The sequence below is a fragment of the Phyllobates terribilis genome, unplaced genomic scaffold (assembly GCF_046119375.1).
Source record: "Phyllobates terribilis strain yellow unplaced genomic scaffold, ASM4611937v1 Scaffold_12__6_contigs__length_324123572, whole genome shotgun sequence".
NCBI lineage: Eukaryota > Metazoa > Chordata > Amphibia > Anura > Dendrobatidae > Phyllobates > Phyllobates terribilis.
This window is the reverse complement of record NW_027362772.1, coordinates 255,329,433-255,617,790: the sequence shown is the minus strand read 5'-3', so window position 1 is coordinate 255,617,790 and position 288,358 is coordinate 255,329,433. Positions and strand designations below refer to the sequence as shown.

Sequence of the window (288,358 nt, the reverse complement as noted above, 5' to 3'; positions counted from 1 at the left end):
AAGATAAAATACTGCAAAAATGACAATACTAAATTCTACACTTCAACATCTCTTTCTGGTTTCTCAGCATTTTCTGCAGGATTTCTTAGACATACACTAAATGCCAACAAGCAGTTTTCTCACCTTACACACCTACTCAAGCAAAACAAAATACCATATTTTTTATCCATAAGTAGCCCCAAGAAACAAAGAGCCAGTGACATTCTTCATCGTGACCAAGTATAGAAACATTTCTCAGACTGTCTCTTGAAGAGAATACATCTTTGAATTTTAATACTTCTAAACTAAATTCACATGTTTTATGCTGTTGACTGATCTGATAATTAGGCATTAGGCTATATTCATACAGGCTTAAATACTTCTTCAAAAACTTTTGAAAACCTCTTCCTATTCAATTCTATGGTGAATCCACTTTAGGATATGTACACACAGAGTCTTTTAGTAAAGTTTTGGGAGCAGAAACTGAGCAGAACCTCCCAAGTTTTTGTGAAGTTTTAAGTTTTTGAGGAGGATTTAAACAGCTTTCAGTTAGTGGCTTTCAGTCAGTGACACGGTGTCTTCAATCCGAAGAAGGGGCTGCGGAAGTTTTCTTTCACAAAGCAGCTTTTGGAAAGTTTCCTTTTCTGAATCGGCTGCTGCATTTTTGCACATATTTTCAAGGCGGCTCCGAACTCTGAAGCGGTTAAAAGAAGTAACAAAATACTAAATCTGTACACAGCAGTGTTGTTTTGAGATTGCTGTGCATTATGTCCAAATTTTTGCGGTGGTTTTGTAGCACTTTTTCAGGTGGATTACAGGCAGAATCCGCCTAAATTGACGTCATGTGCACATACCCAGTCTCTGCTCCAAAAGTTCAAGAAAACTCAGTGCACCCTAAGGCTGTGCACACGGCATCTTTTAGACATTGGTGCAGCTGCCGAGATTTCCCAGCTGAAGTTGGAGATGGAACCGGTACACAGCAATCTTGTTTTGACATTGCGGTGCATTGTGTTACGCTTTTGTGGAGCTTGTTCCCCCACAAAATCCACCTGGAAAATTTGTCATGTGAACATATCCTCAAAATGAACGTTTCTGAATCAGTTTCCGCTGGCAAAACTTATTGTTTTTGATCGCCTGTGAAAAAAATTTTGCATGAGCATAGCCATTACTAGGCATATGCAGCAATACTGGGCCATTGATTACAATACCAAACCATGAATAGCCAATATCTTATTACACAGAAATATTAGTATATGCACTGGATTGATAGTGATGGATCGCCTACCCAAGGACTTATTCCTTTTAAATCGCCAACCCAAGGACTTATTCCTTTTTGGATCGCCAACCCAAGGACTGATTCCTTTTGGATCGCTAAACCACGGACTTATTCCTTTTAAATCACCAACCCATGGACTTATTCCTTTTGGATCGCCAACCCATGAACTTATTCCTTTTGGATCGCCAACCCATGGATTTATTCTTTTTGGATCGCCAACCCATAGACTTATTCCTTTTGGATTGCCAATCCATGGACTTATTCCTTTTGGATCGCCAATTCATGGATTTATTCTTTTTGGATCGCCAACCCATAGACTTATTCCTTTTGGATCGCCAACCCATGAACTTATTCCTTTTGGATCGCCAACCCATGGATTTATTCTTTTGGATCGCCAACCCATGGACTTATTCCTTTTGGATTGCCAATCCATGGACTTATTCCTTTTGGATCGCCAATTCATGGATTTATTCCTTTTGGATCGCCAACCCATAGACTTATTCCTTTTGGATCGCCAACCCATAGACTTTTTCCTTTTGGATAGTCAACCCATGAATTTATTCCTTTTGGATCGCCAACCCATGGACTTATTCCTTTTGGATCGCCAACTCATGATTTATTCCTTTTGGATTGCCAACGCATGGACTTATTCCTTTTGGATCGCCAACCCATGGACTTATTCCTTTTGCTTTATTTAGTGGTTGTTTTGCCTTTCTCCAGATCAAAAACTACAGGATAATATATGGTATTGTATCTTATTACTTAACTATTTTACAAATTAGCATCATTACAACTGGTCAAAATTCCACTGACGGCAAAACCATTACTAAGACTGGTATCATACAAGCCTATGTCACAAGAAATACATTGCATATAGTAACATACAATGTTTCCTGCTCAATAAAAGTTTCAAAAATAGCAAAACTTCCCAAAAGAATGATATAATTGCTGTTGGTTTCATCACACAAGGGTTAAATCATAATTGTTTCAGTGGAAACAAGTATCACTGTAGAAAAACCCATGGGATCTGACTTGCAACACCTGCGCCCAGCTGTAAAGTGGACTAATCGTTATATAATATGCAGTTATATTTTTCATGATGGAAGATCTTGTGCTGGCATTTATCTTCAGTGTATTGCTCAAATGTTCCAATATCCTGAAATTAAAGGGGATTTTCTGAACTTTTCAAAAGTTCACAGAGCGAAGGAAATGTTGTAAAATTAGCACTACATCCCTCTCCATTGCTGCTGGATCCAGAAGTGATGATGTTTTGTTCATTAAGCCACCTGACCTCTTAGGCCACTGATTGGCTGCAGGATCAGGAGACTGATGGGTAGTTCGCCTCTGATCCCAGTGGAGACTATTGGAGCAATGGAGGATAGGAGAGGCTCCTGCCAGCGATTCAGCTGCTCAAAGTCAACAGTGCAGCTCTTCTTCTTCTGGGCTGTTCTGTCAGTGGGGTGTGACTGCCGACATCATACTGACTGACAGCCGCCTCCCCACTGTTAGGCAACAGCTGTCAATCAGCATGACGTCGGCAGTCAAGACCTATCAACAGAGCAGAGCGGAAGAGAAGCCGCTGCTCTGTTGACATGGCATCAGCGCACGCCGCTGAATCGCCACCATGAGCGGTCAGTGACCTCTTTGTCTCGGCAGCAATCGGTGCCGGGCACAACAGATCGGTAGTTAGCAACCACCGGCCTGTTTATTTTTTAATTACAGGCATAAAAACTAAGTCCTGGATAAACGCTTTCTCATCTTTACAGAAGTTTGTCAGCAATTTCATTATCATTACAGACAGAATTACAATGACAGATAACACCTCTATACACAGGTGATAACACAGGATACATTTACAGTAGGGGATGTCACAGCTCACCTCCTCCCCCTCCCTGCTCAGTGCAGTTTTTCCTTATGGGATCATATTGAGATTAGAAGCTCAGACGGCTTCCATACAAAAGATAGGGTCTGAATCAGTCTTATCTTGCTAATGCCCATTACCCTAACTGAAAGTAGGAGTCCAATATTAGGCTTAGAGGCCAGAATGAAAACTGCAAAATTTTGTTCCCCATCCTGGTATATATGTCCCCCATCCTGGTATATTTGTCCCTCATCCTGGTTCATATGTCCCCCATCCTGGTATATATATCCCCCATCCTGGTATATATATCCCCCATCATGGTATATATGTCCCCCATCCTGGTATATATATCCCCCATCCTGGTATATATACACCATCCTTGTATGTATATCCCCCATCCTGGTATATACTGTATAATCCCCATCCTTGTATATATGTCCCCCATGCTGGTATATATGTCCCCCATCCTGCTATATATATCCCCCATCCTGGTATATATGTCCCCCATCCTGGTATATATATCCCCCATCCTGGTATATATGTCCCCCATCCTGGTATATATATCCCCCATCCTGGTATATATGTCCCCCATCCAGGTATATATATCCCCCATCCTGGTATATATATCCCCCATCCTGGTATATATATCCCCCATCCTGGTATATATGTCCCCCATCCTGGTATATATGTCCCCCATCCTGGCATATATGTCCCTTGTTCTGCCGCTGTTCTTTAATGCAGAATAAAAATAAACCATTATACTCACCTTCCCTCCGCTCCCCCGCCACGTGGTGTTCTCTTCTGAAGCTGGCAGCTGACTTCTGCATGCAAGCAATGGGAGTGCATGATGTCACTGCGATGCACCCCCAGTCACGTGCAACATCAGCTGCTGGCCTCTGATTGGCCGGCAAAGTGTATTGCAGCAGAGAAACCCAGCGTACATTGGACGTACATCCAGCTGAAGTATGCGCTGGCGTCGGTTGGCCGCCTTCCCCGCACGGACCCGGTCGCAACCGCTGCAACCTTAATCTTTGCGCTGATGTAAAATTGAGGGAAATTGTAACATCATTTTATACTGGGTTACTGGGATATGATGTGCTCACCTAGGGCTCATCCAATTTTCACGTACGAGTGCTCTCCATGTTTTTCACAGATAGCACTCGTACCTGTGATATTTTATAGAGCCGTGATTTTTTGTGGATCGAGAGTTCCATGGAAAATCGCGGAGACATGTCCGAATTTGATCTGAACTTCTTTTTGTTGATTTACCTTTCTGGATGACTACAGTATGTTTCACTGGGAGTGTTCTGTGTGCAGTAAAATATCTCCCCCATAATAATATCTCCCATATCTGCAGTTCTGATAAGCTGTGCAAACCCTCATGCTCATATTTCTTATGTAGGCAGAGGAAGGCAGCCATCTGCCATAAAGACACAACCTAAGGGATCATGCACATGGACATATTGTGGATCCTTTTATATACAGATCCGTAATGTGGCACCTATAGGAATCTACAGTCATGGCCAAAAGTTTTGAGAATGACACCAAAATTATATTTTCACATGATCTGCTGGCCTCTGGTTTTTATTAGTGTTTGTCTGATGTTTATATCACATACCGAAATATAATTTCAATCATATTATGAGTACCAATAGGTTATATTGACAGTTAGAATGAGTTAATGCAGCAAGTCAATATTTGCAGTGTTGCCCCTTCTTCTTCAAGACCTCTGTAATTCTCCCTGGCATGCTCTCAATCAACTTTTGGACCAAATCCTGACTGATAGCAGTCCATTTTTGCATAATCAATGCTTGCATTTTTCCAGAATTTGTTGGTTTTTGTTTGTCCACGCGTCTCTTGATGATTGACCACAAGTTCTCAATGGGATTAAGATCTGGAGAGTTTACAGGCCATGGACCCAAAATCTCTATGTTTTGTTCCATGAGCCATTTAGTTATCACCTTTGCTTTATGGCAAGGTGCTCCATCATGCTGGAAAGGGCATTGTTGGGCGCCAAACTGCTCTTGGACGGTTGGGAGAAGTTGCTCTTGGAGGACATTCTGGTACCATTCTTTATTCATGGCTGTGTTTTTAGGCAAGACTGTGAGTGAGCCGATTCCCTTGGCTGAGAAGCAACCCCACACATGAATGGTTTCAGGATGCTTTACAGTTGGCATGAGACAAGACTGGTGGTAGCGCTCACCTCTTCTTCTCCAAATAAGCTGTTTTCCAGATGTCCCAAACAATCGAAAAGGGGATTCATCAGAGAAAATTACTTTGCCCCAGTCCTCAGCAGTCCACTCCCTGTACCTTTTGCAGAATATCAGTCGGTCCCTGATGTTTTTTCTGGAGAGAAGTGGCTTCTTTGCTGCCCTCCTTGAAACCAGCCCTTGCTCAAAGAGTCTCCGCCTCACAGTGCGTGCAGAAGCATTCACACCAGCCTACTGCCATTCCTGAGCAAGCTCGGCACTGCTGGTAGCCCGATCCCGCAGCTGAAACAGTTTTAAGATACGGTCCTGGTGCTTGCTGGTCTTTCTTGGGCGCCCTGGAGCCTTTTTGACAACAATGGAAGCTCTCTCCTTGAAGTTCTTGATGATGCGATAGATTGTTGACTGAGGTGCAATCTTTGTAGCTGCGATACTCTTCCCTGTTAGGCCATTTTTGTGCAGTGCAATGATGGCTGCACGTGTTTCTTTAGAGATAACCATGGTTAACTGAAGAGAAACAATGATACCAAGAACCAGCCTCCTTTTAAAGTGTCCAGTGATGTCATTCTTACTTAATCATGACTGATTGATCGCCAGCCCTGTCCTCATCAACACCCACACCTGTGTTAATGGATCAATCACTAAAACGATGTTAGCTGCTCCTTTTAAGGCAGGACTGCAATGATGTTGAAATGTGTTTTGGGGGTTAAAGTTAATTTTCTGGGCAAATATTGACTTTGCAAGTACAGTAATTGCTGTTAAGCTGATCTCACTCTTTGACATTCAGGAGTATATGCAAATTGCCATTACAAAAAATGAAGCAGTAAACTTTGGAAAAATTACTATTTGTCTCATTCTCAATACTTTTGGCCATGACTATACTGGCCCATACTCTACCTCTGTGCGCCTCTAATTTTATGCAGAAGTATATAGGGCTTTATGTATTCTGTACTGAGTATGGTCAATCACGTGCCATATTGCAGGTACATTGCCTCTAAAAGAGAATGTGGGGCATTATGAGGGCACCATATGGCGGTATGTCTATGCTGCTCAGCTGCTGTAACGCTTGGTGTCTAAACAGCCGCCAGCACCAGCGCTACAGAAGAGTTCACATTTTTATGAGAAAATAAGATCAGACCTCTACAAGGAAATCATATAAAATATTGGAAAATCTATGCTGCATGACACCCTAGGTGTGATCGACACCATTTATTTCATCATACAATTTAGTGTAATAATATAATAAGCTCTTTTGCAATTTTTGCTGGAAATGTGATGTTTTAATATAATAAGAATCAATTCAGACAATATTGCTGTCCCCATTGGGGCTCACAATCTACATTCCCTATCAGTATGTCTTTGGAGTCTGGGAGGAAACCGGAGAACCTGGAGGAAACCCACACAAACACGGGGAGAACATACAATCTCCTTGCAGACGTTGTCGTTGGTGGGATTTAAACCCAGCATGGCTGCAGTGCTAACCACTGAGCCACCATAATTTTTCATTACCACATTTACTGTGTGGGTTAAATAGTTTTATATCTTGTTATAGTACCTTTTTTTAATTTCTGTTTTTTGGGGAGGTTTCTTTAATGGTTTTTTTTTATATGTTTACAACTTTTTTTATTACTTTTCTTTTAAGTCCCTATAAAGAAATTGAGCCTGTGATATTTTTGTTTGCTTCTGCAATACTACAATAATGTAATATATAGTAAAAATCCCTCTCTCCTATGAAGCCAAGTCTATCACTGGGCTTCACCGATGGCAGAAGCATTCAGCAGGCCCCTGGCTGTCATAGCTACCCATTGGCTTCCCGCAATCACATTGCAATAGAAAAGGACGGGGGTGATGGGCCTCCGAATGGATGCCTGGGCAGGAATAATGCTAATTACAGAGATTGACAGCAGCATTTAAGTGGTTAAACAGCAGCGATCAGAGCTAGCGTAGATCGCTGCTGTTGGAGGCAGATACTGGCTGCATAACACAGCCGGTACTCGCCGTGAGTGCAGCGTTGCCCATCAAGGAGGGGTTAGTATTTTAGCACATTTTTATATGCTTCATAAAATAACAATTCTAGTGCATCTTCCCTTAGAACTCTGTGTTATGCCATTCCTCTTTAATTCCTACGAAAAATAGGATTTCTGTCATTGACCCCAAATTTTGTGTCATAGTCTAAAAAACAAATACACAGGGAAGTAACAGGTGAGGACCCGCCGACGACAACAGAAACGGACGCACCATCAGCTGAAGTGTATTGCGGCGCAGAGACCCGTCAGGTCCATGCAATACACGCTGCCGGCCAATCAGAGGCCAGCAGCTGACGTCGGCGTGCACGTGACTGGGGGTGCATTGCAGTGACGCCATACTCTCCCATCGCACACCGAAGTCAGCTGCCGGCTTCAGAAGATGACGGCGCGTGGCGGGGGAGCGGAGTGGGGGCGAATAGAATTGTTTATTTTTTTTCTATGTGTTAAAGAACAGCGGCAGAACGGGGGACATATACCAGGATGAGGGATATATATACCAGGATGGGGGATATATATATACCAGAATGGGGGACACATATACCAGGATGGGGCAGGAAGGGGAACATATGTACCAGGATGGGAAGGGGGCATCGGAGTCTAGTTACGCCACCGCTAATATATAGAATTTAGATTGTGAGTCCAATGAGGACAGTGAGATACAAAGGGGAATATGACTGTCACTATATAAGAAAGTATAATAAATAAAGAAATAAAGTGTTAGCAATTGAGGGTATGTTGTTACACAATATGACACTATCCGATCAGTACTGCCAGTGTCAGACTGTGTAGGAAAACAACTCCCAAATGGTAACACCAACTTTTAATGTGTTCATAAATTTCCAGGAGGAATAGCAGAGGAACGGTACAGTTCTAAGAAAAAATGCTCCTAAATTGTTATTTTATGGAGAATATAAGACGCCAGGAAGATTGTCAGGTTCTAGTAAATTTATGTTGTAGACTTAGACCAAAAAAAAATAAGAAGCTGTGGTATAATAATAATATGTTAATACTAAGAAATGACCTGATAGTAAAAGATAGGCATTTACTGTAATGAAGTTTTGTAGCAGTAAAATAAAATAGCACCTAAACGTTACAGCAGCAGCAGGGATCCCTTTCTGACTCCTTGCCTCTAGATTTATGGCTTGCAGGAATGCCTGGTGACTGTAGGACACTCATCAGGGCAGGACAGGAGGGCTGTTTTATAAGGAGGACAGATTTTCCTTTTTGAGGCCCTGGCTGACAGTGGTCTTGCATTGTATTTCACGCTCTCTCTATGCAGCGTTGTATTACCGGGGTGTGATATTTCATAGAGTCGTACAGTTTGCTTTGGTCTCATGATTAGCTCATGACATCTCACATCTGATTGATATCTAGCTGAGGATAAGTTGACCTAAAGAATCCACTGATAACATTCATAAATGTGTATAAGGACGTATTGGCTAAAGGTAGGATATTGCAAAACCAAAGAAATGAGCCAGGGTATAACTTGGTACACGTGCAGTGTATAATATCACGTTCACACTGTGGCCATTTCTCAGACAAAGCCCAAGAGAAAAATAACAAATTGAGAATATACCCCGTATTAAGTAAATAGTAATAGAACATATAAATAACATAGGGGAGTTAGTTAACTCTAATTTGATCAAAAAAGGATAAAAGAACATCCTACCGCGACAAGGTGACCCATCGGGACAGTCCTAACCTAAAATCATAAAAGCCATCCTACCACAACAAGTTGACCCATCGGGATGGTCCTAGCCTAAAAGCATAAAAGCCATCCCACCGCAACAAGGTGACCCATCAGGATGGTCCTAACCTAAAAGCATAAAAGCTATCCCACCGCAACAAGGTGACCCATCCGGACGTTCCTAACCGAAAAGCATAAAAGCCATCCCAACCACAACAAGGTGACCCATCAGGACAGTCCTAACTGAAAAGCATAAAAGCCATCCCAACCACAACAAGGTGACCCATGGAGACAGTCCTAACCTAAAAGCATAAAAGCCATCCTACCGCAACAAGGTGACCCATCTGGACGGTCCTAACCTAAAAGCATAAAAGCCATCCCACCATAACAAAGTGACCCATCAGGACGGTCCTAACCGAAAAGCATAAAAGCCATCCCACCGCAACAAGGTGACCCATCAGGACGGTCCTAACTGAAAAGCATAAAAACCATCCCACTGCAGCAAGGTGACACATCGGGACTGTCCTAACCTGTCTCTAGTATTAAAACCTTACCTAGTGTCAAATTACCTCAATGTGAATAAGCACAGAGCAGGACAGGAGTCTGACTGTTCAGATACCCGTCCATGGGAAGCTATATAGATAAATGTCTTTTAAAGGTGCAATATTTCAGTCTTTATATTAGCAATGTCAATTAAGCTTCTACATCATATATAACTGATACAAGACTGACAACCAACACGACACCACTTCTGGTTGTCACGTCTGCAAAATTGGTCGCCTCTAATTGAATTGGACTTATCATATCTTATGGCATGTGAGTTTTAGTAAATACTCATATTCATCAAGAAATAGCGAATGCTGGAGTATATTTTCTTAAAGATCTCCATTGTTCGATCCTCTGTTACTCCTACTGAAAATGTACCTTAGAGCATGTCCGATCACTTGCTACCAGTATCAGACACACATCCAATTGACAAGGGCAATGGTAATACCCAGCTTGCAATGTATTTTTACATTTCCAGGAAGAACAACAAAGGAATAATACATTGTTGCAACAAAAAAGTGGTGCTTTACTAACACTTATGTCAGGGTTCTTATGGCATTTATGGCAGGTTCTCATTAATAATTTAGTTTGTGAGGTTATTTTTTCTATCACTCCTTCTTGTTTTGGATTCTTCTCTTTTATTTAACTATTTTATGTTTTTTTTGTGTGTTATTTTGTTCTCGATATTCATTTATTCTTGTATCAGTGTAGGAGATTCAGCTTCAGCTAGCCACGAAGCATTTCAGGGCCCAAATTCAGGGCCGTATTACACATCCACGATGTAAGGATTTGTAATGCCACTGGGATGGAGGGTAGGATGTGGTTGTTGGTGAGTGCCACACATGGTGCGTAGGACCTTGTCGCCAGAGAGAATTACACTGTGCCACTGTGAGCACCACCTAAGAACAGGGTATTAGCCAAGTCTGACACTCGGAAGACCCTTTTACTGATTAGAGGACCTTATTTTGTAGGGCACTGCAGTGGGCATTAATACTAACTGGGGGCACAAAAGGGGCATTGTTATTACAGAGTGGAGCAATAAGTGCAGCAGTATTACTGTGCAGAGCCTAAAAGGAGCATGTTTACTATCTTGGGCCTAAAAGGGGCACATTGGCCACCGAGATGATAGCTATTACCGTCTATGGGCGCTATTACTTTTTGGGGCACAAAACGAGGCACTTTTACTGTGTGGTCACTGGTTGGGGCACAACTAGTATCTGGGCACAACATGGGCACTATATATTTGACACTATTATTTTGGGGGGCTATAGCAGCCGCTTTAATTTTTAAGGGTGCTGTCTGTATGGCAGTTTCTTTTGGGGGGGCATAAAGATAGCTTTTAACACCATTATTTCTGAGAAACATTATTTAGGGTCACAAAGCAAGTACAGAACAGTATAGGACACAAACAGGTACAGAATTGGGTCTATCACCAAAGCGGTGAATTGGTGTAGGTGGAGAAGTGGTAGGTGCTGGATAAGCGAGAAGTCATAGGTGTCTGGCCAACAAACTATGCAGTCACAAGTCATGCCTGGAAGAAGGCTTCATAGCGTTCTGGGCCAGACAGAAAAGAAAGAAGAAGTGAATGGTTACTACTAGTGTTGATCGAGCACTAAAATGCTCGGGTGCTCGAAGCTCGGGCCGATCTCGCCGTGATACTCGGGTGCTCGACCCAAGCAACGAGCCCAATGTTAGTCTATGGGAGACCCGAGCATTTTTGTGGTGGCACCCCCGGCAGTCTTTTAAAAGCCTAACAAGTGCCCAAAACGATAGTGACAGTACTCAAATGACATGGGGACAGCATGGGGATCGCCCCAGGAAGCATTTCTGACCCCCAGGTCACTGCTGTCAACAACGTGGTCTGAGGTATTAAGCCACTTTTACGGGCTCACAATAAAACGTTCAAAAACGAAACTGAAACTTTTTTCCTGTGAAATATGTTAAGGAATTTCTTTTCCAGGGTAAAGACTTGTGTATAAGGTAAAATAAATAACCAAAAACAAAAATACTCCTCCACACCTTGGGCTATGTTCACAAGCAGCATTTTTTATGCATTTTTGCACTTTTGTATTGATTTCAACAGTGACAAATGCATTCACCGGGAAATGTCATTTTAACATTTTACAACCTTATCTGGCCATGTGCTGTGTGACACATGCATAAAGTGCTGAAAAGACATGGGAACAGCATGGGGAAGACCCCTGGAAGCATCTCTGACACCCAGGTCACTGTCTAAAAGTGTGCCCATCATAAGTGATCCTTGCCGCATCAGAAGATGCAGACTTGCAACTATCCCCATGCAAGTTCTAGTCCCAGGGCAGTGTTCAATTGTACCTCCCCCATTCCTTGCAATACAAGCGCAAGTATGCAGCCTGCCACCCACCCACCCCCAGGCTGCAATACTATACAGATTTCTTGCTTGCACTTGAAATTGGGCCTTTTAGGCATGTGGAGACGGAATCTGGCCACCACGTCATGGCTACGTTGGCGGCCTGGAATCCATACTCAGTCCCCAGCCGCCCGGCGGCCGTGTGTCCATGCTCGGTCCCCAGCCGCCCCGCGGCAGGGTGTCCACACACGGTTCCCAGCCGCCTGGGGGCAGCCGGGTGTCCATAAACGGTCCCCAGCCACCCCTATTTCTCCTTGGAACATCCCCCCACACACTTTTCTTAGCCCGGCCTGCTTTAGGGCAGCATTGGACGAGCCCACCAGAGAACCAGACTCCTCCGGTGGGCCCTGGCTTCTCCATCAGGGGAGTTGAGAGTGCCAAGGTGAGGAGCATGATGATTATGACAGAAATTAGCATCTGCTTTGTTTTCTTTTAATGCAAGTGTAAGTGTGCAGCCTGCCACCCACCCACCCCCAGACTGCAATGCCATACTGCTAGCTTGCACTTGAAATGGGGCCTTTTAGTTTGGAGGAGGCCGAAGCTGGCCACTACCTCATGGCTGCTTCGGCAGCGAGGTATCCATACTCAGTCCCCAGACGCCCCTATTTGTCCTGGTGTGCCTTATACATACTATTAAGCGCGTATACCCAAACATTACCTGTGCACTCCCCAGTGCATTTAGTGGGAAGGAGAGCCTATTCTGCTGTAGTGTGTGCATGCCAAACCCCTGTTCATGGTACATGCGAAGATGCCTCCCACCCTGCACCTGTCGTTGCAGACTTGCAACTATCCCCGTTCAAGTCCTTGTCCCAGGGCAGTGTTCAATTGTACCTCTCCCATTCCTTGCAATGCAAGCGCAAGTATGCAGCCTCCCACCAACCCACCCCCAGGCTGCAATACCATACTGCTTGCTTGCACTTTAAATTGGGCCTTTTAGGCATGTGGAGGCGGAATCTGGCCACCACGCCATGGCTGCGTCGGCGGCCTGGTATCCATACTCAGTCCCCAGCTGCCCGGTGGCCGGATGTCCCCGCTTTCTCCCCAGCCTCCAGGGGGCGGCCGGGTGTCCATACTCGGTCCCCAGCCACCCCTATTTGTCCCGGTAACCTTTCCCACACTTTTCTTAGCCTGGCCTGCTTTAGGGCAGCATTGGCCGAGCCCACCAGACAACCAGACTCCTCCGGTGGGCCCTGGCTTCTCCATCAGGGGAGTTGAGAGTGCCAAGGTGAGGAGCATGATGAGGATGATAGAAGTTAGCATCTGCTTTGTTTTGTTGGAATGCAAGCGCATGTATGTAGTAGCGGCTAGGCCTGAGGTGGTCAGCGTTTTGGCGCATATCCTACCTCCTCCGAGGATTCCTGGATGTTTTCCTGCTACTATCCAAGTTCTATGACTCCCGTTAAAACAAAGCTTTAGGTGATAAATGATGGATGAGGCAGTGGCAAAGGAGAAAGAGCAGGAGGAACAGGGACCATTCACATAAATATCAGGCCAGTCAACCAGATATGTCTTGTAGGATATGTTTCTGTAACAAAAGGAGCGGTTCGGCTACACAGTTATAGGGCATACAGTGAGTGCAATGCCTACCAAAAATTTCGAGGCCCTCCAATGCCCCTTGGAAATGACATGGAGGTCAGAGGGCCTTAACTAAACCTTTTTTTCCATTTATAGCAACTGGGTCTCCTGTGCACTGTTGGCCTAAGCAGTGAATGGAAGGCTTTCCAAAAATTATGAGGAACTGAAATGCCCCTCACAAGAGCCATGCAGTACAGCATATTACAAACACAAGTCCCATTATTGGGGAGTGGGTCTCCCATAGTATTTGCTTATGCCTTCCAAGCAAAAGCTTCCAAAAATTAGGACGGAGCAACTTGCAATGCCCCTTACAAGAACCATGCAGTACAGCATATTACAAACATAAGTCCCATTATTGGGGAGTGGGTCTCCCATAGGATTTGCTTATGCCTTCCAAGCAAAAGCTTCCAAAAATTAGGACGGAGCAACTTGCAATGCCCCTTACAAGAACCATGCAGTACAGCATATTACAAACATAAGTCCCATTATTGGGGAGTGGGTCTCCCATAGGATTTGCTTATGCCTTCCAAGCAAAAGCTGACAAAAATAAGGACGGAGGAACTTGCAATGCTGGCACCCTGGTGGTATAGAGGTGGTGGAGGCTGAGGATAAGGAGAAGAACATAAAACAGCCGAAATGAGGAAGCGTATACCCATGTGTGGGTGTGAAGCGGTGCATGTGAATACACCTCCCGAAATAACACAGTGGATTTGACTTTATGTTACTCTGCTGTCATTTGGTGGTGATGAGAAGTCTGGCCCAATCCAGCCCTTGTTCATTTTGATAAGGGTCAGCTTGTCAGCATTGTCAATTGACAGGCGAGTGCGCTTATCAGTTATAATTCCCCCAGCGACACTAAAAACACGCTCCGATAACACGCTAGCGGCAGGGCGGGCCAGGACCTCCAAGGCGTACAGAGCGAGTTCATTCCAAGTGTCCAGCTTGGATACCCAATAATTAAAAGGCACAGAGGAAACACGGAGGACGCAGGTACGGTCGGCAACGTACTCCCTCACCATCTTTTGAAACTTTCCACTCCTTGTGAGAGTACCCCGCGCCTCAGGGCCTGTAAGCTGGGCGAGTGTCAGAAATGTGTCCCAGAACGTTGACAGTGTTCCCCTGCCTCTGCTGGATTGGAGTTGCATCTCTCTCGCCTGTACGCCTTGGTTGGGCAACGAACTGTGACCTCTGCCTAGCGTGTTCAGATGGGAATTTTTTTAAGAGTTCTGCAGCAAGGGCCTTCTGGTACTGCCCCATTTTTGTAGACCTCTCCACCTCAGGAATAAGAGAGTGAAAGTTCTCCTTGTAGCGGGGGTCTAAAAGTGTCAACAACCAGTAATGACTGTCACCCAACATTTTGACAACGCCAGGGTCACGGTTAAGGCAGCGTAACATAAAGTCAGCCATGCGTGCCAGACTGGTAACGGGCAAGATTTCCGTGTCCTCACCAAGATGACGACTGACCATGCTCTCCTCCTCCTCCTCCTCCCCCCTGTCCTCAGGCCACCCACGCTGAACCGACGGTATGACACTTGTACAGGTACTACCGTCTACAGCGCATGATAGCAGCTCCTGTTCTTCCTCCTCCTCCTCTCCCTCATTGTCCCCCAATGCACGTTGGGATGAGATGAGGCTGGGCTGTGTGTAATCGCCCACTACGGCTTCTTGATCCATCTCATCATACTGAACGCCCCCCGCTCTCCTTTCCCGTGTGCATAATACTACTCGGATAACACTCGGTATTGTTCAACATCTTTATCAATGATTTAGATGAAGGAATTGAGGGTAAACTGATTAAATTTGCTGATGACACAAAGCTAGGAGGGATAGCTAATACTAGAGAAGAGAGAGAGAGGATTCAAAAAGACCTAAATAAACTGGAGCAGTGGGCAGCAACCAACAGAATGGTTTTTAACAGGGAAAAATGCAAAGTACTACATCTGGGCAATAAAAATGAAAAAAGCATATACGGAATGGGAGGAAGAGAGCTAAGCAACAGTACATGTGAAAAAGACTTAGGTATACTAATAGATCATAGACTAAACATGAGTCAACAGTGTGATGCAGCAGCAAAAAAGGCAAATACAATTCTGGGATGTATTAACAGAAGCATACAGTCTAGATCACGTGAAGTCATTATCGGTCTTTACTCCTCTTTGGTCAGACCTCATCTGGAATACTGTGTACAGTTTTGGGCACCACATTTTAAAAAAGACATAGACAAACTGGAGCAAGTTCAGAGAAGAGCGACCAGAATGGTGACTGGTCTGCAAACCATGTCCTATGAGGAACGGTTGCAGGATTTGGGAATGTTTAGCTTGCAAAAAAGAAGACTGAGAGGAGACTTAATAGCTGTCTACAAATATGTCAAGGGCTGTCACATTGTAGAAGGATCATCTTTATTCTCATTTGCACAAGGAAAGACTAGAAGCAATGGGATGAAACTAAATGGGAGGAGACACAGATTAGATATTAGAAAAAACTTTTTGACAGTTAGGGTGATTAATGAGTGGAACAGGCTGCCACGAGAGGTGGTGAGTTCCCCTTCAATGGACGTCTTCAAACAGAGGCTGGACAGACATCTGTCTGAGATGATCTAGTGAATCCTGCTTTGAGCAGGGGGTTGGACCAGATGACCCAGGAGGTCCCTTCCAACTCAACCATTCTATGATTCTATGATACTCTGGCTGCAATGCCTCCTCTTTAATTCTCTGCAGAGAGCGTTGCAAAAGACAGACAAGTGGGATGCTGACACTAATGATGGCGTCATCGCCACTCACCATCTTGGTGGCCTCCTTAAAGTTTGTCAGGATGGTACATATGTCAGACATCCAGGTCCACTCCTGAGGTCTTATGTGTGGAGTCTGACCTGAATATCGATGGCCTTGTTGCATCTGGTACTCCACAACTGCTCTCTTCTGCTCACAAATTCTTTGCAACATGTGGAGGGTAGAGTTCCAACGTGTGGGGACATCACACACCAGTTGGTGTGCCGGAAGCTGCAAACGCTGCTGCAACACAGCAAGGGCGGAGGAAGCTGTAGCCGACTTGCGAAAATGAGCTGACAGGCGGCGTACTTTCACGAGCAGATCTGGCAACTCGGGGTACGATTTAAGAAACCGCTGAACCACGAGGTTAAGCACATGAGCCAGGCATGGTACGTGTGTGATCTCACCTCGCCTCAGAGCCGCCACCAGGTTACGGCCATTGTCACACACGACCATGCCGGGATTTAGGTTCAGCGGTCTCAGCCACAGATCTGCCTGCTCTTTCACAGCTGTCCACAACTCACAAGCAGTGTGAGGTTTATCACCTAAGCTTATGAGTTTCAGCACAGCCTGTTGCCGCTTGGCGGAGGCAGTACTGCAGTGCTTCCAGCTTGTAACTGATGTGGTGATATCTGAGACGGAGGCTGAACATGAGGAGGAGGAGGAGGATGATGCACAGGAGCTATACACTGTGGGGGCAACTATGACTGACATAGGGCCCGCAATCCTTGGTGTGGGGAGGACGTGTTCCGTCCCAAGGTCCGACTGGGTCCTGGCTTCCACTATGTTTACCCAGTGTGCCGTCAGAGAGATGTACCGTCCCTGGCCACAAGCACTTGTCAACGTGTCCGTTGTCAGGTGGACTCTTCCAGTAACTGCGTTGTTGAGGGCACGGCAGATGCTTTGGGACACGTGCTTGTGTAGTGCGGGGATGGCACACCGGGCAAAATAGTGTCGGCTGGGGACCGAGTACCGAGGGACGGCCACCGCCATAAGATTGCGGAAGGATTCTGTCCCCACCAGCCTAAAAGGCAGCATTTCCAATGCAAGCAGTCGTGAAATGTGCGAATTTAGGACTGTGGCCTGTGGGGCGTTAGCTGCGAATTTCCGCTTTCGTTCAAAGGTCTGGGATATGGACAATTGAACGCTGCGGTGGGACGTGGACGTGGACGTTGATGCTGTTTCTTGAGAAACTGCCATAACAAGTGAAGACTGAGAGGAGGGGGCATCTTTACATGCAGTATGGACAGGGGATTGCCTTGCACACACAACAGGGGGTTCTATTGCACGCACAACAGTGGAAGAAGCAGTGGTGACACCCGCTGACACTGGTCGTGGACCCTGGGTTTCGCCCCACAAAGTCGGGTGCTTTGCTGCCATGTGCCTGATCATGCTGGTGGTGGTCAGGTTGGTAGTTTTGTCACCCCTGCTGATGCTGGCATGGCAGGTGGAACATATGGCCTTTTTGGGGTTATCAGCAGAGCCTTTAAAAAAATTCCAGACTCTGGAAGACCTACCGCTTGTACTGGCAACGTCCCTCGTGTTGGTGTTACAGGGAACGGTTGCCCGCCTTCTGTCTGCGGCCACCACACTGCTTCTTCCTGCCTGTTGGGGTACTCTGCCTCCCTCCCCCTGTGTGCTGCTGGCCTCACTCTGCATGTCCTCCTGCCACGTTGGGTCAGTTACTAAATCATCCACCACCTCCTCCTCTTCCACTTGCGCACCACGATGCTCCTCCTCACTTCCTGGCAATTGTGTCTCGTCATCGTCCACCTCTTGTGACAAATTGCCAGCGTCGACTTCCTGTGGCCGTGGCTGTTCAAATATTTGGGCATCGCTACATGGGATCTCCTCTTCCACCACTTCAAGTGTATCAGGCGAGGGGCACAAATATGGAAATGGACCAGTGAACAGCTCTTCAGAGTGTCCAAGTGTGGGATCAATTGCTGTCTGACGACACTCGGCATGGTGGGAGGAAGGAGCATCAGGGTGAGGAGGAGTATGCGGTCAAGACTCATGGCTACTAAGAGTTGACCGTGTGGAAGACAGACCGGTGGTGGTGGTGCCCAGGTAACTGGAAGTATTATCTGCTATCCAATTAATAACCTGTTCACACTGATCAGTTCTCAATACTGGTGTTGTTCTGTGCTTCCCTAGTAATTCGGTCAAGAAGTGGGAGCGAGAAGATGTGGCTGTTGGTTGTGGCACATTTTCACCTTGGCCACGGCCCCGTCCTCTGCACGAACCTTCACCAGAACGTCCACTTCCACGTCCCTTGCCACGCGCCTTGCCCATTGTAAAGGAAGTAAAATAGCTTACACTTGCACTATCAATGGAAAAAGGGTAATAAAAAGTAGATTAGAACCGTGGAAGAGGAAAACCACAGTTCTATTTCTCTGGCCTACACCCGACTCTTTTAAACAATCTGAACAATCAGGGAGAAACTATTACTGTTTTTCTTTACGTAAAAAATACCAAAACCTGAATAATAGAGATTTTTTACCGTGGGATGGCAAAACCACAGTTATTGTTTACTGGGGTATACCAGACTTTTTTAAATAGATATAATTGTGGCTGAACAGTGAGCGACACACTCAAACTGTGTTTTTTTAGATACCAAAGGCCCAAAACTGGATAGTACAGAGATTTGACCCGTGGAACTGCAAAACCACACTGGGATTTGTCGGGCCTACACCAGACTATTTTCAACAGATATTTTCTGTGTCACAACAGTCAGGAGACACTACTGTTTTTCTTTACGGAAAATATACCAAAACCTGAATAATAGAGAATTTTTACCGTGGGATGGCAAAACCACAGTTGTTGTTTACTGGGGTATACCAGACTTTTTTAAATAGAGATAATTGCAGCTGAACAGTGAGCGACACACTCAAGCTGTGTTTTTTTAGATACCAAAGGCCCAAAACTGGATAGTACAGAGATTTGACCCGTGGAACTGCAAAACCACACTGGGATTTGTCGGGCCTACACCAGACTATTTTCAACAGATATATTTTTGTGTCACAACAGTCAGGAGACACTACTGTTTTTCTTTACGGAAAATATACCAAAACCTGAATAATAGAGATTTTTTACCGTGGGATGGCAAAACCACAGTTATTGTTTACTGGGGTATACCAGACTTTTTTAAATAGATATAATTGCGGCTGAACAGTGAGCGACACACTCAAACTGTGTTTTTTTAGATACCAAAGGCCCAAAACTGGATAGTACAGAGATTTGACCCGTGGAACTGCAAAACCACACTGGGATTTGTCAGGCCTACACCAGACTATTTTCAACAGATATTTTTTGTGTCACAACAGTCAGGAGACACTACTGTTTTTCTTTATGGAAAATATACCAAAACCTGAATAATAGAGATTTTTTACCATGGGATGGCAAAACCACAGTTATTGTTTACTGGGGTATACCAGACTTTTTTAAATAGATATAATTGCGGCTGAACAGTGAGCGACACACTCAAACTGTGTTTTTTTTAGATACCAAAGGCCCAAAACTGGATAGTACAGAGATTTGACCCGTGGAACTACAAAACCACACTGGGATTTGTTGGGCCTACACCAGACTATTTTCAACAGATATATTTTTGTGTCACAACAGTCAGGAGACACTACTGGTTTTCTTTATGGAAAATATACAAAAAACCTGAATAATAGAGATTTTTTACCGTGGGATGGCAAAACCACAGTTATTGTTTACTGGGGTATACCAGACTTTTTTAAATATATATATTTGCGGCTGAACAGTGAGCGACACACTCAAACTGTTTTTTTTTTTAGATACAAATGGCCCAAAAGTGGATAATACAGAGGTTTTAACCGTGGAAGTGCAAAACCACACTTCTATTTCTCTAGCCTACACCTGACTATTTTCAACAGATATATTTGTGTCTGAAAAATCAGAGACACGCTTTTTTTTTGGGGTGGGGGACACCAAAAGGTTAATAAGACGGGTATTTGTACAGTGTGAAGGAGGAAAAAAAAAGAGGATTTAGATGAAAAAAAAAAGGATTTTTCCTGTCCTCTGAGACCTGGAGCTAAGTCCAGCAATTTCAGCAACAGGAGCACACAGGACTGTAATGCAGCGTTTGCTGGTATAACCACTGCGTCTCCTATACAGCCTGCCTGCCTGATGTCTGGGATGGATATTAGTCCTGAGAAGGACTGTTTGTTTGATCTGGCAGCCTTTACAGACCCTACACTAACTATTTCGCAGTTTATATCTCTCCCTAAATCAGCAGCGCTGTCCCTACACTGTCTGATCCGGAGCAACTGTGTCAAAGATGGCGGCGCCCGGTTTTAAATACTCGAGGTGACGCTGTGCGGCCAGCCAATCACTGTAATGCCCACAAACAACATGGCTGCGGCATTACAGTGACTGGCTGGCAATCCCTGCATGTTCATTGGGTCTGTAAAGAGCACCAAACATGCAGGGCGGAGACCCGAGCTCCCGCCCGAGTAACCCGGAAATGCTCGGTGCTCGCCGAACATCCCGAGTAGCGTGATGCTCGGGCGAGTACCGAGCAGTGTCGAGCATGTTCGCTCAACACTAGTTACTACCAGAAAATACATCACCTCTTGTGAAGTACTGCAAACCTACGACCTTATAGTCACTGTATGGCAGTAATATTAGTAATAGTATTAGTAATACTGGTTTTTGTATATTCGTATCTTATTCAGTAACAGTATGGTGGTATTACCGAGTCACTATATAGTGGTAGTAGTACAGGTCATGATGTGGTAGTATTATTTATGCCTTTTAGGGCAAGTGCAGACGGTCATAGATTCTTTCATCTGAGAGAATCAGGGCGATTATGTTATGGATCATAGTGTGATCCAATTCTCTTGGATGAGTAATAGATGGAGAAAAAAAATTCTCTGTCGTCTCCATTCTGTGAGTGCACAGAAATCGGACTGCACTCAGATGTCATCCAAGTGCAGTTTGATGTTTCCCACACACTCATTGACTTGCATGACCGAGTGCGATCCGAATATCAGATCAAACTTGGGCATGCAGCGATTATTTTCCTTGGACATGTGCACGGCCCCATAGACTAATATCGGTCCGAGTGCTTTGTCGGATCCCGTTCAGACCAAAAATACACTCGTCTACACCTGCCCTCATAATTGTAATGGATCTAGTATATTGACTGTGATTATAGTGTATAACATATGGCAGAGTTGGTAGAATATTTTATCATTTTGCCCAAGACCACCCAAGAAAAAAAAATTAATCCTTTGGAGAAAAAAAAATCATTCCTTTTGTAATTACGGTATGTCTAAAGATAACCTAAAATGAACATTTAGATTTTAATTTAGCAGGTGCAGAAATAAAATAGAGGCGTAAGAAAATCCACGTAGGAATTTTTATTAGCATGAAATTTGCTGTAATATTTGCCAATTATCCCTCTAGCAGATACCAATAAAGACCTTGGGTCAAGAGAGAGACGTTGTTTCGATGCATGCTACGTAATATTATGAAAATGCACGAGAACACAGAGGCCATTGTGTTGCTGTAACTGACACCACGCTGGTACTAGTGGGATTTTGCATTCGTAATTGGGAAGGGTGGCACAATCAAGGTAATTGTTAAGAGAATTCTTGCAGTCACAGTGACTGATTCATCCTTCTTATGAATCCAGCCTCATTTTTCATATTCCAATGACTTTACCGCGGAGCTCTGTTGCGTCTCTTGCTATATGATTTCACTTATGAAAAGTAGTTTAATGACTGTGGTTCACATTGTTTGTGCAATGCATCCTTTCAGCCACCAAATCAATGGTGGAAATATTACTTTTTTTTTGTTATAGTACAATAGTCAGAATCCATAGTTTTTAACTTCCTGGAGCACCCAGCCCCGACCCAGAGAGATTCCACATTTTGCAACCATAGATCATTGCTTATTGAACTACTTAAAGGTGTTTTAGCCAGATTGAAAGAGCCCTGTTTTAAAGGGGTTGTTCACAAACCAATCTCAATCTGAGTCTTTTTTCCCCATTGAAATAAAAACACAGTCATGGCCGAAAGTGTTTGGCACCCTTAAACTTGTTCTAGAAAATGAAGTATTTCTCCCAGAAAACTATTGCAATTGCACATGTTTTGTTTGACACATGTTTATTTCCTTTGTGTGTATTGGAACAACACAAAAAAAAGCAGGAAAAAAAAAAAGGAAAATTGGACATAATTTCACACAAAACCCCAAAAATGGGCCGGAAAAAAATTGTTGGGACCTTTCCAAAATTGTGGATAAACAACTTTGTTTCAAGCATGTGATGTTCTTTCAAGCATGAAAATCACACCTGAAACCAGATAAAAAGAGAAGTTGACTCAATCTTTGCATTGTGTGTCTGTGTGTGCCACACTAAGCATTGAGAACAGAAAGAGGACAAGAGAACTGTCTGAGGACTTGAGAACCAAAATTGTTGAAAAATAGCTACAATCTCAAGGTTACAAGTCCATCCCCAGAGATCTTGATGTTCCTTTGTCCACGGTGCACAATATAATCAAGACGTTTACAACCCATGGCACTGTAGCTAATTTCACTTGACGTGGATGGCAGAGAAAAATTGATAAAAGGTTGCAGGATAGTCCAGATGGTGGATAAGCAGCTTCAATCAATTTCCAAAGGAATTCAAGCTGTCCTGCAGGCTCAGGTTGCATCACTGTCAGCGCAAACTATCTGTCGACATTTGAATGAAATTAAACGCTATGGCAGGAGAGCCAGGAGGACCCCACTGATGACACAGAGACATAATAAAGCTAGACAGCAGTTTGCCAAAATGTACGTGAGTAAGACAAAATCCTTCTGGGAAAGTGTTTTGTTGACAGATGAGACCAAGATAAAGCTTTTTGGTAAAGCACAACATTCTACAATTTACCAAAAATGGAGTGAGGCCTACAGAAAAACACAATACCTAGAGTCAATTATGGTGGAGGTTCAAAGATGTTTTGGAGTTGTTTTGCTGCCTCTAGCACTGGGTGCCTTGACTGTGTGCAAGGCATCATGAAATCTGAAGACTAGCAATGGATTTTGCGTCACAATGTAGTGCTCAGTGTCAAAAAGCTGGGTTTGTGTCCTAGGTCATGGGTCTTTCAGCAAGAAAATATCCCCAATGCATTGAAACAAAGTGCTTGAGAGTTCTGAAGTGGCCACAATGAGTTTGGATTAGTGATGAGCGAGCATATGTAATAGTGGGGAAGGACGTAGCCTTCCTTTTGGCACTGTAGTAGTTAAAGGGAGTGTTCCTGTAGTTAAACCTCTCAGAACTGTTGGTAGGCCAAGCTAAGAGGTTAGCATCAGTGGTCCAGTCAGTAGAGTAGAGGGGGAACTTAGTGCCCTGACCAAGCCTTGAGTGTTATAGAGCTTGGTCCTGGCATAATGCCTTGTGGGCTGCAGTACCTGTAATCAGCCACAAGATGCCACTGTCCTGGGTGCAGATGTTAGGTTAAGTCTGCTAGCAGTGTTACAGACAGTGATGGGGTTAATGCTGTGTGATGACAGTCCACAGAGGGTGGGCACATTAGGAAAAATCTCTGCTTAGTTTCCAGAAGCAGGAAGTGATGAGTAGTAAGAGATAGGACAGTGAACTGTACGTGCAGCCTGTCTATATGGTGGCTGCTAGGGTAGACGGGAGCTCCATACCCTCAGACAGTGGGATCACCAGTGTAAAAATCTCCCTACGCAAGAGTCCTGTTAGCCGGCCGGAGATACTCAACAGAGGTATTGAGGACTTGGGGCAATTCTAGTCTGCAGGAAGCAGAGGGAGATAAATAGAACTCCAGGCTAAGACGTGGGGGAGATATCGGATCCAGAACACTGTTGGTATTGCAGAAGAGTCTCTTGGGCTAGAGATTAGAGTCACAGAGATGCTTCACTTAAAGAGGGAACCAGGGCTGAAGATGTTGCCACCGCCTGTGAGGGAGATAATAACCTGTCAGGCCTTATCCATTATATCTGCCTGTAAATACTGTACATATTCCTCTTCCCCAAGTAAAGTCCAAGTTATGGTTAAGAACCTCATGTCCTCTGAATTTATTGCTGCCCTGGTCCCAGAAGAGAAATGCCTGGAGACAGCCGCGATCGGATGGTTTGAAGTAAGTGGAGAGCCCCACATACACAGCCACAGATCAGAGGGAGGACTCGAATTGTCTGTAGGGTGCCAGAGCGAGAGGGGGCTACAGCTCGCCCACGACTACCTCGCTGGGGCACCTTACATTTGGCGTAGTCGACGAGATGCCTGAGCAAAAAAGACTACGAATATATGGCCAATATATTGAAAAATAGAAAATTACTTTATTAGAAAAACTTATAGAAAAATCCTTATAGTCATACAGGACTACAGTGGCAAGACACATGACAAAAAATCACACATAGAAAGTTAAAACATAATTAAGAACAAACAACAGGTGTCACCACAGGGTGCAGATTCCAAATCCATTATATATCATTATCCTCAATTACTTTTATATCACATAAGGGAACCATAAGGGGTTTGTATATATGTATAGATATGAGCTGGAGAAAGATATCATACCGTGGTATATATGGCCACAAGTGGGGCCTCACACATAACCTACACTTCCACCAACTCCCTAACATCACTATAATTAGCCCAAAAAAAGAAACATATCAAAGGCGAAGAAAAAGAAACATGATTCACCTTGTGGGATGTAGAGGCTGCACGCTGTGTGGCTCCCCGACGCGCGTTTTGGCGCTCCTGCCTTTTTCAAGGGGATGACTAAGACTGGATATGTGTAACGCTTAAATACCCCTACTACAATTAGTGATAAGATAACATACACCTGTCTATAGGGCCGGAACTATACAGACATGTGACCATCCTCATGGGGGTGCATGGTCACATGACCATTACCATGGTAGCGCACGTCGCTACCCCTAATGCACCACGGCCCGGAAGTGGCTTTTCCAAAAGGATGTGTCTACTCCATATATCGCCCCACTACACTTGGAGAAAGATTAATATACCCTGACTAAGGGGCCAAGACTATATAGTCACGTGCCCCTCAATATGGGAGCGTAAAGTCACGTGACCATTCCCATAGTGATGCTCGACATAGCCCACGTAACCTGATAACATACCATGACCGAGAGGCCGGAACTATACAGTCACGTGACCATCACCAAAGAGACGCATGGTCACGTGACCGTTGCCATGGTAGGGCCCACGCTACCCACACTGCACCATGACCCGGAAATGACGCGGCAATGCGTCACTGCAACCCCGCAACGGACCACATCAGCGTCACGGTATGATATCTTTCTCCAGCTCATATCTATACATATATACAAACCCCTTATGGTTCCCTTATGTGATATAAAAGTAATTGAGGATAATGATATATAATGGATTTGGAATCTGCACCCTGTGGTGACACCTGTTGTTTGTTCTTAATTATGTTTTAACTTTCTATGTGTGATTTTTTGTCATATGTCTTGCCCCTGTAGTCCTGTATGACTATAAGGATTTTTCTATAAGTTTTTCTAATAAAGTAATTTTCTATTTTTCAATATATTGGCCATATATTCGTAGTCTTTTTTGCTCAGGCATCTCGTTGTATATGTTTCTTCTACGAATGGCCCGAGACATACGGTTCTATGAGTAGGTTGCAATATGGAAATTATGCAGTTATTTATGATATTTATGCAAAGCAACCTTATTCTCGGTTCTAATCCTCCCTTTGATGATTTGGCGTAGTCGGCAGGATGCGAGCTCCTCGCATGAAGAAAGCGGGGAAGAGCCGACGCAGAACACTGAGGAGAAAGTGTTGGAAGGCATGCGGCCCAAGATGGAGGCCCGAAGCATGGATTCCAAGATGGTGACAGTGGCGGTAAAGTCTAGGGGAAGAACCGCCTATCGTGGGAGTGGACGGCGCCGGAGAGTGCGAAAAAGTGCGTAAAGCGAAGTCAGGCCCAGTGAGTATCAGCACGAACAGAGAAGGTGCCCGGCTGAAGGCGGAGCTGCCGAGAGTGACGAGTGACGCGGCGGTCACATCAGAAGGCTGGCCCAGAAAGAGGAGGAGTTGGACGCGCAGGATGCGTGTCACTGGTAAGTGACCAGCGCCATTTTCTGTCCAGCGCACGAGAGGAAGGAAGTGCTGCAGTGGACGCTTTAAGAAGATGGCAGCCAGAAGATCGGATGACCTGTCCGGAATGAGCATTGAGGAGGAAATCCTAAAGCTGATTACCCCAGGGGCCGCAATCGGAAGTTACTCACCCGCGGATGCTGCCCGTGAGTCTTTGCCCCCAGTGGTCGTCCAGTGGTCCACTAGGCATGACCCGGAGATGGGTCTGCTCATCCATGAATTGCGTGTGTGGAGTTGGAGCCGGATGCCGGAAGATACTTCCTCCTCGGCGGAGGGCGATGGACATCCCGGTGGGGCCAAAGCAGCTGCCACAGCATCGTCTGATGAAGGTGAGCGGCCCATACCCCGGTGGCTGGAACCGCTTGAGGAGCCGCTAACGACCACTTCTGGGGCAGCAGAGGGGACCCCTAGGCCTGAAGAAGCGGTTGCGGGGGCGAGGCCTCCTAGAAGGAAGGCCACACGGGAAAATTTCTGGCAGTTGGCATTAGAGGCCTTAAACGCCCCCTCGGCAAAGCGTTACGCCGAGTTTGGTAGTCTGAAGTGGACTACCCGTAACCCGCCGATGACGCCACGAGAACAGCGGCGATGGACTGATACCTTCCTGAGAGGCTGGCTGGAGGGGTCCAACGCGGCGCGGAGGGAGTCGGTGGAGGCTTCTCAGACCCGGGGGCGGGTCATAGAGTTCCGTATCCGTGAGGGGTACGGGTTTCTAGAAGAGGAGTGGACCGGGCAAGAGGTTATCGTGGCCCGTGAAGCGATTAAGTGGGACTATCTGCCCGACCGTCTCCACAACCTGCGTGTGGGAGACATCGTACACTTTGTAAAGTGTGAATGCTCTAGAGGGTGGTATGCAGCTGCACTCACCCGATGTCACGGGTGTGTCGCCACGAAGATCGTCACGAGTACACAGCCTGACTTCTCGCAGCTGACTTGTTGGTGCTTTGTGTTTTTCGGCAGTGAGGGAGTTAATTCTCTCTCTCTCTGTGCTAGATGAGGTCCAGCCTTGCACAGCTGCAATCAATACTTCTGTAGTGAGACTCCTTCAAATGCCTGCTGGTCTGTTTGGGAAGTGTCGGTGAAAGCATTTCATTCAGACTTACAGAGCGGATCGTGGTGTTTGGAGTTTCTGAGATAAGTGTATTTGGAAGTGTTTTTTCCCTTTCCTCGCTTTATCATTTATCTCCTTTCCCGTTGGTGTTCCCTCTGTTGTAGTTGTGTAGTTGTTGTATGCAAGGTGGTTTTGGTTTTTCCCTTGTACTGTCTCGTTCGTCTAAAGTACTGTGTGTGGGCATATTATTTCTTGTTCCCTTTTGTTGTGATCGGGGTCCTTCTCAGGACTAGATTACTTAGGTGCAGGGATCCTCAGGAGGTAGGGGTTACGCTGGCGGCCTGGACCTCTGTACCTTTAACAGTACCTCCAGGTTGAGGGATTAGTCAGGGCCCCTACCTCCAGTATACAGAGACAGCGTGACATTTTCACCGACCCACTTAGTTTTTCTCCAGCTACCATGGATCCAGTAGCCGGTCTAGCTCGGCAGTTGCAGAGTTTGTCCATGGAGCTGGCGGACGTTAGGTCCAAGGTTTTGCATCCTCAGGAGCAAGCCGGACCAGAACCTAAAGTAGCTCTCCCTGACAGGTTCACTGGGGGGGCGGGACAAGTTTTTTGTTTTCCGGGAGGCATGCAAATTGTACTTTCGGCTGCGGCCTCGGTCATCGGGGAGTGAAGAACAAAGGGTGGGAATTGTCATCTCGCTCCTACAAGGGGACCCACAATCTTGGGCGTTCTCTCTTCACCCGGGCTCCCCGGCTCTCCAGTCAGTGGATAGGTTTTTCGCTGCTCTGGGACTCGTATATGATGACCCAGATCGGATCTCCCTTGCTGAGTCTAAGTTACGTAGGATCCAGCAGGGAGATCGTCCGGCGGAGGAATTCTGTTCGGAGTTCCGTAGGTGGGCCACGGACACCCAGTGGAATGACCCGGCTCTTAGGAGCCAGTTTTGTCATGGTTTATCCGACAAATTACAGGATGTGTTGGCACAGTATGACTCTCCCGCGTCACTGGAAGCCGCTATGGCCCTTGCTATTCGCGTTGACAGACGGCTTCGGGAGAGGTGCGGGATAACTCTACCCCCTGTGATGACTCCACCTCCTACAAGGTCCCCTCATATGGTGGTTCCCCTGGTCAGTCCAGAGGAGCCTATGCAATTAGGAGGGACATCATTTCGGGGGAGGGGACCGGTGGTGCGCCATAAGACAGGAAGGTGTTTCTTCTGCGGGAGAAAGGGACATTTTATTGGGGGGTGTCCATCCCGTCCCTTGCAGAGTGAAGAGTCGTCGGAAAACTGTTGATCCCAGGTTGTGTGGTGGACGGCAATCTGGGAGTAGGTATTACGTCCCTAGGTTCGTCTCAGTTTCTCGTACCGGCGGAGGTGGTGGTGGGTACGAGAACTGAGAGGATATCTGTTCTTCTGGATAGTGGGGCCGGGGCTAATCTGGTTGATGCTCGGTTTGCCCGGGTTCAAGGTATGCGATTGAGTGAGTTGGCTAAACCCATCCCCATATTCTCGATCGATGCCAGGCCTCTCGGTCAGGGAAGTTTTTTGCAAGCTGTGCATGACGTAAAACTTCAAGTGGGGGCAATACATAAAGAACTGTTGTCTTGCTACGTGTTGGAGGGCCTTCCCACTCCTATAGTGTTGGGCCTTCCTTGGTTAGCTAAGCATAACCCGGTTATTAATTGGCAAACCAGAGAGATAAGCCAATGGAGTAAATTCTGTAATAAAAACTGCATGAACACGGTCATCGGTGCGGTTACTCCTTGGGTCTTACCTCCATTTCTGGCGGACTTTGAGGATGTATTCTCGGAGAAAGGGTGTCAGGAACTACCTCCTCATCGCGAGTATGACTGTTCTGTAAAACTGCTCCCTGAGGCCAAGTTACCTAAAGCTAGGTTGTATAACCTTTCTGGTCCTGAGAGGCAGGCCATGAAGGATTATATTTCAGAAAGTCTGGCTAAGGGGCATATTAGACCTCCATCTTCACCGGTGGCTGCGGGGTTCTTCTTTGTTAAGAAGAAAGATGGAGGCCTACGCCCTTGCCTGGATTTCCGTGAACTTAATCGGATTACGGTCCGAGATCCGTATCCGCTCCCACTTATTCCCGATCTCTTTAATCAGATCGTGGGCGCCAAATGGTTCTCTAAGTTGGATCTCAGGGGGGCGTACAATCTGATTAGGATGAAGGAGGGGGATGAGTGGAAGACGGCGTTTAACACTCCGGAGGGGCATTATGAGAACCTTGTCATGCCATTCGGTCTGACTAATGCCCCGGCGGTGTTCCAACACTTTGTTAATGACATTTTTCGCCGCCTGGTGGGACAGTTTGTTGTCATATATCTGGATGATATCTTAATTTACTCGCCGGATCTGGTGTCTCATCAGGAGCACGTTAGGCAGGTGTTACAGATCTTGCGGGATAATAAACTGTATGCCAAATGGGAAAAGTGTGTGTTCGCCGTACAGGAACTCCAGTTTTTAGGCTTCCTGGTTTCAGCGTCCGGTTTTCGTATGGACCCTGGGAAAGTGCGGGCAGTTCTTGAGTGGGATCGGCCAGAGAATCTTAAGGCACTACAACGTTTCCTGGGGTTTGCTAATTATTACCGGAAGTTCATTCGTAATTTCTCGTCCATGGTTAAGCCTCTCACAGACATGACTAAAAAGGGGACGGATTTTTCTAGGTGGTCTGACAAGGCTTGTCAAGCATTCTCCTCCTTGAAAAAATGTTTTGCCTCGGCACCCATACTCATTCAACCTGATGCGTCACAGCCATTCATTGTAGAGGTAGACGCTTCCGAGGTAGGGGTGGGAGCAGTATTGTCACAGGGTTCGTCCCCTGGTAAGTGGCATCCGTGCGCCTTTTTCTCTAAAAAATTGTCGTCCGCTGAGAGGAATTACGATGTCGGCAATAGGGAACTCTTGGCCATTAAGTTAGCTTTTGAGGAGTGGCGCCATTTTTTGGAGGGGGCAGTCCATCCGGTCACCGTCATCACCGATCACAAGAACCTGCTATATCTGGAGTCCGCGAAACGTCTGAATCCCAGACAAGCTAGGTGGTCATTGTTTTTTACCAGGTTTAATTTTGTCGTTACATATCGTCCTGGGTCAAAAAATGTAAAGGCGGATGCCTTATCTCGTAGTTTCCCTGGGGCCGGGAATACGGACGACCCGATTCCTATCCTTCAGGAGGGGGTGGTGGTTTCGGCAGTATGCTCTGAGCTGGAGGAGGAGGTATTGGAGGCTCAGGGGGACGCCCCTGTTGGACCTCCGGGGAGACTGTTTGTTCCAGATCAGTTGCGACAAAAGGTGATCGAGGCACACCATAACTCAGTTTTTGCAGGACACCCGGGGAGTAAAGCAACTGTGGATCTCCTCTCGCGTCGGTTTTGGTGGCCTAACTTACATAAGGAGGTGGTAACTTTTGTCGCGTCCTGTGGGGTTTGTGCGCGCTCTAAGACCTCACATACCCGTCCGTCTGGGGCCCTCTTACCTTTGAAGATCCCGGAGCGTCCTTGGACTCATCTGTCTATGGACTTTATTACGGACCTCCCTCCATCTTCGGGTAAAACGGTCATACTCGTTGTAGTGGACAGGTTCAGCAAGATGGCACATTTTATCGCTCTTCCGGCTCTCCCTAATGCTAAAACTCTTGCGCAGGTGTTCATTGGGGAGATTGTGAGGCTTCACGGGGTACCCTCCGATGTGGTGTCTGATCGGGGGTCTCAGTTTGTGTCCAAGTTCTGGAAGGCGTTTTGTGCACGGCGGGGGATGCATTTGTCATTCTCATCGGCTTTTCACCCTCAGACCAATGGTCAGACGGAACGTATGAACCAGAGCTTGGAGACATATCTCCGGTGTTTTGTGTCAGAGAACCAGGAGGACTGGGCTTCTTTCTTACCTCTGGCAGAGTTTGCTCTTAATAATAGGCGGAGCGAGTCCACTGGTAAGTCCCCGTTTTTTGGGGCATATGGTTTTCACCCCCAGTTTTGTACTTTCAGTAGGGGGGGCTCTTCGGGGGTTCCTGAGGAGGAACGATTTTCCTCATCACTCGCTTCAGTATGGAGAGGGGTGCTGAAGAATCTGAATACTATGGGGAACCGATACAAACGTATGGCTGATAGGAGGAGAGTGTCTGGTCCGGACCTAAGTGTGAACGATCGGGTATGGTTGTCTACCAGGAATATTAAACTTAAGGTTCCCTCCTGGAAACTGGGTCCCAGGTTCATCGGGCCGTACAGAATCAGTTCTATTATTAATCTGGTGGCATTCCGTCTTGACCTCCCCCCTACGTTTAAAATTCACAACGTGTTCCACAGATCGTTGCTTAAGAGGTATGTGGCGCCGGTGGTACCGTCACCTTTACCTCCCCCTCCAGTGGTGGTCAATGGTAACTTGGAGTTCCAGGTATCAAGGGTCATCGATTCACGTTTTAATCGCCGGTCCCTTCAGTACCTGGTTCATTGGAAAGGGTATGGTCCTGAGGAGAGGATGTGGGTTCCTGCGTCGGATATTAACGCAGACCGATTAGTTCGGGCCTTCCACACGACTCACCCGGATAAACCTGGCCCTGAGGGTCCGGAGGCCCCTCGTAGAAGGGGGGGTACTGTCACAGGTGTGTCGCCACGAAGATCGTCACGAGTACACAGCCTGACTTCTCGCAGCTGACTTGTTGGTGCTTTGTGTTTTTCGGCAGTGAGGGAGTTAATTCTCTCTCTCTCTGTGCTAGATGAGGTCCAGCCTTGCACAGCTGCAATCAATACTTCTGTAGTGAGACTCCTTCAAATGCCTGCTGGTCTGTTTGGGAAGTGTCGGTGAAAGCATTTCATTCAGACTTACAGAGCGGATCGTGGTGTTTGGAGTTTCTGAGATAAGTGTATTTGGAAGTGTTTTTTCCCTTTCCTCGCTTTATCATTTATCTCCTTTCCCGTTGGTGTTCCCTCTGTTGTAGTTGTGTAGTTGTTGTATGCAAGGTGGTTTTGGTTTTTCCCTTGTACTGTCTCGTTCGTCTAAAGTACTGTGTGTGGGCATATTATTTCTTGTTCCCTTTTGTTGTGATCGGGGTCCTTCTCAGGACTAGATTACTTAGGTGCAGGGATCCTCAGGAGGTAGGGGTTACGCTGGCGGCCTGGACCTCTGTACCTTTAACAGTACCTCCAGGTTGAGGGATTAGTCAGGGCCCCAGCTTAGGGTCAGCTTAGGCCCCCTACCTCCAGTATACAGAGACAGCGTGACACCCGACCGTATAAGTGGGAAGATGTCCTTGAGAAGGACGAGGAGGTCTTTCGGCGAAGGGCCAAGAGAGAGGCCCTGCAGCGCTGGGCTAGAGAAGTCCCTAAAGGATTCTTGCCCCCTCCCAAGGCCGGCGTCCTGCAGGAGGACGAATCCAGGAAATAGCAGTGGGGAGACATTGTAAGTGAAGAGGAGGAAGACTTCACGAGCTGCAGTAGAGCCGACTCTCCCAGTGAGACGCCTGATGCTGATTCAGCAATTAAATACCCAGGAGGGGCTGAGGCAGTTGAGCAGGGAGCTGCTGGAAGATTTCAGGCTGGCACCAGTAATGTGATGCACAATTTTACAGTTACCAGCTATGGCCCTACTCAGGTTGGTTGCGGCAGTGCCACGTCCTCGGATGAGGACCCTGGGCCCAGTAGGTATCCTGATCAGCCCTGGAAATGGAAAAATCCACCTTCGTCTACAACATGGGCCGCCTTTATGAAGGAGCAGAAGGAGGCTCGGAAGAAGTGAGATAGTTGGCTGAAAGGTCCGTTGACCTTCTACTTCTTCCTCTACTAGGATTCACCAGTTGTGGTCCTGTTTTCGGGACTGTTTCCCAATGGGGCAGAATGCCCCATGATGAGTGAAGTTAAAAAGAAAAAGAAAGAAAAAGAAAAATGGAGGACTGTTCCCCTACCTCCCAGGCCAGGAAGGCCCTAAGCAGCACTGAAGTTGTGTGCCCAAGAGAGCTGCTCTTTTTGTTTCTACTTTTATTTTTGTTGCGCTTGTTGCGCCTTTTTCTGCTGGAATTTGAAACGCTGAGGCACACTGTGAGGAATGACTATCCTCTAAATATAAGAGACTTGCGGCCTAGCGGGAAGAACCGGTGACCCCCGCTAGGGCCAAGAAGAAAGTGACTCACGGGGTGTTCCCTGTGACCGTGTGCCTCAGAATGCAGCCTTCAAAGGAGATTGAGGGCTATTGGTGTGTGACCTGTCTTAACAATATGGATATGGGCATTGTGTTTCCAGGGTCCTTACCAAGAAGGACCGGTATTTTTGAGAAGTTTGAAAGTTGATAATGGACTGTCCTGAATTGCAGTTCCGGGGCCCTTAACCGAGAAGGGCCGGTCTCCCACCCAAGAAGAAGACTTCAGGACCAGTCTTGTACTAAAATGTTTTAGTAATATAGTAATGTGTTATGATGTCATAATTACTGATCAGTATTGACTGTTTAGTGTGGTCGGGGACGACCAACATTAAAGTGTGGGGGAATGTAATAGTGGGGAAGGACGCCGCCTTCCTTTTGGCACTGAAGTAGTTAAAGGGAGTGTTCCCGTAGATAAACCTCTCAGAACTGTTGGTAGGCCAAGCTAAGAGGTTAGCATCAGTGGTCCAGTCAGTAGAGTAGAGGGGGAACTTAGTGCCCTGACCAAGCCTTGAGTGTTATAGAGCTTGGTCCTGGCATAATGCCTTGTGGGCTGCAGTACCTGTAATCAGCCACAAGATGCCACTGTCCTGGGTGCAGATGTTAGGTTGAGTCTGCTAGCAGTGTTACAGACAGTGATGGGGTTAATGCTGTGTGATGACAGTCCACAGAGGGTGGGCACATTAGGAAAAATCTCTGCTTAGTTTCCAGAAGCAGGATGAGTAGTAAGAGATAGGACAGTGAACTGTACGGGCAGCCTGTCTATATGGTGGCTGCTAGGGTAGACGGGAGATCCATACCCTCAGACAGTGGGATCACCAGTGTAAAAATCTCCCTACGCAAGAGTCCTGTTAGCCGGCTGGAGAAACTCAACAGAGGTATTGAGGACCCGGGGCACTTCTAGTCTGCAGGAAGCAGAGGAAGATAAATATAACTCCAGGCTAAGACGCGGGGGAGAAATCGGATCCAGAACACTGTTGGTATTGCAGAAGAGTCTCTTGGGCTAGAGATTAGAGTCACAGAGATGCTTCACTTAAAGAGGGAACCAGGGCTGTAGATGTTGCCAGCGCCTGAGAGGGAGATAATAACCTGTCGGGCCTTATCCATTATATCTGCCTGTAAATACTGTACATATTCCTCTTCCCCAAGTAAAGTCCAAGTTATGGTTAAGAACCTCATGTCCTCTGAATTTAATGCTGCCCTGGTCCCAGAAGAGAAATGCCTGGAGACAGCCGTGATCGGATGGTTTGAAGTAAGTGGAGAGCCCCACATACACAGCCACACATCAGAGGGAGGACTCGAATTGTCTGTAGGGTGCCAGAGAGAGAGGGGGCTACAGCTCACCCACGACTACCTCGCTGGGGCACCTTACACATACTCGCAAGTACTCGGTACTCGCGTGAGCATCTCAGTACTTGAGATGCTCGGAGCTCGCCGAGTACTTGCGAGATGCTCAGGCGGATGCTCGGGTCCCCTCCCTGCATGTTTGGCGCTCTTTAGAGTGCCAATCAACATGCAGGGATTGCCTGCCACTCATTGTAATGCCGCAGCCATGGTGGTTCTGGCATTACAGTGATTGGCTGGCCGCACAGCGTCATCAGGTATATATCAGACCTGGCGCCGCTGTGCTCGTCACAGTCACTCCGGATCAGACAGTGTAGGGAGAGCTGCTGCTGAGTCAGGGAGAGATTTGCTTGTGTATTAGGTAGTGTAGGGAGAAAAAACGTATATTACACATATCCATCTTAACAAACAGTCCTTCTGAGGACTAATCCAGAGATATCAGGCAGGCAGTGTATATAGGCAGGCAGGCAGGGTATATAGCGGACTGCAGTGCATATAGCACAAGAGGTTCCATTCCAATTCTGCCTTCTGCTGCTGTTAGATATTTCTATACAAAGGCCCAGGTCTCAGGGACCAGGAATACTTTTTTTGGAACTTAATCCTCATTATTTGCTTAAAAGGCAGTCCAGAGAACACCGTTTTTCTGCGCCATTTCCTTGTTGGCACTGCAGAATACAGCCAGGTCCTTTCCATATTACAGCGCTAGAAATCCAGCTATTTAAAACTGTTTTCTCCATCACACGGATCACATATACATGGTCAGAAAATACTGCCATTTCTAGCCTCCATTAAAAATTTCTTTCAGTGTGTCAGTGAAGCAATTCACACCAGTTTTCTGTTCAACTACTTACCTATAGGCCAGGTATTTAAAACTTTGTTTTCTCCATCACACGGATCACATATAAGTTCGCTCCAAACTCAGTCATTTGTAGTGAGCGTGGAAGATACTGTCCTCCATTTAAAATGGGCAAGGCACGTGGCAAGGGACGGGGAACTGGACATGATGGTGATGGTGCATGCAGAGGCCGAGGACAAGGCCGTGGGCAAGCTGAAATTGTGCCACAACAAACACCCACATCTTCTTGCCCGATCTTCCTGTCCCAATTCCTAGGGGACCGCAGCACACCACTATTGAACTCAGAGCAGTGTCAAAAGGTTGTTGGTTGGATAGTGGATAATGCTTCCAGTCACTTAGCCACCACCACCACCCTGTCTTCCACACGGTCAAGTCTCAGTAGCCGTGAGTCTGGACCGTATATTCCTCACCCTGATCCTCCTTCCTCCCACCATGCCGAGTCCCTGGAGTCAACTGATCCCACACTTGGACACTCTGAAGAGCTGTTCACTTTTCCATTTATAGATTCGGGCCTCTCGCTCAGTCAACTTGAAGCGGGGCAAGAGGAGATCGCATGTAGCGATGCCCAAATATTTGAGCAGTTAAGGTCACACGAAGGCGACGGTGGGAAAGTGTCACAAGAGGTGGACGATGATGAGACACAATTGCCAGAAAGTCAGGAGGAGGACCAGGGTGCGGAAGTGGAAGACGAGGTGGTGGATGATGTAGTGACTGACCCAACCTGGCAGGAGGACATGCAGAGCGAGGAGAGCAGCACACAGGAAGAGGGAGGCAGAGCACCCCAACAGGCAGGAAGAAGCAGTGTGGTGGTTGCAGACAGAAGGCAGGCAACCGTTCCTTGTAGCACCAACACGAAGGAAGTTGCCAGTACAACTATTAGGTCTTCCTGAGTCAGGTTGTTTTTTAAAGACTCTGCCGATAACCCCATAAAGGCCATTTGCACCACCTGCCAGGCCAGCATCAACAGGGGTGGCAAAACGACTAGCCTGACCACGACTAGCATGATCAGGCACATGGCAGCAAAGCACCCGACTTTGTGGGCCGAACCCCAGGGTCCAGGAACAATGTCTGTGAGTGGCACCATAGCTTCTTCCGCTGTCATGCATGCAAGCCAATCCCCTGTCCATGGTGCATGCGAAGATGCCTCCTGCCCTGCACCTATTGTTGCACACTCTCAAGTAGCCACAGAAGCACGTCCACGTCCTTGTCCCAGGGCAGCGTTCAGTTGTCCATACCCCAGTCCTTGGAACGCAAGCGCAAATACGCAGCTAACGCCCCACAGGCCACACTACTAAATTCTCACATTTCACGACTGCTTGCGCTCGAAATGTTGCCTTTTAGGCTTGTGGAGACGGAAGCATTCCTCAACCTGATGGCGGCGGCTGTCCCTCGGTACTCGGTCCCCAGCCGCCACTATTTCTCCCGGTGTGCCGTCCCCGCATTACACAAGCACGTGTCCCAAAACATTAGCCGTGCCCTCAACAACGCAGTTACCGGGAAAGTCCACCTAACCACGGACATGTGGACAAGTGCTTGTGGGCACGGTACATCTCGCTGACGGCATATTGGGTTAACATAGTGGAAGCCGGGACCCAGTCGGACCTTGGGACGGAACACGCCCTCCCAATGCCAAGGATTGCGGGCCCTAGGTCAATCAGGGTCGCTCCCACTGTCTACAGCTCCTGCATCTCCACCTCCTCAGCCTTCTCCTCTTCTTCAGCCTTCATCTCCGAAATGACCACATCAGTCACAAGCTGGAAGCTCTGCAGCACTGCCTCGGCCAAGCGACAACAGTCTGCTGAAGCTAATATGCTTAGGTGACAAACCGTGCAATTGTGAAGAGTTGTGGACAGCTCTGAAAGAGCAGGCAGATCTGTAGCTCACAGCGCTGAACCTACAGCCAGGCATGGTCATGTGTGACAATGGCCGGAACCTGGTGGCGGATCTGATGCGAGGCGAGCTCACACACGTACAATGCCTGACCCATGTGCTTAACCTCGTGGTTCAGCGGTTTCTCAAATCCTACACGGAGCTGCCGGATCTGCTTGTTAAAGTACGATGCCTGTGTGCCCACTTTAGAAAGTAACCTACAGCTTCCGCCGCCTTTGACGTGTTTCAGCAGCGTTTGCAGCTTCCGGCTCACAGACTGGTGAGTGATGTCCCCACACGTTGGAACTCTACACTGCAGTTGTTGGGAAGGATTTGTGAGTACCAGCATCAACAAGGCCATCGGTATTCAGTTCAGACTCCACACATAAAACCTCAGGAGTGGACATGGATGTCAGACATATGTACCATCCTTCAAAACTTTGAGGACTCCACCAAGATAGTGAGCGGCGATGACGCCATAATTAGCGTCACCATCCCGCTTCTCTGTCTTCTGAAATGCTCTCTGCTCACAATTAAAGAGGATGCATTGCAGGCGGAGCACGATGAGATGGAGCAAGGAACCATAAAGGGTGATTACACACAGCCCAGCCTCATCTCATCCCAACGTGGATTGGGTGACAATGAGGAAGAGGAGGAGGAGGAGGAAGGACAAGAGCTAGTTTCATGCGCTATAGACCTGCACAGCTGTCATACCGTCTGTTCAGCGTGGATGGCCAGAGGACAGAGAGGAGGAGGAGGAGAGCATGGTCAGTCATCCTCTTGGTGAGGACACGGAAGTCTTGCCTGTTAGTAGTCTGGCACGCATGGCTGAGTTATTGTTACGCTGCCTTTCCCATGACCCCCACGTTTTCAAAATTTTGGGTGACAGTCATTACTGGTTGGTGACACTTCTAGACCCACGCTATAAGGAGAACTTTATATATCTTATTCCTGAGGCGGACAGGTCTACGAAAATGGGGCTGTACCAGAAGGCCCTTGTTGCGGAACTATTAAAAAAATTCCCATCTGAAAACGCTGCATTGGGCTAGACTTCTCAACACCACCGAATTATATCAGCATAACATAAACTCAAATCCAGTGTCTTTTCTTGGGAGGTATATTCCCATGCACCTTTTCACACCCGGACATAGGTATACGCTTCCTGATTTTGGCTATTTGCTCTTGTCCTCCTCCTTCTCCTCATCCTCCACCACCATATCACCAGGGTAACCGTGGTCCGTGATGCAACACCCACATAATTTTTTTAAAGGGTGTTTATGATGCCCGTAAAAAAAAATTCATGTATACCCCCAGGGGTAAATGTTTGTCAGCCCATACACTTAGTGCATGGGTATTACAAGTATAGGAGGCCTGCTCCTTTCTAATGGGAACATTTTTTTATGAGGCCCTCCTCCACGTCTGTTCCAAGGGGCATTGGAGTGCCTCCCAATTTTTGGCAGTCCTTGCATTCACTGCATAGGCCAACACTATGGGAGACCCACTTCCTAATTACGGGAATATTTTTTTATGAGGCCCTCTACGTCTCTTCCAAGGGGCATTGGAGTGCCTCCAAATTTTTGGCAACCCTTGCATTCACTGCATAGGCAAACACAATGGGAGACCCACTTCCTTATAATGGGAACATTGTTTTCAGGAGGCCCTCCTCTAAGTCTCTTCAAAGTGGTATTGGGCTGCGTCCAAATTTTGGGCAGCCCTGGCACTCCCTGAATACACAATAACAGTATAGGAGACCCACTCTTTAGTAATGGGAACAATAAAACATAGCCGGCTGATGGCTCTCTAAGAATAGTGAGGGCCGACTGCTGGCCCTTTAAGAATAGTAAAGGCCGCCTGATGGCCCTATAAAAATAGGCTTTGTGACTCTCAGAGTCCTTCCTTCATAAATGAAACACAATATGTCTGATGATATCTCACACACCACATGGCCAGATAAGGTTGTAAAATGTTAAAATTACATTTCCTGGTGAATGCATTTGTCATGGTTGAAAGCAATGCAAAAGTGAACATAGCCCAAGGTGTGGAGGAGTATTTTTGGTTTTGGTTATTTATTTTGCCTTATATACAAGTCATTACCCTGGAAATGATGTTCCTTAACATAATTCCCAGGAAATTCCATTTTGGTTTCGTTTTGGTATGTTTATTGTGAGTAAGTAAAAGTGGCGTAATACCTCTGACAACGTTGTTGACAGCAGTGATCTGGGAGTCAGAGATGCTTCCAGGGGTCTTCCCCATGCTGTTCCCATGTCATTTGAGCACGGTTTCCATCGATTTGGGCAATTTTTAGGCGCTCTGCAGACCGCCGGGGGAAGCCACCTGAAAAATGCTCAAGTTTCCCATAGACTTACATTGGGCTCATTGCTCTGGTTGAGCACCCGAGTATTCCAATGTGCTCGACCCGAGCATCGAGCACCCGAGCATTTTAGTGCTCACTCATCACTAGTCTAGATCTAAATCCCATTGAACTCCTGTGGAGAGATCTTAAAATTGCTGTAGGGAGAAGGAACCCTTCAAATATGAGAGACCTGGAGCAGTTTGCAAAAGAAGAGTGCGCCAAAATTCCAGTTGAGGTGTAAGAAGCTTGGTGATGGTTATAGGAAGCGATTGATTTCAGTTATTTATTCCTAAGGGTGAGCAACCAAATATTAAGTCGAGAGTGCCAACAATTTTGTCCGGCTCATTTTTAGGATTTTGTGAGGATTTATGTCCAATTTGCCTTTTTTTCTCTCTTTTTTTGTGTTGTTCCAATACACACAAAGGAAATAAACGTGTATAACAAAACATGTGTAATCGCAATAATTTTCTGGGAGAAATACTTCATTTTCTGGGTGCCAACACTTTTGGCCATGATTGTATACTCACCTCCTGTGCCGGCGCCGTTGCAGTAGTGTTGGCACTCGCTCTTCCGGGGTTCACGGGAGGTTGTTACGTCACGCGAGCCCTGTACCCAATCAGCGCCGGCTTCACTGTCCCTGCTTTCGAACATATCGAGCATCAACAGGAAGTTAGGGCTGCGTCTGCTCTCTCACTTTCTGTTAATGTTGGATTCATTTGAAGGCGAGACCAGTGAAACCGGCGCAGATTGGTTGCAGGGCTCGCGTGACGTAACAACCAACCGTGAACCCCGGAAGAACGAGTGCCAACGCCACTGGAACGGTGCCGGCATGGGAGGTGAGTATCAGAGTTTTTATTTTAATGGGGGCAAACACTCAGATTGAGTGGGTGTTGTCCTAGTAATGGACAATCCCTTTAAGGTCCCCGTACAAATTACACTAACATCGGCTGATTCCCCTTAATGTCGATGGGTTTGGTCAAACTGTCTTGTGTATAAAGGGACTCGTCCCCAATAGATGATTGTAGAGGGAGATATAGATCCAGCATGTCTGATTTCGGACTGACGATCCTTTTGTTTTGTAAAAGATAAGCCGCCGCCAGAGATATCTGGCAGCAGCTTTTTCATAGAGAACACAGAAGTTCTCAGTAGAGTGAGCGCTCCTGTGTATCAGAGAGTTAGGCATGAAAGTTCCCAGCCAAATGATCGGCCGAACCATTGTGTGGCTAACAGCTATCTAATGTGTATAAGGGGGGTTAAAGGGAACCTGACAACAGCTGATACATGCGCCCCGCTCCACGAGAAGCATGTATCAGGCACTGGCTTCACTGGATAAAATGGATGCAAAAACAGACATACAGATGAATGAAAAATGGATGAAAAATTGTAAATTCTAAAATATCGCATAGGACTTTTTTATCGCTGCAGAATTTTATCAGTTGAAAAAGGTCATTGAAATCCAGAGTTAGCACAGAGAGAAATCCGTTATAGACACAGTTCTTTCTCATTGATTTCTATGTGAAAAATCAGGCCATCCACCCAGCTGTGGCTTTGACAAGAGGTACTGTCTGGGTTTTCTATTTGACCCGTTTTAGGTACATTTCCTAGAACTGCTTTTTTTCTGAAAAAAAAAGTGTCAAAACCATGTCACTAATTAACACACAGTTTTTGTCCCAGTTTTTACTGGAGAAAGCATCGCCACTACCCTTAGGCAAACATGCTGTATGTGTTATAGTGAAAAATTGGAAAAGAAGTATTGCACTAATTTTAGAAATAACAAAAAAGGTTTATAGTCCATGTCATACAGTTATAGTGTATAATGTAGGAAATTAAGGCTGCAGCTCAGCGATTCAATGGCTATTAACAGATCCTAGTGTTCCTAAATTTTGGACAAATTTCAGGTTTATTGATTTCTGCTGTTTGTTTTGCATGTGTAACAATACGGCGTATAGCGGCATTCTGTTTGTCTTTTACGCTGCGCTTGCTCTGTACAACACCCTTTGTGCTTTGTGGACAGTGAAGTGCACCTGATTAGCGCTGCCTGGTAACATAGCCAGGGCAACACTAGTAGTAAATCCGGTTTCAGACTCAGTGAAAGCACTTATTAAACTCTGCCTCTATTTCTGCTCTTGCCTGGATTCCTTCTTTTACCGTGCGGGTCTCAGTTGTTGTTTTCCAGATTTGAAGGGTCTGCATTTTTTTTTATCAGTACACTACACCTAAGCAAAGGAAGAACAAATAATCCTGGAGATTCATGGCCAAGTTATAAAAGTGGCCCCACTCTGCTGCGACCATGTTCAGCACATGAAAAGCTTCAATAAGGATTGTGGTCTCCATGAAGAACACGGATAATGTGAATATAGTGTAACAGTACAAGGATAACGCCCTCAGTCACAGAAGTGGTAAAATAATGAATGATATCACGGTACGCAGAAAATATACACCGTGATGTCACAGTACAGGGATAATATACACCGTGATGTCACAGCACAGAGATAATATACACCGTGATGTCACAGTACAGGGATAATATACACAGTGATGTCACAGTACAGGGATAATATACACTGTGATGTCACAGTACAGGGATAATAAACACAGTGATGTCACAGTACAGGAATAGTAAGCACAGTGATGTCACAGTACAGCGATAATAAATGTAGTGATGTCACAGTACAGGGATAATAAACACAGTGATGTCACAGTACAGGGATAATAAATCTAGTGATGTCACAGTACAGGGATAATACACACAATGATGTCACAGTACAGGGATAATATACACAGTGATGTCACAGTACAGGGATAATAAATCCAGTGATGTCACAGTACAGGGATAATAAACACAGTGATGTCACAGTACAGTGATAATAAACCCAGTGATGTCACAGTACAGGGATAATAAACCCAGTGATGTCACAGTACAGGGATAATAAACACAGTGATGTCACAGTACAGTGATAATAAACCCAGTGATGTCAGAGTACAGGGATAATAAATCCAGTGATGTCACAGTACAGGGATAATAAATCCAGTGATGTCGTCACAGTACAGGGATAATACACAGTGATGTCACAGTACAGGGATAATAAATCCAGTGATGTCACTGTACAAGGATAATAAACACAGTGATGTCACAGTACAGGGATAATGGATAATACACACAGTGATGTCACAGTACAGGGATAATAAACACAGTGATGTCATAGTACAGAGATAATACACACAGTGATGTCACAGTACAGGGATAATACACGCAGTGATGTCACAGTACAGGGATAGTAAACGCAGTGATGTCACAGTACAGGAATAATAAACGCAGTGATGTCACAGTACAGAAATAATAAACAAAGTGATGTCACAGTACAGGGGTAATAAACACAGTGATGTCACAGTACAGAGATAATAAACACAGTGATGTCACAGTACAGGGATAATACAGACAGTGATGTCACAGTACAGGGGTAATAAACGCAGTGATGTCACAGTACAGAGATAATAAACTCAGTGATTTCACAGTACAGGGGTAATAAACTCAGTGATGTCACAGTACAGGGATAATAAACACAGTGATGTCACAGTACAGAGATAATACACACAGTGATGTCACAGTACAGGGATAATACACGCAGTGATGTCACAGTACAGGGATAGTAAACGCAGTGATGTCACAGTACAGGAATAATAAACGCAGTGATGTCACAGTACAGAGATAATAAACACAGTGATGTCACAGTACAGGGATAATACAGACAGTGATGTCACAGTACAGGGGTAATAAAAGCAGTGATGTCACAGTACAGAGATAATAAACTCAGTGATTTCACAGTACAGGGGTAATAAACTCAGTGATGTCACAGTACAGGGATAATAAACACAGTGATGTCACAGTACAGGGATAGTAAACGCAGTGATGTCACAGTACAGGAATAATAAACGCAGTGATGTCACAGTACAGAGATAATAAACTCAGTGATGTCACAGTACAGGGGTAATAAACTCAGAGATGTCACAGTACAGGGGTAATAAACACAGTGATGTCACAGTACAGAGATAATAAACACAGTGATGTCACAGTACAGGGATAATACAGACAGTGATGTCACAGTACAGGGATAATAAACGCAGTGATGTCACAGTACAGAGATAATAAACTCAGTGATGTCACAGTACAGGGGTAATAAACTCAGTGATGTCACAGTACAGGGATAATAAACACAGTGATGTCACAGTACAGGGATAATACACACAGTGATGTCACAGTACAGGGGTAACAAACTCAGTGATGTCACAGTACAGGGGTAATAAACACAGTGATGTGACAGTACAGAGATAATAAACACAGTGATGTCACAGTGCAGAGATAATACACACAGTGATGTCACAGTACAGAGATAATAAACACAGTGATGTCACAGTACAGAGATAATAAACAGAGTGATGTCACAGTACAGGGATAATACACACAGTGATGTCACAGTACAGAGATAATACACACAGTGATGTCACAGTACAGGGGTAATAAACGCAGTGATGTCACAGTACAGAGATAATAAACTCAGTGATGTCACAGTACAGGGGTAATAAACTCAGTGATGTCACAGTACAGGGATAATAAACACAGTGATGTCACAGTACAGGGATAATACACACAGTGATGTCACAGTACAGGGGTAATAAACTCAGTGATGTCACAGTACAGGGGTAATAAACACAGTGATGTGACAGTGCAGAGATAATAAACACAGTGATGTCACAGTGCAGAGATAATACACACAGTGATGTCACAGTACAGGGATAATAAACGCAGTGATGTCACAATACAGGAATAATAAACACAGTGATGTCACAGTACAGGGATAATAAACACAGTGATGTCACAGTACAGGAGTAATAAACGTAGTGATGTCACAGTACTGGGATAATAAACGCAGTTAAGTCACAGTGTAAGGAGATGGACATACTGCCCACGTTCCCCCTTGAAGACACGCGTATTGTTGTAATGTGTAATGTGTATTGTGACATGCGTTATTAGTGACAATGTTGCATTTTTCCCTACAGAAGGGAGAGGTAGGGTTAATGTTTGGGATTGTCCCAGAGTGGGAGGGTTAAAAGTGAAGGGAAAGAGACAGCTTCCTGTTAGAACATTAGATAGGGTTCAGCTGTATGGTTGTAACATAGACTGTCATATACCTTCCCCTGAAGACAACAATTGTAGTGTGAATACTGATATGTGGTTGTATTCTGTTTTTAATGGCATAATGTAAAATGCATAGAGTGTTATAGCTACTGATGCTGCTGTGTGGGTACTGTATTGGTAATGCCTAAGGTAACCTGGTACACTTAGCTCCGGGGTAGAGACAGTATAGAACATAGTTTAGTGTTTAGTTAGTGATAGATAGGAACATTAGGATAGGTAAGGCAGTGGTGAGCCTTATTAGTGTACAGTAATAGGAATAGTATAGGATACAGTTAAATGTTTGGGACCAGCCCAGCATGGGAGGGCGATAGGTCAAGTAAAAAGGGAAATCACTTCCTAGTTTAGTTTGTTAAATTTGAGGTTCGTGTGAAGTTCAGGTTCACGTTGCAGTGGGTTGGAGGCACGTGAGTACATATTGTACTGGCAGCATGAGGTTGTACCAGATTTCTTGCGGACATTCCTGTAATGTCTGGGGCCTATGCCCAAACTAGGCACGGAAGAGTGTGCCTTAATCCCTTCCATACAAAGGAAGCCAGACGAGAAAATGAGTGAGGGAAATTAAATGGATCTCGGGAGTGCTGTGGTGCCGAACGGGAAATCCCTGGGGCTGACAGGAGAATCAAGCGTAGTGATGGTCCGAGCTGAATGTAAGCAAGAGCTTGAAATGTGCTGTGTTCATGAAACTGGAGGGTGCTGTGCCCAATACTGCATGTTAAAGACTGATGTACTTGAACTGCCCAGTAAAGTTGAACTTGTTATAACAAACCGGGTGTCCCCAGATGTGTGTGCGGCTCATTGAGGAGCTAAGGACGTGGCTACAGCGGAGGCTTCAGGGCCGGAAAATGAGTACTGCACTGTACACTGCATGACACTAATGGACTGGTATACTGTGTGTTTGTAAAGTGCCAGGGCGTGGAGGAGCAGAAGCTCACCCACAGCTACCGTCCTGGGCACCGTACACAGCCTGCAGTAGGAGCAGACCTAAGGTCTGATCAGTGAGCAGAGTTGCAAAACGTGGGTGTCCCTGCTGTGAGAGGAGACCGAGGCAGTGGATAGCGTGATCCTGAACAGAGAAAAGCGATAGGATAGAGTGATACAATGGAGATGGGTCCTGGACGCCTAGCAGTACGGCCCCGAGTTCGAAAGAAAGAGAGCGAACGCGCCAAGATGGAACAGGGAAAGTGAGACGAAGATAGTGCCCTGAGCACTACCGGGTGGTAGTTCCCAAATGTCTGCAAGCTGAGAAGCTAAGTAATGGCCATAGAGGCTAAGTAGCTCCCCTAAGGGGAAAAAGGACGCGGAACTGAGATTTTAAGTACAGGATTCTCACTTACTGGACTGTAGTGCCATTATTAGGGATGGGGAAAGCACCTGAAGTACTGTGCTGGGTTGTTCTGAAGGCAGAGGGACTAGCTGAGACAGAAACCAATGAGCCCAGAGAAGGGAAGAGAAAATGTGTGTGAAAATGCTCCAGGAAACGTTTGTGAAGTATTGCACCAGCTATCTATTGTACATAATCCCCACCAGGTTGATGTTTTGTAAAAGACTATTTATGTTTGATTGGTGGTATCCCTCATTGAACCTTTCAACATCTGGTCCTGGCCAACCGAAGTCATTGGTATCATACGGCCTGCAAGGGAGTTGTGCCCCATAGACGAAGCCCACACTCCCAGGCAGGACCCCCATCTTCATGTAGCATTCCGGGGCATGGAAAATGAGTACCTTGCCCCCAACTACTGCCTCGCGCCATGTTACAACACCACAGGGATAATAAACACAGTGATGTCACAGTACAGGGATAAAATCTACACAATACAGTCATAATGCACACAGTGATGTCACAGTGAGTTGGGTCTGGTTTTACCCTGTAATGTAGAAACAGAATCAGCCAGCCTTCTCCCCTGGTGTTCAAATCACCACCTTGAGACTTAAAGGAACCAACAGCCATGTGGCCAACTCCATTTTGCAAAAATATACCTTTATCTCTAACATTTCCTATCTATTTCAGCTTCCATCCATTACTTCCTAAGGGTCACATGATCCTCCTTATGGATCCTTATTTGCATTTTGCCCATTCATCCATAGTCATTACTAACTGCATCTTATGTCTGAGTGGAAATAGCCCTCATAGCAGGTGCAATGTCTGTTACCAGGTTACATACACGACAAAAGGCCTGGGCCTATCGGTGTTATCAGAGGAAGGGCGTCTATCGAAGGGACAATTGCAAATAAATACACTGAACAGTCTATATTCATGAGTATTTTTTTTGCATTGCATTACTCTATATAACACAACTACAGGTCCCAGCACTGTAAGTCCAGTACTGGTAGTGCTGGAGAATTTTGGGAATTTTTTTATATGGAGTACTTGTGAAGTACGGCTGTTGCACAGCCGGCATCTACCTGTACCTGATCTACATATTGCAAAAAAAATTCTGTGTGTAAATTGACATGTGGTGCACATTGTAAAATCCACTGTATAATATGGCTCAGGTTCATCACTTTCAGGGTTTTTTGACAAATCTTTTTGTCTTGCGGTATTCATTGCTGATTTTTGCGACAAGTTTTTCATAACGGCACATAGGGGTTAATAAATTTTTCTCAAAATCAAATATGCTCTTTTTTTTTGGTCTTTTTACTTTTTTTGCACCTTTTTAGAACAAAAAGTTACATGATCCCTTAAAAATGCAGCACGTTTATCTTCCAAGATTAGCCAGATTTTGTACTCCTATAAGGTATCGGAGTACAATTGCACAAGAATCTTGTGACATTTCCAAAAGTCACAAATTATGTATTAGGCTAAAACATCTCAATAAGGAAAAGCGTGGCCACATTGTACTTATTGCATTATTGCTGCATTTTTGTAGGCGTTTTCCCCATTTTTATGCTTTTTTGGTAGACATAGGAAGCAACGCTATTTTAATGTGCTTTGTAATTCAGAAACACTGGACTATGACAGTGTGCACACATCTGTTTTTTTCCGGCTCCCTATTACATCCTATAAGTGGGAAAACTCAGCAAAACACAGTTCAGAAGCCTTTAAACGCACAGTGGACATAAATTTTCAAGAAACTTTGCTTGAACTGTTAAAAGCAATAGATTTTCAGCACAAAAAATATGCAAATTGCCTCTTCAGAGAGGAAGAGGACTTGACCTCTAGTGCCACCTATTGGAAATGGCAATCCTTAGGCTGTGTGCCCACGTAGCGTTTTTCAAGCGTTTATGCTGCGGAATTTCCGCAGCGGAAACGCTTGTTAAACGCTAGGTAATCCGCACCCCATGGTGCATGTTCTATGCACATGCTGCGGATTTTTCCGCAGCGTTTATGCTGCGTACAAAAATCCGCAGCATGTCATTTAATTTTGCGGAAGCGCAGCGGAACTCCCGCCATTGACTTGCATTGAGACGCATAGAAACCGCGACTGTACATTTGTACAAGCGGCTTCTATGCGTCTCTATGTGCGGATGGTACCCAGTTCTGGAGGAGAGGAGACTCTCATCCAGACCTGGGTACCATTGTACCTGTAAAAAAAGAATAAAATAACAAATAAAGTTTATATTCACCTGTCCGGCGGCTTGTCTCTGAATGCCGGCATCGCTTGAGGACCTGCGGTGACGTCACAGTCATGTGACTGCAGGCCCTTCACCGCTCTGTCTCACGAGATGCCGGCAGCCAGGAACCAGACAGGAACGAGCGCTGCAGCCACGCCGGGGCCTCGGGGGTGAGTATACTTTATTTGTTTTAATTTTTACGGTTCACACTGTATAAATCCATGCTGTTTGCATGGATTTATACAGTGTGACCTAGTTGTCAAGCACTTTCCAAGTGATGCTATCGCCTGGAAAGCGCTTGTCAATCTGCATGCAGAAACGCATGTGAATCCACATGTGGATCCGCATGTATTCTGCAGAAAAAAGGCATGCACAATCTGCATGCGTTTTTTTCTGCCAGAGAGATGCAGAAATGCTGCAGAAATTTTCTGCTTCATTTCTGCATCGTGGGCACATAGCCTAAAAGTCAATATCAACCCTTTAACGAGCCTTTCCATATGACTTAGGATAAAAGCAAAACTAGAATCTCAATTTGCAGACACAATGTTTCGGGCAATTGCCCCTCATCAGTGCAAAGTGTGAGATCTGATTTGGCTGGGGGAGAGGCTTAAGATTGGGATCTAAGGAGTAACATTTCTCCTAAAAGTAGCAATCCTAAAAGTCAATATCGACCCTTTAACTAGCCTTACTCCAGTCTTAAACCTGTCACCTAGCCAAATCAGATCTCATACTTTGCACTGATGAGGGGCAGTACCCCGAAACACTGTGTCTGCAAATTGAGATTCAGGTTTGGCTTATATCCTAAGTCATATGGAAAGGCTTGTTAAAGAGTGACTTTTAGGATCACTGCTTCCAATAGGTGGCATGAGGGTTCAAGTCCTCTTCCTCTTTGAAGAGGTAATTTACATATTTAATTTCCCAGAGGAGCATTGCATGGCTTATAAGTCTCTTCACTCTGACATGCCAGGCTTGTCTTCTCACTCTTCCACAATAATAAATGTTACCCCTTAGATTCCAGCACACACAAAAAAAAACGCTGTGGAAAAAATACTACTTTTCCACTACATGAAAACATGGCCTGAATCTGGGTTTACATATTTGGAGCGGATTTTGTGCACTAATTTCTAAACAGAAATCTGCATCTAAAATCCGTGCATATTTTCTGTACTTATTCATGTGTAATTATGCCTGTTTCTTTCTTCAATGCCCGGGCAGCGGTCTTACCTGCAGATTTAATGACACCATTGAAATGAATGGATAAAATCAGCACCAAAAAGGTGCATTTTTGCAAAAAGAAACTGACATGCTGTGGATATTAAAAAATGCAACAAAAAGCTGGGTTCACACATTGCATATTTGATGTGGTTTAACACATAAAATCACAGCATTTTACAGTGAAGTGATACATGCACAATCTTTTTGTTGCAGAATCCATATGAAAATTGTTTTTGTTGCTTTTTTAAGTCTGAGCAACATGTCAATTATTTGTGCAGAAAGAGCGCTGATTTCCACCTTTGCATTGGCAATCGGTACCGAATCTGCAGCAAAATCTGCAATTACCATGCGCAGATTTTGCTGCAGATACAAAAAAAAAAAACGCAAAGTGTGAACTTAACCAGAGCCAATTTCGGCACAGATTCCGCGCAAACTAATGCGCAGCTTGTGGATGAGGTTAAGTTAAAGCTTCTTTTCACATGTGTGAATGCATTTTACAGGATGCAACATTCTAAACTTTACTGCTTCTTTCCAAACATCTAGGAGACCCAAGAGCGCGGCGAAAAAAAAAGAGAAAACGCTCTTCAGGGTTAATCAGTGGACGACAGGAAGAGATAAAATGTAAACCAATGAGAGGTGATGATTCATTATGTTTTGTTCATATCACCAGGCGATACTTCCGTACTCGCCACTGCAAGTTGAACTTTGTCACTTGGAGGAAAAAAAAAAAAAAAAAAAACTCTTCAGCACGGTCTTTGTTGCATGAAGCAAATTCATCCTGACTTATCTATCGCCTTGCTAAAACACACACAGACAATAACCGCACAAGCAGCATTTGCATATTTTAGTGGAGATTTTTTTTTTTTTCATCAGAGGTTCACAATGCATATAATGGTGTGTTGTAAAAAGCTCCTCTATGATAAAGCGCGGCCCTTTAATTATATATTGTCACAGAAATCCCGCTAATGAACCATCAGATCCATCATTTGCAGCACAGTACCCGCTGAATGATTCTACAGTATATCGGTGTTATTTATTTAGCAGCTGATGGCGCTCTTAATCCTCTGGGCCTTGTGTTCTCTTTATCGCCAAGGTGGCTGTTTGTTTTTTTTTTCTTCCACCTTGAGTGATGAGGCAATATGTCCTTTGAGAGCGTTCCTGTGATACCACCTCTTGCCAATAATAGAGGCTAGACAAGCGGCTCGCTCCGTTTCCAAATCCTTATGGGGGGAGCAGAATGATGCAATCTCGATGTAATATAAAAGAATCCCTGGGAAAAATTTAGACTTCTAAAATAAAAATAGTGGCGTCGTTTCAAAAACCTTTGCATTATTCAATTGTACAAATAATAAGAAGCTTTGTAATGTATCATTGCAGAGAAATATGCTTCTTTTTCCACTTAGGAACCACTTCTCCTTCTGCCCTTCTTCCCGGTCTCATTATAAACGCCGATAAATTAGTATAATTCATCTGGCTCAAGACAAGACAGAATGCCGGATCACTGAGGGATCAGTTTACAGCAGTCTATTGAAGTCTATAGAGAGGGATATATTACTAATAATAATTATTATTATATTTATAGAGCGCCAACATATTCCACAGCACTTTACAGCTAAGCAGGGACATGTACAAACAACAATGGCATTAAAAAACCTTTGCATTATTCAATTGTACAAATAATAAGAAACTTTGTAATTTATCTTTGCAGAGAAATATGCTTTTTTTTCCACTTAGGAACCACTTCTCCTTCTGCCCTTCTTCCTGGTCTCATTATTAACGCCGAAAAATTAGTATAATTCATCTGGCTCAAGACAAGACAGAATGCCGGATCACTGAGGGATCAGTTTACAGCTGTTTATTGAAGTCTATAGAGAGGGAGATATTAATAATAATAATTATTATTATATTTATAGAGCGCCAACATATTCCACAGCACTTTACAGCTAAGCAGGGACATATACAAACAACAATGGCATTAAAAAACCTTTGCATTATTCAATTGTACAAATAATAAGAAACTTTGTCATGTATCTTTGTAGAGAAATATGCTTCTTTCTTCACTTAGGAAGCACTTCTCCTTCTGCCCTTCTTACCAGTCTCATTATTTATGCCGAAAAATTTGTATAATTCATCTGGCTCAAGACAAGAGAGAATGCCGGATCACTGAGGGATCAGTTTACAGCTGCCTACTAAAGTTTATAGAGAAGGAGATATTATTATTATCATAATTATTATTAGTAGTATTATTACATTTATATAGTGCCAACAAAGTCCACAGCACTTGACAATTAAGTGGGGACATGTACAAACAACAATGGCATTAAAAAGTAAGAAAAAGTTCAACAGTTACAGGAGGAGTGAGGGTCCTGCTTACAAGCTTGCAATCTATAAGGAAATAGGGGGGGGGACACAATAGGTAGAAAGTGTTTGTCATGTATGGTCCAGCCATCATTATAATAAATAGGGGTTATGATACAAAGTGGCATATTCCGCTCATCAGACAGTATCTGCCTAAGTACAGTTACCAAAAACTAAGGGTACATGGATGATATGGAGACACGGAAATAAGAGGGACCAAATTCGGGAGAAAATTTAGAAAGAGGGAACAGGGAAGAGTTAGATTAGTGAAGTGAGGTGATAGGCCTGTCTAAAGAGATGTATTTTTAAAGCATGCTTAAAAATGGGGGGAATAGGTATTAATCATACCGTCTGGGGTAGTGCATTCCAGAAAACTGGTGCAGTAGGAGAGAAGTCTTAGAGACATAAATGGAAGATTTGGGTTATGAAGAATGTTAGTCTTAGATCACTTGAATGAAGAACACAGGTAGGATGATTGACAGAGATGAGGGAGGATATGTAGGGTGGTCCAGAACTGTGGAGAGCTTTGTGGGTGAGAAAGATAAGTTTATATTGTACTCTGTAGAGCAGTGTTCCCCAACTCCAGTCCTCAAGATCCACCAAAAGGTAATGTTTTCAGGATTTCCTTAGTATTGCATAGGTGATGGAATTCTTTCCTGTCCAAGTGATACAATTTTCATCTTGTTGCAGTAGACCAGACGAGAATGAACAAGAGTGACAGTGACAGTTTTTGCAGGTAAGAAAAGGTCAGATTCTTGAGATGTTTTTAAGATGCAGGTAACATGAGCGAAATGGAGGAAGATGATGGAGCAGAGGCAGAAAGAGAAGCAGAAAAACTGTTTGCTACATAGTGTAATGCAGCGGCTTGCGGCATTACTGTAATGGTCCAGGATGTGTTTTGGCCGACCATGTACCTCCCCCAGGTGACTGGTCACATGACTGACATCGCACAGGGCCTGTGCACACAGAAGGTCTGATCACATGACTGTGACATCAGCACAGGTCTTGTGTGCACTGGAAGATATATAAACCCTGGTAGTTTTGAGACAGGGTGTGAAAGGAGTGAGGCCTGTTCCCTGTGTGGGACACCGCTAGAGTGTGAGGCCTAGTGAGGCCTAGTGAAGCCTGGTGAAGCCTGAAAGGCAGAGGCTGGATCCTTATGTGTAAGCGATGCCAGTAGCCTTGGAGGGCAAGAGGCTTGGAAGGCAAGAGTCCTGGAAGGCAAAGGCTGGATGTTGAGTGTGTGGAAACATACCAGTAGCCTTTGAAGGTACGAGGGCTGGAGACCCCCATCTGGGAAGCCGTAAAGCCACAGCTGTGGCAGAACAAGTCTGAAGCAGCTAAAACCCAGAAAAGGTAAAACACTGCATTATATGGACGTTACTATAAGTGCCTTTGCTGAAGGATGTAACTGGAGCCAAGTGGGCCTGTCTGCCACTTGAAAGGCTCCTGGACATTATATGTGTAAATGTCGGCGAGCCACTGAGTTGGACTCTGTGATAAGCAGTTATGAAGAGTAATAAACTGCTGGATTGTGAAATACTGGAAAACGTGGCTGGTGTGCTTTAATTGACCCCGTACAGTGAGTGTCCCCCAGCATGATTACTAGCGCTGCCTTACAATAGAGACATTTGTGCTATATAGAGACATCAAGGAAGCTAGTCTCTCCCCACTAGCTCAGAGACAACTGTAAACTAGTGATAGAGCCTGTAGAGGGGGAACTGATGAAAAATTCAAGATACAAGTCATTTAATGACCAGAAATAGTGTTATTTCCTCATGTACACACACATGATAGCCTGTTATGAAAAGTCACCAGAAACAATTTAAGTTATTCTTTAAAAATGTCCAATTTTAATTTACTTTTATGTATTTTTTGGGCAAATTTTAGTGAAGGCAAATAACTAAATCTGTTGCACATATTGCTGGTGTATAAACTTCTACTGTTCTCTTCCCTCTTCTGAGCAGAAGTTCCTTCACAGTATAGTTGCTGCCAGAGATAATCCTTGGCAATCCCTTTAACAATACAGTAGCTTGTCTGGGCAGTGTCTAGTGTGAATATGCATTACGACATAAGTAGCCATTGCCCACAAATCTCAAGAAACTTCAGTAGTGAAGACAGAAAAACAACGGAATGGCTCAAATTTGCTTCTACCCTGCAATAGAATAAGAAAAACGTTACATAGGTTCTAGAATGAAAATATGTATTCGGCAAAAACATAATTTGGTTGATACCTCCATTAAAAGGATTTACCAGGGCATGAAAATTATTTATAAAAGGGTTCAGACTACCAGTGATGTAGAACCAAGCAGCAAAACTGATTTTATAATGGCAGCTCAATGCATCGGCGCTGGAACAGCGATATGGCAGATATGACCCACTGATAAGGAACCAATGTAGCAGAGCTGAGTTTGCAACACTAACTCTATGCAGTGGAGCTGGAACAGAGAGGTAGCAGAGTGGACTCAGCAAAGAGGAACCAGTGTAGCAAAGCTGAGTTTACATTGGAGGATTAAAGCAGCAGAGCTGGCATTGTGGTGTAGCAGAGTTGACTCAGCAAAGAGGAACCTGTGTAGCAGAGCTGAGTAGGTAACAAAAGTTCAATGTAGCATAGCTGGCATGGTGATATAGCAGAATTAGCATAGCAGAGCCTGATATATCAGTACTAGAACAATGGGACAGCAGAGCTGAAGTGGAGACAAGGTATCACGCAGTGCCTTGGGACTGTGGGCGCAAACCAGATCCCTAGAACTAGGGGCGCCCTAGTCTATCCCTGTTTCCTGGATTAATCCTGAAGGTGGAGATGCTGGGTTCCTGTGCCTTGCTATGCTCCTAAATCAACCCATATCTGTCCCCACCCCCACCCAGGGTAGTTGGAAGCCTAAGTGTATTAACCCCTTAAGCCCCGAGGGTGGTTAGCACGTTAATGACCAGGCCAATTTTTACAATTCTGACCACTGTCACTTTATGAGGTAATTACTCTGGAACGCTTCAACGGATCCCCCTGATTCTGAGACTGTTTTTTCGTGACATATTGTACTTCATGATTGTGGTAAAATTTCTTCGATATCACTTGCGTTTATTTGTGAAAAAAACGGAAATTTGGCGAAAATTTTGAAAATTTTGCAATTTTCAAAATTTGAATTTTTATGCCCTTAAATCAGAGAGATATGTCACACAAAAGAGTTAATAAATAACATTTTCCACATGTCTACTTTACATCAGCACAATTTTGGAACCAAAATTTTTTTTTGTTAGGGAGCTATAAGGGTTAAAAGTTGACCAGCGATTTCTCATTTTTCCAACAAAATTTACAAAACCATTTTTTTAGGGACCACATCGCATTTGAAGTCACTTTGAGAGGTCTTTATGACAGAAAATACCCAAAAGTGACACCTTTCTAAAAACTGCACCCCTCAAGGTGCTCAAAACCACATTCAAGAACTTTATTAACCCTTCAAGTGCTTCACAGGAATTTTTTGAATGTGGAAGAAAAAAATGAACATTTAACTTTTTTCACAAAAATGTTACTTTAGACCCAATTTTTTTTATTTTCACAGAGGTAACAAGAAAAAATGGACCCCAAAATTTGTTGTGCAATTTCCCCTGGGCACGCAGATACCCAATATGTGGGGAAAAAACACTGTTTGGGCGCACGGCAGGGCTCGGAAGGGAAGGAGCGCCATTTGACTTTTTGATTGTAAAATTTGCTTGAATAATTAGCGGACGCCATGTTGTGTTTGGAGAGCCCCTGTGTGCCCAAACATTGGAGCTCCCCCACAAGTGACCCCATTTTGGAAACTAGATCCCCCAAGGCACCTATCTAGATGCATAGTAAGCACTTGGAACCCCCAGGTGCTTCACAAATTGATTCGTAAAAATGAAAAAGTGAAAAAAAAAACACTTTTTCATTTTTATGAATCAATTTGTGAAGCACCTGGGGGTTCCAAGTGCTCACTATGTATCTAGATAGGTGCCTTGGGGGGTCTAGTTTCCAAAATGGGGTCACTTGTGGGAGAGCTCCAATATTTGGGCACACAGGGACTCTCCAAATGCAACATGGTATCCGCTAACAAATTGAATGGAAAATCGGCTCAAATTGTTAGCAGACACCAAGTTGCGTTTGGAGAGCCCCTGTGTGCCCAAACTTTGGAGCTCCCCCACAAGTGACCCCATTTTGGAAACTAGACACCCCAAGGCACCTATCTAGATGCATAGTGAGCACTTGGAACCCCCAGGTGCTTCACAAATTGATTCGTAAAAATGAAAAAGTGAAAAAAAAACACTTTTTCATATTTATGAATCAATTTGTGAAACACCTGGGGGTTCCAAGTGCTTACTATGCATCTAGATAGGTGCCTTGGGGGGTCTAGTTTCCAAAATGGGGTCACTTGTGGGGGAGCTCCAATGTTTGGGCACACAGGGACTCTCCAAATGCAACATGGTATCCGCTAACAAATTGTCGGCTCAAATTGTTAGCGGACATCATGTTGCGTTTGGAGAGCCCCTGTGTGCCCAAACATTGGAGCTCCCCCACAAGTGACCCCATTTTGGAAACTAGACACCCCAAGGCACCTATCTAGATGCATAGTGAGCACTTGGAACCCCCAGGTGCTTCACAAATTGATTCGTAAAAATGAAAAAGTGAAAAAACACTTTTTCATATTTATGAATCAATTTGTGAAACACCTGGGGGTTCCAAGTGCTCACTATGAATCTAGATAGGTGCCTTGGGGGGTCTAGTTTTCAAAATGGGGTCACTTGTGGGGGAGCTCCAATGTTTGGGCACACAGGGGCTCTCCAAACGCAACATGATGTCCGCTAACAATTTGAGCCGACAATTTGTTAGCGGATACCGTGTTGCATTTGGAGACAGAATTTGTTTACATTAGGTCATCATATTGAATAAGTTGTCATTAGTCTTGAGCGCAAGTGCTCGCTACTTGAGTTTGCATCGGGTACTCAGGTATGCACCATGTACAGCGTGTGCTCGAGTGACATGCTCGAGTCCCTGCTCCGCATGTTTCACGGTTATTAGACACCCAAAAAAAAACATGCGGGGATCGCTCGTGCATGGCAGGCAATCCCCGCAAAGTTTTTTTGGCCGCGAAGCATATGGGGCAGAAACTCGAGCATGTCACTCAAATACCCACGATACTCAATGCATACCAGAGCACCCGATGCAAACTCAAGTAGCGAGCACTTGCGCTCAACACTAGTCGCCATATCGTCATCTTTTTTCTTACTTTTGAAAAAAATCCCATCCCCATCACAACCCTAACCCCAACCCTAACCCCAACCCCAGCCCTAACCATAGCACAACCCTAACCATAGCACAACCCTAACCGTAGCACAACCCTAACCCTAGCACAACCCTAACCCTAGCACAACCCTAACCCCAAACCCAGCCCTAACCCTAGCCCAATCCTAACCCAAGAGTTTATTTTTGACGCCGTTCCTCGTGCGGTATAAGTGATTAGACGACTTTATTCTTCGGGTCGGTGTGATTACAGCAATACCAGAATCATATGGGGTTTTTATGACTGACAGCTGTCACACACAAAAAGACGCATTTTTTGTAAAATCTAGTTTTTGCAACGCCATATTTTGAGAGCTATAATTTTTCCAGATTTTGGCAGACAGTCATGTGGCGGCTCTTTTTTGCGGGATGAGTTGACGTTGTTATTGGTGCCATTTTCAGGCACGTGACATTTTTTGATCGCTTTCTATTCCGATTTTTGGGAGGCAGAATAAACAAAAACCAACAATTCAAGAATTGTTTTTTTTTTTTTTTATTCTGTTCCGCGTGTGGTAAAAGTGATAAGGCAGCTTTATTCTTCGGGTCAGTACGTTTACAGCGGTACCACATTTATATAGTTTTTCTATGTTTTGCACTTTTACATAATAAAAGCAATTTTATAGAAAAAAATATTTTTTAGCATAGCTTTATTCTGAGAGCTATAACTTTTTTATTTTTTGGCTGATGGAGCTGTATGTCAGCTTGTTTTTTGTGGGACGAGATGACGTTTTCAGCGGTACCGTTTTTATTTATATTCGTCTTTTTGATCGCGTGTTATTCCATTTTTTATTTGTCGGTATGGTGATAAAGCATTGTTTTTTGCTTCGTTTTTTTTTTTTTTTTTTTTACCGTGTTCACTGAAGGGGTTAACTAGTGGGACAGTTTTATAGGTCAGGTTGTTCCGGACGCGGCGATACCAAATATGTGTACTTTTATTGTTTTTTTTTATATTAATATTTATTGATGGGTACATTATATTTTTATTTTTGGTGGATTATTTTATTTTATTTTTTTTTAATATTTTTGCAATTTTTTTTTTTTCACTTACTGACAGTTTTTATACTTTATTACTTTGTCCCACTATGGGCCTTTCAATGCAGCACCATCCCTGTGTCATACAGGCTATCAGCGCTGCACAGTGAGAAGATTGTTTGGAGATGCACTGCGCATGTCCAAACAATCTTCCTGCTGTCTGGTGACCCGGATGTTGTCATAACGACATCGGGTCGTCATGGCAACACCCGGGAAGCCTTTGCAGACAGCGCTGGAAGCCGGAAGAGGAGGTGAGTATCTGCGATCACCTCCCCTTGCCCCCGCAATGCTGCGATCGGCTGCGATCGACTTCGATCGCAGCATCGCAGGGGTTAATGTGCTGGGAGCGGTGCAGGACCACTCCCTGCACATAGTACCGGGTGTCAGCTGTGACAATCAGCTGACACCCGGCGGCAATCGCGCCCGCACAGCCTGTGTGCGCGCGCGATCGCGATGACGTACTAATACGGGTCTGGCTCTTAAGTCCCAGGGCACAGACGCGTATTAGTACGTCAGATGTTATTAAGGGGTTAATAAGGAAAGACGGACAGGGATAAACGAAAGCAACAGTCATACAAAATACACACACCAAACAACAGAGTGGAACACAGGGGAGATAAGGAAGGAGAAACCAAATAGGAGAGGATGAGAATGTGCACACAAACAAAACTCCAATAAACAATCTCCTGAACAAATCTCCAAACGCCAACTCCAACCATGAACTACACCTCCAACTCCAAACCAGGCAGTAAGAACTAACACTGGCAATTCCTAAGTGCAAGAGGGGAGTATATATAGCAGAGAGGAGTGGCCAACACTGAACAGCTGAGACAGCCCAGGTAGGAAAGCTCCAGGAGCTTCAACTGAACAGATTAACCCTTGTACTGCCAGCAAGGAAAAAACATGCACTGTTTAATAAGATGGTGAAGTACTTCTAACCAGTGCAGGAGTTTGTGAAACCTGATGCTGCAATCTTCTGGCCCCTCTCTATTGCGGTATTCCCGTGACACAAGGTTTCCAGTACAGTGTAGCTGCAAGATGCTAACTGCCTGAATACCCTGGTGGCACACTGCAGCCTGAGCCAGGCTATATGGACCATGAGGATGACATTAAAGAAGTGTCACAAGATGAGCAGAGGGCCTTGGTAGCAGAAAATTAAGTAAGCAGTACCTAGCGCTGGAGCCAGGAGAGATGAGTGACATTGGTTGACACATACACTTGGCCACAGCATCAAACAGGACTGGAAGGCAACGTAAACCCCATTCAACCTCATCTTTTTTAAATTTGGTGATCTTCTTCTGGGTATGTCATAAAAGTCTAAGCTGAGAATTCCCATTTATCCCCTTTAACCCGCATCATTTTTTTTATCATCGGTGGTTTCCTAGCTGATGGACCCTAATGTACCCATCAGTAAACACCATGCAGTACATTTTGTTTTTATATTTCTGCGCAGGATACAGAAGGTTCTCATTTATTCAGTAGATCTGATGACTGCAGGCTTGATTAACAACTCATCAAACATACATATGCAACACCCTTCCTGTCTGATTTCACGAAGGATGAAATGATATTTGATTTGATTGTGAGGAAGAATTATAATGAAGCAATGCAGGAAAAAAAATGTTTGTTTTTTTTCTTATTAGCAAAGTCTTACCGTCTGTAACCGCAGTAATTAAAAAAAGAAAATGTAAAAAGCAGAGGAAATTCTATTACTAAAAAGCTCTATCTGCAGTAAAGGTATAAGAGGTATGTGCTCTGTGATGTGAAAGAAACACGTTCCCTGGAGGCGTCCGTTTCATTTGATCTGATTCAGTCATTTTAACCTATTAAAGGGAATCTGTCAGCAGCTTTTATTATGTATTCTAACAGCAGCATGGTGTAGGGACAGAGACCCTGATTCCAGCGATATGTCTCTTAGTTTTCTGGCTGCAGCAGTTGTGAGAGAATCACAGTTTTCTCTGCTGCAGATCTAGCTGAGCTCGGAATGCTGAGCTGTGTATAACCCCGCTCACAATACTGATTGGCAGATTTCTGTGTACACTGTGCATAGGCAGAAAGCTGCCAATCAGTGGTGTGGGCGGAGTTATACACAGCTCAGCTAGATCTGCAGCAGAGATTTAAATGCTAACAATATTTAGTCCCACCCACCCACACAGAGAAATGTCTATCATTCTTTGTGGGTGGGGCAAAGCAGGACTCACAGGCTTTTTTAACAGCATTTTAACAAGTGTATCAAAATACTAAATTAAATCAAAACCAAGCTTAGAAAATCCCCCTCTATTATATACTGCACCCAGATAGCTTAGCATGAGAACTGCTAAGCTATCCACCACATTCTTCATTGTTTACAAAGATACAGTACCATACATACTGTATGTTAGTGACTGTACCTGGTACTGCAAGTTGGTACTATTCTCTTGCATGAGACCAAGTTGTAATATCAGAAATAGCCACAACCATATGTATAGGGCTATACCTTTTCTAAACACTAAAGAAGATGCTGACTTAAGTGCTAGAAAAATATTTTCCTGACCAGCTAGGACAGACCCCACCCATCAAATACGAATTGTCTACTCGTGTTTAAAGGGGTATTCCGGCCAAGAACATTTTTACCTATCCACTAGAGTATGGGTGGGTTATGAGAGCTGAACCCCCTACCATTCGCTTGAAAGGGTGACCTTGGTTCCTCAGCCACATGATCATGGCAAGAAGGTGCTTGACTGGAATGGCGGTAAAGCATTTATTCACAGTCTACAAAAGAAGCAGAAACAGCCAAGTGAAGCCACAATACCCATGTTTACTGAATGCTGTTGATGGATCTTGCTGTTTTTAGTGTAGATCAGATAATAGAGAACTGTCCACTTACTTTTACACTAACTAAAATATATTGAATACATGGAATATTTTGATATCTAGGTTCCTTTATAGGCAGCACAACAGAACGAAGGAAGGGAGCACATGGTATAAAATTTTTGGCGCTTGAAAAATAGATTATTAATACTCATTTATTACATTTTTCTAGGCCGTATTTGTGATCAGTGGAACTGGTAATTGTGTTGTTTTTAAAGGCAAAGAGATTGGATCCTCGGGGGAACCCTTCTGCTGTATCCAGAGTTACCTTGTGTAGAGTTAATTGGTGGCAGGGGAGAATGGCGAGAGGAGCCGTAGATGGAGAGATCCAAGTTTGTTTTAAAGATAATCACAATTTCCATTTTAAAATGTTAACCCTTAAGTGTGTGAAGTGCAGGGTAAATGAGCAATGCATAACCCACAGATAGCTCTTTACATTGCTGTTTTCAGTTAGCTCTTTGTATAGTTCCTTTGAAAAAATGTTTTACAATTTGGAAGGTCCAACCAGTGGGACCTCCACTGATCACGAAAATGGAGTATAGCGAAGATGTCCGACCACTGCTCCATTTACTGTCTAAAGAGGTGGTCACACATGCTCTATACAGCTCCATCCATACAGGGGACTTTGAGACTCATGTCCTCTGGATTGATGGCGTTTTTAGCAGTTGGACCTCCAAGGATCATACATTGGCCTATCTTGTGCGTAAGTGATGTATGATCAGGTTTATGGGATAAGTGCATTTGTTAGGAGGGATATGAATGGAGAAATCGTGCATTGTACAGTTCCATAGCTAGATAGAGGATCTTGAGGAATGATTGATTGTCAGTTGTACCGGATGTGCAAAGGTAGAAAGATCAAGACCACTGAGCCCAACGTTGGCTGCATTGGTCACCATAATGACCTACCATTGTCCCTGTTGCTCCCGTCCTGGCTCCCTGCCGGTCTTTATTGACATTGCTGCTGTGTGGATGTCATATTTAAAGCAGGTGACCAGTGCAGCCAACACTGGACCCAGTGGTCTTGTGCTGTCTACCGTGGCACTACCACTGAGCCCAGTGACTGTCTGCAGCCGTCATATGCTCTAGACCTGACGTCATTATTGCAGCCATGTCAACAAAGACCAGTGGGAGCACTGGAGCGGCAAGTGCTTCTGTAGGTAAGTCAACTGCCTAAAAATGCCAGTGGGGCTCTCCCTTACTTACTGCTCCATTTTCTATAAATCGACCATGTGAAGGTGTTGTTAACTCCTGGCAGGCAGACAGGCCCAGATACCAAATCAGACAATAGCTTTGTTAGTGCAGATGACCATTTAGATCAGGTCCAGCTTTTGCTGTTATTTTATTCTCACTGTTCTCCTGAGTATTCTGTTTTTTCTATTTTCAAAATCAGCCAGAGTATGGGCCTTTTTTTTGTATTCATTTTTATGTTTTTACAAGGGGACGTGGCTCACCGGATCCTCTAGGGCGTGTTTTTAGGCTGCTCCTCATTATTACCCTGTGAGCCACACCCACTTGTAAAGATCATAAAAATTTGCAACCAATGATTGGTCCATATCTCATTTTTGACCTGGTGTCTTGTCCTCTTTAACTATTTGCACAAATGGACATTTTATTAAAGCCTTAAAGGTATTATCCGACACATTTCACTTCTGCATCAGAAGTTTATCTGCCCTATCCATTAGGGATTTTTTTAAAATTTTTTTGTAATGTCAGAAGATTACATCTATTGGCATCTGTAAACAGGGATCTTTAGGCTATGTGCGCACGATCACGATTTGAAGCAGAAATTTCCTGAGCGTTTGTGCATCTCTTTGGCAGGAAAAATGCTGCGGAAATTCTGCGCAGTTTTGACACGTTTTTGACACGTTTTTTGATGCATTTTTTTGTAAGCGTTTTTGTACATCAATGAATGCTTTTTGGAGCTAAATAAAGTTATTCGGTGGGATACTGCTTACCGTCACAACTGAGGTGAGTATATTGGTTAATTTAAATGATTAAAGAATGTGTCTGTTGTATTTCAAATAAAGTGTTTGCTCTGTGTCTGTGTGTTTATTTAACTCTTTACTTTACTTAGGCTTGTTCATGAAAAGGTCTGATTTACACCTTGTCATCACCAAACAAAAGAGCTAGGTGTCAGCTAGTCCCATTCACCCAATCTTCATTAGCATTTCTATTCATGTAATTTATGCGGCAGCTGTGAGCTGCTATTTTTAGCCTGGGAAGGTGCCATTTGCAAACATGGTCCCTGGCTAAAATTAACAGCTCACAGCTGGTTCGTTAGCCTCTACGTCACCACGATCAGCACTCAGCAGCGCTTTGGACGCAGCATATTTTTATTGCGTCCAAAACGCGGTGTTCTAATGCCGCACTTTTGTTGTCAGTAAATGTGAATCCATCGCATATAATGACACTTCAATCGATCAAAATCTGCAGCGAAGACTAGCGTATCCGCTACAGAAATTGACATGCTGTGGGTGAGTTTGGGTACATGGCCATGGTCAGGAACCGCTGCAGGTTTGACGCTGCGTGTTTATACAGCGTCAAACCCGCAGCGTCCAGATATTACAGCATAGTGGATGGGATCTCTAGAAATCCCATGTCCACTATGCGTGCATCAGAGGCTGTGAATCACCCGTGGACACTGACATGCGGCATGTCTTTCAGGACCACAGCATGTCAAATTCTCTTGCCGAGTTGCTAGTCTTCGCAATAGAAATTTGACCACTAGAATGTATTGAATGCAGTAAATACGCATGGTTCAGTGAACATATGTGGATTTACCTCCGTTCAATAGAACGCAGCATTTTGGACGCAGCAAAAATATGTGTCCAAAGCGCTGCTAAGTCTGAATTGTGGGCACGGAGCCTAAAATTAAAAAAAAAAAAATGGCGTGGGCTCCCGCATCATTTTTATAACCAGCAGAGGGAAAGCTTACTGCGGGGGACTGATATTAGTAGCCGGGGAAGGGGCCATTAGCCATCAATGTTCCCTGGCTATTAATATCAGCCCACAGCTGTTAGTTTAGCTTTTACTGGCTAGATTACAGGGGGACCCCAGAAAAAAATTGATGTGGGGTCCCCCTATAAAATCTAACCATAAAAGGCTAAATTAGACAGCTGCTGGCTGATATTAATAGCCAGGGAAGGGGCCATGAATACTAGCTCCCTCCGCAACTATTACTATCACCCCTCAGCAGTCCCAGAAATGGCGCATCTATAAGATGAGCCAAATCTTGGTCTTAGCCACTGCCCTGTAACGGTGGCGAGTGGGGTAGGGGTTCACATCAGCCTTGTATTGGCGGCTGACGTGAAGCCCAGGTTAGTAATGGAGGGCGTCTATAATACGCATCCATTACTAACCGTGTAGTAAAATGGTCGCCGCTTTTTCAATAAAAGATACGGCCAGAATAATAATGAAATAAAAAACACACGGTTTTTAATTTTTTTTTATTGTACTGGGTCCGCAAAGCCATCGATCTTCTGAAAAAAAAAAAGTAAAAAACCAAACAACCATATTCCTCACCTTTCCGCCGTAAACAACGAAGTCCATGTCCAGCCAACGATTGTCCCATGGCGATCCGGGTCACTTCTATAGCAGTGACATCAGCAATCACTGATGTCACTGCTGAAGAAGACAGCAATGTATACTGACAGGAGTGTAAAATCACCCCTGTCAGTGTACATTGCTGTGCAGGAGGTCACTGGTGTTCATCAGCTGAAGATCAGCCCTGGTGAGCTAACCACCGTGGGAACATTCTGTTCTCAGGGTGAGGTCACGTGAGCAATCAGCTGATCGCTCACGTGATCGCAGGTCCTGGAAGCACAGTATACTGCGGGGAGCGAGCGCTCCGGGGATAGAGCATCGCCGGGGACCAGGAGGACATCGGGGAGGGCGCCAGACAGATGAGTATAAGTTTTTTTCTTTAATTTTTACTTTATTTTTTAATCGTGTGGTAGCCGGCTTGACTGGGAAGACTACTGCTCCTCACAGCCGCGCCGCTCTCGCTGTTATCAGCGAGAGTGGCGGTCGGATGAGAGGAGTAATAGTCCTCCTCTCTCGACCCGGGTACCACCCGCAGGGCGTTTCCGCCGTGAATTCATATTGGCTTTAATTGAAATGCATTAAATCCGCAGGTATAAATATTATACCTGCGGATTTGATGTGGTTCAATTATAGTCAATGATCGCGAATTTGCGTTGGAAACGCCCGCACAATGGTCATGCTGCGGTTTTTACCGCAATGGTAATCCTGAGCGGAAATTTCCGTATCATGTGCACAGTACATCAGGATTACCATTACAATACCTGGCAGACCTATTAACAAGTGTTTTCGCAGCGGAAAAAACGCCGCAAAAATGCATCAAAAACTCTTCGTGTCCACATAGCCTTAATCATGCTCATTACAAAGTGGTCTTGACATTAAGGGGAATTTGTCAGCAGGTTTTTGCTATTTAATCTGAGAGCAGAATAATGTAGTGGCAGAGAACCTGATTCCAAGGATATGTCACTTTCTCAGCAGCTTGCGGTTATTTTAATACAATCAGTGTTTTATCAGCAGGAGATTATCACTGCAGAACTAGGTGTTGCAAGCCAGGTAGTCCAGCTAATCTGTGTAACCCCGCCCCCACCACTGATTGGCAGTTTGCTGACAATGAATAGTGTACACAGGAATCAGGCAATCAGGGGTGTGGGCGGGGTTATACACAGCTCAGCATTCTGAGCACTGCTTTATCAACAGCAGAGAAAACAGGGATTCTATCAAAACTACACCAAGCAGCCCAGTAAGTGACACATCGCTGGAATCAGGCTCTCCGGCCCTACATCTTGCTGCTCTCATATTCCATAGCAAAAACCTGCAGACAGAATCCCTTTAAATGGCTACTGCTTTGAGATCTGACTAGCTATGGAGAAAAAATATTAGCCAGAATGAAAAAGAAAAAGAACTGACCTTGATCATTCTTCAGGGGGCTTCTGTTGGAATCTACTCAGTAGTTTATTCAATACAAGTTAGAATAAAAAATACAAAGTCCAGAGACATAGCAAAAAAAGCACCAAAAAGACAAAAGACCCCAGTTTCTCTTTAAGCACCTTACTCTTTAGGTTCACACATGTCTAGAAGACATCATGTGCTCATACCCTGATAGGGTTTCTAAATAATTTTGCAACCAGACAACTCTGTTAAGGGTACTCATGAAAACCCATTACAGGAAATATTCCGGAATATCTAAATGTGAAAAAATATATATATCTAAAAAAAAAGTTGAAGAAAACCCTGCCGGTCTTGAGCAGACAGATAAGAATAAGTAGACTTTGGGTTGGGGCATATATTACAGTAAATCATTTGAATTGTCTTTTTTTGCTTTCTCAGATAAATTTAACTGAAGGAGTAATAATGTCTGCTTGCCAACGATCACCGATGCAATTGTCTAACTTTGAAATACAGCATATGCTACAGTCATGGAAAGTATACATAACCTTTTTTTTCCCTGGTATAAATAAAATCTTTTTTTTTTTTTTGCTTGCCTGAGTCATTTATGTGGGAGCCGCAGGAATCGTAATAAACGTCCCTACCCGGAGGACACAGATAAAATATATTTTTACTCTGCTTTACCTTCCACAATTCAACATATTGGATCTGGCATATACTTCATTTTGTTACAGGCACAGTGAAACTGTCATAGGGACAATGACGTTCTCAGGCAATTAAATGGGTAAAAATATAAGATAAAAAGTAAAGGGATATTCCCTTTTCATGCATTTATGATATATGTATGGTTCCACTCAGTGTTGGACTGGGGTGCCAGTAACCAACTCCAGGGCCCCACTTTTCAACTACATGCAAAGGTGACATTATCCTCAATCACAAATTTATATAACAATGAACTGGGTAGATTGTTACATGAATAAGATGCTGCCTTTGTCTGTATATAGTGATTCAAGTATATAGTGCCAAGTACTGCTCATATAAGAGGGTGGTGGCCCACCGGAGGATTCCCCTGTTCTCCTGTGGGCCAGTCCAAGCCTGGTCCCACTAATTGTTATAGCCGCCATTACGAGTAACCAGATCCGAATAAAGAACTGAGTGACCAGAACTGAGTAACCAGATTTGAGTGAAGAGCTGAGTAATAATCAGATCTTAGTGAGGAACCGAGTGACCAGATCAGAGTGAAGAACCAAGTAACCAGATCCGAGTGAAGAACCCAGTGAACAGAACCGAGTAACCAGATCCGAGTGAACAACCGTGTATCCAGATCCGAGTGAAAAATCGAGTAACCAGATCTGAGATGAGCGCAAACAGACAGCCAGGGCACAGGGAGACGACTAGGCCGCAGGAGAGAGAAATTCATGTGAGCTATACCTTCCGGTGTACACGTACGTTACAAAGGGGACTAGGGTCATGCTTCAGAGGACTACAACGACCATCACAACGGGTGTGCAAAGTGACTATTTAATAAGGGAATTGCGGCCTAATGGCATAGTATCGTAGACTCCCGTTAGGGCCTGTGCGATGATTCGTATTGCCTAATAAGAGAGTGACAACGGTGATGGGCCCAATAGTACTATGACGCACTTCTGGTTGAGTTATTAGGTCCAAGACTCCCCTGACGATAATAATCGTTGACTTGTAACAACAGAACAATAGAGCGTGAACAGAATTGTGTTAATCCCCAGTATAGCTGAATTGTTGTATTCTCATTGTATAATAATTTACTGTATTTCCACTGTTTGCTTTATGCTTTGATATTGTACCGTGGGCACCACATATATCCATGTTAATCAAATAAATATCTGTTGGTTAAGTTACTGCTGAGTCTTCATTCTCTGCGTTGTTGCATCCACGTACCTGTTTACAGCAGGACAGGAGCTCTGAGAACTGTCTCCTACTTGACAGCTTCCCCAGCTCCTCTTTTGATTAGCTGGCCTGGCACAACGTCATCATTGCGGCATGATGCACATGTACCGTCGCACCAAGTTGGCTAATCAAAAGAAGAAGCGTGCGTGGATGCCATCAGGTAGGACGTGGTTCACAGGGCTAGCCAGTGGCATAACTTGAAACTCACAGACCACAAAGCAAAATCTTCAACAGGGTCCCTAACTATCATGGGTCTTTAATAGTTTTGGTCTACTCCTATGAGTCATAAGGACTGTTTGGGTCCCTCTAAGTTCCAGAGCTCGGGTACGACTGCAACCCCTGCATCTACAATAATTATGTCCCAGTGGCTATTCAGTGGCTTAACTCAAGCTCATGGGCCCCAAAGCAAAATTTCCCTAACTATCATGGGTGTGTAATAGTATTGCTCTTCCCATATTGGACAAAGGGACAGTTTAGACCTTTTAGGCTCCAGAGTCTGGGTGCGGCTACAATCCTTGCACCGACTACAATTACGCTTCTCAAGCTCATGGGTCCCAAAGCAAAATTTCCAACAGGGACCCTAACTATCAAGGGTCTGTAATAGTATTGGTCTTCCCATATTGGAAAACTGGATCATTTGGGCCTTTACAGCTCCAGGGTACGGGTGCGGCTGTAACTCGTGCACCTACTATAATTACGTTCCCCAAGCTCCTGTGCCCCAAAGCAAAATTTCCAACAGAGCCCTAAATATCATGGGTCTGTAATAGTATTGGTCTTCCCATATGGGACAAGAGGATCATTTGGGCCTTTTAAGCTCCTGGGTCCAGGTGCGGCTGCAACACCTGCATCTACTATAGTTACGCTCCTCATCTCATGGGCCCCAAAGCAGAATTTCCAACAGGGCCCCTAATTATCATGGGTCTGTAATAGTATTGGTCTTTCCATATTTGATAAAGCTCCAAGGTCCGGGTGCGGCTGTAACCCGTGCACATACTATAAGTACGTTCCTGGGGCTAATGTCTAGCAGCCACAGATTGCCGACATGGCCAATTGACCGGGTCCTGCAAATCTATTCCATACGTTTCTCGTCATAGGTCGTTAACGGGTTGGTATTAAATGTACGACTGATCACACCCAACACAGAGGAGTAACTATAAGGTCCTGGTTCCCAAAATCTGTACTATGTGCCTGTTATAATATTTGTGTCATATTTTGGGGCCCCCAGACACTTGGGTCCGGGTGGGATATCTATCACAATGCTCTGATCCTGAGAACAGTGTGGAACAATAACAATTATATCTTCCATTATAATCTCTGGACTCCGGCACGGCCGACGTCTGAGCGGAGTTCACTGACCGCCTTACTTGGCAGGCAATTCATGTCATTCAACTAATGTGAGGCTAATAGAAAAGATTGTGCATGCTGGAATAACAAACATATGGACCATTTACAGAATTTATAGCAAGCTGGCATAGATATAAAGCAATCCGATCTAGATCTAATTGGATTTTCATCAGATTTTCATGTCTGGGCAAAGAGGCCTGATCCTGACCTCTAGTAATCCACCATTTTGGCACGGAGTGTCACTGTATCATTTGCACCTTTCTCTAATAAACAGTTGTTTAGCTAATTGTAAAATATATAACTGCAGAATAATTATTCTAACATTTATCCTCATTTGTGGAAATGACAGGATACGTTAACTGTGATATTTTATCTGTATATCCTGTATTATGTATATTATCCCTGACAGTAAAGGTAAAATGGCTGCTTTTTATTGTTATGTAAAACAAGAACGCACTCTGGGCCTCATTTACTAAACTCTGGCCTCCCTTATTGCCCCTTAGTTTAATCAAAACTGCCTCGCAGAGAAATAGGCCTGGTTGCCTATAGCTACCAGTAACTACCAATCACAGTACAGCTTTCATTTTCCCAGTGCAGATTAGAGAATGAAAGCTGCACTCTGATTGGTTGCTACTGGCAACAAGACCAAATGTAGACCGTCTTGATAAAGCCCAAACATACACATAAAATTTTGCGATGATTTTTGGTTTCAGGCCAGTCCCGGCCTGCTCCGCCAGCTTCTTAAAAGTGGGTGTGGCGTAGACGGGAAGGTGTTGGGCAAACGCGGCTAACAAATTAATCAGAATTTACTCTACAAAAGTGGTGAAAACTATCACAGAAATTAACTCCAGGCCCTGATAAGAAAATATTTATTATTTTGACACATGGCAGCTAAAAGATGTGCCACATTGTGACTCTTAGGGCTCAGTCAGACGACCGGATAAATCGGACCGAGATCGGCCCTCAATGCACGGACTGGCCGGCGAGTCTCCCGACCCGAGTGTGACAGCAGCTGTATGCAGCATAGAAATATATGAAGTGGTCACGCTTGGATCGGGAGAGCCGCCGGCCAGTCCTTGTATGGCTGTCTGATTTATAGGGTCATCTGACTGCTCCCTTAGGCCTCTTTCACAGGTCAGTGTCTCCATACCTGTGGTGCCAGTTTTCACACGAAACTGAAGACACTCACACACCTAGACCAATTCAAATTAATGCATCTGCGCACACGTCAGTGTGTTTCCACGGACCTTGTGTCTGTAGGGAAAACACGCTGACATGTCAGTTTTTTACATGCAGCACGGGCCGCAAAACGCCCTCCACACGTGCACACTGATGACTTCTGTGTGTCATCAGTATTATACATACCGGCGCCTGGGAATCAGCAGTACAGTTCACGATGTTCCCAGGCGCCAGGTGCTGGAGGCATCTGTCATCATTGTCCCCTGCTTGCGCTGTGATCAGCGCAAGCAAGGGACAATGTTGAAAGTAGCATTCTGCTCCCGCTGTCTCCAAGTATAAAAATAAGAATAAAATAAAAAAATCATTATATTCACCTGTCCAAAGATGAAATAAGTGTCCCCTGCTGTAATCCATCTGACCAGCTTTTCTGCCTCAGCATGCTTGGTGGCTTGAGGCGACCGCACACGTTGAGGTGCAGAGGAGAATGACTCGCTGCAACGAGCGGGCCCCTGATCTGCGCTGAGGTCACTGAGCGGTGACTAGTCTAACATGTGTTTGGTGTATGGGGGCTCCCGACAGATTATGTCAACTGAAACATGGTGGCAGCTTACCGCTTACAAAGCAAAAGATTCGGCAGTCTGAAAGATATTGGCCACTTTGATCCATTACGCAGATCAAAGAGTGACGTCTCCGTTTCTTTAAGGATCAAAAAAAAAGCATTTGCCAGCAATGAATAACCTTGTAAGCCCTCAGAATCCTCCTGGATGGAGAAAGAAGAATGTTGTGAAGAAGAAAAAACGGAGAGTGGTGGTTATGGGGGATTCCCTGTTAAGAGGAACAGAGGCCACTATCTGCAGACCAGACATAACCTCAAGAGAAATGTGCTGTCTTCCAGGAGCAAAAATTAAAGATGTGTCTGACAGGATATCAAGACTCTTCAGACCTACAGATCACTACCCATTCCTGCTAATACATGTGGGGACAAATGACACCGCAAGAAAGGACCTGGAAACCATCTGCAGTGACTTTGAAGACTTAGGCAAGAAAGTGAAAGAATTGGGAGCGCAGGTGGTCTTCTCATCCATCCTCCCAGTGGATGGCCATGGAACAATGAGGTGGAATAAGATTCTACAGGTGAACAACTGGCTACGTCGATGGTGCCGTCAACAAGGATTTGGATTTCTGGATCACGGAATGAATTACCTATACGATGGACTACTTGCTAGAGATGGGGTGCACCTTACGAAGACTGGAAAACATGTATTTGGAAGTCGCCTTGCTACACTCATCAGAAGAGCTTTAAACTAGAACAATGTGGGAAGGGAAGCAAAAGGCCAGAAAAAGCCATACAGCTGACAAATACTATTGAGATCTCTGCTACTGGAAGTGGAAAAGAAGAACAAAGACAAAACAATTTAAATAATAAAAATATGGGAGGAAGAGAAACCAATCACAAACTAAAATGTTTTTATACAAATGCACAAAGCATGGGCAACAAACAAGGAGAATTGGAACTACTAATGCAGGAAAAGGAATATGATGTCATTGGAATCACTGAAACTTGGTGGGACGATACACATGATTGGAATAAAAGGCTAAAAGGATACAACTTATTTGCAAGAAACAGACTTGATAAACGAGGAGGAGGTGTTGCATTGTATGTTAGAAAAGCGTATATCTGCACAGAGATTGAAGCTTCAGAGACTGGGAGTTCTGTGGAAACTGTTTGGGTAAGAATACAAGGAGAGAACAACGGAAAGGACACCATTGTAGGCATTTACTACAGGCCACCTGGGCAAGCTGAAGATATGGATGAACTCTTTATGTATCAAATGACCAAGTTCTCCAAAAAATATGACGTAGTGGTCATGGGAGATTTCAACTATCCAGACATTTGTTGGGAATCTCTCTCAAGTAAAACTAACAGGTCAAGCAAATTCTTATCCTCTCTTGCTGACAACTTTATCTTCCAAAAGGTAGGGGAGAAAACAAGGGGATCTGCTACTTTGGATCTAATCCTTATAAACAGGGAGGAAATGGTTGAGGAGGTAAAGGTGGCTGGGACCCTAGGAGGCAGCGATCATGCTATTATAGAATTTTGGATAACTAGAGGAGGAAGACATGTGAAGACTCAAACTTCAAGGTTAGATTTTAGAAAGGCAGATTTTAAGAGACTCAGAAAGAGAATAGGAGGGATCCAATGGCTGGATGTCCTTAAGGACAAAAATGTCCAGGAAGGATGGGAAATTTTTAAAAATGAGATTCTCAAAGCACAATCGTTAACAATCCCGAAAAGTAGGAAGAATGGGAAGCATTTAAGGAAACCAGGATGGATGAACACAGAACTTAAACACATGCTAAAAAGAAAGAAAGAAATGTTTATTAAATGGAAAGAGGGAGGCATATCTAAAGAAGATTATAATGCAGTCTGCAGATCCTGTAGGGCACGTATCAGGTTAGCTAAAGCTGACAATGAATTAAGGCTTGCAAGAGATGTCAAAAGCAATAAAAAAGGATTTTGGGGGTATGTCAAAAGTAAAAGAAAAGTCAAAGATGCTATAGGATTTTTACAGGATGAAAATGGAGAAATGGTAAGAGAGGATGTTGAGAAGGCCGAACTTTTTAATTCCTATTTTGCATCTGTTTTCTCTCAGAAAGAAAATGTAACATCAACTGATCTTCACTGTCCTTTTAAAGGAATAGAGGAATCCAAGTTATCTGTAAACCGAAAGATTGTGAGGGAATATTTAGCTAACATAAATGAGTTCAAGTCTCCAGGTCCAGATGAATTACACCCCAGAGTACTGAAGGAGATCGTAGAAGAAATTTTAGAACCACTCTCCATAATCTTTGAAAATTCTTGGAGAACAGGAGAAGTCCCAGAAGACTGGAGAAGAGCAAATGTTGTTCCTATCTTCAAAAAGGGGAAGAAGGTGGACCCAGGGAACTATAGGCCGGTGAGTCTGACTTCTATACCAGGAAAGATCTTTGAACAAATTATTAAACAACATGTATGTAAGTACATGGATAAGAATGAAGTGATTAACCAGAGTCAGCATGGGTTTGTAACTAACAAGTCATGTCAGACTAACTTAATTTCCTTCTATGACAGAATCACTGACTGGGTGGATCAGGGAAATGCTGTAGATATAGTATATCTTGACTTCAGCAAAGCATTTGACAAAGTATCTCACACCATCCTTATTGAAAAAATGACCAAGTATGCAATGGACCAGGCAACTGTTAGGTGGATTCATAACTGGCTTAGTGATCGGACTCAAAGGGTGGTTGTAAATGGCTTCACATCCAGCTGGATGAATGTCTCAAGTGGGGTACCACAGGGCTCCGTCCTGGGACCTGTATTGTTCAACATCTTTATCAATGATTTAGATGAAGGAATTGAGGGTAAGCTGATTAAATTTGCTGATGACACAAAGCTAGGAGGGATAGCTAATACTAGAGAAGAGAGAGAGAGGATTCAAAAAGACCTAAATAAACTGGAGCAGTGGGCAGCAACCAACAGAATGGTTTTTAACAGGGAAAAATGCAAAGTACTACATCTGGGCAATAAAAATGAAAAAAGCATATACAGAATGGGAGGAATAGAGCTAAGCAACAGTACATGTGAAAAAGACTTAGGTATACTAATAGATCATAGACTGAACATGAGTCAACAGTGTGATGCAGCAGCAAAAAAGGCAAATACAATTCTGGGATGTATTAACAGAAGCATACAGTCTAGATCACGTGAAGTCATTATCGGTCTTTACTCCTCTTTGGTCAGACCTCATCTGGAATACTGTGTACAGTTTTGGGCACCACATTTTAAAAAAGACATAGACAAACTGGAGCAAGTTCAGAGAAGAGCGACCAGAATGGTGACTGGTCTGCAAACCATGTCCTATGAGGAACGGTTGCAGGATTTGTGAATGTTTAGCTTGCAAAAAAGAAGACTGAGAGGAGACTTAATAGCTGTCTACAAATATGTCAAGGGCTGTCACATTGTAGAAGGATCATCTTTATTCTCATTTGCACAAGGAAAGACTAGAAGCAATGGGATGAAACTAAATGGGAGGAGACACAGATTAGATATTAGAAAAAACTTTTTGACAGTTAGGGTGATTAATGAGTGGAACAGGCTGCCACGAGAGGTGGTGAGTTCCCCTTCAATGGACGTCTTCAAACAGAGGCTGGACAGACATCTGTCTGAGATGATCTAGTGAATCCTGCTTTGAGCAGGGGGTTGGACCAGATGACCCAGGAGGTCCCTTCCAACTCTACCATTCTATGATTCTATGATTCTATGATTCATTTTCATCTAGTCACAGCCCAAATATTAGCAGCCCTAGTTGTGCAGCACGTTCTTCTGTCGTAGTCCCCCATTCCCTCGAGGAACACTATATGCTATTTAATTTCTTATTTATATTAGCGTTACTGCTCGGTGCATCAGCAAATTGACTCTAGTACCTCCAGTCTGATTCAGAGATCGTCATCTCTCCCTTTTTGACCTGCAGGGAATCAGTGCAGAGTACCGTGAAAAAAAGTACCTGCTTATTTCTTCCTTATATTTGATTTTTTTTTTTTAATATTTAATCAGTATTATATAATAGAAGGGAACCTTTATAACAACACTTCTTAAATCAGTACTGCATCTATTGAAAGAGATTGTACAGGATTATAGGACAGTCAGGTATAAATTGGACCGAGATCGGATCTAAATGCTCAGACTGGCTAGCACAGGGATGTCAAACTCAAACACACAGTGGGCCAAAATGAAAAACTTGGACAAAGTCACGGACCAACCAGTATACAGTATAATGGGCCCCACATAGTCCGCCATATAGTATAATGGGCCCCACATAGTCCTCCATACAGAATAATGGTCACCACATAGTCCTCCATACAGAATAATGGGCCCCAGAGTCCTCCATACAGAATAATGGACCCCACATAGTCCACTATATAGTATAATGGGCACCACATAGTCCTCCATACAATATAATGGGCCCACATAGTCCTCAATACAGAATAATGGGCCCACATAGTCCTCCATACAGAATAATGGGCCCCACATAGTCCTCCATACAGAATAATGGGCCCCACATAGTCTGCCATACAGTATAATGGGCCCCATATAGTCCTCCATACAGAATAATGGGCCCCATATAGTCCTCCATACAGAATAATGTGCCCCACATAGTCCTCCATACATAATAATGTGCCCCACAGTTCTCCATACAGAATAATGTGCCCCACATAGTCCTCCATACAGAATAATGGGCTCCACATAGTCCTCCATACAGAATAATGGGCTCCACATAGTCCTCCATACAGAATAATGGGCTCCACATAGTCCTCCATACAGAATAATGGGCTCCACATAGTCCTCCATACAGAATAATGGGCCCCACATAGTCCTCCATACAGAATAATGGGCCCCACATAGTCCTCCATACAGAATAATGGGCCCACATAGTCCTCCATACAGTATAATGGGCCCCACATAGTCCTCCATACAGTATAATGGGCCCCACATAGTCCTCCATATAGAATAATGGGCCCCACATAGTCCTCCATATAGAATAATGGGCCCCACATAGTCCTCCATACAGAATAATGGGCCCCACATAGTCCTCCATACAGAATAATGGGCCCCACATAGTCCTCCATACAGAATAATGGGCCCCACATAGTCCTCCGTACAGAATAATGGGCCCCACATAGTCATCCATACAGAATAATGGCCCCACATAGTCCTCCATACAGAATAATGGCCCCACATAGTCCTCCATACATAATAATGGCCCCACATAGTCCTCCATACAGAATAATGGCCCCACATAGTCCTCCATACAGTATAATGGCCCCACATAAGGGTGGAGCTTATGGTGTCGCGGGCCAAATATAACTACCCTGCGGGCCAGATTTAGCCCAAGGGCCAGAGTTTGACATGTATGGGCTAGCGGTTCTCCTGACCAGAGCATGACAGCTGAATAGAAATATATGAAGCTGTCACGCTCTGGTCAGGAGAGCCACTAGCCAGTCCGTGCACTGCGTTCCGATCTAAGTCCAATTTCTACAGTCGTCTGACAGCATCCTTACAAAAAAAAGGCTGCCTTCCCTTAATAACTGCGCCACACTTGTCCATGGGTCGTGTAAGGTATTGCAGTTCGACTCCATTTAAGTGAAAGCTGCCATGACACTTGTAAAAAAAAAACGGCCATCCCCTCCTAGGGTCGGATTCAGAAGTAAGTTTTTTTTGTGTATACTTTCAATACGGAATCATTTTCATTGTGTTTTCGATACGATTTACATCAGTTCTTGGGTAGGATCAGTTTTTACCATCCGTGTTTTTGTATAGAAAAATAAAACAAACCTAATGGTTTCCTAGCTTCTCATGTCAAACTGTCAGCACTAGGATACAACTAGTACAACTAGGATAGTAGACTTGCATGAGTGAGTTTGATCAGTGAGTAAGATTAAAATTGGACAGGTTTCCAATTTTTTGCAGCCACTTGGTCAGCAAAAAAAATCTACATGTGAACCGTTCCATAGACTATGGTGGGTAAATGTTACATACGGATAGAAAAGGTATGAGAAAATTGGGCGTTTGACACTGTCCCAATATCTTGTTGCATTATGATTTTCAACCATAATCCCAATCAATTGCTTTACATTTAGGAACCTGCTTATGGTTGGGCTACACATTGTCACTGGTATGTTAGATCTGACAGACAGTCGCTCTGCAGTTGGTGGCAGGAGATCTCTTTGTTTGGCATGACAGACACCTTCTTAGATCTGTCTCGCTCTACAACCCAGCGGCTACCTCCCTCCGGCTAATTGACACCCAGGCCTGGGTATTTAAATACTTCCTGTTTGCTATAGGAAGGTGCCAGTGATATTCACATGACCCCTTGTGAAGGCTTGGAGCGGTTGCAGTCTGCTTACTTCCTCTTTGGTGCTAAGAGGCCGTGTGTGTAATCTCTCTGAAGTCGGCTCAAGCTAAGTTACTTCCCCTGTGTCTGTCTCTCCTTGCTGTCTTTATTTGTTAGGGGGACTGACTACCACTCACCTCCCCCTTCCCTAGCCAGGGCCTAGCTCTAGGGAGATACAGGGTTTTAGGTTCCTGATTGGCGATTGGTGAGAAACCAATATAGGGATGGGAGGAAAGACAGGGTGATATCAGTTCAGCCTTTAGCAGGTCTTGACCCCCTCTTTACTTACTGTCTGGGCTCCCTTCCCCTCATCCCTTCGTGTTGCACTTGGTCTTTCCCACACTGTGTGTGACACACGTATGGCAGAAAGGCCCCAATGATACACAGAGGGTCATTGCAATCATTTTTTTGTGGATCAAAAATGTCTGTTTTTGACCTGATTTGCTGATAAAATTCATAGCACTCGGATGGAAATCAGGGCCCAGGTCTAACAGCAATCCGTAAACACCCTCAGAGGCGGACATAGACAGAGGAGGGCCCCTGTGCGAGAGCAGTGCATGGGCCCTTTGTAGTCTAATAATTCATCAAAATGAACAATTGGAGGTGATAGTGCCCCCCTTGCTTTCTGGGCCCTTGTGCAACTGCACGGTTTGCCCCATTGATATTTCTGCCCCTGAACACCCTATACATGCACCGCTGAAAAAAAGGGAGAGAAATATTGCTGGAGAGCGAGGCCTAACGTGCTCTTGCATACAAGGCTTAGGTGCAACAAGAGCAGTAGTGGTTTCCGGCATTCACACCACAGTATTTCCATGCAACAATACATACAGCTTTTTAAACAACAACGAAAAAAGGATTCATTTCCATAGTTGCATTTGCACTGGTGGTACTGTAACAAGCTGTATCCAAGATTTACATTTTGAAGAGTATGCAAATTTAAACAAATGAGCTTTCTTTAGCTGATAAACACAGCTGTAACGAGTTCTTGGTACTGGTATACGGGCAGGTTTAGAGAGATGGAATATATCAGATGGTATATCCAGAAGTAGCACAGATCTAACCACAAATTGCCACCAAGTTTAAGTTAATTAAACCGTGAATCCGGGCCAAGCAAATAGCTTTTGACCGCCATCAAGTAAATGTATACGTTGGTGTGCTTTTTGCCCCTCTTCAGCTCCAGTACAGCCATAACGTTTGATGCCAGTCTTAGGCCTCGTGCAGACATCCATGGATCTTAGCCCGATCACTGACCGCAATGCACGGACTAGCCGCGGGTCCTGCGACCTGAAAGTGACAGCCTTATAGAAATACGTGAAGCTGCTATGCTCCACTCTGGAGATCCGAAGCCCACCCGTGCCTTGTGGTCTTTGATTGCACAGAGATCCACGAATGTCTGCATGAGCCCTTAGGAGTTGGGTTCCTAAATAAATACAGGTGGCGTAAAGGTGTGTGCTCATCTTTTACATTTAGGAGTGCACTGTTTCTGTATCTCCCAGCTTCCTCCTTGCTGGGGTGATGGTGCACTCCTGAAGATCGATAACTTGGACCAGAGGCATTGTCGCGCCCCTAGCACAAACTTTGTGCTCTCTGATGCAGCACCAAAGGAGCTCAGGGGCACTGAAGCTAGCCAGGTCCGGCCGCCTTCAGAGCAGCACTTACAAGCACACTGCTTGCATAAGAAACCTGCCTCTGCTGGTAGGCCAGTAACCTAGGCTACGTGCTTTAAACTATAGAATTAAAAATCCCTTCGTTGAGAATGGAGAGCACTGTTAATAAAATGTAAATTGCAAAGTTTTACTTTTACAAGTACTTTAAGATTAGACTATCCCTTTAATGTATTTTCCATTACTTTTGCTATTTTTTTTAAAGCTCTGTCCACATTCCTTTGTAAAATGGAGCCCCAGATACCTTTTTATTTTTAAATTTTTGAAGATGATTGCAGGTTCTTTAGTTCAAGACAATGGAGCCATCCGATGACACTGCTGAACGGATCAGCTGAAGGATGTCGGCTGGTGTCTTAGATCTTGGAATTCCACCAATCTTATTGTTTTACAGAACTAAAGATGGCGATTTTAACAATAGTTATATTAAATAGAATAAAATACCACCCTATCCTTCCTTACCCTTACATTATGAGGACAAAAGAGGCCTTGGGCCTGGCTCCTCTTTCCAGAAAAAAAGAGTAGCATGAACTTTAGGCCACGTTCAGTATTTGGTCAGTATTTATATCAGTATTTGTAAGCTAAAAATCAGGAGTGGAACAATCAGACGAAAAGTGAACTTTACTTAACCCAAGCCCTTTCCACCTTCTGACTACTCCAAATCAAAAATATCTCCCGGATCCGTACATTCTTTAACCAAGAATCTGCAAAAACACTAATCTATGCCGTCATCATCTCCCGTCTTGACTTCTGCAACCTCCTGCTCTGTGGCCTCCCTTCTACCACTCTCGCACCCCTGAAATCTATTCTAAACTCTGCTGCCCGACTAATCCACCTGTCCCCCCGCTATTCCCTGGCTTCTCCCCTCTGTCAATCCCTCTACTGGCTCCCCACTGCTGAGAGACTCCAGATCAAAACCCTAACCTTGGCATACAAAGCCATCCACATCACGTCTCCTCCATACATCTGTGACCTAGTCTCCCGGTATTTACCTGCACGCAACCTCCGATCCTCACAAGATCTCCTTCTCTACTCCCCTCTTATCTCCTCTTCCCACAATCGCATACAAGATTTCTCTTGTGCATCCCCCTACTCTGGAACTCTCTACCCCAAAGCATCAGACCCTCGCCTACCGTGGAAATCTTCAAAAGGAACCTGAAGACCCATCTCTTCCGACAAGCCTACAACCAGCAGTAACTATCGCTCCACCACATTGCTGCACGACCAGCTGTACCCTCACCTACTGTATCCTCACACATCCCTTGTAGATTGTGAGCCCTCGCGGGAAGGGTCCTCTCTCCCCCTGTACCAGTCGCTGACTCATTTTGTTCAAGATTATTGTACTTGTTTTTATTATGTACACCCCTTTTCACATGTAAAGCGCCATAATAAGTAATAATAACCCCATAAGACTGCACTGCTCACATGCAATGAGGACAGATCCCACCTAAGGTGGCCCTTCCAACTTGAAGGATCCCCTAACGCCTGAAGAGTTGGTCCTTTGACATGGGTAGACATGCCTGTATCTCATCACAACATTAGATTATTAAAGTCTTCTTTTTATGGCTATTTCTGACAGGCGTCTCCTCTTTCTAACCCACAACCTGTTTTCCATATATGTAAAATCTGCCCAGTTCTGATGTGGTAGTCTCCTATTCATGATAAATGTAAGTTAGTAATTAACCTCCATGATAAGGCTACACGGTGACTACTAGTACTTGTAGACTCACATTCTATTGCAACGTGATCTCAATTATTTCCCATAGGGAAAAGAAAATCCCAAGGTCAATAACTTGCACTATGGTCAAAGGATCGCTTACAACTTTTTTTTCGCCCTTTACAACTGTGTTGTGACTGCAAAGTTCGGTCGCTACGTAAATCTATCCCAGGGCCTGCTGCTTTATAAAGAATTTTTGTTGTACCTGTTAGATGGCACCCATATTGTGTTCTGGGTCCTTAAAGGGGTTATCCAGGACTATTTAATTTTTTTACTATGATCCTAAGAACTAACAGGCAGGTAGTTGCTAACTACCTGCCTGTTGCCGATCTCTCCTGGCACAGAGCGGTCACCGACGGCTCCTGATGGCGATTCTGCGGCTTCTGCTAATGTCATATCAACAGAGCAGCGGCTTCTCTTACGCTCTGCTCTGTTGACGGGGCATGATTGCCTATATCAAGCTGATTGACAGAAAACTTCCTGCGGCCTAACTGCGGGGAGCCGGCTGTCAATCAGCATGATATCGGCAGTCACGTCCTGTGGACAGAGCAGGTTGGAAGAAGAGTGGTGTCAGGGAGGGACATCCCTAAATGTTATGTGGTTGTACAATATGAAGATCGCAGATCTGGTAATTGTCAATATGGTTGTGTGACATAACCCAACCGTGACTGAAGTCAACAATCCAAACAGGCTGGATTTTTTTGAGTCTGCCATTAGGGGCTATAATGTGAATTGCTGTTTTTCTTTCTTTATTCCACCGAATTTCAATTCTGACCAAGAAGCTGTTTCCTCAGTGTCGGCAAATGCTGAGGCACATGGCGCCCACTCTGCTCAGGTTTCCATTGCTGACATGTGCCTTACATATACTGAGGATGTAAGGGGGGACACAGACAGAAGAGGGACCCTGTGCAAGAACCATACATGGGCCCTTTGTAGTCAAATGGGTCATCATAAAGCACCCCTTATGTGTATGTGACAGAAGCTGATTACTGCCTTGGAGGTAGAAGGCCCTTTACCTCTTGGGTCTCACTAGGAGTCAGCCAGGCTTGAAACGCATCAGTAATTTAATGCCTTTGCTGCTATTTTATTGAAGTCACCATAAAGAATTTTTGCTTTTAATTTGCTTTGTGGATTGAAAAATCCCTTTTCACCATCATGCACAACTTTGATCCATATTTTGCATTTCCCACTGACTTATCAGATAAGTCAATGGATGCACAAACCCACACCCCCTTTTCTTGGTTACTTTGCTTTTTATACCATTTATTGAGGCAGTAATCAGGAACTCGTATGGATGCAAAACGGTGATGATAAAACTATAGCTCAATTGAAAAGTGATAGTTCATGGAGTGTAACGTTTCTACACTCCGAAACCCCCTCCCCAGTTAATACTGCTGCCCCCTGATGTCTGCGGCCCAGTGACAGCCTCTCCAGCAGACATGTCTGCGGCCCAGTGACAGCCTCTCCAGCAGACATGTCTGCGGCCCAGTGACAGCCTCTCCAGCAGACATGTCTGCGGCCCAGTGACAGCCTCTCCAGCAGACATGTCTGCGGCCCAGTGACAGCCTCTCCAGCACACAAGCCAGCTGATGACAGCCCCTCTCCAGCTGATGACAGCCCCTTTCCAGCACACAAAACAATTGATGACAGCCCCTCTCCAGCATACAGGCCAGCTGATGACAGCCCCTCTCCAGCACACAGACCAGCTGATGACAGCCCCTTTGTAGCACACAAACTAGCTGATGACAGCCCCTCTCCAGCACACAGACCAGATGCCCAGTGACAGTCCCTCTCCAGCACACAGACCAGCTGATGACAGCCCCTCTCCAGCACACAGGCCAGCTGATGACAGCCCCTCTCCAGCACACAGGTCAGCTGATGACAGCTCCCCTCCAGCACACAGGCCAGTAGATGACAGCCCCTCTCCAGCACACAGACCAGCTGATGACAGCTTTCTCCAGCACACAGGCCAGCTGATGACAGCCCCTTTGTAGCACACAAACCAGCTGATGACAGCCCCTCTTCAGCACACAGACAAGATGCCCAGTGACAGCCCCTCTCCAGCACACAGACCAGCTGATGACAGCCCCTCTCCAGCACACAGACCAGCTGCCCAGTGACAGCCCCCCTCCAGCACACAGACCAGCTGCCCAGTGACAGCCCCTCTCCAGCACACAGACCAGCTGATGACAGCCCCTCTCCAGCACACAGGCCAGCTGATAACAGCCCATCTCCAGCACACAGGCCAGCTGATGACAGCCCCTCTCCAGCACACAGGCCAGCTGATGACAGCCCCTCTCCAGCACACAGGCCAGCTGATGACAGCCCCTCTCCAGCACACAGGCCAGCTGATGACAGCCCCTCTCCAGCACACAGACCAGCTGATGACAGCTTTCTCCAGCACCCAGGCCAGCTGATGACAGCCCCTTTGTAGCACACAAACCAGCTGATGACAGCCCCTCTTCAGCACACAGACAAGATGCCCAGTGACAGCCCCTCTCCAGCACACAGACCAGCTGATGACAGCCCCTCTCCAGCACACAGACCAGCTGATGACAGCCCCTCTCCAGCACACAGACCAGCTGCCCAGTGACAGCCCCCCTCCAGCACACAGACCAGCTGCCCAGTGACAGCCCCTCTCCAGCACACAGGCCAGCTGATGACAGCCCCTCTCCAGCACACAGGCCAGCAGATGACAACCCCTCTCCAGCACACAGACCAGCTGATGACAGCTTTCTCCAGCACACAGACCAGCTGATGACAGCCCCTGCCCAGCACACAGGCCAGCTGATGACAGCCCCTCTCCATCACACAGGCCAGCTGATGACAGCCCCTCTCCAGCACACATGCCAGCTGATGACAGCTTTCTCCAGCACCCAGGCCAGCTGATGACAGCCCCTTTGTAGCACACAAACCAGCTGATGACAGCCCCTCTTCAGCACACAGACAAGATGCCCAGTGACAGCCCCTCTCCAGCACACAGACCAGCTGATGACAGCCCCTCTCCAGCACACAGACCAGCTGATGACAGCCCCTCTCCAGCACACAGACCAGCTGCCCAGTGACAGCCCCCCTCCAGCACACAGACCAGCTGCCCAGTGACAGCCCCTCTCCAGCACACAGGCCAGCTGATGACAGCCCCTCTCCAGCACACAGACCAGCAGATGACAACCCCTCTCCAGCACACAGACCAGCTGATGACAGCTTTCTCCAGCACACAGACCAGCTGATGACAGCCCCTGCCCAGCACACAGGCCAGCTGATGACAGCCCCTCTCCATCACACAGGCCAGCTGATGACAGCCCCTCTCCAGCACACATGCCAGCTGATGACAGCTCCTCTCCAGCACACAGGCCAGTAGATGACAGCTCCTCTCCAGCACACAGGCCAGTAGATGACAGCCCCTCTCCAGCACACAGGCCAGCTGATGACAGCCCCTCCCCAGCACACAGGCCAGCTGATGACAGCCCCTCTCCAGCACACAGGCCAGCTGATGACAGCCCCTCTCCAGCACACAGGCCAGCTGATGACAGCCACTCTCCAGCACACAGGCCAGTAGATGACAGCCCCTCTCCAGCACACAGACCAGCTGTCCAGTGACAGCCCCTCTCCAGCACAGAGGCCAGCTGATGACAGCTCCTCTCCAGCACACAGGCCAGCTGATGACAGCCCCTCTCCAGCACACAGGCCAGCTGATGACAGCCCCTCTCCAGCACACAGGCCAGCTGATGACAGCCCCTCTCCAGCACACAGACCAGCTGATGACAGCTTCTCTCCAGCACACAGACCAGCTGATGACAGCCCCTCTCCAGCACACAGACCAGCTGATGACAGCCCCTCACCAGCACACAGACCAGCTGATGACAGCCCCTCTCCAGCACACAGACCAGCTGATGACAGCCCCTCTCCAGCACACAGACCAGCTGATGACAGCCCCTCTCCAGCACACAAGCCAGCTGATGACAGCCCCTCTCCAGCACACAAGCCAGCTGATGACAGCCCCTCTCCAGCACACAGACCAGCTGATGACAGCCCCTCTCCAGCACACAGACCAGCTGATGACAGCCCCTCTCCAGCACACAGACCAGCTGATGACAGCCCCTCTCCAGCACACAGACCAGCTGATGACAGCCCCTCTCCAGCACAGACCAACCAGCAGCTGATGACAGCCCCTCTCCAGCACACAGACCAGCCAGCTGCTGATGACAGCTCTCTCTGCTGCTCCCAATCCCTCCATGCAGCAGCAGCAGCGTGCTGCGGCCAGAGTGCTGCGTCATGACGTCGCTTCCACAACCCCGCCCCCTCCTTCCTGATTAGCTCCGCCCGCTCGTGCGTGGGGTTTCCCGGCGCTGTCCGCAGGGTTACCGCGCCCATCTCTGCTCGATGGCTGTGGGGATCTGAGGGGACGGCGTTGTGTGTGGGGTTTTTTCCGCTTTTAGTCGTCGGCGGCAGTGCGGGCTCCGGACACCACATCCACCCGAGGACGCGGGATTATTACCGGCCGGGAAGAGAGAGAGAGAGGAAACCGAGAGGGAAGAAGCCGCCGCCGCCAACCCGCCCGTCCTCCCTCCCGTCACCGCCCAGCACGTCTCCTGCTCCCCTCATCCTCCCCGTCCCCCTCCGGCCGCCCTTCACCTCCTGTAGTGTCGGAGCACGCTGTGGGCCTCCGGGGGAAGGCAGGAAAGAGCCGACTGTAGCCCTCGGGGCACGACGAGGCCGAGGAGGGGCGCGGACACAGCCGTGGATGGTCACACATTGGCCGCAGAGCAGGTAACGCGGCGCCCTCCTTTCCCTTTAAGACATCCGATCCGTCGCCCGATAGGATCGCGGGAGCAAATCGGCGACGCCGGATATGGCCGATTGATATCGGGTGGGGGGACACTCATCACCCACCTGATCGGTGCAGACAATTACCCCCCTCCCCCACTGGGGGGTCGTTTCCTTTTTTTTATACTGTTTGTGACACATTGTGTATCTCTACATACGGTGACATTGTACAGGTGGATACATTGTATCTGCTGACCCCAGGGGGGGGGCGATCTGTACAATCAGGGGGTCAGGTGGGTGGATGGACCCCCGATCGAGGCTTGTGGGGGTGTATTAGAGGGCACAAGCCTGGGAGGGAGGAAGAGGAGGACAAGGCGGAGGAGGAGGAGGGTTCAGTGGAGACATTTTGTTACAATCTGCTGTTCCTTATTTACATGGCTGTGAGATTTCCTCCGGCTTCTGTTTTTTTTCTTTTTTCTTTCTGGGTTTAATTAGATTAGTAATCTACCAAATCCGGCCAATTATGCCGCGTGTATAATCCAGGATTGAGCCGGTGCGAGCACATTAATGGTGGATTTATTTTATTTTTTTTTTTTTACCCTTGAATATAACAGGGGAAAAAAAGTAAATATCTATAGGTAATAGGTTTTGCTCACATCAGTGTACGGTACAGAGGAGCCCCCCAGTAGTGGAGGTCAGGGTAGGCCCCCCCCCCGTGATCACTACCAGCCGGTCATTATTCTATATGGCTGCCCTGGATGACAAGATACAGGCAAGCTGGCTGTTAACCCCTTTCTTTCTGCAGAACCTAGGCCTCCCCCCACACCAGTTCACTTTGGTACCAGATGCAGCATTAACCTCTTTCTGCCCGTAGATTGCACTCCCCACCTCCTCCTCCTCTCCTGCTTTCACTGCCATTTTTTTTTCATAGCAGCTTGTTTTTTTTTTTTTTTTTTGCTTATCTTCCCTTTTGGTCTCGGTGTATTTCTTTGGACAGGAAATGGTAAAATGGGGAAGCTGCCTCGTAATGGTTAAATCCTGCTCCCCACCCCCATATAAGGGGCAGTCATTTATACAGCCCCAGCTGATAACCACTGCAACAAACAGCTGGATAATCCTTATCGAGATGCTACGCTTGATATCGACAGGCAGCTGTTTTTTTTTTTGTACGTTCTTCTATGCAGAAGGGGAGTAGGATGTGTCTGAATGAATGGGAAGTGTCAGATCCTGGGCCCAGTTACTGCAACAAGATGGCGTCTCAGCTTTTCGTTTTACATGATAAACTCCTTTTCCTTGTGTGACAAGGCAGCCTCTTTTCCCGTCTTGGCCTTGCAGATCCCTTAGTTACCATTTGCAGGTCTCGGCACAGAGCAGGCTGGCGTATTTTTTTTTTCTTCCTTCGTGTGCACGGCTGTTGTAATTTTTTTTTTTTTTCCTCCTGATTTCTATTTCTGGTCTCCCTCTCCTCCACAACACAATGCCAGTGGGAGGAGGAGTAGGTATCCATGATTGGGAAATGTAAGCCCTTGCACGCAGATATTGTATGTTCTCCCTTGTAATAATTCTCTCCCCCTTTTGCACGTACTGTAAGTGTGAGCTTCCATCTGATTAATATGTATCTCTGGAATAATAGCCTCTGTTACAAGTTGATTTGTATCATTATGGAGTAGATTCGGCACGCCGGGTGGTTGTGATCCTCTGCACTATGTAAGTTTAGATTGATATTTCACTAGTGTCTATGGGGCCTTTGATTCGGGGCGGGAAGTGATAATTTTCTTTTATAACTATTTTAATGCAGGGCTCTTGGTAAGGTTGCGGGGTAACATCTGCATTTCTGTCTCAATTTCAATAGAGGCATTTGGATTTTGGCTGTCCTAACGCTAAATCTTTCGCCAGTTTGCTGCGCCATTTTTTTTACATTTTCATTATACATGGAATTTGGCGCAAGCTTGATGTGAAAGGATCTCACTTTTTTTGAGTTAAAAAACAATTTTTTTTCCCAGTTGATGGGTCTATGAAATTCAACTGCGCATAGTCAGATGGGAAGCAAGAGCTCTTAAAAAAATGAATAAAATAATTAAAATTAAAATAAAAATATGCATTAGGGGCTGTCAAGTGGAAGCTTATATCTCCATTGTGATTTTTTCCCATTAAAAAACCAAATCTGCTAAAGCCGAATGTAGATGCGAACATAGCCTAAGCTAAGGATTGTGGACTCTGGACTGTATCCACTCCTATTGTCCTAAAATATCCCTTTTCTGTAGTGTTCAGGATAGTCTTCACAGCCACCAATTATGCAAGAATACTTTGCTCAGGACGTCCATTGAGAAATGTTTATGTATTTGTCCATGAAAGCTTTTTTTTTTTGCTAGGCCCAGAAAAATACATTGGCTTTTAAACGCCACGTTGTTGTTGTCCATCCATCCCTGTAAAAATAATGGGGAGGGCTTCCTGATACAATTGCTTGTTTTCACACTAATTATGTCACAGTTCTAGACCTGCAGTTTAGTCCTAGGTGTAGTAGAGCTGTAAACCACAACTGACACCCAAACCCACAACCGGCAGCCTCACAAAGACCAACTTTTAGTTGCTGGTGTGACAAACAGAAGCAAAATAATGGTTTCCTCCTATAGGCTGAGGCTGCTCGGCGATTTTTGGCTGCAATACAGGTCGCGTGGCCAAAGTTTGCTGTCTGCCGCTGTTAGGTTGCAGCACAATGCAATTTCATGGGGTCATGTTGCAACTCACAGGGTGCGTGATGAGCACAGTTGGATTATTTTCCACTTTTGTCGTGATACCTTGCGATTCTCAACTTCTCCCCATTCAGTTGCATCATACTATGGTGTAGCAGTGGCGTTCCACGTTCTTGACTAAAATCGCCCTATAAGCCCAGCCTTAGTCACACTTGACAGCAGCTGTTAAATGCTTTGGTTCTGTGCAAAATAATAAAGAAGAAAAATGCAATTGTGAGAGTAAAATTGTGCGTTACCATTAAACCAGTAAAACATGACGAATTCCGTCCAGAAATGTCACCAGTCCTTTCTCGGTGGTTTGATATCGTAGCTTCAATACCAGGTACAGACTTTGGACTGGTGCAAATGTGTTTCTTGAAGAAATCTGTCTTGTTTTCCTAATCCTGTACAACCCTTTTGAATTGGTCTTGTTGCTTGGGTCACTTCAGTATCATTGTTGGTTGGAATGATCATGTGGTCACCTCTGGTTCCCATTCACTTGGGGGTTTACTGGATGTTAAAGGATCAGACTTGCTCTCCCAACTTCCACATTGGAAAAGGTGCATGATAACTGCCGATGGCGCACCAGGCCCGGCGGGTATCTATAGGTGTGCATGTTCACCTCCCTATTTGGAAGTGACTGGAGCAGGACTAACATTTTAAAAAATTTTGGGCCTTGATGGGGACGGTAATGTTGGTCTAATTTTAAGCCTGCCATCGTACATCAGCTCAGCAGTGTTCTTTTATAGCAAAATGCATGCCGTTTTCCTTGGAGATTGTGTCCATTCAATTTCTGTGAGGGTTGTACCTTCCATTGACCATGGATGTAAGGCCACATCTACTGACTGTAGTAACATAAAATCCATATTGAGCCATTATGGCGAGTTATATACAGTAATTGTATAGTCTAGTTTGAGTCCTTCGGTCTCATGGGATTCTTATGGGTTGCATTAGACTTGTTTGGCTCTCCATGTGCTGCCATATAATGCTAATGTGAGAATTTCCATAATACAGCTTGTGATCAGAGAAATTTTATGGGCCAATAAGTCTATGGATGTCATGTTAATAATGCATAATTTGGTGAGGTGTATAAGGCTGAGACTGGAAACTCTTAATTGTGATATTCTGACCACATTGACAATCAAGTTTTCTTTTTTCTGCAACTATCTACCACTGACTTGCACTATTAAAGAGGTTGTCAATTACTTTTACATTGATGACCTATCCTTAGGATAAGTCATAAATGTCTGATCGGCTGGGGTCCGACACCCTCGCTGGCCGGATGTACTTGCGGAGCTGGCTGTCTACTGGTAGTGGCAGCTGCAGAGTACAACACATCCGCCACTTATTGATTTGAGTATGAGGCGGATGTGTAGTACCTTGCAGCAGCCACTACAAGTAGACGGCAAGCTTGACAAGTAAGTACTTGCTCCACTGACACTGATAACAGCTGATTGGCGGGGGCATTTTGTCGGACCTCGGCCTATCAGACATTAATGAGCTATCCTAGGGAAAAGTAGTGGACAGCCTCTAAAGTACTTTTTTTTTTTTTTTGTAATATTTTCTATGGGATGAGGCTTTTCTAATCCTGACGTCCTGCAGCACGGGAAAGGAAATCTTGGAAGATTAGGAAGTCTGATTTAGGAAGACAACTATAGGATAATATGTTCATACTTGATTATAATATATATTTGGTATATTCATCCATTAGCGCATTGCATGTAGCATTGAAACTGCAATTTCACAGCGGCCTAATCATGTCTTCTATACACAAATTGCAGCGGCGATATCCTCTAACAATAGAGAATTGTTGTTTGGTCTGTCTAGCATTTTCCAGCTTATGGAGTAGATATTAATTCTTCTGAAGAAATGAAATGACCTGCATTGATGCAAAATGTCAGGTGGTCCTGCCAAAATCTGATATTCCTCTTATCTGTGCTCCCAGAGAGCTGGGTTGAGAGCTGAGAGGTCCTGAATGCAGTCAGCCTCTGCCCCATATATATTATGTAATCAAAGCAGTAAAGAGGCCTTCATAGTAGTGACCATAACTGTGCCCAAAATATCATTTAACCCTTAGTTCATTGACTTCCCGATAAACGTGCATGCTCAGCTAAGTAGATCCTACATTGTCCGATCCTTCAGCCTTGACAAGCCTTCTCTATTGCCACTTCTGCCATCAGTGGAAAGTCAGATTGTCCTTATTCACCACGATCTTGGATCAAAATAGTTAGGCCATGGCCCCACTATCAGTATTTGGTCAGTATTTTTTCTCAGGAGTGGGTGATAAATGCAGAATTGGTGACTTGTTTCTATTACACACCTTCTTTGATTGTTCCTCACCTGGTTTTGGCTCCCACTCCTGAGAAAAAATACTGACCGAATACTGATAGTGGGGCCATGGCCTTAGGCTCAGACACGTTTTGTCTAATGCAGATGCGCACCTTAAAGGGGTTGTCTCAAGTTTATAAAGAAGTAAAATTGCAAAGTTCTTGTAAAAAAACAAGCAGTTTGCCTCCAGTTTAAAAATCCTCTTGTGTTCAAGAAAGGAGGTATTCTTAATTCTATAATTGATAGTTTGTTGTCTAGATTACCAGACCCTGCAGTGTGAGTGGCCGGTTACATAGATCAGGAGCGCACGCCATTCTAAAGTGTCACCCATGCCGCAGAGGCAACGTTACCTCTGCTAGCAGCCTGGCAGAGTGCACTGTTCCCAGGGTGGTAGCAGTTTGCTGACACTAGTTTCTTATTTTGGCCTCCACCTTTTTTGCCTGGTTGTGTAGTACCCGGTATTATTTTCTCTATTTTGTAACTCTCTACCCCATAATATATATATTGTCATTGTTGTACACATTTTGGGGTGTTGATGTTTAATCATTGTGACGCTCGATGTGTACTGGATAGATACTTTTTTTTCTTCATTTTTCTTGCAGCTTACATTGTAGGTGAGATTTTTAATAACATCCAGGCAGATGTTTGACCTGAATGGGTGACTCATGGCAAAGGAAGACAAACAAACTACTGGAGCTAATATTAGCCCACCAGATGCTGATATATTTTTGGGATGATTTAACTCCAGTTGTGTGGTTTGTGTATTTTTTGTTTTTCCTCTTGAGATTAAAGGTTATCATAGCATTCTACTCTAGAGCAAGTCTGATGTGTCCGGCAAAAAATGATGGAAACCTTTTTTGTAGAAGAGGTCCAAGCCTTAATTTGTCAAACACCATTTATCTATGTGAGTGATTGAGACGCGCAAAGATGCGTTTTTCAAACCTTTTTTTTGTTGTATTAAAATACCTCCACCCCCTGGAAACGAGCTCGGCAGAGAGCAGAACATATTGTGAACCCCCAGTTAGCTGGATATATCCCCACAGAAGATGCCTGGCTTCATTTATTCATTACATGTAATTGTAATTAGCATAGGTTTGATGAGTTTTAAGTATAGAGATAAATTAGGGGATATATATGGGTGACTACTGGAGCAAAATGCCTGTCTGTGGTCTGGTGTAAGCTGCTTTTGCAATGTTTAAGTTTTGGGTCTGTTCAAACCTTCTGAAGATGAAAAAAACTAACCTTAATGTTGTGGTTGTGATGGGCCAGTCCCTGCTGTACTCCTGGCACATGGCGACATTACAGGGCTGCTTGCAGAGGATCTGTCTCCTCTCCTGTCTGTTTTAGTTAATACTTGTTTTCCCCATGCAATAACAAGACTGGAGCATCATTTCTTAGAACTGTTGTGTCCTGTTCCTCTGTTGTTCCTCTTTAGAAATGAATAAATTAACTGGATGTTACCAGTTGGTCGCATGTTTGTAATGTCTAACCCCTGTCTCGGCACACGACGAATGGTAATACCCAGTATCAATGTATTCACTCTTCCAGGAGGGATCAACGGGTAGCTGTGCAATACCTAGTACAAAGCAAAGATTCTCCAGAATTGCATTTACTAATATAGACAATGTCAGGTGAGGGCTGACCGATCCTCCTCTTAAAATTACAATTTCACTGTTGTGAAAAGTAGAGGAAGCTCCTATTGAAATGAGGGCATCTGTGCTAGTAAAGTTCTGGGAATTCTTGTAATTTTGTTTTACTTAGTAAAAATCATTGTGACAGCAAACGGCTTACTTGCCGTATAAAGCTACACCCATCAGTTAACTGGTCGCATTAGCCACTGCCTTCGTCTCCCACGATTAATCCTACTTTTGGAATTTTATTTCTTGCTCTCCTTTTGTTTTCTGGATAAATGGAGTGAAATGTGTAATGGAAAGATTCCTGCTAAAAATAGAGGCCTCACCTAAGGCTTTTCTATCTGTTAGTGGCTGCTTATCCGCCTGTATAACTGTTCACGTAGCTCCAGGGTCCGTTTTTGTGCAAACCATTAGGAAAGAAAGTGGCAGAGAGGATTGCGTGGCATTATGTAACAGCACCCAGTGCCTGAATGAATACGAAGATGCCCATTGAAAAAAAAAAGTTTTTTCTCCCTGTTTGCTTCTGAATCTGGATTTTTACCTCAGCCGGGTACCTCTTCTACTTAAGTGATTGACAGCGGTCCCAGATTACATAGGTAACTTTAAATGAGTGGCACTAAACAGGCCTCCAATCCCTCCATTCTGTTGGTGTTTATTCCTAATGTAATTGCTAAGCTCTTCTCTGCACATAGGAAAGGTCGCCATGGAATATGTGTCCTGGCTGCTGATTTAGCCTCTGATTGGATTATATTCTTACTATCCTTGGATTTTGGCTTGTTGCATTACGATCTTGATAATTAGCGTTCTCTCTCGTTACATCCACTTAAAACCATATGGCAAGCTTTATTATGGAGATACCATTGCATGAGGCCTGCGGGCTGAATAGGAGCCGTCAGACTGCTATTCTGGGCAAATAAATGGATGTGCTTCAGTTTTATGATGGGCAGAGATGGGGTTCCTTCTGCTGAGACTAGAATACTGAACCCACCCACCCTTATATTTATCCTTCGAGCTCAAGGGAAATTGTCTACTAAAATCATTGACTTTCATAAGAAATATTGCTTTGTGGGTAATTATTATATAAGGGGCTTATACAGGAGACGTAAGGGGTGTGTTGGGTGGTACATACATTGCGCGCTTACTAAACCCCCATAAGAGCCACTGCAACACTCTTCTTGCAGCAGATTATTTTGCTGCAGACCAAAAGGATTACCCAATGGCTTTATCCTTCTTTCTCCTAAAGTCAGGAGGTCCCCATACATATTAGATGGTCGCCAAATTTGTGAGGTTGTTTGCTTCTATTGTGTATGGTTATGGTTACCTTTACCACGTAGGAATGACAGTACTAGAGAACCCAGGATCCCCTGGTCGGTGTTTTGCAGCCTACTACATCCCATGATGCTCTGCCGTGTTCACATGCTGGACATAGACCTACGAAATGTAAGGAGTGGCCACTAAGTGCCATGTAAATTTTGTGACCTTTTTTAATCTATGCAGAGAATGTTAGCGGTAGCGCTGTTTCAAAAAAATCTTTTTTTTTTTTTTTGCTGCAAGTCTGCATGTAACGCAACCTGCTGCAAGTCTACATGTGATTCTTGCAGATTTTGCTGCAGTTTTTGATGCATAAAAATCTGCAACAAATCTGCTTAGGCGTGCGTTCACCCTGAATGCAGATTTCCAGTAATAATGACACACTGCATACGGCTTTCTGTATCCTAGTGCATTGTGCTGTAATTTACTAGTGTGTTTCCTATCGGCTGTAAGCAGTTGCTATGTGGACTGAGTGCATTACTAGCTTAGTCTACAAATGCTGCAAAATGGAGATCTGCTCCGTCCCTCGTGCTGACAGTGCTGTTATTCTGCTTGTCTCTATATTAAGCTTTCCAGTGTATGGAGGGTTTGGCGGTCGGACAGCTTCAATCATCTCAACCTCATCTAGTTTGGACATCTTGCTGTGTGCACACGCTCTGTATGCTGCTGTCAGATTATTTTGTGTTTCCATGGGCATGCTTAGATATCAAGTTACATTGTTAGTACATATTGCACATTTTCCAATCATTACAATGAATTTGCAAGATGGAGCCTTTCTCAGAACGTGATTATTTTATTGCCTTTTGCTCTTGTAGATTGATGGCTTTTTTAGCTTAATAGATAAATCAGCAAATTCTGGTAGATTTGCTAGTATGTAATGTCTGACAAAGTCTGTGCTCTTTGGCCCTCATACACATTAGATAACTTATTCTAACCTAACGATTTTTGGCAGGATCTGCTGACCATCTAATGCATATCTGGGCCTCCTGCCTGTTATATTGACATTTACATTGAGGTCAGGGGAGATGAGGATCGGATGGTTTTAAAGGGAATCAGTCAGCAGGATTTCAACCCCGAACTACGGTATATGCGCATCTAACTCTTGCAAAGACAAAGTCCAGCAATACCTTAACAATCCGTTCCTCCATTACTGAGAAATCAGCATTTGAATTGATCTGAAAATGTGGCCGAGGAGCTATGGTAGATCTGAAGCCTCCGTCACTCTAGCTCTATTACCCACCCAATGCCGTCTCCTGCTTGACTGATGGCTACTTGTCCTGAAGCAAAATAGCTTGGAGGCAGTGAGTCAAGCAGGAGGTGGGGAATAGAGCTGGAGTGACACAGGCTTTAGATCTTCAGTAGGTTTTCAGCCCAATCTGGATATCAATTCAAATGCTAATTTCTCAGTAACGCGTTGGCCATGTAAAGTTATTGCTGCATTTGGCTTTGAAAAAGCTACTTGTGCAAATCAATAGTTTGAAGGGTGAAATCCTGTTAACAGATTCCCTTTCGTCCTTAGCTGTTGGCCAACACTTTTAAGGAGTTGCCTTTGAGACAGCCCCTTTTAAAATTAATATTTCTTTGGGTCAGGGTTCAGTAAATTCTTAGGTAATCAGCACGCCCAGAAATTTGCCACAGAAGCCCGACCAGAGCCTTTTATGTCAAGTCTTTGAAAGTTCTTATTTCTAAGCAAAATTGGCTCCTGGAGCGGTCTGACGAGCCCCAGGAGATGTTCGTCCGTGGAGTCCACGTGATCTGTAACTTGTGTTTGGGTGTGGTTGTGGATCTAGTGCTTAGCATCAGCAAAAGCCAAGAGATATAGGGAACTTGCAGCTCCGGGTAACTGTGGGTACGATGCAAGATGATAGGTTTATGGGTCAGAACCAGTGTTTAAGGCTCATTATCAGGGCACTGGCCTTTACTGAGGCATGTAGTGTGTAGTATATCTGCAAAAATTAGGAAGGCTCTCCCCGTGGACAATTTTTCCAATCATCAGTAAGAGAGCCATTTGTAGAGAAACCAGCTATCAGAGCTGTCAAAGTTCTGTTGCAAATTTCTGAGACCTCCCAATAAACATGCACATTCGGCTGAGCATGAACGTTTATTACATTGAAGGGGGAGGTTAATTTAAAACCAAGTATCACAGGATAGGTGGTAATTCTTTGATCTGTGAGGGTCCAACCAATCAGCAGAATCGGGAACTTTTATTCCCACAAGAATAGAGCGGCATATGAGGAATATGTGCGACCTGTTATCCATTCATTCCTTATAGGGTTGCTGAGCTCTGTGCTGAGATTTTTCCTGCATCCCCATAGGGAATTAATGGAGCAACGATTGAACATCAGACCTGTCATTCCATCTTGGAACAGGGATAAAAAGTTTCTCAATCTGCCTATTGGTGCATGTCCCAGCGGTGTGATAACTTATTGTAGCTGGGCTGACTCCTTGAGTTTTTATAATTCATTTAAACCAGCCAATAATTGCCGAATGTGCAGGCTGCCAATCACCTGGCGGACAAGTAAAATGCCCATAAATTGGGTGCAATGATTTTTTGGTTCTCTTAAAAATAAATAAATTCCTCCTTATTGCCAGCACATCGTGAAGACCGGACACGTGCTGCCGATAGAACGTGACACTGTGCACAGGAGGACCGTATTGAGTAGGGATGGGCGGACTGCTGGAAGTTCTGGTTCTCTCGCGCACCCTCTCGGGTTCACCCATCTCTAGTAGTGAGGATTGTTCTGTGCACATAAATGTTTGTCGGCTGGTATAAAAAAAACAAACAAACAAAAAAAAAAACCAGTAAATGACCACTGCTCAGATTTCGTTCATCAGCATGGATTGTACCCTGTAACCCTGCACTAAGCTGCCTTCACATGGGCTTTTTTTTTTGTACACTGGTTTTTCATTGGTATTTGCTAACCAAAACACAGAAGAGATACAGACGTTTCCCTTATACTGTTTCTTCCACTTCTGGTTTTGGAGGGGAGTTGTACAAACAATAAGACATTACAGAATAACAATAGTCACACAAATTAACAGATACCAGGAGGAGGGAGGGCCCTGCTTGCAAGCTTACAATCTATGACTTTTAACCAAAACAGTCGGGTTTCTGTCGAGCTCCTCGTGTTCACAGGAATCTTGCTTCTGGGCACAAACATTCACGTGCTCGCTTGTTCAGGGGAGCTAACACCTTGGATGGCAGCTTCTCTCTCATGAGACTAAAGGATCAGGTATGTTGAAAACGAACATGCCTGATTTCTTTTGCCCCCAACATCTGCCATTGATACATTTGTGAAATCCTCCATATATCACATAGTCAGGTCATCAGGCCAAATTCATCTGCTGGTGCATTTAGTTTGTAGTCGCCATATGTAGTTCACAGTGGTAAATTGGCTTTTTTTTTCTCCCTCAGTCATAGACGTGTAGATTAGAATTTCCCCAGGGTTTCTGTACGTTGGATTGTTTCAGGTGTAATGTCCACTGTATACGCGTATTTTTATACCTTTTTGTCTGTAGTGTAATTCATACTCTGGATGTCATTATTTCTGGATTGTCGCAGCGTCTTTCAGAAGTGCCATAATTTTGTGGCATTATTGCTTGATCAAAGGATAAAGGGCAGTGTGGATTTTAAGTATTTAAATATCCTTTAGTTTTGGTGGCTGTCTCATTTATACCTAGAGCGTGAGGGCACACAAGATTACTGTGATGCTGCTGAAATCTGGGAGGCCTTGCAAGTCACCAGGGTGTTCAGACCGATCTTTAAAAATGTATAGCCGTGAACGAAATCCAATCTGAAGAGTCAAGAGACACTTTAGACTGTCGGCCGATTCAGCAGACTTTGGCCTTTACGTGCCTTTGTGATTTTTGGTGACACTGGCTGCTCAGCAGTTGCCCTGCCTATGCTTTGGATAACATCCCATGTATCATGTGGTTGCCTCTGAAGTTTTTGCTGACCATAAAAGAATAAGGAAAGTGTCTCCTGATGATTAGATCAGGTCTGCACCATAAATTAGACTGTATATAAAATCTTGTAGCTTTATATTTAGACGGTCCTTGCATCATAACCATGCCTTTTAATGTGACGCTTTATTATCGCATTTATGATGTCCTGGATGGACCTAGTGATAAGATGCTTTCATTGTCAGACATGTCTTAAGCTCATGGACTTCCCCATTAGGCTTTATATCACTCGCTTATATTTATTCACGTGACTATGAATGTCCTATTCATTGGCAATGACGGACACCTGGTAAACAGATGACTGGGACACTTACAACGGCTAATCTTGATGGGTGCTGAGAGTCAGACATTCACCGCTGTGATACTACTGATCTAGAAGGATCATGCCAGAAAAAAATGACATTACAAATTTTCTTTCTAAATCAATTGGGCTTAAAGGGGTTGTCCGGGACTTGTATATTGATGACCTATCCATAGTCATAGGATACCTGCATGGTACCCTCACTGATCGACTTTTTACAGCTTTTGCAGCAGGCGAATGTACATAGCCGGAACAGTAGTGTGGTGTAGCCATTCTCTGGTACAGTACATATAACCACTTTTTTTTTCAATGTCCTTTTTAATTGCAAGCAAATTGGTGGGCATCTGGTGAGGGACCCCCCCTCCCCCCCCTCCAAGGGGTGCACAGCTCTAAGTGCGGGTTCAATAGAAAGCATAAGCTACGAAGCCTCTGCTCTTTCTAGTCAGTCCATAGTCTGTTCTGTGTGCATGCTCCTGCACTCTTTATTTTTTATTAAGCAATCTGTGGGTGGGTTTCAGGACCAAGATTCCCATAGATCGGCTTGCAATTAAAAGGTCACTCAAATATTTAAAGCAATAAAGGTTTTGTTATCCCATACTAAAACCGTAGAAAATCTTTGACTGGTGAAACGATGACCGCTCCCCTCCACTCGTGTATTTCTAGGATTAATGTCCCTTTAAGCTATAGGCCAGGTGGGTGCATTGCGGCCTACTGCATCTGCTATTATAATTAATTGCCAGATACTAGAAAACACTGAGCAGCAGAAACGAGGCTGCGGTCTGTTGCAAGATTTACCTCTCTATAAAAGACTGAGTGGTTGGACTTTGTGAAAGGTGCTAACTCCTGGATACAGGTTTCATTCAGCAAGTTCTGACAGTGGCCTAGATTATTTGTTGCAGTCACCCCCAAGGGAGGACGGTGAACTACTTTTCAGATTAAGGTTATTTTATAGAGGCTCGCTGTGTTCACAACTGACATTTGGACTACAAAACATCACCAGCGTCTGCTCTGTTACAGGGGTCATTGACATGGATAAGGCTGAAATGTTAGATGATGCGCATTGCAAGTGGTAAGCTAGGCCACAATGCGGGGAATTATCAGATGTCCACTGTGTAGTGTTTAGGCATTTGTCAATGTGTGGGTTTCAATCTTTGCTACTAGGCCATTGATAAAAACTGGGGGCCCAAGGGCAAATGCACACCTCTCCGTCCCCAGGGTAGGCCACTTCATATGGTGAAGTGGTTGTCCTCAAAAAAAATTTGTGTCCACTTTTACCTAATAATACAAATCTCATGCTGACACATGTAGCATAAACACCCAACAAAGTAATGTCAATTGTTCCTCAAAGCTGATCATCCCAAATCTTTTTTTTTTTTCTAGGAAAGAAGAATGATAATGAAGGGACCCATCTGTATGGTCCTTTGTTTTCTACTGATCCTGGGTGTTTGTTTTAAAGGGTTTTCAAGTGTTTTGATTGATGGTCTGTTCTTCACAGAGGCAATTATCGTGTGTGGGTGGGGGGCGAGGGGGGTGGTGTCATACTACCAGTTAATTGTAGGGTCCTAGCTCTATGGCCCCTACATTGTGTACTGGGCACCTCTTTGAAGTGGCTGTAACTAGTGGTTATACAGCTTGAAGCTCATTTACAAGTTGCGATTACTGTTAGGCTGAGTTCACACGATGCGTTTTTCATGCGTTTCCGCGGCGTTTTTGCAGTTGCGTAAACGCCGCGGAAACGCATGGTAGAAGGGCAGCAATGTTCCCCAATGGAAATCCGCATGTGCTGTGCCCATGATGCGGATTTTTCCGCAGCGTAAACGCTGCGGTCAAAGATCCGCAGCATGTCAATTAATTTTGCGGAAACGCTGCTCTTTTGCCGCCATTGACTTGCATTAGACCGCATGGAATCCGCATCACTGTATATGTTGATGCGCTTTTCATGTTGTCTAATGTGCGGATGGTACCCGGGTGTGGATGAGAGAACTCTCATCCAGACCCAGGTACCATTAAAAAAAAAAAAGAATAAAATAAAAAATATATATATTCTCACCTTCTGACGGCCCGCGCTGCGTCCTGCCGGCTTCCCGGGCACTTCGCGGTTGAATGAAGAAGGACCTTCGCTGACGTCAGAGTCATGTGATGGGTCACGTGACGCTGACGTCGGAAGGTCCTAAAGTCTTCACTGCCGGCAGCCGGGACCGATGAAGCAGGACACCGGGGGCCATCAGAGGGTAAAGTATAGATTTATTTTTTATTTTTTGACATTCACACACTATATAAATCCATGCCGGTTGCATGGATTTATATAGTGTGAAGTTGACAAGCACTTTCCAAGTGATGCTAAAATTGCTTGGGAAGCGCTTGTCAACCCGCATGCGGAAATGAAAGTGAAGACCGCTTCATTTCCGCATGTCCCTGGCAGGAAACCGCATGTACAATCCGCATGCGTTTTTTCCTGCCAGAGAGATGCAGAAACGCTCAGGAAAAAATCCTGAGCATTTCTGCATCGTGTGCACATACCCTTAAAGAACTTTCTTACAAGTGCTCAGTTTGCGCTAACTTTGCAGGCTACCGATGAACAAGCAAAACACTCATTCGTCAGGTGAAAGGATTTGTTTTTTTGTGCTGCACACAAGATCATCGTTCTCGGTAGCACATCTGTAAACAGGACAGCTTATGCACTCGGAACAATTTTAGATTGTTCACTGAGCATCTGAAGTCAGATTATTAAAGCTGATCGGTCGTTTAGTGCACCTGGCCGGCCCTTGTATACAGACCCTTAGTATAAGGATCCCCACTGATAACCTACTTTAAGGCGCCCATACATATTAGACTGTTGACTGACTTGCTGATATCTACAGGTTCGGCCAACTGTCTGATGTGTACGGAGTCGCCGGGCAACTGATGGTCGGGAGAGCTGTTGATCGGACAGTTATGATTTAGGACTGACTATTTCATGGTCTTCCCGGAGATGAGCTGCCTGCCGACGTGTAAGGGTATGTGCACATGGTCAGTATTGGGAGCGCTTTGAACGCAGTATACTTTATGCTGCGTCCAAAGTGCTGCATGCAGGTGAATCCGCGTGTGTTCATTGAACCATGCTTATTCACCGCGTTCTCTACATTAGTGATATAATTTCTCTTGAGGAGACTAGCGTCTCCGCAAGAGAAAATGACATGCTGCGATCTGTAAAGACTCAGCGCATGTCCACGGGTGAGCCGCAGGAGCATGGAGATGCATAGTGGGCATGGGATTTCTACAAATCCTATCCACTATGCTGTAACATCTGGCCACTGCAGATTGCAAGTGCGTTGCGTCCAATCCGCAGCATTTACTGATTGTGTGCACATACCTTAAGGCTGTGTGCCCATGCAGCATTTTCCAATCGTTTATGCTGCGGAATTTACACAGCGTAAACGCTTGGGAAACGCTTGGTAATCCATCCCCCATGGTCCTCAATGACAAGCCGCAATGTCAATGCCCATGCTGCGGATTTTTCCGCAGCGTTTATGCTGCGCTCAAAAATCCGCAGCATGTCAATTAATTTTGCGGACATGCAGCGTAATCGCCGCCATTGACTTTCATTGGACCGTGTGACATCCGCATCACTACATGTGCACAAGCGGATATCACGCGGTTCAATGTGCGGATGGTACCCAGGTCTGGAGGAGAGGAGACTCTCCTCCAGACCTGGGTACCATAGAACCTGTTAAAAAAAGAATTTAAAATAAAGATTATACTTGCCTTCCGGTGTCCTCCCGGTGTTTTCTCCCCTCCGTCTGGTCTGCTCTGAGTCGCGGTGTTGTGAAGGACCTGCCATGATGTCATTGAGTCATGTGACCTGTCACATGGCTCAATGACATCACCGCAGGTCCTTCACACCACTGCGAGCCGCCTAAGACACCGGACGCAACGGAGAAAACACCGGGAGGACATTGGAAGGTAAGTATAAGTTTAAAAAAAAAAACAAAAAAACTTGATCACACTACTATAAATCCATGCCGGTTGCTTGGATTTATATAGTGTTAACAAGTTGTCAAGCACTTTTTCAAGTGATGCTAAAATCGCTTGGAAAGCGCTTGATAACCCGCATGCAGAAATGCATGTGAAGAACGCTTGACAAACGTTTAACTGGCAGGAAAAACGCATGTAAAATCTGCATGCGTTTTCCCTGCCAGGGAGATGCGGAAAAAATATGCAGCATTTCTGCATCGTGGGCACATAGCCTAAGTCAGCAGTTTTCTCATAGAGAACACAGGGGCACTCAGCTGAGCGATCGGCGTATGATCGGCCGAAGCATTGTATGGCCGGCTTTAAGATAGGCAATCAATTCCCTCCCCCCTTCCCTCTCTTAAATATGCCATTTGAACAATGCATAGCACTAGAAAATTTCTTATACTATGATGTAAAACTGAGATATTCTTGCTTGGAACAAGTGGTTTAATTCTCATACGTCCCACCTATATATAGTATGTATACTTCCTGTTTTCTTTCCTTTTTTTTGAGTGCAAACTCTTAAATTTGATGGATATGTTTGCCAGTGGTAAGAAAATCCATCCCTAGATGAGACCTGGGTGGGACGGGTTGTGTCTATACTCTGTTGTGCTTTGAGAAGTTGATGACTTATTAGTTACCAGGTGTTTGGTTTCTGATTAATTGGCGCCGTTACCCTGCAGTTTACCCAGCGGAGGGACCTGTTTGTTTTGCCAAATCTCTTGGGGTGATGTACTTGGCAGAAGAAATAAGCACCTGAAAAACATGAAAAGGTTATGAGATGTGAGATGTATAAAATGGGACTAATACCATGTTGTACACGAGTACATTGCGTTTGTTTTTGTATTTTGCCCATAGAGAATAAGGAACAGGCGCAACACGTTTTGAGTGGTTTGTCACTGTAGTCACATTGGGGAATATGACCTTTAAATGTCAGGGTTCATATTGAGGGAACCAATAATTTCTTCTTAGAATAAAGGAGTTATATTCTGCTTCTCTCCTTACTGATGAAATCCTCATTCTTTGTTTCCTTTGATGTATCGGGAGCAACCACTGATCCTTCATATGGAATGTAATAGCGAGAAGGAGGTAGTTGTGCAAGACGCATCAAAGGGTGTCCAGATGTAAGCAGCCCTCGCTGGTGCCAGACCTGTCATTGGTTGCAGACAAGGTTTAATTAATAAAGTTGATGTGTGTATACCGGGAAAGGCTTTTCTTTTCGGGGGGACTAATACCTAATAAAGCCCATGCACTGGAGGCTGAACCCCGGTGTTGTATGCAAGCGCAGCGCATCATGTTGCCTTCGTTTTTCCCCAAAGTTTTGACTATTTCTTAGACTCCATTATCGTCCATTACTGACCATGTTCCCCATGTTCAATACAGGTCTGTTCACTCTTACATTGAGCCTAGGGACAGCTTGCTGTACATGGGTGCTACACTTGTCAAGGCAGCCCTATGTCACTGAGCTAGTCTTGTGCATTTACCATTCATTGGATCCATAAATTCGACAGGCGGGATCCTTTCTTTGTCAAAGTTTAGACGCCCTTAATTAATGTTCATTGAATGGTCGGCCAAAGCTTCTGAAATTGGTGGGTTCTGACGACTCCTATGTGAATAGGGGCTTTGCGCAAGTCTATAATTGTCCAGTTGAGCGCTCCTAACGAAACCATCCAGATCACTGGCCTATATAAACACGTCGTCGATCAGCCGACGAAATGTCAAAGGGTTCTCCATCGGCTCATTGCATCTTTTATGCCGACCTAAACTACATTGTTTTATGGAGTCCGAGGCATTGTAGAACTATTCTGTCAACATCCATTTTTTTTTATTGACCATGTAAAAAGTATATTTAAGCTAGTGCCAGTCAGTCTGTGAATCCAAGCATTTTGCCTTTGCAAATAGGCCCATAGACCGGTCAACAGTGTCCAATAGTTTCCTCAGTAAGTGTCCTGTCAGCATACAGCCGCCTTACCCAGCGCCCAATGTCATAATGACCAGGATGTAGGATGATGGGCAACTTGTTTCTAAGGGTTTTATCTCTACCTCCCCCACCTCCCAAAAGAGTTATGGATAGATAATGAAAGCCCTCCCATACACATTAACCTAAAGTCTGCCAAAGCCAGCGATATTGACTGGTCCTTTTGTTATTCCTGAGAAGATGCCGCCACACACGTCTGCCAGCAGCTCTCTCATGGAGAACACAGGAGCGCTCGGCAGAGCAAGTGTTGCCGCGTATGGGCCAAACCAGCGTGCAGCTGACGGCCATTTAAGATGTATGGGGTGTCTACTGTTTGCTGGGTGTCAACTACTGGGACACACAATACTGAAAGAGTAGCTCTGGACCCTCGATAATGTGACATTACAGTCCAATCTGGAGCAACGGTGCATGTGCTCAACTTCTGCTCCATTCATGGTCAGTGGGTTTGATGGGAGTAAAGCGCTCCGCTATGTATGGCAGTCCCATGGACAGAGTGGAGCAGAGTGCGAACATGTACATCTCCTGTGCATTAAAGACAGGATTTTGAGATTACTGGTGTTCCAGCGGTCGGACCCCCAGTGATCAGCAAGTTGGGTGGGGATGATTTTTTTTTTTTCGTTTTGGAATAACCTTTTACCTCCCACCACTACATAACCAAAGAGCCTTGTTTGTTCTGCCACATGTTCGAATTAAGCGTTTAATAATTATTATAAAGCAATTACAACCTAAATTGTTGCTTTATTTCATTGGAAAGGATGAGTAAAGGCTGATGCCTGAATAACGCTGTTCTAGATGTCTGACCGGCAGCGGCCGTGATGTCCTCTTCCTTCTCGAGTGATCTGCGAGTTTCAGAAGCTCTTCCCATTGAGAACTAATCCATTGTAAAATGAATCTTAGTTCTGCATGATGGATGTGGCCTGCAGCACATCTACTCTGAAATGGCTTTCTCTATAGGAATGTTTAGTAGAAGAATGTGTCTATAATGGAGCCAGAAGCCAATTTGAGCTGTAATGGAGACTTGGTGCTCCATATTCTGAGGTTACTTTGCTGGGTGGTCTAATTTTTTTTAAAGAAAGAGAATTTCTTTACTATGACACGTATTTGCATGAATGTGTTTTGTTGCATTAGTAACCAGGTCCTCCAATAGCAGCAGGCTTGTGCCATAGAGCTTTACTGTGTGCTTGGCCACTGACCTGTGTTTCACCAATTAGGTCAAATGTGCTTTCCTCCTGCTCTTTGATCACTGGTCTGAATTGCATCATCTGTTTGATTTCCCTTGTATCTGGGTGTGTTCACACATTGCAGTTCTTGATATGATTTTTGCACACCTGATACAAGATTGCAGAAAAATTTAATATAATGTCCATTAATTTTTTTTTTAGCTGTCTTGTGCATCAAGGATTGTTGTCACATGAATAGTTGCTTTTTCCATATTTATATTACAGGTGTCTGAATATATTAGAATTAAGCTATTTACACAGCTTGTGTCTGTATTTTTTTTATTTTTGCTTCCTAAATGAAACATTAAGCAACTTTCTAAATACTCTTCACTAGTGATGAGTGAGTATGTTCTGTTAACCCTTTCGCCGAGTATGCTCAGCCGAGCACCGAGTATTTACAGCTGCTGGGTGATGTGTTTGAATCCCTCCCGTGCTCATGATTTGCGACTTTGACAGCTTTATTACATGTGAGGAATGTGTAAGAAATAGACATTCCTCACATGTATCAAAGCTGTCAAACAGTCGCAAATCATGCACACGGGAGTGATTCAAACATATCACCGAGCAGCTGTAACTACTCGGGGCTTGGCCGAGCATACTTGGCGAAAGGGTTAACAGAACATACTCGCTCATCACTACAGTCTTCACTAAACATTTTCTACCATTTTGCTGCTGCGGTGAGTCCAAGTCCTTGAGCGGAGTGCAATGCACAGGTCAGACCGATCTCTGCTCTCCTGTCTGCGATCGCTCATGCAGATGTCCATGGATCTGTCTGATCTCAGACCGCAATGCACATGTTTGGCCGTGGGTCTCTCGACCGGAGCATGACCTCTTCATGTATTACTATGGTCGGGAGACCCGAGGCCAGTCCGTGCATTGCAATCCAAGATCAGACCAAGATCCACGGACCTCTACATGAGCCCTTAAAGATGGTGGGGCTGGGGTTATACACAGATTTCTGGTGTGGAGAGAAATCCAGCTATAGAAAAGCTCATGAAGAGGAAATGAGTACAGGATAGAAGCTGTGCTGATATGAGCTACTGAAAACAGCTGCTCCCCTGAATAAACACAATCCAGCATGTATTACAGGGAGAGAGACTCCACAAGAGAACAATCTGAAACTAGGAACAGGCTGCAAACTACATATCAGGAGGTCTGAAAATGAAGGAAGATTGCAGACCATAGTACAAATTTATTAACTAGATGTAACTGGTAACATGTATAAAAATATTTTTTTTTCAATCCTTTTTTTCATGTCAGAGTGTCCATATCCTTTAAATGTAGATTCCTGTTGGCGTGGTAAGCCATGGTAATGCCTACACACTAATTATCTCTACTCCCTATAAGCTTCATTACTACTGAAAAGAAATGGAAAGTGTGAGCTGAACCCAATGCTGTTTAATCAGTGTCCTATTTACAGGGCACTACTATAGTGCCAGTGCTACTGCTCAGGGCAATGTGGCACTGCGCAGAGTCAAAGAGCTGGTTTAGAGCAGTCTTGTACTACGCAGCCGTAGGGTGGGTTTTGTTGGGGAATATGTTCATTTAACAAGTTAACCTTATATCACTTAAGCTGATGCCTAAATAGTAATCTGCCACATTATCCTGGGCTTGAATCAGGACTTCATCAGCAGGATGCACATCGTGTCTATCCAGGGCCAACTTGTGATAAGTACAGGAGCATAAAGCTTGTGAATTGTACCTCCCTTCTAGCATGGACTAACTGTATATAGTCACTCTGCAGCAACCCCCTAGGAGGCAGTAGAGGAGGGCCACACTTACAGTATCCCGGCTCTAGTGTCGGAGCTGCCCCTATGTTGGCCAGGTAGCATGCTTGGCATTCAGAGAGTTGTAGTACTGACAGCATGCTGCCAACACTCGGACTGCATAGTGTCTACTCAGTGGTACCACTGTACAGCCCCACCGTGAGCATGATGTGGGGGCAACTCGGTAATAACCTCAGTACCAAATAGCCTGTAACATTGTGCCTCATTATGTCGTTTAGGCTGCGCACAACGGTTGTAGTTTGGATAGTGTTTTGCTGTTTGTCATGGTGAAACGAGTAATTGTGATTACTTGAGGAACCCACACCCAAGACTGATTTACCACACCTTTTCCTCTTTGAGCCGCAGCAGAAACCTAATCAGCGAGTGTATGGATTATGCAGCCTGTGTACAAGGGGGTTCATAAAAAACATCCTGCGTGTGCCCGGTCATGGCTGCTAGTGGTGAAGTTGTGCTAAATAAATATTACTTTCTGTTGCATCCCTAGAGATGTAATAGGAGATTCTGCTGGGTTAGATCATCTTCAGTTATGTTTTCACATGATCACCGGGTGTCTTCTAAATAAGCTGTTAATTTTTTAAACTTTAATATATTTTTCAAGATTTATAGCGGAGTTTTTAGGCTGTGTTCTCATCGGTTATGGTTTTTGAGGTTTAGGCTGTGTTCCCATTTGTGTATCTGTCCTGCAGTATTTCAGGTTGCCACTGACACTTGTTTGTCTGATTTTAAAATTATTTTATGCATCTAAATGGCCTCTGTAAATGTTCGATCCCCTATTGAGATCCTAGAGAAAATTTTAGTCCAGATTAGTTATTTGGCGCATAGGCCAAAAGCTGCTGCTGACTTTACAAGAGAAACCTGTTCTTTTTAGCATGTTTCTTTTCACCTGCAAAACTGACCCTAAAAAATGTATTGAAATGCTGTTTTGTGCTTTTTTTTTTTTTGTAATCTAATTGTCATCAAAAATCTAGTAATTTTTGTAAATTACATCAGAAATTAAACTGTTAAGGGCAACCTAGCGTTGGACTCGTGGCTAGTCTGATGCGGCTCCCACTCCAGGTGACTGATGGGTCTCTCACTATGTGCACACATAGTAGGGACCTGTCAACTGTGGTGGTGGGAGAAGCCGGCCGGGGATCTTGTCGGACTATAGTCTACCTGGATGCAATCGTGCAGTCAGGATCTGCTTCTTGATGTTCGAGAACGGCAGATTTACTAACCTTAAGCAAGAGTTGCAATGCAAATTTTATCACATTGGTGCATTCTGGATGATAAATGCAGCACAGTTAAACAATTTTTTCTTAAAAGGGGTTCTCCACTACTTTTGATAGAAAGATGACTTCTCCTTAGGATAGGTAGTAACTGTAGGGTGCACACTTGGTAATCCTGGTCAGCGTTTTCCACCTCAGTCAGCGGCCAAATGTAGATGGCGTATGAAGAACACCGCAGCTCTGCATAATCCACAGCAGCTACTAATTGGTGTACGAATCGGTGCCTTTCTGCTTTGCACGGTGGCCTCCGATTGATGGTGATGCCAAGTACTGTCCCCCTTTAACTTATTTTGATGGCCTATACAAATGAAAGGTCAGCAGTGTAAAAGTAGTGAACAACCGTTTACATTTTTGCCCCTGGATTTTGGTGCACGTTGTCGGTGTTACACCCACTCTCCAGTCGCATCCCTCTTTTGGATGAACTGTAAAATGTTTTAGGCTGTTTCTGCTAGCTGAGGTGGCACTGAGAATATTAATCTCCCTTTGAGCCTTTCTAGTTGTATTTCCTTTGGCAAAAAAATTGCAAAATTGTACAATATTTGACCAAAGACTACACTGTCCGATTTGGATCTGCTTAGTCTTTACTTCACATGTTGAAACATTTTGCTAATAGAGAAACTAGGTAAAGTCTTAGTATTTCAAAAAATGTTATTGTGCAGGATGGTTGGCGATCGGCTTGGTTTTTCTTGGTGTACCAGGGGCTGTCGCAGCACTAAGTTTAGTATATGTGGACAAATAATTATATTTCTGGGTGTTAATCTTGTCTGATTTGTGGGACTTTTGTGTCGTCTTTGTGGTCTTTGTAAAAGCCTTGACAGCTCCAGTGGTTTAATTTATGGTCGATCCTCTCCACAGTTCACGCAAAGTATAATCTACTATTGTCCTAACTCAGCGGTTTCTCAAGATCCTCATTAAAGCATCATAATCCTCGGCCTGTCTAATATTGGGGCTTCTTGTGGATCTTCTGAGTTCTCACTTCTTCCTCTGCTTCTCCCCAGAGGGCTCTTTCTATTAAGGTTTTCTTTTTTTAAAATTTAATGTCCCAGTCACTTAAAATCCTATCTAAAATTTTAGTTCTGAATGATATCATGTGTTGTGCTAATATAGTATGTAGGTCAATCATCTTCTGTACTGGAGCAAGAGACACTAGGTCCATCAGTGTGTTTTGGGAAAAAAATTATGGCACATTGGAGCTTGGATCCACTCAGAAAATTGGCACAAACCTCATAAAATCCCCAAATATTGTACAGATAAGGACATCTCAGCATTTTGTAAAACGTTGGGTGCCCGTACCGTCACTAGTAGCCCCCACTACCGGTCTGTCTCCCTCTTACTAACCCATGTTGTGAGCTCTGGAAGCCATTTGTCACAGACTAACCTTCGTGCCTCGGGTTCTGTTGGCATGTGTCGCTTTAAGGGAACTGCCACTGTGCCAAAGGGCGCATTAACTGTGCCGAATATTTTCGTCAACAAGATTAAGGGGATTTACACTCAGGTGCTTTTTACTAATTGTCTGCTTTTACTTTGAGCCTCGAAAGGTAGGACTGGAGTGCGGAGAAGAGCTGGTTTTGGAGGTACATTAAGGGTGTCCAGACATATTGGATTTCAGTAACAAATCTCCTCTGTGTGTTACATAATACTTTGTGGTGTTATTCCTCCCAAACATCCGATTCAAGTGCCTTGTGGCTAGTGTAGCCGCGTTTGTGTGCATATTGGTTGCAGGCATCTTTAATAGTATAGACATCTATGATGAGGGGGATTGTCATTAGCGTCTACTTTGCAGACCTTCTTATCAGGCTGTTTTTAATGATGTAAGTATATTAGTCTAGAGTCACTTAGCCATCTGGCATTTTCGCACGGTCTCCCTTTATATCTTGGGTCATACCTTCTTTGAAATACTCGCATGTGTGCTTGTTCGGAGCTCCGTACTCCTGGGTCTCAAGTAGGGGATACCCCTTAGAAGCATTGTAGTTGATGTTTTGGATCAATGTGGTACTGCTGCTTTCCTAATCACTAGGATCTGGACTTTTTCACCATATTATAAATCTAAATCGCAACCTTATGGGTAGTAACTACTGATAACCAGTTGTACAGCTCTTCTGGCTCCAAAACCGTTTCTTTTTAGCAGTTTTTGCCCTTGACGGCCCATAAAGAGAAACAAAACTTTGGATTAGGGTCAGGAGGATAGTGGACAATTTAAGACTCTCAGCCGGTTTTGTGTTAACCGGATTTGAGTGAGTAACTCAGATCTATTCGGGCTTAAAGATGACATTGTATGGAGGACAGGGAAAAGGGCTGTACAACGCAGACCTACATCTGGTAGCCGGACTAGACTTGCCTAGACCTGCATTTCAGGGGAATTGTAAGTATAATTCAGGGCATGTTCTCACGTCGGACCATGGAATAAAGTTCTGAAGACTTATACATTCAGCCCCCTTACAGTTTTTATATATTGGATTTTAATACTTCCGAACAACCGCGCCTGACAGGTTATCAACCAGCAGCCATGTCTTCAACTGGGACACATGGTATTTAATTAGGTTTTAGGGTGGTCTAAATGGCTCTAGTTAATGCTGTGCGTCCCTGAAGTACAATGGGGCTTTTATTAAATATCTGCGTTGGGCTTATGTTCCTTTTACGTCATTAATTTGTTCACTCATGTAATGGAGCTAACGATGGCGACTAAACTCAAATTGCTTGGGCTAAAATGTTGTGGAGTGTTAAACTTTTAGTCCTTTAGGAAGGATGGGCTTGCTAAATGGTCTCCAAGCTGGACATCTTTGGGTTAAGCCTATGTAAAAAAAAAAAATAATGTTCATGCTGTAAATCTTCCAAACTCCCGAGATGTTGAGTGAAGTAAAAGACGATGAATCTTTCTTCTTACAGAACTGAGTGTTGGTGGTGAGAAGCTTCATCTTAGAGAAGAACCATGAGTGAACTTGACCAGCTACGCCAGGAGGCCGAGCAGCTCAAGAACCAAATCAGAGTGAGTAAAATAAAATCTTACTAGGATTAGTTTTTTTCTTTACTCAAGAACTGCCCCCCCACTGGTTACCCTTTCCCGATTTTCGTTCCACATATCTTGTTACGGAGTCTTGGGCTGCCGTAACTGAACTTCTTTTATGTAATGTTAGTAGGTTGTAGGTGCCAACTGCAGGCTTTCATTTCATTTTCCTTTTTCTTACTTTTTTCTTCCGCTTTCGATGATCTGGGACTGATCTGTTTAGATAGCTCCTCACTGTTTGAACATGAGGTTACAGCCGAACTTTTACAAAGTAAATAAAATCCATCCTTCATCAGAGGCGCCTGTTCGGTCTGTAGCCGGTTATACACAGACTGCGTGGCAGCACAAAGATAAACTTCACATTCTTGTTTTAGTCAATTGCATGCCTTAAATAAGTGCGATTTCTGCTCTTAGTCGTGATGGTGGCATTACTTCTGGTCCTCCATAAAAAGAAAAAAAGCCTGTGTAGAGCAAGGTAGCACTTAATATTTCTTGCCTTGACCTATATTCTGGCTGCTTTGAGCAAGTTGACATCAGATTTTAGTTCTTAATGTAAGTTGTCAAAAGTGTGCAGAAGGAACCCTAATGTCCCCCAAAAGGAAAGTTGGGTTCAAACTTCCATGTTGTAGGCTCCCAGCATGCAAAACCCTCCGCTGCTCCTCTTGCTGTGAAAGTGCGAGATCTCGCATGTTATCGCAAAATCTTGCTCTCTGCACTTACCAGCCTTGCCCCCATCCTTTAGCATTTACTGAATAGTAACCCCTCTATTGATGTTACTGTTCGTTAACCACTTTGCACTTTGCAGCTTTTCTTACATCATCTGTCTGGGAGTGCTGCGATCGGTACACAGGTCCTATAGAAATAGTAGATGACTACTATACAGTCATGGCCAAAAGTATTGAGAATGAGACAAATAGTAATTTTTCCAAAGTTTACTGCTTCATTTTATGTAATGGCAATTTGCATATACTCCTGAATGTCAAAGAGTGATCAGCTTAACAGCAATTACTGTACTTGCAAAGTCAATATTTGCCCAGAAAATGAACTTTAACCCCCAAAACACATTTCAACATCATTGCAGTCCTGCCTTAAAAGGAGCAGCTAACATCGTTTTAGTGATTGATCCATTAACACAGGTGTGGGTGTTGATGAGGACAGGGCTGGCGATCAATCAGTCATGATTAAGTAAGAATGACATCACTGGACACTTTAAAAGGAGGTTGGTTCTTGGTATCATTGTTTCTCTTCAGTTAACCATGGTTATCTCTAAAGAAACACGTGCAGCCATCATTGCACTGCACAAAAATGGCCTAACAGGGAAGAGTATCGCAGCTACAAAGATTGCACCTCAGTCAACAATCTATCGCATCATCAAGAACTTCAAGGAGAGAGCTTCCATTGTTGTCAAAAAGGCTCCAGGGCGCCCAAGAAAGACCAACAAGTGCCAGGACCGTATCTTAAAACTGTTTCAGCTGCGGGATCGGACTACCAGCAGTGCCGAGCTTGCTCAGGAATGGCAGCAGGCTGGTGTGAGTGCTTCTGCACGCACTGTGAGGTGGAGACTCTTTGAGCAAGGGCTGGTTTCAAGGAGGGCAGCAAAGAAGCCACTTCTCTCCTGAAAAAACATCAGGGACCGACTGATATTCAGCAAAAGGTACAGGGAGTGGACTGCTGAGGACTGGGGCAAAGTCATTTTCTCTGATGAATCCCCTTTTCGATTGTTTGGGACATCTGGAAAACAGCTTATTCGGAGAAGAAGAGGTGAGCGCTACCACCAGTCTTGTCTCATGCCATCTGTAAAGCATCCTGAAACCATTCATGTGTGGGGTTGCTTCTCAGCCAAGGGAATCGGCTCACTCACAGTCTTGCCTAAAAATACAGCCATGAATAAAGAATGGTACCAGAATGTCCTCCAAGAGCAACTTCTCCCAACCGTCCAAGAGCAGTTTGGCGCCCAACAATGCCTTTTCCAGCATGATGGAGCACCTTGCCATAAAGCAAAGGTGATAACTAAATGGCTCATGGAACAAAACATAGAGATTTTGGGTCCATGGCCTGGAAACTCCCCAGATCTCAATCCCATTGAGAACTTGTGGTCAATCATCAATAGACGGATGGACAAACAAAAACCAACAAATTCTGGCAAAATGCAAGCATTGATTATGCAAGAATGGACTGCTATCAGTCAGGATTTGGTCCAAAAGTTGATTGAGAGCATGCCAGGGAGAATTACAGAGGTCTTGAAGAAGAAGGGGCAACACTGCAAATTTTGACTTGCTGCATTAACTCATTCTAACTGTCAATATAACCTATTGGTACTCATAATATGATTGCAATTATATTTCTGTATGTGATATAAACATCAGACAAACACTAATAAAAACCAGAGGCCAGCAGATCATGTGAAAATATAATTTTGGTGTCATTCTCAAAACTTTTGGCCATGACTGTAGATGGTCACATACCTGGTCAGGAATTAATCTCGGCCTGTTTGCTTTATCTCCATACACATCAGCTTTTCAGTTTTCGGCCTTCATTAATTCTCAGCTCTTCTAAACAGTTATTAAAAGCTTGGCTCCAGCCAGGACCAGACTTCCTGGATGTCTTTAGTTTAGTATATCCGCTACAAGGTCTGTTTTGCACAAGCTATGACATGTATTAGTTATGTACATTTTTCACTCTTGCCTGCAGATTTTGTTTTAGTGCATTTGATTGTACATATTAAAAAGTGGCAGACAATTGACTTATTGCCATGCAATAAAATTGCAATTTCCAATATCAATTTAAAAGCATTAAATCCGTGGAAATGGTGGATATATAGTAACTATTTTGTCCTAGTAAAGGTGCTAATGACCTAAAATTGTATGAACCAACATTTTTGATCCATGGGCATGAGATTTTTTATATTTATATGGCTCTCAGGGCACATCCACCAGATATGATTAATAAAGCCGCCCCCCCCTCAATCCTTTTCCTTTCCACGTCCTGAAAAAACAGAATTTAGACACAAGGAGGGTTTTAGCTATGTGTGTTGGTAACATACACACGTTTCGCGGTCTGAGAACAGACCATGATGCTCGGATTGGCATCAGGTTTCCCGGCCCAAACACGGCAGCGTCATATGCCTATAAGGCTGCCTAGTTTGAGTCAGGAAACCTATGGCTGATCCATACTCGAATTGCAAAACACAGATGTGCAACCTTGGGCTAAAAAGGATTCTGAGGAAACGTTGACAGGTTCCATGAGGAACTTTGTGACTTCTTCCATTATACGAATTGTAAGGACTCTCAAATGTTCAATTCCCACTTGACCATATGAGGCAATTTGGCCTTCAGCTCCATAAGTTGATCGTGTATCAAGGAGAGCGCTTCTCTGGGACACGTCAAGCAATATGTCACATGTTTATACGAGAATAAATATCTCCATGGCTTTAGGTGTGTTTTTTTTTTTTTTTCCCCTCCCTTCTCTGATGGTTTCATTTTTGTGCTAACCTTTGCACGCAGTAAACCACAGCGCCCTATTTCGCATTCTTACTGCCATACATGCATGCCGTCAAAAACAAAACATATCAGTGTTTTTAATATTACCCACTGTATTGATTTACACAATATTAAAGGCTATTCCTATATAAAAAAAGTCACCTTTTCATTGGCTAGGGAATGATTTGCTGATCATTGGGGGTCTGGCCCGACTGCTGTGACTCCCAGCAATCCTGAGATACAGGGTTTGTCCTGAATGGAGCAGAGGTCGCCTGATCGGCCTCAGTCCGTGTCTATGGAACTGCCACAAATAACGGATCGCTGTATTCTTTCAGTCCCATAGACTTTGTATGGAGCGGAGGTCGAACCGTTCAAAACAGGCTGCAGACCCCCATCAATCATCAAGTCCTCTCCTGCCTAAAGGATTATTTTATTTTTTTGCAGATTCTTTTTTTTAACTCCCAAGATGTTAAAAAGAAAGCCTATGGAACGAGTTTTTGTTAAAATGAAACAAACGTGCGTGAGCCTGGCCTTAGTTTGCACTTAATCTGCGTGATCAGCTTCAACCTATTGTCATGTCGGGTGTGAAGGCAAAAATGAAAACAAATATCCATTCTATTAAAATTACATTTTTTTAATTGTATGAAAAATCCTCTTTCTCAAGCAGAGTTTTTTTTTAATGGTTTACTGCTCGTTGCCTAGGTTACCGACCACCAATGCAGTATAGCAGTGGTCGCTGAATATACAGTGTGCTTACAAACTCTCTTCATTAGAGGTAATAAGCGCTGCTTTGAAGTTGGCCAGGCTACCGTAGCGCACCGTTAGCTCCCGTTTCCAGCCATTGTCCGTGCCTCTGCGCTTCTCCCAATGATGCAAAGAAAATGCTGCCTCTGCTTTCATCTGAGAGCGCGCAGTACAGGCAAGTGGTGCATTGATGATGCTCCTTTTAACGGTCATGTAGGAGGAACGCAGTGCCCCCAAGCAAGCTGGAAGCCGGGAGGCTGAGGAGCGGTGTGCTCATGCAGAAGGCATTTTACACTTAATTTACAATCTTTGATAAGTCTGTCCTCTAAAAGTAGATAATGTTACAAAAGCTGGCTGGGTTGAACAACTCTCTCTCGACCACCCCATGCACGTGGATGTTCAGAGTGGTTGAGCATGAATGTGTTTTCTGGAGGCAGTGAGGAGCAATCTGCTGCCACAGATGGTGGCCAGGACCAATTTAATTGTACAGTTAAAATCCGAGATCTTGATCCTTTTCTTCCCAAACATCTACCAACAGGGATCGTCTACACAACCTCATACCCAGTAGTTGTCACCAGCCCATTGAAGTCTATGGGATCAGCCGATATTCGTCTAATCTGTTAGGGCAGCCTAAATGTAAAGCACAATAGTAGGAACGTATTTGTACTGTCTTGGATCTAGTGATGGTTATTAGGTTTTTTATAACAAGGGTGATCTGAAATGAAGTGGTGGCGGAGCGGAGCTCATGCCCATCTGACATGTACCCACAGCGCTATATAATAAGAGGGCTGGGGGAGGATGGTGCAAAATAAATGCCTGTGCATAAAATCCATGTATCCTACGAATCATCTTATTTGTTAAAACAAAAATACAAGTTTTTCCTTTCGTCTTCTCAGGATGCCAGGAAAGCATGTGCAGATGCCACTCTGGCTCAGGTAAGAATTCATTTTCTGTAACTTCATATTTATTTAGGGCTCTCATTCTCTTGTTTTATTTTTCTGCTGGGTCATTTTAATACATAGCTAATAAAATATAATTTTGTTTTCTTTCACCCCAATTCAGATCACAGCCAATATTGATCCAGTAGGTCGAATTCAGATGCGCACTAGGCGTACACTGAGGGGCCACCTTGCAAAAATCTATGCTATGCACTGGGGCACAGACTCCAGGTAGGTGTTGTGTTATATCCGTAACTCGATTGTCACGAAGTATACTTGTATCCATTTAAAGGTGTTTGACTTGAAAATTAAGGAATAGTAACTAAAAAAAACCTTTTCTGTATCTCCTTGCTTTGGCTCTCCTTTCTGAAGTATTACAAGCGGTCATTAATTAACCTGCTTCCACCTCAATGCACAAAGTTTATATACTGCCTGAATATAAAACTACAGGATTTAGAATGAATATGTACTAAAGGGAAAGTTAAAAGGGTTGTGCTCTACTGGAAAACCCCAGGTTAATAGTCAAGACCCAAATTAAAATAAAAACTAAGTGTACTCCCCTCTTGCAGCGGTGTCGGTCCAGTGATGTCGGTGACCTGTTCCTGGCGGTGATGCAATGTTGTCCCATACTTGCTGCTACCAATGGGTGGCCGATTGTCAGCAGCTCATCAGTAGTTGGTCAGGTTGGGCGTCCACACTGATGATGTAGGAAAGGCTGCAGCTGACAAGCGGCCACTTATTGACTGCAGCCGGCACGTGGCCCAAAAATGTCGATTCACTGTTGTGAATCACTTAAATGATGCAGCTGCAGGAGGGGAGTATACACTGTTTTTTTTTTTTTTTTTTTTTTTTTATTATAAATTCGGGTCCTGAATTAATTTAGCAGGGGTTATCCCTTATTCAAATGAATGGGTCTGTGCACATCTGAGTGTGTTTTCACGGACTGTGTCCGTGTGCTCCACACAGAGGCATGTCTGTTCTTGGACGACAGCACAGATCACACGAACCCATTCAAGTCAAATGGGTCCGTGTAAACATGTGCCGCACACAGATGACATCTGTGTGACACATACCGGCACTTGGGAATCAGCGGTACAGTTAGCGCTGTTCCCAAGAGCCGGGTGCTGAACACTGCCCTAAACATGGTTCCCTGCCTTTGCAATCAGCACCAATAGGAACAATGATGAAGGTAGTAGTGTCAACCTGTAAAAATAAGAATAAAATAAAAAATCCATATACTCACCTGTCCTAAGTGTCCCCTGCTGTAATCCATGCGACCGATCAGCAGAGGAGCCCGGGGACAATGATGCACTGCAGCCAGCGGGTCCCGGACCTCTGCTGAGCTCAGGAGCGGTGTCCTGCCACTCACTAAGCTCAGCTCCGGGACCTGCTCGCTGCAGCGCTTCACTTTCCCTGGCTCCTCTGCTGATCAGTCGCATGGATTACAGCGGGGGACACTTAAAACAGGCGAGTATATGGATTTTTTATTTTATTCTTTTTTACGGGTGGACACTGTGGGAGCAGACACTACTACTTTCATCATGATCCCTGCTGGTGCTGATCGCAGCGCCGGAAGGGAACCATGATGAGGGCAGCGTTCAGCACTCGGCGCTTGAGAATAGCACTAACTGTACACTGATTCCCAGGCGCCGGTACTTGTGCTCCTGATGCGGCACACGGTTGACACACGGGACACAGATATCTCCGGTACCGGAAATATACGGACGCATGAAACCTGCCTGAGACTGTAAACTTTGGATTTGCGCTCGCCCCGGCCATAGCAGTGAACATGCTAGCGATTATGTGATTGTTTCCCTGATTGCTACTCCTTTTAACCAGGGAATATTTTTATCTGAATGTTTTCCCTTTCAGAAGCTGCTATAGGGGAAATGTAGTATTAAATGGCGACCAATTAGAGGCGCTGTGCATTACATTGTTCAGGTGGGATCCCCTCTGCAGGGTCCATGTGCCTAGTTTGGGCATTTGTTCAGGTGGTGGATACTTTTTTCTTTGTTTGCACTCCACGGTGCAACTTGCACTTTTGTCTAATGTTCTTGTTTTTTTTTTTTTCTCCTGCAGGCTGCTAGTTAGTGCCTCCCAGGATGGCAAGCTTATCATCTGGGACAGCTATACCACAAACAAGGTAAGCCGGACTAATCCTCACCCCAGACTGGGGCATCTGTAGAGTGTTTAGCTAGTAGATTGCAGGTTTTATTGGGCGCTTCAGTGTAATAAAAATGACAGCCACTTTATATGGTCGCAGTTATTCTTCCCAAAAGAACATTTTATCCTTGAGTAAACATGTTACACTGAGCAAAAATCAGGTCCCGGTGTTTCATGAGGATATTTTTTTTCCCCATTTAAACCCTGCTGAATCTGCATTGGCTCCATAGCTTAATGCAAACTTTTGTTTTCCCTGATCAGCTGTTTCCAGGTGGGTGAATGCTGCATGTCATCTGTGTGCGTAAAATATTATCATCTACAAGACAACGTGCTGCCGATATCAGTGTGGTTTTTTTTTTTTTTTTTTTTTTTTTTTTTTCCCTCCCCCCTTGAACATGCAGACTGGAGTGTTGGCAGGCCTGTGGGAACGGGATTTCCAACAAATGCTCGTTTTTGTTTATTTGCAAGTGTAAATGGGCCTTTACTAGTGCCCGTTACTCAAGTTTGTCTAACAATCCCAGCTTGTTTTGTGGATGTCTAACAGCCGTGAAACATGTGTCCGCGGGGACTCGAACATGTCACTCGAGCACCCGCGATACTCTGCATATCCGAGCACCCATGGCAAACTCTAGTTAAGAGCACTTGTGCTCATCACTAGTCTTTACTTCTAACTAGTTACATACACTGCTCAAAAAAATAAAAGGAACACTTAAACAGAATATAACTCCAAGTAAATCAATCTTCTGTGAAATCAAACTGTCCACTTAGGAAGCAACACTGATTGACAATCAATTTCACATCCTGTTGTGCAAATGGAATAGACAATAGATGGAAATTATTGGCAATTATCAAGACATCCTCAATAAAGGAGTGGTTCTGCAGGTGGGGACCGCAGACCACATCTCTGTACCAATGCTTTCTGGCTGATGTTTTGGTCACTTTTGAATGTTGGTTGTGTTTCAATCTCGTGGTAGCATGAGACGGAATCTATAACCCACAGAAGTTGCTCAGGTAGTGCTGCTCATCCAGGATGGCACATCAATGCGAGCTGTGGCAAGAAGGTTTGCTGTGTCTGTCAGCGTAGTGTCCAGAGGCTGGAGGAGCTACCAGGAGACGTGGAGGGGGCCGTAGGAGGGCAACAACCCAGCAGCAGGACCGCTACCTCCGCCTTTGTGCAAGGGGGGAACAGGAGGAGCACTGCCAGAGCCCTGCAAAATGACCTCCAGCAGGCCACAAATGTGCATGTGTCTGCACAAACGATTAGAAACCAACCCTATGAGGGCCCGACGTCCACAGATGGGGGTTGTGCTCACAGCCCAACACCGTGCAGGACGCTTCGCATTTGCCACAGAACACCAGGATTGGTAAAGTCGCCACTGGCGCCCTGTGCTCTTCACAGATGAAAGCAGGGTCACACTGAGCACATGTGACAGACGTGACAGAGTCTGGAGACGTCGTGGAGAGCGATCAGCTGTCTGCAACATCCTTCAGCATGACCGGTTTGGCAGTGGGTCAGTAATGGTGTGGGGTGGCATTTCTTTGGAGGGCTGCACAGCCTTCCATGTGCTCGCCAGAGGTAGCCTGACTGCCATTAGGTACCGAGATGAGATCCTCAGACCCCTTGTGAGACCATATGCTGGTGCGGTTGGCCCTGGGTTCCTCCTAATGCAGGACAATGCCAGACCTCATGTGGCTGGAGTGTGTCAGCCGTTCCTGCAAGATGAAGGCATTGAAGCTATGGACTGGTCCGCCCGTTCCCCAGACCTGAATCCGATTGAGCACATCTGGGACATCATGTCTCGCTCCATCCATCAATGTCTCGTTGCTGCACAGACTGTCCAGGAGTTGGCGGATGCTTTTGTCTGGGAGGAGATCCCACAGGAGACCATCCGCAACCTCATCAGGAGCATGCCCAGGCGTTGTAGGGAGGTCATACAGGCACGTGGAGGCCACACACAATACTGAGCCTCATTTTGACTTGTTTTAAGGACATTACATCAAAGTTGGATCAGCTTGTAGTGCGTTTTTCCACTTTAATTTTGGGGGTGACTCCAAATCCAGGCCTCCATTGGTTAATAAACTTGATTTCCATTGATGATTTTTGTGTGATTTTGTTGTCAGCACATTCAACTTTGTACAGAACAAAGTATTCAATGAGAATATTTAATTCATTCAGATCTAGGATGTGTTATTTGAGTGTTCCCTTTATTTTTTTGAGCAGTGTAAATAAAACTGTAAAAAAAAACAAAGAAAAAGCTGACCAGCACCTCCATATAGTGTAAACTGCAATGACTGCAAAACATACAAAAAAAAAACACAGCGGCACTCTGTAAGGACCAAGATATATGCAAACTCTGAATACATGAGACCACCATTTTTGTAAGTGCATTTTATTTAGCAACAATGTAGTTTAGATCTCATGTATTCAGTGTTTGCATATATATTGGCCCTTACAGAGTGCTGCTGTTATTTATTTGTAGTTAGGTTGAAAAAAGACCTAGGTCCATCAAGTTCAACCTTGTAAAGCTGGCCACATGCAGGAGACTGTTGGCCAAAAGTTTGGCGGACAGCTATCTCCTCCATACAAAAGAATATTTCATTTGTCTTGGCTGAGGGTTCGTGTGTTGTCAACCCTGTAAACATCTCCAGTCTCGCAATGTGTTGGTCACTAAAGGTAATGTTGGCGGTGCTGGAGTGGTGGTCAGTGTGCTGACCGTAATCGCTTATTCTGCCTTAATGACTCGCACAGCACTGCATGGGTGACTTTACATGCTCAGTGGATGTCAATCAATGCTCAATGGGCATGGCTATATCCATGCCACGGTGACTTTTCACAACTCCAGCGCAGCCCATTACGATGCACCATAAGGGAGCATTCATACAGCTGTATAGATTGGACCATAATGCTCGGACTGGTCGGCGGCTCTCCCCACCCAAGCGAGACGGCTGCATAGAAATTCATGAAGCCGTCACGCTTTGGTGGGGAGAGCCGCCGGCCAGTCAGTGCACTGCGTTCCAGTCTCGCTCCGACATATACGGTTGTTAGACTGCACCTTTTACCCCTCGTTTTTTGTTTTTCTGCAAAAAATTTAGTGACCGCTCCAACTTAATAAAAAATTTTTAGCTAATGCCCTCTAGTGGCTGTTGCAAGTAGCTGAAATTTGTATTTAATCTTATATTGGTGATGACCTAAAAGCAGAGTTCTCATTCTATTAATCGGCACCAAATTCTCCATCTGTACACAGCTCTGCGGTTTGGTCATCTGAGCTGCACACCTCTTGATTGGGCTTATGGGGTGTCAGGACCTGGAGGCCCATCGATCTGATAGCAATTAAAGCATTCAAATACTAAAAAAAATGCTTTGGTTACTCTTTAAAGAGTTTTCCATTTTTATGGGAAAAGTTTCAGTAAAATTTGCGTTGTATTCATTGCTATCCCCGCTGTTTGTATGCGTATGAGCAGAGAAGAGCAGGACCCTGGTCTGTGGCCATGACTGTACCCTGGGAACTGCTTCCCACCAGTCGGCATCCTCTGCTCCTCTTTTGATTCGCCGGGCTGTCACGACATGGTGTGTACGCCATGATACAATATTTAGGCCAAGCTTTTGTTTTTTTGCAAGAATTGTTCCAGTGAAGGCTGTCAGGGCAAGAAGTCCAATGTTGTCAGTCCAGGTCATATTAGACCGGCCTTCATTGACCGTCCCTATTGTAGGCGCACAAACTTATGTGTAACTGAAGAGATCCAGGTAATCCACCATCAGAGGGCCTGGAACAAATATTTAATCCTACCCCTTTAAGTATACATTTGGAGTATACCGCGGGGCGTAGTGTCGAGATGGCTTCTGATGTCATGCAGCTTTCCTGGCAGGATTTTCGAGGGCCTGGCTTAGATCAGCTCTTCCTGTAGCATGTCTCCCATGATTTATAGTGGAGAGGGATACAGGAAACAAATGGTGTCATAAAGTAAACCTGCGCTTGTGTAAACTCTGCTGTGCAAGGCTCTGTCTTCTCGGATCTACAAGTTTACCTGAGCCGTGCGGCTTGTGTAAAAAGTACATGTACGTGATAAACCGCACTATGTGGATCCATCCGTAATCCGCTGCCCTCGTTTGCACAATCGTGATTTATAAAGAAGCCGTCAGAGAAAATGGCTCCAGGTGTAACCCGAAGCCTCCTTGACTTCACGTCTAATGTAGTATTTCTAGATTAGCAGCTTTTCTTCCCTTCCTGGCACCGGTGCTTGGGTTACTCGATGGTAGAGTTCCTGACCTCTTTTTCATTTGCGGTTTGCAGCTTCTTCCTGTCTGTCAACACTTTTTAGCTCTCGGGAGCTGCCTGTAGAGGGTTATATTTCATGCTTGGTATCCTGCAGGTAGAGAACCACTTTGGTATATAAAGAAACTAAACCTTTTATAGATTGGCGGAGGTCTGGCTATCAAGACCCCAAATGATCGCTCCAAAAAAATATTAAAAATAGTGCGCAGCTCAGGAGACAAAGCGCACACAGCAGAGTGCCCACTCACCAGAAAGCATAGGCTACAAAACAGGTGTGTTCTATGGCGCCCGTACACAGCTCTGCGGTTTGGTCGTCTGAGCAGCGCACCTCTTGATTGGGCTTATGGGGTGTCAGGACCTGGAGGCCCATCGATCTGCTAGCAATTGAAACATTCAAATACTAAAAAAATGCTTTAGTTACTCTATAAAGAGTTTTCCATTTTTATGGGAAAAGTTTCAGTAAAATTTGCATTTTATTCATTGCAATCCCCGCTGTTTGTATGTGTATGAGCAGAGAAGAGCAGGTCCATGGCCATGACTGTACCCCGTGAACTGCTTCCCACCAGTCGGCATCCTCTGCTCCTCTCTTGATTCACTGGGCTGTCATGACATGGTGTGTGCGCCATGATACAATAACTACTTCAGGCCAGCTAATCAACAGCGGAGCTTGAGATGCCGACGAGTAGGAGAAAAACTGTCAATCACGGAGTAGGACCGCCCAGGATCTGAATGAATAATATATAGGATTGTTGGAAAAAGATTCAGTATAACATTTTATTCTCCTTGTCTATGCCAGGCTGCTCACAGAGCAAACTGCATGTACAACGTGACAGGTTCCCCTTAGTCGGCTTATGTTTTAAAGGGAGCTGATCACCAGGTTTTCCCTATATTAAAGTGTATTCACTACCCTTGGGCTATCTAGCTGCTTCCTGCATCCCCCCTAATAACATCGCTGCTCCCCTACTGGGGGGTCAGAAGGCGCTCATTAGCTGATTAGTGTGTGAGGGACAATTTATAAAAGGCATTTTCTTAGGTATTCAAGGGAGCTGGGCTCTTATGAAGGGGCTGCATGGGGGCTTTTAAAGACTTAAGGGGGTGGATATAATATATGGAGACCAAATCTGCTTAGACTTAAAGGGAATCTCTATCAATAGATATTATCGGAACAGAATTTTAAAAGCGAATTTAGATTAAAAACAAGATGTAAGTTGTGTGTGGGCGTAGACTTTAAGCCCGATATGCAGAGAAGCAAATAATTAAAAGCCCCACCAAGTAAGGTTGTGGAATGTCCTAAAATGTCTGGAGGATGACCTGATGTGGGCTGAGCCCCCCGGGACTACGCCCTCACCCATGTAGACCAGCTCCTCAATGGGTGCAGCATGTTCAGTCCTGTTCCTAGAAAAGCTGTTGGGTAAACATCTGTGGAGCTGAAGAAATCCGTCTGCTCGCTGCCGCACTGATTACAGGCTCCGGAGATTTCACCCAACCTGGTCATTAGGAGGGTTCACGTTTTATATGGAAGATCAATATGTAGCCATAATATTAGTGACACAGCCATTATTTGTGTTTTGGTTTTCAGTTTTTCCTCCTCACCTTTCAAGACCTATAATTTTTTTTTTCTTTTCTATTTCTTTGTTGACATAGGCGCTTGTTTCATTCATTAATTTTACCGTATAATGTACTGAAAAACGGGCGGGGAAAAAAATGGGGTTCAATTGAAAAATAAGAAATTTTGCTGTTTTGTTTTTATGAAGTTCACTTGGTGGTAAAGCAGAGTTAGAAAGTTTATTCTATAGGCCAATACACCATTATTCAGGAGGGGGACGACGACAAAAAAAACAGCAATTCCGGCTTTTTTATACTCCATTCTTCCCTTTATGGAATAAATATTTTTATATTTGGACAGTTATGCACACAGTGAATTTCAAATGTTAATTTTTTTTTTTTTTACATCGTTATGAGTAAAGTGATGTGACTAAAAAAAATCTAATATATCTAATATAGCTCTCTATCTAATATAGCTACCTTGTAATGTCTTCACATCCTGTTCCGTCCAGATCCCAGAATTCCAAGCTTTGGAAGTTCGTCGACCGCCATATTGGGACACCCAACTGATGGGTGTCTAAATATGGAAACCGCTGGTAATACCAGCCTCTTGCGCGGTACCACCAGCGGAACACTGTCGCGAACACTCTGTACACGCTGCCGCCGGGATCAGCTGAATGATTCACTGACCGCCGCCATCTTTGTACAGGAGGAGCGCATGCGCAGTTTTAATGTGACCACCGTTATCTGCCTGCACAAAGATGGCTGCGGTCTGATTTACTGCCGCTGCGCGAATTACGGGTGAGTGCACATAGGAAAGAGAGGAGACACGGGGGAGACGGCTCAAACGAGAGAACACATGAGGGAAGAAGACAGCACGGGTGGAGAGAGAGACCAGACAAAGGGGGAGAGCACATGGGGTAGTCAGGTCAAAGAAGAGAGCATAGACGGGAGAAGTCAGCACATGGGGGGTGGGGGGGGGCGAGTGGATAGGTGGGTGAGCACATGGGGGGGGGGGGGGGGTTGAGAGATTCTCAATGCTGCAAAGCCTGCCCCCATCGTGACATTACAGCCCTCACGATGCTATAGCATCGGACCTCCATCTAGTCTAATATGTCCATCTATCTAATATTTCTGTGTATAAAATATACAGTGCCTACAAGTAGTATTCAACCCCCTGCAGATTTAGCTGGTTTGATAAGATGCAAATAAGTTAGAGCCTTCAAACTGCAAATGAGAGTAGGTTTTATGAACAGAAGCATAAATCTTACAAACCAAAAAGTTATGTTGCTCAGTTGAATTTTATTAAATTTTAAACATAAAAATGTGGGTCAATTATTATTCAACCCCTATGTTTAATATTTTGTGGAATAACCCTTGTTTGCAATTACAGCTAATAATCGTCTTTTATAAGACCTGATCAGGCCGGCACAGGTCTGTGGAGTTATCTTGGCCCACTCCTCCATGCAGATCTTCTCCAAGTTATCTAGGTTCTTTGAGTGTCTCATGTGGACTTTATTCTTGAGCTCCTTCCACAAGTTTTCAATTGGGTTAAGGTCAGGAGACTGACTAGGCCACTCCAACACCTTGACTTTTTCCCTCTTGAACCAGGCCTTGGTTTTCTTGGCTGTGTGCTTTGGGTCGTTGTCTTGTTGGAAGATGAAATTACGACCCATCTTAAGATCCTTGATGGAGGAGCGGAGGTTCTTGGCCAAAATCTTCAGGTAGGCCGTGCTATCCATCTTCCCATGGATGCGGACCAGATGGCCAGGCCCCTTGGCAGAGAAACAGCCCCACAGCATGATGCTGCCACCACCATGCTTGACTGTAGGGATGGTATTCTTGGGGTCGTATGCAGTGTCATCCAGTCTCCAAACGTCACGTGTGTGGTTGGCACCAAAGATCTCGATCTTGGTCTCATCAGACCATAGAACCTTGAACCAGTCTGTCTCAGAGTCCTCCAAGTGATCATGAGCAAACTGTAGACGAGCCTTGACATGACGCTTTGAAAGTAAAGGTACCTTACGGGCTCGTCTGGAACGGAGACCATTGCGGTGGAGTACGTTACTTATGGTATTGACTGAAACCAATGTCCCCACTGCCATGAGATCTTCCCGGAGCTCCTTCCTTGTTGTCCTTGGGTTAGCCTTGACTCTTCGGACAAGCCTGGCCTCGGCAAGGGAGGACACTTTCAAAGGCTGTCCTGGCCGTGGAAGGCTAACAGTAGTTCCATAAGCCTTCCACTTACGGATGATGCTCCCAACAGTGGAAACAGGTAGGCCCAACTCCTTGGAAAGGGTTTTGTACCCCTTGCCAGCCTTGTGACCCTCCACGATCTTGTCTCTGATGGCCTTGGAATGCTCCTTTGTCTTTCCCATGTTGACCATGTCTGAGTGCTGTTCACAAGTTTGGGGAGGGTCTTAAATAGTCAGAAAAGGCTGGCAAAAGAGATCTTTAATCCACACATGTGAAGCTCATTATTCTTGGTGCCTGAACTACTTCTTAATACTTTAGGGGGACCAAACAGAATTCTTGTGGTTTGAGGGGTTGAATAATAAATGATACTCTGAATTAACTTTTAACGTTTTTAAAAAAAAACAAAAAAAAAAAAAAACAAAAACAAAATTTGCTGCAGTGCATTTCCCACTTCCAGGCTGATCTACAGTACAAATGTCACAATGCCAAGTTAATTCCGCATGTGTCAACCAGCTAAATCTGCAGGGGGTTGAATACTACTTGTAGGCACTGTATATGCGTGTGTGTATGTATGTATAGTTTGGACACACCTTCTTATTTAAAGATTTTTCTGTATTTTCATGACTATGAAAATTGTACATTCACACTGAAGGCATCAAAACTATGAATTAACACATGTGGAATTATATACTAAACAAAAAAGGGTGAAACAACTGAAAATATGTCTTATATTCTAGGTTCTTCAAAGTAGCCACCTTTTGCTTTGACTGCTTTGCACACTCTTGGCATTCTCTTGATGAGCTTCAAGAGGTAGTCACCGGAAATGGTTTTCACTTCACAGGTGTGCCCTGTCAGGTTTAATAAGTGGGATTTCTTGCCTTATAAATGGGGTTGGGACCATCAGTTGTGTTGTGCAGAAGTCTGGTGGATACACAGCTGATAGTCCTACTGAATAGACTGTTAGCTGCTTTTTTCTTGCCATAATACAAATTCTAAGTAAAGAAAAACGAGTGGCCATCATTACTTTAAGAAACGAAGGTCAGTCAGTCCGAAAAATTGGGCAAACTTTGAAAGTGTCCCCAAGTGCAGTTGCAAAAACCATCAAGCGCTACAAAGAAACTGGCTCACATGAGGACCGCCCCAGGAAAGGAAGACCAAGAGTCACCTCTGCTTCTGAGGATAAGTTTATCCGAGTCACCAGCCTCAGAAATCGCAGGTTAACAGCAGCTCAGATTAGAGACCAGGTCAATGCCACACAGAGTTCTAGCAGCAGACACATCTCTACATCAACTGTTAAGAGGAGACTTTGTGCAGCAGGCCTTCATGGTAAAATAGCTGCCTGGAATCCACTGCTAAGGACAGGCAACAAGCAGAAGAGACTTGTTTGGGCTAAAGAACACAAGGAATGGACATTAGACCAGTGGAAATCTGTGCTTTAGTCTGAGGAGTCCAAATTTGAGATCTTTGGTTCCAACTACCGTGTCTTTGTGCGACGCAGAAAAGGTGAACAGATGGACTCTACATGCCTGGTTCCCACCTTGAAGCATGGAGGAGGAGGTGTGATGGTGTGGAGGTGCTTTGCTGGTGACACTGTTGGGGATTTATTCAAAATTGAAGGCATACTGAACCAGCATGGCTACCACAGCATCTTGCAGCGGCATGCTATTCCATCCGGTTTGCGTTTAGTTGGACCATCATTTATTTTTCAACAGGACAATGACCCCAAACACACCTCCAGGCTGTGTAAGGACTATTTGACCAAGAATGAGAGTGATGGGGTGCTACGCCAGATGACCTGGCCTCCACAATCACCAGACCTGAACCCAATCGAGATGGTTTGGGGTGAGCTGGACTGCAGAGTGAAGGCAAAAGGGCCAACAAGTGCTAAGCATCTCTGGGAACTCCTTCAAGATTGTTGGAAGACCATTTCCAGTGACTACCTCTTGAAGCTCATCAAGAGAATGCCAAGAGTGTGCAAAGCAGTCATCAAAGCAAAAGGTGGCTACTTTGAAGAACCTAGAATATAAGACATATTTTCAGTTGTTTCACCCTTTTTTGTTAAGTATATAATTCTACATGTGTTAATTCATAGTTTTGATGCCTTCAGTTTGAATGTACAATTTTCATAGTCATGAGCATACAGAAAAATCTTTAAATGAGAAGGTGTGTCCAAACTTTTGGTCTGTACTATATATATATATATATATATAATTACAGGGCATGCTCCTGATGAGGTTGCAGATGGTCTTCTATGGGATCTCCTCCCAGACCTGGACTAAAGCATCCACCAACTCCTGGACAGTCTGTGGTTGGTGGATGGAGTGAGACATGATGTCCCAGATGTGCTCAGTCGGATTCAGGTCTGGGGAACGGGCGGGCCAGTCCATAGCTTCAATGCCTTCATCTTCCAGGAACTGCTGACCCACTCCAGCCTCATGAGGTCTGGCATTGTCCTGCATTAGGAGGAACCCAGGGCCAACCGCACCAGCATATGGTCTCACAAGGGGTCTGAGGATCTCATCTCGGTACCTAATGGCAGTCAGGCTACCTCTGGCGAGCACATGGAGGGCTGTGCGGCCCTCCAAAGAAATACCACCCCACACCATTACTGACCCATTGCCAAACCGTTCATGCTGAAGGATGTTGCAGGCAGCAGATCTCTCTCCACGGCATCTCCAGACTCTGTCACGTCTGTCACTTGTGCTCAGTGTGAACCTGCTTTCATCTGTGAAGAGCACAAGGCGCCAGTGGCGACTATGCCAATCCTGGTTTCTGTGGCAAATGCCAAGCGTCCTGCATGGTGTTGGGCTGTGAGCACAACCCCCATCTGTGCACGTCGGGCCCTCATACCACCCTCATGGCGTCGGTTTCTAACCGTTTGTGCACACACATGCACATTTGTGGCCTGCTGGAGGTCATTTTTCAGGGCTCTGGCAGTGCTCCTCCTGTTCCTCCTTGCACAGAGGCGGAGGTAGCAGTCCTGCTGCTGGGTTGTTGCCCTCCTACGGCCCACTCCACGTCTCCTGGTGTACTGACCTATCTCCTGGTAGCGCCTCCAGTCTCTGGACACTACGCTGACAGACACAGCAAACCTTCTTGCCACAGCTCGCATTGATGTGCCATCCTGGATGAGCTGCACTACCTGAGCAACTTCTGTGGGTTGTAGAGTCCGTCTCGTGCTACCACGAGTGTGAAAGCACAACCAACGTTCAAAAGTGACCAAAACATCAGCCAGAAAGCATTGGTACTGAGATGTGGTCTGTGGTCCCCACCTGCAGAACCACTCCTTTATTGAGGGTGTCTTGATAATTGCCAATAATTTCCATCTATTGTCTATTCCATTTGCACAACAGCATGTGAAATTGATTGTCAATCAGTGTTGCTTCCTAAGTGGACAGTTTAATTTCACAGAAGTTTGATTTACTTGGAGTTATATTCTGTTGTTTGTGTTCCCTTTATTTTTTTGACCTGTGTGTGTGTGTGTATATATATATATATATATATATATATATATATATATATATATATATATATATATATATATATATATATATATATATATATATATATATATATATATATATATATATATATATATATATATATATATATATATATATACATATATATATATATACACCTACAAAATTTTCAGTTTCCGATTTTTCTCTTTATAGGTATATTTTTGAGTAAAATGTACATTTTTAGTCTATAAACTACTGTCAACGTGTCCAAATTTCAAAGCTAAAAAGTTTTTGTATTTATTTGCAGCAAATGATAAAGCTTCAAAATACTAAAATAGAAACAGTACTTTCAGACCTCAAATTACTCATGTTTTAACTCTGGAACAGTTCAGAAATCAATATTTGGTGGAATAACCATGATTTTTAATCGCTGCTTTCATGCGTCTTGGCATGCTTTCCACCAGTCTTCAGTGGTCTCTTATTTTTGCCACCTAGGTTTTAAAGGGGGAAAGTAGAAAGAAATGTGGCCATGATGCACTGTTATGGAGAGGGCGTTTGTTGCGGACACTGTATTATAGGGGTAGTGTCCCCCAATTCTGTACTAATATCCCCTATCCTGGTATGCATGGCACCCCCCATCACGCTGCACACCCAAAAAAAAATTAACGATTCTACTCGCCTTCCCTCTGCTCCAGCGCTGCGTCCTTTTCTGATGCCAGCACTGATCTGAGTGTGAGCAGTGCACGATGTCACTGCCATGTGCCCTCACGCTGAGGTCAGCTGCATGAATAGTCACTGCTCTCCACGCCTGGGACTATGGGTGTGTGGAGCAGTGAATATTCTCTTTAATAGCAGGCACACTTATTTGCCGAGGCGCTGCAGGAACTTGCGGCTGCCACTGTGCACGCTATAAAGGAAAATGAAACACTGCTCCACATGCCCAGTGGCTGAATACAAAAATAATAATAATAAAAAAAAACTGTTAAAACAGTGAATTTAATTTTGGGTTAAAAATTAATTATATAATTACTATAAAAATCATGGCACCTTCCCTTTAAGAGTTTAACCCGTTGGAGACTCCTGGTTAGACTGCACGTCATGCATGCCCTTTGACAATTTATTTTTGATCTTGCAAAATGCCCATAATTGCTTTGGATGGTTGGCCATCACATTGTTTAAAGTTAGCTTGCCATTTGCTGACGATTATATATTTGCTGTATATTAGATGCACTGTTTATAAGCCTGAAACAAACTGTGCATGGGGAGGGGGGTCCTGTTTCATCATGTGGAAGTATATTATTGGGCAGGCAGGCGCTTTGTTCTCCAGGAGCAAGGTCATGACTGCCTAACTTTGTCCAAGGCAACCACATCCCTGAGTGTCTGTGCCAAGAGTGAGAAACCTATGAAGAGACGTTAAATCCATGGTAGTTTCTGGATATTTTGTCTGTACGCAACTGCAGGAGGGTCTCTGTCAATTCAAAGGTACTGATTGCGGCGGCGCTGCTGCGGCACACATGCCATCGCTTTGTGTGGTTAGAACAATAACTGATGGCACTGCCCTGACTGACTAATGCAGAAAATAAAATTATCGTTTTAACACAAACTGATTTTACAATGATTTTTTTTTTGTGTCCTAGGTTCATGCAATTCCCTTGCGTTCTTCTTGGGTGATGACATGCGCTTATGCCCCTTCTGGAAACTACGTGGCTTGCGGTGGTCTTGATAACATTTGTTCAATTTACAACCTGAAAACCCGTGAAGGAAATGTGAGAGTGAGCCGTGAATTGGCCGGTCACACAGGTGGGTGCAGTGGTATTAGGTTGGCACCTGGACATCGGGCACACATGGACACTTTATCATATGTAACATGAGACTATGGCCCTGTTGCTATTCACTATGTAATTTACCAAAATTGTTTAAAAAATGCAATAAGTATTGATTAGATTGTGCCAACTTATCTATCAGAAAGGTCTGGCAGATTCAGCCCCGTATCTGTTCACCATCCCAGAAAGCTGCCCCTCTACTCAGACAGCTCTCCTGACAGAAAATTGATCCCTCCTGCTGTAAGCCCCCCGGCTTCCATGATCTGTGGGGTTGAATGCATCATGTAATTACAACTTGGCCGGCTACCCTGGTGCCGATTGTGTTTGAACACTTCCTTATGACATGCCCTGGTTTCTGCCACCATTTATCTAGAAATTAATCTTCCTTTTTCCAAGTATAATACAGTTCGCTTACTCCTGTTCACACAATGGTTCATTCATTATTGGGGGAGGAAGAGGTCATTGGCATCAAAAGCAAAATGCAGGATGTTCTGCTTTAACCATTTTCTTGTCTTTTTAGGCTATCTGTCCTGCTGTCGTTTTCTGGATGACAACCAAATAATTACCAGCTCTGGAGATACCACTTGGTTAGTATACTGTATATTTTATATGTAGTGTGCTGGCTGCTTTGTACGGAGGAAGGATTGTTTCACTGTTCTCTTGTCTAGTTGCTAATTGAGTTGTCCAGCGTCGCTTACTCGGGGAAGTTTAGTTGCTCTTTCACATCTGCTCATATTTACCGGGACGCGTAGGGCGATACCGGCCGATCATGCACTCGTCCTGACAGGTAAAATGCAGATGTCTTAATCGCCTCCCTCCTTGATCGACGCCGGACAACACTTTTAGGGAGTATGTGGATCTTTTATTAAGAAGCTCAACTCTAAAATTACTCCTTTTCTCGTGTGCAGCGCTCTTTGGGACATTGAAACTGGCCAGCAGACGACCACCTTTACTGGACACACCGGGGACGTAATGAGCCTGTCCCTGGCTCCAGATTCCAGGTGCTTTGTGTCTGGGGCCTGCGATGCCTCAGCCAAACTTTGGGATATCCGAGAAGGGATGTGCCGACAGACCTTCACCGGCCATGAGTCTGACATAAATGCTATCTGTGTAAGTATTTTCTATGTATAGGTGTGGCTAGAAGTTTAGTGTATTCTTAGTCCAAAGCCAATATTTGGGCACATTCTGCGGACGCAAAACACAGATCCTTGTGCCATTAGTTTTCAGCAGACATACATTAAGTGGTTAATTCTGATTTGTAAAATCCGATCGGACTGGGACATGCAAGGCGTCGTTTACCAGATCAGACACAGATCCATTAAAAGAAACAGATGGCAAAATAATTCTATTAAATTCTATGAGTCTTTGGACCAGAAATATGGTCACGAGAATATTTCCTGTATGGATTTGGATGATTAAATATGTCAGTCAAGACTAAGATGTTCCCATCAACCTCCTTCCAGGAGAAATATAAATCCTAATAGTCACGTTTTGCATTTGTGACTACTATAGCAGACGACATTAGTCAAGCCTTATACAGAATAGTGTAGGTCACTGGGTGCAGCCTTGTGTAATGGGAAGTGGATAAAAGTCTTGTTTTTTTGTTTTTCCCTCTTTGGTTTAGTTTTAATTCTAATCTTCAATCTCTTTCAGTTCTTCCCCAATGGCAACGCTTTCGCCACCGGCTCCGATGACGCCACTTGCAGGCTTTTCGACCTTCGTGCAGACCAGGAGCTGATGGTTTACTCTCATGACAATATCATCTGCGGCATCACCTCAGTAGCATTCTCAAAGAGCGGACGCCTCCTCTTAGCCGGTTATGACGATTTCAATTGCAATGTCTGGGACACGCTCAAGGCTGACAGAGCAGGTAGAAGTATACAGTCGATATCTACGTCACGATATTCCACCTAACATGAATATTTGGGGTTCTCCCAATATAGTGGCAGTGTCGTCCCCCCTTAAACCACTTAAATATCTACGCCGCTTTGCTCAGTGACACAATCAAGACCAATAATTTTCCCTAAGGCTATGTGCCCACGATGCAGAAATGCTCAGGATTTTTTCCTGAGCGTTTCTGCATCTCCCTGGCAGAAAAAAATGCCTGCGGATTGTGCATGCCAGGGACATGCGGAAATGAAGCGTTCTTCACTTGCATTTCCGCATGCGGGTTGACAAGCGCTTTCCAAGCGATTTTAGCATCACTTGGAAAGTGCTTGACAACTAGGTCAAACTATATAAATCCATGCAAACGGCATGGATTTATATAGTGTGACCCGAGAGAATGGTTAAAAATAAAAAAATAAACCTATACTTACCTTCTGATGGCCCCCGAGACTTGCTGCGCTCCTGTGCTGCCTGCCGGCAGATCGCGGTACACTGTACCTAAAGATCTGCCGTCACATGACTGACGTCACCGCACGTCCTTCAGTCCTGCGTGATCTGCAGGCAAGCACAGGGAAGGAGTCTGGGGGCCGTCGGAAGGTGAATATAATCTTTATTTTTTTTAATTTATTCTTTTTTTTTACAGCTTTTAATGGTACCTGGGTGTGGAGGAGAGTCTCCTCTCCTCCACACCCGGGTACCATCCACACATTAGAACGCACCAATTACGCAAGTACAGATGCAGTCTTGCGGAATTGGATCGTTCTAATGAAAGTCAATGGCGACGAAAACGCAGCGCTTCCGCAAAATTAATGGACATGCTGCGGATTTTTGAGCGCAGCATAAACGCTGCGGAATAATACGCAGCATGGGCATTGAAAGTGCGGAATTGCATTGGAGACCATGGGGGAAGGTTTCCCAAGCGGAAATTCCGCAGCATAAACGCTTGAAAAACGCATCGTGGGCACGCAGCCTAAAAGTTCATGGGAAAACTCCTGTTTGGATCATATGGAGGAGACTTCTTGCCTATATAAACTGGAGCAGAAGCTCCTGCTTCATTGGACTGAACGCGGCTTAGATTGGGGCCATGTATTTGCTGATAGTACAATGAGCGGCGGCAGGATTGATCTTTCTCTCTGGAAAGCATCTGTGGTCAGTGTGGTTGTGCTCTCCAGCATGGGTAAAGACATTTAGTGTATTTAAAGGGAATCTGTCAGCAGGTTTTTGCTGTGTAATCTGAAGACAGCAGGAGATAGAGGCTGAAACAGAAACCGAGTTCAGGGATGTGTCACTTGTCAGTGTGTGCTGTTGTTTACGAACTGTGAAGGATTTATCACTAAGATTAACCTTGCTGGACTATGCTGGCAACACCCCTCCTGTGATAGGCACCTCACTATGGACATTGTACATACAAAGCCTTGTGGGGGTGGGGTTATCTTCCTCAGCTCTGCTTATTCCTAAATCTAGAAGCTCTGCATGGTCAGAACTGCTGCACCCAGTAAACTAAGTGATACATCATTGGATTCTGCTTCTCTTTGCCTACATTATGCTTCTCTCAGATGAGGTAGCAAAAACCTGCTGACAGATTCCCTTTAAGTGTAAAATTAGCTGTCCTTCCCGACCTCTGAATTATTGAGGAAAAATCAGGGGGTTTTGCGTGCGATTACGATCCGGCAAACATGTGCTACGCCACAATCAACAAGGAGTAGAAGAGTCTGGGATTTATACTACTTGCTTATTCACCATTGTTGCAGATGTGATGAACATGGACTAAACAAAGAGGTCCTTTTTAAGAGCATGACCCCATAGTGTTGCTTGTGCGTGCGACTAAGCAACGCTCCTACCTTCTACGAGCATCCTTAGAAGGAATAACTTGTGCACTCATTTTCCCTTACGATTAGGCTGTATGTGGTAAACGCTCCATGCCAACCATCTGTTACGGTTGAGGGTCCTGATTCTTCCCCCACAAGAGCAGATATTGTAGGAGAGAATGAAAGGGCTTGAGATGAAATCTACCGGGGCCGGAGGTGTCTGGATGCTGGTTATTCTACTTTCCTTATTGTAGCAATGGTGTCCTGCTTGCTTTTATGAAGCGCTGATTGATAGTTGCCAGTGTGACTGCCTGCAGAGGGGCCACCATGTTCTGTACAGGAAAGGGGCAGCTTGTGCTTCTGCTCCGGTGCCTGTTTGCAGGGAGCTTGCTTTTTTCCTTTACCCTGGAGCTTTTTCTGGCAGCCGGATATCGAGCACTGGTTATCTACTAGGTCACTCCCAGGAGGCCATCCAGCATACATGTTTGGTCTATAGGTGTAGATAGTGTCCATAATGCCTGCTGGTTTCTCTGGGGTAAATGTGGTGTGGGCTAGCTTCCAGCAGTCTGACCGGCTGTTAGTGCAGCGAGCTTTCTGATGGCATTGTGAATTATTTAGGCCATCGGGCTACTCATGCATTTCTAATGCAGTCTGCTGCCGAGATCAGCAGACGGTGTGTTAATGTCTTAACCTTGCCGAGCTCTCACGCTTTCCAATGTTTTGTTTTCAAGGTGTCCTCGCTGGTCATGATAACCGTGTAAGTTGCTTGGGAGTGACAGATGATGGCATGGCAGTGGCAACAGGGTCATGGGACAGCTTCCTCAAGATTTGGAACTAAAGAAAAAGTCTGTGAGTATCAACAACCGCGTCCTTGGCGGTCTCCATCGTCCTGACATGTTTACTCCTCTCCAACTAGTCCATTTCTAATGTTTGCTAAACAGGGACAGATTCTCTAAACTTCTCTCCCGATTCCTGGCAATTGTCATTTATCGAGAAAACTCTTCTTTGTCAGCGTTTATAAATAGAGATAAAGGGGGGGAAAGTGCCAGCGCTTAGATGTTAGTCCGAGACTGGCTGTATAAAGTCACAGCGAATGCAGAGGCTTAGTTCACACTACACTCTGCAGATCCGTCTTCCCATCCAGGGGAAAAGGGGATAAAAGAAACATTCTCCAACTTATGGAAAGGTTTTCTCCTCCGTTGCCCTTGGATGAGAAATTAACAAATATGAAAGCAGTTCTTATAGGCTGAGCTATATTTGGTGGTGTGACTAAACCTTTTTAATGCGCTGATCCGAGAAAGCTAAACACAAAAATGCAAAAAAAAAAAAGCAACGGTCTAAGCCATTCTTCCTTTATTTTTCCTTTTGGCGCATTGAAAATTTAGTGGTATATTAAGGAATCGGTGTCCAAAAAGATTGACTAAACTGACTGCACCAAGAGCCTGTCTGCTGTAGGACAAAGGGATTAAACCCTGCCTCCTTGACAATTACATGACTTACTGTTTTGCATGGGTATGAATGAATTACAGGTTGCAAAATGTATAGAATTGTTTATTTTCATAACCTCATTAAGGTGAAGATCCTTGTGTGTTTAAAGGGAATCTGTCAGCACAAAATGACTGTTCAAACCAAGCACAATTGCTCAATGCACACGCAGTGTGGCTGAGCAGTTCAGTGCACCTTCCCACCTAATTGTTTTCCATCTACAGTGCCTTGTGAAGGTATTCACCTCCCCCTTGGCTTTTTACCCATTTTATTACATTACAATCTGTGTTTAAATATTTTTGTAATCTGATTTGTGTGTGGTGCATCAGCACTAAATAGTATAAGTTCTTGAAGTGAGAAAAATATAGGCATAAATTAATTTTATGGATTCAAATAACTAACCTTCATAAGTCACATGCTTAGAGTAAGGACATCCACCTGTGTGCAATCTAAGTGTCACACGTCTGTCAGTATACACACTTTACCTTTTCTGAAAGGCCACAGAGGCTGCAACAACATTAAGCAAGAGGCACCACTAACCAAACACCATGAAGACCAATGAGATCTCCAAACAACTTGGGGACAAAGTTGTTGAGAAGTCAGGGTTGGGTTATAAAAATAATAAAAAAAATATCCCAAACTCTGATGATCGGCAGGAGCACCATCAAATCAATTATCAGATGGAAAGAACATGGTACCACAATAAACCTGCCAAGAGAGGGCCACCCAACAAAACTCTCAGCCTGGGCAAGGAGGGCATTAATCAGAGAGTCACCACAGAGACCAAAGGTGACCCTGAGGGAGCTGCAGAGTTCCCAGCAGAGACTGGAGTATTTGTCCATACGACCACAATAAGTTGTACACTCCATAGAGGTGGCCTTTATGGAAGAGTGGTCAGAAAAAGCCTTTACTTACACACAGATGAGACCAAAACTAAACTTTTTGGCCACCAAGGTAAACACTGGTGCCAAACCAACACAGCTCACTACCCCAAGAACACCATCCCCACAGTGAAACATGGTGGCAGCATGTGGGGATGTTTTTTTTGGCAGCAGGGACAGGGAATATGGTCCAAGTCAAGGTGAAGATGGATGGTGCGAAATACAGAGATATACCTGTTTGTCATTGATTTGAGACTGGGACGGAGGTTCACCTTCCAACAAGACAATGACCCAAACCATACTGCTAAAGCAACACTTGAGTGGTTTAAGGGGAAACGTGTAAATGTTTTGGAGTGGCCGAGTCAAAGACCCGACCTTAATCCAATTGAGAATCTGTGGTCAGACTTGAAGATTGCTGTTCACCAGAGGAAACCATCTAACTTGAAGGAGCTGGAACAACTTTGCCTTGAGGAATGGGCAAAAATCCCAGTGGCAAGATATGGAAAGCTCAGAGACTTATCCAAAGCGACTAGCTTAAAAGGAGGCTCTACAAAGTACTGACTTTAGGGGGGTGAATAGTTATGCACACTGAAGTTTTCTGTGATTTTGTCCTATTTGTTGTTTGCTACACAATAAAAAGAAAACCAAATGTTCACAGTTGTAGGCATGTTGCAAACCCTAAAACAAAACAAAATTGAAATTCCAAGGTTGTGAGGTAGCAAAACACAAAAAATGCCAAGGGGGTGAATACTTTCTCAATCCATTGTATCTCGGCCTTTCTCTTGCTCCAGTAAAACCAGATCGGTCAATCAAAGAGAAGGAAGTATGACAAGTAGGTGGGAAGGTGCACTGAATCGCTCGGCCACGATAAGGGTGCACACGGGGCCTGTACTTGGTCTGGACAATCATTTTGTGCTGACACAATGTGTAGTTTATCCTTCACAATACATGGAGAGGAACCAGGAGACATAATTGCTTTCTTCTGCTAGATAAGAAACACGCTTACTGTCGTCAGACCAGAAATTCATAACCCCTTCACGAATGCTGGAGCGGAGAAGATATACCTCATCTTTTAGGATCTGGCTCATGTTTAGCCGTTACGCATGGGGGGAAGCAATAAAAGCCTCTTTCCGGCGGCTGCAGTGAGAGGCGTGCCTAGCTGCGTGACATAGTGATATTTCGGCTGAAAATATTCACTTACTGAAGAGCAAGCCTAAGATAGGATAATATGCCCAGGTCTAATGTATAAAGAAAGAAGTTCTAATGTAAGTGGAATTAGGATCACAGCCACAGGCCCTAAAAAATGTTGCCATGTAAGCGGTCAAAGGTTTGTCCAAGACTTGGCTATTGATAACCTCTCCTTAGGGCGCAGTCAGACGGCCGTATAACTCGGACGGGCATTGCGATGCAATGCTCTCCTGACCCGAGCATGACCGCGTGTATTTCTATGCGTATGCAACCCTCACGCTTGGGTCGGGAGAGCCACCGGGCCAGTCCAAGCATTGCGTCACGATCCCTGTCCAAATTTTATGGCCGTGTAACTTTTCCCTTAGGGTAGGTCATCAGTACCAGAACGCTGAGGGTCACAAACCAGGCTGCGCCATTATTCAGCTGTTTTGCAGGTCCTTTGTCCCGAAATAGCGGGTGAAGCGGGGACACTGCTGCTCTTTTCCTGTGTAGTGGCTGCTTTTGGGTACTGCAGCTGGGTTTCCATTTAGAGTTTGCTGCTTAGCCGTGCTTTTTAGTCTCTGTACAGTCTTTATTTCTGCCTGCGACAGGGGTGGAGGAAGCCATGTGTTGGACCCCCACCGATTATATTGATGATCAAATTGGATGTTAAGTAGATAGAGCTATAAATACTGTAGATATCTCTCATAAAATTTTGAAACCTTATTTTCCCTTTTTTACTGTGATTTGTAATTTTGTATATTTTTTTTTTTTGTCTTCCTTCCCTAGACACCCAGCGGACTTCTCCATGACTGGAAGAGCATTCCAACCTTCGAAATTTTAAATCATAGCATATCCGATCCAAACATACTAACGTGGACACCCGCTCTCCCTTCTCCCATACATCAAAGGGCAGAACCTTCTCGTTATTTTTTTAATTTTTTTTTTTTGCTGAAAACAAGAGCACAATTATTTGCTATAGGAAGAATTGTTTTGTGGTTCTGAAACCGAGAATTGTGCATTCCTTTTTGGGACCATTTTATTTTATTTTTTTTTTTTGTTCATCCCTTTTTGTTCACCTTATTTGTCTTTGAATAATGATACAAAACACTATGCGCCATAAAAGAGAACCGACAAATACCTATATCGAGCATATAAAGTCCCATTTCACCATGTGAAGGTTGTAGAGCAGCGAGTCTGGTTTTTCTTTGCTCATTATCTTAATGCGAGAACTGCAGTACAGGATTGTAACATAACAGTTAACAGGTTTTCTTTATTCTTTTTTTTTTTTCTCCAAATCTTTTTTTTTTTTTTGAAGGTCCAATAAGGTGGGATGTAATAAACCTATGAGTTAGGGCCTCTAAAAAAAAAAAAAAAAAAAAAAAAAAGCTGTAATCTGTCCCTGTATTGTCTATTGTGTAAATCTGTTGCACAGGTACAGGACCCTATGAACATTAAAAAGTATATTAGACATCCACGCGCCCTCCATTTAATGGTCATATGTGAAATCTGTCAACCCTCCGCACCCCCCCGGGTAGGTTGCTCCAGTAATTGAGTTACTTTTGAGCACCAACTGCTTGGGAAATGTAGTAACCCAATGCCTGGAGTGCCTTCACAATGTTGTGTCATCTGAGAATAATGACCGTCCATGTTGGGGACTCTGCGACCGGAGTGCTGGAAGGACTCTGTTTTAACAATGTACAGTTCTTTATACCACCGATGCCAATGAACCGTGTTCTGTTCTATGAATGCATCTGCACCACTCCTCCACCTTTCTCTTCTTGCACCCAACACACTATTACAAAAACTCCTTCAGGGATGGAGAGCATGCAAGATTGCAGAGCAGTGTTCAGCTCGCCCTTTGCTATTGAGGTTAACCCATAGTTCTTGTTTTTTTTATATATATATGTATTTTTTTTTCTTTTGAATGGGGACAAAATCCCTTTTTCCTTTTTTTTGGATGGGGGACAAAATCCCTTTTCCTTTTTTTTTGGATGGGGGACAAAATCCCTTTTCCTTTTTTTTGGATGGAGGACAAAATTACTTTTTTTTTATTTATTTTTTAGAGCCTAGCTGGCGGCATCTGTAGTATATTGTAAGCACCTACATCAAGCACCAGTCATGTGGTTTGTTTAGTGTGCTCCTTTTTGAGCAAAGACATGTACTCCTAGATGGGCATCTAGTAGTCTCGTTGGTGCTGTTTGCTGTTGCCAGACTTGGTCCCAGTTTTTAACACATGTCAAATCCTTTATTCGCATAAAATCGGAAGCATTCATAGCCATGTTCCCTTTCCGAACACTCGTTCTGTTAACACTTGGGGGGGATGAGATAATGAGACGTACAAAGGGTATAATTCATGAACACTACCCTGGGTCCCGTATTGATAGATTAGGAGCAGCAGCCGTGGACAGAAGTACATGTCTGTTCTCTTTTTTTTTTTTTGGATATAAAGTCAGATGTGTATGAAATGATGTACAAATTTAATGTGTTTTTTTTTTTTTTAAATAATAATCTTGAACTTTCTAAGTTAAAACTTAAGAAAGCTTTTCTTCTTCTGTTGGCGGGGGTGGGGTGGGGGTGTGTTTGCCATAGGGATGGGTTTTCCTCTTAAGATTGCATGCTGTAGAGTTGCTTAATAATGTGCAAATAGAGTCCTTAGATGTATTTTTTTTTTATTTTTCAGTTTAAAAGAAATAACCTGTTTAAAAAAAAAAAATGAAATAACTTTTTTTTTTTTTATATATAATATATATAATCACGGCTACTCCTAATGTATACATTTTCTCAAAGTACAGTGCAAAAAATGAGCACTTTGAGTAGCTTTAATTCACTTTTTTTTTTTAACAAAAAAAAAAACAAAACATCCTGTTCAAACGATTGCATAAAATCAATAATAATAAAAAAAAAAAAAAAAAAAAAAAAATTTCAGGAAAGGGTTGGGAAATGTGAAATTAAACTTCACCTTTTGGTTTAAGTTGATGATTCTCAGCCTGTTCTTGTAGAAAGAGGATCTTGCATCTGATTTTTGGGCTTTGTTCTTCCAAGAACAGCTTTTTTTTTTGTCCTCCCTTCTATTTCCCGCCCCTGTTCGAGTCTATTTTTTTTTTCTGTAGAGATCTGGACACCAATACACGGGAGCTGCACCTCTGTTCCAAGGTCTGTGCAGTAAGAAAGTAGCACATTTTTTTTTTTTATATATATATAATTTCATTAGCTTCTTCCTAATTGTATATGATCGATACTCAACCTTTAGCAGTAGAGGCTTTTTTTTATTTTTTATTTTCTCCTCTTTCTGTACAAAAAAAAAAGTGCTGTAATTGTGCGTTAGGCCGGGAACTGGCAAAGAAAGATGCCCCGCCCACTTCTTGCATAAATTACTATGTAGCGCTCTCTTGCACCCCCTACTCCCTTTCACCTTTTGTATTTAATTTTAAAGTCAGTGTACTACAAGAACGCTGGATGCAAGATAGATACTATATTAAAATGTACTGTTATTTAAGATGTAATAAAGCAGTTTGACATGAGTTTACTCCTTGCAACGAGATTCTTTTCATTCAAACACCAGATCAAGAGAGGGGGCAGTGGGCAGTGGCCCCAGGCCCCACGCTTTCAGGGGCCCACCCAGAGCTACGCTATTGCAAGTGTATGGGTGTGCTTAGCATCGGGCCCAACACCAGTCACCCCAAGTTCATTGATTAGAGAGGGCACGACGCTCCCGCTCCCATAAGTCCCCTGACGCAGACACTGATCGGGTGCGATGACGTCATCACTTGGCGCCCGCTGTTCTGAGATGTGCGGGAGCTCGGAGCAGCCCGGGGAACGAGGAGGAGGGGTGAGTATTTTTTTTATGGGGGTGTGTTATACTATATACATGTTCTCATGTAGCATAAATGCTGCTGAAAATTCTAAACGTGCCATGTGTTGTGAATGGGATTTAACATACTCTACAGAAAAAATTCTGCCGTAGTCCAGAATTGAGATCCACATGTCGATTTCTGCTGCAGACTCCACCTTTTGCAATGTATTGGGTGAAATGTGCGTAAAATCCGAAGCTTTTATACTGTGAAACCCAAGTTATACATGCACAAGGTTCGTTGCAGAAATTTGTAAACTTCCATTCATCTGAACGGGGTTGGCAGAAATCCACCTCGCTCAGAAGTTTTGGATAAGTTGCAGAAATGCATTAATAAATCTGCAGTGTGTGAATATAGTATTGGAATCCATCCCAAAAATCTGCAATTAAAGCTGTTGCAAATATTAAAAACCCATGAAAAAAAATCGGTCCTCAGTCTGTGTTAGAGCCTAGTGCAAATTCCTTCTGGATCAGTGATTTCAGTTAATATCTGGAATTTGCTGCAGTTTTTAAGCAATCTGCCACTTTATTGATGTGGACAAAGTACTATAATACTTAGCTGCTCCACCCCTAATATGTGTGTTTTTTTGTTTTTTTTTCTAATGCTCTTAAAGGGGACTTGCACTTACTTTCTGCCATCCTGGGAGAATGTTGCTGCCCACCAGGCGGTTGAGACAAACAGCAGGTATTATGCCCGTGTCATAACTGAAGGTGATTGCCTTGCAAACAATTCCAGTGTGCAACATCTCTCCAAATTGGGCACAAAAAAAGCTGCATGACCTGTGGCTAGTGCTTAGCATAGTTGGGCCATGAACACTGCAAAAAGGACCGATGATTGCAATGTGCCTACAGAGTTTGGTCATTATTAGCAAATGTTGCCCCCCCCCCCCAGCATTAAATATCCATTACTATTGATTAAATGCAAAGGTAAAGAAATGTCTGAAGTCGGAGAAATGCTGACTTTTATTTTTGCAAATATTTCAAAGCTTTGATACTTGGCTTTGGGGAAGAATGAACGCATAACTGATGTAGACTGACTTCATCCGAATACACACGTATGATGACGGTCAATCTCTCGAGTAAATTATTTGATCTCCTCTGGGCTGGCTGTTCATGCCTCTTCCTCCATATGCATATATGTGCATCTGAGTTCATGATTTTTTTTTTCCCACCTATAAATGTCATTTACTTTTCCAGTTCACTGGGGAAATCTTAGATTTTTGCAAAGAAGCAGCGCCTGCACGAATTGTGCTAAATCTGACTTTTTTTTGTTGTTGTTGGACCCATCCATTTGAACGGGAGAGTTTTGTTTGCAAAACGGAGCAGCGTAGAACTGTATATTTTTTGCAAAAAAAAAAAACCCCGGCTGTGCGCAATATAGTAACCTGTGCTATTGGCCTATAATGCCCCCACCCCCCCTTTTCTGTGCCTCCGCTGTTGACAGCCGTATACTCCTCTTGTGGACTGGCCTTTATACCCGTGTGCACTTCTCTGCAACACACGCACTCTCGGCTCTTCATGTGAAATGCTTATTTCCTGTGCTTCCAGCAGTTTTGCTTCTTAATATAGTTTACTGTTCCTGCTAATAATAACTGGTTTAGTGAGAGTCTAGCAGACCGCTGTGACAGAGACAAGTTGCAGCTGCCCCCTTCTGATGAGGTTCTAAGCCTTGCAAAGGGCAGGCAGCAGCAGGGGCCCAGCCCAGATGAACGGAAAGTCAGGGAAGACACAAAGGTTCTGCTTTACATTATTAATGTATGCGACTTGCCCTCCAGCTAGCCATTCGACTTTTTTTTTTTTTTTTTATATATAGCCCAATTATTCCTTGGTTGATTATAATGCAAATTTGCTTTTTAATGCACTGACTCGCACTGTGCTTGTGCATGCAATGTCAGATTTTTTTTTTAATATATATAAATATATATTGTTTTATTAATTAGAATTTTTATTAAATTTATTGGGAGCAGGATTGTGCTGAAGTTTCAACAATAAAGAGATATATTAGGAAACTCCAAATAAAAATGCATTTTATATATATATAATATATATATATATATATATATATAATGCATTTTTATTTGGAGTTTCCTAATATATCTCTTTATTGTTGAAACTTCAGCACAATCCTGCCCCCGGTGGCTTATGGAGGACTCACACTTTTCCAAGAATTTTATACTTTTTGCTTATAAATCCTAACAATATTGAATTTTGAAAATAATGGAAGGTCATGGACTTGGCCAACAAGTTTTTTAGACTTACAGAACACTAAAACTTTCAAAAAGCCAAACTTGAATTCTTTTTAGCTAAAACCCTACCTGTACTGCCATGGAGTGCTCTAGAGAAGAAGCAAAGAAGAAGTGCTACCAGTAGAGTGTTTAACCAGCATTCAAAATGTCAAGAACCATTATATGGGTGAAATAAAGACCAAAAAACTCCTGTGGTTAATATTGAATTATCCATAGAATGGTGGATGGCTTATTGATTACTGGGGTCCCCTGCTGGGACCCCCAATGATCTTGATTGGAGTGGAGCTGCTTGATCTTTTCTAATTTCATTGTGCCTAGGATTGCTGGAGAAAATGGAGTACAGTGCTCTGGTAGTTCCATAGACAATGAATGGAGGGGTGAGGTTGAGCATGCTAAATCAGTAAGTTATCCCCTATTCTATACATAGGGAAAAACTATTTTTGGAAAAACATTTTGAATTGATGTCGGTCTACAATCGGCTATTTAAAGGCGCCGTAACATCAGGAAATCCCACCTAGGAGATCTAGCTAATCAATGTCTGTCGCTTTAAAGGGAACCTGTCTGCAGGAATCTGCATGGTTGCAGCCTGTTACATTTTTTTTCTTAACTGTGGGACGTATAGTTAAAAGATCCAGCTGCTCAACTTTTAGTAAGACACCTGTCCATCATCTGGAGCGGTGCTGGGCATAGCCGGCCTGACGCAGTTTGAAGATTTGGCTATGGTCCCCGGCCGGATCCTCAAATTATATTTTCTCCGAAAAGCTGGATGATCGTGCGGCCAGTCTCTGATTCATGCGGCCTGTGGTATTGTGGGCAGCATGAAGCATGTGGCTGGTAACTTCTAACGAGTATAGCAACAGAATTAGCCATCACTGCCAAGCCAGAAACACCTCTACAAAGAACCTGTTTCAGTATTTGGTCAGTATTTGTAGGTCAAAATCAGGAGTGGAACAATCAGAAGAAAAGTATAATAGAAACACGTCACCACCTCCTGATTTTGGCGTACAAATACTGATCTAATGTACTGACCAAATACTGAACGTATGAACGTGGCCTAAGACTCCATATTCAGCTGGTGTCTGAGGAGAACCAATCCCCCCCACCCTTCCACCATGTTGCTTCAAGGATGTAACACTCAGCCAGATTCTGATTTACACTGATGAGCAGTAAATGCACAGAAACAGGTTGTCTGTAGATGAGTTTGGCTTGGTATTTATTCCTGGTCATGCAAAGCTTGATAAAGACTCTGCCATGGGGATATAGATATAATTATTATTTTTTTATCTAATCTGTAGACTGGTCAAACTTGGACTAGACAGTCTCCCAATACATTGCATATCTCATAACCTTCATACCTTTATTGGACAAGTTTCAAAAAGGATAAAAAAAGCATAATAAAATGTTGCAAGTCATGAAAGACATTAATTCTGGTCCATGGAGCTTAATAAATAGACCCCATTTACGTAAGGTAGCTACCCCTCATGGGCGGTACTTGCAAAAGCTAATTTGCATGCAGTTTTCCCATCAAGCATTGCCTGTGTTGCTCCATATGCAGAACCAGTACTCCCCACCCCACATTAAGTCATGAATTGGCCGCACCCGGTGCTCTTGCTGTATTTGTCCCAATTCACCATCGCAATGAATACCCCGTATGTATATAATGTATACGTGCGCGGTTTACGGCTGCTGTTTTGCATGTGATGGCGTCTAATTGCCAAGTGCTCTCACCTTTAATGGTGTAACTGGGACCTGAAAGTATATATTGTCCATATCATGAACCCTTTTATTGTTCCACGTTAGTCGTACGCTGTATTCCAGGAATGGGGCTAAAATTAGAACAAAGAGTAGTTTGTCTATTGTTTGTGGAGATTTAACCAGGTTACCTCTGTGTAATGAAATCACTTTTTGAGCAGCTGTGGCCCCCCCCCCTCCATCTGTGTGCTCCTGGGGAGGCTGCGGGGGGCCTTAATGCCGGCTTCTCCATTAATACAAAGGAGCGGAGGTGACTTACAGCTGATGAGACAGATGGTGGAGCAGCAGACCGCAGCGTTATGAGGTGTGAGGCGTCCACCAGCTGAGGTCTCCGCTGCTCTACAAGTCCTAGTCGGCCTCAAATGCAAATATTATTCTCCGTGGAAATCATAGTTTATTCACTAGGTGATCGGGGGGCTGTATTGTACACAACGCTGGGACCCTGCTTTCTGCTATTGAATGCATATTCATTCCTGGCTTTTTAAAGCGGGTCATGTTAAACGCAGCATTACCATAGAACATAATGCAATGGCTGCAAGACATTACTGTATTCTAGAAGCATGACTGCCATGCTAATATGCCGCCCTTAGTTGGCGCTAGCGCTTGCTCTGTAATTATTGGATGCAGTGTACAAGGTTGTATGTCTGGACAATCTATAAACCCTTACTTGCTGCAGACGTTGCATACAGCCTTACCGGATCAGGACTAACTCCTTCCAAGATACTTAATTTAACGGCATTGGGACGACTGTATAAATCGAAATGCAGTGCACGTGCTGGCTGTGTATTTCTATGCAGCTGTCACGCTCGGGTTCGGAGAGCCGCCGGCCAGTCCGTGCCCTTACTGCTCTCTAAAGGTAGTAATATGGGGACTTAAAGAAGTTGTCCAAGTAGTGGAAAACTTCTTTAACTCCTTCTCATACCTCACACTTGGCCCCAATAAAATAAATAAGCCCCTCCCGTGCTGGCGCCCCTCCTGCGCTGGCGCCCCTCCCGCAGTGTTTGCACTCGCTCTCCCATGCTGTTGTTGTGACATGTGAACTTGGCGCCCAAACAGCGCTGGCGTCACTGTCTCCGCCTCCTGTCGAATTGAACATGAGGAAGTCGGAGATCGGCTGCAGCCCGGACTTCCTCTTCATATTCAATTTGACAGGAGGCGGGGCCAGTGACGCCAGCGCTGTTTGGTCACCGAGGTCACGTGTCACAACAACCCCACAGGAGCCCAGGAACCGCGAGTGCAGACGGCGCCGGCACAACAGGCGAGTATAAGCTTTATTTTATCGGGACATTTAGTCCAAGTAGTGAACAACCCCTTTAAAGAAGACCTGTCACTAGCTTTAATAGTGGGAATTTCTTGCTCTGCCTTTATTACCACGGCTCCCCTGAGTTTTTCGCTTTTTTCTTTTTTTTTTTTTTTAAATCCGCCATACGGTTCCAGAGATATGAGGTCTTTTGATTTAGTGCAAATTTTTAAGCTAATTATGCACAGCAGGCAAAACATTGCACTAAATAAAAAGACCCCATATCTCTGGAACCGTATGGCGGATTTTAAAACGGAAAAAAGTGGCATACTCTGTGGAGCGGAGGGCATAAATTAGAATGAAAACTGTCCACTTTTGAAACTTTCACTCCACAGCCACTATGGCTATGTTCAAATTGATGTTTTATTTACGTGGATTTTTCTGGCTTAAAAATACAAAACAAAAAAAAGCACGTTTTTAGCATTTTCTTTTTCTTTTAAGTAGTCAAACTTGGAGTTTTTTTTTTCTACCGCAAAAGAATTGTCATGTTACTACCTTATCCTCTTGGATTTTTTTACCTGGAATTTGGTGCGGAATCTATTAAACCTAGTGTGAACATACCCTAAAAGTTACTAGAGGTGAGACATTTAATTATTGACCCTTCTCTATTAGCCCATTAGGACAATTACAGAGGACCCTGATGTGGCAGGATGTGGTTTATCAAGTATGGCTACTTTGTGTTTTGTTTTTTTATTTTGTTTGTTTTTTTAAGGAGGACTTGCAAGAATATAGATTTTTTTTTTATGAGTATTCACTGCATGGAGTCCTAACTAACGGGGACCACGCAGTATATAGGAAAGGAATCCATAACACCCTGATCACGGACATCATTTCCTTTTGAAGTTCCAGCTTTTATATAGGCTGGAAAACCCCATTTATTCAGATCAGAGAAACCCCCCTAAAAAAGAAAAGTCAATTCCGATCTCCTAAAGCTGGGATGTCAAATTCAAATACACAAAGGGCCAAAATTAAAAAGCTTGGACAAAGTCGCGGCCCACCTTGATATTTCTTAAGGAAAAAGTTTCCTCAATTGTAGGCATTTTTTTATCAAATAAAATGATGAACTTTTTCATAAAGAAACAAACTTAAAAGGGTTGTCACATGAACAAAGTACATTTTAATTAATAGATGATAGAATAAAATAAATACATAATCACAAATTGGGCATGCTAAAATAATATAATGTCATGTAAGAGCAGTAAAAAGCATATGGTCCAATGGCCTAATTTAAATATGTAATAAAGCATGAAGACCCTTGAATTAATAAATACACATAATAAAGTATGATGTCAACAAAAGTGCCCTCAAACACAGTATAACAACCCCACAATGAATTCCTCCACAGTATCCTACACATACACGGTTTGATGACCGTACAGTACCCTCTCAGCAAAGTATAATGATTAGGGTTGAGCGAGTATGTTCTGTCCGAGTATGCTCGGGCCGAGCTCCGAGTATTTACAGCTGCTCGGTGACATGGTTAAATCGCTCCCGTGTGTGCATGGTTTGACAGCTTTATTACATGTGAGGAATGAGTAAGAAAGACATGCCTCCCATGTAATAAAACTGTCAAACAATTGCAAATCATGCACACGGGAGCGATTTAACCTTATGGCTGCGTGCCCACGATGCGTTTTTCTAGCGTTTATGCTGCGGAATTTCCTCTTGGTAAACCTTCCCTCATAGTCTCCAATGCAATTCCGCACTTTCAATGCCCATGCTGCAGATTTTTCCGCAGCGTTTATGCTGCGCTCAAAAATCCGCAGCATGTCCATTAATTTTGCGGAAGTGCTGCGTTTTCGCCGCCATTGACTTGCATTAGAACGCGCCAATTCCGCAAGACTGCATCTGTACTTGCGTAATTGGCGAGTTCTAATGTGCGGATGGTACCCGGGTGTAGAGGAGAGTCTCATCCACACCAAGGTACCATTAAAAAAGCTGTAAAAAAAAGAATAAAATTAAAAAAAAAATAAATGTATACTCACCTTCTGGCGGCCCGCGGTGCGCTCCTCCTTGCTTCCCGGCACTTTGCGATGGAATGAAGGACCTGTGTGGCGCCCCCGAGGGTTCGGTCGCCACAAGTATTGCATCTCATCCAGAGGTGTGGTACCTCACTCTCGGGTAAGGAAGGAGTATGGTTCAGGACCCGAACACCTGCATTCACTACAACACATTTCCGAGGGCAGGGCGAGATTGCTCCGACGGGAGAGCACAGTCCCTGGTCCCTGGCTGGAGTGGGGGGGGAACCACCGTAAGGGGGAACCATGTAGTGGGTGAGGGTGGAGGACGTAGATAAGGGGAGAACTTCAGTAGGAGTAGTATATAGAGAGGAACCATCTTAGATCAGTGTGTTCAGTCAGAGGAGGAGAAGTGACAGGGGCAGAGGCTCTGTACGAGCTCTGCTCCAGAGGCGGGCCTGGACAGTGAGGCCCAAGTCTGGGAGGAGAAGTAAGAGAGGAGAGGGAGCAGGAAGGCTCCAGGAACAGAAGGGATCCCAGGGGTACGGGCAGTGCTGGAAGCCGCCCGAATCTACCGGGAGGTGGAGGGGTCAGACCACACAAAGGGAACTGGGTCCCTCAACTAGTAGAAGATTGCAAGTCTCAGCTAGAAACCGGAGGCTGCAGAACTTTGTCCTGTAGCCACAAGTCCACGCCAGTCTCACCGAGAAGGTAGCCATATAGGACCCAGGGGACGGAGCATACGTCACCCGCCAAGGCCCGTGGGTACCGGATTGGAGTCACGAGGTGTGAGGTGCAGAGAAAAGGCCAGAAAAAGGACACAGGAAGGGGTCCTGCTAAGTACTCCAGAGATATGAGAGTGGACTGAACCTGAGTAAACGCAGTACGACGTGGGCTGTTACACTGGTACCTGTAACTTGGACTGCGATAACCGTGAGTAAAGACCCTGGGACTGCACCACCTTGTCTCTGTGTTTCTTGCTGCACCAATGCTCCCTGCACTACAACGCCCAGCACAACCACCAACATCCACACACTGCCCTGAAGTTAACTCTTCCTGTGGGGAGTAATAATACCCTTGCTGCAATACCACCAGCTTCAGAGGACTGTTCGGCAGCGGCGGCCCCCTTTAGCCGCACTCCACAGGTGGCGTAGTCGGACTCTTTAATAAAACCCATATACAATTTCCCCTTGGATTGACCGCCCTGGGTCACGGACCGGGTCACCGCCACTGTGACTACAACCCCCAGCATCTACCGGCCCGGCACCGGGTACCCCACGGCACGGGGCGCGTCACCTGCGCTGACGTCTGAGTCATGTGACGGGTCACGCGACGCTGACGTCGGCAGGTCCTTCAGTCTACCGCTGCCGGCAGCCGGGACCGAGCGAAGCAAGACAGCGTGGGCCATCGGAGGGTATGATTTATTTTTTGATTTTTTGACATTCTCTCGGGTCACACTATATAAATCCATGCCGTTTGCATGGATTTATATAGTGTGACCAAGTTGTCAAGCACTTTCCAAGTGATGCTAAAATCGCTTGGAAAGCGCTTGTCAACCCGCATGCGAAAATGCATGTGAAAAACGCTTCACATCCGCATGTCCCTGGCAAGAAAACGCATGTACAATCCGCATGCATTTTTTTCTGCCAGAGAGATGCAGAAACGCTCAGGAAAAAATCCTGAACATTTCTGCATCCGGGGAACATAGCCTATCACCGAGCAGCTGTAAATACTCGGAGCTTGGCCCGAGCATACTCGGCGAAAGGGTTAATAGAACATACTCGCTCAACACTAATAATGATCCCAACATAGTATGATGCCCCAACTGTGGTCCCCTTACAGGATAATGGGCCCCACATAGTCCTCCATACAGAATAATGGGCCCCACATAGTCCTCCATACAGGATAATGGGCCCCACATAGTCCTCCATACAGGATAATGGGCCCCACATAGTCCTCCATACAGGATAATGGGCCCCACATAGTCCTCCATACAGGATAATGGGCCCCACATAGTCCTCCATACACGGTAATGGGCCCCACATAGTCCTCCATACACGGTACTGGGCCCCACATAGTCCTCCATACAGGGTAATGGGCCCCACATAGTCCTCCATACAGAATAATGGGCCCCACATAGTCCTCCATACAGGATAATGGGCCCCACATAGTCCTCCATACACGGTAATGGGCCCCACATAGTCCTCCATACAGGGTAATGGGCCCCACATTAAAAAAAAGAAATACTCACCTGTCCTAGCTCCAGTCTCTGCAGCGAGCGCTCTGAAGCTCTTCACTGCCCGGCACAGCATGTGCGAAATAGTGATGGAATTGTTCTTGCTGTGCTGAGACGTCGGACGCAGAGGGAGAATGATTGAGGGAGCTTTGGCTGACTGCTCCCTCCTCCATCATGGCTTTCAACTTTATCGACATCCAAGATACCAATACAGTTGAAAGTGCGATTTCAGGTGGGGGAGGGGCGGTGCCAACCTCAAGGGACAAATGTAATCACCTTGCTGGCCTGTGGGCCAGAGTTTGAGAAGTGTGCCTTTAAAGGGACTGTCTAGGCTTACATTTTATTTGGCTGTAGAAGATAACAAACAGGAATACTCGCCCTCCCCTGGTCCGGCACTACCTCAGTCATTGTTGACAGGTTGCAATGATGACATCATGACTATAGCGCACATGACTGCTGCAGCCAATGACTGGGTTCAGCAGCTTGTGCTGTTGACATTGTCTAGTTGGGACATAACTTCTGCAGTCTGCCCCCTAAAAAACCTGAAGAAGCGCTGGAGCAAGGGAGGGTGAGTATTTCTGTGTTTATTTTCTACACATACAACCCTACTGCCAAATAAAATATAATTCCTGACATCCCCTTTAATTAACACAGACCCATTAATTTTGGCCTTTTTTTTTTTTTTTTTCTTTTCTCACTTCTACCTCCTCTTTGCCCATGGTGAGCAATGGTGCTTGGAGTCCAACACTGGCCAGTTTCAGAACGTCATGTGCAACGGCATCCGAAAAGGAGCTAGCAGTATTAATTAAAGGGATGGTATTAGCTAAAGGGTTATTCCAACCATATACACTTACGGCATAGCCACAGATATGGATCTTAGACCACTGGGATCTGCATCTCTTGTGAATGGTGCACCATCATGTGCCGCTGTCAGTGCAGAGGTGGCCGTGCAGATCCGGCTTACTCCATACATTTCTCTGTAAGTTCTGAAAATTGCTGAGAATGCAGTGTACAAAAATATTTAAAAAAAAATACACACTATGAATCTGCAAAAACAAAATCCACATATAACTAATCCTCTATCATCAGACAATTTCCTATTAGCCCTGCAGAGCAGTCTGTCACCGTGAAGAATCTAATGGCACGTTCCTTATAAGTGCAGACATCAATTGAAATTGTGACCTTATGAAATATATGGTACAGTGCACGTCTCTATACAGCACTGTGCAGAAAGATTTAAGCAAGTGTGGAACAAAAATACTGGAAAGTAACAATGTTTAAAAAAAAAAAAAAAAAATATATATATATATATAATATATATATATATATATATATATATATATATATATATGTGAATATATTGCATTTTGTGGTGACCGCTCTGCCTTCATCGCCTCTTCTGGGTACTTGTACTTGCACCCAGTTTTTGAAGGAACTCGACAGATTGTTCCAAACATCTTGGAGAGCTAACCACAGATCTGTGGATGTCGCTTGTGCAAATCCTTCTGTCTCTTCATGAAATCTCAGACAGACTTGCAGATGTGCAGAACAGGGCTCTGTGGGGCCTTATCATCACTTCCAGGACTCTGTTATTCTCCACGTTGCAGATTGTTCTTAAAGGCAGCACGGTGGCTCAGTGGTTAGCACTGTTGCTTTGCAGCGCTGGGGACCTGGGTTCAAATCCCACCAAGGACGACATCTGTAAGGAGTTTGTTCTCCCCGTGTTTGTGAGGGTTTCCTCCGGGTTCTCCGGTTAACTCACACACTCCAAAGACATACTGATGGGGATTGTAGATTGTGAGCCCCAATGGGGACAGTGCCCATAATGTCTGTAAATTGTCTGAATTGTAAAGCGCTGTGGAATATGTTAGGGCTATATAAATAAATAATAATTTTTTTTTTAAAAGGGTTGTCCAGCCTTTGGATTCAAGTCTGCAGTGACTCTGTGACTGCAGACTTGCGTGTCCTCACACTGCGCGCTGTCATGAATATTGGGTGCCAGAAGCGAGTGGTCATGTGACTGCAAGTATGTAATTTGGTAGACAGACATGCGGTCACATGCTGACTAGACGTGTCTGGCCATACTCAATACAAGCGAATTGAGCGAGGCCAGACACGTCTAGTCAGAATGTGGCCATAAGTATGTCAATCACATACTTGCTGTCAAATGGCTGCCTGCTCCCGGTGAATTCTAGCAGCGTGCACTGTGAGGATTCACTAATGACTGCAGACTTGTACCCCATGTGTGGACCACCCCTTTAATTACATTTTCTTTGTTTGGCATCATTGTCCGGCTGCAGAATAAATTTGTAGCTAGTCAGACGCCTCTCTGATAATATCACATGATGCCGTTTTCAAAATTGAGAGGTAAATGGTGATATTATTTAGATTTCTCTTTGCATATTGTTAATAGTTTATTTTTATCAATTATCAGGTTTATTCTTGATAGTATTGTTACTTTGCAGCATTTTTTCCCCATACCTGCCTAAAACTTTTCCACAGAACTCTATATATTAGGAGGTTCAAGGGTCCTGAACATTTGCTTGTATCGGTGCCATGTATTAGGATTAGTGTTGAGTGAGCACTAAAATGCTCGGGTGCTCGAAGCTCGGGCCGAGCTCACCGTGATACTCTGGTGCTTGACCCGAGCAACGAGCCCAATGTTAGTCTATGGGAGACCCGAGCATTTTTGCGGCGGCACCCCCGGCAGTCTGTAGAAAGCCTAAAAAGTGCCCAAAACGATAGTGACAGTGCTCAAAAGACATGGGGACAGCATGGGGATCGCCCCAGGAAGCATTTCTGACCCCCAGGTCACTGCTGTCAACAACGTGGTCAGAGGTATTAAGCCACTTTTACGGGCTCACAATAAAACGTTCGAAAACGAAACTGAAACTGCTTTCCTGTGAAATATGTTAAGGAACTTCCTTTCCAGGATAAAGACTTGTGTATAAGGTAAAATAAATAACCAAAAACAAAAATACTCCTCCACACCTTGGGCTATGTTCACAAGTAGCATTTTTTATGCGTTTTTGCACTTTTGTATTACTTTCAACCGTGACAAATGCATTCACCGGGAAATTTCATATTAACATTTTACAACCTTATCTGGCCATGTGCTGAATGACACATGCATACAGTGCTGGAAATACATGGGAACAGCATGGGGAAGACTCCTGGAAGCATCTCTGACACCCAGGTCACTGCCTAAAAGTGTGCTCATCATAAGTGATCGTTGCCGCATCAGAAGATGCAGACTTGCAACTAACCCCGTGCTAGTCCTTGTCCCAGGGCAGTGTTCAATTGTACCTCCCCCATTCCTTGCAATGCAAGCGCAAGTATGCAGCCACCCACCCACCCACCCGCAGGCTGCAATACCATACTGCTAGCTTGCACTTGAAATTGGGCCTTTTAGGCATGTGGAGGCGGAATCTGGCCACCACGTCATGGCTGCGTCGGCGGCCTGGTATCCATACTCCGTCCCCAGGCGGCCGGGTGTCCACGCTTGGTCCCCAGCCGCCAGGGGGCGGCCGGGTGTCCATAAACTGTCCCCAGCCACCCCTATTTGTCCCGGTGCGCCTTATACACAAGCGCGCATACCAAAACATTACCTGTGCCCTCCCCAGTGCATTTAGTGGGAAGGACAGCCTAACCACAAACACGTGGACAAGTGAATGTGGCCAGGGATGGTCCATCTCACTGACTCCTTCACACTGGGTTAATATTGTGGAAGCCGGGACACAGTTGGACACTGGGATGCAACACGTCCTCCAGACATTGACCCAGGACCCGCAATCCTCTATCAGGCTTCAACACAAAGTTCAGAAGGTAGACAGCAGCAGTGGTCGGCCTCCTACACAACGAGTAAATTATTCATGATCATGAGGCCATCCATCTCCTTAGCTTTCTGTTCCTTGGAATGCAAGCGCATGTATGTAGTAGCGGCTAGGCCTGAGGTGGTCAGCGTTTTGGCGCATATCCTACCTCCTCCGAGGATTGCTGAATGTTTTCCTGCTACTATCCCAGTTCTATGATTCCTGTTAAAACAAAGCTTCAGGTGATGAATGATGGATGAGGTGGTGGCAAAGGAGAAAGAGCAGGCGGAACAGGGACCATTCACCTCAATATCAGGCCAGTCAACCCACACATGTCTTGTAGGATATGTTTCTGTACCAAAAGGAGAGGTTCGGCTACACAGTTATAGGGCATACAGTGAGTGCAATGCCTACCAAAAATTTCGAGGCACTCCAATGCCCCTTGGAAGTGACATGGAGGTCAGAGGGCCTTAACTAAACTGTTTTTTCAATTTATAGCAACTGGGTCTCCTGTACACTGTTGGCCTAAGCAGTGAATGGAAGGCTTTCCAAAAATTGAGGAACTGTAATGCCCCTTGAAACAGACGTGGATTACAGCGTACTAAAAAACTTCTACCCATTATTGGGGAGTGGGTCTTCCTTAGTGTTCGTCTATGCATTGAAAAGCAAAAGCTGACTAAAATTAGGAGGAAATGCAATGCCCGTTGGAAGAGTCGTGGAGCTTGGAGGTAATTAAAAACATTTCAATGTCCCTTGGAAGAGCTGTGGAGTTCAGAGTGGTTTAACAAGACTGTTTTAATGCCCCTTGGAAGAGACTTGGAGGTCACAGTAGCTTAACAAGACTGTTTTAATGCCCTTTGGAAGAGACGTGGAGTTCAGAGTGGTTTAACAAGATGATTTTAATGCCTCTTACAAGAGCCATGCAGTACAGCATATTAAAAACATTATTCCCATTATTGGGGAGTGGGTCTTCCATAGTCTTTGCCTATGCCTTCCAAGCAAAAGCTGCCAAAAATTAGGACGGAGGAACTTGCAATGCTGGCAATACGGACCACGGTCACCCTGGTGGTATAGTGGTGGTGGAGGCTGAGGATAAGGAGAAGAGCAAAAAACAGCCGAAAGAGGAAGCGTATACCCATGTGTGGGTGTGAAGCGGTGCGTGGGAATACACCTCCCGAAATAACACAGTGGATTTGACTTTGTTACTCTGCTGTCATTTGGTGGTGATGAGAAGTCTGGCCCAATCCAGCCCTTGTTCATTTTGATAAGGGTCAGCTTGTCAGCATTGTCAGTTGACAGGCGAGTGCGCTTATCAGTTATAATTCCCCCAGCGGCACTAAAAACACGCTCCGATAGCATGCTAGCGGCAGGGCAGGCCAGGACCTCCAAGGCGTACAGAGTGAGTTCATTCCTAGTGTCCAGCTTGGATACCCAATAATTAAAAGGCACAGAGGTATCACGGAGGACGCTGGTACGGTCGGCAAGGTACTCCCTCACCATCTTTTGAAACTTTCCACTCCTTGTGAGAGTACCCCGCGCCTCAGGGCCTGTAAGCTGGGCGGGTCTCAGAAAACTGTCCCAGAACGTTGACCGTGTTCCCTTGCCTCTGCTGGATTGGAGTTGCGTCTCTCTCGCCTGTACGCCTTGGTTGGGCAACGAACTGTGACCTCTGCCGCTGGCGTGTTCAGATGGGATTTTTTTTAACAGTTCTGCAGCAAGGGCCTTCTGGTACTGCCCCATTGTTGTAGACCTCTCCACCTCAGGAATAAAAGAGTGAAAGTTCTCCTTGTAGCGGGGGTCTAAAAGTGTCACCAACCAGTAATGACTGTCACCCAACATTTTGACAACGCGAGGGTCACGGTTAAGGCAGCGTAACATAAAGTCAGCCATGCGTGCCAGACAGATAAAGACTTCCGTGCCCTCACCAAGATGACAACAATACCATGCTCTCCTCCTCCCCCCTGTCCTCAGGCCACCCACGCTGAACCGATGGTATGACAGTTGTACAGGTACTACCGTCTACAGCGCATGATACCAGCTCCTGTTCTTCCTCCTCCTCCTCCTCTCCCTCATTGTCCCCCAATGCACGTTGGGATGAGATGAGGCTGGGCTGTGTGTAATCGCCCGTTACAGCTTCTTGATCCATCTCATCATACTCTGGCTGCAATGCCTCCTCTTTAATTCTCTGCAGAGAGCGTTGCAAAACACAGACAAGTGGGATGCTGACGCTAATGATGGCGTCATCGCCACTCACCATCTTGGTGGACTCCTCAAAGTTTGTCAGGATGGTACATATGTCAGACATCCAGGTCCACTCCTGAGGTCTTATGTGTGGAGTCTGACCTGAATATCGACGGCCTTGTTGCATCTGGTACTCCACAACTGCTCTCTTCTGCTCACAAATCCTTTGCAACATGTGGAGGGTAGAGTTCCAATGTGTGGGGACATCACACACCAGTCGGTGTGCCGGAAGCTGCTAACGCTGCTGACACACAGCATGGGCGGCGGAAGCTGTAGCCGACTTGCGAAAATGAGCTGACAGGCGGCGTACTTTCACGAGCAGATCTGGCAACTCGGGGTACGATTTAAGAAACCGCTGAACCACGAGGTTAAGCACATGAGCCAGCATGGTACGTGTGTGATCTCGCCTCGCCTCAGAGCCGCCACCAGGTTACGGCCATTGTCACACACGACCATGCCTGGATGTAGGTTCAGCGGTCTCAGCCACAGATCTGCCTGCTCTTTCACAGCTGTCCACAACTCACAAGCAGTGTGAGGTTTATCACCTAAGCTTATGAGTTTCAGCACAGCCTGTTGCAGCTTGGCGGAGGCAGTACTGCAATGCTTCCAGCTTGTAACTGATGTGGTGATATCTGAGATGGAGGCTGAACATGAGGAGGAGGATGATGCGCAGGAGCTGTACACTATGGGGGCAACTCTGACTGACATAGGGCCCGCAGTCCTCGGTGTGGGGAGGATGTGTTCCGTCCCAAGGTCCGACTGGGTCCCGCCTTCCACTATGTTTACCCAGTGTGCCGTCAGGGAGATGTACCATCCCTGGCCACAAGCACTTGTCCACGTGTCCGTTGTCAGGTGGACTCTCCCAGTAAATGCGTTGTTGAGGGCACAGCCGATGTTTTGGGACACGTGCTTGTGTAGTGCGGGGATGGCACACCGGGCAAAATAGTGTCGGCTGGGGACCGAGTACCGAGGGACGGCCACTGCCATAAGGTTGCGGAAGGATTCAGTCTCCACCAGCCTAAAAGGCAGTATTTCCAACGCAAGCAGTTGTGAAATGTACGAATTTAGGACTGTGGCCTGTGGGGCGTTGGCTGCAAATTTGTGCTTTCGTTCAAAGCTCTGGGATATGGACAATTGAACGTTGCAGTGGGACGTGGACGTTGATGCTGTTTCTTGAGAAACTGCCATAACAAGTGAAAACTGAGAGGAGGGGGCATCTTTGCATGCAGTATGGACAGGGGATTGCCTTGCACGCACAACAGGGGGTTCTATTACATGCACAACAGTGGAAGAAGCAGTGGTGACACCCGCTGACACTGGTCGTGGACCCTCGGGTTCGCCCCACAAAGTCGGGAGCTTTGCTGACATGTGCCTGATCATGCTGGTGGTGATCAGGCTGGTAGTTTTGTCACCCCTGCTGATGCTGGCTTGGCAGGTGGTACAAATGGCCTTTTTGGGGTTATCAGCAGAGTTATGTAAACAATATATTTACAAGCAGGGGACACAGGGGAGCATATCACAATATAATTAAAACCAAAATAGCTCTGTAAAGATCAAAAAAGTAACGTGTGGACATCCACATAGATCCACATATTGTGATATGCTCCCCTGTGTCCCCTGCTTGTAAATATATTGTTTACATAATTAGACTACTTGGGCCGTCTGTCTTTTTAATTTACTGTTCACTTTTTAATTTGGTTGTTCATTTTTTTCTTTTTTGATTTATTTAAGGATTTTTTTGGAATTTTTTCCTAATGTTCGGATATCAGATGCATCAGAACTCTCCTAAACAACGATCAATTGAATATTTGTATACGTTATGGAGGAGCGACTTGTAACAGTATATCGGTTTATTTATCATGGTGTCGTTGTTATCTGTTTTGTTGTATGTGTCCTCATGTATTTATGTATTTTTCCATTTTTTGTTTCCTCCCCCCTCTCTTCCTTTTCATCTCCCTCCCATGTCTGTATACTCATTTCTTATCCCTCGTATATGTGGCCGGATCTATTCACATTCCCCTTTATTCTTGTACTGCATGACAGTCTTTATTAGTACGGAGCGGTACTTCTTTAGAGTGCTGTATGGGGAACCGTCCTCTGAGTCGCACTGTGCGCGTGCGATTCACTCCCCCTGCTCTCGCGTCGCCCATCTCTGTGGCGCCGATGCGCTTCCCGGATGTAGTCTTTTGACACTTCCGGGTCACGCCGACGTCATGATGGGCGGTGCGGGACCTCGGGGGGCGTTGACTCTCCCAGTGTACGCGCCGCTCGTACCTCTCCGCTGACGGTCATCCTGAACTGTCACATGACCACACATGTGATATATTGAAGGGGCGGAGTTATACATTTAAAAAGGTCCTTGTACCCTTGTTATCTACGCCTCTTGATAAAGCACCCGCGAAACGCGCGTCGAGGCAGCCTCTCTTGACAGACACTGGCCCTCCCTTGTCTCTAGTCACGTGTGATACCTTGGGGTGAGTTTACTTTTACCATGTACTTGATATTTATTGGAATAATGATGCAACTGTGCAGGACTATGGTATATGTACTCCCCATATAATAAGTGTCACACTCTTTGAGGCAGCCCTTTTCTGGTAGATATTGGCCCTCATCTGTCCCTTGCTAGGTGTGATACTTTGGGCTGAGTTACCCCTATTATGCATTTGATACACACTGCAGCAATAGAAACATTGTGCAGGATTATGGTATTTGTGCCCTCTATACATTAAGTGTCACATTATTATTTATTTTGCTCTATCTCACGACTTATTATTTTTGCTTCTTGGATCTGTTTGTCAGCACCTTACTGTCTTATTTATATATGGACTTTTAATATGAAATTATAATAAACTTTTGTAAGCCATTATACTTGTCTTTCTCCTGGTTTATTATAATTCTAGGATAAGAGCGGATAACACTTCTGGAACCTCCATCGATTTTGAAAATTGGGGTCCCATATGCTATTAGGAGGAGTCAGACCTAAATCAGTAACTCCTATATACTTCAGTGAAGGGGGCAGCACATGAATATGGCTACCTCTGCTTTTTTATATTACTATTTCGCCACATGAAGACGACTCCAGCAGGAACAATTGTATGTAATTTACACAAATCCTGAAGATTATTTACAGAAATATGTGCAGATACCTCTTCTCACCACTAGATGTCACTATATGTCCCTTATATAACATGACTGTACAAGAATTACACAAGTGAAGTTATATAAAGGGGTTCTCCCAAAATTGCAAAGTTCTATCCTATTCCCGTGATAGGGGTTAATTTGCCGATTGCTGCAACCGATCAGATCACTTGTCGAACTAATGAACCCTCAGTATGAACATTGGATCAGACTTGGGCATTAAAGTCTATGGGAGACATTAAATTTTCACCTATAAAAATATCACTGACTTCCCTGGATAAATGCGCAGGCAGTCGGCTGTCAGTCCTGGCGGCAGGCGTTACCGTGCAGCACCGTTGCCATTTACATCTCTGCACAGAGGGGATGATGCGTTTCAATGTGTCCATAATCGTCACAAATATTCATCATCTTACATAACAAGATTATCTTCCCCCCAATCCAAATCTCTCGTCTTACCCGCTGCAGTCATCAGCGCCGGCCCCATCACAGATTAGACACGGCCACAAACTGGACATAGATACAAGAGAGAACGTAATATAAACCGTCCAACCGACACACAGAAATGATCGTCCGCCAAACAGTGATCCCTTCTCGTTATGTATTAACTGAAAACTCAATAAAACATCTTGTAAAATACTGTTTCGTTTAAAGACCTCGGAAAAGAAGAGCTGAGATCAGATTGGCTGCTGAGTAAATTCACCAAATTTGCATTTGACTTCTCTCGTGCTGCACGAGTTCTCTAGAGTGCGCTACCTTGGAAAATCGGAATACTGCCAGTGTTCTAAAAGCATTCACATTCCCTGATCTATTTCTCCTCCATTAACCATCCTTCTATTTTAATTCTCCCAACCAGATTCCTTAATCCAACAATTTAGCCCCTAAGCTCCTAGTGCACCTTTACTTCATCATAGATTGCAAGCTCTTGTGAGGCCCCCGATACATCATTGTGTGCCTCCCGTTTTCTACAGTAATTCGCTCCTTTTCAGTGGCTTTAGTATTCACTTCTTATTCTCTAAATATTTTGTGCTACTTTTTAACTTTTAATTTTTCGAATACTTTTTCAGATGTTGTAGACAGATTCATGAAATTTTATCAAATGTCGCTTTTTTTTTGGCATTTTCCACTCCAGTCCTTCACCACTGTAAAGTTTCAGGTGGAGTTTTGAAAGTTTGGCGCAGTTTTAGACAAATGTGAGACTTTTTAAAGTTTGAGACTTTTGGTGCTGAAAAGCGGCAACCCCCTCCCCCACCCCCAATTTGACCGCGTGCACCATTTTGAAGAATTTGGCACAAAAAAGTATAACTTGTCATTTAATGATCTGACAGAAATAACCGTCGATCACTGAATTAGACCGCTCACTGGACTCAAGCATAGAACGAACATGGATTCAAATGAATAAAATACAATTGATGCTGAACCTTTTCCCATAAAATCAATGATCTGTCCATGTAATGGTTCCGCTTTTACAGACTCTTGGTTTTCCTGTATATTGCTGAGGAATGAGTTAACTGAGAATCTGTCAGTGAGCTAATAAGGAGTTTTTAACTTTTCTCTACATTTTCCAAGCTCCTCTCACTTTATAAAATAAAGAAATGATCCAATAAGCAAAGATGGCAGAACTTTTGTTTTATTACTGAATTTGTAGAAAGAGATAAAATACAAATCAAGATAAAGGACACAAGTGTGGCGTCTGGAGGAACTTAAAGGGGTTGTCCAGGACTGAGATATTGGTGAAGTGTCCTTTTAGGATAGGACATCATAGATTGGTGATCTGTGTGACACAGACCTGACAGCCCTCAGACCAGCAGCTACCAGGGGATGGAAGAACCTGACAGTGGGGTGACGACCCCGCACGCTGGACTTCCAGGACCTGGTGGCCACTGATCGGTGGGGGCCGGACCCCCAACCTATAGAGAGGACATCTGTGCTGCAGATAGACACCAAATGTCCACTGGCAGCAAGAACAAGGGTCAGATCGTGCAGGAGTTATCAACTCACGTATGGAGGGTATAAGTTGCGCACCGGCCTCTGTCATATGTCTGATCGGGGCCATCACATAACGTGGAGCATCACTCCTTCCCCGTGTGTCTTTACTGCAGAGCATCACTCCTTCCCCGTGTCTTTTTACAGCAGAGCATCACTCCTTTCCCGTGTGTCTTTACAGCAGAGCATCACTCCTTTCCCGTGTCTCCTTGCTGCAAAGCATCACTCCTTTCCCGTGTCTCCTTGCTGCAAAGCATCACTCCTTTCCCGTGTCTCCTTGCTGCAAAGCATCACTCCTTTCCTGTGTCTCCTTGCTGCAGAGCATCACTCCTTTCCCGTGTCTCCTAGCTGCAGAGCATCACTCCTTCCCCGTGTGTCTCCTTGCTGCAGAGCATCACTCCTTCCCCGTGTGTCTCCTTGCTGCAGAGCATCACTCCTTCCCCGTGTGTCTCCTTGCTGCAGAGCATCACTCCTTCCCCGTGTGTCTCCTTGCTGCAGAGCATCACTCCTTCCCCGTGTGTCTCCTTGCTGCAGAGCATCACTCCTTCCCCGTGTGTCTCCTTGCTGCAGAGCATCACTCCTTCCCCGTGTGTCTCCTTGCTGCAGAGCATCACTCCTTCCCCGTGTGTCTCCTTGCTGCAGAGCATCACTCCTTCCCCGTGTGTCTCCTTGCTGCAGAGCATCACTCCTTCCCCGTGTGTCTCCTTGCTGCAGAGCATCACTCCTTCCCCGTGTGTCTCCTCGCGGCAGAGCATCACTCCTTCCCCGTGTGTCTCCTCGCGGCAGAGCATCACTCCTTCCCCGTGTGTCTCCTCGCGGCAGAGCATCACTCCTTCCCCGTGTGTCTCCTCGCTGCAGAGCATCACTCCTTCCCCGTGTGTCTCCTCGCTGCAGAGCATCACTCCTTCCCCGTGTGTCTCCTCGCATCAGAGCATCACTCCTTCCCAGTGTGTCTCCTCGCTGCAGAGCATCACTCCTTCCCAGTGTGTCTCCTTGCTGCAGAGCATCACTCTTTCCGTGTGTCTCCTTGCTGCAGAGCATCACTCCTTCCCTGTGTCTCCTTGCTGCAGAGCATCACTCCTTCCCCCGTGTGTCTTCTTGCTGCAGAGCATCACTCCTTCCCCGTGTATCTCCTTGCTGCAGAGCATCACTCCTTCCCCGTGTGTCTCCTTGCTGCAGAGCATCACTCCTTCCCCGTGTGTCTCCTTTCTGCAGAGCATCACTCCTTCCCCGTGTATCTCCTTTCTGCAGAGCATCACTCCTTCCCCGTGTGTCTCCTTGCTGCAGAGCATCACTCTTTCCGTGTGTCTCCTTGCTGCAGAGCATCACTCTTTCCGTGTGTCTCCTTGCTGCAGAGCATCACTCTTTCCGTGTGTCTCCTTGCTGCAGAGCATCACTCTTTCCGTGTGTCTCCTTGCTGCAGAGCATCACTCTTTCCGTGTGTCTCCTTGCTGCAGAGCATCACTCTTTCCGTGTGTCTCCTTGCTGCAGAGCATCACTCTTTCCGTGTGTCTCCTTGCTGCAGAGCATCACTCTTTCCGTGTGTCTCCTTGCTGCAGAGCATCACTCTTTCCGTGTGTCTCCTCGCTGCAGGGCAGCACTCCTTCCCCGTGTGTCTCCTCGCTGCAGGGCAGCACTCCTTCCCCGTGTGTCTCCTCGCTGCAGGGCATCGCTCCTTCCCTGTGTGTCTCCTTGCTGCAGAGCATCACTCTTTCCGTGTGTCTCCTTGCTGCAGAGCATCACTCTTTCCGTGTGTCTCCTCGCTGCAGGGCAGCACTCCTTCCCCGTGTGTCTCCTCGCTGCAGGGCATCGCTCCTTCCCCGTGTGTCTCCTCGCTGCAGGGCATCGCTCCTTCCCCGTGTGTCTCCTCGCTGCAGGGCATCACTCCTTCCCTGTGTGTCTCCTTGCTGCAGAGCATCGCTCCTGGTGTAGCCTCGTCTCTCCCTGCCGCTTCCTTTTCAGTCTTTTCCTGCATAGCCATAGAGCGGCACTGACAGCAGACTCCGCCCCTTCCTGTCGGATCACGTGACCTCCTTTAACCCTTTCCGAGCCCTCGTCTCCCCTTCTCTCAGGACCCGTTGCTGAGCGGAGGGTGGAGGGGTTCGGCCTCCGGGAAAAGCCGCCATGGGAGCGACGTAGACCGGGGAAGAAGAGGCCATGATGTAGGAAGAGCCGGCGCCCGCCCTCCTGCCCGCCGGGCACAGCCTGTAAGTGCCATGTACCGGGCCGCACAGGGGCCACTGCTGGACACGCCGGGGCCTACACCGGTGTGAGGAGCCTTGGGGACATATACTGGTATGAGGAGCCATAGACGCCAAACTGCCGATATGTTTGTGTGACGGCTGCAGTCAATCACTATCCTCGCTAATCACGTGCTGCACCTGCTGACTCAGCACTGAGACTAGTGATTGGCTGCAGCTGTCACTTGTATGTACCAGGTCTTATCACTGCAAGAAAGTGAGCAAAATCTTACAGGGACCGCCGGAATAGCTTCTATAAAGACTATTGTGGTGGGCACTGATATCTGGGTTTTGTGAGATCTTAGGACTTTGTCCGACCATGCAAGAAGATGGGAGACCCCTGCCCCATCTCCTGGCCAGGGGAGTAAGCATAAGTGACTATATTGACCACACAGCAGGGGTTTCCAGCAGCTTCTTTCTGTGAGTTAACTTATTTTTCCGACCTGTTTGTTTTATCACAGGAGTGAGTGTGTCTGCTGTCACCAGCCCTGTGAGCTCGTTATATAAATGAAGGCAGTGACATTCAAGCTCAGTGTCCCATTAAAGTGCCCCTGTCAGCAGGATTGTGCTTAGGAAACCACATACACTGTCAGGTAGGCGCCGTTACACTGAGAAAAATAATACCTTTGTTGATGAAATCCGTCCGGTGGTTCTTTTATGATCTTTAGTTTCAGTTCTGCCATAATGATATGCTCGTGCTATGGGGCTCTCATTATGTATTCATGTATTCCGATCTCTGGCCTCTGTGTCATTTCTGTTCAAAAGTGAAAGTTTACATCCCCCAATATGGCCACCACAGCCCGCACATGTGCAATAGCATCTTTTGGTTGCCAAGATGCTACTGCGCATGCGTGGGTGCCATTTTGCTTCAGGAAAAAGAATTTGAGTGCCACGTATGCGCATTAGCATCTCTCGGCGATCAAGACATGCTACTGCGCATGCGCGGCGCCATATTGCTGCTCCTGAATTCGTTTTCCAAAAGCAAAATGGCGCTCGCACATGCGCAGAAGCATCTATCAGCAAATGAGATACTACTGCGCATGCGCTGGCGGCCATTTTGGGAATGTGAATTTCAATGTGACACAGAAATTACAGTCAGTATGTAAAATAGTAGGCAGGTCACTGAAAGAACAGTGACCTGTCACAAGGCACAGATAGGAATACTTGAATACATAAGCATATCATTGTCAGAAATTAAAGTAAAGATTATAAAAGAACCACAGGACGGATTGCATCTACAAAGGTATCATTTTACTCATTTTTGTGATGGCTCCCACCTGACAGTGTATGTAGTTTAGTAAGCACAATCCTCCTGCCAGGTGCTCTTTAAGCTTGTACCTTATGAGGACAGAGGGCTGGTGGCCTCCAAAAACACTCACTCCGGTGATAAAACAAACAAGCAGGGAAATGTTATTTCACAGAAAACAGCAGCTGCAAACCCCTTCTGTGTGGTCAGTATATTCACTTATGTTTCCTCCCATGGTCAGTAGCCGTAGTATGCGACGACCATAAACTTTAGCAGCTCTGCATGTTCGAACGTGGCAAATGAAACAATACATAGCACATTTATATGATTTTCTCCAATAACCCCCCACGACAGCACCAAAGGAGGATGTCACCCCAACCTAATAGGGACAGGAAACACAAAGAGGTTAAATAGCCCCTACCTCATCCTCCCTCCAGTGTTTTTCCTGTCCCTATTGGGATGAAGAGGTCATCCAGGGTGCTCTGTGCCGGCGGCAGACACCCATCATACCTTTAAGCCGGGCAGCTGGGACCGGGCTGTTTTTTCTCCTCCTCCCCTTATGCTGCTCCCGTCTCCTCTGGGACTCGGGACCCCTGTCCCCACCGAGTCCACGCCTGCGGGTAAGGTCCGGTGGGTGTCGGGCTGGAGGCCTCCTCGAGCTCTCCAGCCCCACTCCTCCCCCCTCTCAAGGCGGCCTCTGGCGGTCTCCATAGTGGAGACACGCGCGCTGGATCGCGGAAGTGACGCGGACCGCTGATAACGTCACTTCCGGTGTGTGTTCCACCCTGGAACGCAAGAACTTGGGAAAGGCCGGAAAGTGACGTGGGATGCCGAAAAAGGGTCCCTTAGGTCACTTCCGGGTCTCAGCAAAAAAAAAAAAAAGAATAATAAATAAATAACCCCGCAGGTGATCGCATGTGTTCCTGCTTCACCAATTGGACCAAGGGGGAGGAGCCTTGCCACCCCCCTCCCCAGGGAAAGAGGGAGAGCGCTGATATAAGAGCCCTGGACTGAAGACATCTAAGGTAGGACCTAATCCGTTTTGTATTTTTACACTGGATGGTCAGGAATTTACCTTTTCCATGTCTGCGGAGCCCAGCGCAATTCCAGTCCCCGTAAGTCTGGCACTGGGGGTCCTTTCCTAGGTGCAGGTTAGAATTGATACATTAATTCCCCTTCTCCCTCTTTTTTAGGGGGACAAGGATCCTGCACCAGGAAATAAATCTAGCCGGAAATGTGCTATATGTTCAAAAAAATTATCTTCTTCAAGCAAAAGTTATTAGGGAAGAGCAGCCGTCCCTCATAGACGAAATTAAAGGGATAGTCCGTCAGGGGAGGTTCAGTCTTCATTAGCCTCCTTTTCCCGATCCACTTCTGATTAGCTAAGGTCGATATTCAGGTGGCAAGAGTCGCTAAGAAGACAGTATTGCCATTCGAGGACTCGTCGCAACTAAAGGATCCTCTGGACCGCAAGATGGACAGCCTTCTCAGAAAATCCTGGGAAACATCAGCAGTCCTTCTGAACACAAACGTAGTCTCCACATGTGTTGCACGGTCCATGTCAAGATGGCTCAACCAGCTTGAAGAGCATCTGGCTATGGGCACATCCAGAGAGGAGATACAAGCTTCCCTACCTTTACTGCAGAAGGCCACTGACTTTCTGGCGGATGCTTCAGCGGAATCTGTGAGGGTACCCGCCAGGGCCGCAGTCCTATCTAACTCCACAAGGCGAGCACTATGGCTGAAATCGTGGAACGGTGACGTGGCCTCTAAAATAAAACTTTGTTCCATTCCCTTCAGGGGAGAATATATGTTTGGCCAAGCCCTTGACGACCTCCTGGAGAAAGCGGCTGATAAAAAGAAATCCCTGCCTGAACCCAGACACTACAAGAAGACCCCCTTTCGCCCCCCTCGGGAACAGAATCCCCAGTACAAGGGGAAAGTCAAGTCTGGTCGATGGAGCTACCCCAAAGGGGGGAAAGACAGGAATATTTTTTTTCCCAAAAGGACAGCGACAACAGAAGCGGTGACGCCAGTGCAGTGGGGGGACGAATCATGAAATACCTTCCCCAATGGCAAAAGATCTGCTCCAGTCATTGGGTGTTGAAGGTAATTCAAGAAGGGGTAAAGATCGAATTCTCCTCATATCCTCCAAGAAAAGTAAGGATAACTCGTCTAACCTCCCCGAGATTAAAGACCGCACTGATGTCCGGTCTAAAAAACCTACTATCCTTGGGGGCTATTTCACCGTCCCAAAAACAGAAAGACACACAGACCACTATTTATAATAAGGAAACCAAACGGCACCTACAGAATAATAATAAATCTGAAACCCCTAAACCAATACATCATCTACAGAAGATTCAAAATGGAGTCCATCAGATCAGCAGTTCCCTTGATAGGACAATGATATATGATGGCAACTATTGATTTACAGGACGCATACTATCACGTCCCTATACATCCAACATACCGGAAATTTCGAAGGTTTGCGATGGTTCAAGAGGATCAAACGTTACATTTTCAATTCAATGTATTGCCGTTCGGGATATCCTCAGCACCAAGAATATTTACCAAAATTATGTCAGAGGTAGTGGCTTCAATCAGAAAAGAAAAAATCTGCATCATTCCCTACCTCGACGACTTCTTACTAGTAGGTCCCTCGGTGGAAGCACTCCAGGAAGATCTGCAAAGAACAATTCAAATCCTGACCACCCTAGGGTGGTTGATAAATCATCAAAAGTCAGACCTGGTCCCTGCCACAGAAAAAACGTTCCTGGATGTTCTACTAGACTCCGCCAAACAAACCTCCTTCCTACCAAAAGACAGACAGATACTTTTGAGATCCAAGGTATCGAATCTGAAGACCCTGAACAGGGTGTCCCTAAGGTTTACCATGTCAACCCTCGGCTTCATGACAGCCTGCATCCAGTCCGTAGCCTGGGCTCAGGCTCACAACAGGGGTTCCATGGTCTCAGTTCCCTCTGATAACAGTCACGGTAGACGCCAGCAAGACGGGATGGGGAGCTGTCGCTGCTCAGACCCCCTTCCAAGGGGTCTGGACAGAAGAGACCAGCAGGAGATCCTCCAACTTCCGCGAGTTAAAGGCTGTGGAGGAGGCAATCAAAATGTCGGCTCCAATCATTACGGGGCAAACACGTAAAAGTCTATTCAGACAACATGACTACCTTAGCTCACCTGTCCCATCAAGGGAGTACAAGATACGAGAATCTAAAAAGTATCTCAGCAAGAATATTCTTCTGGGCGGAAAGACATCTTTGTTCCTTATCAGGTCTGCACATAAAAGGCTCAGACAACATCCAGGCCGATTATCTAAGCTGAAGGAATATCCATCCGGGGGAATGGGAGCTGGACTCAGACATTTTCCACATGCTGACCAGACAATGGGGTTGTCCGGAGGTGGACCTCTTTGCAAGACGCCAGAACACCAAGGCAGAAAAATACTTCTCTCTAGATCCGGACGACGTATGCCTGGGGATAGATGCATTCGCTCACCCGTGGCTTTTCCATCTGGCTTACGCTTTTCCCCCAATTCCATTGCTACCCAGGACCTTACAGAAAGTAAGGACCGAGGAGGTCAGAATAATTTTGATAGCCCCACTTTGGCCCAAAAGGAGCTGGTTCCGTGCACTAAACAGTTTAAGCATAGAAGGACCCTTCATTCTGCCAGCTATCAAAAACCTCCATCAGGGCCCAATACTCCATCCAGATTCAGAGAACCTCCATCTAGCGGCCTGGCTTCTGAGTTCACAATCCTGAAGGCAAAAGGACTCTCAGACCGAGTAATTTATACCCTACAAAAAAGTAGGAAACAAATCACAAACTCCATATACAGCTAGATATATAAACCAAATATACCAGATCTTCGGCATCCTGACATGACCCAGATCTTGAATTTTCTACAAGAGGGGCTGGATTTTCAACAAGAGGGGCCTTAGACCCAGCACCCTCAAGGTTCAGATCGCGGCGCTGAGTATCTATTTCGACCAGAGCCTAGCCGAACACTGATGGGTAAAAAGGTTCATGACAGCAGCTACGCGTCTGCGTCCCAGAATAATCAATCACGTTCCCTCCTGGGATCTTAATACCGTCCTTAAAGGTCTGACACTACCACCGTTTGAACCTTTGGCCTCAATAGAGCTGGATAAATTAGCCTGGAAAACAACATTTCTAGTAGCGATTACCACTGCCAGGAGAGTGGGAGAAATCCAGGCCTTCAGTGAATGACCCATATCTGAGAATCCTGGATGATAGGATTATTCTACAACTGGACCCATCTTTCTTGCCAAAGGTAGTCTCAGACTTTCATAGGTCTCAAGAGATAATTCTGCCTTCCTTCTGTCAAAACCCAAAAAATAAAAGGGAAGAAGAATTCCATACTTTGGACGTAAGGCAGGTTGTTCTTCACTACCTCCAAAAGACAGAGGCCTGGATGAAGGATCAGAACCTCTTTATTCAGCCATCTGGTCAGAACTGAGGGAAGAAGGTCCCAAAGGTTACCATCGCTACTTGGATCAAGAAAGCAATTGTGGAATCATATCAGATCCAGAATCTCTCACCACCAGAGAAACTGAAAGCGCACTCTACTAGAGCCATGTCTGTCTCCTGGGCTGAAAAGGCTAGCGCTTCCCTCGAGCAGATATGTAGAGCAGCTACATGGTCCTCGGTCCACACCTTCACCAAGCATTACAAACTTAATTTAATGTCCATTAAAGACTTGGCCTTTGGGCGGAAAGTGCTTCAGGCCATTGTCCCTCCCTAAACATGAGTCTTTGGTGCTGTCGTGGGGGGTTATTGGAGAAAATAGAATTAGACTTACCGGTAATTCGGTTTCTAATAACCCAGCACGACAGCACTGGTAATTCCCTCCCAGGCTTGGTTAGCCAATCATTTAATTTGAATAAATATAATTTGAAGCATCCATACTTGTGTGGTCCTTTATAAAAACACTGGAGGGAGGGGCTATTTAACCTCTGTGTTTCCTGTCCCTATTAGGGTGGGGTGACATCCTCCTTTGGTGCTGTCGTGGTGGGTTATTAGAAACCGAATTACCGGTAAGTCTAATTCTATTTTTTTTTTTTTTTTAACACAACCAATTGTGGAACTTATAATTATTCCAAGATCTATTAATTAAAATGTAGTTTGTTTGTGGGACAAGCCCTTTTAATTGTCAAGTCAATATGGCTGCGGGGAAGTCCCAGAGTCGGCCTTTAATTATACCCAGCAGTTTACAAAGTAAATAACCTTGCAATAGTAAATTCCTATGAATAAGAAAGAAACATTGTTTCTTAGGAGGTCAAAATGTCACGGTCTCTTGGAGGACTGTCGCCACATCTGTCTGCTGATCTGTGGTGTGGATCTATGCATGGCGTATTTTATGAAGCTTGAAAGGACGGATCGTCAGGTTAGAAAAGGGGCAGGTAGTGAGCCATTCTCTACTGCAAGCCTTAAGGGTCAAACAGGGTCTACACAAACCATCAATACATCGGCCTACAAGCCACATGTCCACCTACAGGCATCCATTGACCTCACGGCACTGCTTTCAAAGGCTCTTCTGGTGCAGAACAAGGTGGTAATGGAGGGCTAGCCTCTTCAGTGATGAGTCCCGCTTTTGTCTTGGACAAAATGATAGCCAGAGATTTGACTGGAGACCACGTAGACAACGCAATGAATAGGTTTTCATGAAGGAACATCACACCGGGATTATGCAGAAGCTGGACCCCTCCAGGGTTCATTTGAGGTGCACTAACAGCTATGATTTGGTGTTGGATCCAGTGTTGCTGCCATTTCTCCAGTGTCCCAGGAGCCGTTTTTCAACACTGCACATACCACATGTTGCTTGTGCTACTGTAAGCAGCCTGTGAGGCCTAACTGTGCTCCCATTGCCTACAGCGTCTCCAGACTTGTCTCCCATCGAGCTCATCTGGGAGGTCATTAGTCAGCCGCTATAGAAGAAGAAGCTGCCAGCAGCAGATCTTGATGATTTGCCCGAGTGAATTCAGAACATTCCTCAGACGACCATTAAATAACCTCAGTGATAGCAGCCGAGGCTGTAAGTGCCGGGATTTCTGCACGTGGCTCAGACTCCAGAAGGAATAAATCGAGATGTTTTGAATGTTTTGTTTCCATCATTTGCGTATCAGTAATGCATTTCCATACCTCCACGACTTTTCCTTCTTGGTGCTGTAATTTGTTGAGTTGCCTTCACGAATAAATAAGGACATTGTATATTTGTGGCTCGATAGGAACCATTAGTGTTTACTTGGCGGAAATCTGTTAGCCCATTCATGACGTCTGTGGAAACGCACGCAGCTCTGAAGTGCAAATAAGTGCCCTGATGGTGAGTGTTCAGGTTTTCTGTTTTAGTTGTTTCTTTTCTGCAGCGATCGCATTGTTCTCTTTATATGTCAGACATCAATCATTTCATTATTTGATGTCCCTTTTGAACGTCACTGCAGCTGTTTGTATCATTGCTAGAAAGTTTTTTCTCTGCTGCCTGACATTGCTTCCTTTCCTACAAAGCCCTACGGAAATCTCCGACCAGAGCCAAGAGGTTTGCACCCACAATCTGTGTAATTCTCACATTATTACTTTCTGACATGTCCCTATCTTATTTGGTGAAGGGTTGTCTTAAGAAAAAAACATATTTTCCAATAGAGGGTTTGAGACTTTTATCTATTACCAGAAGGGAAAGTAACTACAAAAAGCATCTCGCCTTATGTAACTTTATATCATGGGGTGTAAATGCCGCTGTTTTCCTGAATCCGGCGTTGTTTTTCTTTTGTTCCTACTCCTCTCCATTCCTGAGATATGGCCCCATCTTCTCTGTGTATATACAGTGGTGGCCAAAAGTATTGGCACCCCTGCAATTCTGTCAGATAATACTCAGTTTCTTCCTGAAAATGATTGCAATCACAAATTCTTTGGTATTATTATCTTCATTTAATTTGTCTTCAGTGAAAAAACACAAAAAGAATTGTCCTAAAGCCAAATTGAATAGAATTCCACACCAAACCTAACAAAGGGGGTGGACAAAAGTATTGGCACTGTTTGAAAAATCATGTGATGCTTCTCTAATTCGTGTAATTAACAGCACCTGTAACTTACCTGTGGCACCTAACAGGTGTTGGCAATAACTAATTCACACTTGCAGCCAGTTAACATGGATTAAAGTTGACTCAACCTCTGTCCTGTGTCCTTGTGTGTACCACATTGAGCATGGAGAAAAGAAAGAAGACCAAAGAACTGTCTGAGGACTTGAGAAACCAAATTGTGAGGAAGCATGAGCAATCTCAAGGCTACAAGTCCATCTGCAAAGACCTGAATGTTCCTGTGTCTTCCGTGCGCAGTGTCATCAAGAAGTTTAAAGCCCATGGCACTGTGGCTAACCTCCCTAGATGTGGACGGAAAAGAAAAATTGACGAGAGATTTCAACGCAAGATTGTGCGGATGGTGGATAAAGAACCTCGACTAACATCCAAACAAGTTCAAGCTGCCCTGCAGTCCGAGGGTACAACAGTGTCAACCCGTACTATCCGTCGGCGTCTGAATGAATAGGGACTGTATGGTAGGATACCCAGGAAGACCCCACTTCTTACCCCGAGACATAAAAAAGCCAGGCTGGAGTTTGCCAAAACTTACCTGAGAAAGCCTAAAACGTTTTGGAAGAATGTTCTCTGGTCAGATGAGACAAAAGTAGAGCTTTTTGGGAAAAAGCATCAACATAGAGTGTACAGGAAAAAAAAAGGCATTCAAAGAAAAGAACACGGTCCCTACAGTCAAACATGGCGGAGGTTCCCTGATGTTTTGGGGTTGCTTTGCTGCCTCTGGCACTGGACTGCTTGACCGTGTGCATGGCATTATGAAGTCTGAAGACTACCAACAAATTTTGCAGTATAATGTAGGGCCCAGTGTGAGAAAGCTGGGTCTCCCTCAGAGGTAATGGGTCTTCCAGCAGGACAATGACCCAAAACACACTTCCAAAAGCACTATAAAATGGTTTGAGAGAAAGCACTGGAGACTTCTAAGGTGGCCAGCAATGAGTCCAGACCTGAATCCCATAGAACACTTGTGGAGAGATCTCAAAATGGCAGTTTGGAGAAGGCACCCTTCAAATATCAGGGACCTGGAGCAGTTTGCCATAGAAGAATGGTCTACAATTCCAGCAGAGCATTGTAAGAAACTCATTGATGGTTACCGGAAGTGGTTGTTCGCAGTTATTTTGGCTAAATGTTGTGCAACCAAGTATTGGGCTGAGGGAGCCAATACTTTTGTCTGGCCCATTTTTGGAGTTTTGTGTGAAATGATCAATGATTTGATTTTTGCTTCATTCTCTTTTGTGTTTTTTCATTGAAGACGATAATAATACCAAAGAATTTGTGATTACAATCATTTTCAGGAAGAAACTGAGTATTATCTGACAGAATTACAGGGGTGCCAATACTTTTGGCCACCATTGTCTATCTAGTCTTGTTAACCAAATGGGTGTGGTTCTCAAGAAGCCACCCACAGAGAAGAAACTAGGGTCACGCCCACTTGTATAAACCCCTAGATATGTGTACAAGGAAGAAGGGGCCCATATCTCCGGAACGGAGAGGCGCAGGAACAAAAGTAAAACATTGCCAGATTCAGGAGAACAGCGGCGTTTACACCAGGGGGAAAAAAAATTACAGGCCCTCTTTAAAAAGCCAATTGATTTCATTGAGTACTGTGTGACGCCCCGTTTGCCCTGTGGTGGCGCTATTGACAGATGATCTCACAGATTTCAGCTGATAAGTGCATTGTTAGAGGAGCCTTCAAACACCAGCTTGTCCATGCCCTTTGAGGTAGGACTTCCATTGCTGATGTGACGCTCTCGTTTTTCGGGAATCTTGATGTTTCTGATACAATCCCAGCTGTGGAGCTATTCCCAGCAATGTGTCCTTGCAAGACGGATCACCCAGTAAGGTGTCGTTCCGTTCTGCGTCTACTGTCCAGAGCTCGTTCCTGGTGATGCTGGATTTTACATCAAAGGAGATTTCCAGCCCTTTATAGACTTTTACTCCAAGCTGAGAGTACCCGCCAGCCGACATTCTCCGTAGCCGCGGAGCCATTTCTGGGTGGAGCGAGGGCGTTTTGGCATCTGCAGACTGGTAAATGAGCTGCCTTCCTTTGTAATGCTGGGGCCCTAGGTCTGGACATTTGTCGTCTAGGTTCATTGGTGTCATACTTTGTGGTGTCACAATTACTGATGTTTTTCTGTGTCTATACCTAGTGCACATCTCTCTGTATGCCTTTATTATGGTACGTAATCCATACATCTCTTATTTTGCATATTGAATTGACTTTTGGAATCACGAGCGGTGTAACCTGAGCATCTTTTTACCTTATGACGTCCTTCCACGGTCCCCAAGACTGCGCTTACAGATGGGTACCTTTTCCTTTTGGAGGAAGCTATTGTTTTGCTCCTTAAAGAGGACCTGTCACCTGGTCAAGTGTACAATTTTTATTCTTATTTTATCAGCGCTGCTCCGCAGAGTATTTAGCTTTTTTTTTAATCCTCTACACGGTTCCAGAGATATACACTGCTCAAAAAAATAAAGGGAACACTTAAACAACAGAATAGAACTCCAAGTAAATCAAACTTCTGTGAAATCAATCTGTCCACTTAGGAGGCAACACTGATTGACAATCAATTTCACATGCTGTTGTGCAAATGGAATAGACAATAGATGGAAATTATTGGCAATTATCAAGACGCCCTCAATAATGGAGTGGTTCTGCAGGTGGGGACCACAGACCACATCTCAGTACCAATGCTTTCTGGCTGATGTTTTGGTCACTTTTGAATATTGGTTGTGCTTTCACACTCGTGATAGCATGAGACGGACTCTACAACCCACAGAAGTTGCTCAGGTAGTGCAGCTCATCCAGGATGGCACATCAATGTGAGCTGTGGCAAGAAGGTTTGCTGTGTCTGTCAGCATAGTGTCCAGAGGCTAGAGGCGCTACCAGGAGACAGGCCAGTACACCAGCAGATGTGGAGGGGGCCGTAGGAGGGCAACAACCCAGCAGCAGGACCGCTACCTCCGCCTTTGTGCAAGGAGGAACAGGAGGAGCACTGCCAGAGCCCTGCAAAATGACATCCAGCAGGCCACAAATATGCATGTGTCTGCACAAACTGTTAGAAACCGACTCCATGAGGGTGGTATGAGGGCCCGACGTCCACAGATGGGGGTTGTGCTCACAGCCCAACACCGTGCAGGACGCACTGAGCACATGTGACAGAGTCTGGAGACGCCTTGGAGAGCAATCTGCTGCCTGCAACATCCTTCAGCATGACCGGTTTGGCAGTGGGTCAGTAATGGTGTGGGGTGGCATTTCTTTGGAGGGCCGCACAGCCCTCCACGTGCTTGCCAGAATTAGCCCAACTGCCTTTAGGTACCGAGATGAGATCCTCAGACCCCTTGTGAGACCATATGCTGGTGCGGTTGGCCCTGGACAATGCCAGACCTCATGTGGCTGGAGTGTGTCGGCAGTTTCTGCAAGATGAAGGCATTGAAGCTATGGACTGGTCTGCCCGTTCCCCAGACCTGAATCGGATTGAGCACATCTGGGACATCATATCTCGCTCCATCCACCAACGTCGCGTTGCACCACAGACTGTCCAGGAGTTGGCGGATGCTTTAGTCCAGGTCTGGGAGGAGATCCCACAGGAGACCATCCGCAACCTCATCAGGAGCATGCCCAGGCGTTGTAGGGAGGTCACACAGGCACGTGGAGGCCACATACAATACTGAGCCTCATTTTGACTTGTTTTAAGGACATTACATCAAAGTTGGATCAGCCTGTAGTGTGCTTTTCCACTTTAATTTTGGGGGTGACTCCAAATCCAGGCCTCCATTGGTTAATAAACTTGATTTCCATTGATGATTTTTGTGTGATTTTGTTGTCAGCACATTCAACTTTGTACAGAACAAAGTATTCAATGAGAATATTTAATTCATTCAGATCTAGGATGTGTTATTTGAGTGTTCCCTTTATTTTTTTGAGCAGTGTAGGATAACTTTTAAGGTCTTTTGCAAGTGGGCGTGGTTCACAGGCTCTTCGGGGGCATGTCTATAGGCTGCTTTGTATAATTTGCCTATGATCCACGCCCCGTTGTAAAGACCATAAAAATCCTCTCTAAATATAAAAAGACCCAGATCTCTGGAACCATATGGAGGATTAAATAAAAAAAATAGAATAATCAGAGGGGCAGCAATAGATAAAATAAGGGCAAAATCTGGACACTTTTGACTTGTTGACAGATCCTCTTTACAGGATCAGACATTAAAGGGGATGTCCAAGCTTGGGGCTCAAGTCTGCAGTCACTCTTGTGAGTTTTTTCAGTGTGCACACTGTCAAGATTGTCCGCTGCTGCGAGCGGTCGGATGCAAGTATGTGGTCACTTGCTGACTAGATGTGTGTTGCCTTGCTTATTTCAAGTGAATTGAGCGAGGCTGGACACATCTAGTCGGAATGTGGCTAGAAGTATGCAAATTGTGTACTTTTGGTCACATGACCGTCTGCATCGGAAAATCCTGACCGTTTTCTCCAGAGAATCTTGACAGTGCGCTCTCAGGATTCACAGGTCTGTAGTCAAATAGATTTGAGCCCGAAACCTGGACAACCCCTTTAACTTATAAGGCAGCTACTTCCTATAGGTGGCAATAAGAGAGCATTTTCCTCTGGTTTCCGTTCTTTTGGCATACTTTGTTAGAAAACCTTTTTTTTTGTTCTTGGTACAGAGGCATCCTGCAGAAAAAGTATACTGCATGAGAGATTTTTACCTATAATGGGAATCCATGAGTTCAGCAGGTCGCTGTGTGCCCGTAAAGTATACTAGGATACTTAGGATGAAAGCCAAATTAGAATCTGTTTGCAGACTTGTATTTCGGGGTTTTTCCCCTTTCCAGTGCAAAGCATGAGATATGATTTGGCTGGATAAGAGTCCTCTGATTCGGATAATTTCACAGAGGAGCATTGCAGGCCTTATAAGTCTCCTTACTTTGCAATGCCACTCTCCACAAGTAGAAACCCTACCCCTTAAGCCCCCAGTCAGAGGCTTCTAATACAGCCAAATCAGATCTTATGCTTTGCACTAAGGAGGGGTCACCCCCCGAAACAGTGTCTTCAAACTTGAGCTTCTGGCTTTGCTTTTATCCTAAGTCCCGTTTCAAGACTTGTTAAGAATTGATATTGACTTTTAGAATTGCTAAATTCTATAGATGGCGCTAGAGTTCAAGTCATTTTTTCTTTCTGAAGAGTCAATTTGCATATTTAACTTCCCAGAGGAGCACTGCATGGCCTATAAGTCTCCTTACACTGGCATGTCGCCCTCCACAAGGAGAAACGTTGCCCCTTAACTTGATAGAACGCAATCTTTTCTGTTACCTCTTTATACCGAACACCTCTGCGTGTACAACTACAACTCTCAACATGGCCTGACAGCAGCCGAAATAAGAGTTGTAGTTTTATTATCCTCCTGTTGAAGTCGCTGTGATAGTGGGAATATCTCACCGCTATGTATTTCCATAAAGTGCTGCGTGTAAAATCACAGGAAAGTGAATTTTACATGTTAGATGTGATGGCATATCGCTGGGATCTCTGGGGTCCTTAGAGTGAGAGGACTACATTTCTAATTGAGCTCTGCGTCCCCTCCTGAGTTTTCTCTGGACGGCGGCTCTCCAGCCTCGTGGCTGAACTGGGAAATAAAGCCAGGCTTGTTCTGGCTACCAAGTCTGTATGGATATGCTATAACTTTACAAGTTGGGAATACCCCTTTAAGTCCTATCAGTTCTGGTTAACCTTTAACACAGGGCAGGACTGTGACCAAAGTGTCACTTCAGGAAACATCAGCAAATGATCTAGTCGGCGTCAAGATTCCGAACGTTACAGATTTATGGCATGGATCCTCTTAATATGGGCTGCCGGGACTTAAGTGGGACGGTAAGTAAAGGGTCTTTATGGCAATTAATATACTTTTGATCCACATAATCTCCTTTATTGATCATACCAGAATTTTTAGGTGAGGGCCGTTACGGATTATTTCCATGAAAGCCCCAATCATTACCTCTAGCTGCCAGTGCGGGATTTGCATCTGGCAATGTCTTCTATATGGTTGGGGGGCTATCGTGTCACGGGCGCAGGTATTAGTCTTTTGATACTCCTCCATTGAGATCATTGATTTCTTCAACTGAAGGGTTTGTCCTAATTGCCCAATTTTGTCATGAAAACGGGAGCCAAGAATTTTTATTAACCCAACAAATCCAATTTCAGCCATAACGAACAATCATCAGTTTCCGGTTGGGTGAGTTGGATTTATTTTTTTTTAAGCGGGCCAAAAAATTGGGGCCATCAATGAACGATTGTTCGTCAACGCATTTTCATCTAATTTGGATGGGGGCCTGAAGAAAGGCCGAATTGGAGCGACCATGTATCACATAGATACCAGTTCATCTAAATATACATAATAACCTCTCCATTAATCTAAACCATTATATAGAAATTATTAGTCGGTCTGCAAGTTTTTGCCATGTACACTGAGTTGCATGATGTAGGGGCGGAGGCATTGATTCCAGCGATGTCACTTACTGGGCTGCTTACTGGCATGATACAATCAGTTTTCTCTGCTGCAGATCTAGCAGAGCTTGGAATGCTGAGCTCTGTATAACCCCACCCACAACACTGACTGGCAGCCAATTAGTGGTGGGGGGCGTGGTTGGACTACAAAACATGAGACACCTAGTCCTTTAGTGATAATCTCCTGCTGATGAAACCCTGATTTTTCATTGAAACAGCAACACACAGCCTAGTAAGTGACACATCACTGGAATCAGGGTCTCAGCCTCTACATCATGCAGCACTCAGATTACATAGCTAAAACTTGCTGACAGATTCCCTTTAAGGCTGTGTGCCCACGATGCGTTTTTTAAGCGTTTGTGCTGCGGCAATTCCACTGCAGAAATGCTTAAAAAATGCATGGTAGAAGGTCTGCCATGTTCCCCAATGATAATCCGCATGTGCTGTGCACATGCTGCGGAAATTTCCGCTGCGGGTTATCATTGCGGAAAAAAACTCCGCACTACCAATTATTTTGCGGAAGCGCGGCATTTTCGCCGCCATTGACTTGCATTGGAACGCTTGGATTCAGCATCACTGCATCTGTACATGCGGAATCCAAGCGTTTCAATGTGCGGATGGTACCCGGGTCTGGAGGACAGGAGACTCTCCTCCGGACCCGGGTACCATAGAACCTGTAAAAAAAAAGAATAAAATAAAAAATAAATCTATACTTACCTTCTGATGGCCCCCGGTGTCTTTATTCGATGCGTCTTGGCCTGCCGGCAGATCGCGGTGGACTGAAGGACCTGCGCTGACGTCATAGTCATGTGACAGGTCACGCGACCGCTGACGTCGGCAGGTCCTTCAGTTTACCGCGAGCTGCCGGCAAGCCAGGACGCATCGAATAAAGACAGCGGGGGCCATCAGAAGGTAAGTATAGATTTATTTATGTTTTGTTTACCATTCTTTACGGTCACACTATATAAATCCATGCTGGTTGCATGGATTTATATAGTGTGACCAAGTTGTCAAGCACTTTCCAAGTGATGCTAATCGCCTGGAAAGTGCTGGTCAATCTGCATGCGGAAACGCATGTGAAGAACGCTTCACATCCGCATGTCCCTGGCAGGAAAACGCATGTACAATCTGGAGATGCAGAAACGCTCAGGAAAAATCCTGAGCATTTCTGCATCGTGGGCACATAGCCTAACAAACAGAATAATTTAAGAAAGATCAGCCATGATGTTTGCTAAGCAGTGAGCCAGAACTTGCCCGTCTGATATTGAGGAGGGGGTGCCTGGAGATACGCGCTTGTACCCTCCGCCATCATTTCTGGTTCCCACAGTGATGGAGAAAGACAGAGTGCAGACACAGCAGTGGACCGTGTATTATTCAGTAGGAAAATATGAAGTGACTGGAGGATTCTGGATTATATTTATTTATTTTTACCAAAACCTGACATTTTCCGGTGAAGTTGGAGCTGACGTGACATTATGGTGCCGGGGAGGATAAGATGCCACCATTCTTCCCTTCCCACATTCCTCATCTTCCTCAGATTTGCTTGTCATCTTTCCTGAATTGAAATTTTGGTTTTGCATTTAATTAAAAAAAAAAAAAAAAAAAACAACTACCAAATTTTCCTCTGTAAACAAAAAATGTACAGTCATATGAAAAAGTTTGGGCACCCCTATTAATCTTAAGCTTAATGTTCTATAAAAATTGGTGTTTTTGCAACAGCTATTTCAGTTTGATATATGTAATAACTGTTGGATACAGTAATGTTTCTGCCTTGAAATGAGGTTCATTGTACTAACAGAAAATGTGCAATCTGCATTCAAACAAAATTTGACAGGTGCATAAGTATGGGCACCTCACCAGAAAAGTGACATTAATAGTTAGTAGATCCTCCTTTTGCAAAAATAACAGCCTCTAGTCGCTTCCTGTAGCTTTTAATGAGTTCCTGGATCCTGGATGAAGGTATTTTTGACCATTCCTCTTTACAAAACAATTCCAGTTCAGTTAAGTTTGATGGTCACCGAGCATGGACAGCCCTCTTCAAATGATCCCACAGATGTTCAATGATATTCAGGTCTGGGGACTGGGATGGCCATTCCAGAACATTGTAATTGTTCCTCTGCATGAATGCCTGAGTAGATTTGGAGCGGTGTTTTGGATCATTGTCTTGCTGAAAGATCCATCCACTTTGTAACTTCATATTTATCACTGATTCTTGAACACTATTGTCAAGAATCTGCTGATACTGAGTGGAATCCATGCGTCCCTCAACTTTAACAAGATTCCCAGTGCCAGCATTGACCACACAGCCCCAAAGCATGATGGAACCTCCACCAAATTTTACTGTGGGTAGCAAGTGTTTTTCTTGGAATGCTGTGTTTTTTTGCCACCATGCATAACGCCTTTTTGTATGACCAAATAACTCAATCTTGATTTCATCAGTCCACAGGACCTTCTTCCAAAAAGAAATTGGCTTCTCCAAATGTGCTTTTGCATACCTCAGCCAACTCTGTTTGTGGCGTGCTTGCAGAAACGGCTTCTTTCGCATCACTCTCCCATACAGCTTCTCCTTGTGCAAAGTGCCTTGTATAGTTGACCGATGCACAGTGACACCATCTGCAGCAAGTTGATGCTGCAGCTCTCTGGAGGTGGTCTGAGGATTGTCCTTGACTGATCTCACCATTCTTCTTCTCTGCCTTTCTGATGTTTTTCTTGGCCTGCCACTTCTGGCCTTAACAAGAACTGTCCCTGTGTTCTTCCATTTCCTTACTATGTTCCTCACAGTGGAAACTGACAGGTTAAATCTCTGAGACAGCTTTTTGTATGCTTCCCCTGAACAACTATGTTGAATAATCTTTGTTTTCAGATCATTTGACAGTTGTTTTGAGGAGCACATGATGCCACTCTTCAGAGGAGATTCAAACAGGAGAACAACTTGCAAGTGGCCACTTTAAGTAGCTTTTCTCATGATTGCATACACCTGGCTATAAAGTTCAAAGCTCCATGAGGTTACAAAACCAAAAAAAGTGCTTTAGTAAGTCAGTAAAAAGTAGGTAGGAGTATTTAAAACAAGAAAATGATAAGGGTGCCCATACTTATGCACCTTTCAAATTTTGTTTGAATGCAGATTGCACATTTTCTGTTAGTACAATAAACCTCATTTCAAGGCAGAAACATTACTGTGTCCAACAGTTATTACATATATCAAACTGAAATAGCTGTTGCAAAAACACCAATTTTTATAAAACATTAAGCTTAAGATTAATAGGGGTGCCCAAACTTTTTCATATGACTGTATCCTCAGTTTACATTAGATGGCCGAAGAGCAAGTTACCAGATGTAAATGCACGGGTAGCTTTAGTGATCAGACTCTGCAGGACGTTGACCTCTCGATGTAAACCAATGAGCCCTGACCCCGCACCACCTTATGATAAGTCTTATCTGAACGTGTGAACTCTTCCCTCCGGCCTGTGTATCATACGATTATGTAATCCTGGCCGAACGGGGAATTCAGCGTCTCACACTCTGCTCAATCCGTGTTATACAATAATTATTAAAGGCCTTCAGCTCGGTCTCGAGCCATGGCGACTTGATGGATGAACGCCCTGTAGGAAGATCGATCTTGTGCAGCCTAGATGGGTCTTCTCCACCGTTATCTTTATAGGATCAAGCCATCAGGTTGCTGGTCTTCCTCTTCGCCTCGTTCCTTCTATTCTTCCGCCCAACCCATATCTTCCCCACACATGTACTATAGAGGGACAGTTGCAAGGCGCCCATACACAATTTATATCTTTTGCCAAAATTTGCATGTGCCGCCTACATTTATTAAAAAATGCATGGAATTTGTCGCCAGGTTTTTAGCACCTAATCCGAGAGCAGTATCATGTAGGGGCAGAGACCCTGATTCCAACAATTTATCGCTTACCGGGCTCCTTGCTACGGTTTTGATAAAAATCCTGGTGTTCTCCGCTGCAGATCTAGCAGTTCTCTGAATACTGAACTCTGTATAACCCCGCCCACATCACTGATTGACAGCTTTCTGCCTATGCACAGTGTACACAGAGCTGCCAATTAGTGGTGTGAGCGGGGTTATACATGGCAGAAGGTTTACTAAGCCTGTAGTGATCTCCTGCTGATAAAACAGGGATTTTATTCAAGCAGCCCAGTAAGTGACACATCACTGGAATTTTAAAATAAGGTCTCTGACTTCTTGTGACCATTTGGTGACAACACAGAGCGGACCCTACAATGGTGGATTCACAGCAAAGAGACACAAAATTAAAGGCTATAGGTGATAATACTCCAAAATATCCCAACAAATATTACAATTTGTCCCTGGACTGAAGGGTCACTTTTAAGGCTTACTAGGCTGGTCTGATCAAACAAAGGATCTACTGTTGCAGAAATTGCCGAAAAGTTACTGCTGCCTTGAAAGTGTCTACAATGGGTGAGTATCAGCGACTGGACCATGGAGAATTGGAAGAAGGTGGCCTGGTCAGCTGAATCACATTTTCTTTCCCGTCATGGGGACGGCCGAGTGCGTGTTCTTTGCTTCCGTGAGAAAAAGAAGGCACTGGGGGAAGAAGACAAATCGGCAGAGGCAGAGTGATGCTCTGGGCAATATTCTGTCGGGAAACCTTGGCTACTGGCATTGATGTGGCTATGACCTGTACCACCTACCTAAACACTAAATGGACCCAGTATTCTCCATCATGGCAGTAGTATTCCCTAATGGCAGTACCAGTTTCAGCATGATAATGCCCCCTTGTCACGTTGCAAAGGTCTGAAGTCCATGATGTTGACTTGGCCTCCAAATTTCCCAGATCTTAATCTGATCGAGCATCTTTGGGATGTGCTGGAAAAAAAAAACCAAGTCCGATCCATGAAGATCCCACTTTACAATTTAGAGGACAGGAAGGACCTGCTGCTGATGCCTCCGTGCCTTTCATCACCAGTCACCTTTAGTGATCATGTGAAGTCCATGCATCGATGGGTCAGAGCTGTTGAACAGTGTTGGAGTATCGTGTTTGTTTCCCCTACAGAATTGGTTGCAGGAGTGCTTCATTTAAAGGTCTAAAAAAACATTGCTTACCTGCTACATGACGACACTTGTAACACTTCCTCATTCCAAAACCGACATGGGATTCTTGTTTGTTGCAATTATTTCCTGGTTTCTACATTATTAGAAATGATTCATCTTTGTTTACCATGAAACGTTTACCCCAAGTTGTACATCTGAAATGTCTGTCGTAGGTGTATCCACAAACCTGCGTAATAGAGAGCGAGGTGCAGCAGGTCGCCATGGCATGCTGACACTATAAAATCTGTGAAGGGGCTATATTGTTCCGCTTGTAAGGAAGTTCCCTCAATTATGCTTGAAATGGAGGGCAACTCATTTCTTCTGTATTTGCAGACAAGCTATTGCAGAAACCTTTTGTAAGGTGGTGAGTGTCCAGACATGTTGCTAATCTATCATGGAGGTCAGGATGTGCCACATTAGTCGAGGGGCTTCACCAGCTCATAAAAGTGACATTACATCACGGCGAAATGTGGGTGAGTGTGAAAGCTCGAAAAGGGCCTTGCTACTTCCCTTAATACACGTTGAGGGGGGCGCAAAGTGCTACTTAGACTCTGATCTGATGGAAAGTAGTACCGCAAGTTAAAGGTGTGGTCCTATAAACCATATTTTTCACCTATACTTAGGACAGTAGATTTATGTGCAATCACTGTAAGTCCAGCAGCTGAGACCCCCACCGATCCGGAGTTAAGTGGAGTGGCTAGGCACAAATGAAGATGCTTTACGGGGTTAGATGAAAGAAAGTGGAATAGTCTTTCCAAGTTCTAAGCCAATGAGACGCTACTTGAGTCCGGAGCCACGGAGCGGTGCCGCGGAGCGGTGCCGCGGCTTTACTCGAGCCACGGAGCGGTGCCGCGGCTTTACTCGAGTCACGGAGCACTCGCATGGGTCTTCACAACCTCTAAATTAAGGAGTTTTGCCAGGGATCTTGGACTTCGAGCTGAGAGGAAGCTTCTAGAAACATCTGAAGCTCCACCCTTTTGATGCTCATCGCAATTAACATTTTTGAAAACTGAACGGTTTTATATACATACCGGTAGTTTTGCATTTTTACCATATGATATTTCTTTCCTGTGCTCTTTGAACTCTTTATTTGCCTCATAACTTTTGGTAGCAGATCAACTAGTCAAATATTAAGCTTTGTCATCCCCAGGGGACAAGGACTCATCACGTATAAAATGCTCTTTAAATATTAACCTTTGAATTAACATTTTATGAATTCTTCATTCAAACGATTGAAACGGGACCGGAGAGTTGGCTGTATATACAAGTCCAATTTTCATTAGGGTCTATGTGAGCACTTAGCCGTGACCGTGATTATATTACATGATCATGAACCAGTGACATCGTTCAGTTTTCTTTGGATTGGGCTATATGGTTTCCATAGTGCTTTGGTATTATTTATTTTTTTCTTATACACAAATGCTATATAATTTTGTAATTAATCATATCCTCATAGACCCGCTGGCAAACAGTCTGAAATTTTGCCTTTTCAGTACTTCCCCAGCTTACCGGTTGCCATAAGTGACGCTAAACCTGCCTTCTTACAACGCATTCTCACTGTTTTGTCCCATGCGTGCGCTGTGAGCAACTGCTCTGACTGCCCGTGTGTGTGGCGTCAAGTACATTGGAAAAGGCCCGGGCAGATGTCAATCCCAAGCATTTTATATGGCCCATGTAGCTGAGAGTGTGGACTTGGATATATTACAAAATTATGTAACCTTAAAGAGGACTTGAGACCGGTCACTTGCCATAATCATATAAGTTTGTTAAGGAGTCTAAATGCCGCTGTTCTCCTGAATCCGACAATGTTTTTCTCTTGCTCCTGCTCCTCTCCATTCCTGAGATATGGCCCCCTCTTTCCTGTGTGTAATTCTTGCCTGGTTAGCCATGTGGGCGTGGTCTTCAAGAAGACGCCCCTGCGGAACAGTTCATGACCACATCCATTGGCTAAAAGACTAGACTTGTATACAGGGAAGAGGAGGCCATATCTCTGGAACGGAGAGGTGCAAAAGAAAAACATCGCCGGATTCAGGGGAACAGCGGCAATTAAACCAGGTAAAAACATATTTAAATAGCGCATGTCAAGTCTTCTAGGGTATTTAATTAAAAAAAATAATAATAGAAATATCCAGTAATATTCCCCACATTTTATTATAGGACTACACGGGTTCTGTTGTCTTTTTGTTCCTGTTTATCTGAATATCCGAAACTAATAATTGTAAGAAATAATTGAGACATCAGGAAGTCGATCTGTAATAATAAAACATCCGTACACTTCCTATTATCTGGTGGGAATTGTACGCTGCTATGTGGAAGTGCGGCTTGTGGCCATTGTGTACCAAGGTTTGGCAAGATGATTTAGGGGAAGTGGCTGCAATTTCTTCTTTGCAAGAAAAGTTGGGAAACAATGTGATCCCGCCCTTGTCTTTTCTTTCTTTACCCATCCCATCACCACTTTGGCCCTTTTTATCACAGTTTTGCAGCGATCCACCATATTGTCTTATGTTTTATTTATTTATTTTCCTGCTTTTGTCTATTGTTATATATAAACGATTCCTTTATAGCACTGGTTGGATTCTTCATTTCCACGGAAAGGATTGTTTAACAGACAACGATTTTTATTATATATGCTCAGAAGTGTCCGAATTGCATGCAAAATCATAAACCCATCCCACTATAGAGCCTAGCCTAGAACTGCAAATGTCGTTTTATTACTGCTGGTAAACCGGATAAGTAGGTGCAAGGTGCCCAACCTTCATCTGGCTCCTGCCTCGTCTATGAATGGGTTATTTTGCTGGTTCGTTGAGTGATCGTCGGCATGTTTACGTGGGGCGGATAAGTGTGAATGAGCGGGTAAGTGTGAATTCTCAGCCCATCTAAATGCAGCTTTTAATCACCCCATGCACTTTAGATTGTGGTCAGCCGAACGATGGTTCTGCCAATTGTTCAGACGGCAGCTATCTGTGAAGAGCGCTCCTGTTTTCCCCGAGAGCTGCTGCCAGACCTCACCGGTGGCGCCTTATCTCAGGGAGAACAGAAGGGTCAGCAGTCTCGAAATCGAACATTCGTGATCCTTCTGTTTGTTGACGTCCATCAGAGGGACCGTCGGGAGGCCCCCATAAACCTTAAACTGTCGACTGAACCGGTCAATATCGGCAGGTACAGCTGACGTTACTCTAATGTGCACGGGGGTCTTTACTTTTGAACTGCCTGCATCAACTTGATTTAAAGATTGTGGTGTTGACACACACTACGTCAACCCTTTATTGTCGATTTTCACATGTCTCTACTTATAACGCAGATTAATTACCCCCTGTTATCAATGATCTACAGTTAGTGGAGGAAGGATTATCAAGGTGCATGTACAATTTCTGCAAAAGAGCACTAATCGGCTATATACAAGTAGATTGGCACTTACACAGACCGATACAAACTGTATGGAAACAGAATGATCATTAAAACCATCATCGTTTTATCTATATATACTTGGCATATGGATGGCCCCCCTTCACCCAGCTGGCCCATCAGCGGCCCCCTTCACCCAGCCGGCCCGTCGGCGGCCCCCTCCACCCAGCCGGCCCGTCGGGTTTACCCTGGCTGCCAACATAAACAATAAAATCTCCCACCACACAAGCATTTTGCTCATTATTCTGCTGATCGTCGGCATGCTTACATGGGCCACTTGGGGACAAACGTTCATATGAATGTTCATTTGCCGATTATCGATCTATGTAAATAGACCTTTTAGGAATGTGCACACTTCCTACTCAATTTGGATTTAACGGAGGCCACTTTCACACAGCCATAATAGTCTTATTCTTGGTCTCATATTTACAACCACACCCCTCCAATCCTAAATTCTACAGAAACAAACTTGGGTCACCATACGATTGTGCGATGCTTTAAATTCGAATTAGTGGAGCCACATTGGGTTTGGGGTTTTACTTCCTAAAATGTAACGTGATTTCGGTCTGAGAAATCCACGTTCAGCAGATGGTTCTGACTCCGGGCAGCGTCAGTGTTTAGCCGGGACCGTACGGCCCTGATTTCTAGATAGCAGACTGCGCTTGGTCATGTACCAGGAGGAGGCATGGAGTGACTGGTTTGCTACAGAACAAGCTTCTCATTGTAATGCTGGATATAAAATAATCACTTCCTTTCATTATGAAGCAGAGAGTGAGGAATGCTCATAGATTTTTGTAGTTCTGATTTTAGTTATTTCACTGTAGTCCACTTCCCAGCATAGTCTCATGTTTCTATAAAGCAAAATACACACAGAGCCTAAAATTATTAATCCAGCCCGACCGCCCCCTACACACAGGGTGGACTTTATCTCTATCCCATTTTCCCAAATAACAAACCGATCCGCTGTAACTCACCAGTAAGTGTGTAAATTTCCAGCAGCGCCACAGGTCAAAATAACTATTACACAGTGCCATCTTATGCTTTATAGAGTATTCTTGTAAAGTTTGTCAGGTACAAAGGCTACTGCGGACGCATTTGCCCCTAGCCACTCCATCTGACTGATCCCACAACTTTAGGCTTCACCTTTTAAAGTATAACTATCATGGGTGCTGCTTAGTTTTGCTGATTGATGGGGGAGGGGAGCTCTGGGTCCTGAAACCCCCACCGATTTGGATTAACACACTGCTCCGAAGTTTACAGCTTGAATGATGTCAAAAGTAAGTCTATGGGTCTGTGCACCGCTCTAGTCATGCCGGAACTGCATACTTCATAGCGGTGTTTTGATCCTTCTATGGGCCCAGACCCGAATCACAGTGAGCCTAGAATATAAAAAACACTTTTGCAAAATGATAATTACACTTTAATCCTAAAAACAGGGATCTGTACTAACTACGGGGCACCCTGGGTTGCATCTATGGAGTAGCTGTTGGCCAGAGGAGCAAGGGATAAAATTGGGACCGAATCATGTGACAAAACCGCAGTCTGTGGAATATCCTAGATCAGACAGAAGGGATACTATGCAAGACAAGGTCAAGAACAGCAGCGGAGATGTCAGAGGTAAACAGAGTATGATATCTGGCAGACTGCTGGGAGTTTAAATTGGGTGTGGTGCTGCCCTATTGGTCATCTGCTGAGCGGCTGGACAGCACAAAGGACCCATTCTGTTGGTCTTGGTGGCGCCACAGGTCCAAGCCACACTAGTCTTTCTGGCAGAGATGCTGGCTGTGATGTCTCTACAACCAGCGCCACCCACAGAGTGAAAACTGTCTAGTGACAGAGGCTGATTTCCAGGCTCAGTTGAGGTGTTACAATCCTGTACCAATGATTCGCGGGTTCCCTGATGTCCTCTACTCCCTGATTCCTCGGGAGTTATACAGTCAGCACCTGCCTCTAACAGCAGCAACCGGAGCCTGCTCATATTGCTGCTGTTTAACCACTTAAACTCCACTTTTCAATATCTGACTAAGGCATGTAAGTGGCACTTCTGTTCAGGCTACTGCCATCCCAATCCTGGGATGCTGATGGTTTGTCGTGGCAGTTTTGGAGGTCTGCCAAAGCCCACCTCTCGCCACCTTTTAGGTGCTATGGCCTTCATGGTAGATCTTGATTTTTAGTATGTACCGTAGACCGCAGGTTCAAGTACACTAGGGAGAATAAAAAATTAAGAGAAAATATAATAAAAAAAAGTTATAACTATCTCCCCTATTACCCATTAATACCAGATACCCTTATATTTTTTTTTATCATGTTTGCAAAAGTTTAATTTGTCAATATATAGAATTTAACCCATAAACTAAATGCCATAAAGAAAAAAAATATTGAAACCCCCAGAATTGCGATTTATCAGTTGTTGCATCCTTCCTAAAAGTGAAAAATGTTTTATGCATCCCAAAAGTGTATCAATGGAAAAAAGAAACAAATCCACAATAACACCTTTCACACAGCTCCATCAACTGTAAAATAAAATGTTACAGGTCCCTTAAAATGGTGACTATTATTATTATTATTATTATTATTATTATTTTTTACAAAGTTTGGATTTTTTTTCTAAAGCCTCTAACAAACCCCCCCCCCCCAAAACTACAGTTATATGAAAAAGTTTGGGCACCCCTATTAATCTTAAGCTTAATGTTTTCTTAAAATTGGTGTTTTTGAAACAGCTATTTCAGTTTGATATATGTAATAACTGTTGGACACAGTAATGTTTCTGCCTTGAAATGAGGTTTATTGTACTAACAGAAAATGTGCAATCAGCATTCAAACAAAATTTGACAGGTGCATAAGTATGGGCACCCTTATCATTTTCTTGTTTTAAATACTCCTACCTACTTTTTACTGACTTACTAAAGCACTTTTTTTGGTTTTGTAACCTCATTGAGCTTTGAACTTCATAGCCAGGTGTATGCAATCATGAGAAAAGCTACTTAAAGTGGCCACTTGCAAGTTGTTCTCCTGTTTGAATCTTCTCTGAAGAGTGGCATCATGGACTCCTCAAAACAACTGTCAAATGATCTGAAAACAAAGATTATTCAACATAGTTGTTCAGGGGAAGGATACAAAAAGCTGTCTCAGAGATTTAACCTGTCAGTTTCCACTGTGAGGAACATAGTAAGGAAATGGAAGAACACAGGGACAGTTCTTGTTAAGGCCAGAAGTGGCAGGCCAAGAAAAACATCAGAAAGGCAGAGAAGAAGAATGGTGAGATCAGTCAAGGACAATCCTCAGACCACCTCCAGAGAGCTGCAGCATCAACTTGCTGCAGATGGTGTCAACTATACAACGCACTTTGCACAAGGAGAAGCTGTATGGGAGAGTGATGCGAAAGAAGCCGTTTCTGCAAGCACGCCACAAACAGAGTTGGCTGAGGTATGCAAAAGCACATTTGGAGAAGCCAATTTCTTTTTGGAAGAAGGTCCTGTGGACTGATGAAATCAAGATTGAGTTATTTGGTCATACAAAAAGGCGTTATGCATGGTGGCAAAAAAACACAGCATTCCAAGAAAAACACTTGCTACCCACAGTAAAATTTGGTGGAGGTTCCATCATGCTTTGGGGCTGTGTGGCCAATGCCGGCACCGGGAATCTTGTTAAAGTTGAGGGACGCATGGATTCCACTCAGTATCAGCAGATTCTTGACAATAATGTTCAAGAATCAGTGATAAAGTTGAAGTTACGCAGGGGATGGATCTTTCAGCAATCCAAAACACCGCTCCAAATCTACTCAGGCATTCATGCAGAGGAACAATTACAATGTTCTGGAATGGCCATCCCAGTCCCCAGACCTGAATATCATTGAACATCTGTGGGATCATTTGAAGAGGGCTGTCCATGCTCGGCGACCATCAAACTTAACTGAACTGGAATTGTTTTGTAAAGAGGAATGGTCAAAAATACCTTCATCCAGGAACTCATTAAAAGCTACTGGAAGCGACTAGATGCTGTTATTTTTGCAAAAGGAGGATCTACTAAATATTAATGTCACTTTTCTGGTGAGGTGCCCATACTTATACACCTGTCAAATTTTGTTTGAATGCGGATTGCACGTTTTCTGTTAGTACAATAAACCTCATTTCAAGGCAGAAACATTACTGTGTCCAACAGTTATTACATATATCAAACTGAAATAGCTGTTGCAAAAACACCAATTTTTATAAAACATTAAGCTTAAGATTAATAGGGGTGCCCAAACTTTTTCATATAACTGTATATTTGGCATGAAAAATCGTGTTGTTGGGTCATTCTCACCGTTCATCGAAGGCCGCAATAAATGAAACCCTAAAAAAAAAATGTCAGAATTTTTCTTTTTTTAAACTTTTTTACACTTTCACCCCACTTGGATTTTTCCTGTCTTTTTCAGTACATTATACGATAAAGCGAATGGGGTAATTTAAAATTACAACAAGCCCTCGTATGTTTGTCGATGGAAAGTTTAAGAAAATTCTGGTTCTTGAATGAAGGGGAGGAAAAAACAAAAGAGCAAAAATGAAATTTGACTGCATTTATAACTGCAGGAAAGGCCAAATCCGAGATTAATATTTTATCACCTTTTCTACCGTCTCTAGTTTTGAGGATAATGTATCTCCAATTACGGCCGCTTTGTCGGGACATCTCTTGGGATATAGCATTGCAGTGTCCACTTGGGTGCACTTTCCCATCATAAGGCGTCAGTGCAGACAACAGATGCACGATATGGCGGTATTCCGTAACAGGACAATGTGTCCGCGGTACATTTTGCAACATTATGTACCAGAGAGTAAGAACCTGTGTTTTCTCTTCTGTCTTTGGAAACGCTTTATCCTGTTTGTGTAATGCACGGAGCTTAGACGTTCCTGTACTAACCTATACGGGCGGAGAGGAAGCCGGGTGGAGTTTCCTCCAGTCCTCGGTGTAATGCTGCAGGGATTATTAGGCGGCTGCACTGACAGGTAGCAGCTCTCTGGTTCTCGCTGTCATGTAATGCTGGCTGGGGATGTGTATAGTGATTTCATGGCTCAGGTGTCACCCGGCACAGCCGGCAGCAATGATTAATTGATGCAGATGATTAATCTGAATTCTTTCTTTCTTTTTTAGGTATTTTCTTTCTTTGTGAGTGAGGCATTCCCATTTGCACTATGGAGCGATCCCAGAACAAGGTGTGCGGCAAAGAGAAGAGTGTGAATGCAGAAGAAGCCCTTTTTTTTGCAGCCTGTGATTGTGAGGACGAGATCAGCCGTGGGAAACCTATTCGCGGAAGGACAAAATCACGCAGTTTGTCTGCATCTCCAGGGCCGGGGAGCACCAAGGAATTCAGGTGAGTGGGAAAACTGTAGTTCCCGGGCTGGCGGTCTAGCTCCCTGGCTGTCGGGCTGGCGGTCTAGCTCCCTGGCAGTCGGGCTGGCGTCTTGCCTTTAGTAGAATGATAAAATGCTGTTTGTTAGGCCAGTGGGCTCGTCCCTAGTGGTCTGATGGGCAGCTCTCTAGTCCCTGGTGGCTCAGTGATCTGGCATCCAGTCCCTGCTGCTTTGGAGGTCTGAGATCATTTCCACGTGAAAAATTAGAAATTAAAATACTTTTTGGCCACAATACTGGACTTTGAAGCCCTTTTCATATCTAGGTGTAGTTGTTGGACTGATTTCAGATGGCCACATTGAAAATCGGGCCAGTAGTGACCACAAATTGTGGTGTTTCTCCGCTGCTGACGGATGCCGAAGCTGCTTTTACATTGCATGCATTAATCTGGTCTGTAGATTTGACCAAAGCAGCGCATGCAGCAATTTTATTTTTCCACACAATCTGTTCACATGGAAAACTGGCCACTAGATCTAATGGGTCCATGTGCTTTTTTCTGACTGCTTGTCTGAACAAGCACTTAGGTCAGTTTCTCACATCTGTGAACACTGACTGTTCCTGCATCTGTAGACCCAGCCCCACTCCCTGGTCTCCTGATTTGCACTGACAGCTCCATAGATGCCCATGAAGCAGCTGGGATGTGTCTTCAGATGCGAGAACCCGTCAATGGACACACAAAAAAACACATACGGGTTACCATCCAGATGTGATGCATTTTTTCACAGATACATTAGTTGTTAACATAGAAATTTGTATTTGCCCTCTTACTATTTATTAAATTGTTCATGTAAAAACCTTTTTTTTTTTTCTTTTTCCTGGATGAAAAACTTAAAATTTTGCAAAATTTCATCTGAAATCCTCCTTACATTGTAGACTTTTCTCCATTCTTGGGTAATTTGAAGCTTCCTTATCAGAGATCGGCACTAGACATTGGTTCTTTGCTTTTGGTTAGTGTTGAGCGAGTATGTTCTGTTAACCCTTTCGCCGAGTATGCTCGGGCCGAGCTCCGAGTAGTTACAGCTGCTCGGTGATATGGTTGAATCGCTCCCGTGTACATGATTTGCGACTGTTTCACAGCTTTGATACATGTGAGGAATGTCTATTTCTTACACATTCCTCACATGTAATAAAGCTGTCAAACAGTTGCAAATCATGCACACGGGAGCGATTCAAAGATATCACCGAGCAGCTGTAAATACTCGGTGCTCGCCCGAGCATCACTACTTTTGGTAGCTGTGAAGGACCTGTCACCAGTTCAGAAATGTCAATACTTTAGCACAGAAGCCTAAAGCCACGCCCCTGAGGATCCCATGAGCCACACCCCTGAGTATCCTTTGAGCCACGCCCCCCTTGGAACCCATAAAAAGTATCCCTAAATAAAAGGGACAATATGTCTGGAACCGTATGGTGGACTTTAAAAAAGGAAAAAAACATACATACTCAGGGAGGGTAGTGGGAATAAAATAAGGGCAAATACTGGCCACTTCTGACCTGGTGACAGGTCCTCTTTAAAGGGTGTATCCTCAATGTAAAATGTCTATAAAGGGGTATTTCCACCATCTAATCTTATGGTTTCTAACTAGGGTGTGTTATATTATGATCAGTGGGGGGCTTTCTCTTCATTTTTGGCATTCGGTCCCCTTCCCTTTTTCTCTGTACCAAAGCGCTCTCGTCCACCATACCTCTCAGTAAGTGGAGCTGTGTTTGCAGGTGGATAGTGACGCCCCTGAGGAGCAGCCACATTGCTGAACTTGCGCTGCTGAGTGTTGGGTCCTTTTGAAGAGCGTTGTAATGGATTGCTTGGTGCCTGCACTGTCCGTTCCCCGTCATTCTTGTGTACATCGTCTGATATGTGCCATTTCATTGTTTGATTTCCAAAAACAAATGGTCACTTCTGCTGCCGCAAAATGTTAATTATTAACTTCACGGATTTGTTGCTGAGGACGATTCCTCTAGATATAACACTTGCAGGTTAAAGTTAGTTATTTTCCACCAAACTCCTCTTCATCCTTAGTACTGTCCCCCAGCTTGCCTTACCCATATCCCTGGCTCCTTAAAGTGTCTAACATTGCCTTATAGGGTGGCTGCCTCCACTAGATGGCACAGTTTAGCCTACTTTTAATTCTGAGTGACTGCGAATTTGCATATTTGTTTCCCATGGAGCATTGCCAATACGGCTCTACTTAGACACCTGGGAGAGCCAGTCCACCCAAAGAAATTTCTCTTGAAACATTAACCCCTTCCCAACATTCATCTAGTGCAGACTTATAGAGCAGGCTCAAGAGCTGAGCCCGCACTGTACACTGCTGGGACCGGTTGTGTTATATACGGCCAGTAGCGTCTCTAACAGCAGAGACCACTGCTTTTTAACCACTTAAATGCCACTGTCAATCTCATGGCAGCCGTGGACCTACTACAGACCCCATGGCAGTCCCCTGAAGCCCAAATATAATAGACTGTCATTTTCGCTATACTGAAGAAAAGAGAAAAAAGTATTAAAAATAAATAAATAGATATAATTACCCACCCCTCCTTCTCTCGCCTTTTCCCAAAATATAAAGAAATAGAAAAGATCATATTTCGATGCGCCATGTTTGCAAAACCCTGATCTGTTGAGATGTAAAATAATTAAATTTGTAGGGTAAACGCTAAAAAGAAAAAACAAAGCAACAAAATCTAAGAATTATAGGTTTTCATAGTACTTCCACCTCCAACCTCACCCTGCCCCCATAAAAAAATGCTACAAAAGCCGTATGTGCCCCATATGATACCAATAAAACATACAGCTCACTTGCAAATAAAAACGAGCCCCCACTCGGCTCATGCGATGGAAAAATTAAAAAGGTGCGGGCGTCGGAAAATGGCAACAGAAACCAATTTAATTTTTAATTTTTTTTTTTTTTTAAATAAAATTTAAGGTTGTGATTCAAAACTAAAACTTGTCCTGTGAAAAAGCAAACCCTCACTTGGCAATCTATATGGAGAAAAAAAAAAAAAAAAGTTGGTTGGAGACACCAACTCAAATAAGGAAATTTGGCCGGAGCGAGAATAGGTCCATAAATACCCGAGCACTGGGAAAGCTGGGTACTCCCCTCCTTCCGGTGAGGGGTGACAGCTGTCTTGTTGGTCACTCTGCTTTCCCAGAGACAGACCGGAGTAAGAAAAGTTTGATCCCGAAACCAAACTTCGTTGGAGTTTCTTTGCAATATAATGTCTCCATATCTCCTTTCCCGGGGCATTTCCCACTCACTAGTAATGAATGGCCTAGTAACCTGATGGATAGACGATCTCTGCAGCACATAAATAATGAATGGCGCAGGGTGACTGGGGTCTGCTGGTAACGATGTGTTGTAGAGGAGTAGATTAATATGGCATCCTGATAAGAAGATTTCCGCATATAGCTGTACAAAGTATAAAAAAATTCTTTGCTCCCCCTCCCCAGGTCCAGTGCAGCCTGTCGCTCCACCCAGTTTCTGTTGTTGTTGTCTGCAGCACTGTTTGACTTGTCGTTGGCGCTGCGGACAATAACAGAGACTGGGTGGAGCAACAGACTGTGTTGGACCTGGGGAGGGGAAGCACTGAGCGGTTTGTGGTGACAATTTGGGTATTTTCTTACAGTAGAAGAATTGCCTTTAAAAAAATAAAAAAACACACACAAAAAAACATGGATTGATTAAAAATGATAAAGGGAGGAATACTCTCCTTTTTAGGGAGCTCTGATGGTCTCCTCCGGCTATGGAAGTGATGTCTACTGTGTGAAAGCCCCCGCAGCGCTGAAACCTATTAGGTGGAGGGGAGGGGGCTGACTGGGGGAGGTCGGGAGGGTTAGGGGCTGACTGGGGAGCGGCTGACTGGGTGGTGTTGTGGAAGGGCCTGTAAGGTGTTAACTGAAAGGTGGTCAATACGGTCCTGTAAGGGGCCGATTGGAGGGTGAATACGGTTCTGTAAGGGGCTGACGTGTGTGTCTGGTGGTCTTTAGGAGTTTTTGGAAAATCTGCTCTAAATGATTGGGGGTTTTTTAGTTGCATGCTTCTACTTTTAGTTGATGCTGCTGGAACGAGAATCTACAACATGCCTCATCTGTCACAGAATTCTACTGTGAAGTGCTTGTCTAACGCCGCACGTCACAACATTTATATTTGGGGGAGTTTCTATTCATGCTGCATGCGTACCCACCCAATGAGAGGTTTTGATATGAACGCCCATCACTATCAGATCACTGAGGGCCTGACTCCTTGCCCCCCATCATTATCAGATCACTGAGAGTCTGACTCCTCGCCCCCCTCATTCCTAACAGATCAGCTGCTTGGTTGGAGCCGCAGCGTTCTGGCTTCTTCATTGTTGACCGGGCTCTGCTCCGTACATTTGTGGCTGTGCCTGGTATTGGGAGAGGTCTATGACACTGTGCCTTGTATTCTGTCAATCAGTGGGGTTAGAGGGATTCGGACCCCCGTACATCTGATTCATAATATATCCGATTAATAATAATAATGTGACATTGATGGACTTTGTCTTTTTGCTGCCCTTTATCTCCTGCCCTTTATCTCCTGTCTTTGTTCCATGTCTCCCTCCATTGCACACGTTTGCCGTCTCGGGTTCCTCCTTTACTCCTTTCTGTAATCTGAGGTTTCTGTTGCCTCCATCCAGCACTAAGTGGTTAATGGCGTGGCTTTGTGTGCTGGATAAGCATGACTCTGCAGTCCCGGTGTCGCGCCTTCTCCTCCTCCTGTATTGTGCTGTTCCCTGGAGCTCGTCTGCTCCAGTTCCCGTGATGTCACACCGTAACACGGGATCTCGTCCTTTGCACGTTAGTTTTTGGGAAACCCGTGCTGTGTTACAAAGCATTTCCTCCCCTCTTACACGACATTTCCATAGTTCTTCGCCCTTTCTGCAAATGGTAGGAGAAAAAAAATCTACATCTGAACACTGTTCTATATTCTAATCTGTGTTATTCTTACAGAATAGACCCTTAAAGGGGATGTCAGAGATTAGAAAACAAAGACCACCACACTTTCATTGCTTGGGCTGCAGTACCAGGCACGTCCTACGGACAAGGGTGGTTCTGCTGTTAGTAGGAAACAAAGCCTTCAGGACCTTAGGACCCTCATTAAACCTTCATTTTCTTACTCCTCATCCCCCCCTTGAAACTTGTACACCATAATTTCCTTTGCTATAGGAAAAGTAGGGTTAAGCAAAAAAAGGTTAGCATACCCCCAATCCAGCGCCAAGTCATACAATGGATCAATTTTGTTCTAATGTATTGGGATATAACGAGCGCCTAGAATAGTGACCCATCTCCTGAAGGAAGGGTGCTTACAAAGATGTGTGTACAATAGAAGAGAGAGGGAGGAGGGGGATGCAGCTGCAGTTTCTCACTATGTTAGTAGCACAGCACGAGCTGGGAGAGAGGGAGCAACTTTTTTTTAAAACTGATTTCCATAATGTGTTTTGTTTTTTCCTTTTTAAATCTAAAATGATTTTGTGTTTTTCTCTGGTTTAGACTTTTTTTTTATTTTTTATAAAGATGTCAGGTTTCCTATTGTATGTGCTTGCGATGACATCTCACAAATGTCTGTCTTTTTTTTTCCCCTTTATGCAGGAGAACCAGATCCATGCATGGACCATGCCCAGTAACCACGTTCGGACCAAAGGCCTGTATGCTGCAGAATCCAAAAGCGATCATGTAAGTAGTTGTCCACAAGAGCCGCTTACCTTCATCCGCGCTGCAAATGTCCTTGTCACATTTTTCGGGGCCCTTGTTCTCTGTCCTGCGATTACTGTACCTGGACGCACTGATGGCAGCCGTAGTTCTTGCTGTAGGGCTGTCAATGTTACTGCAAATCTGCGCAGACTGAAAATTGATGGTTAATGGGTGCATAGTTTTGCACTTAACTTTTTCTGGCCACAAACTTACGACCAAGATAAAAAACAGTGATGGGTGATAGTCCCAGCACTGAGCCCCACAATGGGCTCTGCCATCCCTCAGTCCCCGGTAGGTGTGGGGTCAGAGCAGGACACTTGGGTGGAGGAATTGTTAATTGTCAGGGTTCAGTAAATATTAGGTGCAGTCGGAGCGGGTGGCGTTTCTTCCATACGAGCCCTGTGATTCACACTTGATGTGAACGCCACAACAATATTGACTCTGCAGCTTTGTTGTACTGAGCAAACACGGGAGGGAAATCACATTGATCTTATGATTTTTTTAAGCAAATAAAGTTCTAAATAAGTTCTCATTATTTGGGAAGAGCAATAGCTGCAGGTCACGTCCCCACCGAACTCCACCATGTGCAGAACACCCGAGGTCCTCAGGCTTCTTAGCAGATAAGTGCAGACTTAGCTTCTGCTCCCATTTCATTAGCACTTATTTATTTACTCACTTATATACTTATATACATACATAATCATCACGACACCCATCGGGGCTCGCAATCTACATTCCCTATCAGTATGTCTTTGGAATGTGGGAGGAACCGGAGAACCCGGAGGAAACCCACGCAAACACGGGGAGAACATACAAACTCCTCGTAGATGTTGACCTTGGGTGGGATTTGATCTCAGAAAGCCTGGGCTGCCGCACATTACAAAAAAATCCTCAGGCAGTGCCCGGTATTGCTTCTAATCTCCATTCAAATAAATCTGAATCTGCTGCAATACCGGACACTGCCTGTAGACAGGAGTGGCGCTGTAGGTTCCCTCAATTACTGCTCATTAGTACCCATAGTGTTGCCAACATGCTCCATACAGTCTGTCCAGAGCCGCACGTCACTGCACGGGGCGGCGTCTGTGACATCCAAAGTCATAAAAAAGATCTTGACATCAGGAAAAGTGACACAAGTTTTTTTTTTAAATAGATTTTTAAGATCTCTGCTTGCTCTCCGTGAATGAAATCATTCTTTGTTTCCAGTCAAAGTGAAAAGATCCGTCCTATCAGGTCACTGATGCACGGATCACTGCAAGAAGAAAATCTCTGCTACACTGTGACGAGTTGCTCCGCTGTGTAAGGTGAATGTGATCGGGACGGATCGCTGGGCTCTGTACAGGAGCGTCGCTCATCACTGACATACAGCAGAGATTTTAAAAACTGGGTCGATGGTTTGAAGCTAAAGCAAAGTGAAGCCATCGGCCATAAACCGATTTGTGTCCCTGAACTTATTTTAATTTGCGTTATGACTTCTCTTGTTGCCATGGTTACGTTTGTTTATTTACAGTTCTTGTCTGTGCCCTCTGCTGGACGCTTGGGGTTTTACCGTTATAATGAACTCTGACTCCTATCAGTTCTCACTTACTGTACAATATATATGTATATATATATATATATATATATATATATATATATATATATATATATCTATCATATTTTTCGGACTATAAGACGCACCGGACCATAAGATGCACCTAGGTTTTAGAGGCGGAAAATAGAAAAAAAAAATGTAATCAAAAAATGTGGTCATGATGCCTTGTTAAGAGGGAGGGGGTCTGCTGCTGACACTGTTATAGGGATAATGTCCCCCAATTCTGTTAATATCCCCCATCCTGTTATATATGGCCTCCTCCTTCCTGTTATATGTGGCCCTCATCCCCATCCTAATATGCATGGCACCCCTCATCCCTCTTCCTGGTATGTATGGCACTTTTCATCCTGGTATGTATGGCCCCCCCCCCACACCCATCCTGGTATGTATGGCACCTTCATCCCTCTTCCTGGTATGTATGGCACTCTTCATCCCTGTATGTATGGCAATCTTCATCCCTCTTCCTGGTATGTATGGCACTCTTCATCCCTGTATGTATGGCACTCTTCATCCCCCCGTATGTATGGCACTCTTCATCCCCCCGTATGTATGGCACTCTTCATCCCCCCGTATGTATGGCACTCTTCATCCCCCCGTATGTATGGCACTCTTCATCCCCCCGTATGTATGGCACTCTTCATCCCCCTGTATGTATGGCACCCTTCATTCCCCGTATGTATGGCACCCCCTGATCCCCGTCACGCTGCACAGAAAAAAAAAAAAATTATACTCCCCTCCTCTCTCTTCCAGGGCTGCGTCTTGCTCTGTGCCGGAATAGTCACTGCTCCCCACTCCGGGATTGCGTGCGTGGGGAGCAGTGACTATTCATTCTTCCTAATAGCGTGCACGTCTTATAGTCCGAAAAATACGGTACATTTTTTTAAAATTTATTTTTTTAATCTATCGAAAAGCAAATTTTGACCTGAGAAGAGGCGTATTTATTTAAATTGCCTAATGTACAGAAGCGTTTCAGCCTCTTATCTGAAAAATTGTGTCGGTCGGAGGTTTATTAATAGTTTTTATAGGTTTTACTTCCTGTACGTCGTCCGTTCACTGACGTGGATTTTCCCTGCCTCTTAGAAAAGGAAAAATATGCATCATTATAAGTAAAACCTATGACACATTAGTGGCGAGGTGTCAGTAGACTCGTGTAATCTCATAAAAACCCTGTAATCTTGATAATGGGGTCATTTAGAACCTCCATTTAATGCCGCAAACATCAAATATTATAAAAATAAACCTTCCAGTAATTGCCGAATGCCAAAGAGGTTACTGCGTGGATATACCAGTTTGCATTATTTCCTATAGAGAGCGGTGAGGTCCACTTCTGCATATCCACCATATTCACAGCTGCGTTCACAATTTCAAGTGCTTCGGAGCTGAAATCGCCCTGCCTTTTCCTGTCGGCTTAATGTTTGCACATCGATTTCTAGGATATATTCACACCAGACGTTGTACTGTATGTAATCTGAGATCAAATAAAACTAACCCACAGCGGTGTATTAGTGGGAAGCGGATACGGAGCGGCGTGTTTACAGTTACAGCAACCAGATCGGTGAATTCAGCTCTGGACTAGAAGATCTCGGCTAGAACTTGCACAACGAGATGTATCATTAATTTATTATACATAGGAAAAAAATAAATAAAATGAGCACACTGACTAGGACGTTCAGATACCTGGTCCTTGGCGTAGTGAGTTATGCCATCTTTGACCTAAAGGGGTCGCCCTGCTATAATTAAGAAAAGAAAATGCACTAAATTTTCTTGAAATGTTACAAATTTTAGGCCTGAGGAGGCGGGGTTCGTCTCCCCAGCCACAATCCCCTATTATCGGAGGTGCGGGGTTCGTCTCCCCAGCCGCGGTCCCCTGTTATCGGAGGTGCGGGGTTCGTCTCCCCAGCCGCGGTCCCCTGTTATCGGAGGTGCGGGGTTCGTCTCCCCAGCCGCGGTCCCCTGTTATCGGAGGTGCGGGGTTCGTCTCCCCAGCCGCGGTCCCCTGTTATCGGAGGTGCGGGGTTCGTCTCCCCAGCCGCGGTCCCCTGTTATCGGAGGTGCGGGGTTCGTCTCCCCAGCCGCGGTCCCCTGTTATCGGAGGTGCGGGGTTCGTCTCCCCAGCCGCGGTCCCCTGTTATCGGAGGTGCGGGGTTCGTCTCCCCAGCCGCGGTCCCCTGTTATCGGAGGTGCGGGGTTCGTCTCCCCAGCCGCGGTCCCCTGTTATCGGAGGTGCGGGGTTCGTCTCCCCAGCCGCGGTCCCCTGTTATCGGAGGTGCGGGGTTCGTCTCATCGTCTGAGCTAAGTATTTGCAGCTGACATTTCTGCATCAAAATCACTTGTTTTGCATTGAAAAACGCAGCGTAAAATACTTCAGTGATGAGTTTTTCCCCCCATACATTTGAATGGTTGAAAAACTACTTCAAATCTGCAAGGAAAAAATCTGCATCGTGTGCATGAGGCTTCTGGAATCTCATCCACTTTGCTGGTACTGTAAAACGCTGCATTTTTTCACTGCAGACATTCATCGTGTGAACAAGCCCTGAGGGTCCTGATATACTTAGTAATTCTCTGGCACCATCACCGGTTTGCGGAACGGACTCTGCTTCCTGGTGTCGTCATCAGTCCGACCAGCCCTGGTAATATGAAGATGTGTCCGTACAGCCATGCATCATTTACACCCCCTCCTTCCTCCACCTGATGGAGCCGCTCTCCTCCTACTGGGCAGGATCAGCATTATGTAATAGTCAGCTCGTCTTAAGAGGCCGTGCGCTGGCTGCCTGCCATACTGAGCCGGAGCACCTGGACGAGCCTTCATTGATTCTTCACGCCACCCCTTCCTCGTCGGACCACCTCCTCCTATAAACTTGCCAAGCTCCCAGGACGAGCGGCCGAGTGGGGAATCAGCTCAAGTCGCTCATTGACTTTTTTTTTCTTAAGGAAGTTTGTGCGTCTTCAGGTTTGCAAAAGGAGCGGCCCATCCCCTGCCCTACGAGTGGAATGGCCGATAACCGTGCGGAGGCTCGGCGAGCTCTCCCTCCGCTGCCACCATTTAGCAACACGTGCAGCTGTTTTCACTTACGCCCCCGGGATAGAAGACCCCATCATCAAGATCTCCTCCTGTAGAAATGACTTGATCTGGAATTGTCGAGGTCTCTTCCTGGCCTTCTGACGTCTCCCCCCATCTTTTTCCCCTCCCGTCTTTTTTGGATTTTTTGCTTTATGATGTCTTTCTCCCAATAACATCACCCCCCCCCTTTTTTTCTTTTTTTTTTTTTTTTTTTTTTACCGTCCGTGAGATTTATGCAAGACACCATGAAGATTTTTGACAAAGTGAAGCCTAGAAACCTTCCCAAGAATACCTGGCACTGGTCAGTAGCATCTCCAGCCGTCCCTCACCCCCCACAGTTGTGCCCCAGGGTGGTATAGATGGTAGTGGGGGGGGGGGGGGGGGTGTTGTGCTTTGTCAGCATGAATAAGGGCAAAGAATGGACGCAGGGAATACACAGATCCCAGGGCAGCTTTCCAGGCATGTGTTGCTGCCCCCGCTCTGCTTATTCTGCAGTTGTGGGACACCGTCTGATTTCACCAGAACTTGCCCCTCTGGACGGGATGGGCAGCAATGTCTGTATACTTCTACCTGTTTGCACTTCCTTTTTATACTACTCTCTTCCTACGGATATCTGCAGATTTTACACTTTTGCTTTGGTGTGAATTTTGTGTGTTTTTTGTAAAGAGGAATCGCTGTTGGTGTAGCAGAGCTGGGTGTGCTGTACGTGGTAACTCACTCACATCTGCTATTCTGAAGCCTTACATGGAAGAATTTACTTATTTCTAGTTATCAGCTGGAGTGATGTGGGAATGCCTTTACTTTTACACAGGGGGTTACTATTATTGTTATGCAACTACAACTCCCAGCATGCCCTGGTGGCATATGGTGACCTAGGATGCAGATTTTTGCAATGGATTTTAGTTTGCACAGGAAATCAGTGACCGATCGGCAGGCGGCCATTTGTGGCTCCGTTCCCATATGCATCAATGGCTGCCTTCTGTTTTTGTCATATGTGATGGCAATGACAGACCCTATTGTAAGTGGATGTGGTCCTCCGGGCTTCGGTGATAAATGGAAGATGTGAACGTTTGTAGTGACCTTTTATTTGGCGCCTCCCCATGTACTTTATATGGTTTTTGTATTGTTATATGTTACGTGGTACATATATGTTTATTATACTTGCTCGTTACTGGCCATGAATCACACCGACATAAACACAGTATGCGTTTCACATTGCAGGTCGCCTGGGCGGCCTGCAGCATTTCCTCTTCGAGGCACTTCAGACCATTATTTGTAAGATTATGTGAATGTCAGTGCGTGTAATATCGGTGTAGATCAGTATTCTTAGATCAGGAGATTGTTTCGCATCAGCTGGAGAGCGGCAGAGCAGCGCTGTATGGGGTGTATGGGAAATCTGTAGATCAGCTGTTTCTGTTGTCACAATAGCTGCCGCTTGTCCTCTCCGTCTGCCGGTGACAATGAGCTGCTCCTGACATGAAGTGCCCGCTCCTATTACACAGCAGCCGCTAATCCCATGTGCCAGTCGCCTTCCTACTTATTGGGCTCAGCCCCGAGTACAGTACTGACGCCGGATCCAGCGTCCCTCTGTATCTGTGGGAAAGCTGAGTAAGGAGCAGTAAGACTTCCCGCTAGATGGACACCCAGCTTTCCCTGCTCCTGTATTGCAGCGGATCTCCTCTTTGGGATCTGGGATGATGCCTACACTAATTGACACTAAGGTTTACAAACAGGAGTTGAATCAGGCTCTGTTCACACCATGAAGGTAAAGCCCCAATGTTAGCAGCATGCAGTTGAGTATCTTGACTATAGACTCTCATTGTAAAAAAAAAAACAACTGTTGCGGGATCCCCCTCTATTAAAATGGGTGATGCACAAGCTAAGGAAGCCCCCCTCCTCAAGCTAAGGCATTAGCCGCTGACACTTCTCACCCACCCCCAAGTAAGGCAGGCCGCTGCCACCTCCCCCCCAAGCTAAGGCAGGCCGCTGCCACGTCTCACCCCCCCCCTCCCCAAGCTAAGGCAGACCACTGCCACTTCTCACCCCCTCGCACCCCCAAGGTAAGGCAGACCGCTGCTACTCCCCCCCCCCCCCCCCCCCCCAAGCTAAGGCAGGCCGCTGCTACTCCCCCCCCCCCCCCCCCCAAGCTAAGGCAGACCGCTGCTACTCCCCCCCCCCCCCCCCCAAGCTAAGGCAGACCGCTGCTACTTCTCCCCCCCCCCCCCCCAAGCTAAGGCAGGCTGCTGCTACTTCTCTCCCCCCTCCCAAGCTAAGACAGGCCGCCACCACTCCCCCACCCCACCACCACCACCAAGCTAAGGCAGGCCGCTGCCACTTCTCACCCCCTCCCACCCCCACCACCACCACCCCCAAGCTAAGGCAGGCCGCTGCCACTTCTCACCCCCTCCCACCCCCAAGCTAAGGCAGGCCGCTGCCACTTCTCACCCCCTCCCACCCCCAAGCTAAGGCAGGCCGCTGCCACTTCTCACCCCCTCGCTAAGGCAGGCCGCTGCCACTTCTCACCCCCTCCCACCCCCAAGCTAAGGCAGGCCGCTGCCACTTCTCACCCCCTCCCACCCCCAAGCTAAGGCAGGCCGCTGCCACTTCTCACCCCCTCCCACCCCCAAGCTAAGGCAGGCCGCTGCCACTTCTCACCCCCCCCCCCCCCCCACCATCATGCTAAGGCAGACTGCTGTCACTTCTCACCCCCTCCTACCCCCAAGCTAAGGCAGACCGCTGCTACTTCTCCCCCTCCCCAAGCTAAGGCAGGCCGCTGCCACTTCTCACCCTCCCCAAGCTAAGGCAGGCCGCCGCCACCACTTCTCACCCCCCCTCCCCCCCAAGCTAAGGCAGGCTGCTACCACTCGCTCCCCCTCCAAGCTAAGGCAGTCCACTCCCCCCCCCCCCCCCAAGCTAAGTCATGCCCCAGCACTTGCCCCCCACCCCCAGGATAAGGCAGGCCGCCACGGTCACTTGAGTCTGCAAATATGTTGTGGAATTTCTCAGTGTAAACAACAATCATAAACCACAATCCAGTCTGAATCTGTCATAAGAATATTCATTTTTAGATGAAGTGGAGACTCGGTTTGTCTGAGACTTGTGGTTCTATGTGGAGGATAATAATTTCCCCTGCACCTTGTGGGAAAAAAAAGGTGGTGTATGTTTGGGTGAGGATTTATGCCTGACACTGAAGTCGGGGGGCGCTGTGATCCACAATAAAGCCACAGGCAGCAGAATAATACAAGATTTTGTGCAGGCACACAAAGGCACGACACTGCAGCAGGACAAAAGCTCTGGTACACGGTGCGCGCCGACACTTTGTAGATACGGACACACCTTGTAGATGCGATGTAAGAATTGGGTTACACGTGATATTTATTGCTGTGATCCCGACTTTTAAGCCGATGGCTCCTTTCTCGGGTCATGTAGGCTATAAAAAGCCGATGCCATTACCGCATGTTCAGGTCATTACTGTGATTGCGGCAATTTCCTTCTCGCCATCTTTACATTTTCCTGATTGGTTCTTGGTGGAGTCTGGTCAACACCCACTTCATGGCTCCATTATGGGTCGGCTGGCACAGATCATTTACCCTGTAACACGGGAAGCCACATCTTGTGCCAGGACCCCTCCACTCCTCACCAGCATGTTCTACATGTCTACAAAATGCTCCGACACCTTCTTAAGGCTCATGACGTCCCTGTGCGGTCACGACTCAAGGTTCTTTGGGAATGGAGCTATCTCCGATATATCGGAAGTGGCTCACAATGCCTGTCGGAGACATTTTAGCTTTGGTAGACCTGTTTTAGTCTGACCGGGTGGATTCTGGAGAAGCTGATAATGAACATTTTACATTATGGTATATCACTGCTTGTAATTTTTTATTTTAATTCTACATTTTTAGGCATATTCAGGACCCTGCGAGCCAGCTACTAACGTGGAACAAGCCACCCAAAAGTGTACTGGTGATCAAGAAGGTCCGAGACGCCAGTCTGCTGCAGCCCTTCAAGGACCTTTGTGTGTTCCTTACGGAGGTAAGAGGGATTTGATGATGATGTGTCTCCTAGGCTAGCTTTGCTGGATATGGACATCGACTAGACAGGTACTAAAAGAGATGGACGTGAAACAATTCCTTGCAGCCGACCGAGCCTTGCAGGGGTCTTCGAGAAAAATATTTGTTTAACAAAAGCACTTTTTGGGAGGGATTTGGTAGAAAGTGATGACCATCTGGTATGTTTTGGAGCCCCTCAACATCTTCTGTCGGGAGAGAGAAGGATCGGGCAGGTGCTATTGAAGCATCTGATACTTTTTGTTTTCTGAGGAGTCAGACAACTGATTTCTCCTTCCTCCCTGTCGAAAACGCAGGAACTTTCTCGTGTATGAGGTTGTCGGGGCAGAGCTGTTTTTGTTCGACATCTTTCTCATATTTATGGACCGATTTGAGTGTTGGGCTCTGTTTCACTACAGTTTTTAGGATGCCCTGGACGGTCATATTCTGCATGCGATGGATCTACTCGTGTGCGATTTTAACTCTTGCATCTCCATTTAGCAGAAGAACATGATTGTTTACGTGGAGAAGAAGGTCCTGGAGGACCCGGCCATTGTGAACGACGAGAATTTTGGACCAGTTAAAAAGAAGTTTTGCACTTTTAGAGAAGGTAATCACCTCACCCCTTCATAGTTCTGTTTACTTGCTCTATGAATATCTGGCTAAAAAGTTAACTAAAATCTCCTGCTCTAAAAATCCGGTTATGTAACTGTGTAGCAGCAATTACCTGACCCACATCACCCAATTGTTTTCGTAGTCATGATGCTTAATCACATCTTGAGACTGGATTGTAAACGTTCAGCCTCCCTTTACAGTACTTCCTACAGAGTGTAAATGTATTAAAGGAACAGTAGCTATAAAAGGATGGATTGTGAGGGCCGGCGTTGACAGACTTGGTCTCCTATGGCACACAGAGCAGTACAGGAAGGCTCCTTGTGTAGCAAGACACAGGAATATGAGAAAGAGGAAGGGGGGGTGATGCTTAGATAAAAGGTCTCGGGGACTCCTCTGCTCCCCGTATCTTCCTTATGACTGTGTATGTGGTGGTAAGACAACTGGCTGCAGCAATTCATCAAAAGATCGCCAAGTCTCACACAATTGACTAAAGAGTTGGGTCTTCAACCAACCACCAAAGATGGAACTGATTGGCAGGCGATAAATGCCTTGCTCTCTGCAGGATTTCTACAAGATCTTGAAACAGTCAGTTTTGTAGAAAGCTTGTAGAGAAGAAATCTCCAGGTGATCTTTTAGATAAGTGACTGAACTCTGCCCAATCTTTTTTTCCTTCTGCTTGCACTGCATAGGGGGAGGCTTCTGCTGCAGCTAGTTGTCCTACAGCCGCACAGATTTATTTTTTTTTTTCTATATTTAAAATGCCTATATTTTAACAATCTTTTTTTCCTTTTATTACATGTCTTTCTAATGGGGGGGTCTGTGTCTTGACACCCCAAATGATTTAAAAAAAAAAAAAAAAAAAAAAAAAAATTGCCCTGACATGTTGCCCATGCAGCACGCACAGACCGGTGTACAAGCTCAAATACTTTCTTATGATGAGAAAGTGATGTGAATTATTTTTTTTTTTCAGCTTTTTTTAAAGGTGTTGTCCAGGATTAGAAAAACATGGCTGCTTTCTATGAGAAAAAGCGTCCTGACCGTGAGTTTTGTCCGGTATCAGAAGTCGGCCACTTCGGGTTGTGTGCGGTCTCACAGCTCGACTCTATTGATTTCATAGTCTGTGGTGGTGCGGTTTCTGTAAGAAATCAGCCCCGGTTTTCTAATCCTGGACACCCCCTTTAAGAATAATCAGGAGGGTCACATCATCTCCTAAGGAATCTTATTACTGAGGATGCATCTCTACATTGAGATGTTGATATTTTCTGTGTCCTGGAAATTTGGGTCTGGTCCTTTTTTATAATTTCTTTCGCGAAAAACCCAACAAGGAGAGCGGAAACGTCTTGTTAAACTGGTTTTTGTTACCTTGTGTTATTCGGGTAGATGGAGCCGCCCTGTCCTCTCCGGGGTCAGGACACTCCTCTCTTCTCTCCACACCCAATTCTTCATTTCTGCATTCCCAGATCTAGCAAAGAAGGGCAGGAACTTCCCCGAATGCTAACCTCAATGTTTAATCACTCACCAGATTTTGATGACATCTCTAACCAGATCGACTTCATTATTTGCCTTGGGGGAGATGGGACCTTGCTCTATGCATCCTCGCTTTTCCAGGTCGGTCAACAGTTGGTCCCAAAAGTAAATTGCAAAACCCGTCATTGTCCATATAATGGTTCTTATGATGGAAAACTATTCTGATAGATTTTATACTTTGGTTAAAAATATCCCAAAATACTGGAAAGAAACTTCTCCACGTAGGAGAAAACCCACCGGGAGACCTCGTTTTTTGCACAGGTTTCCAGACTGCCTACATCACACCCTGCTAGTCTAGATCCTTCTAAGAAATCCTTTCCATGTTCTTCGATATTGTGGAAGGCAATGAAAATGTGCAAAAAGGGAAAACCTGTGAGATAGTGGACACTTTCCCAAAGTAGTCAGAAAACATGGCTGCAGGGCGTGTGGTGTATGGCAGCTCTTCCCATTCACCAAAGAAAGTTACCGGAGAATAGGAAATGATCTAATTAATAAATATATAATAACCATTACATTCCCATTAAACTCCCTGCCGGATGTCATTCATGTGACCACTGCAACCAATCACTGACGTAAAGAGAACATGTCACAAAATGATCAATTGTTTAATTCAGGTTTATCTAATTTTTTTTTTCCAATTCACCAAATTACTATTTATATTTAAAGGAAAAAAAGCTTGCAATATTCACACTGGTCACTAAGCCAAATACTAGACTCCTACTCCCTGTTATGCACAGAAAACTTTAGCTGTCTCTTCATTACACAGGATTACAATGACTGATCACACAGGATCCACCAATCACAATAGGCGATGTCACAGCTCACCCCCCCCCCCCCCTCCTGTACAATGACCTGCCTCGATGAGATCATGCTCATTAAATTATTCAATAAAATCAGTGTGCTGAGTAGGACGTAAGAGTGTAATGTTAGGCTTAGTGGCCAGGGTTGAACATTTTTGACAATGGCCCACACAGTGAGGAGTATGTGCGCCCCATAGAACGTGGCCCCTCCGTGGATGATAACGGCCATCTCAACATCTATTGCATCTTCTGACAACTATGAATATTGATAATTGCTTAAAGGTCTGCTTTATATCTAGAAACAGCGCCACTCATGTATATGGGCTGAGTTTGGTATTGCAGTTCTGCATTCAATAAATGTTTGCATGTATTCGTACACGTTTCTGAGAGTTTATACATTTCTTTTTCTACCTTTTATAGGACAGTGTCCCGCCTGTCATGGCTTTCCACTTGGGATCACTGGGGTTCCTCACCCCCTTTAGTTTTGACAACTTCCAGACCCAAGTCAATCAGGTCATTGAAGGTAAGAACAGTGGCTGCGGCCACGCTCCACGCCACGAGGGGTGCGCCACAAGGAGCACTCTTGCACGGCCCGCAAGGATCGCTCTTGCGCACCACGAGGGGCACTTTTGCGTGCCACCCACGAGGATCTCCCAGTGAGGGGTGCTCTTGCGCGAGACCCTTGAGGGATATATATATTTACTAATGGGAATGTAACCATCACCTTTTATATTGTTACATGTATGTCGACTTGTCCTCGGCAGGTAATGCGGCACTTGTCCTGCGCAGCAGACTAAAAGTGAAGGTGCACAAAGAGAAGAAGACCATGATTCAGAATGGCGTGGAGGAGAACGGGCTCATCGTCAGCCAGCAGGAGAAGGAGCACGGCAAACAAACCAAGTATCAGGTGCGCTGCTTTTGTGTTAAGTCATAGGAATCATGGGGGGAAGAATAAATTCTTCTTAGCAAAAACCTACCAACATTTTTTTTTTTAATGTAATCTGATCGCAGCATGATGTAGGGGCAGAGACCCTGATTCCAGCGATGTATCACTTAGTTTACTGGGTGCAGCAGTTGTGATACAATCAGTTTTCTCTGCTGCAGATCTAGCAGAGCTCTGAATGCTGAGCTGTGTATAACCCAGCCCACATCACTGATTGGCTGCTTTCTGAAAACATCCAATGTACACAAAGCAGCCAATCAGTACTGGGTGTGAGGTTATACAGGGCTCATATTTCCCAGATCTGGAATCAGGGTCTCTGAGCCTACATCATGCTGATGTCAGATTACATAGAAAAAAACCTGCTGACATATTCCTTTTAAAGAGATCAGCTGAATATGGCATCCTACAGGCTATGCTCCATGGGAGAAAAGGATGCAAATTAGTTTATTTCTGTTAGGCCACATTCAGTATTTTACATCAGCATTTGTAATCCAAGACCAAGAGTGGGTGATAAATACTGAAGTGGTGACGTGTTTCTATTATACTTTTCCTCTGATTGTTCCACTCCTGGTTTTGGCTTACAAATACTGATGTAAAATATTGACCAAAAACTGAACGTGTGAACATGGCCTTAAAGAGCCATCTGGCATGCACCACCTATGAGAAGTCTAAATTCGACCTTTACAGAGCCTTGCAACATGACCAGGAATAAACATAAAGTCAGAAGCTCCTCTACAGACAGCCTGTTGCGGGGTATTTGCCCCTCATCAGTGTAGAGCACAGTCTGGCTGCCTAAGTGCGACGTACTTGAGGCAACATATGGAAAGTACTAGTCCACATTATGTTTACAAGGCTCGGATATTGACTTAGAGTAGCTACCTTTCTTAGGTGATTGTTGTGAGAGTTTCTTTACATCTGTGAGGGCTAATTTGCATCCTTTTCTCCCATGGCGCAATCAGGTGGTCTTTTTAAGGTGAACCTATACTTCCCTCCATGTTGCCACAAGGTTAACAGATTCAGCCAGCCAGAGACTGCTCTGCACTGATGAGAGGCAAAGATCCTGGAACAGGTCCCCGTAGGGAAGTTCCTGACCCGTCATTTATCCGTAGTCATGCGGCGAAGCTTATTAAAGGGTTGAATATTGACTTACTGGGTCGCCGCCTCTCCTAGGTGGTGTCGAGATGGCTAATTCGCAGTTGTAGAATACACACCGATGCCTATGAGGAAATATTAGATTTCCACCACCCCCAATATACCTGTCCCCCCAATGCGCTTGCAGGCACATTACAACCTCTAGTAGATCGAATGGCAGAACGGCGGCGCGTTCCTCTACCGTTGCTTCTTTTTTTTTTTTTGTGTTAGATGTTAAACTTGTCTTCATTAATGAACCGTAGGTCCTGAATGAAGTGGTGGTGGACAGAGGCCCCTCATCTTATCTGTCCAACGTAGACGTCTTCCTAGATGGGCATCTCATCACTACAGTTCAAGGAGATGGTAATAATTGTAAATGTCCTCTTCTAATAAAGGTTTTATCCTTTTGCCGGCCGCCCCCCAACCTCGCAGTAGAGGGGCTTGTATGAGCTACATTCGGAAGTCTCAGAAGAGATCTTGCACTAGTTACTGCACTGGTCCAGACATACCTGATGGGCTTTATACTTTAGTGGTCCGAGGCCTTCAGATAGTGCAGAGTATCCAGGTGTAGATAATGAAGGTCGTACAAGTCAGCTGTCCCACTTGCCCCATGTTTGCTGTTCAGTGATGGCCGCCGTTCATTCTCATGTCAGATTCAGCCTTTATGTAGTTTATGAATCTTTGTGGTTTGCAGTTTATTTACTGTATTCAATTCCTCCATTCTCAGGAGTCATCGTGTCCACCCCGACCGGCAGCACGGCGTACGCAGCGGCAGCTGGAGCCTCCATGATTCATCCGAACGTACCAGCCATAATGATCACCCCCATCTGTCCCCATTCTCTATCCTTCCGACCAATAGTGGTCCCTGCCGGGGTGGAGTTAAAGGTAGGTTCCTCTACTACGTGCACAGTGACGCCTCTCTCCACCATGCGCTGTGACCACGTTCCCATCTGCTGTATATTTTTCTTGGTAATAATCACTCTGAGTATTGCTCCAATAATGCCCAGACTGGTTACAGCCGAAAGACTCCAGTTTGGGGCTGAGGCTTAATCCAGTAAGAATTCATCTTGGAGAATTGCCATAGGCAGCAATGACTTAACAGTGGTGAAATTTTAAGCTTTACACGTTTGTTCTTTAAAATAATAGTGCAAACAGCATTTATTGTAGTTACTAATTCTAAAAAAAATTAAATAAACCCAAATTCAGGTCAAAGGTTTTTCTCATTGTCTGCGTTCAGGAGCGCGCACCGCTCCTCTGTCATCCGGCTTCCTGCTTACCGGAGGGCGGTGCGCTTCTGAAGATTGACTGTTCGGACCAGCAGCAGCGTGCTCGCATTGCATATGCTCCCTCCAGTGCTGCTAGCAGTATAGAGGACTGAGCGACACTTGCAAGCCTAGGTAAATGGCCACTGTCAGACTACTGAGGTGGCCGGTAAACAAGATGTAAAAGCCACTCTGCAATTTAACCCATAAAAAAATAGACAATCCCTTTAATTGCAAAATTTTTGTGCATTGGTGTTCCATTAATTGATTTACATATTGTAGGATATTATCACGTCCTCCTTATGGTATGGGTCTTACCACTGTGACCCTTTCCCAATCACTGTGCCAAGAATGCACCATGCACCCTTGTGTTGGATCCACTTGGTATTTGGTCACTGTTGCAGTTTTGGAATTGATGCAAGTGAAAAACTGCACAATGTGAAAGGGGCCAAATGCATCTGTAAATTCGAAATGCAATGAAAGAGTTAAAATGTGAGTTGTCTTTCAGATCATGCTCTCGCCGGATGCGCGGAACACGGCCTGGGTCTCCTTCGATGGGAGGAAGAGGCAGGAGGTCTGCCATGGAGACAGGTGAGCGAGGGCGGCATAGGAGACTTAACTGAGGCTAAATTCAGACTGCGGTGTCCCTTTGTACCTTTGCCCGGCTGTGGCCTAGAGTTCTTTTGGCATCCATCAGCATGGTGGAAATTCCTTTTTCAGCTCTATGTAGTAATATAAAGAGTAGCACCAACTGGAGCTGTATATTACATAATCCTAATTCTCGGCAGCAGATCATCCTGTGCACAGAACAGTCTTATTAAAAAGGGGTTTTCCGGGCTTGTCCTCAATTTTTGCAGTCACTGCAAGACTGCAAGTTGATGAATCCTGACAGTGTGCATTGCAGCATAATACTAGTGAATAGGGGTCTCATAATGCCTAGGAGTACAGCAACAAGCTAGTCTCAAAACAATTAGAATTTTTTGCGACTTGCTTGTTGAAATCCAACCCCATTCACTTATAGCACTAGGAGGTAGCCATCTTTGGCCGTGCAGTGTGAATTTTGGTCAAAATCACCACGTAGCGCCCTTTTTTTTTTTTTTTGCAAGGGTGGTCACGTGCCGATTAGACTCTCATCCACTTCTCTCAATGTTCAGGATTCTCCTGTGTGCTCGATTTGGCAATTGAGGGGAATCCTGACAGTGCGTACAATGCACAATGTCAGGATTTTCCAATCTGCAGTCACAGAGAGTGACTGCAGAAATTTGGCAGATGCTTAGAAAACTCCTTGAATGATTGTGTGCATAGAACGAGTGACAGGCCAGTTGGATAACGGCATGGATGGTGACGCACAATCCCACCATAAGTCTACGCGCTTATTACACCCACCACAATGTCTTGTAGTTACTCCTGTGTTAATCTAACCAGCCCCGTGTCTCATGTCGTTCCAGTATTAGCATCACTACCTCTTGTTACCCGGTTCCTTCCATCTGTTTCCGAGACCCGGTGAACGACTGGTTCGACAGCCTGGCCGAGTGTTTACATTGGAACGTCCGCAAGAAACAAAACCATTTCACCGGTGACGAGGAGGAGGAGTACTAGCAATGGCCGGACCTCAGAGACTCAGCACCTTCTTCTTTTTCTTATGAAACTGATCTCTTTCCTTCTAACACGTGTCCTGGTCACAGACTGTAAGAGACCAAATCAGAAAAAAAAAAGTGCTTTTTTAAGCCACCAACTGCAAAGTACTGGTCAGAACCGACAACCAGCTTCCTTTATTTATCTATTCTAGCGTTCTCTCTTAAGCTTTTAAGAAAGAAGTTTATATTTGTGTTTCTTATTAATGAAACTTAATACAATAAATGAGATAAGCACTTGCTGCCGGCACGGCCCCCGCGGTATTGTTCTGCATTGCAATACAGTGGAGGCCGCTCCTGGTGGCCAAGTGGTTATGTAGAGTTGTTTACATTTTATAATTAATTGTCCCATACCAGAAAATACTATAAAATATATATTTGTTCTTACATCTTCGGAGCCCATTTTTGTGGAATCTGTGATTTTACATGTTGTACATATACTAAAAACGTATGCTCCATTCTGGGAAGGGATTGTTCGACACCTGTATTGAGCGGCAGGTATCGGTATGTATGTGACGGGTGCACGATACCTGCTGATCATACACATGGGCACATCATCGGCACAGCGTACTGCTCGATGCAGAAATGGGCGACCTCCTTAATCCTGTTTACACGCTCCTTCCTCATGTTCTTCACTGGAGACTGCAGTGCCAATAACCAGTCAGCACTAATGGTACAGGTATAAATTGCAGATACCGCCAGGAACATTCCTTTGGCTTACAGGGAAGGCAGACTTTTACGCAGAAGAAAAACATCAGGTTTTGGCACGTGTCAACCTTTGCACTGCAGCTCTGTGTTGTGCTGCAGAGTTTCTCAAATTTCATCAGCAACAATGCTATTGTAATACGCAGCAGAAAATCACACTTTGCAATGCAGGATTTAAAAAGCCACCCAAAAATTTGTATGGAAAGTTGTTTTTTTTTTTTTTTTTTGCAGATTCTGCACTTTTTATCCATTGCAATTTATGTCCTTTGTGGATATACCCTTTGTGTATGTTCATAGGTGCTGGATACGCTGCAGGGTTTCACCTCCTGTCTTACAGTAGCGACTGATCTAAATCTACAGCAGAATGCCACCTGTGGTGCTGGTTTGAAATCTGCAACGTGGATGAAACGAGTGGCATTTAAGCATGGAAAACACCTGCAGATTTCAACCTGTCCATTGTGGTGGGTGAATTCTACAGATTCTAAAATCACAAAAAAATTTCCATCAGGTGTATGAGTGGGGGAAAAAAAAACTTAAATTTCCCTTGCTGGTGCTGTATTATGCTGCCTATTTTCTGCACTCTGTGCATTTAGCCCCCCAACGCTAATGGCAAGGGAGCGGGTGGTCTGGATACTGAGGCACACAGAGCAAATGAGCAGTCAGGACTCCGGCCATCACTTTTTTTTTTTTTTTTTTAAAAGATTAAGACCCTTGATTAGCACTATGTCCACAATGTAAAGTAACATCAGGTTCTGCCGCAAAAGATGGGAAAAAAAAAAATCCATGAGCAGAATTTGTTGCTGAAGATCACAAGTTCATCTCTTAAAATCTACATAATTATGTTGCTCATTTTCCTGGTGAATTTGACGGTGGCTGTGACACACAGGTGACAATTGCACTGTGCTCCTACGACGCCATCCATATGGTAATTGGATTCTTAGGTGACGGCATCAGCAGCTCTTTTGATTAGCCGGCTTGGTGCATTGTGCTGCAATAATGACAACGGGCCGCCTAATCAGAGGAGAAGCCATGGATCCTAGGAGGTGGCTCTCAGGGCTCCTGACCCGGCCGCTGCACCAGATCCATTTGCACCAACTTTCCTACTCTTACAATGCCGCCATAGTCACACACAATACTCATTAAAAGCACTTAAAGGACCAGCCTGAACCCTTTGTTTCAGTCTGGAATATTGAGAGGGTCAGGTCACTGCATAAAAATAGCACTTTTTTTTTGGGGGGGGGGGGGGGTGATAAACCCACCAACTTCTGAATAATTAGGGGGTATTTAAATAGAATTTGATCTACACGCCTGTCCTCTCTTCCTGCTTCTGAGATGCAATATATTATATTTTCAAAATCTTTTTGTAACGTATATGTAAAAAAAAAAATCCTGGGGTGATCACTTCCATCTATGTAGCAACATGCATGAATATGGACAATGGGGAGTTGGACTTGCTGTACTAGAGACTTCCTCACCAAGCTATACTGGCTTGTTTTAGGACCTTCCTGCTAGGTTAGGAGATGCATGGGAAGTTGGTATAAGATGTCTTACAATTTTAGGAAAACAAAGCAGGCCGAGCACGGCCACCTAAAGCTTCTCACAATCTCGTCCATTGAATTGTAAATGCAGACCGCGATCCCCATCCTCCAGCGGTGTTACTCATTTTTACATGTTTTTGTAGCATTTACTTGTGTCAATGTTTGTTCTAAACTTTAATAATCAGATCTGTCTACAGAAAACTATTGTTTTGTTCAATGTCATATCTGCATAAACTGTAAAGAATTTTTGTTACAAATTTCTATTGTAAATTCTATTTTGACCTAATGAAGATCCTGATCTCAGATTCCAGAGTGATGCGGTGAATTTACAATCACACGACCAGACGCTGTTACTTACAGGACCTGCCATACAATTAGTTTACACAAGAGCTGGTGGTTTTATCGAGCCGTTCGTACAAAAGACATAGAGTGTGCTTCAGTCCGGAGCTACATGGTTGCGTGGCAAGTGTTCTGCCAAAGTCATCAAGTTTTGCTCGGTGTCAGGCCTAGTGCCCATGAAGCAGAAATGCTCTGGATTTTTTCTGCATCGCCCTGGCAGGAAAAATGCATGCGGATTTTACATGCGTTTTTCCTGCCGGGTAGAAGAGTTTGTCAAGCGTTTTTGCATGCGGGTTATCAAGCGCTTTTCCAAGCAATTTTAACATCACTTGAAAAAGTGCTTGACAACTTGGTCACACTATAGAAATCCATGCAACTGGCATGGATTTATATAGTGTGACCAAGTTAATAGTTAAAAAAAAAAAATATATATATACGTTACTCACCTTCTGATGGCCCCTGGACTCTTGTACGGTGCGTCCTAGCTCCCCAGCGGTTCGCAGTGGTGTAAAAGGACCTTCCATGACGTCATGTGACAGGTCACGCAACCGCTGACGTCAGCGGTCGCGTGACATGTCACATGACGTCATGGAAGGTCCTTTTACACCATCGTGAGCCGCCGGATTATCATTGGGGACCATGGGGCACATATTATCAAGTGTTTTCGCTGCGGAAATTCCGCGGCAAGAACCCTTGAAAAAACGCATAGTGGGCATGCAGCCTTACTGCTACATCACAGCGCAAAATAAGTGAATGGCGTTGACCCCAAGATGGTGTAACAAGCAAGAAGTCAATCATCAAATTTTTGGCAACTTGCTTGTCGCACTACCCTTGCAATGCTCTGCAATGTAGTAGCGACACTAGGCGAACCTTAGCCACACGAGTGTCACAGTCAAACTTGCGGCATTAAACTACCACCGATCAATAAAGGTTTACCAATCGGCAAATTGCCTCTTCAGAGAGGAATAGGGCTTGAACTCTAGTGCCACCTACTGGAAGTAGCAATCCTACAAGTCCTATTTACACAGGAGGGATGTGCTGCTGAGCAGGATTCTTTTGTGCAGCACAAAAGATTTTCACCCAAAGAACAAGCGTTTTGCTCCTTTAATAAGTGATCGGCGTCTGGTTTAGACTGCAAGATTAAGGTAAAAAGCGCGTCCCTGGGAATGATATTCATGCAGTATAAATGGACCATTGCAGTAACTATTAAATGGAAAACACTCCGTCACTTCCAAACAGAAAACAGGTGTGCACAGGTACAAACAGAGTAGCCATCTCCATATATAACTAAGTAAGTAGCACTCTGTAGCGGTATAGCATGTAAATATGAAATTTGAATTGCATTACTGCTCTAGAAAATAGGAAAGAACGACAATACTTAGTGCATAAATTGGCCAATTCTTGTGTACCCGGCAGCCACGGTAAGGCGATTCTCTTTGCTGGGACCTGACCAAATCTGTAGAAAACGATATCCGCCTAAGAGGATTCACATTAGGTTAGGCTCCCAGCAACGAGAATCACCTTATTGCGGCTTCTGGGTGCACATGAATTGGCCAAGTTATGCGCTAAGTATTCTTGTTCTTTCCTATTTTCTAGAGCAGTAATGCAATTAATATTTCATGTTTACATGCTATAGCGTTACAGAGTGCAACTGTATTTGTTAGTTGGAAGTAAAACATTGATATAGAGATATATATATATATATATATAGAGAGAGAGAGCTAGAGATATAGATATATATTATAGGTATGGGCACAGCCATCTATACGATACCCCACTATGAAGACTATGGGAGATCTAGGAACATGGTCACTTGTTGGATAATAGGGAAAGGGCAAATCAATTCTTGTCATCCATGTGGTATAGAGGTTGAGCGTGCAGAGATTGATTTTAGCTTATCTGCTAAAAGTCAAGGAAAAGTGAGAATGGGTAGTCCACTCACCTCCCCTCCTTCCCAAAGGATCCCCCCCAAAATAGCACAATCAGCTTGCAGATCAATGGTCTCATGCATGTGTAGAAAAAGAAACTCCAGCAACAGAGGTCCTGCAAAAAAAATGGCATCGATTCATCCAAATTGTTAAAAATCCACCCACAGATGTGACTCTTCTGCACATTATTATAAATGAGACCTTGGGAAAGAGCTGTGATCTGGAGGAGGACTCTGTCCTGGTGCGATTTTCCAAATGAACACAATGAAGCCTCTGAATGGGGCTATGATTTTTTTTTTTTTCGAAATTCTTCTTTAATAGTGACTGGCAGCAATTATTGGAAAAAAATTTCTGACCTTACAAGCAACTGTTCATGGGAAAATGTAAGGGCTTGTTCACATGCAAACATGTATATAGTCAAAAAAAAAAGTGACCCTCTGTGCAATGAGCATGTGGATTTCTAATCCTTGATCCAAAAAGTGACTTCAGCACCATTCAGCTAATCCAATCATATCCTTCCCTTGCGCGCGCATGAACTGTAACAAAGGAATTTCAGTGGTGCTTAGCTTAAAAGTAAAATTACGCGAGTTAAAAAGAAAAGCAGCACTTACCATTCCTTAAAAATAAATATTCCTTAATTCAAATTCACTGGGACATATGTGCGGTGAGCAGGGAGAGCGATGGACGACGGCTGTTTCACGTAGGTATGACGCACAGGTCCAGGGTATTTCCAATTCCTGGCTATGATTAAGAGCGGTAAGACGGACACACTCTTTATCAATTGTACCAATAAAAAGTATTTTGTTTTTATAGCATGCTGGATTTTTGAAAAGATTTTGATCACTGAGGAAAACCAATGAAAGGATTGATATGATGCGTTTTTAAAAAAATGCACCACAGGTAAAAAAAAAAAAAAAATATATATATATATATATATATATATACATACAAGGAGGAAACACAAAAACAAACCACTGGTAATTTGAAATCTCATTCAATTTTGCTGCCATTATAAATGCTGAAAACCTAAAGAGATGAACTGAAATATAAGTCGGTGTGCATGCAAGCATTTGTAGGCGCATGTTTACACTGGCCACTAAACAAACAAAAACCCCTAGCTATAAACAAAATGAGCAAATACCCTGCAGTAAATAAACAGCAATAATGCATGAAAATAACTTAGGTGGCTTGGTTAACATAATTTTGATAAAAAAAAATAAATGCAGAAAGCCATCCCGCCACGTCATGGTGACCCTATTCAGGACTTTCCTAACCTCGACTATTAGAACCTTACCATGCACACCAACTTATATTCCAGTTCATCTCTAAGTTTTCTGTTTGTCTGTTTGCACTTAGTGCATATAAAAGGTGTGGCCTGCCTTTTCTTTGAGCTGGACATTACATTCATGTGGTTCCCCATGGCTGTGTGTGCACTAGGCAGGTTCAGTCCTTCTAAGCGCTTATCCACATGCACATCACTTGACACATGGAAGATTTTAATAGAGGTCAGAACTGTCCCGAATAGGGTCACCGTGACGTGGTGGGATGGCTTTTTGCATTTTTTAAAAAAAAAAAAAAAAAGTAAAAAGCACCCTATGTTATCTACATGCACTATTGCTGTTTATTTACTACAGGGTATTTGTTTGTGTTTTTACTGCCTCAAAAACACTGAACAAGCTCTTAGACTTCATTCTCCATGTAGGTCTCTCTAAAGAGGCTTAAGTAAGTAGTTATCTAAACAATCATCGCCTTATTTTTTTTAGTACTCCTGGATCTGCAATCGGATATCCAGATGCAATAATATGAGAGCTGCATCCACCTTTGCAACAGTTTTTTTTTTGTATTATTATTGCTTAGAGGTAGAGTAGGTAGGGTTAGAGGTAGTTCATGTCCTGAACTCCTATTGATTTGGGCAATAAACTATATAGGATTCAGGTTTCATCTCTTTTACATACCGGCGTCAGCGATCGCTGTGCGGACTTCACTACCATGGGGAAACTGTTGCAATCATGTGAATATTCCTGAGCGAGAAGGGAGAGGATTGAACATAAAAGTACAGAAATGAGGAAGAACATTTAGGCTCAAAGTTCACACGAGCGTATAAAATAATGGTCCGATTTTCATTTGTTTTTATACATCAATAAAATTTAAAAGTTTTCTATGTTAAAAATGGCAATGTATCTGTAAAAAAAAAAAACCAGATACTCTATGATTGATCTGTATGTATATTTTCTCAATTACTAGATTATATATACGGCGTGTTCTGCTGCTCGCATTTCACAATGGCTGTTTTAGGAAATTACTACAACTCCCAGCAAGTAGAGCTGAACGCTGGTAATAAATGACCAGTATTAAATTAATAGCAGGAAAATATGTCGTGACTGCAGTACAAACACACTCAAACACTTTGCAACAGCTCTCTGCAATTACTGAACAAAAACTCCACTACAGCTAAACACACACATGTACAATACACGAGTTACTTAGTTTACAGTTCTGATCAAAACTGCATAAGCTCATCTGCTAATGACAAACTGGATCCTGCTCTTCTCCAGTTCATTAGAAGTTTAGGCACCTGGAAAGGCGAATCTGTAGAATCAGGGTCCCATCCGAGCTGACGTCACAGTGTTGCTAGTAGATGGGCTTATACAGTTTTGATTAAAACTGTAAATTAGGTAATTTTCACGTAAGGCGCGATAGTGGAGTTTGTCTATTCATTAAATTGTAAAGTGATGTTGCATAGTGTATATATATACACACAGACACACACACACACACACTTTATGTACGTACATATTGGAAGGCGTACAATTGCAGGCGAGCTTAATCTTATTATTCGCTGCTGCTGCTCAATGTGGCTTTTCAAACACACACACACATACCTCAAAAAAATAAAGGGAACACTCAAATAACACATCCTAGATCTGAATGAATGAAATATTCTCATTGAATACTTTGTTCTGTACAAAGTTGAATGTGCCGACAACAAAATCACACAAAAGTGATCAATGGAAATCAAATTTATTAACCAATGGAGGCCTGGATTTGGAGTCACCCCCAAAATTAAAGTGGAAAAACACACTACAGGCTGATCCAACTTTGATGTAATGTCCTTAAAACAAGTCAAAATGAGGCTCAGTATTGTGTGTGGCCTCTACGTGCCTGTATGACCTCCCTACAACGCCTGGGCATGCTGATGAGGTTGCGGATGGTCTCCTGTGGGATCTCCTCCAGGATGGCACATCAATGCGAGCTGTGGCAAGAAGGTTTGCTGTGTCTGTCAGCGTAGTGTCCAGAGGCTGGGGGCGCTACCAGGAGACAGGCCAGTACACCAGGAGACGTGGAGGGGGCCGAAGGAAGGCAACAACCCAGCAGCAGGACCGCTACCTCCGCCTTTGTGCAAGGAGGAACAGGAGGAGCACTGCCAGAGCCCTGCAAAATGACCTCCAGCAGGCCACAAATGTGCATGTGTCTGCACAAACGGTTAGAAACAGACTCCATGAGGGTGGTATGAGGGCCTGACGTCCACAGATGGGGGTTGTGCTCACAGCCCAACACCGTGCAGGACGCTTGGCATTTGCCACAGAGCACCTGGATTGGCAAAGTCGCCACTGGCGCCCTGTGCTCTTCACAGATGAAAGCAGGGTCACACTGAGCACATGTGACAGATTTGACAGAGTCTGGAGACACCATGGAGAGCGATCTGCTGCCTGCAACATCCTTCACCATGACCAGTTTTGGCAGTGGGTCAGTAATGGCGTGGGGTGACATTTCTTTGGAGGGCCGCACAGCCCTTCATGTTCTCGCCAGAGGTAGCCTGACTGCCATTAGGTACCGAGATGAGATCCTCAGACCCCTTGTGAGACCATATGCTGGTGCGGTTGGCCCTGGGTTCCTCCTAATGCAGGACAATGCCAGACCTCATGTGGCTGAAGTGTGTCAGCAGTTCCTGCAAGATGAAGGCATTGAAGCTATGGACTGGCCAGCCCATTCCCCAGACTTGAATCTGATTGAGCACATCTGGGACATCATGTCTCGCTCCATCCACCAACGTCACATTGCACCACAGACTGTCCAGGAGTTGGCGGATGCTTTAGTCCAGGTCAGGGAGGAGATCCCACAGGAGACCATCCGCAACCTCATGAGCAGCATGCCCAGGCGTTGTAGGGAGGTCATACAGGCATGTGGAGGCCACACACAATACTGAGCCTCATTTTGACTTGTTTTAAGGACATTACATCAAAGTTGGATCAGCCTGTAGTGTGTTTTTCCACTTTAATTTTGAGGGTGACTCCAAATCCAGGCCCCCATTGGTTAATAAATTTGATTTCCATTGATAATTTTTGTTGTCAGCACATTCAACTTTGTACAGAACAAAGTATTCAATGAGAATATTTCATTCATTCAGATCTAGGATGTGTTATTCCAGTGTTCCCTTTATTTTTTTGAGACACATACACACTGGGAGTTGTAGTTTAAAAGCCACATTGAACAGCAGCATTGATCAATAAGATTAAGCTCATCTGCATAGGGAATGTAATTGTTCACCTTTCTTCATGTACAAATTCACAATTTTTTTATGCTTATAATGAAAAAAATTAAATATTTTTCTAGTAGACGGCAAGCAGAGATGGTGAAAACCAAATGCAATCAGAACAGTCATGTACTTCTATAGGTCGTCCTGGTCATGTGATGATCACACAGACGTACGATTCTGATAACCGCCATGTGTTTGTCACATGATCTCGGGAAGCAAAGGATCCTTTACACTGACAGCAAGCAGAGATCTTGAAAATCATTTTACAATTAAATCCTGTGTCTACTTTAAGTGTCACAAAGCAATTTAAAAAAAAAAAAAAAAAAAAAAAATCTAATTTTTTTTTTATGGCTGGGATAATACAGACTGACATTTACGATATAACACCTGCAATACAACAGCAATTTTATTAAAAACATACAGATTGTATAAAAAAAATGTCTGCATATATTATATATATATATATATATATATATATATATATATATATATATATATATATATATATATATATATATATATATATATATATATCCCGATACACAATACATCCATTGATCACAGGCATTAAGGTTTGTGTTAAAGCTTTGGCAATTAAATCAAATCTAAGACAATAACGTGAACGCATTAATACACGCAGATTACTGATACAAAAGAGTGCAAATAAGAACAACGGAGAAGCCTCAGGGAACCAATCAGATTCTAACCATTTTAAAAAGAAAGTACTAAAATTAAAAGCCGGCATCTGATTGGTTGCCTTCAGGAGCAGTATTTCTGTATTAGTGATCCAAACAGGGACAGGAGGCTCCTTATCTCCTATTTGAATGGGACGGACATCGCAACGTTCGTAGGACTGACAGCCATCTGAGTCGGACCCATATAAAATAAAAACTGGTCTGTGTGACCAGAGCTCCATTCAAACCAGGGAACACCGGACTGGAGACCGGCGATGGTCTCCGCAGTCAGACCCCAAACTTTGGAGGTCTGTGGATAGGTAGGACTATTCCAGTAACAGCGAGTTATCAACCCTAAAAAAAGGAGAACGCAAAGATTTATATTTTCTGGGCATGTAGTGGAAATTCTGTCACCAGCCCTGACTTGTCCGTCTTAGCAGATTATTGCAATCCCCATAAAATATCAATTCTGGAGCATCTTTTCTTAGAAGTCTGCATTGTGCCTTTCCTCTGTTATTCCTCCTGGAAGTGTATAAATAAACTGGGGTTACCATTTTGTGGGTCAATAAGGATCTGTCCCTACTTAGTCTGATAATGGCAGTACTAACTAGACCGTATCTGAGTACCCCATGGATAAGGGGAATGGTAATGTCCAGCTGTCAATCATAAAAAAAAAAAAGAATCCAGGAGGAACAGAGGAGCAGTGCAACACATTGTTCTAAAAACAAAGATTCTCCAAAATATCATTTTATTGGGAATACAATATAAAACAATATAAAACCATAAACATTATAATAAAACAAAAAAGCAGTAAAAGAAGCCATTTTGTCTGCTTACTCCCATATAAAGACAAGAAGACTGCATGATTATCCACACAACACTGGGTCCGGTGATATAATAGTTGCTTCCCCATTAATTGAGGACTTAAAAAAAAAAACACCACCTCCTCTGTGCGACATGTAGAGAATGTAGTTTGTATTATGTGCTCCAGTCTATCCTAATAAATATTAAGAATATGCAAAACTTCATACCACAGATTAGTGATGTACTATGCACTGTACGTGAAAATACAATATATCCCTCATAACCCTTGTATCAGAGGCGGCCTCCCCTGAATCGCATATATTACTCATTCTTTATGAAACATGGCGTTTATCCAGAGCAGCTACAGATATAACGTCCGTCGTCCTCGAGCCCTTGATTCACTTGCACTACACCTGCAAAAGAAAAAGGACACCGGGCAACTACAAGTAACGGCACATAATGTTGTCCCTGACCAAAAAAATTACTTAAAAAGGGGTTTTCTGGTTTCAGAACACCCCTGCTGTCCTACAGTTGCAATTTAAAAAAAAAACAAAGAAAAACCCCAGTGCTTTACTCACCCTCCCCGGGTCCAGACATCCACCGCTGCTCCCAGTGTCTGTTACTGATGTTAGTGCTGTAGACAACAGACAATAGGAGCGGAAGCAGAGACTTTGACCCAGGGAGGGTGAGTAAAGGACTACGTATATATAACTTATCTAGGAGCAACTGAAGTGGCTGTTACTTAAAGATACATGTAGAAAACGAACTGCAAAATAACGGTGGTCGCGCGACAATTACAGGATATAAAATACAAATCTAGTGCAGTATCAGGAGCGAGGAAAGCAGCCGCGATATAATGCAGGAGTGGAGAGACGGAAACTAGAGAGATTGACGATTAAAAGTTGAAGTTTTCCCTTTTCCGGGCGGCTTGGAGGTGCTCAGTGACGCTACATGTTACCTCCCATCTCCATAATGATAGGATTACAACAGTCTGTCCTGGCAAGTGTTAAGAAAGTCCTTCAATATTATCCTTCAGTAGTTCTAGGAATCAATCCTTCCATAGGAAGAAAACACTGTAAAGAATAAGATTATAATAAAAGATATACATCAATCTAGATATATAGGAGGGCACGGCACGGAGCACACACACACACACACACACACACACACACACACACACACACACACACACACACACGAGGGCACGGCGCGCACACACACACACACGAGGGTACGGCACACACACACACACACACACACACACACACACGAGGGTACGGCACACACACACGAGGGTACGGCGCACACACACACGAGGGTACGGCGCACACACACACACGAGGGTATGGCGCACACACACACACGAGGGTACGGCGCACACACACACACGAGGGTACGGCGCACACACACACACACGAGGGTACAGCGCACACACACACACACGAGGGTACGGCGCACACACACACACACGAGGGTACGGCGCGCACACACACACACACGAGGGTACGGCGCACACACACGAGGGTACGGCACACACACACGAGGGTACGGCACACACACACGAGGGTACGGCACACACACACACACACACACACGAGGGCACGGCACACACGGAACACTTCCAAGTTGTTTGTATAATTGTTTTTAACCATTTCTCATACTCTACAAAGGACCGCTTTCACAGAGTCACGCTTGCTCCTGCCCATACCTAGAAGACAGCACACACTTACTTCTCTCTCTCAGTCCTTGGCCAAAACTGCGATACACTCGATACAGAGACCAAAACAGCACGGACTTAATAACCACCGAGATGACGGAGCCCAGCACAGCCGCAGCTTCCAGCGTGTAGGAGTTGTCGATGCCCCATTCCATCGCCACCTGATAGCAAAGCACAAGAGATGTGAACGGCCTGTACTCTGACATGACGGACACGGACGAGTACAGCTCCCAGGTCTTTCTAATAAACACTTCTATGCTGGAATTCATGGAGGACAAACACTGAAGAGAACAATTTCACTTATTAAAAGGGCCAGTGCTGCTGGTACAATACTTTACTGCTATTTCTTGTTAACACTATAAGAACCTGGAATGAAGGTCCACCCTTGAGCAAGTTTTATTTTTTTACATAATCTAAATACATCCAATATTTTGTACACATTTACTAAAGCTTTTTTTCAGATACAGTGCTCCATACTCCTCAGCCACTCCTAGAGGGAGCCTAGGAGCTTTCTCATAACTCAATAACAGTATATGGTTAGCTCCTCTAGTGGTGGCTGCAGGCAGCCAGGATTTTATCCTCGACATGATTATACAGAGGATTTGGAGCTCTGCCAGGAAAAAAAAAAAAGAACCAAAGCTCTGACTACTATAAAGCCATAACCAGAAATACCTAGCAAAAAAATTAGGGAGATATGAAATGATATAAAATAGAACTAACAATGCATTGGAGAAACTTATTATATACCGGTTTAACATTATTTTCTCAGGGTCTACACTGTGTTCCAAATTATTATGAAAATAATATTTTCTCAGATTTTCCCAAATTACCTATATGAATTGAAGTCATTGTAATTTTCCAGTCAAATAACTATTAGAGTACAATTGAAAGGTTTTTGTACAAACTGCCTATGATAACAGTATATTTTTAAAAAAATAAAAAACTCAAAATGCATGTTCCAAATTATTATGCACAGCAGAACCTTTTCATTTTAATAAAGAACAAAAAAATGGTCATTTTTGAAATTATAAGCATTAGCAGGTTATTACAAACTGAAATCAAACAGTTTTCAACTCAAAACTTTATTCTAGGTGATGTTACATTTGCACATAGGACCGCTTGTTCGAAAGGAGCTTCTGAACTCTCTCATCTATTGAATTTGTCAGGTTTTGGATGGTTTCTGCTTCAATTGTTTTGCATGAGGACAGAATACCCTCCCAGAGCTGTTGCTTAGATGTGAACTGCCTCCCGCCATCATAGACACTCCTTTTGATGATGCTCCAGAGGGTCTCAATGGGGTTGAGGTCAGGGGAGCATGGGTGCCACACCATAAGTTTGTCCCCTTTTATGCCCATAGCAGCCAGAGATGCAGATGTGTTATGTGCAGCATGAGACGGGGCATTATCATGCATGAAAATGATCTTGCTGCGGAATGCACAGTTCTTCTTCTTGAACCATGGAAGGAAGTGCTGTTTGAGAAACTCCACATACATTATGGAGTTCATCTTTACCCCTTCAGGGATCCTAAAAGGGCCGACAATCTCTCTCCCCATGATTCCAGCCCAAAACATTACTCCATCTCCTCCTTGTTAGCGCCGTAGCCGTGTTTGCATGGGGTGTCCATCAACCAGCCATCCTCCACTCCATCCATCTGGACCATCGAGATCATTTCATGCATGATAATGCCCCGTCTCATGCTGCACATAACACATCTGCATCTCTGGCTGCTATGGGCATAAAAGGGGACAAACTTATGGTGTGGCACCCATGCTCCCCTGACCTCAACCCCATTGAGACCCTCTGGAGCATCATCAAAAGGAGTGTCTATGATGGCGGGAGGCAGTTCACATCTAAGCAACAGCTCTGGGAGGGTATTCTGTCCTCATGCAAAACAATTGAAGCAGAAACCATCCAAAACCTGACAAATTCAATGGACGAGAGAGTTCAGAAGCTCCTTTCGAACAAGGGGTCCTATGTGCAAATGTAACATCACCTAGAATAAATTTTTTAGTTGAAAACTGTTTGATTTCAGTTTGTAATAACCTGCTAATGCTTATAATTTCAAAAATGACCATTTTTTTTGTTCTTTATTAAAAAGAAAAGGTTGAAAACTCTGCTGTGCATAATAATTTGGAACATGCATTTTGAGTGCAGTTTGAGTTTTTTATTTTTTTTAAAAATATACTGTTATCATAGGCAGTTTGTACAAAAACCTTTCAATTGTACTCTAATAGTTATTTGACTGGAAAATTACAATGACTGCAATTCATATAGGTAATTTGGGAAAATCTGAGAAAATATTATTTGCATAATAATTTGGAACACAGTGTATATATTTCATACCATAGGATTATTTTTTTTATTTATTTATTTATTTTTAAATATAGCTTTAATTTAACCCCCAAAAAAATGTCAGTCCCATTCTTGCTTCTTTATGTTAATATCTCACCTATAAAAATAAAGTAACTTTGCCAATACATCCTTATTTGCACATATCCTAAAAAGGTCTTGCCTAATGTGCAGCATTTTTTTTTCTTTTTTTTTTGGGGGGGGGTGGGCCTGGCTTGACATCAAATATGTAAAGATGACATCATGCCAGGCCGGCTAATCAAAAGAAGAGCCATGGATGCAGTTAGGCGGGGGTTCTCAGAGCTCCCATCCAGAGGCCATAAATTACTGATGTGGGCGATGGACCGGGTCCTGCGAATCGACAGACTCTAACGACTACCAACAAAACAGCACCAATACATGAAGGTACCTTGTATAGAAGATACACCAGATACGCCACTTCCGGGAGGTTCTGTAGCACAAATATCCACACGAGAGGCTTCAATTCCTTTAAAATCTGTTTAGAAATAAATATGGATGCCTTTATTGGGGTGTCACAGCTTTACCAGACTTCTCATTGGTAAATCTACCTATTCTGTTAGTGAACTCATTCCACACTTAAGTCAGAACAAAACATAAGGCTGGTATTTCTATTTATTGGGATTGATTATACAGAAAATACACAAAAAAAAAAATACAAATTTTCTCATCATTTTTTGTGCTGCCTATAAGTATAACCGGATGGCTCTGTACACACATTGCAGGCTTTTCTCATGGGTTATGCGCATACAAGATAGCCGGTGGTAATAGCAATACTCACCGCCAGGATACCAATAGTGACTTTAAGAAAGGCCCAGATCAAGCCAATAACCAGTATGATGGTGTGCAGGGTGGAGATTTCATACAGGCCGGAAAACAAGACCAGGACGGTAAGGCAAAGCTGAAAACAGAGAAAACAGAAATGTAACAAAGGCCGGCTACACATATCCGACAATCCACACCACCAAAAAAACAACCAAAAACAGATTTGTTGCCCAGTTTTCTTTTTTAGTTTTAAGAATATACTATGGAATTAAAGCAGCGACTGGTTGCTATGGGCAACAAAGACCATTTTTCTTTTTAGAATTTTCATAAATTCTTTTAGTTAGGGCAGATTTAAAAATTTGTCTGCAAATAAAATGGTCTTTGTTGCCCATAGCAACCAATCACAGCTCAGGTTTTCTTTATTCAAGAGCAGAAAATTAAATGAAAGCTGAGCTGTGATTGGTTGGACGGCAAACACCGTTTTATTTTCCTAAAGTTTTCATACATCTTCCCAAATATTTTAAGTGCGAATCACCAGAAATTACCATTTTCTGGACTGACCCCATGTTCAGTTTTGATATTGCAGTAAACCATTCGAAATACACTTTTACCTTTTCAACTTTAAAGTGGATCTGTCTCCAGATTTCACAATACAAGCAGCAAGCATAATTAAATAGATCTCCTAGACCTGATGAGACTGGTGTGCTTACTTTGAAAAAGCATGTTAGAATGGCTGTATGATCTGGAAATTAAAATGAGATGAGAGCCCAGTAGCTCTGTACAAGTCCACGTGTATTTAGTCTCTGCTCAGCCACTGACTGAGGGCGGCAGCTTGTACTGAGCAGAGTGAAATTTCAGCAGCAGCAGGGAGGAGGGACACTGAGAATCTGTCTATCAAGCTAGGTGGGCGGAGATGGAGTGAAACCTAAGAGAATTTTACAAAAGTATGCAGTTTGTATTGTGAAATAAGATGGCAGATCCACTTTAAGATGATCACAAGCCGATGGTAACCAAGTTTTACTCCAGCAAAATGTCTGCCTCCAAAACCACTTCTTTTATAGCTCTGAAAAGACAGCTGTGCTCAGCTTCCAAACATATCACAGTATGTTATTATCAAATTAGGACTTCAAAAAAATATATTTGTGTAATTTCAGGGACATGTACAAAATAACGGGATGGAGCATTTATTACAGAAATAAAGCGGATATGCAAGCAATGCGATATACTGACAGATGTATCGGATTCACAATATTTACTGGAACGTGTGAAAGGAAGAAGAACTGCAGTTCTCCGCCGTCTAAGCAGCAAAACTTCACAAATAAGGATGAATAATTGATAAGACTGCAAAGCACATTATCCCATGAAACATTGCAGGAAGCACCGGTCCATTTTCAGCAATTTTTTTTTCCGTTTTAGCTGAACTGATCTGACACCACAATCCAGAGCTGAAATTCAGTAATGATATTAGCCCAACTTCCTTGGCCTTAAATATAGGGACCTCCGCCATTTTATGGTACCCCAGAGGTCCCAAATTCAACAGCCTCGGCCATAAATTCCAGCGCACTTCTCAAGTCCGATGGAGGTCAGTAAAACTTTGATTTTCCTTATTGGTAATGTAACATAATGGATAATCAACAATGGCCACGGGGAAACAGATAATGTAACCACACAAAGCAGAAAACTGTACAATTACAAAGAAAGAGAACGGAAATGTAATGGAAATACTGACTACATTTATAGGAGGGATGAAGCTAAGAATATACACACACAAAAAAAAATATGTTCTCTTGTCCACCTTTAGGGTCAATTTTTTTAAATGAATGAATTTTGGGCTAAAAAGTATTTTTACAATTGGGTTTCATTAAAAATGTACTGTTTGCCTTCTATAGCCTCTGTGTTTCACTGGCTGCAGAATGGGTTAACTAAAAATCCATCAGTGAGCTACTTCTAATGGTCTGAAAGGAGAGTGAGCCCTTTATCTGACTTTTACAGAGTTCCTTTCTTCTGATTTTTTAGAAGTTTTTTTTCCCCCCTCTTGCACATTCAAAATGATGCAAAAATGTACCCAATTGCAGAAGTGAATTTTAGCCCAAAATACATACATTTAAGATTAAAAAAAAAAGAAAGAAAATTGTACCCCAAGTTGGATAATTCCTTTTACGTTACTGAAGCCAGTTTCACCCGCCTGACGGTCCAAGTACTGACCGCCGATACATCCGATCGCCCAAAGTGGTGATCCCATCCTTCCAATCATGTCCATAGGAGGCAAAACAGAGTCCAGCTTCACTTGTCCGGTGCCAACATCAGGCTTCAAAACAAATGCAAATGTCCATTTTTGTACTCCACAAGTCAATTGTCCCTGCTGCTTAACTAATCCTGGTATTATTGCAACATGTTTTGCCAGCTCTGGGTTTCCTCAGGTGCTGTTTGTTCTCACCTTTACTTCCTCATATGATAGGATGTCACTTAAGGACATGCAAGTGAATGTTTCTCAGGATGCCTAGAACATGACCCATGGATGACCCGTTGACCCACATAGCTGACATCCATGATATTGTATCTTCCTATGTTTAGAAAACATTGAAAATTTTATAAAATATATGTTAGAGGAAGCGAGGCCTAACATCCCCTGAGGAACCCCCGAGTGAGAGAAACCACGTCAGTGCACTAAAACCAAAAGTGGAGACAATTATGGTAACTCTTGGAAGATTTCAAAAAAGGGAAAAATTTATTTTGAAGCCTAATGTATAGAGAGAGTAGGGCGAGTTCTGCGAGATGAACTTCACTTGTCCAGTGCGCACAAATCTGGACACAGTGGAACGATGGGACCGCCAAGTTTGGCAATCAGATGCATCTATTAATTGTATGTGACATTGATACAATTTCGGCCATCTGAGGGAGCTTTCTTCTTGTACTTAAATATAGGTTTGCTTGTAAATCTCTGTAGACAACAATCATTGGGTATTTTTTTTTACACTTTCAAGTATTTTATTTTAATAGGAGCTGTTTGTGTATGCAGTGATCGTGTAACCCTCCACTATCTATAGTTATATGCCTTTAATACACCTTCAATAGACATCATATTGGTGGCTCCGAGCTTCATTGTCAAATGCAAATTAAAGGGAAAGACGGTTTATTCTTAGATAATGTGAAACCGCTCTGCTCTGGAGGAATCCGGAACATTTTGTAACACCTTTTAGGTGCTAGCTGACACATTGTGGCCTGGGGAATGTGCACAAACATATTACACACCCTTTGTCTGGAGCACACATATCACTACAGGGCAATATCATTATGCAGATACGTAAATGCAGAGAAAGCTGAACTTTTACCCGGGAGCCACGATCACCTGTCAAGCTGCTATAGGAGGTGAATGTGTGTTATGTGGGCTCTGTGCTCATTTTTGTGGCTTTATTCGTTGGGGAGTTTCTTCTTTATTCACCCTTGAATTATAGTGGTCAGTACTCAGTTTTATCAGGCACAGTATAAAGCTAGCATTAGATATACAGGTGCAATAAAAAATATTCAATTTCTAATCGGTTTATTTGCTTATGCAAAGTTCCTCCATTTCACTAATAATTTGGGGTTTTCAAGAAAGTGGTGCAAAAAGATAATAGATCATTGTTTGCACAAACAAGCAAAATGATCCAAAAAAAAAAAAAGATATAAAAAGGTAATGAATGTTCCTAGAGATACAACTGGAAGCAGAGTTCACAAGTTCAAGGTTAAAAGTTAAACCCTCCAGCGACAGCAAAAGACCTGCAGAAAATTTGGTTACAGCAGTCGCTGAGGCTTCAGCTTACACAGTGAAGAGCATATTAAACGCTGAAGGTCTCCATGCCCGAATGCCAAGACATCACATCTACTGAGCCAAAAGTACAAGAAAAGTCAACTCTAATATACTGAAAACTATAGAAATAGGCTACAGGAGTTTTGGGATTTTACTCTGAAGTGATGAAACAAAACTAGAACTTTTAGGGCCTATGGAACAGCAGTATGTCTGTAGGAGGAAAAATGAAGAATATGCACCCTAAAAAAAGGACACCCTAAAATGTCGCCTAAAATACAGCACGTTGGCGGCTCGGGCGACGCCCACAGTGAAGCATGGCGGCGGCTAAGTGATGGTCTGGGGCTGCTTTGCTTCCTCTAACCCTGGAAAACTTCAGCGTGTGGAGAGAAAGATAGGTTTGCTTGATACATGACTGAATCTAAGAGAAAATGACGTGCCTTCTGTGAGGAAGCTGAAGCTTGGGCGTCATTGGACCTTCCACCAGGACAATCCCAAGCATACCTCACAGTGGGCCAAGCATTGGTTTCAGGAGTCCTAGAAGATTCAGGAGTGGATGTCACAGTCATTGACTTGAACCCGATACAAACTCTTTAGTGGAATTTGAAGATTGAGGTTGTAGCACGCACACCCAAGAAGATTAGTGACCTGGAGGTGATTGTCTATGAAAAATAAGCAGATTCCTCAAGACCTACGTCAAAAGCTGGTGTCTGGCTATACTTCACATTTGTAGCAGGTCATAACAGCCAGAGGGGCTCTACTAAGTAGTAAAGGCGCTTGCCATTGAAGGTGTGAATAGGTCTGAGACTGTAGGAATCCATAAAGGTGGCATTTTATGCTGAATATGGAGAAACCACTTGTTATATTAATTGTGTTGAGATATTGCACATGTTCTCATTTGATCAGTGTATTGCAAACCGTAAAGCGTTTGTTAATTTTGCTAATAAACTTAATTTGCAATGGGAGGTGGAGATTGAAACTTTTGATTGCAATTGTAAGATTTTTTTTACTATCAGATGCCAAGTGGGGGAGGGGGGGGGGGTGTGCAGCTTTTTTTGTATGTCACGCCCCTTGGAGTGGATACAAGAATCTTGCAGACTGATTTCAACCTGAACAATTCTAGAATAACTCTCTCTTACAATATTCAGCACCAGAGAAACCCAACTATCGTGCAACGGTGCCTTACTCAGAAGATGAATATGGAAGCTCACGGTGAGACAGAAGCATAGCTACTGGGGGGGCAGTGGCCCCGGACCCCGCGCTCTGAAGGGGCCCACCCAGAGCTATGCTAGTGCAACTGTATCGGTGTGTGCAGCACCCGATACAGTTACACTCTGGGCAGAGCAGGGAGACTCATTGTCCCTGCACTGCTCGGCAGCCGCTATGGGGCCCTTGAGCAGGAGGGGGGTCCCCGGTGCCAGCATCGGGCCCCCCCGCCCATCACCGCAAGTTAACTGATGAGAGAAGGAGCGCGACGCTCTCTCTATTCCATCAGTCCTCTCTGCGACTGACATCATCAGTTGGCGCCCAGCCCACTGTGCTGAAGATGTGTGGGGTGGGTGCACGGAGCAGCAGGGAAACGAGGTGGAGAAGTGAGTATTGTGTTTATTTATTTTTTGCTGGGGGGGAGGGGATATATTATACTACCTACAGACTGCCTATGGGGGGGGGGGCATATTATACTACATACAGACTGCCTATGTGGGAGGGTAATATATTATACTACCTACAGACTCTGCCTATGGGGGGGACGGGACATTATACTACCTACAGACTCTGCCTATGGGAGGGGGACGGGGGACGGGACGGGACGGGACGGGACATTATACTACCTACAGGCTCTAAAGAAAAAACCTGGGAGTCTGAACTGAAACGTATATTGATGTGCATGCGAAATGTAAATGTATGTTCACATAAGGCCATTAGACAGAAAAAAAAACAAAGACAAAAGCAAAATACACTAATACCTAAAAGTAAATGGATAAATCACACAGTGCATTGAAATAATGATAAATAATAAAGCGTATTTAGTTCACATAAATTTTGATCAAAATAATGTAAAAGCCATCCCGCCACTTCACGGCAACCCTTATGGGACAGTCCTAACTCTAATATTAAAACCTTACCATTTGTCAAGTGACATACATATGGATAAGGGCAGAGAGACTGAACCCTTAGTAGAAGCATGGACCTGAGAGGCAGAATGAACCTTTCAGCTCAGACAAAGGGCGGCCAGACCCTTATATGCACTAAAGCACATTAGACTACAAAGAAAAAACCTGGGAGTCTGAACTGAAACATATATTGATGTGCATGCAAAACGTAAATGCATGTTCACATAGGGCATACATTATTGTATGGGGGTGGGGGGGCGACATTATACTATAGACACTGCCTATGGGGGGGGGGGGGGGCATTATACTACAGACTCTGCCTATGGGAGGAGCATTATACTATATATTGAGGACTATCTGGTGCATTATACTATATATTGAGGGCTATTTATACAGTGTGGGAATTACAGTTAGGGTCATAGAGTGTGGGAGATAATGTGGGGTCTTTGTACAGTATGGGGGCCATCATACAGTGTTGGAGCCATCGGATTGGAGGCTACTAAGGGGTCAGTATACTGTGTGGGGGATACTATACAGTGAGGGGGCATTATACTGCGTATAGGAGAGCATCATACTGTGTAGAGGGGAGCTTTACATGGGGGAGATTCAGGACATTATTAAATGTTAAGTGGGCACTTATTGTTATAGGGGAACTCAGGTTGTTATGACTGTCAAAGGGGCACATAGAGGGCAAAATGTGGGCACTGTTTTCTAGGACACTTGCACAGGGCATTACTATATTCTAGAGGTTTGTTTTACCATATAGAGGGCGTACAGCAGGTGCAGTAATAGGGACACATACAGCAACAGAGGCCCAGTATTGAATTATCAGCAGGATGAGGGGTTTGTGCAGGTTGGGAATACATGGGGACGGGCCCTGAAATGTAAGGAGTCAAATGTGTCTTTGTTGTGATCTCTGCAGACTTGAGACTCTGAGTCCTGGATGGAGAAGTTGTCGTGTCGGTCTGGGCCAGATGGAAAAGGCGGGAAAAATGAACAATTTAATCAGAAAAAAATGTCACCTGTAATTTACCATATATAACTGTACTGTGATCTCTTCTATGTTCTGCAGGACTGGCATCTATCAATATATGTCACCATATGGTGGTAGTATCAGTGCTGGTCTTTGTATAGAGATTATTTTTAGTAACAGTGCGGTCATCTGCTGAGGTTCTCCTACATCCACTATTTTGGTGCGCCACCATAGTTGTAATCAGGGTTAGTATAGGGGGTGTCCTGACTTCTTTGCTTAACCAGCAAAATTTCAACATGTGTTCTTTTGTGCTTTAACATATACATACATATTTTTTTATATTTTCTACACACTTTATTAGTCAACCTAGAAATTTAGGTACAATACATTGCAATACTTCATTATTGCAGTGTACTCTACATTTAGCTTGGCTTCAAAAAAGTAATAAGATTGCAAACACAGATGCCTTCGTCAGGCCCTAGGACACAATGACCCACCTTCTCTGTTTAACCACTTAGATGATGCAGTTGTTATTGAATGCTGCATATAAAGGGGATAGGAAGCAGCACACTGTGCTGAAGTTAGAGGGTGATGGCTGTATAACACAGCTGGCCTCCGCCATGCATAGAATGGAAAACACACAGGAACTATGCCCAAACACTGTACATGCAAGTCACATGTCTGAAAGGGGTTAAATATACAATGAGAATGTGAATTACCAAAGACCTATTGTCACACCTGCACTTGAACAGACTAAACATTATGTGACAGAGTGCTCAGCATTGTTGGTATGATAATAAGTATCAAGATAATCGCTGCACGACAAGGACATTATGTGAAAGTTCCTCTGTTATTGAAAAACTGGATGGAAAGTGGCTGTAATTGCAAAAATCAAATCCTTAAAAGTATCTCCCCCTGAGGACAAGACATCATAGTCAGCGCATGTATGAGGAGTCTAATGCCTTTCCAAACTCAAGATAAGAGCAGAGTGAATGAGGTGAAATCCAAATGAAATAAAACTTGTCACAAAGTTAAAAATGAACAGTTTTTGCTTTTATTTTATTCCCATTGCTCCCCTGATTATTCAGGTTTTTGTTCCCCTCAAATGAACCATATGGTTCTAGAGATACGGTCTGTGTGGTCTTTAACAAGGGGGCATGGCTCACAGGGTTCTTCGGGGGCGTGTCTTTATGCTGCTCTGAATAATCACCCTGAGCCACACCCCCTTTATAAAGCCCACAAAAATTAGCACAAAATAAAAAAGTCCATATTACTAATTTAAAAAGGCCTATGTCTAAATTGAGATAGATGCTGGGAAAGGAAGTTGTTTCTGCGCTCTCTGGAGTCACGACAAACCATTAGTATGAATAAAAACACCAAAGTTACTTACCGGTAGCCGGTTTTTCCTGAACCCATGACAGCACACCTTGAGAGAGGGATCCGCCCCACCAAGGACAGGAAACCGTCGGAAATAAAAGGGCGGTACCTCTCCCTCACTTCAGTTGATTACAGAGCATTGAGAGGACCTCCAGAAAAGGTTAGACACATAACCAACACCTACAATATATATAATCACCCAAAACGTAAAGTGCTCACCAGGATGTGAGAAAGACAGGGGGGAAAACTACGGGTGCTGTCATTGGTTCAGGAAAAAACAGCTACCGGTAAGTAACCTTGGTGTTTTCCCCTCACCCATGACAGCACACCTTGAGAGAATTTTGGAGAATATGAGCACCCTAGGGAGGGACCACCGCCTGAAGTACCCTTCTCCCAAAGGCGAGGTCAGAGGAGGATAGATGCAACCTATAGTGCTTGTAGAAGGTGGATGGTGCAGACCAAGTAGCAGCTTTACATATCTGGTCAATTGAGACGTCCGCTCTCTGCCCAGGAGGTAGCTACAGCTCTGGTGAAATGAGCTTTAATACCGTCCGGTGCCAGAACACCTGTAGATTTGTAAGCTAGACAAATGGCCTCCCTAAGCCACCTAGAAATAGTTCCCTTTGCACCCCTTTCCTACTCCCCTGAAAGGCCAGAAACAAGGATTGGTCCTTCCTCCACTGACTAGTCATGTCTTTGTACTGTAGTAAAGCCCTTCTAACATCTAGATTGTGCTTCCCTCATTCTGCAGTAACCCAAAAAACCCCGGGGAGGTTAGATTCCACAATCTCTTGATTACAGTGGAATCTGGAAACTACTTTCGAAAGGTATGCTGGATCTGTACGTAGGACTACCCGGTCATCATGAATTTGGGTGTATGGGGGAATCTACAGAAAGGGCCTGCAGGTCACTCACCCTACGGGCCGATGTTAGGGCCACTAGGAGAATGGTTGAGGAACTTTGGAGAGATAATCTACAGGGGCTCAAATTGGTCGCCAGAGAGTGCGTTTAAAACTAAATTCAGGTCCCAGGGACGAACTCAGAGCCCGAACTGGCTTAGCTCTGGAACAGGATTTAATGAATCTAGAGACCCACCCGTTCCCTGCCAGGTTGAAATTATAGAGTGCCCCTTAGGGTGGACACCTGAACTTTAAGTGTTCCCATAGCTAACCCCAGGTCACGTCCCTTCTGTAAGAACTCTAGGAGATCTTTAATTGGAGGTTTATCCGACAACGAGGAGTCTATAAAATCCAGGAATTTTCCCGAGATTCTGCTATAAATCTTAGTTGTTATGGGCTTCCTACTACCCAATAGGGTGGAAACTAGGCCCAGTGAAAACCCCCTATTCCTCAGTAACATCCTCTCAAATTACAAGCCACCAGATGGAAACCTTTGGCTTGTGCATGGAACATCGGCCCCTGGAAAAGGTCCGGCCTGTCCGGCAGAACCCAGGGATCTGAGACCGACATTAGACGAAGTAGGGAGAACCAGGGTCTTTTTGGCCAAAAGGGGGCTACCAGAATTATCCTTGCCCCCTCCTCCCGAATTTTCCTCACAACTGCCGGGATCATTACCATCGGTGGAAAAGCATAGGCCCTCTTGAACTTCCAGGGTATCTGGAGAGCGTCTAAAGCATAGGGATTCTCTGTCGGATCTAGTGAACAGAATTTCTCCACCTTCCTGTTCGCCCTGGGGGCGAACAAATCTATGTCCAGTGACCCCATAATTGGATAATCTGCTGGAAGACTATCGGGTTTAGAGCCCACTCTCCCTGTCTTAAAGTGTGGCGACTGAGAAAATCTGCCTTTGAATTTTCTACCTCCCCGGATGTAAAGAGCACTGGAGGGATGGGAGATGCTGTTCTGCTAGTTGCAGGATTCTGTTTGCCACTACCATCAGGGAGCGTGATCTTGTTCCACCCTGGTGATTTATATAAGCCACTGTTGTCCGATTGTCGAACCTGATCTGGACATGGTGACCCTGTATGTGGGGAAGGAAGCCTATCAGGGATTTCTCTACTGCCAAAAGCTCTTAGGTTCGATGATGTTACTCTTTCGTGACGTAGCCAGAGCCCCTGAACCAAGAGATCTGGTAGATGACCCCCCCCCCCAGCCGGAGCCACTTGCACCTGTGTAATTGTATGGTCGACTGGTCTGGACACTGCAAGCCTGAGGTCAGATTCTCCCTGTTTGTCCACCATGAGAGGGAGTCTACCGTCTCTAGGGAAAGAGATAGTTCTCTTTCTAAATGTCCGTTGAAGGATTTTTGCACTGACAGGACCTCCCACTGAAGAAGCCTCAAATGACCTTGTGCCCATTTGACTGCTGGGAAACAGGACGTCATGGAGCTCAGTAGGGACATTGCTCCTCTCATGGACATCACTGGAGACTCTATGGCCCTTGAGACCAAGCTGATTATTTTGCAAACCTTGTCCTCCAGGAGGAAGCAGGCTAGGAGTTGGGAATTTAGGGTCAAGCCCAGAAAGATCTGAGTCCTTGAGGGGGATAGTTTTGATTTTTGAATATTTATCAACCATCCTAGCTGATGTAAGGCTGTCCTGACCTCTAAGATTTGAGAGGAACAGTGGTCTTCTAATTTCCCTATTACCAGAAAGTCGTCTAAGTAGGGAACAATCACCACGTTTTTGATTCAGAGAAAAGCTGTCACCTCCACTATAACCTTTGTAAATACTCTCGGTGCTATCAAGAGTCCAAAGGGTAGGGCAGTAAATTGGAAATGCCTTAATTCCCCTTGGATGAATAGAGCTACCCTTAGGTACTTCTGGTAGTCTGGATGGATTGGGACGTGATAATAGGCATCTTTTAGGTCGATAACTGCCATGAAACAATTGTGGTGTAGGAGTTTTACTGCAGAGTTCACTGATTCCATCTTTAAATCAGCTGATAGAGAACCAGACTTTAGACTTTTGAGGTTGATAATGGTCCTTAAGGACCAATTTGCTTTTTTTTTTTTTTTTTTTAATCACAAATAGGGGGGAATAAAATCCCCTTCCCCTTTGTGAAGGACCTGCTTATTGACTAAATCTAGCACCTCCAACTCTATCTGCTCCTCCCTGGACTTCCTCCTGGGGGTGATCATGAGGGATTTGACTGAAGCGTATCTTTAGGCCATTTTTTAGGATACTCAACACCCAGGGATTTAAAGTGATGGCTTCCCAAGCTGGGATAAAATGGGAAAGCCTTCCCCCAACCTCTAGCCCTGCGTCATTGGGGAGATTTTTTGGTACTGGAGGATGGCCCCCCAAACATGTAACCAGAGTCTTTTTTTAGATCTGGGCTCCCATCTCTTCTTTTCTCCAGGAGGGCGACCCCAGTTAAATCTTTTCCTCCGAAAGTAGAACCTTTTTGTGTCCCCCGTGAACCCTGGGAAACCTCTCTTCCTGTCGTCAGCCTTCTCCAAAAGCTCATCCAGTTTTTGGCCAAACAAGAGTTTACCATCACAAGGAAGGGAACATAGTTTATGTTTAGACTGCAGGTCTCATGGGCAACCCTTGAGCCACAGGGCTCGTCTGGCAGAATTTGATAAGTTTGCAGACCTGGCAGCGAGTTTAACCGAATCCGCTGAGGAGTCAGCAAGGAAAGCGGACGCTGTTTGTAGTAAAGGTAGATTGGAGAGGACTTTATCTCTGGATATCTTTTTATCCTTGAGCGGGTCTTCTAATTGTTGAAGCCAAACCATGAGTGACCTAGCAACGCAGGTGCCTGCTACCGCTGGTTTCAGGTCCCCTGCCGCCGTTTCCCAGGTGTGATGCAGGAAGGAGTCTGCCTTCTTATCTACAGCATCCTTTAGACTGCCCGAATCTTCCAGGGGTAGGGACGATTTTTTGGGATGATCGGACGACAGACCCGTCAACTTTAGGAATTTTATCCCAGGACCCAGAGACACTATCCTCGAAGGGGTACCTTCTTTTAGAGGATGAGGGAAACACTCAGATTTCTCAGGCTTCCTCCATTCCTGGTCTATAAGGGTCTGAATTTTAGGATTCACTGGAAAGGAGCGTCTCTTTTTTCCCTCCAGGCCTGCGAACATGTCTTCCAGGGACCTGGCTGCTTTCTCCTCCCTCAACCCCCTTGTTGATCTGACAGCTCTGACCAACTTGTCCATACCCTCAATAGGGAAATGGCCTACCACTGTCTGATGAAGAGGAGGATGATGAATCACTAAGGCATGGATCCTCCGATTGGGGAGGATGAATCATAGTTAGAGGAGATATCCTTATGGGATCTCTTTTTTCCCCTTAAGTAAGCCTTTTAGGGAATCTTGAACCTCTGTACGGATTATGGATCTCAAATTAGAAGCAAAATCTGGGGTGCTCTCCGCTATGGTTTGGTTAATACAGCTAGCACAATGCTGTTTCTGCCAATCTATGGAAAGGGGGACTTGGCATAAGGCGCAAACCCTGTGCTTCTGTTTCGCGCTACACTTCTTAGGTTCCTAAGGAATGAAGCACATAATAACTTTCCATTACTATTAAGTGACATTCACGAAGATCACTCACCCCTGAAGTCACCAAAGGGTACCGGATTTGAAGGCTGCGGCGGGACATAAGATGAATCCCTTCTGGATGGCCTTGAAGCGTCCGACACCTTACTTCTCCTGCTGCCGCTACGGTTGCTGGAGCGGCAGTCCTTGTGAGAGGCGTCCGACTGCTTCTTGCGCTGGCGTTGCTGAGATGGAGGCGTCAGCTGCTGCTGCTCCTGGCTGTCCTGGTCTGCCATAGCTGCTCTACCACAAGCACGAGTATAGGCAGCGTTTGACCAGGACAACCACCCCACCTAAAATAGGGCACACCCGGAATTTGCATATCTTCAGATGGTCTGTTCTAAACATGTGATGGTAATAGGCATGTGATTGCACACACCCCTCCCTCTGTTCTTTGATGGCTTTTTTTTTCCCCCTTGTATTTATACCATGTATGTTGATTACCCCGTTATGTATAGTCGTCCTGAGGAAGGAGTCGGACTCTGAAACGCATAGACAATAAACCTACATTTTTATCCATACTAATGGTTTGTCGTGACTCCGGAGTGCGCAGAAACAACTTCCTTTCCCAGCATGTACCTTGGACATATCCATAGGAAGCTGCAGCATTTGGAGTCCACACAACCCTACTAGGTGAGCAGTTTTTAATACTTTTATGTAACATTTATTAATTGGATAAGACCCTATTGTGCTCTTGCATTTTTCCATATGTCTAAATTAAAACAGCATTATACCTGGCAATGGAATAATAGTAATGATTACTATGATGATTATGAGTTTCGTACCTGTGTCTGCAGATCAAAGGTAAGCAATGAGAAGCAAAGGCTCAACATGCTATACTGTAACTGGAGGCTTTCTAGAGCGCCTCCCACCCGGAACGCCATCATATTCTGCCCCAGCACGAGACTCAGAGCACAGACCACATGGAAGAGACCCACAAGTAGGATTACTATGAATCGAGGCTGGGAAGAAAAAATATATATAAAATACATGATCCATATAACAGAGAAGGAAATTAAAAAAAAAAATCCAAACAGGTTTTTCATATCATAAAAGTGTTACTCCATAATAATCAGAAATCAAGCAAATGTATACAAACAGTAAATCTTTTATTCAGGTGCACAACTTTACAATAAAAAATTAAGAATTAAAATCAAGAAGCAACGAAAGCAAGGGGAGACCGATGAGAGACACAAAATAATGAAGAGAAGACAATACAAAGGGTAGACACTGGATGGCAGAATACTACCAAGGACCTGAACAGGTATGTTTATGTACACTGCTCAAAAAAATAAATGGAACACTCAAATAACACATCCTAGATCTGAATGAATGAAATATTCTCATGAATACTTTGTTCTGTACAAAGTTGAATGTGCTGACGACAAAATCACACAAAAATCATCAATGGAAATCAAATTTATTAACCAATGGAGGCCTGGATTTGGAGTCACCCCCAAAATTAAAGTGGAAAAGCACACTACAGGCTGATCCAACTTTGATGTAATGTCCTTAAAACAAGTCAAAATGAGGCTCAGTATTGTGTGTGGCCGCCACGTGCCAGTATGATCTCCCTACAAAGCCTGGGCATGCTCCTGATGAGGTTGTGGATGGTCTCCTGTGGGATCTCCTCCCAGACCTGGACTAAAGCATCCGCCAACTCCTGGACAGTCTGTGATGCAACGTGACGTTGGTGGATGGAGCGAGACATGATGTCCCAGATGTGCTCAATCGGATTCAGGTCTGGGGATCGGGCGGGCCAGTCCATAGCTTCAATGCCTTCATCTTCCAGGAACTGCTGACACACTTCAGCCACATGAGGTCTGGCATTGTCCTGCATTAGGAGGAACCCAGGGCCAACCGCACCAGCATATAGTCTCACAAGGGGTCTGAGGATCTCATCTCGGTACCTAATGGCAGTCAGGCTACTTCTGGCGAGAACATGAAGGGCTGTGCGGCCCTCCAAAGAAATGTCACCCCACACCATTACTGACCCACTGCCAAACCGGTCATGCTGACGGATATTGCAGGCAGCAGATCGCTCTCCACGGCTTCTCCAGACTCTGTCAAGTCTGTCACATGTGCTCAGTGTGACCCTGCTTTCATCTGTGAAGAGCACAGGGCGCCAGTGGCGACTTTGCCAATCCTGGTGTTCTGTGGCAAATGCAAAGCGTCCTGCAGATGTTGGGCTGTGAGCACCACCCCCATCTGTGGTCGTCGGGCCCTCATACCACCTTCATGGAGTCAGTTTCTAACCGTTTGTGCAGACACATGCACATTTGTGGCCTGCTGGATGTCATTTTGCAGGGCTCTGGCAGTGCTCCTCCAGTTCCTCCTTGCACAAAGGCAGAGGTAGTGGTCCGGCTGCTGGGTTGTTGCCCTCCTATGGCCCCCTCCACGTCTCCTGGTGTACTGGCCTGTTTCCTGGTAGCTCCTCCAGCCTCTGGACACTACGCTGACAGACACAGCAAACCTTCTTGCCACAGCTCGCATTGATGTGCCATCCTGGATGAGCTGCACTACCTGAGCAACTTCTGTGGGTTGTAGAGTCCGTCTCATGCTACCACAAGTGTGAGAGCACAACCAGCATTCAAAAGTGACCAAAACATCAGCCAGAAAGCATTGGTACTGAGATGTGGTCTGTGGTCCCCACCTGCAGAACCACTCCTTTGTTGAGGATGTCTTGATAATTGCCAATAATTTCCATCTACTGTCTGTTCCATTTGCCCAACAGCATGTGAAATTGATTGTCAATCAGTGTTGCTTCCTAAGTGGACAGTTTGATTTTACAGAAGTTTGATTTACTTGGGAGTAATATTCTGTTGTTTAAGTGTTCCCTTTATTTTTTTGAGCAGTGTATATCCACAAAGTTACTTATGATGCAATTCTGAAAGATAGGACTATAGAAATTTGGTGCAATATAATGCACACAAATAGTGCAATGTAATGCACAAAAATTAATAGTAAAGAGATAAAAGGTGCATTATAGTCAGATGTATCCAAAAAAAAAAAAAATAGAATGCGTCACCACATCGTCTTACAACTCACACCAAGATGCATGTTTCAACCCTACTTCTTCTTAGGGTTTGCATATCAGTTGTCGTCCGACCACCAATATGTCATATAGAGAGTCAGTTCTGTATACACTCATCTGACGGAATAAAAGACTGGGGCATGTTTAAATGGGTTTTCTGATCATATTATGTGCAACTGGTTTACAACCTGTTGTAAGATGTAGATCTTATTAGTTTAGAATCAGTAGCTGAAATACTCTGAAAGGCAGTCTGACATTCTGTGACATGCAACAGCTGTTTATCTCCAGCTTGTGCTACTCAATTCCCCTTTGGTAGTAAGACATCACATGCCTCTTATTTATTATCTTAGCTGCATCTTGGCTTTCGCCCCCATTTCTCAGGAGGTATTATTGTGTTTCTCATGCTAGGCAGCAGTTTGTGCAAACTTACAAAAGGTGCACAAAAGTCCTATTTGACCTGCTGATCAAGTGATTGCCTGGTCAAATTCTTGGTAATCTACAAAAGCTTTGACTAAAAAATATGTTTTCTTTAAAAAATAAAATAGATAAAAGTCCCATGTTTGGAAAAAAAAAAAAAAAAAGTTCAAGGTTGGTAAAGAAACGAGTTCACAAAGTTAATAAAAAATGTCAGATAATTTAGGATCAAATGCTCAGATCATTTAGGGATTGAAGATAGGACATGATAAGAAACAGAACATTCTCTTCTGGGTGGAGTTCTTTTCATAAAGAAGCATGTTATGGCCGGTGCACTGCACATGACTGTTGGGAGAAGAAAAGACTCACCTGTATATCAGGTTTTGTGTCTTTAGAGACGACACTGAAGTTGACAATTGAGCGAATCATTTCCAGTAAAATGGAGACGACGAAGGCGATGAGTTCTTGGCGGTTCTCCTGCAGGATGCCCCGGGTCACGTAATAGATACAGAACACTGATAAAGAGATTAAGAATTGTACGTGACTGATCCAAGTAGAATTGCACCAATTGTAGTATCGGCACATGATGCCAAATGTAAGGACATTAAAGGGGTTGTCTCACGTTCCATTATCAGAAGCTTTACTGAAGATTGACAGTTTGGGCTGGTTGCATGACTGAGATGCTGCCCCAGAGCTGCCCCCTCGACCGTGCCGCCTCTTCGCCCGTGCCACAACTGGCCACCTCTCTTGGGGTGGCTGGTAACCTTGACATCGGGCGGAACTTAAAACTTCCTCCATTCGTAAGAACAGAGAGGTTTTGTAGCAAGAGATAAATTGCTAAGTTGTTTTTTTTTAATAAAAAAAAAAAAAAATGCATTCCCTATCCATTGGATAGAAGAGGATTTGCTGATTGCTGGAGGTTTGCCTGCAGTTTCTAGGTGTGAATTACCCCCTCCAGGATACATTGTACACTTAGATTATTTACGGTTTCTGACACACTAACAGATGATATCAATTTTGATAGCTAAGACAAGACTAATGAACTTGCTCTCTTGAATTAATTATTTAGGCCGCGTGACTGTACCCGGGCTTGCAAAAAAAAAAAAAATACACGATAACTTGTCTGACTTTCTGTCGGATGCAATGTTTTAGAGTCGGGATTCTCAATCTTTCTTTGCCCCAGGACTATATTACAACATTCCCAAAAACAGTGAGGCAACACATCGAAACTGATTTTGATAAGAGGTATCATTATTCATTGGCAACAAAACATTAACAAACAAGGTAGATTGAGGTCGGCCTGTGTGTCAGAATTCCAATATTGCGCTAATCAATGAGGAAACGTCCAGCAGGCAGCCGGCGGTGCGACAGCAAAACAATTTACAGCGGCTCCTGATCACTCGCTCAGGTCTATTCATAGGTTACAATGATTAGGAGGTTATTTTTTATCATGCATTTTTTTTTTTTTACAGTGCAGTGCGCTTTCCTGCAGTTACATAAATATCATACACACGACTAGGCACAAGCTTTTCTTGCATGATATGCTAGACTATGAGAACATCTATACTCGGAGCCACCATTGTTTATTCCAGTACAATCGATAGGAAGAAAAGAACCCCGACAGACCCAGGTAATGAGATCCATCAATCCTAGTATAATGGACAACCCCTTTAAGTCCCCTTATAGGACAAGTTTATGAATTCTTTTTTCATCACTTTTACGCTCCGAGCACTTACCAACTCCTATCAGCTGTATCAGAGACACGGTGGAGTCCTCATTGCTCTGCTGCACCAGGGTAGAGATGGTCAGGCCGAGAACACACAGGAGGGAGATGATGGCCAGGCAGAAGTAGGTCTTTATCGGCCATGGAAGCTCTGCCCAGGGCTTGATCTATGAAAGCACAATGCAAAGAAAATGTCATTTATACTGCATGTACACTCAGTCGTACACATTCCCTCGGTTTATATGTAATGATGTCCTGTCCGTACGTGAAGCCCCCTCTCTGTCCACAGGTAATCTATGTCAACAGTAAAGACCACAGCTCACCAATACGACAGACGCCGCATCCAATACTGTGCAGGCATTCAGCACGGGCACAGAGACAGGAGATTGCTCTGCTTGCATCTGCGCCTGCAGTTTAGGACGCATCCGCCATCTAAGCCTCTGCTTGTGTATACATGTTACCCATTGGCATAGAAACAGTGCAAAATACCATCTTTAACCCCACTTCCAAAAAAAAAAAAAAAAAACTGCAGTGGCCAGTTTTTGCTCTGCTGAATATTTTGCTTTTTTTTCCTTTCCCAAACTCCAGATATACGAGTCTCTTTTTTTTTTTTAATAGATTCCCTTTAAAGAGGACCCACCACCAGATAGAAAAAAAATCAATCAATCAATCTCACTTTATCCCTGCTGCTCCCTCCCCTGATTATTCTGATTTGTTGTTTGTTTGTTTTTAATTCCACCATACAGATCCAGAAATATGGATTTCTTATTTTTCTGTGTGTAAATTTTTAACATCTTTACCAAGGGGGCGTGACTCACAGGGTAATAATGCAGAGCAACCTAAAGTCACGCCCCCGAAGATCCTGTGAGCCCCGCCCCCTTGTAAAGACCACAGAAATTAGCAGTTAGAGAAAAAAAAAAAGGCCCATCTCTCCGGATTCTTATAATGGATTAAAACAAAAGGAAAAAAATACCCAGGGAAGGGAGGAGCAGGAATAAAGTGATACTAGTGATAAAATCAATACTTTTACTTATGCAGTCCTAAAGGGGACTTGCCCTCTTTAAAGCTGATAAGTTTTTCTGTACAAATTAAAGGTATTTCATATGAAAATAAAGGTTGTGTGCACTGATCCCTTTCAATCTATACTGCAGGTATTAGTTTTCTAGTCTTATTGGACTGTACATGTTTAAGATGTGCCCTCAAGTATTTTAACATTTCTTACAGCATATGTCAGTGTATGGCATTTCTGAAATTCGCACAGAAAGCTGAAAACACAATTCCAGAGATTTTCTTGAATTAACCTGTTCTGCCACATGTTTTAGATCAGGGGTCCCAAACACGCGGGACCTCAGGCTGCTTCATGCGGCCAGCAGGCACATTAGACCCCTTGACAATCACAGTCCAGTCCAGGAGCCGCGGACATCAGCGCTTTAATTCAGTGTATTGCTGCGCAGAGACCGGCTCTCTGTACAGCAATACCAGTGTCAGCCGCCGGCCTATCAGAGGCCAGCAGCTGACATCTGCGTCAGTGACGTCATACGCCGCTGCGCTGGGACGCAGATGTCAGCTGCTGGCCTCTGATAGGCCGGCGGCTGACACTGGTATTGCTGTACAGAGAGCCGGTCTCTGCGAGGCAATACACTGAACAAAAGCGCTGATGTCGGCGGCTGCTGGACCGGGCCGTGATCGGGGTCTATGGTGCCTGCGGGCCGCATGTGCAGAAAGGACGCTGAGGGAACAGAGGACAGGTGAGAAGAATCACAATACAATACAATATGGGGACCACACCTACAATATGGAGACCTGGATGAGGACCATGCCTACAATATGGGGACCTGGATGAGGACCATGCCTACAATATGGGGACCTGGATGAGGACCATGATGGGGACCATTATTACATGTCTACCAGAATTACTATATGGTGCTAATTGTAAGACAATATTACTGTATGTGGCCAATTAGGGGAAACAAAATTGTAAAAATGAAAAAAAAAGTAAAATAAAGCATGAAAAAATATTTTGCCACTGAAAATGCTGTTTTATATATAAACTAAAGTAAACAAAAAAAAAGTGCACGTTTGTTATTGCCACATCCATAATGACCCAAGCTATAAAAAAAATAAAATAAAAACACGGCAAAAATGTTCAAAAAGGTATATATATAAAAAAAATGGTATTACTAAAAATGTGACTTTGTCCACCAAAGAATGCGGCCCCCCCAAACTCAATTTTTTTCCCGTGTGCGGCCCATGTACACTGCAGAGTTTGAGACCCCTGGTTTAGATCATTGCAGAGTGAATGTTGTATTTCTATGGACTGTATTAAAAGAAATTGTCCCCAAAAAAATAGCTTTTAAAAGGAGGTCATAAGTGTCTCTTCGGTGCGAGTCTGGCTGCCGGGACCCGCACAGATCCTAAGAAGAGTCGGTGATGGAGACAATCATCAGTGAGGAGTGAATGTTCTCACATACGTAGTTATTCCTTACCAAAAGAATAAGTCTTTCTGAAACAAAAACATCTTGACACTTGTAGTCTAACTTTGTAAGGTTCTTTGGCAGTTGTTTACTTTCTCTTAAAAAGTTTGTGAGTAAATGGTGCCCTCTAGTGGAAGATGGTTAGAATCGTGTCTCATGAAAAAACGTCCTACTGTTTAAACTACATTTTTATACTAAATATATTTTTACAAATTTTGCTAATTTTTTTTTCTCATTTTCCAAATCGCTATCTTAATTCTTTAAGGACCGAGCGGTTTTATGCTTTTGTTTTCATATATTTTCCTCCCTTTCTTCCAAAAGCCATAACTTTATTTTTCCATCGCCACAGCTGTATGAGGGCTTGTTTTATGCAAGACGAGTTATCGTTTTGAATGACACCATTTATTTTATCGTGCAGTGTATTGAAAAGTGGAAACAAAATACAAAATGATGTGAAATAAATGGAAATTCTAGCCATTCATTTTTATTTTTACGCCGTTCATTGTGCGGTAAAATGACTATGATTATCCAGGTCAGTCTGATTACGGCGATGTCAAAACTTATTTACTTTGTGTGTATATTTTAGAGATTAAAAAAAAATTGGTTTGTATCGCCATTTTCTGAGATCCATAACCTTTATATTTTTCAGTCAATGGAGCAGAGTGAGGACTCTTTTTTGCATATTGAGCTGACATTTTATTGGTGCCATTTTGGGGTACATACAGCATTTTGACTTCTTTGTTTTGCATTTTAAGAAAATGTGGCAACTAAAAATTCCACTTTTTTTTTTTACCTATTTCAGAATTTACCGTATGGAATAAATATTTGCATATATTAGTTTATAAAATGGCACAGTTCACCCCCTCCTCCTCCCTGCGCAGGTCATGGAACGCTCCCCCATAGAAGTTGATGTGTCAGCTCAAGACTATTGTTTCTTAAAAAAAAAAAAAAAACTTTTATTAAAGGTGCAATTTAGCATAATGGGGCAATTTTGGGGCTCAGGACATGCATCAAAGATTCTTAAGACAAGATGGCACCGCCATAATCAAGAATCAAAATCTAGAAGACGGATTAGCGAAAGGAAAAAAAAACAACATGCATCGCCATCTGATTTTATTAACCAGAAAAAAACAATATGTTCCCTTTTAGGTTCTGTTCATAGTTACACTACTTATGTCTTATTTTTGTTCTGTGATATGCCTGACTATAATGGTACCCATTGGTTTTCCTTCATGGTGATTGGCATTTTACCAATGCAAAAAGCACAGATGTGAACAAAGCTTGAGTTGCTAAATAAATAATAATAATATACCAAGGTCTCATGAATGTGAATGTGGGCATTCAGCGCGTGCACGGCAAGTTGCCAGGACCACCCGAACTTAGCAGCAATACTGGAAAATCCTGACAGTGTGTGGTGAGGGTGCTGTAAGGGTGCTTTCACAGTGCGCTTTTCTCCACGTTCGTGGGTCCCAGCGGGGCTTGCATTCGACCTCCCCACCAAAAAAATGGGATTCAGGCAGGGCCATAGACTATAATGGCGCTGGCAGAGCAAACGTGAGTTCTGGCCTGCATCATTTTCGGTAGACTGTATCTGGGTGTCTGCCTCCTGTAGGCGCACACTCCAGAAAATGATGCACGTTGGTGCCAACTTAGCAATCGTGCTCTATTATAGGGCCCCGTCGGCACATACATCAGAATCCCGTTTTGCAGGGGTTTCAGACGCAAGCCCCGACGGGACCGATGAACAGGTGCCTGAACGCAGTGTGAAGGCACCCCAAGGACGAGGCAATTTTTGCTTTTTTCGAGCTTTTGTTTTTCTCTCCTCCTCTTCTTCTTCCAAGAGCCATAACACACACCCCCCCCCCCTCCATCTACACAGCTGAACGAGGATTTGTTTTTCTGTAGGATGAGTTGAACTTTTTGAATGACAAATCAATTCACCATATAATGTGCTACTGAACAGAAGTGAAATTCAAAATAAAGAATAAATAAAACTCCAGAAATTTTGCCATTGTTTATTGAGTTTTATTTTTACAATGTTCCCTGTGACCTGGTAATTTTGTTCAGTACGGCTATCGCAATACAAAATTTATATAAGATTTTTTCTTTTACTACTTGAAGGGAACCTGTCACCAACAATATGAAGGAACCTGAAACCAGATCCTTGGAAGAGAGAAGAGAACCTGTCACCAGCATAATCTCCAGCACACACCACCATCAGCAGCCACATAACCCACCCGTGACGTCACAAAGTCTTGTTAATGGACTCAAATGGAAAGTACCTGAATACACGGCGGCTAATCCCAAGGAAAAGGGTCAATAAAATCCGCTGAAAAAGTATTAAACAGGTGATGACCATCATCAATAATCCACGGTTTACCAACCCAAACCATATTATTATACACACAGGTACAAACAATCTGTCAGACCAGCAGATAGTAGGACAATTGGCTAAACTAGCAATGACGACACAACAAATTCCCAGACAGCAAAATCTTTCTGTCATCTCTGCCCCCAAGAAAGGATATACCCAGCCAAACCATCCAGGACATCAACATGGACCTAACCACAAGAATAAAGTCGGTGCCAGACGTGACACTGGCGCAACACCCCTCCATATATCACCATCACTTGTATGACGGCAAGCACCTCAAGAAACAAGGGTTCAGCCTTCTGTCCAAAAAGCTGGAAGACATCATACTAAATTGAGACCCCTGGTCTGGACCCAACACCAGCCAAAATCCAAGAGAAAGACCCCTGACAACAAAAAGACAGGAAACCACAGTTATACCACAGGAATTTGGAAACAATGACCCTCACCCAAAACTGGACCATCAGAGAAGACCACCACTGAGGAGACCACCGGCCTCACACATAGAAGTGCAAAACAGAGGCATCCAGAGCAGAGACATGGAGGAGATAAAGACCCTGCTCAGCACACTGTGCAGGAAACTAATCCGACAGGATGGATCCAACATCATTAATAAACCAGTCAGAAATCTGTCGTGTCCTACAGCCACACATTACAAGGTATATGCACCTAAGTTATATAGAAAAAAAATGACTTCACTTATAATAAGCAGCTGGAACATCCAGAGCCTGAACACCTCGGCCTTTGTATAAAATCGGGGTCATTTGTTTTTCATCCAAAGACTGAAAAATATAGACATTCAGATCCTCCAGGAAATATGGACCATAGCTGAAAATGAGTCCCTGGTGCCATTTGGTTACAAGGAAATCTCCGTCCCTGCCCTGAAAAATAAAATCAAATATAGGGCCGCTGCTCAGGAGGAATATTTGTCTGGTATGAAGAGGAGCTCCTGAAATACAGCCCAATACAAGCTACAATGGCTAAACTGGCAACTTCCTTCATACCTGGAACCAAGGCCTCATCTCACCCATCCACAAGAGTGGGGACAGGTATGACCCCGCCAACTACAGGGGCATTTGTGTCAGCAGCAACCTGGGAAACTGTTCAACAGCCTCCTGAACAAGAGGATCCTCAGTTTCCTCACCGAACACAAAGTCCTCAGCAAAATCCAAGCAGGGTTCATGCCAAACCACTGCATCACATCTACACCTTGCACAGCCTCATTCAGAGCCACGTTCACAACACAAAGCACGGGAAGATATACGCTTGTTTTGTGGACTTTAAAAAGGCCTTCGACTCAATATGGCACCCAGGCCTGTTCCTGAAACTGCTGGAGGAGAGCAGAATAGGAGGAAAGACCTATGATGTCATCAAAAGCTCTTACACTGAGAACCAGGGCTGTGGAGTTGGAGTAGGAGTCTGAGCCCATTATGGTGGAGTCGTAATAAAATGGACCAACTCAGACTCCTAAAATATATAATAAATTGGGTACAGTAGTTCAATGCAGTTTGTGGGGAATATTTTTTCATAAGAATTTGGGAAAGTTATGAAGTGTCCTATAAGTTTCTGTCCTATTCCTGATCTAAGGGTCTAGACATTAAGCCAAGATGAATCTGTGCTACTGTAAATTTATCACTTAAACATGAGCCATGTATGAGGGAGTCGGTGTCATGGAAATTGAGGAGTAGGAGGTTTGGCTTACCGACTCCACAGCCCTGCGAAAACCACTGCAGCGTGAGGGTGAACAGGAAAAGAACGGCTGATTTCCAGCAGAGTCAGACACGGGTGCAGCCCAAGTCCAACGCTCTTCAACATCTACATCAATGATTGGTCACTGCCCTGGATTTCTCCGCCTCACCAGGTCTCACACTCCATGATGCCCAGGAGAAATTCCTGCTGTATGCAGATGACCTACTGCTGCTGTCACCAACAGAGAAGGGTCTCCAAGACCACCTGAAAACCTTGGAAAAATTCAGCTCCACATGGGCATTACCCATCACCCCAAAGAAAAGCAACATCATGGTGTTCCAGTGGAGAAAGCCAAGATCGAACCAGCACTGTGCTAAACAACTGAGTTCTCACAGGAACGGACAAATACACCTACCTGGGCCTGGCAATTCACCAGACAGGGAGCTTCAAACAAGCCATAGAGACCCTGAAGGACAAGGTCTGCAAAACCTTCTATGCCATCCGAAGGAAACTCTACCATCTGAAGCCGCCAGTGAGGATCTGGCTAAAAATCTTCGATGCCATCATTGCCCCAATCCTCCAGTATGACAGCAAAGTCTGGGGTCCTCACACATACCCTGACTGGTCAAGGTGGAATTCCAGCCCAACAGAAATATTCCACCTGGAATTCTGTAAGCCCCTTCTCCAGGTCCATCGGAGCACCACCAACAGTGCCTGTCGGGCTGATCTGGGCAGATTCCCACTGCACCTAGCAGTTCTGAAGAGGACGTGGTCCTTCCAGGCTCACTTACATAGTAGCAGTCTGAGCTCCTATCACAATAAAGCCCTGCTACACGCAAGGGGGTCAAACAAACCAGGATCCCAGGAACAACTCACTCAAACCCAACCAGACCAAAACACCAATCACAGCAGGCTGACAAAAGCCAGAATCAGGAAGATGGTAGACAAGGGCCAGGAGAGATACGTCAGTGACTGGAGGAAGGATATCATAGCCTCACAGAAACTGATCATGTACCGGAGTCTACAGAGAGACTACAGATTGGCTCCATATCTGGAGAAACTCCCAGACCCCAGAGACTGCCAGATCCTGAGCCGCTATAGACTCAGTGCCCACAATCTGGCCATAGAGTCCGGCCGGCACAGACAGAGCTACAAGCCAAGGAAGGACAGACCGTGACCACACTGGGACCTGGAGGCTAAGACCCACATCCTGCTACACTGCACCAAATACTCAGCAGTGAGGGACACTCACTTCAGGAGACTCTCCGATCTCTTCCCGGATTTCAACTCCATGAAGGAGGAAGAGAAAACATATCTCCTGCTGGGGGAAGAAGAGAGCGCAGTGGAGATAGCAGCGCAGTATATGAAAGCATGCCACAGGCTGCGAGAAAGACAACTGTGATATGCTCTGGACTTCCATAGCTCCCACCCGGATGAGTCCCATCCATCGTTCCTACAGTCATTACTAGTGATGAGCGAGCACTAAAATGCTCGGGAGCTCGAAGCTCGGGTCGAGCACATTGGAATACTCGGGTACTCAACCCGAGCAACGAGCCCAATGTAAGTCTATGGGAAACTCGAGCATTTTTCTGGTGGTCCCCACCGGCTGTCTGCAGAAGGTCAAAAATTGCCCAAATCGATGGGAACAGTGCTCAATTAAACGTCAGGCAGGCAGAATATATAGGCAGACAGGCAGGCAGGGTATATAGGAGGGTGCATGAAAAACATAGCAGGGCACTTGGAACACACTAGTGTCCTCCGATTTTCATGCACCCGTCTCTTTAAAAAAGCCGGCCGGCAATTCATCAGCGGCATACACTGGTACCAGACAATTTAGAACAGAAAGAATAGAGCATCACACATAGATTAGATAGATAGAAACATGTCAGTCACATATACAGTTAGGTCCATACATATTTGGACAGAAACAACATTTTGCTAATTTTGGTTCTAGACATTACCACAATGAATTTTAAACAAAACAATTCAGATGCAGTTGAAGTTCAGACTTTCAGCTTTCATTTGAGGGTATCCATATTAAAATTGGTTGAAGGGTTTAGGAGTTTCAGCTCCTTAACATGTGCCACCCTGTTTTTAAAGGGACCAAAAGTAATTGGACAGATTAAATAATTGTAAATAAAATGTTCATTTCTAGTACTTGGTTGAAAACCCCTTTGTTGGCAATGACTGCCTGAAGTCTTGAACTCATGGACATCACCAGACGCTGTGTTTCCTCCCTTTTTGATGCTCGGCCAGGCCTTCACTGTGGTGGTTTTCAGTTGCTGTTTGCTTGTGGGCCTTTCTGTCTGAAGTTTAGTCTATAACAAGTGAAATGCATGCTCAATTGGGCATGCCTGCGCTCTGCAGTGTCAATGAAGGATGGCATGCTGGATGGCAGCGCTCAGCTGTGATCCAGCCTGTCATCTCAATGCCATCCCAGCGTGGGAGAATTCTCCTGCTCAAGCGCTGAGCGCAAGAGAATTCTCCCACGCTGTCAGTGACGTGCATGAGGTGAGCAGAGTTCATTGGACATGAACTCGGCTCATCTAGATGGCGTCACAGCCAGACACTGAGGAGCGCAAGCATGCCTGCGCTTCTCAGTGTCTGCGGCATGGCAAGCTGGATGGCAGCTTTCGGCTGCGATCCAGCCGGTTATGTGAATATAGCAGAGCTGGAGCAGTCCTGGGAACCAAGGAAAGGTAAGGATGAGGTTGGTTTATTATTTTATTTTTATTGCAGGAGATCGTTGGCTTCAGCTGGAATGGGCGTGATGGTAAGTATGGTTTAATTTAGAACATTAAAGAATTGTGCGTTTATTTCAATTAAAGGACTTTATTCTGGGTGTTTGTGTTTTTTTTTTTTTACTTTGACTATGGGGTTAGTAATGGGCGTGTCTTATAGACACCTCTCCATTACTAACCAGGGCTTGATGTCAGCTGGCATTATAAGCTGACATCAACTCCAACCCTATTACCCCACTGCCACCGCTACAGGGCAGTGGGAAGAGCGAGGCTAAGTGCCAGAATTGGCGCATCCTATGGATGCGCCATTTCTGGGGCGGCTGGTGTTTCTAGCCTGGGAGGGGGCCAATATATATGGCACCCTTCCTGGGCTATTAATATCAGCCCCCAGCTGTCTGCCTAGCCTTTGCTGGCTATTAAAATAGGGGGGACCCCACGTCATTTTTTTGGGGGTCCCCCATTTTAATAGCTAGTAAAGGCTAGGTATTCAGCTGGGGGCTGATATTAGTAGCCTGGGAAGCTCCGTGGGTATTACCCCCTTCCCAGGCTTCAAACATCTGCCCCAGCCGTCTGCTTAACCTCCGCTAGAGCCTAAAATTAAGGGAACCCCACGCCAATTTTTTTTTTAATAAATCCTTTATTTTAACACTAAATGACAAGTACAGTAACCAACACTGTCACTGTACTTATTATATATGTGACTGACATGTTTCTATCTATCTAATCTATGTATGATGCTCTATTTCTTTCTGTTTTACATTGTCGGGTACCGGTGTATGCCGCTGATGAATTGCCGGCTTTTCATGTATCACTGTGAGCACTGTTCCCATCCATTTGGGCAATCACTGTAATGCCACAACCACCATGGCTGTGACATTACAGTGAGTGGCAGACAATCCCTGCATGATTGGTGCTCTAAATAGCGCCAAACATGCAAGACCGGGACCCGAGCATCGCGCAAGTACTCGGCGAGCTCCGAGCATCTCGAGTACTGAGATGCTCGGGCGAGAACCGAGCAGTGGCGAGCATGCTCGCTCATCACTAGTCATTACCAATCATCCCCACAGTCCTTGTGCATGTGCCACCATCCTGATTTATTATTCTTTGGCATGTTTGTCACACTTAAATTTTTCAGATCACAAAACAAATTTAAATATTAGACAAAGATAACACAAAATGCAGTTTTTAAATGAAGGCCTTTATTAAGGCAAAAAGAAATCCAAACCTATTTTTATGCTTTTACACTTTTATCGGGTTTCTGAGGGGACTTTAATCCCTAATAAATTGTGTAATTCGTTGAGAATAAAATGATTAATAATCAACTCAATTTATTGTTTTAACCACTTCGCGCCAGAGCCTGTTTTTGCCTTCGTGACCGGGCCAATTTTTTCAATTCTGACCACTGCCAGTTTATGAAGTAATTACCCTGGAACGCTTCAACGTATTCCCCTGATTCTGAGATTGTTTTTTCGTGACATATTGTACTTCATGATAGTGGTAAAATTTCTTCAATATCACTTGCGTTTATTTGTGAAAAAATCGGAAATTTGGCGAAAATTTTGAAAATTTTGCAATTTTCAAACTTTGAATTTTCATGCCCTTAAATCAGAGAGATATGTCACACAAAATAGTTAATAAATAACATTTCCCACATGTCTACTTTACATCAGCACAATTTTGGAACCCAATTTTTTTTTTGTTAGGGAGCTATAAGGGTTAAAAGTTGACCAGCGATTTCTCATTTTTCCAACAAAATTTACAAAACCAATTTTTTTAGGGACCACATCACATTTGAAGTCACTTTGAGGGGTCTTTATGACAGAAAATACCCAAAAGTGACACCATTCTAAAAACTGCACCCCTCAAGGTGCTCAAAACCACATTCAAGAACTTTATTAACCCTTCAGGTGATTCACAGGAATTTTTGGAATGTGGAAGAAAAAAATTAACATTTAACTTTTTTCACAAAAATGTTACTTTAGACCCAATTTTTTTATTTTCACAGGGGTAACATGAAAAAATGGACCCCAAATTTTTTTGTGCAATTTCTCTTGAGCGTGCTGATACCCCATATGTGAGGGAAAACCACTGTTTGGGCGCACGGCAGGGTTCGGAAGGGAAGGAGCGCCATTAGACTTTTTGAATGTAAAATTTGTCTGAATAATTAGCGGACGCCATGTTGCGTTTGGAGAGCTCCTGATGTGCATAAACAGTGGAAACCCCCCACAAGTGACACCATTTTGGAAACTAGACCCCTTAGGGAACTTATCTAGATGTGTGGTGAGCACCTTGAACCCCAAGGTGCTTCACAGAAGTTTATAATATTGAGCTGTAAAAATAAAATTTTCACATTTTTCCCACAAAACCGTTTTTCATCCCTTAATTTTGCATTATCATAAGGGTAATAGGATAAATTGCACCATGAAATTTGTTATGCAATTTCTCCTGAACACGCTGATACCCCATATGTGGAGGCAAATTACTGTTTGGGCACATGGCAGGGTTTGAAAGGGAAGGAGCGCCATTTGACTTTTTGAATGTAAAATTAGTTTGAATAATTAGCGGACGCCATGTCACATTTGGGGAGCCCCTAATGTGCCTAAACAGTGGAAACCCCCCACAAGTGCCACCATTTTGGAAACTAGACCCCTTAGGGAACTTATCTAGATGTGTGGTGAGCACCTTGCACCCCCAGCTGCTTCACAGAAGTTTATAATATTGAGCCGTAAAAATAAAATTTTCACATTTTTCCCTCAAAAAATGTTTTTCATTCCCTAATTTTGTATTATCATAAGGGTAACAGGATAAATTGCACCATGAAATTTGTTGTGCAATTTCTCCTGAACACGCCGATACCCCATATGTGGAGGCAAATTACTGTTTGGGCACATGGCAGGGTTTGAAAGGGAAGGAGCGCCATTTGACTTTTTGAATGTAAAATTTGTTTGAATAATTAGCGGACGCCGTGTCACATTTGGGGAGCCCCTAATGTGCCTAAACAGCGGAAACCCCCCACAAGTGCCACCATTTTGGAAACTAGACCCCTTAGGGAACTTATCTAGATGTGTGGTGAGCACCTTGCACCCCCAGCTGCTTCACAGAAGTTTATAATATTGAGCCGTAAAAATAAAATTTTCACATTTTTCCCATAAAAAATGTTTTTCATTCCCTAATTTTGCATTATCATAAGGGTAACAGGATAAATTGCACAATTTCTCCTGAGTACGCCGATACCCCATATGTGGGGGAAAACCACTGCTTTGGTGTACGGCAGGGTTCGGAAGAGAAAGGAGCGCTATGTTGGCTGGGATAGGCAGCAGACACCATGTCACATTTGAAGAGTCGCTGACATGCCAAAACAGCAGAAACCCCCACAAGTGACCCCATTTTGTAAACTACACCTCTCAAGGAATTCATCTAGGGAAGTAGTGAGCATTTTTTAAATTTATACCATTGGGCAGTGAAAAAAGCATAATTATATTTTTACCACAAAAAAATGTTTTACCCTCAGATTTTACATTTTCACACAGGGCAATGGGTAAAAATGGTGCCGAAATGTGTCACACAATTTCTTCTAAAAGTGTCAATACCCCATATGTGGCTGTATCGTACCACTTAGCCATATGGTGAGATTTGAGGGGGAAGGAGCGCTATTTGACAATTGGAGAACAAATTATTGTAGAATAGGCATTTGGATTTGGGAGCACAAAATTTTCTGAATTTCTTTTGGGGGGCAAGGACCATTTTGCTTTTCCAGAGCCTTTCTGCTACCAGTAACTTGGAAGTCCCTTATATTTTTAACAGATGATGGACCTGAGTGGGGACTAGCTTTTTTTGAGGACTGAGTTGAAGCTTTTATTGGGAACATTTTACGTAACATTTATCCGGCGCTCTAGGCTGAGCACTTACATCGGGGTTTCCATCTAATTTTCCAAGTGATGTAATTCAGATGAAACCCCTGCAGGATCCATTCACTGTAATGAGGCAGCAGAGTTACTCTGGACTCCGTCTGGCCTCTGTTTAGTGGTGTCCTTTTTTTCAGAAGTGCACAAAACTGTGGCCAACCGCACTTTTATGCACGCCTAAAACAAATGACACCGTGGGATCCCAGGCTAGACGGCATCCACAGTGGCCTATATCTGCCTCATTACAGGGAATCTTCCATCATGGGTTCTGGCTGAATCACGTATTTCAGAGATTTACACGGAAACTCTGGTGTAAGTGCTCAGCGCAGAGCACAGGATAAATGTGAGCAGAGCCTTATTGGGATCTTTGGGAGACATAAACAAATCAGTAGCAGGTGAATAAGATTTGTTTTATTTATTTTTTATGCCGTTCCTAGTGTGATATAACTGATTAGATTACTTTATTCTTCGGGTCGGTGCGATTACAGAGATACCAGATTTATATCGGGTTTTTATGACTGACAGCTGTCACACACTAAAATACGCTTTTTTTGCAAAATCTAGTTTTTGCATCACCATATTTTGAGAGCTATAATTTTTCCATATTTCGGCCGATAGAGTCATGTGATGGCTTGTTTTTTGCGGGACGAGTTGAAATTTTTATTGGAACCATTTTTGGGCACGTGACATTTTTTGATCGCTTTCTATTCCGTTTTTTGGGAGGTAAAGTTAACAAAAACAAACACTTCAGGAATTGTTTTTTGAGTTTTTTTTATGCCGTTCTGCGTGTGGTAAAAGTGATCAGGCAGCGTTATTCTTCGGGTCAGTACGTTTACAGCGATACTACACTTACTGTATTTTTTTCATGTTTTGGCGCTTTTACACAATAAAACAATTTTATAGAAAAAAAAATATTTTTTTTGCATTGCTTTATTCTGAGCGCTATAACTTTTTTATTTTTTGGCTGATGGAGCTGTATGGCGGCTTTTTTTTGCGGAACAAGATGACGTTTTCAGTGGTACCATTTTTATTTCTATTCTGCTTTTTGATCGCATTTTTTTCCACTTTTTGTTTGGCGATATGATCAAAAAGCATATTTTTTTGCTTCGTTTTTTATTTATTTTTATTACGGTGTGCACAGAAGGAGTTAATTAGTGTGACAGTTTTATAGCTCGGGTTGTTTCGGACGCGGCGATACCAAATATGTGTGCTTTTTTTGGTTTTGTAATAATTTACGGATTTATTGGTTTAATATTTTATTTATTTATTTTTATTTATTTTGTGATTTTTTTTTTTAATAGTTTAAAACCTTTTTTTTTACATTTTTACTTAGTCCCTGTATGGGACATTAATTTTTATTTTTCTGATCACTGATCTCATGTAATGTAATACACATATATTACATTATATGAGATCTTCACTGACTGTTTCAGTCAGAGTCTCCTGTCTGACTTCAGCTACATACAGGCTGAAGTCAGACAGGAAGGACACCATATATGGCAGAGCTGGAGGCGGTCATGTGACCTCCAGCTGCCATAGCAACCCCAGGTCCTCAAACGAAACGGAGGTCTTCGGAGGTAAGTAAGACGACCCCCTCTCTTCCTGCTGTCTCCTATATGCCGTGATCACTATAGATCACAGCATATAAAAGACAGCAAAGGGTTAACATCACTGGGACCTGATCTAATCAGGTCCCGATGATGTACCCTGTCAGAGCTAACGCTCTGCACCGGAATCGCAGTGCTTGCAGGACCCTGGGGGTCCTGAGCACTGCGAGACCACCCACCGTTTTTAAACGTCGGCACTGCACAGAGCCCGGCAAGCGCCGACGTTTATCTACAGTGGGCGGTCGGGAACCGGTTAAACACATCCCTGAAGTTGGTGTTTTTTTTTTTTTTTTTTACCAATTAACCCCTTAGTTCTATACCGGATTTCTAAGAGCCGGACAGGATTACTGAGGACAACTATACTTCTTGTTTAATGTAGATGCTGTTTTCCAGGGGGACTTTGTGTGTGCCCAGGAGATTTGCCAAGTTTTCATGGAATCCATGTGGTCTCCTCTTTTTCCAAAAACGAAACCAGATATTCAGGGAGAGTTGGCAGGTGTATGCATTTAGCTCCCCCTAGTGGAGGCTGACAGCAGCCTTTTTCCAAAAGATTTGCAAGCTCTCCATATATTGCAGATGATCTCTCCCCAATTCATGCCTATGCATTGATATTTTTTTTTGTTAATTTATTTTTAATAAACCTTCATACATTTTGGCTTTTAGCCTACCTCTGTATCGAGTGCAGTGTCGCAGTGTGCATTGGTTTTAGATTTAAAACAGAAAATACACATTACAGGAATCGCTCTCTTTACAAGAACATGTAAAAAAATTAGGAAATGAAGTTTCCCAGAACGGCCTCGTCAGCTTCCTAGATGACAAATACCAGCATGCAGTTAATCAACTTCTCCCACTCAGAAAAGACTGCTATTCCAATGACAAGATCTGTATTTGGTTTTTAGTTGATCCTATAAGGTTTGGAATAATATAAGGGTTGCGGCCCATTTAGAAGAGCAAAGCGTTCGTAGGAAAGTTAATTCCCGACTCTTAGGCTACGTTCCCAAGATTATTTTTTTTACTCTGCGTATTTTTTTAAAAAATGCAAGTAACCTATTTTACTTATTGGGTGCAGAAAATCTACAACATCCAAAACTCACTAAAAGCTGATGGTGTGAACGTAGCCTTAGCAGGCAAACACTAGACGAGTCCTAAAAGGTTATGAACATCATTTTTTTTCCTAAATGCAAGTTTATTTCGCTAAAAAAATATATATATTTTTTGCAATTGGTGTGCATAATAAATGTGCATCTTTTGCATTCTGTAGTGTCTGCATTGTAATGTCTATTGCACAGTGCAAAATGTCAGCGGAAAGAAGGGGACGGGAAAATGGAAATAACTCAGATGGGATCCTGGTAATGGGCAGAAACTAGGGGTGCAGCATCCTCCTTCATAGTAGGCATGGGGCAGACAGCAGGGAGTGCCTGCATTGGCCGGATGGGCAAGTAACCGCTTAATGCAATCACTAGCTGCAGCGGTCACGTCATGCTGCAGCCAGTCACTTGTAGGTGCTATTACCGTGCAGTGCAAGTACCCATCTTCCATTACATCTGATGGATGAATCAGGGGGTGACTAGAGAACGATGCCCACTGGGATGACTTGTACTCACTGTGGTGGACAAGGGTTGATGGGATAGGGGCGTTTATTAAACTCTCAGCCCCTTATTACCAGTAAAGGGTGATGAGGTACAGACACATTACACAACTTTGTGGTAAGGGTATGTGGAAAGTTCTTTCTTGTGCCAGCAGCACATGATGTAACGAGTTTGGTGTGGAGGATAAAGCGGCTGTGACATCGCTTGTAATATCACAAATGCGCAAGAACGGGATAGATTCACATGTCTGCCGCATGCACATTAAGTTGTGGAAATTTTGCGGATTTTCAAAGTGAAATCTGCTGTAAAATCCGCTTTGGAAGATATTCTTCTAAAGTGTATAGATCAATTTTAAAGTTTCTAAAACTTTTACTTACGGGGCCAAATGGTGTAGGAATGAGCTCCTGATGCCGAGGCTGCAGGTTGGGCATGGGCGGATTGCTGGCATCGCTGATTTGTGGGATGATGGGTCTGTGGAAATGGAACAGGAGTAACATTGTATCATTATTTACAAATAATGCCATTTCCCCCCATGTATAAGTGTTGTCCTATACAGCCACAGGCAGAAGCACTTTCTCACAAAGCATGTGGACTGTTATGCACAAGCAGTAATTATATTGGATATTACACAAGAACGCATATTAGGCTATAAAAGTGATTGAAAAAAAGAAAAACAAATGAAAACACAACTAAGTCCTAGGCAAACCCTTTAAATGTAAATACAGGGGTTCATGAAACAATACCTTTAACAGGATCTTTGCTCTCCCAGAATCCCTCTGTATACAAAGCTCCTGACTAGTATCTGTATACAGAGGATTGCTGGGAGGACAAATATCGTGCTGATCAAGCTTTCTTCTGCCCTTGGGGACTAAACATATAAATAAAAAAAAAAGTTAAATAAACATGGTATGTACTTTCAAAAGTAAAAAATAAATAACCCTGAAGGTTAAAAAATATATATATTAATATAATACATATATTATAATATATAATAAATATAACAAAAATATATATTATATACTATATTAAACAATGAATATAAAATATATTTTATATTATGTAATCATAATATATATTATATATACACATACACAACCCATGTTCCCTGCAGGCTGCATATGCAGTAATATAATAAATATATAATATAATATAAAACAGTAATAATATTACTATGGCTCCCACATGGGTGCTGTGGCCATTAGTGGCCAGCTCTGGTGGGGCACAATTATTAGCCCCCGGGGGGCAGGAGGGGTAAGCTGCCCCTTATATTGTTTGCAGCACTAATCGTGCAAAGAGTCAGTGCGTGCATGCTGGGACTTGTAGTCCGGCGGAGTCCTGCAGGCAGCGTCCCTCCCTGTACAGACATGGCGTTTTTGCACAGGACCACTACATCACGGGCTGCTGCTACCTGTGGTCTTCCATGCTGGAGGTGACGAGACCGGACGTGTGTCCGGGAGATGCGGCTCCTCCGTTCCTGGCGCAGACACCACCGAGGCCGCCGGCTGCACCCGACAGCTGCGCCCTGGTGCCCAGACGGGAGCAGTGTGAGAGCTCCGCGCACGGGGCGGCCTAGTGCAGGCAGCACGGCGGAGCTCCCGGGGCATCATGGGACATGTAGTTTCTGCAGCCTGTACTCCAGGCGGCGGTTACACTGCAGGAGTTCACAGCAGACAGCAGGGACCTGTGCAAATCTACAAATCCAAAGCGCCCTGACAGCAGCATATAGGAAACCCCGTGTCCACTATTGTCATATTGGTGAACCATCAATATCACATTAGTTTAATAGGAGCTGAGCTGCAGTACCAGGGAGCGGCCACTAAACAGTTTATGGCGCTGTGGTACAATATTTAACCCCTTAATGACCCGGGCATTTTTTTTAGTTTTTCCCTCTTACCTCCCCCTCTTCACCTTTTTATCATTTTTTTTTTCACCTCAACAGCCATATGAGGATTTTGTGTGTGTTTCTTGTCTGAGGAGTTGTACTATGGAAAAACACCACTAATTTTACCATATGATACGGGTACAAAATAATGCAAATAAAAATACCCAATTCTGCAATTATTATTTTTTTTTGTTTTATTTTTACATTGTGTGGTAAAGATGAGCTGGTGGCAAAATTCTCCAAATTAGTACAATTATGGTGATACCAGCCACCAGGTTTTGTTTTGTTTTTTTGTGAAAAAAAAAAATTCTGAAATTTGCTAATTTTCTGAGAAATGTAACTTTTATATTTTTCCACATATAGAGCTGGGTGAGAGCTTGTTTTTTTATTGATACCATTTTAGAGTACATAAAACATTTTGATCGTTTTTTTTATTGTAATTTTTTCTCTTTTTTTGGGGAGGGGGGCAACCAAAGTACAGCAAGTGAAAAAAAGTTCTGGCGGTTTCAATTTTTTTTCTTTTCGGCATTTTGATTTACAGTTTAAAAGGTTTGTAGGTTTTGATAGAGTGGACTTTTTTGGACACAACAATACCAAATATGTTTTATTTTTTACAGTTTTTTTTTTAAATTAGGTATAAAAGCAGGGCGATTTCGGTATGTTTACTGTGGCATTGCAGTATATAGCATAAGCGATCGATTAATTGCAAGGTGATGTCCTCTAAAGAAATATATATATAAATTCCAAAAAATGAGAGAGAGAGAGAATACCTTTGGCACAATAAAGGAAAATTTTGAAGCCAAAAAAATAAGTTTATTGAGAGCGACCCAAAGGAACAAGAATTGTTCGGGGCGGAAGTACTTGTCATGTCCGCTCTCTGTGAGTGCGTTACATATAAGGGAAATGACGTTGCATTAAAGTGAAATAGAGGCTTGGGTCCTATGCGGCAATGCGCATGCGCAATTTGTGTTCCAGCATAATCCCAGGGACGAAAGCACATGTAAATAGCCCAGAGCATAAGGGAGAAGAAAGACTAGGCATGTATGTATGGTGTGTACGTTCTATATATTGGTTATATGATATGAAGGAAAAAGAATAACTGTTAATAAATAAGAGAAGAGGGAGGAGAAGGTGATGGCAGAGCAAGGGGAAGAAGGAGACGGTGTCCAGAGAAAACCAAAAAGAAGGTAGAAAACAAATACCTCATGGATCCCTATGGTGCCTGTAATGAAAAAAAGAAAAAGAAAGGAAATAAGTGATAAAAATATTTACTAGTTACTAGTCTAGAATACAATATACTAGAATGTTAATAAAGCAATGTATCCAGCCCATCTTAAATTATGTCATATACAGTTATATGAAAAAGTTTGGGCACCCCTATTAATCTTAAGCTTATTGTTTTATAAAAATTGGTGTTTTTGCAACAGCTATTTCAGTTTGATATATGTAATAACTGTTGGACACAGTAATGTTTCTGCCTCGAAATGAGGTTTATTGTACTAACAGAAAATGTGCAATCTGCATTCAAACAAAATTTGACAGGTGCATAAGTATGGGCACCCTTATCATATTCTTGTTTTAAATACTCCTACCTACTTTTTACTGACTGCACTTGGGGACACTTTCAAAGTTTTCCCAATTTTTTGCACTGACTGACCTTCATTTCTTAAAGTAATGATGTCCACTCGTTTTTCTTTACTTAGCTGCTTTTTTCTTGCCATAATACAAATTCTAACAGTCTATTCAGTAGGACTATCAGCTGTGTATCCACCTGACTTCTGCACAGCACAACTGATGGTCCCAACCCCATTTATAAGGGCACACCTGTGAAGTGAAGACCATTTCCGGTGACTACCTCTTGAAGCTCATCAAGGGAATGCCAAGAGTGTACAAAGCAGTCATCAAAGCAAAAGGTGGCTACTTTGAAGAACCTAGAATATAAGACATATTATCAGTTGTTTCACACTTTTTTGTTAAGTATATAATTCCACATGTGTTAATTCATAGTTTTGATGCCTTCAGTGTGAATGTACAATTTTCATAGTCATGAAAATACAGAAAAATCTTTAAATGAGAAGGTGTGTCCAAACTTTTGGTCTGTACTGTATGTAAACTTCTAGTTTCAACTGTATATGAGGCACTTTTAGGCTATGTGCGCACAATGCGGATGTGAAGCAGAAATTTCCTGAGCGTTTTTGCCTCTCCCTGGCAGAAAAAACACATGGGGATTTCACATGCGTTTTTGACGCATTTTTGATGCGTTTTTTAAATGCGTTTTTGTACATCAATGAATGCTTTTTGGAGCTAAACAAATTTATTTGGTGGGGCATTGCTTAAACCCTTGGATTACCGTCAGAACTGGGGTGAGTATATTGATTCATTTAAATGATTAAAGAATGTGTCTGTTGTATTTGAAATAAAGTGTTTGCTCTGTGTCTTTGTGTTTATTTAACTATTTACTTTAATTAAGTTTGGTCATGAAAAGGTCTGATTGACACCTTGTAATAACCAAACAAAAGAGCTAGGTGTCAGCTGATCCCATTCACCCAATCTTCATTAGCATTTCTATTCATGTAATTTATGTGGCTGCTGTGAGACACTAATTTTAGCCTGGGAAGGTGCCATTAGGCAAACATGGTCCCTGGCTATAATTAACATCTCACAGCTGTTTCATTAGCTGCTACATCCCCCCAATCAACACTCAGCAGCGCTTTGGACACAACATATTTTTGTTGCGTCCAAAACGTGGTGTTCTAATGCCGCACTTTTGTTGTTGGTACATGTGAATCCACCGCATATAATGACACTTCAATCGGTCAAAATCTGCAGCGGAGAGTAGCATGTCTGCAACAGAAGTTGACATGCTGCAGGTGAGTTTGGTACGTGGCCACGGTCAGGAGCCGCTGCAGGTTTGACGCTGCGTGTTTATACAGCATCAAACCCGCATCGTCCAGATGTTACAGCATAGTGGATGGCATCTCTAGAAATCCCATGTCCACTATGCATGCATCAGAGGCTGCGGATCACCCGGGGACACGAACATGCAGCGCGTCTTTCAGGACCGCAGCATGTCAAATTCTCTTGCAGAGTCGCTAGTGTCCGCAACAGAAATTTGACCACTAGAACGTATAGAATGTGGTAAATACGCATGGTTCAGTGAACACATGTGGATTTACCTGCGTTCAATAGAATGCAACGTTTTGGACGCAGCAAAGAATATGCGTCCAAAGTGCTGCTACGTCCGGATCTTGGGCACAGAGCCTGAAATAAAATAAAAAAATGGTGTGGGCTCCTGCGTCATTTTTATAACCAGCAGAGGGAAAGCCGACCGCTAGGGGTTGATATTAGTAGCCGGGGAAGGGGCCATTAGCTAACGATGTTCCCAGGATATTAATATCAGCCCACAGTTGTTTGTTTAGCCTTTATTGGCTAGATTACAGGGGAACCCCAGAAAAAAATTGACGTGGGGTCCCCCTATAAACTCTAACCAGCAAAGGCTAAACTAGACAGCAGCAGGCTGATATTAATAGCCAGGGAAGGGGCCAGGGATACTAGCCCCCTTCGCGGCTATTAATATCACCCCCCAGCAGTCCCAGAAATGGCACATCCATAAGATGCGCCAAATCTGGCGCTTAGCCTCCGCTCTTCCCACAGTCCTGTAGTGGTGGCAGTGGGGTAATGGGGTTGGGGTTCACGTCAGCCTTGTATTGGTGGCTGACGTGAAGCCCAGGTTAGTAATGGTACGCCCGAACAATGGTAGTGCTGCGTTTTTTAACGCAATGCGTATCCGGAGCGGAAATTTCCGCATCATGTGCACAGCACATGCGGATTTGCATTGCAATGCATGGCAGACCAATTGCAAGCGTTTATGATGCGTTTCCGTGGCGGGAAACCCGCCACAAAAACACATCAAAAACGCTTTGTGTGCACATAGCCTTAAACTTGCTAAATCCACACTCCCTTTTCTAGACACTTGGGAATAATGTCTAATGTTTCACAAATTTGTTCTTTTTGTTGTAACTTGATAATACATTTGTCTAAATTGATTTGTGCCAAAAAAGATGTTGCAACTTATAGCAGAATACTGGGGCTGCATCAATAGTAAATGTGGTCCAGCACCAACACATACAGCAGTGCAGCACAAAATATCCCCTCCGCAGAAGCTCCAAATAAAAACCACAACGCAGCTCAACATATTGAAAAGTACTTGTAAAAAAAAGCAACATTGCAATTTACCTCTTATTAAAATCCCCTTCATTCCCCAGAACAGAGATATTTTTTTATTCTACAGTCCAGGGGTGGGGAAGCTTTTTTCTGTTGGGGGTCATTTGGATATTTATACCATCTCTTGGGGGTCGTACAAAAATATCAATTTGAAAATTATCCTGCTATGTTTGCTCAAACATTTAATCATAGAATGGTAGAGTTGAAGGGAACCTCCTGGGTCATCTGGTCCAACCCCCTGCTCAAAGCAGGATTCACTAAATCATCTCAGACAGATGTCTGTCCAGCCTCTGTTTGAAGACGTCCATTGAAGGGGAACTCCCCACCTCTCGTGGCAGCCTGTTCCACTCATTGATCACCCTAACTGTCAAAAAGTTTTTTCTAATATCTAATCTGTGTCTCCTCCCATTCAGTTTCATCCCATTGCTTCTAGTCTTTCCTTGTGCAAATGAGAATAAAGATGATCCTTCTACAATGTGACAGCCCTTGAGATATTTGTAGACAGCTATTAAGTCTCCTCTCAGTCTTCTTTTTTGCAAGCTAAACATTCCCAAATCCTGTAACCGTTCCTCATAGGACATGGTTTGCAGACCGGTTACCATTCTGGTCGCTCTTCTCTGAACTTGCTCCAGTTTGTCGATGTCTTTTTTAAAATGTGGTGCCCAAAACTGGACGCAGTATTCCAGATGAGGTCTGACCAAAGAGGAGTAAAGTCCGATAATGACTTCACGTGATCTAGACTGTATGCTTCTGTTAATACATCCCAGAATTGTATTTGCCTTTTTTGCTGCTGCATCACACTGTTGACTCATGTTCAGTCTATGATCTATTAGTATACCTAAGTCTTTTTCACATGTTACATAGTTACATAGTTACATAGTTTATAAGGCTGAAAAAAGACAAGCGTCCATCGAGTTCAGCCTATTTCTTGTGCACTGCAGCTATTCCGCAGCGTTGATCCAGGGGAAGGCAAAAAAAAACAAAAAAACAAACCCATGCGGTATAGGCCAATTTACATCATTGAGGAAATGATTGTACTGTTGCTTAGCTCTATTACTCCCATTTTCTATATGCTTTTTTCATTTTTGTTGCCCAGATGTAGTACTTTGCATTTTTCCCTGTTAAAAACCATTCTGTTAGTTGCTGCCCACTGCTCCAGTTTATTTAGGTCTTTTTGAATCCTCTCTCTATCTTCTCTAGTATTAGCTATCCCTCCTAGCTTTGTGTCATCAGCAAATTTAATCAGTTTACCCTCAATTCCTTCATCTAAATCATTGATAAAGATGTTGAACAATACAGGTCCCAGGACAGAGCCCTGTGGTACCCCACTTGAGACATTCATCCAACTGGATGTGAAGCCATTTACGACCACTCTTTGAGTCCGATCACTAAGCCAGTTATGAATCCACCTAACAGTTGCCTTGTCCATTCCATACATGGTCATTTTTTCAATAAGGATGGTGTGAGATACTTTGTCAAATGCTTTGTTGAAGTCAAGATATACTATATCTACAGCATTTCCCTGATCCACCCAGTCAGTAATTCTGTCATAGAAGGAAATTAAGTTAGTCTGACATGACTTGTTAGTTACAAACCCATGCTGACTCTGGTTAATCACTCCATTCTTATCCAGGTACTTACATACATGTTGTTTAATAATTTGTTCAAAGATCTTTCCTGGTATAGAAGTCAGACTCACCGCCCTATAGTTCCCTGGGTCCACCTTCTTCCCCTTTTTGAAGATAGGAACAACATTTGCTCTTCTCCAGTCTTCTGGGACTTCTCCTGTTCTCCAAGAATTTTCAAAGATTATGGAGAGTGGTTCTAATATTTCTTCTATGATCTCCTTCAGTACTCTGGGGTGTAATTCATCTGGACCTGGAGACTTGAACTCATTTATGTTAGCTAAACATTCCCTCACAATCTCTCTATTTACAGATAACCTGGATTCTTCTATTCCTTTAATAGGACAGTGAAGATCAGTTGATGTTACATTTTCTTTCTGAGAGAAAACAGATGCAAAATAGGAATTAAAAAGTTCAGCCTTCTCAACATCCTTTCTTACCATTTCACCATTTTCATCCTGTAAAAATCCCATAGCATCTTTGACTTTTCTTTTACTTTTGACATACCCCCAAATCCTTTTTTATTGCTTTTGACATCTCTTGCAAGCCTTAATTCATAGTCAGCTTTAGCTAACCTGATACGTGCCCTGCAGGATCTGCAGACTGCATTATAATCTTCTTTAGATATGCCTCCCTTTTTCCATTTGATAAACATTTCTTTCTTTCTTTTTAGCATATGTTTAAGTTCTGTGTTCATCCATCCTGGTTTCCTTAAATGCTTCCCATTCTTCCTACTTTTCAGGATTGTTAACGATTGTGCTTTGAGAATCTCATTTTTAAAAATTTCCCATCCTTCCTGGACATTTCTGTCCCTAAGGACATCCAGCCATTGGATCCCTCCTATTCTCTTTCTGAGTCTCTTAAAATCTGCCTTTCAAAAATCTAACCTTGAAGTTTGAGTCTTCACATGTCTTCCTCCTCTAGTTATCCAAAATTCTATAATAGCATGATCGCTGCCTCCTAGGGTTCCAGACACTTTTACCTCCTCAATCATTTCCTCCCTGTTTATAAGGATTAGATCCAATGTAGCAGATTCCCTTGTTTTCTCCCCTACCTTTTGGAAGATAAAGTTGACAGCAAGAGAGGATAAGAATTTGCTTGACCTGTTAGTTTTACTTGAGAGAGATTCCCAACAAATGTCTGGATAGTTGAAATCTCCCATGACCACTACGTCATATTTTTTGGAGAACTTGGTCATTTGATACATAAAGAGTTCATCCATATCTTCAGCTTGTCCACGTGGCCTGTAGTAAATGCCTACAATGGTGTCCTTTCCGTTGTTCTCTCCTTGTATTCTTACCCAAACAGTTTCCACAGAACTCCCAGTCTCTGAAGCTTCAATCTATGTGCAGATATACGCTTTTCTAACATACAATGCGACACCTCCTCATTTATCAAGTCTGTTTCTTGCAAATAAGTTGTATCCTTTTAGCCTTGTATTCCAATCGTCCCACCAAGTTTCAAAGTTTAATTAACTCTCCCCTAATGTGACAGCTGGAGCTGCTTCTCTTTGGTGCAGCTGTGATCTTAGGTGGCAGTGATGTACCACCAATTGCGGCAGGCCATGTGGCTGCTATGGGGCCTGCGAGCCAGGAGGGGGTGTCCCGGGGCCAGCACCGACACAAGCCCCCATCCGCCCGTCATCGCACGTTCAACGTTATCGGCATCCTGAATGCCTATACAGTTGAAAACAAAGATGAACGAGGGTGCATCAGCTGACACTAATTCCTCCCTCATTCTTCCTCGGTGTCTGACGTCTCAGCGCAGAGGACGCGATGACGTCACTACATGGCAAACGAGGAGGAGAGGTGAGTATTGAATTCTTTTTAAAATCAATAAGTACATTGTGGTGGCCATAATACAGTACGGAGGGCTATGGGGAGTGCGTTATACTGTATGGAGGACTATGGAGAGTGCATTAAACTGTATGGAGAACTATGGGGAGTGCATTATATTGTATGGAGGACTATGAGAAGTGCAGTATCCTATATGGAGGACCATGGGGAGTGCATTATACTACATGGAGGACTATGGGATGTGCATTATACTGTATGGCGGACTATGGGATATGCATTATACTATATGGAGGACTATGGGGAGTTCATTATACTGTATGGAGGACTATGGGGAGTGCATTATACTGTATGGAGGACTATGGGGAGTACATTATACTGTATGAAGGACTATGGAAGTGCATTATACTATATGGAGGACTATAGGGAGTGCATTATACTATATGGAGGACTACGAGGTATATTATACTATGTGGAGACCTATGGGGAGTGCATTATACTATATGGAGGCCTATGGGGAGTGCATTATACTATGTGGAGGACTATGGGGAGTGCATTATACTATATGGACGACTATGGGGTGCATTATACTATATGGACAATTATGGGGAGTGCGTTATACTGTATGGAGGACTATGGCGAGTGCATTATACTATGGAGGACTATGGGGAGTGAATTATACTGTATGGAGGACTATAGGATGTGCATTATACTGTATGGAGGACTATGGGGAGTGCAGTATACTATATGGATGACTATGGGGAGTGCATTATACTATATGGAAGACTATGGGGTACATTATACTATATGGTGGATTATGGGGTGCATTATACTATATGGAGGATTATGGGTGCAGTATACAATTTAAAGGACTATGGGCCCATTATATTATATGGAAGGGTATTGGGGGGCTATTATAATATTTAGAGGGCATTATAATATTGAGAAGGCTATGTGGGAACCTTTAAACTTTATGGAGGGCTATGTGGGGACCATTATACTGTATGCAGAGGTGTGGGACCATTATACTGTATGTAGGCCCATTATACTGCATGACAGGCTGGGTGGGGGTCACAGTTGGGGGATCATACTATGATGGGGTCACCATACTTTAAAAACCAAAGAACAAAGTATACACCCTAAAATATAACTTTTAATAGATATTTTTTAAAAAGTATCGTCAATAATATAATATAGGGGACAAAAATCCAGATAAAAATACGGGGGAGGGGTAACAGTAGGGTCAAATTTGTAGGCATTCAAACTCACCCTGTAGGGCCCTAGAGGGAAGAATGCCCTGCCTGGCATCGGAGTAATCACACTAATGTGTCGGCGTGGTGTCCCCGCTCCACGGAGGCTGTCCCTTACCTGTCCCTAACCAGCCCCTATACAGCATACAAACATGAAAAACAAAAAGCATCACAATAGTGAATGACCAGACAGTCATGTCGCAATTTGACATGCTGAAAAAAATATTATTAAAAGACCATGCAACAGTTACAATAGAGAAGGGGGAGGATACGATATCAGCTGTTCTCCATAAGGCTTCTCTAAAATGTTAAATGCTAAAAAACCACAGGATAGTAGGCAACTAGGGGCCAGCATAGGAAAAAATCAAGATAATGACATCTGATATTTTAGGTCTTTCCCAAAGCCGTAAACAATAAGAGTAATCAATGTAGATACCTCTTCAATCTATATTGTCTCACGGTTAGATGCCTCAAGAAATATGAGCAGTAGTTTCAAACTATAGTTTTCAGCACCAAAAAACCTCAATAAACGTGAGCAGTAATTTCAAACTATAATTATCAGCACTTAAAAAAGGACCATGATTGCCATAAATGATCTACCAAACTGGAGATAGGTGATAGTGAATATATTCAGAACCATAATAAGTTAAACAAATATAACAATCCGGACTTATCTGATCCCAGTTCATTGGTGGTCTCAGTAAATGCTTTAGTCCCAGTACCAACGCGTTTCGCCCCCTCCGCAGTTGGGGCTCATCAGGGGACAATGACAAGAGTACATCATAATAGGTCGGGCTGAGTGGAAAATGGATATGTTCAATCTGGTGAGTAACCATGCCGAAAAAACTGATCACTCATCATTGCTTATATATCCCCATTTCTAAAAGTGCGCGTCTGAACGGATGTTTCCGATATCAAGAGCGACCTCGCGTGTCACTTCCACCCGCGGTCAGAATGAAGCGTCACTTCCGCTGCGTGGTGCCGGTGGAACGCAAATATGTTCCACCATAATACAGTCAGTCCCGCTGCATGAATAGGAAGGTGACATAACTTACCCCATGTGCTCAGGATGGAAAGCAAGAAGGCTGTTGATCTCAAGGAGAGATTCATCTGTCGTGATTATACAGATGACATAGTCAAGGCAGCATATCAAAATGCATTAGGACAGGATAGGTCTAAATTATTAATACCAGATGTAAAATCTGGATAAAAATCTGTAACCAGGCTGATCGGTACTTTTGACGATCAGCATCCAAGGATTATGAGTATTCTGAGGAAATACTGGGGTGTCTTGAAGACTGACTCTGATATCAAAAAGTGGATCTCGGACTTTCCACAGTCACCTTTAGGAGGGGTAAATCAATTAAAGATCACTTGGTACATAGTCACTTTACCCCCCAAAAAAAGGACGGGACCTGGCTAGACAGAAGATCTGTCGGTACCTTCAGATGTGGCCACTGTAGTTTTTGTAAATTTATTTCACCTTCAGACACCTTTTCCAGTGCAGTAACTAAACGGATTTATAAGAATAAACACTTTGTGAACTGTACAACTGTAGGTGTAGTGTACCTTTGTACTTGCACTTCCCCAAAAGACTATGTCGGCAAAACTAAGAGGCAATTTAAAATCCGTATTGGAGAGCGCATAGGTGATGTCAGAAATAAAAGGGATACACTTTTAGCTAAACACATAAATACCTACAATGGTGGAGACCTGAACTCTATCACGTTCCGCTCTGTTGAGGTCGTCAGTCCGCCATGGGAACTGGGATAGATTAATCCTGCAAAGAGAGTGTAGATGGATCTTTTGGCTGGAGTCTCAAAATCCTCGAGGCATAAATGAACAATTGAATTTTTCTAGCTTCGTCTAAGTCTGCTCATTTATTATTATATCCCTATTGTAGAAATCACTATTGGCATTGTTTTAGGTGACCATATATATGAATATCTATTCTCATGGTTGCCATTTTCGGTCCATGAATTTGGAACACATAGACTATAGTTATCAAGGAGAGACATGATAATCTTGATTCTGTTAGTCCTCTATACATCATTTTTTCCTTAAGACATGCAGTCTATTGGGCTTACAGCAATTTTGGTGTGATATGAGTATATATTCATGGATATCCCCTTTATTAGTGAATTGTTTTTTGTGTACATACCATTCATTATTAAATCTCTAATGACACCTGTCTATTAAGTCTTTTTTTGAGGCATACTGCCCGAGGTGTGCATTGTGTTCTGATTGAGCCCGGTCTGCCTGCGTTACTAGCTGGGGGAGGTATATTCCATCCTCTTGACATCGCACAAACATGTCACGTGCCCAGTGGAGCGCTGATTGCGTTCCATCCTCAGCACATGGCGTAAGTTACGTCACCTTCCTATTCATTCAGCGGGAGGGATTGTATTATGGTGGAACACTCATTCTGACTGCGGGTGGAAGTGACACGCGAGGTCGCGCTTGATATCGGAAATATCCGTTCAGGCGCGCACTTTTAGAAATGGGGATATATAAGCAATGGTGAGTGATCAGTTTTTTCAGCATGGTTACTCACCAGATTGGACATATCCATTTTCCACTCAGCCCGACCTATTATGGAGTACTCCTGTCATTGTCCCCTGATGAATACACCTCCCAAGAAAAGCTTCCGCCTCCACGAACTTAAAAGGCCATATTTCAAGTGCAAAAAGCTGCCTAGAAATCTGGCAGCTTAGTGTTACGGCCTGTGGGTGAGTGGCTGGCTGCATACTTGCACTTGCATTCCAAGTAACAGAAAACTAAGCAGATGGTGGCCTCTATCATCATCATGGCCTCACCTCGGCACTATGAACTCTCCTGAAGGAGTAGCCAGAGCCCGACGGAGGAGTCTCCGGTTCTCTGGTGGGCCCGTCCAACCCTGCCGAAAAGCAGCCCTGGCTAAGAAAAGTGTGGGGGTAGGTTCCCGGACACTCTATGGCTGCTTTTTTAATGTGGATCGGCCATGCTTATGCATGTTATTTCTCAAACGGCATTACAGATCAGGCCATTGTCCAACTCTGTATTCAAGAAATTAAATGCGCAAAGAAAGATGTGTGTGTGTCAAAGCACCACCGACAAGGGCGAGTTGATGTTGGACGGGCTGCCATTGCTTCTGCCACAAGCTGCGTTACAGGACTTCCTGTGAGAAATGACACGCAGGGTAGATAGGGTTTCCCTCTGTAGCGCTCCGAGGGTTCAGCCGCTACAGAGGTATTGCATCTCATCCAGATGTGCGATATCTCACTTCCAGGTAAGGATGGAGTGTGGATCAGGACCCCGACACCTGCATGCATTACACCACATTTCCGGGGGGCAGGACGACCGATATGCTCCAAGTAGAGCACGACAGTCCCTGTCCCTGGCTGGAGTGGGGGGAGGGAACACCGAGGAAGGGGGGACCCTGTAGTGCATAGGAGGGAGAGGGCAGTTCCTGGGTGCACTTAGAGGGAGGTATAAAAGGTGGGCACCATATTAGTTCAGTGAGAAGCCAGTCGGTTCAGTAGTTGGGAGACAAGGAGGCTGGGAGCAGAGGCTCTGCATGGGCTCTGCTCCTCAGGCAGGCCGGAGAGAGCGGCCGGGGCCTGGAGGAAGGAGAAGGAAGGAAGAGGAGCGGAGGAGGCTCCAGGAACAAGGAACGAAGGGACCCCAGGGGAGTGGACCGGCGAGTCGCCACCGCACGCCCGAATCTACCTGCATAAGGGGGTCAGGCCAAAGGGGGAGACCGGTCCCCGAAGCTAGTGGAGGCGGGGAACTACCCTCAGCTAGAAACCGGAGGCTGTGACATTTTATGTGGCGCAGCCCCTCGCTACACCCGCTAGGAAGGCACCACATAGGGTCAGGGAACCGGCGCCAAGGTTTACCAGAGAAGGCCCGAGGCAGCCGGACAGAAGCGAGGTCACTGGCGGGGTATGACAGGCCAGAGAAAGGACACACAAAGGGGGTCCTGTGAAACGCTCCAAAGTTATCTGGGAGTAGGCCGAGCCCCTCACCTGGTGAACACAGTGCGACGTGGGACTTTATGACCAGCTGTAGTAACGTGGATAAAGAACTGTGAGTAAATACCCTGGACTGCATTACAGGACTCTTTGTCGTTACTGCTGCTCCCGCGCACCATCACCCCCAACATCCGCACTTGCTGCCCTGAGGCTATACTCCTCCCGTGGGGAGTTATACTATCCTGTGCTGCACCCACAACACCAGCCTCAGCGGTCTGCCCTGCAGCGGCGGTTCACCCTGACCGCAATCCACGGGTGGCGTAGTCGGACATTCAGCATATAGACTGCCATTTGGTTTGACCGCCCTGGGCATGGACGGGGTCGCCGCCACGGAGACTACAACCCCCAGCATCCACCAAAGGTCCGGTTCCGGGTATTCCCACACACACATGGCCCAGGGGGCGCGTCAACTTTTGGCGTAGTCGGCTGGATTTCGTGCCCGCAACCACCAGGTACTGCATGCCTGAAAAAAGACTGTTTTACTGTATTGAATGTGGCGCCCGCCCCAGCAGAACGGACGCCATTATGTGCGCGCCAAAAGACAACAAGAAGCCACCTCCCATCGTGGGCCAGGTCCCAGAATGGCGCCAAAGATGGAGACCACCCCCAGCAGCCTTGAGTGCGGCTGTAGAGATGTCCATCAACGTGGGGGGGCTGCCCCTGAGAGTGATTGTCAGCAGGTTGCCCCGGGACCACCCCCAACAGGGGCGGAAGGAGAAGAAAACCGGGGGGGGCAGGGTGTGGTTTGGATCAGTCTCGGCAGACCACACCCGGAGATGGCGAGCAGTACCGACTCCAGTACCCTGACGGGTGGCTTGCTGCAGGCCATCGCGGCCCCGTACAGCCTCAAGGAGCTGATGGCTCAGCTCCCTGGAGAAGACCCGGAGTTCCTTCGGACTGCGCTGGAGGATCTGGACTGGAGGATGGTCCAGGCGCAGCGGGAGGCCGTAGCGGGATGGAGAGAGGAGATGGCCCGGCGGGTCGCGGCCCAGCAGCGAGTGACGCCGCCAGCACCAGCCAGCGAGCCAGCCCCTGAGGACAAGGAGCGGAGGCCGAAAGCCGAGAGCAGCGCAGCCCTGGAAGCAGGTAAGAGGGACACCCCTGCCACCAGCCCTGATGCTACAGACCTGCCTCTGGACCCCGTTGCGGAGCCAGAAGTCCCGGGAGTCGCTGCGCCTCCCCCGCTCCCGACGCCGGCGCACAGGCCCCAAGCCGTGAGCACAGTCGCCGGATCCAGCCCCAGGCCGTGCCTCCTGACCCCGGGTGCGGTCGGAAGCGGCCCGCTCCAGGCCCGGTCGCAAGGCCTGACCTCCCCAGGTGCCTTCCAGCAGCGTGCGCCCCCGGTCCCAACACTGCCACCCCTAGGGACCGAGCTATACAGCCTGCTCGCCGGACCCGATGGAGAGCCGGTCCCCCTGCCAAGCGGATGGGTTCACCCTTGTCACCGGAAGAACCTGTCCGCAGAGGCCGAGGCCCCGCTTGCTCCGCTCCTGCCCGCTCCACAGCCAGTCGCTATCCCCCAGCTCCCGGAGGAAGAGGTCCAGATAGAGTGGGACCAGACCGGGGAGGACCTTATGGGGTTTTCGCAGGAGACGCGGGCAGCCGCAGCTCGCAGGCGGGAGTTCTGCCAGCGGGAAATAAGGCAGCTAGAGAAGGAGGAGCGGGCGCGGCGCCAGAAGAGGGAGCAGCTGCAGGCCCAGAGCACGGAGTAGAAGACGCGGACCCGCCGAAACCCCCAAGCAGCACGCGGTCCTAAAATTACTGGGACCGTGGTAAAGTTCCATCAAGAGAAGGGGTGGGGGTTCATCCGGGATCCCACCACAGACACGGACCTCTTTGTCAATAGGAGGGATGTGGAGAGCCACCTGCCTGAGGGTCACCGGGGACGGGATCTGTATCCGGGGGACTTGGTGTCCTACACCCGACATCGAGGCCTGCGAGGGTGGTACACCCCCAATGTCCAGCGGGTAGAAGAAGAGCACTACCTTGAACCCTACTACCCAGAGGACCCGGACGGGTCTGAAGAGTACAGTGAGGAGGAGGAGAGTCAACAAGTAGGACATCGCTACTGATGAGCGACAGCCTAATTGTAAATAGTTACCCGCCAGGGTGAAGAGTTACAGGACACGCCGTTTTCCGGATTATGAGAAGTTTGCCCGGTTAAGGGTTGTTGTTCATTTGTTTGGTTAAAGTTACCGGGAGACGGGTCAGTAATATCCGGCTGAGGACTAGGAGCAGCCAACTTTGTGTAAAATATCCTGCTGAGGACTGGGAGCAGCCAACTTTCTGTGAACTATCCGGCTGAGGACTGGGAGCAGCCAATCCATGTAAATAGTTGCACTTCCTAAAGTGCCCTCTATTGGTTTTATAAATATTGCAACAAAAGACCTCAGAACAAAAACACGTTTGGCGTGGCGGAAGATGTGGTCCAACTCCGGATCACCTGTGCCCTGCAGCCACGCCCAGGGCCTACGTTTGGGGGTTTGTGAACGGGTCCCTCATGTTCAAAAGTTTTGCCAAGTTTGCACCTTAAGAATGGACACCTGGTCGCGGAAAGAACTGTGACCTGTTGAAAAGAGACTTCACCGTTGATATGCTGCTGATGATGTTTTATATGTTTGCTACTAAAAAGAATGTTTTATGTATTGGTGAAAAGAGAAAGTGTTTCCCATAAAGGGAAGTGATATGCAGTTGGCAGTTTAAAAAAAAAAAAAAAAAAATTATTGCATGTCCTAATGTGCACTGTCTTTTGCTCTGTTCCAGCCTGCGGACGTGCTGTGATTTACCAGGGGGGAATGTAGCGCCCCGAGGGTTCGGCCGCTACAGAGGTATTGCATCTCATCCAGATGTGCGATATCTCACTTCCAGGTAAGAATGGAGTGTGGATCAGGACCCCAACACCTGCATGCATTACACCACATTTCCGGGGGGCAGGGCGACCGATATGCTCCAAGTAGAGCACGACAGTCCCTGTCCCTGGCTGGAGTGGAGGGAGGGAACACCGAGGAAGGGGGGACCCTGTAGTACATAGGAGGGAGAGGGCAGTTCCTGGGTGCACTTAGAGGGAGGTATAAAAGGTGGGCACCATCTTAGTTCAGAGAGAAGTCAGTCGGTTCAGTAGTTGGGAGAGAAGGAGGCTGGGAGCAGAGGCTCTGCATGGGCTCTGCTCCGCAGGCAGACCGGAGAGAGCGGCCGGGGCCTGGAGGAAGGAGAAGGAAGGAAGAGGAGCAGAGGAGGCTCCAGGAACAAGGAACGAAGGGACCCCAGGGGTGTGGACCGGCGAGTCGCCACCGCACGCCCGAATCTACCTGCGTAGGGGGGTCAGGCCAAAGGGGGAGACCGGTCCCCGAAACTAGTGGAGGCGGGGAACTACCCTCAGCTAGAAACCGGATGCTGTGACATTTTATGTGGCGCAGCCCTTCGCTACACCCACTAGGAAAGCACCACATAGGGTCAGGGAACCGGCGCCAAGGTTTACCAGAGAAGGCCCGAGGCAGCCGGACAGAAGCGAGGTCACTGGCGGGGTATGACAGGCCAGAGAAAGGACACACAAAGGGGGTCCTGTGAAACGCTCCAAAGTTATCTGGGAGTAGGTCGAGCCCCTCACCTGGTGAACACAGTGTGACGGGGGACTTTATGACCAGCTGTAGTAACGTGGATAAAGAACTGTGAGTAAATACCCTGGACTGCATTACAGGACTCTGTGTCATTACTGCTGCTCCCGCGCACCATCACTCCCAACATCCGCACTTGCTGCCCTGAGGCTATACTCCTCCAGTGGGGAGTTATACTATCCTCTGCTGCACCCACAACACCAGCCTCAGCGGTCTGTTCTGCAGCGGCGGTTCACCCTGACCACAATCCACGGGGAGCGTAGTCGGACATTCAGCATATAGACTGCCATTTGGTTTGACCGCCCTGGGCACGGACGGGGTCGCCGCCACGGAGACTACAACCCCCAGCATCCACCAAAGGTCCGGTTCCAGGTATCCCCACACACACACGGCCCAGGGGGTGCGCCACCTCTATGCCAGTCCTTTCACCGAGCTAAATACAGCTGTCAGCAAAAAAAGTTGTGGACTGGCTCCGTACCGTCCCTGGCCACATTCACCTGTCCACGTGTTTGTGGTTAGGCGGTCCTTCCCAGTAAGTGCACTGGGGAGGGCACGGGTAATGTTGTGGGACCCGTGCTTGTGGAAGGTGGAGGCGATACCGGGAAATATAGTGGCGGCTGGGGACCGAGTATGGACACCCGGCTGCCGCCGGCATGAGGTTATGAAAAGCTTCCGCCTCCATGAGCTTAAAAGGCCACATTTCAAGTGCATGCAGCTGTCAAAAATTTGGCAGTATAATATTGCAGCCTGTGGGTGGGTGGGTGGCTGGCTGCATACTTGCGCTTGCATTCCAAGGAATGGGGTAGGGACAACTGAACGCTGCAGTGGGACAAGGACGTGGACGGTGATTGTTGCAAGTCTACAATGACAGGAGCATGGCGGGAGGCATCTTTGCATGCGCCAAGGATCACTTATGATGGGCACACTTTTAGGCAGTGAACTGGGAGTCAGAGATGCTTCCAGAGGTCTTCCCCATGCTGTTCCCATGTCTTTTCAGAACTGTATGCATGTGTCTGATGATGTGTCACATACCACATGGCCAGATAAGGTTGTAAAATGTTAAAATGAAATTTCCTGGTGAAATTTCCTGTTGCCGCTTGGCCGAGGCAGTGCTGCAGTGCTTCCAGCTTGTGACTGATATAGTCATTTCAGAGATGGAGGCTGAAGAGGAGGAGGAGGCTGAGGAGAATGAGGTGCAGGAGCTGTAGACCATAGGGGCAACCCTGATTGACCTAGGGCCCGCAATCCTTGGCGTCGGGAGGACGTGTTCCGTCCCAAGGTCCGACTGGGTCCTGGCTTCCACTATGTTAACCCAGTGTGCCGTCAGCGAGATGTGCCGTCCCTGCCCACAATCACTTGTCCACGTGTCCGTGGTTAGGTGGACTTTACCGGAAACTGCGTTGTTGAGAGGACGGCTAATGTTTTGGGACACGTGCTTGTGTAATGCGGGGACGGCACACCGGGAGAAATAGTGGCGGCTGGGGACTGAGTACCGAGGGACGGCCGCCACCATCAGGTTGCGGAATGCTTCCATCTCCACGAGCCTAAAAGGCAACATTTCAAGCGCAAGCAGTCGTGAAATGTGAGAATTTAGCAGTGTGGCCTGTGGGGCATTGGCTGCATATTTGCGCTTGCGTTCCAAGGACTGGGGTATGGACAACTGAACGCTGCGCTGGGACAAGGACATGGACGTGCTTCCTGATGCTGCTACTTGAGAGTGCGCAATGACAGGTGCAGGGCAGGAGGCATCTTCGCATGCACCATGGACAGGGGCTTGCATGCACAACAGCGGAAGAAGCAATGGTGCCACCCGCAGACACTGTTCCTGGACCCTGGGGTTCGGCCCAGAAAGTCGGGTGCTTTGCTACCATGTGCCTGATCATGCTGATGCTGGCCTGGCAGGTGTTGCAAATGGCCTTTTTGGGGTTATCGGCAGAGTCTTTAAAAGACAACCAGACTCGGGAAGACCTAACGGTTGTACTGGCAACTTCCTTCGTGTTGGTGTTACGGGGAACGGTTGCCTGCCTTCTGTCTGCGGCCACCACACTGCTTCTTCCTGCCTGTTGGGGTGCTCTGCCTCCCTCCCCCTGTGTGCTGCTGTCCTCGCTCTGCATGTCCTCCTGCCAGGTTGGGTCAGTTACTATATCATTTACAACCTCGTCTTCCACTTCCGCAACCTGGTCCTCCTCCTGACTTTCTGGCAATTGTGTCTCATCATCGTCCACCTCTTGTGACACTTTCCCACCGTCGCCTTCGTGTGACCGTGCCTGCTCAAATTTTTGGGCATCGCTACACGCGATCTCCTCTTGCCCCGCTTCAAGTGGACCGGGCGAGAGGCCCGAATCTATAAATGGAAAAGTGAACAGCTCTTCAGAGTGTCCAAGTGTGGGATCAGTTGTCTCGGTACTCGGCATGGTGGGAGGAAGGAGGATCAGGGTGAGGAATATGCGGTCCAGACTCACGGCTACTGAGACTTGACCGTGTGGAAGACAGGGTGGTGGTGGCTAAGCGACGGGAAGCATTATCCGCTATCCAACCAACAACCTTTTGACACTCCTCTGGGTTCAATAGTGGTGTGCTGCTGTCCCCTAGAAATTAGGACAGGAAGGTCGGGCGAGAAGATGTGGGTGTTTGTTGTGGCACAATTTTGGCTTGCCCACGGCCTTGTCCTCGGCCTCAGCATGCACCATTACCATCATGTCCAGTTCCCCGTCCCTTGCCACGTGCCTTGCCCATTTTAAATGGAGGACAGTATCTTCCACGCTCACTACAAATGTCTGAGTTTGAAGCGAATTTATACAGTACATCACATAGGAGACACTGAGACAGCTGTAAACACATCACATAGCAGACACCGAGACTGCTGTGTATACATCACATAGGAGTCATTGAGACTGCTGTGTATGCATCACATAGGAGTCACCGAGACTGCTGTGTATACATCACATAGGAGACACCAAGACTGCTGTATATACATCACATAGGAGACACTGAGACTGCTGTATATACATCACATAGGAGACACCGAAACTGCTGTAAACACATCACATAGGAGACACCAAGAGTGCTGTATACACATCAC

The 288,358-nt window shown here is 44.6% G+C and overlaps 3 protein-coding genes across 10 annotated transcripts; 2 read left to right on the top strand and 1 right to left on the bottom strand.

Moving 5' to 3' along the window:
• The first annotated feature begins 85,553 nt into the window (after positions 1-85,553).
• Positions 85,554-142,920, top strand: GNB1 (G protein subunit beta 1). Its single transcript, XM_073656874.1, has 11 exons — positions 85,554-86,021; positions 111,420-111,519; positions 116,657-116,695; positions 116,823-116,929; positions 118,778-118,841; positions 131,978-132,140; positions 132,684-132,750; positions 133,072-133,273; positions 133,817-134,033; positions 136,590-136,707; positions 140,181-142,920. The coding sequence occupies exons 2-10, from the start codon at positions 111,463-111,465 to the stop codon at positions 136,694-136,696; spliced, it is 1,023 nt and encodes a 340-aa protein (XP_073512975.1). The 5' UTR covers positions 85,554-86,021; positions 111,420-111,462; the 3' UTR covers positions 136,697-136,707; positions 140,181-142,920.
• Positions 142,921-165,908: 22,988 nt separating this feature from the next.
• Positions 165,909-219,746, top strand: NADK (NAD kinase). Of its 8 annotated transcripts, XM_073656869.1 has the most exons (13): positions 165,909-166,117; positions 190,938-191,118; positions 194,632-194,851; positions 200,489-200,572; positions 209,145-209,274; positions 209,790-209,898; positions 211,426-211,511; positions 212,651-212,753; positions 212,995-213,137; positions 214,568-214,667; positions 215,032-215,189; positions 216,075-216,157; positions 217,015-219,746. In XM_073656869.1, exons 3-13 carry the CDS (start codon positions 194,673-194,675, stop codon positions 217,163-217,165), a joined length of 1,326 nt encoding a protein of 441 aa, XP_073512970.1. In that variant the 5' UTR covers positions 165,909-166,117; positions 190,938-191,118; positions 194,632-194,672; the 3' UTR covers positions 217,166-219,746. The 8 variants fall into 8 exon arrangements, with proteins under 8 accessions (XP_073512970.1, XP_073512973.1, XP_073512967.1 ...); XM_073656872.1 differs by lacking the exon at positions 190,938-191,118 and having other exon boundaries at positions 209,793-209,898; XM_073656866.1 differs by lacking the exon at positions 190,938-191,118.
• A 7,007-nt stretch (positions 219,747-226,753) lies between these two features.
• Positions 226,754-268,646, bottom strand: LOC141172546 (uncharacterized). Its single transcript, XM_073656865.1, has 9 exons — positions 268,284-268,646; positions 267,253-267,346; positions 250,513-250,666; positions 249,146-249,291; positions 246,114-246,290; positions 232,591-232,710; positions 232,201-232,287; positions 229,456-229,603; positions 226,754-228,798 (listed from the first exon to the last, which is right to left on the bottom strand). Exons 1-9 carry the CDS (start codon positions 268,295-268,297, stop codon positions 228,767-228,769), a joined length of 972 nt encoding a protein of 323 aa, XP_073512966.1. The 5' UTR covers positions 268,298-268,646; the 3' UTR covers positions 226,754-228,766.
• Positions 268,647-288,358: the final 19,712 nt, after the last annotated feature.

What these genes read in the sequence shown, in the direction of transcription:
- GNB1 (XM_073656874.1), top strand. Translation starts at nt 111,463, where the DNA reads ATGAGTGAACTTGACCAGCTACGCCAGGAGGCCGAGCAGCTCAAGAAC. An exon ending in CACTGGGGCACAGACTCCAG is followed by an intron (nt 116,930 to 118,777) that starts GTAGGTGTTGTG and finishes TTTCTCCTGCAG; the next exon opens with GCTGCTAGTTAGTGCCTCCC. An exon ending in ACAGCTATACCACAAACAAG is followed by an intron (nt 118,842 to 131,977) that starts GTAAGCCGGACT and finishes TTTGTGTCCTAG; the next exon opens with GTTCATGCAATTCCCTTGCG.
- NADK (XM_073656866.1), top strand. Translation starts at nt 194,673, where the DNA reads ATGGAGCGATCCCAGAACAAGGTGTGCGGCAAAGAGAAGAGTGTGAAT. An exon ending in CAGAATCCAAAAGCGATCAT is followed by an intron (nt 200,573 to 209,144) that starts GTAAGTAGTTGT and finishes CTACATTTTTAG; the next exon opens with GCATATTCAGGACCCTGCGA. An exon ending in ATGCATCCTCGCTTTTCCAG is followed by an intron (nt 211,512 to 212,650) that starts GTCGGTCAACAG and finishes TACCTTTTATAG; the next exon opens with GACAGTGTCCCGCCTGTCAT.
- LOC141172546 (XM_073656865.1), bottom strand. An exon ending in TTCCTACACCATTTGGCCCC is followed by an intron (nt 250,667 to 267,252) that starts GTAAGTAAAAGT and finishes GTGCTTTCATAG; the next exon opens with ATCAAGCCCTGGGCAGAGCT. An exon ending in CCAAGGACTGAGAGAGAGAA is followed by an intron (nt 228,799 to 229,455) that starts GTAAGTGTGTGC and finishes TATTCTTTACAG; the next exon opens with TGTTTTCTTCCTATGGAAGG.